General features: G+C 39.8%; 5 protein-coding genes and 1 long non-coding RNA gene across 7 annotated transcripts; 2 read left to right on the forward strand and 4 right to left on the reverse strand.

Annotated features, from left to right (window-relative positions):
- Window positions 1-20,230: 20,230 nt before the first annotated feature.
- On the reverse strand, window positions 20,231-37,189 carry LOC134225834 (beta-catenin-like protein 1). The gene is made up of 5 exons (XM_062706208.1): window positions 37,137-37,189; window positions 36,493-36,580; window positions 35,552-36,430; window positions 20,614-21,120; window positions 20,231-20,554 (listed from the first exon to the last, which is right to left on the reverse strand). The coding sequence occupies exons 2-5, from the start codon at window positions 36,520-36,522 to the stop codon at window positions 20,276-20,278; spliced, it is 1,695 nt and encodes a 564-aa protein (XP_062562192.1). The 5' UTR covers window positions 36,523-36,580; window positions 37,137-37,189; the 3' UTR covers window positions 20,231-20,275.
- Window positions 37,190-73,375: 36,186 nt separating this feature from the next.
- LOC134220898 (uncharacterized) lies at window positions 73,376-76,149 on the reverse strand. Its single transcript, XR_009982093.1, has 4 exons — window positions 74,649-76,149; window positions 74,276-74,583; window positions 74,046-74,213; window positions 73,376-73,964 (listed from the first exon to the last, which is right to left on the reverse strand). It is a non-coding gene; the product is annotated as an uncharacterized LOC134220898 (long non-coding RNA).
- Window positions 76,150-92,909: 16,760 nt separating this feature from the next.
- On the reverse strand, window positions 92,910-235,616 carry LOC134227591 (acetylcholinesterase). 2 transcript variants are annotated; one of them, XM_062709180.1, is made up of 9 exons: window positions 234,893-235,616; window positions 219,282-219,866; window positions 125,689-125,942; window positions 111,376-111,489; window positions 110,710-111,247; window positions 109,446-109,643; window positions 108,677-109,384; window positions 108,444-108,616; window positions 92,910-100,793 (listed from the first exon to the last, which is right to left on the reverse strand). In XM_062709180.1, exons 3-9 carry the CDS (start codon window positions 125,927-125,929, stop codon window positions 100,678-100,680), a joined length of 2,088 nt encoding a protein of 695 aa, XP_062565164.1. In that variant the 5' UTR covers window positions 125,930-125,942; window positions 219,282-219,866; window positions 234,893-235,616; the 3' UTR covers window positions 92,910-100,677. The 2 variants fall into 2 exon arrangements, with proteins under 2 accessions (XP_062565164.1, XP_062565163.1); XM_062709179.1 differs by having other exon boundaries at window positions 111,376-111,513.
- Window positions 169,346-170,732, reverse strand: LOC134226000 (uncharacterized). Its single transcript, XM_062706502.1, has 2 exons — window positions 170,266-170,732; window positions 169,346-170,189 (listed from the first exon to the last, which is right to left on the reverse strand). Exons 1-2 carry the CDS (start codon window positions 170,656-170,658, stop codon window positions 169,470-169,472), a joined length of 1,113 nt encoding a protein of 370 aa, XP_062562486.1. The 5' UTR covers window positions 170,659-170,732; the 3' UTR covers window positions 169,346-169,469.
- Window positions 235,617-246,922: 11,306 nt separating the features above from the next.
- Window positions 246,923-248,336, forward strand: LOC134220729 (uncharacterized). Its single transcript, XM_062699828.1, has 4 exons — window positions 246,923-247,036; window positions 247,097-247,259; window positions 247,318-247,621; window positions 248,022-248,336. The coding sequence occupies exons 1-4, from the start codon at window positions 246,982-246,984 to the stop codon at window positions 248,226-248,228; spliced, it is 729 nt and encodes a 242-aa protein (XP_062555812.1). The 5' UTR covers window positions 246,923-246,981; the 3' UTR covers window positions 248,229-248,336.
- Window positions 248,337-258,610: 10,274 nt separating this feature from the next.
- LOC134219299 (uncharacterized) lies at window positions 258,611-259,686 on the forward strand. The gene is made up of 3 exons (XM_062698020.1): window positions 258,611-258,927; window positions 258,988-259,193; window positions 259,260-259,686. Exons 1-3 carry the CDS (start codon window positions 258,671-258,673, stop codon window positions 259,580-259,582), a joined length of 786 nt encoding a protein of 261 aa, XP_062554004.1. The 5' UTR covers window positions 258,611-258,670; the 3' UTR covers window positions 259,583-259,686.
- Window positions 259,687-282,151: the final 22,465 nt, after the last annotated feature.

The following is a 282,151-nucleotide window of genomic DNA, read 5'->3' on the forward strand; positions in this document are numbered from 1 at the left end:
ATTTCATTTATTCTGAAAACTATCATAAAATATGAAATACCCTTAGCCGTATAATCATACCAATCGGTTTATCTTGTGAGGTGAAGTAACGTAAACAAGTCAACACAAGTAAAAAATGGTGTCACATAAACTAAATCTTACCTGCTCACAGGTTTATACCGTTGGTTTATAAGTACACATATTATATGGTTTTGTAACGACAAAGAAAAGTTTTTCTTGGTTGGGATGTGTTAATCTTTTTACTAGAAGTTAGTCAACGATTACCATGCGTCAAAATACTATTTTTCTGATCGCATTTATATTATTTTAGTTGAATTAATATTTTTCGAGTGCACAAAACAAATCTATGGAAAACTAATTCTGACACTCGCTTCACCTGCATTCAATAATTACTAAGTAGGTTCGCATACTTTTTTAGCTTCAAAATGTGGATTATTGACCAATATGTACGTATAAGAGGTGTGCTATTTCCCTATTGTGATAAAACTGCTGAATATGAATTATGTATAACCAAATTTTGTGATGTTTGGAAACTGAAGAGGAGAGCAAATAGTAGTTTTGAACAATACTAATCGGTCCAACACTATCTCTCGTAGAGTTTCTACTTACAAACACGCCTCATCTCACCATCGAACCAACCCAATCAATGACTGATACTATCGACAAAGAAAATGTTACGATGAACTTTTACATGCTTCAGACTTTTCTCCCTCGCGTAGCATTGAATTGATTGTTGAATTGGAACTCCACAGAACTAGCAAAGCCAACAGAACAGTCGAGTCGTTATGTACATTCACAAAATCAACACCAGAAACGTTTTCGAATTTTGATCCAGCAAATTGTCTTCCTACCAGCCTATTTTGGTTTCCGATCATCAGCGATTGTTTTCTTCGATTGCGAAACTGTGTCAAACTTCGAAAGCGTATCCACCGTAATCGTCTAAATAGCAATATCAAATAAAGAAGAAAAAAAAAACATTAATTATAGAGTACCGTGTGCCATTTTGTACTTTGATAGTTACAAGTCAAAAACACTTACCAGCTTGGAAATATGAAACTCAACAACAAACGAATCAAAACAAGACAAAAGTTACGAATATTTTCAAAAGTGGTATTGTTCTAAGCCGTAGACGAAATACATATATAAATGTGAGGTTAATTTGTCTATAGATTTCTTATAAGTGGTAATTCTCAGAAATAATACAGGAATATAGATTTCTATTGTCAAGGATAAAAACAAAACATTTGCTTATTGGGAACTAACGTAACACAAATTAAACAAACAAAAATCAGGTTGAATAAAATTGCATAGCTTAGAAACGGTTTGGTTTCATTCAAAATACAGTATTTAACTCGGAGTATCACCAATCGAGCGCTGTCATTGTAGTGATTACTTCGCGTTTTAGTGAAAAAGCCACGATGTATAGCATTGATGCGAATGGTTCACATATCAGTAAGTAAACATTTTTTTCCCTTGCTCCAATTTACTGGGTAACGTTGGCAGGTGTTTCCTTTTCCATGATAGAATTATTCGCCAAACTTTTTAAGCAATTTTACTGTAGGCAACAATAACTCCTAACAAACTATTCTGTGTCTTGTTACCCGTCGTTTTAGCAGCAATAATACGTAGCAATCAGGTCTAAACATTCAATAAAACGAAAAGTATTGTTTTTATTTGCAACAACAAAGAAAATGTACTTTCCTCATCTTCTACCGGAAGCACTGCGATTGCAATATTTGTCGTGTTTCCTCTGGCAGCTAAGGGCAGATAAAACTATCGATTAACTACGGACAAATGGCGGCTTTAGTAACTATTTTCCGGATCTATGTGTGAACTGGCAGAGTCGAAGTCCATTCTTATAACCTTTTTCTGGTTTGTTTACCGAGTAGCTACAGCTTCGATTACAACATTTTCGTGGTTTTACATGAGTTACCTAATTAAATATCAATTATAATAATTTTCCTTTGTTTTGGTTTTTTTTTCAAGCAAGTTAGGGCGACCTAAGAAAAATTTCAGCACTGGTGGAAGTTCAAATATTATATTGATGATTTTCGGTTAGCATCAGCTTAGAAAAGGTTAATTCAAGACAAAATTTTCAAAACGACTTATCTGCTTTTGTAAACAAAGATTCAAACGACGATTTGACGAATCTGATAGCTCTCCCACGCAAACCAACACCATCAATAGGTAGATGAAGGATTCCGCTACCTGTTGATGGTGTTGGTTTGCGTGGGAGAGCTATCAGATTCGTCAAATCGTCGTTTGAATCTTTGTTTACAAAAGCAGATAAGTCGCTTTGAAAATTTTGTCTTGAATTTTTCCTAGAACCACAGACAAACAGACGCAACAGCTTGACCGTTTTTCTGAACAATCCATCGCCCAACTACTCTACCTCCAGCTTGCGAGTATGTTGCACGCAACAATGTTTCGTATGACATTGTCACCAGAAGGCACTGGAGTGAAATGTGAAATTCAAAGGATTAAGACGCTAGCGCCTCTAGTTCTGAAACGCGCAGTCAATCAAATTCAAATTGATCGTTGAAGTCATGGTCGATGGCAATTTCTATAGTGTTACGTCTGTTTGTCTGTGATAGAACCATGTCATACATAAAAGTAGTAAGGTGTTACAGTGCTACACCTACTCTAAAAAATGGAGAGGGTGTCCATTCTGTCTAAAATCACAGACAAACAGACGTAACACTGAGAAAATTCCCATCGACCATGAGCTCAACGGTCGTTCTAAATTCAACTGCTTGCGAGTTTCACATCCAGGGGCGCGCGCTTCGTATACCTTTGTATTTGACATCTCACACTAGCGCCTTCTGTTGACATCGTCGTACTAAACTTTGTTTCGTACAACATGCACGTTAAAATAACTTGGCGATGGATTTTGAAACAAATTGTTCTAGCTGCTACGTCTGTTTGTCTGTGCTAAAATGTTACACTATCCCCTACTTTATACACATAGAAGACGGGAAATAAAATAATCTACCTATGCAACGGACCACGATTTCAATTCAGCCACTTCCAGAAAGTTGAAACGTTGTAGCCAAGCATCGCCGTTTAGAGCAATAGACTTCGATAGTTTTATCTATCTTGCCATTCAATCCATTATTGATTGCTAAAACTATTCATGCTATATTAGTTGTTTTTTTTATATTTTTCTAAACCTCTATATTAAATCTAATAGAAAACTAAAAGCAACGATAATACAAGAATTTTGTTTCTTGCACCAGAATAATTAAGGTTAGTTTAGTTTTTAAAAGCTTGGTATGTGATATGAGCCTAAAATCATTTATAGTTAATTCAATTTTCTCGGTTACGGTGTTTCGTATTGGTTGTAATATTCATTTTTCGATTACCATTATCACTTAATTGTTTTTAAGTCTAGTGTTAGTTATACAAAAGTTCCCAAATCATCCTATTTGCGACTCAGGGAGTATAGTGCACACTTTCCTAACTATCAAAATGTTTGAAATTGAGGTGTGCAAACAAGTTGATAATGGAAGTGGGAGCATATTTATCTGTCCTTCATTGTGAATTACAAAAAAAAATTGATCCTTTGCTCGGGATATTTCAGAAAATGCCTAAAGTTCTTATATGATATCCCAAGGATTTGAAGTAATTTACGTTGCTGAAGATATTGTCACGAGATAAATAAAGTGACATTATCGCCAACATATACAAACAGCTTTAAATTATGTGCCCACGGGGTACGATAGAGGAGGATTTAATGCAAACTATTCCAAAACTTCTATTGTACTATTTACGCGTAGAAAGAAATTCTCAACACACAACGTGATATTAAAAGGCATACGTTTGGAACTTTAGAATACAGTTAATGCCTCGGCGTATAGTTCTTGTAAGCAAGCCAAATTGAAACAAGCAGCTAGAAGAAGTATTAAATAAAGCGATAAATGCTTTATGGATTAACTAAACAAACTTTTGGTAGGCCATGATGCCAAAGTCGAAAATGTTCTTGCCTATTGTTGAACGTAGGGTGCCAATGAAAATCGAATTTTCGAATTTCAAAAACGGGTAATGCTCAAAAGTTTAATCTCCTCGAAAAAAGTCCCAAAATTTCAGCTCAATCGGACTTCGTTAAGGGTTTGACCAAAGCGGTAAAACTTTGACTGCTGTGAAACACAAAAATTTCCCAAGGGGGGTGCTACGGGAAAAATAAGAAATCGATTTTTTTTATGCCAAATGACTTAGAAATGCATGAAACTTCGAGAACTGGTGTTATCTCGAAAAAAATGGGAAAAAATGGCTTTTTGAGTCTTTAAAATTTTTGGATTTTTTTTTCAAAACTTTTCAAATCTGATTTTTTTTAATGCTAAATGTTTTAGAAATACATGAAACGTGGATATCTGGTGTTATCTCGACGTTTCATGGATTTTTAAGACCTAAGGCATCGAAAAAAAAAATGATTTCGAATAAATGTTTAAGACCCAAACCTCGATCCAAACATTTTTAAGTCCCAAAAAGTCAATTTAAAAAAATCGAAATAACGCCAGATCTCGACGTTTCATGCATTTTAAAGACATTTGGCATCGAAAAAAATTAAGTTCTCAAAATCAAAAAAAAAAAAATTGTATCGATGTAACACCAAATCTTGACGTTTCATCCATTTTTAAGACATTTGGAACAAAAAACAAAATGATTTCGAAAAATTTTCTAAGTTCCAAATTGTTTTCTAAGTTCCAGTCATTTTTTTTCTAGAAAACACCAGATCTCGAAGTTTCATGCATTTCTAAGTGCACAAGTGCACAAAATGCACGTGCGTTCAACAATAAACGAAGAAATTAGTCTTTCAACATTAGGAGCTCAACAAAAGGCAAAGAATTATTTAGTCTTTCAACATTTGGCGAATTACCATACCAATAGTTTGTTAGTCTGAAGGCCAAAGCTGGAAAATCTTCAGCAATCAGCGATCTTCTCAATTAAAGGTGCAATTAGTAGTAGGGGAAAATGTTCCATTTTGGACCCCTAGATGAAGTACTTATCGATATCTTCTTAAATGTATCAAATGGCACGTTTGATATAGGTGAAAATCACACCATTTCATAGACGAAAGTCTCATCAAATTGGCATCAAAAGCTGATAAATCGTTGAGAATTGTCATTTTCTGAAATGAAAATAATCTTCGTTTTGGACAGTGCAATATATTTTGGACCCCCAAATGTACACATTTTGGACACCCCCGTCAAATTTCTAATTTACCCGCGGAATGCACCTTTTTTCCGAAAAATACTTCGCGGAATGTACCTTTTCACCGAAAGTCATTCCGCGGAATGCCATTTGGCGGAATTCTGTTTCAATAATTATCATTGAAATATCTACTAAATTTTGCTTAATTACATGCAATCCGGTCTAAATTTATTTGGATTGCAATCCGGTCTAAATTTATTTGGATTGTGATTTAAAGCAATGAAAGAAGGTAATGCTTTCTTTGAATGACCGCATTCGGTCGGTATAAGGCAAAGTGAGAAAAGAATGCCTTTTTGATATGGACACGTTTGCTCGGTATAAAGAAAAGAAAGGAGGTAGTCCCTTCTATGAATTAACGCATCTGCCAGGTATAAGGCTAAGGGAGAGGTAACGCCTTCTTTAAATGAATGCGTCTGCCCAATATGAGGCGAAAGGAGTTGATAACGCCTTTTCAAAAGAACGCGTCTGCCCGGTATAAGGTGAAGGGAGGGGTAACGCTTTCATTAAATGGATGTGTCTGCCCGGAACAAGGCGAAGGGAGGGGTTATGCTTTCTATAAATGGATGCGTCTCCCTGGGAGAACGCGAAGGAAGGGGTAATGCCTTCTTCAAATGGATTTGTCTGCCCGGAACAAGGCGAATGGAGGGGTAATGCTTTTTATAAAAGGGTCCACTTCTAAGGCGAAGGGAGGGGAATGTCTTATTTAAATGGATGCGTCTGCCCTGATCACGGTCAAATAACAAACCCAACCATGCTTTTCAAACTTATCTATAAATTCCACCATCTAATCTTGCCATGTAGAAAATTGAGAGACTCTTACACAAATATTGAATTGAAAAACATGCAGAATTGTCAGGCGATTATATGAAATTTGTACAAGGTTCTTGCAAGACAAGGATTTTCACAAAGAATTGCAGTGTGTGTCCGTTGTTTGGAGTGAATTTAAGAGGGCAATAAAAACCAAACCTCTATTGTAAGAAATCCTCATTGTGTCACAAATTTGACAACATTTAATCCGTGCAATTCAGGTTTTAAAATACATTATGCCCACTAGTGAGTCGCAAATTAGTGTTTGGGAACCCATTTAGTAAAAGCTTTTAATTTGTTGTACAAGCAAGCGCCTTATGAACGCATGAATGTATTTTTTTTAATAACGCATTGGGTAGCTTGTTATCGTTTTTCTTAAACCAAAATTGTGATGAAACCATAACAATTTTCACACGAGCCATGTTCTACCAATTGTTTCCATTACCACTTGATCTCGTTCCGTTAGAAAGCAAATTATGTCATAATTTTCGTGCTAGGTATCTACTCTATCTGATCATAAGGGTATCATTTTTCTGTTGAAGTTGTTTGTTATTTGATTGTTTTAAATCTGATAACTTTACCTCTAACATTCTTGGCAACAATTTATAACACCTTTTTTCATTGTCTTAGTTCCGTGATGCCAACAATGAAGTTCATAGTTCGCTAGCAAGTTTTTTTATCCACATAAGTTCCAAATTGTTTTCTAAGTTCCAGTCATTTTTTTTCTAGAAAACACCAGATCTCGAAGTTTCATGCATTTCTAAGTGCACAAGTGCACAAAATGCACGTGCGTTCAACAATAAACGAAGAAATTAGTCTTTCAACATTAGGAGCTCAACAAAAGGCAAAGAATTATTTAGTCTTTCAACATTTGGCGAATTACCATACCAATAGTTTGTTAGTCTGAAGGCCAAAGCTGGAAAATCTTCAGCAATCAGCGATCTTCTCAATTAAAGGTGCAATTAGTAGTAGGGGAAATGTTTCATTTTGGACCCCTAGAGGAAGTACTTATCGATATCTTCTTAAATGTATCAAATGGCACGTTTGATATAGGTGAAAATCACACCATTTCATAGACGAAAGTCTCATTTATGAAATAGAAATTTGAAATTGGCATCAAAAGCTGATAAATCGTTGAGAATTGTCATTTTCTGAAATGAAAATATTCTTCGTTTTGGACAGTGCAATATATTTTGGACCCCCAAATGTACACATTTTGGACATCCCCGTCAAATTTCTAATTTACCCGCGGAATGCACCTTTTTTTCCGAAAAATACTTCGCAGAATGTACCTTTTCACCGAAAGTCATTCCGCGGAATGCCATTTGGCGGAATTCTGTTTCAATAATTATCATTGAAATATCTACTAAATTTTGCTTAATTACATGCAATCCGGTCTAAATTTATTTGGATTGTGATTTAAAGCAATGAAAGAAGGTAATGCTTTCATTGAATGACCGCATTCGGTAGTTTTAAGGCAAAGTGAGAAAAGAAGGCCTTTTTGATATGGACACGTTTGCTCGGTATAAAGAAAAGAAAGGAGGTAGTCCCTTCTATGAATTAACGCATCTGCCAGGTATAAGGCTAAGGGAGAGGTAACGCCTTCTTTAAATGAATGCGTCTGCCCAATATGAGGCGAAAGGAGTTGATAACGCCTTTTCAAAAGAACGCGTCTGCCCGGTATAAGGTGAAGGGAGGGGTAACGCTTTCATTAAATGGATGTGTCTGCCCGGAACAAGGCGAAGGGAGGAGTAATGCTTTCTATAAATGGATGCGTCTGCCCGGGAGAACGCGAAGGGAGGGGTAATACCTTCTTCAAATGGATGTGTCAACCTGGGAAAAGGCGAAGGGAGGGGTAATGCTTTTTATAAAAGGGTGCGTCTCTAAGGCGAAGGGAGGGGTAATGTCTTATTTAAATGGATGCGTCTGCCCTGATCACGGTCAAATAACAAACCCAACCATGCTTTTCAAACTTATCTATAAATTCCACCATCTAATCTTGCCATGTAGAAAATTGAGAGACTCTTACACAAATATTGAATTGAAAAACATGCAGAATTGTCAGGCGATTATATGAAATTTGTACAAGGTTCTTGCAAGACAAGGATTTTCACACAGAATTGCAGTGTGTGTCCGTTGTTTGGAGTGAATTTAAGAGGGCAATAAAAACCAAACCTCTATTGTAAGAAATCCTTATTGTGTCACAAATTTGACAACATTTAATCCGTGCAATTCAGGTTTTAAAATACATTATGCCCACTAGTGAGTCGCAAATTAGTGTTTGGGAACCCATTTAGTAAAAGCTTTTAATTTGTTGTACAAGCAAGCGCCTTATGAACGCATGAATGTATTTTTTTTAATAACGCATTGGGTAGCTTGTTATCGTTTTTCTTAAACCAAAATTGTGATGAAACCATAACAATTTTCACACGAGCCATGTTCTACCAATTGTTTCCATTACCACTTGATCTCGTTCCGTTAGAAAGCAAATTATGTCATAATTTTCGTGCTAGGTATCTACTCTATCTGATCATAAGGGTATCATTTTTCTGTTGAAGTTGTTTGTTATTTGATTGTTTTAAATCTGATAACTTTACCTCTAACATTCTTGGCAACAATTTATAACACCTTTTTTCATTGTCTTAGTTCCGTGATGCCAACAATGAAGTTCATAGTTCGCTAGCAAGTTTTTTTATCCACATAATATAGAAATAGATTTATGTATTTGTATGTAATCGTGCACAACCGTGTCTTTACAAAAGTAAAATTCAACTTAGATATAGTTTTTGCAACAGTTTCCGCTTTTCTTAAACATTCCACCGCAGTTGTAACCTGACTACCAATTTCCGAACACAAATGCTTTAAATCTTGCTGTCAAAAATCTGAACGAATTTTAGTGTAATGGTTTCTTCTACTTCATGCATTTCACTCCTGAATGTGATACCAAAAAGTAAATCAATAAATAGTAGCCTATGAATAACAAAACCCATCACTCAGAATGACCGTTTGCAATAGATGAGAGCTTGTTGATACGAAGGAGAGACGCGCAGTAAGGTATATTTTGGAAATTGTGAGTAGTTGGTTCGCCTTGTTTTATATTGATACACGTTTTACTGTAATCACCAAGAAAACAACTGTTTGCCATTATTACAGATAAGAGTCCTTAAGTGTTGTTGTCATTGTACATACCAGTCGTGAATGTTTTAGCCCAATAGAATTTCGTTAAAATAAACAAAACAAAAAACTGATGTAATCTTAACAAAAAACAGAAAAGACAATTGAAACGAACAAAAAACAACGGATTGTATATAAGCTAAATCCAAATGCAATAAGACATTTTAGATACTAATAACAACGTTTTACAATAATTAAAAAAAGTAACTTCTAGATCCAAGTAACAAGCAAAATGATACAAAAAATAACGACTATTTTGGGTGTGCCTTTTTATACATTGTACAATTTTGAATGTGGCCACATTATTGTATTTGAATTGATTAACCATTAACATCTAGAAACTTTGTACTATTCCATGCTCTATATTACATCAACTTGTTTTCATTTGATTATGATTTGCCTAACCTGTGTAATGCAGCTGCTATTTTGTTTCCTACAGTTTTGTTATTATATACACATCCGTGCAAGTGCATTATGCAACGTTCAATGTACACGATATTCTTCTATTATTATCATTATTCAATAAGCGCAGGCGTGAACATAGACAAAAAAAGGTTTGGTGGTGTAACACGCATGCATGGTGTTTTTTTCACGTTGTATAGCAGATCAGTACGAACTAAAATGAACCCAATAAAACCAAACAATAACAAAGAATTATCTAGTGAGAAAATAATTTTTATTATATTTTAACAGTATCAACTATAATTATACACAATAAACGATTATTGTAATAAAATAAGCTTTTTGTACCTTTTCCTTATAGTAACGATGTGTTGGTTCTACATTGAGTACTCGAGAAATTCATGACTGCTTTCTCTTATCACATTTTCACATGTTTCTATTCTTCATCTTTTTTATTCCTGTTTGTTGCGGTTGAGTCCTATAGTAAATTATATAGAAAATAGCTTCCTAGAAGGCTCTATGGTTTTGACCGTGGCAAACTTTTCTATTGTTGATAATAAATAATATCTCGTTTTTTCCTCTGTGTGTTCTATTGTGTAAACTAGATTTTAAATAGCACCGAGGTGATTGTTTCTTCAAGTGTGCATCAGGAAGATAAATTTCCATATCTTTGTTTATAAATGAACAGCTGTTTTATCTTTTCGGGGTTTTGTTTCCTTGCGTTTATTTCATCTTGAGCATGGCATTATGACTTCTGCTTTCCTTCAATGCTTCCACAAAAAATAAGGACATATAGCCTTACCAGTTCAACGCAACCCACTACATTGTGTGTCCATTTGATGGAAATCTTGATAAATACAAAATAAATTCAAAAGTTGTTAGTGTTTATTGATGACAATAATATCCGAATTCCATTTAGCTATTTAGCTACTAGTTTTAGCTATTTAGCTACTAGAAAATGTGCGTAGTGAACTGCTCATACGAAATGTGCATAAAAATCTAGGACAAGCCTCCCGGAACCAAAAACTAAAGGCACTCGCGTTTTCAAGCCGTTTTCGAGTACGCGGATATGAAATCATTGACCAATTCATTTTTATATATAACAAATTCTTTGGGCAGGTACAGCAATTTTTCAAACTTACTTACTTACAAACTTACTACGACGTTGTTTTCCATATTTTTCAATACCTAAATCATCATATAAAGTACTATGTACGACAATAGTTGGTGGTTCTTGTAGCAGTTGCCACACAGCTGTACGGAATGTTTACGTTTACGGCTTGCTGCTTCTGCTGTTCCAGAATGTGGTTTTCTGTGAGCATAACAGCATTCACGTTCGAGACAACGCACTTAGCCGCTGGAAGAGGTTGAAGGCTGCGAGCTTAGCTGGCAACATGATTTTCATTGAAAGCACCATCGATGGGGCTGCCAAGTGAGCTTACCACGGAAAGGCGTAGCAGAAAGAGGTTCTGTGGAATCAGGCCGTCCTTGCCTTGCAATAGCAGGACGAGTGGGCCAGCGATATCATTCACATCCAGTCCCGTTGTTACTGGTGCTCCTGGGTATCATAAAGGTTGGCGTGGCCCTCGGCTGATTCCATCGCGTATTGCCAACCGGCACAGGCAATTTATTTTCCCGTATATTGGCAATATGAAGATGGTCTAAACGCAACGAAAAACTCCGCCAACCGCACTGGCAGGTTTACCCCAACCTACTAGCGCACAAGTCTATTAATCTCGCATACCTTGCGCCTCCACCACTAGTGCAAAAAGTTATCTCCAACAGTGTTTTTGTTACTTCTGTAACTTCTGCTGATCATTTTGGGTGATTTGCATATACGTAGTTAGTGCTGGTTATCGGCAATTAACTTTTCCTGACGAAAACTTACAAATATTAGATTTATCGAGTATTTTGTGTTTGTAGAGTAAGACGGTATAATATGCCCCCTTAAGGCAATATCTAAATAACGTTTTACTTTTTAACGCAATTTATGCAAACTTTGTGTAAATTGGTAGTCCAAAAAGTCACAAATGCATTGTCTGTGGGTAGTCATATGATAATATTAGAGAGAACACGTAATAAATCTTTTTTGAAAAGTCATGAAAAAAAGCTTTCAATAAGTGCCTGGGAAAAACGCCCCTCCCACGGCATAGTGTATCTATTTTCTAGAAAATAAGCTCCAAACATTCTCAGTTGGATTCGAACTGAGAACTGAGAAACGATTTTGTGGTACGCGCAGCATAACAAGAGGAGTTGCCCCGTTGAAATATCATGTCATCGCTCATAACATTTTAAGCAAATTTAATTAAAACTTTTTCCAGAAGCTGTACAGAACACCAGAATTCAGAATATTGGTTCAAAAGTTTTGAAGTGGAACGCGTTCAAAAGTTATGTAGAAAATGAAGAGTCAAAACATAAAAAAGGTTGGTGTCTTGTCTAAATGTGAGAAAGGTAGTACCACTACTAGGTGGTATAATTTGTTTTTTTTTCTCTCCATACAAGGATGAACCAGTCAATTTTAAAAAGTAGTGGACGTCATTATTTTAATCAGCATCTACCACCGCGCAAGTCACTTTCTATTGACCAGAGAGGTACCGTGCGCCTCCTTCGCACTTCCGGAAGAAGTTCGATTCAGCCCCACCGCGCAAGTTACTTCTCCTCGAGTGTTATTTTAGGATAGCACCCCATTTTTCCATTTTTGATTTAGTTTCTCCTTTCGATTTAGCGACTTCATAAAGTATAGGGGAAGAGGCCCCAAAACGCAGACCCCCCCCCCCCCCTCGCGGCAACACGCCTTTTGTGGTTTCTTTCATATTTACCGTCATTAAGATGGCCGTAACAAAACTAGATCTAAAATTATGCAGGTTAGGCGAAAAAAGTTTCAAAATAGTGTATGGGAAGGTCGGAAAAACCGAAAATTTCCACATTTTTAAGAAACATTTAACATTTTGGCGAGGCAAAACGCCCTAGTGGCACTAACCTACAATGTACTTGCGTCTCCATGCACTATCCATACCAGAATGCTGATTCGCCGACGCGTGGTACTTTGTTCCCTAGGAGCTGCCAGCTAAAAAGCGTTTTGCCTCATGAGTTTTCCGGCAACAGAATATCACCACTTTTTTGAAATGTGAATATTATCAATATGATTGAGATTTTTGACAATTTTTGAATGGCATCAACTTGCTATCTTGTTTAACTGTTGCATAATGTAAAAATAGCCATGAATAGCGTTATAAATAAGAAAATAAAGCAGTGTTTGCTTAGCTAGGGCATATTGCCCCCCCCTTCCCCTATTGAGCTCGCACCGTACATTCCTGCGAGTGATTTTCTTCCTCTGTCCGATGAAGCACTTAACGTCAGAGTCTGTTTTTAGCCTAACGGAGAGATGCACGACTACAAAGCATGACCATGCTGAAAGTGACTAAAGTCGAATCCGGAAAATTTCAGGTTAGAAGTTTTCTCGATTTCCCTGAGCACTCTTATGCTCATCATAGTGTAAGTCTCAAGATATACGAATGCAAAAATGATAGTTTGCTTTGAAAACCACGCAGTTAAAATCTTTGGAAGTGCTTAATGCACGCTGCTAGGAGGCGGAAATGTTCCAGTGGGGAATGTAATGCCAGTGAAGAAGTAGTAAAATATACAATAAGGAACTTTTCCAAATCTCGGGAATCCCTTCTGGATTTCTACAAAGAATTCGTTTTGTAACTTCCTGCAAAAAAAAATGAATTCAAATTGATTCCCCTTGGCTTTCCTACGGAAATCTCTTTATTATATACAAGCAGACTCGATGATCGCCTGAAATTGATTTATTCTCTGGTTAGTTCTCGAATTATACCGAAATGTCTTTCATTTGTATGGCAGCCCCCCTTCCCAGAAGGGGAGGAGTTTCGAACCATCACAGAAACATCCCAAGCAACCAAAAGTACGGATAAGATGGGATGTTTTGGCTTAATCAGCTTGCATTTTAAGCAATTTTTTGTATGACTGTAGCACAAAAGTGAACTTTGAAGTTCTGTTAAGGTGCTTGGAACTCGATGTGAACCAAGAGTGAACTAATTGGTTCGGTTAGGAACAAATTTAAGTAAAATGTGAATTTTTGGTTGCTTGGGATATCTTCTCTTCCAAAACCTCCACATGCCAGATTTGGTTCCATTTGTTTGAATAATTCTCGAGTTATGAAGACATTGGTGTTTCATTCGTATGGGAGCCCCCCTTTACAACTAATGGAGGGGTCTCTAACAATCTTAAGAACCTTCCCTTGCCTCAAAAACCTCTGCCTACAAATTTTCACGCCGATCGGTTCAGTAGTTTCCGAGTCTATAAGGGCTAGACCTTTTCATGTTTTCAAAAAGTATCAAAAATTCAACTGGTCAGCCCAGAATCACAATTCTTATGCTAAAATAAGCCTTCTGTCAAATTTTTAGCTAATTCGGATAAAATTTCAAGGTGGCTCAAGTCGATTTAGTGTTTTTGGTCTATTTTCAATTTTGAAAAAAATATAACAAGAGATATAAATGCCAAAAATCATCGTAACAACCTCTAAACGGAAACTTTTGATGTGCTCTACAAGTCTTGTGAACATTGCGATTATTAAGGGCAGACAGACAGAAATTCATTCTTATGTATATAGAATAAGAAGATGTAGAAATCAACATCCAGAAAAATCCCTTAAGACGTCTTACTGGAATTCCCCGAAAGTTTTTTCCCCGAAGTTTCCCCTTGAACAGCAGTTTCTCTTAATGGTTCTTTTTGGAATATTTCAGAGGTTTGCTCGAAAATTTCACAGGATTTCACTTGATATTCAATCTAGACCTGTGTGAGCCGATTGAATTTTATCAGCGGTGGCGTGATAGATCATTTTGAGCCAGCGTTGGTGGCGTGGTGGTGTCACGTCGCTGCAGATTGACGGCGACGTGACTCGGCGTGAATCAATTTCGTTCATTATAAATATTTCGTAATTTATCAGGATGTTCCTCTAGGACAGCGGTTCTCAACGTTTTTCTTGAGAGGTACCCCTTTGAACTTTTACATTCATTGAGGCAGCCCCTATTTTTTTGCAGTAAATTAAAATAAGCATAACCAGGGTTTGAATCCAAAGGAGAATGAGACTCTCACTTATCATGTCTGTATACACTCTCGATAGGTAGCATACAGTGAGAGTCGTTTTTCGGTAGCTGTTACGATAATAAACTGATTCGGGGGGCTACAACTCATGATAAATTTCTTTTAAGGGGCCGTACACATATTACGTAAGCACTTTTAGGGAGAGGGGGTGCGTCATTTTCTTAAGCAAATCATTTGTATGAAAAAAAAAATCTAACGTGGGGGGAGGGGGAGTAGAAAAACCCGGAAAATGCTTACGTAATATGTGTACGACCCCTAATAGGCCCCAATTGCGAGGGGCACCGGATCTGATGATGCATTTCAACTTGTTTTACACAGCTGTGCGAAAAAAGAAAATGGTCCCCGACATAAAATGATCGAGAACAAAGTGTTTTATCAAACCCCCTCGGTGGGGCCGCCTATCTGAATCATTTTCTTCCAACTTGTATTACAAGTGCGATAGTTTTGTTTTCATGGCTTGTTATGATTCGAAGAGGTTTTTGCCACTCTTTTATCGTTGTTCGTTATCTATTGAGAGCGATTTCTGCAATCCCTGAGCATAACTCCTGAGATATATGAAAACTGACATGAAAACTAACGGGCAATCCAAAAAGTTATCTGAAATTTTTCTGAATGAAAATTAATTTTATACATCAAGACTTTGAGGACTTTTGAAGGCTTCCGAGCCTTTTGAAAGGAAGCTGCCGAGCATCTTGAAATGAGCCTTCCGAGCCTCTTGAGTGGAGGCTTCCAAGCTTTTTGAAAGAAGGCTCAAAGCCTCAAGAAAGAGGGCGTCCGATCATTTTGAAAAGTTTTCCTAGCCTTTTGAAAGCCTCTAGAAAAAACCTTTTGAAAGGAAGCTTCCGAGCCTCTCGAAAGGAGGCATCCGAGCATTTTAAGGTCACTCCTGACGGAATCCAATTTTCAAAGTACTCGCGTTTTCAAGGGCACACCATTCGATGCGGAAGCAACGCTCAACTGTCATTTTTATTTTTTCAGCTTTGCTGCGTCGCAGCATGCGTGAAAAAATAAAAATGACAGTTGTGCGTTGCTTCCGTATCGAATGGTGTGCCCTTGAAAACGCGAGTACTTTGAAAATTGGATTCCGTCAGCAGTGACCTTAAAAGGAAGCTTCCGAGCCTCTTAAGAGGAGGCTTCCGAGTCTTTTGAAAGGAGGCTTCTGAGCCTCTTGAAAAAGGAGGCTTCCGAGCCTCTTGAAAGGAGGCTTCCGAGCAATTTGAAAGGAAGCTTCCGAGCCTCTTAAGAGGAGGCTTCCGAGCCTTTTGAAGGGAAGCTTCTAAGCCTCTTGAAAAAGGAGGCTTCGGAGCCTCTTGAAAGGAGGCTTCCGAGCATTTTGAAAGGAAGCTTCCGTGCCTCTTAAGAGAAGGCTTCGAGCTTTTTGAAGGGAGGCTTCCGAGCTTTTTGAAAGGAGGCTCCCGAGCCTCAAGAAAGTAGGCATCCGATCCTTTTGAAAGGTTTTCCGAGCCTATTGAAAGGAAGCTTCCGAGCCTCTAGAAAAGAGAATTTTGAAAGGAAGCATCCGAGCCTCTTGAAAGAAAGACTACGAGCTTCTTGGAAGGAGGCTTCCGAGACGTTTCTTCTTCTTCTTCATTGGCATTACATCCCCCACTGGGACATTGCCGCCTCACAATGTTCATTGAGCACTTCCACAGTTATTAACTGCGAGGTTTCTAAGCTAAGTTACCATTTCTGCATTCGTATATCATTAGGCTAACACGATGATACTTTTATGCCCAGGGAAGTCGAGACAATTTCCAAACCGAAAATTGCCTAGACCGGCACCGGGAATCGAACCCAGCCACCCTCAGCATCTCAGCTGCGCATCTTACCGCACGGCTAAGGAGGGCCAACAAGAAGTTTATAAGGAGGCTTCCAAGCGTCCTGCAACGAACCTATTAAGATTTTTTGGTAAAAGCCTTCATGACTCTAATATAAAGGCTTCCGAACCCTCAGATTCTAGATTTTAGTCATTCGACGTTTCGACCTTTGAATATTTTGTCCCACAGCCCTTCATACACTGTACTGGATGTGGTGGGTAGGATTCAATAAGCTTTGATATACTGATCGCCATGCATATTACGTACGATTCAAAGTTTAATAAAAAATACGAAAAAGGCAAAAAAATTACACAATTATTTGAATTTTGTAATACATCCGCCATAACGCATTTTTATCCTAGGTTCTCCCCGGGCCAGCAAAGGTACCCCAAGGGGTACATGTACCCCAGGTTGAAAACCGGTCCTTTGAATTTCTTTGAAAGTTCCTCCACGAATTTCTTCGTAAGTTCATCCAGGAATTGCTCCGCAAGTTCCTCCAGGAATTCCTCTGCAATTTCTTCCTCTTGAAGTTCCATCAGAAATTCCTCCAGAAATTCAAGTTCCTTCAAGAATTCCTCCGGAAGGTCATTTAGGACTTCTTCCGGAAGTTCCTCCAAAAACTCAACTAGGACTCATAGGAGCTACTTCAGAAATTTCTCCGTGAATTCCGTTGCCAAGTATTTCTCCGTTAATTCTTTCAAATATACCCAAGAAATTTTCTGATTTGCTCGGTGGTTTCTTCAGCTATTCTCTTAGGAATTCCCTCAGAAATGGCGTCTCTTTTCACAGAACTTTTACTAGAAAATCATTCAGAACTTCCCGTGTAAACTCCTCCTGACATTCTTTCTGTAGCTACATACTCCGAAAATTCCACCAAGACCATTAATTATGTACTTCGAAGTCTTTCCAGAAATTCCCTATAAATTAAATTTAACCCCGGAAATTCTTCTAGAAGCTCTCCAACTTTTTCTTCCAAAAAATCCTCCATGAAATCCCCCAAACATTCCGTCAAAAATTTCCCCGGAAACTGATTCAAGAATTCCTCTAGAAATCCCTTTATAAGTTCCCTTGGACAATTCATTTCTGGATTCCCATAGAAATTTCTCAAGTTTTTCTGCCTCCTCCTCCTCCCAGAACTGTCCGAGGAAATTCCTTTTTCAGGAACTAGGAACCGAAGGAATTTTTGTGGGAGTATCCGATGGATTTCATAAATGATTGCAGAAACTCGCGATGAAGTTCCTGGTTTGAGTCCCCGAAGGTTTTTTTTGGGTATATTCATTGGCGTAACTAGCCCCGATGCCCAGGGAGGCATTTATATTCTCTATTTTGAGCTTCTTTTCAAAAATTCTCAATTGGTTCTCAAGATTCTGATTGGAATTCTCCAGGAATTCCGACGCGAATATTCCAGGAATTCCAATGGAAATGTTCCAGGAGCTCCAACGGAAATGTTCCAGAGATTCCGTCTGAAATCCTCCAGGAATTCCAACGTGAATGTTCAGGGCTTTCGTAGCAAATGTTCCAGGGATGTAGAAGAAAATCGTCGTAGGATTTCTAAACAATCTATCGACGGATCCAGAAGCAAATCGTCGAGGGACAGTAAATTAATCCTCTAGGGATTCCGTAAAGAATCCTCCAGCGATTGCGAAGGGACGTTGAAGCAAATCGTCGAGGGATTTCGAAGCAAATCATCGAATGCTTCCGAAGCAATTCATCGAGGGATTCCGAAGTAAATCGTCGAGGGAGCCCAAACTAAATCTTCGAAGAATTCCGAAGCAAACCGTCGATGTATTCTGAAGCGAATCGTCGAATGATTGCGAAGCTATTCCTCGAGGGATTTCAAAGCAAATCGTCAGAGGGATTCCGATCGGCAAGGGTTTCCGAAGCAAGTCATTAAGGGATTCAGAGGCAAAATGTCGAGAGACTTCGAATTAAATATTCTAGGGATTCTGTAGAAAATCGACGACGTATTCTGAAACAAATCGTCAAGGAATTCCAAAGGAAATCTCCAAACGATTCCGAAACAAACATTCGAACGACTCTGAATACCGAGGCAATTAACTAGAGATTCTGAAGAGAATCCTTTAGGAATTTTGAAGGGTATCCCCCACAGATTCCCAAGGGTATCCCTCAACGATACCGAAAGGAATCCAGCGTGAGTTCTTCTGTATTCCGGATGGAATAATTCGATAATTCTGAAAGGAATTCTTCTGGGAATTCCTCTCGGATTCTGATGAGAATACTTCTCGGATGCATATGGGAATTGTGGAGATTAGGCAAGCGGAGGTCTGCTGAAAATATTTTACTCTAGTCCGTGATGGTTGACCACATATCTTTGACTGCTAACACGATTGATTTGATTTATATTTTGGTAGCTCTTCGTTGTTGTTCATATCAATTTAACTTTGATGCTTTCAAATCAATTTTATATTGGCGAAAAAAGTTTGCATGAAGAAGAAAAGTCGAAGGATGATATTTAAAAAAAATGCACGGGAGAGCATACAGAAATTATTTTAAAACTCTCAAAAATTCTAGGAGAAATATAATTAAAAACGATTAGCGGTACGGGGTTGGACTCTTCTTATATTACCTATGTATAAAGTGCAATATCACAAAATAAAATTCAAAATCGAAATGATGTGTTTTTATATCATATAAGAAAAGTTCAACTCTGTACTGCAACCGTTTTTAAATATAATGCTCCTAGATTTTTTGAGGATTTTTCAAAAATATCCGTCCGCTTCCCGTGCATTTTTTTCAAATATCATCTTTCGACTTCTTCTTCTTCATGTAACCTTTATTCGCCAATTGCCTTTACATAATTAACACCAAGTGCAATTTTAGTGCCACACAGGAATCTGTCTCAGAAATGAGATAAAACTCATTTGTCTGCCACTCATTTCATTATGACAGGGTGAATATGCGAGATAATTCATTTGTCTTCAAACTTTTTCAATAATTCGTTATGCTACATGTTGGAAACTGATATCACTACTAACTACTTTGTCAAATCCTAGGCGGGGCTAATTTTTTTCTAGGGAGGGCTAAGCCCCCTCTGCCCCCCCTTATTTACGCCAATGGGTATATTACTGATGAGTTTCCCGACGATTTTTTTGGAAAAATTCTCGGAGGTATTCCTAGCAGAAAATGAAATAATTTAAGACTGAAGGGGGCGTTCCAGGAACAATTCCTTAGTTTCCTAGCATCTTTATGTATGGCCGAGAATATGTTGAATAGAAGGGATTTAATGACCATGCTGCCAAATATATTTTACCACGTCGCACTCTGACAATCAGCTCCACGCTAGTTGCATACGATTCGTATGGAAATTTGCATAAGCAGTTCACTACGCGCATTTTCCTACTGTGCAGGACAATGTCTGCAAGGCTTTGGGATGTAACGCATATATTCAATGATGTATGCCAATATGTGGCTTTCCAGACTATTTTATACACTTCTAACATTCTTAACCGTTTATTTATGTGGTTCCATTGCGTTTCTTTTTTATAGACGGAAAAATTCCTGACAAAATCGAAAGCTGGAAAATATGGAGTGTGATATTGTGATATTGCCATCGATGTACGTTTTCAGAAATACGGAAGGAATTCCATTTGGTATTGGTGGTAATGTATAAGAATCAAGATAGTCATAGGGGCTAATGAGCGTCCCAAACAAATGAAAGATTAAAAAAGGAATAGCTTATTGAAATGTAATACTTTATTTCATTTTTGTAATATAGTTTAGAAACGATCAACTAACTGGATAATATATGCTTGCTCTTGGTCTCGCCAGTCAGAATCACCGGCATCGCCGAGGTTACCAGCATACTCTCGCATGACATGCCGAATGGTTTTCATAGACGCACTTCTCAAATTCAAAATTTGTAGAATTCGCTGCTTCACCACGTCAGTTGAGCTTACTTCTAGTATGATGTAATCAATTAACTGTAGAGTGAAGAGCCCTCCCGAAAGTCGCTTCACGTAAATGGCATCTTCGTCTTCATCAATTTCTCCAGCGTTCTAGAGCAGAATAATAGTATGGTAATATACAGAAAAAAGCAATGCAATGACAAACTTACGATTTGTTGATCAACTTCACGATCTACAATTTCCACTTTCTCCAGGTACTTGAAATGCAGCTCCATCAACCGTTCAATCTTTTCGAAATCATTTTCGGTGAATTTGGTCAACAATCTCTGCCTTTGGCCACCTTTACAATTGCGCAGCATCGAAGCCACAATTGACACGACATGTTCTTCGTGCTCATCCGTACTCAAGAGACGCTTCTTGTTGCGCTTCGGCGTTTTCATAAACAGGGGAAAAATAGTCCGCAAACCAAGGATATCTACAAACTTGTTACAGTTATCGCGACCATCTGGTCCGGACATGGCGTGGTCGAGCACCTTCAGTGATCCATTCCGGGAAAGCTTTTTCTCCCGAAGCATCAAGTTCATCAATTGGAGCCCTTCGCCTTTCAGGAACTTGTCTCGATTCTCGGTTGCCATTAGAGCGGAACATAGACTATTGAAAAGGTTTTCCATGAACTCTTGTTCTTCTGTTGACGATGGATCGTGGCGTTTGTAGGCCTACAAAAGACAAAGACAATCACTCTTATGCTTGGCAATTTAAGGAATACTAGTTTGTTATTCTTTATTAGTTGATCACTATGGAATATACCGTGGAAGCACCATATTTGACGCAGGTCCAAACTTGGCGCACTCTCAAATCAAATGATGCAGAAAACCTATTTTCGCCAAAAATATATCAACGAATTAAGCTAGATGGCTTTATTTGCTCTTCTTCTTTGCATATATGGCATAAAAAGCATATTATTGATGAAGAATCAACGTACCCGAATAAAATATAAGTCATACTCATAATGCGTCAATTTTTTTCTTTCTTAGCCACAATGCTAAGGATCGAATGATCATTTTTTCACTCAAAATAAGTTTTGTGAGAATCTTTTACCCCTACCTACAAACAGCTGAGCATTTTGAGTAAGCTTTACCTTTTACCTTTTACCTTGAACATTTGCAACATTCGAACGCATTTTTCAACCCAAAATGTTCTGCGTCAAATTAGGCTCACAATGCATTGTGATGTTCCTAATTAATCTTATCATACGAATAGACAAGGCAGTGCTAATAAACCTCAATAATAGTCTTAGGAAAAGCAATATGTATTCATTAAGTTTTAACTAACTCTCAACTACTTTAAATATTAGTCAACATTGGATCATTCCACTAAGTGTCCAGCCCATGATAGTATGCCTTATGCTGCCTTCGATTTTGATGCGTTTCTTACAGGTATTTGGTAATTATGCTGTTTTTATATGCTAGTTTTAGAATTCTTGCGAGAAAACAATATTTTAATATAAATTAGTATCATATAATTCAATTTACTTTCTTTGTACGAAATTCTAACAAACCAAAACAATGAACACATTTTCAATTTGTTACTCTGTCGCTTTATTGTCGCTACTAGTCCTGCAACCCTGAATATGAAATCAAACAAAAATATGGCTGCCTTTCTCATACAAGCTTCAGTTTATGTTAATAGTTCATTGAAAAAAATGTATATAGATGGGCAGTTCATATTTTTTTAGATATATCTGCCGGTCACGTAACACTTGCAGATTGGTAGCTTCAATGTGGTTCTAAAAGCGTTCATATACAAATTGCGTTTTCTGTATCCTTCTCAGTTTAGACAGAAGCTATACGAACTTCTCAGTTTATAGATTCAAAATTGCAGATTATCAAAGAAAGTTATGTTTTATTACAAATACAACAGACCATGGTAGGCTGGTTATGTAATAAAATGTAAAAGCTAATTTTCCCGTAAATATATATTTTGACATGATTATTACACCTAAATAAGAAGCATTTTGAATGATGTGCAGGGTTCATGAAACTAACAAAACACTTACATGCCACAGAGCATATAACTTGCAGAACAACTGATAAAAAATGCCTCTTTGTATAATTAATTAACTTTTTATTTTATATCGTACCAAGTTCTATTACACTGTCTTGATATAATAAAAAATAAGGCATTTAATTGATTGAGTTTTAACATAGTTTTAAAGTGCGTCAAATTAGGAACAACTTTGCGTCAAATAAGGAACATAGTAAAATTAGTGCGTCAAGTTGAGCACCTCAAGTACTACATAAAAGCAGATTAAAAAACTAAGAAATACACTTATATTTCGAAGTTTTGTTATTTCTACACATTCTATAATAGTAGTAAGCTCGTTAGGCAGAATATTAGGCGAATCCATATTGGAATTATTTTTTAAATAATGATTCTTTTTAAAATTTTCTTAACTGCGTCAAATATGGTGCCTCCACGGTAATCACGATCGGTCATTGCGTCCAACAGTTATGAAGAAAATTGTGTGTTGAACCATATCAGCTTGGTTGGTTGATTTGCTATACAGCGTTTGCAAGAGCCGCAATGTAGGCAATTATTCATGATGTGTATCACACTAAGGCGAAACTATCAGGTCGAAACCAAACGATTGAATCGAGAAAGGCAACATCACCGCTTAGTGGATTAATCTGGTTTTTTTTTGTTTATGTAAAAAGCAAACTACCCAAGCAACCAAAAGTTTGGATAAGATGGGATGTTTTGGCTTAATCAACTTGCATTTTAAGGAATGTTTTGTATGGCTGGAGCGCAAAAGTGAATCTTGAAGTTCTGTTAAGCTGCTTGGAACTCGATGTGAACCGAAAGTGAACTAATTGGTTCGGTTAGGAACAAACTTAGGTAAAATGTGAACTTTTGGTTGCTTGGGTAAAGTCCAGTTTGAAATAAACTGATATCTTGGATCGCTTTTGGCCACTGGCCAGTGGAGATATATCAGCTTCCACACTGATATTCTTCCCTCCCCCTTCAAACGGGAGATTGGCAGAAGGAAGGTCGTGTGATATGTGCCATCACAAATATTGCCCTCCGCTCGTTTTCAAATCGACTTCTATACATTCTTCATGCCTGCCGTATCCTAACGGAACTCTCAATTCTATCATTCTATACTTTCGCCTCTAATTCTATCATGAGTGACAATAATCATTATCAATGTATCTACGTATAATTGTGTTGGCGCTATCAAGCAAGCCATGATTTATTAACGTGTTATGTCATTATTAAAATAAATTCATTCTTGTTCTACCCCTCAAACTGTTGATTTCATTATTGTTTTAGAACATATACCTTTGGCGACAAGGATTATCGAAACCACTCGGAGCAATATGTGTCCAGAATTTGAAGCACAACTTTTAAGGATCTTGGAAAACCAAGGCCGCATTCTCGAAGAACTAACAGCTTCTAGGCTGCAGAAATTCCTGTTGTTCAAGAAGGACAAGGGGACGGTAATCTGCGAATCATTCAGTAGCATCTTGAAGAACCACGTAAACGGAACCAAGGTGAATTTCTGATAGAATCGTTATCAATCGCAATCAACCAGTTCAATTTCGAAGCCTGGTATGCCAAATACGAAGATCTGTTTGAAGAAGACGCTCAGACTCTGGATGGACAGGCTAATGTTTGCCGTACCGTAGCTCACAAAAAAGTATGTGGACTACATTCTTCCTAAGAAACATAAAGCGTCACTTCTTTACAAACAAGACATTGAAATCTATTTTCGGTCGTCAAACTTCGCTTTTCAATCTGAGATACCAGTGTTTGCAGCTCAAGAAAGATCCTACGCACGAGTATTAAATTATTTCTCCTATGCTGGAATTGTCAATGGAAAATGCGAAGAATTCAAGCTTTCTCAAATCAATGACAATCAGTTCAAATGTTTGATGTTCTTTTCTGGGCTAAATTCATGCAAGGACTTCTTCCATGTCCAGGGGCTCCAGGTCCATGTATGATTTACGTCAGCCACTTGATCACTACTCAAGAAAGATACGAAACAGAACTGGAATCAAGCATGTCAGAAATCATTTACCAAGTTCAAGCAGATCCTACAATCAGACCCAATACAATCCAAGATTGGACATGATAGTAGCAGCAGATGCATCATAGGATGGTTTGGGTGCCATTCTTCTTCATCGTTTACGTTTTCCTGACGGGACCGTTAAAGCAGTTTTCCATACTTTTCGGACACAACTGATGCTGAGAAGAACTATGCACAGGGTGATAAAGAAGAATTAGGTCTTGTATTTGCCTGTACTAAGTTTCATCATACCGGAGACGAGCCAGCCTCGGGCTGAAAGTCTCCTTAATAAAGACAAAAAAAAAAGAAAAAGTTTCATCATATGATTTTCGGTATGAATTTTACTCTACACACGGACCATAAGCCTCTGTTATGAATTTTCGGATCACGAAAAGGAATACCAATCCATACAGCTAATAGACTCCAGGTGCCTGATGTTTCTTGACCGAATGGTTGTTCCACTGTCCATGCAGAATTGCATGTAGGACACTCCGGAATGCAGAGAACTAAATCCATGGCAAGAAGTTTTGTTTATTGGCCAAATATTGATGCCGAAATTAAGTACTAGTACTAGAAGGAAATAGAAACAAAGAAGGATGAATTAAGAAGGAAGAACTAAAAAGAAAGAAGGTAGAACGAAGAAAGAAGCAGGAAGAAGGAACTAGAAAGGGTTGAAGAAAAAACCATTTTAATTCACCGAGTAGTGATGCTGCCTTTCTCGCATTTAGTCAAGACACCAACCTTATGTGGGGCTCATATGATTCGATGTACCATTTTCTTCATAACTTTCAAACGCAGCGGTTGATCTTTATGAAATTCAATAGTGATTGTGAACTTGTTGTGAGAAAATCGGTTAAAGATTACTATATGAAAAGTTGTCTAATGTTTTTCTTAGCTTTTGTGCACACACATACACACGGACAGACAGACATGTGCCCTGTTCGTTGAGCTGAGTCGATTGGTATATAACACTATGGGTCTCCGATACTTCTATAAAAAGTTCGTTTTCAGAGTGAAATGATAGCCTTTCGGTACAACTTTGTTGTACGAGAAAGGCAAAAAGGGAGAAGGAAGAAGGACGAAAGAAAGAAAAAGAAGAGAGAAGAATAAAGAATAAAAAAATAAAAAATAAGAGAGTACACGGAGAAAAAATGTGGTAGAATCAACCTGATTCTGCTTCAATCAACAATATTTTTGCATTGATTCATGAATAACAATATTTTGGTTGATACAACCACAAAAAGGGCAGAATTAAACATACGCGATACATGTGCGATATCGGATATATTTGTTTCAACTATGATTTTCAGCTGTTACTGTCAAGTATTACGTCAGAAAACAACAATATTTATGCTTGTTTTTACTTTCGAAAATGCTACGAAACTACTTTATCGACACTACAATAACATCAACAAAAGAAACGGGCTTGGTGGTCATATGGCTACCGCTTCTGCCTCATACTCAGCAGGTCGTGGGTTCAATCCCATAGACCCGTTCCATTCTTCCTCCTACTATGCATCTTTTCATATAATTCTTCTGTTCTAGCAATCGCTTGAACTTGAAATGGGCTTTCACACCGTTTTCATCTTCTATCCCTATATCTACAACTTGATTAGTTCTAACAGGAAACTGTTAGAATTCGAAATGAGCAAAAAAAAACTCGTTTCGGCTTTCAATTAGAATATAACACCACCCTTTCTTTACTATCACATTGGCTGCCATAAAACCTAACCCCCAGATTCCAACAAAATTCCGCAGGAACTCGTGGCGAGTGTAGAGGTGTTCTCGGCTTGCTTGTGGGCGAGTGACTGCATCATCAAATCCTTCCCATCCTCAATAACCGTGAGGACGTGGCCAGCGCCGTTATCGACCATCCAAAATACTAGAGCTCTCGGACTGTGCACATTGAAGTTGGAAAGCAAATCCCATGCTTCCATCCATTGGTTCCCTGTGCCATAGGGATTTCTTGCTCATGCTCACTACAATAACATCAACAAAAGAGGAAAATGCGACAGAGGCAGAATCGAACTAGTTGCAAGTGGAGTGGAGCTCCATGATGACTTCTTGTAGACAGGATGATTTATGTTGATCAGGGATCATAGGATGGTTTGGGTGCCATTCTTCTTCATCGTTTACGTTTTCCTGACGGGACCGTTAAAGCAGTTTTCCATACCCTTCGGACACAACTGATGCTGAGAAGAACTATGCACAGGGTGATAAAGAAGAATTAGGTCTTGTATTTGCCTGTACTAAGTTTCATCATATGATTACTCTACACACGGACCATAAGCCTCTGTTATGAATTTTCGGATCACGAAAAGGAATACCAATCCATACAGCTAATAGACTCCAGGTGACCCAGGTGCCAGGTGAATGGTTGTTCCACTGTCCATGCAGAATTGCATGTAGGACACCCCGGAATGCAGAGAACTAAATCCATGGCAAGAAGTTTTGTTTATTGGCCAAATATTGATGCCGAAATTAAGTACTACGTACGCAAATGCAGCAACCGTGCAGTAGCTTCAAAAGCTCAAATGAAGACTACTCTATCATCGTGGCTTATTACATCTCAACCCTGGAGCAGCTACATTTGTATTATGCTGGTCCTAAGGACGGTAAAAAAGTTCTAAGAGTTTTTGATCTAATGAAACGATCGAATCTGCAAGAGTCATTATTCGTCAATGAAAATCATAATGTTTGTAGGATTCCTCACAGGACGAGAAATAAAGAACTAGCTTTGATAAAAATGTACTTGTTTATTCCTGCACGCGATTCAAACTGAAAAACATGAAAACTCGCGTGATTTTTGAAAACGTCGTAAGTCCAAAAGAGATGCTCTCTTTGTTTACTTTCTCTTTCGATTATTACAAAGCCATACTAACATTTACAATGGATTTTCCAGCACCGACCTGAAGAAAATAGCTTTGTCTAATGTGCTGAGGTGAAAATATTGCAACAAATTTCAAACTAGTCTAGATATTAGCAAAAGAGAGCGTAATGAAAGAGAGTCTCTCATTTGGACTTACGACGTTTTCAAAAATCACGCGATAAAAGGTACAGTACTATATTTTTGCATCTCTTTTCTCATGACGATCCAAAACGCCGGGGGTGTTCGAATGTATAACTACACAGAAAAAAAATCCGTGGTAAAAACTACATTTTCAGTTAAATTAACCATGGTTTCAGAGAAATTCACCACTGATTCAGTTCATGTAACAACATTCCGCAGGGACCACAGTTAGTAAAACCAAACAAATTCGTTATTTGCTGGAAATCGTCGGTGCGTATTCTTAAAATAACCCTTGGAATGGTAGTTTCGACTGCAATATTTTTTTGCGTGTAGTTTTGAAGCGGCACCACATTGCCCCCCCCCCCCAAGTTACACTATAAATCGGACTCTGTGTTCTGATGGTGTAATTTTAATCCTTTCATAAACCTTAAACTTTCCTCTTCATCACAAAGATACGCAGGCTTGATCCGGTCGAAAGAAATTCGCTGAATTTTGGAGTTGATTCTTTTATCCATGTATTTGTCGTGATGCTTGATAACTTCATAGGGACCTTCGTATGGCTGAACTAATGGCATTTTCACAGCATCAATCCGGACGAAAACATGACTGCATTTTGAAAGGTATGGCTTACGAATACTTTCGGTGTTGGGTGGTGATGTCTGCTGATAGGTTTTAGCTTTAACATATTTAACATATTCACTTGTACTCTCTATGAATTCACCAGGTATACGCAATGCTTGTCCATAGACGATCTCCACTGCTGAACAACCAAAATCCGCTAGAAAAGCTTCACGCAAACCCAACATAATCATAGGAAGTTGTTCACTCCCCCAGAACTTACTTTTCTACACGTTGATTACAAGGCCAAAGGATTTCAATTTTTCGAAAACTGCTCGAACGCGCGTGTAGTGCTCTTCCAGCGTTCGCAAAGCAATACACATATCATCGACAAACACGATAACGAAAACCATATCTCCGAACACCGTATGCATAAAGCGCTGGAAAGTTTGGCTTGCATTGCATAGTCCAAACTGCATGCGGGTGGAGCCCGAGCCCGAGCCCGTGACAGCGGTTTTTTGAACATCTTCATCATTTACCGGGATTTGATGATAGCCTCTCTCGAGATCTAGTGTCGTAAAAATGTTTTTTTTCCCTGAAATGCATTAAGTTAATCATGGATGTGAAAGACTGGATAGCGATCAGGAACAGTGATTTGATTTAATGGTCGATAGTCTCCAACAAATCTCCATTTTCCATTCTTTTTAGATACGCACTGCAGAGGACTAGCCCAACAACTACTAGATGACCGGCAAATACCTAGCTCGATCATTACCTGAAACTCCTTTTTTGACGCTTCTACCTTATCAGGTGGCATTCGTCGACATTTGGTTGCCACCGGTGAACTTTTCGTCTGTATACGGACGTCATGCTGAACCGCTGTCTCGATTGTTCTTGGCAAGGTTACTTCCTTGAATTCAGAGAGTAGCTGGTGGAATGGGTGATCTGATGCCACAACGGTAACACATGTCGGTAACACAATCCACCGGTAGAGATTAGCTTCGTTAAACCATCTATTAAGCGATGATTCTTCAAATCCATCAGAATACCAAAAGCCGCAGGGAAATCTACTCCAACTATCGGTATCCCCACGTCCGCTACAAGAACCAGCCAATGAATCAAATACAGTGGCTGGTTTCCTACCCGCCGCTGCCAGCACCAGGCGCTAACGTATATGTGAAAATAGCCAGCATGAGTTAACCATCCGAAGTTTGTATGGCGAAAGGCATCTAACGCGGGTTTTCTCAACAGTTGGAACTTTCAACGAAAAACTATTTGGTACCAGTTATGTAGGACGGTGTCCGCTACTACGCCAACCAAATATTTTTTCGATTAAGGTTCTTATTTTCGAGATATTAAACATTAGATGCCTTTCGCCATACTGAATCCAAGTCTGTTGTAATAAAACGCCTATCGTAGACGTGGACCGCATGTAGTTCGAATGGAGAAGCGCCATTTCTTCTGTCTCGGCAGGTTGCCGGGATGATCGAAACATCGGAATGAATCGCCTGCTTTGAGCATGCTTACAGCGGCACACTAGGAGTTAACTTTTGGAAATCAGTATGGCGAAAGGCATCTAATGTTTAATATCTCGAAAATAAGAACCTTAATCGAAAAAATATTTGGTTGGCGTAGTAGCGGACACCGTCCTACATAACTGGTACCAAATAGTTTTTCGTTGAAAGTTCCAACTGTTGAGAAAACCCGCGTTAGATGCCTTTCGCCATACAAACTTCGGATGGTTAACTCATGCTGGCTATTTTCACATATACGTTAGCGCCTGGTGCTGGCAGCGGCGGGTAGGAAACCAGCCACTGTATTTGATTCATTGGTATCGATTAGGTATTTGGTGTTAGAGGTATGGTCATAGAGAAGAATACGGCGACTTTCATTTAACGCGTTCATTTCCGCCGTGCCGAGCGAAGGAGAAATTAGTTTTTTTTAACTGAATGTGCAGGGTTCCCGGCACTTCAAAGCTCGACCACCAAACTTTCTGTGGAACCAGCATATCTCCTCACTGCTACGGCTAGATCACGAAGTAGACCTGCTTCTGGAAGAGCTTCAATCTGTTTTTAGTCGACGAATCTCAGTAGTCAGTGCGGAAATTTGTGCTTGTAAATCCGTGATTGGGGACGACGGCATTGTGTTGGACATGGCAGCGACTTGGGATGAGCCCGGACATTCCAGCATTTTGTCTGCCATCTCAGCAAGTTGTCCAATTATCCCATGACTGATAGCAAGGACAGCCTTGACGTTGGAAGGCATTCGTCGAAGGAAAAACATTTACATTAGATCATCCGTGACATTCAATCCGGCGCCCACTTCCTGCATTTTTGCCAGTTGGCCTCATATCTACCAAATCGCAATTTCCGAGAAGATGTTCCAAGCGCCCTTGCGCCGACAACTGGAAGCGAGAAATCAGTCGAGCTTTTACCGCCGCATATTTGTCTTCGATTGGATTCGTGACCAAATCTCCTACGTGACTATAACGGATTGGTAGACTTTTGCTATTATGTGGTAAAATTTGGTGTAATCACGCACGACGTTGGCCAAGGCGAATGAATTATTGGCAGTGGCTTATTTTCTACTCGCCGCAGCCACATCCAGGCGCTCTAGTATATGCACAAAATAGCCAGCAAGAGTTAACCGCCAGAAATTTGTATGGCGAAAGACATCTAACGCTGGTTTTCTCAAAATTAGGAACTTTTCATGAAAAACTATTTGGTACCAGTTATGAGGGATGGTGTCCGCTACTACGCATACCAAATATTTTTTCGATTAAAGTGCTTAATTTTGAGAAATCGAACCTTAGATGCCTTTCGCCATACTGATTTCAGAAAGTTAACTCCTTGTGTGCCGCTGTAAGCACGCTCAAAGCAGTCGATTCATTGTGCCTCCGCTTGGGCGAACCACATTACAGGATCGTTCTTTCAAAACTCCGTTAGTTTTACGGCAACTCCGGCTGCGAGCGCTGCTGTCTCTTGAGGCTCATTTACCGTCGACATTTCGATAGGTATGCAGCTAATTACGATGCTACACTACGAATACAACTACGGCGATCCAAAACACCGGGGGGTGTTCGAAGGTATAACTACCTTTGCAGCGGCACCACATGTTCAATGAATTATTGGCAGTGGCTGATTTTCTACCCGCCGCAGCCACATCCAGGCGCTATAGTATATGCACAAAATAGCCAGCAAGAGTTAACCGCCAGAAATTTGTATGGCGAAAGACATCTAACGCTGGTTTTCTCAAAATTAGGAACTTTTCATGAAAAACTATTTGGTACCGGTTATGTGGGATGGTGTCCGCTACTATGCCTACCAAATATTTTTTCGATTAAAGTGCTTAATTTTGAGAAATCGAACCTTAGATGCGATTCGCCATACTGATTTCAGAAAGTTAACTCCTAGTGTGCCGCTGTAAGCACGCTCAAAGCAGTCGATTCATTTAACTAGAAGCATGGAGCCAAGCACCGAAGTTTCGCGATAGATGAGCAAGTATATGCTGAAACTCACATGCGAAACGAAAAGTATTGGTCCGAAGGAGTTATAACTGAGCAAAAAGGTAATGTAGTGTACAACGTTCTATTGAAAGATCAACGATGTCAAGGATTGGTCCGTTCTCATGCAAATCAACTTTGACATGACAACAGTACACGAGGCTGAATACTTAAAAGGCTGAACTCAAAAGGCTGAAAGTATTAAAAGGCTGAAATGTATCGAAAGGCTGAAATTGATGGGAAGAAATGAATCCCAATCATACCAATTATGTTGAGTGGTTGGATAGTGAACAATGAGGAAAAAAGGAAAGAAAAAAAGGAAGAAGAAAAAGAAGGAACCAGAAAAAAAAGTAGGAAGAAGAAAGAAGGAACAAGGAAGGCAGAAGAAGGAAATAGAAACAAAGAAGGATGAATAAAGAAGGAAGAACTAAAAAGAAAGAAGGTAGAACGAAGAACGAAGAAAGAAGCAGGAAGAAGGAACTAGAAAGGGTTGAAGAAAAAATTGAATAAGCGAGAAGGAAGAAGAAAAAAGGGAGAAGGAAGTAGGAAGAAAGAAAGAAAAATAAGAGAGAAGAATAAAAAATAAAAAATAAAAAATAAGAGAGTACATGGAGAAAAACCCAACTTTAATCACCGAGTAGTGATACTGCCTTTCTCGCATTTAGCCAAGACACCAACCTTATATGGAGCTAATATAGTTCGATGAACAATTTTCTTAATAACTTCTAAACGCAACGGTCGATCGTTACCAAATTCAATAGTGATCAACTAGGACTTGTCCTCTGTCGAATGCAACTTGTTGCGAGAAAATCGGATAATGATTACTATATGAAAAGTTGTCTAATGTTTTTCCTAGCTTTTGTGCACTCACATACACACACATACACACATACATACACACGGACAGACAGACATGTGCTCAGCTCGTCGAGCTGAGTCGATTGGTATATAACACTATGGGTCTCCGAGACTTATATAAAAAGTTCGTATTCGGAGTGAAATGATAGCCTTTCGGTACAACTTTGTTGTACAAGAAAGGCAAAAAATGTGGTAGAATCACCCTGATTCTGCTTCAAATCAACAATATTTTTGCATTGTTTCATGAATAACAATATTTTGGTTGATACGACCACAAAAAGGGCAGAACTAACCATACGCGGTGAACTATCGGATATATTTGTTTCAACTATGATTTTCAGCTGACACTGTCAAGCATTACGTCAGAAAACAATAATATTTATGGTTGTTTTTACTTTCGAAAATGCTACGAAACTACTTTATCGACACTACAATAACATCAACAAAAGAAACGGGCTCGGTGGTCATATGGCTACCGCTTCTCCCTCGTACTCAGGAGGTCGTTGGTTCAATCCCAGGCCCGTTCCATTCTTCCTCCTACTATGCATCTTTTCATATAATTCTTATGTTCTAGCAATCGCTAGAACTGGAAATGGGCTTTCACACCGTTTCCATCTTCTATCCCTATATCTACAACTTGATTAGTTCTAACAGGAAACTGTTAGAATTCGAAATTAGCAAAATAAACTCGTTTCGGCTTTCAATTAGAATATACACTGCCGTTATACGCATAATTGTCCCATGTGCATAGGAAACCCAGCAAACATGGGAAAATTGTGTCTATGGCGGCAGTACACCATCTTTTCTTTACTATCACAATGGCAACTCGTTAACCAAGACGAACCTCTGCCATAAAACCTAACCCCCAGATTCCAATAAAATTCCGCAGGAATTCGTGGCGAGTGCAGAGGTGTTCTCGGCTTGCAGTGGGCGAGTGACTGCATCATCAAATCCTTCCCATCCCCGATGACCGTGAGGACGTGGCCATCGCCGTTATCGACCATCTAAAATACTAGAGCTCTCGGTCTGTGCACATTGAGGTTGGAAAGCAAATCCCATGCTTCCATACATTGGTTCCCTGTGCCATAGCGATTGTTCTGGTCGATCACGGAGTAGCAACTACGAGATGCATGGTCATCTTGCTTATGCTCATGCTGACTACAATAACATCAACAAAAGAGGAAAATGCGTCAGAGGCAGAATCGAACTAGTTGCAAGTGGAGTGGAGCTCCATGATGACTTCTTGTAGACAGGATGATTTATGTTGATCAGTTTCTACAGTTTTTCCATATTACGAAATGGTTGTCAGAAGAACGATATTATTATGGTTTCAATCATGCGATGCAGGATTGAAAAACAACAATCATGTTCGATTGAAGGAAGCAATGAGTCAGTTGATACAACAATGCTGAAGATTGAAACAACAATATACACGTTGTTTGGTGCAACAATCGAAATAGTTGTTTCAATCATGCAAAATTCTTCTGTGTGTATTCTTGACAAGAATCAAAAAACAAATACAAGAACCAAGAATAATAAAGTCCTGTTCCTTCGTAATTTTTTTGAGAATTTGAAAACCAGCATTGAGATGTCTAACTGAATTCGCCCTATAGTAGACCCCCTGGGGGTCCATAATAGGAAATTGCTTCTCTATAGTCGACACTTCATTTTCATGTCCGGTTTCGGAACGTTCTTCTTCCCTATTATGGACCCCCCAAAATATTCCTATAATGGACACTCTCGTGTTTATTTTTTAAAGAATTGTAAAATATCATCTAATTTTACTTTCCATAGCATTTCTAATGCATGTAATCAAATCATAGGACTTTAAGGTAGGTTCTCCCGATAGAATTTCATAGCAAAATGTTGACATTGTGCAATAATAATGCAAAAATGGCTGGAGGGTCCACTATTGGGCACTTTACCCTAATTACCAAATACCGTGTAAGAGACGCGTAAAAAAACGCATCAAAATCGAAGACAGCATAAGGCATACTATCATGGGCTGGCCACTTAGTGGGATAATCCAATGTTGACTAATATTCCAAGTAGTAGAGAGTTAGTTAAAACTAAATGAATACATATTGCTTTTCCTAAGAGTATTATTGAGGCTTATAAGCACTGCCTTGTCTATGCGTCTGATAAGATTAATTAGGAACATCACAATGCATTGTGAGCCTAATTTGACGCAGAACATTATGGGTTGAAAAATGCGTTCAAATGTTGCAATGTTCAACTTAAAAAGGAAAGCTTACTCATTATGCTCAGCTGTTTGTAGATAGGAGTCAAAGATTCTCACAAAAGTCAATTTAAGCGAAAAAATGATAATTTGGTCCTTAGCATTGTGGCTAAGAAAGCGAAAATTTGACGCATTGTGAGTATGGCCTCCATATATGTTATTCGAATACGTTGATTCTTCATCAAAAATATGCTTTTTATGCCATATATGCAAAGAAGAAGAGCAAATAAAGCCATTTAGTTTGATTCGTTGATATATTTTTGGCGAAAATAAGTTTTATGAATCATTTGATATGAAAGTGCGCCAAGTTTGGACCTGCGTCAAATATGGTGCTTCCACGGTACTTGTCTTAGTTTGAAACAACCATATTTTTGGTAGTCTTCACAATTGCCATAAGACTACCAAAAATATGGTTCTTCTTCTTCTTCTTCTTATTGGCATTACATCCCCTCACTGGGACAGAGCCGCCTCGCAGCTTAGTGTTCATTAAGCACTTCCACAGTTATTAACTGCGAGGTTTCTAAGCCAAGTTACCATTTCTGCATTCGTATATCATGAGGCTAACACGATGATACTTTTATGCCCAGGGAAGTCGAGATAATTTCCAATCTGAAAATTGCCTAGACCGGCACCGGGAATCGAACCCAGCCACCCTCAGCATGGTCTTGCTTTGTAGCCGCGCGTCTTACCGCACGGCTAAGGAGGGCCCCTCGCCAAAAATATGGTTGTACCAAACAAAGGTTTGTTTAAATCAACTGGGCAAAGCAATTCCTTAGTTGATTTGAACTAATATTTTGTTTGTGCCAAATTCAACCTAAAAATTTGGTTGAACTGAACCGAAATATGGTTGGCTTTACCAAATATTTTTCTCCGTGTATACTAATGTGAATTTTAAAACTCTACTTTATACTCACGGCCAATTGTTGCAGAAGAACATCTATTCCGTCCAAATTACCCAACAGGATCCTGTTTTCGTTGGTGTCTTGTAGAAGTATAGATAAAATTTCGCTGCAATACAACTTGTTTACATCGAACGGTATCTTCATCCTCAACCGTTTCAAGATCCACTGCATCAGTCCCTGCTCTGCTATTTCCTTAGCAATTTCGGATTTGATCTCCATCAAGTTTTCGAATATAGCAAGAGTATTGTGAACACCATCGGCTTCCTCTTTCACAGTCTCATCTAATCTTTCTAGATTTTGGACCAGCAGGCCAGCCGCCTGTTGATTCCTCAATGCTTCAATAAGGGTTTCGGCACCATCTAAGCTCTCATGCAAAATATCCAAATCCGTTAGCTCCTGAATCAAGTCTACCACCGCAACGCTTATGTCCGTATTTTGATGAGATAAAAGTTCCAGCAGACTGGAAACGCCGTTCAACTCCACTAGCAGAGGATACAAGTCTGGAACGGTGGCCACCGAATGAAGTTCTTGTAGCACGTCATTCAACTCGATTTCACTTTCCATAAATTTTTCAGGATTCTCGGGAAACTTTATTCTCATTTCCTGATTTTTCAGCACCCTCTTCTCGAATAACAGCAAAATCTTCTTCAAACTGGCCTCATCCAAAACTTCTCCTTCAGCTTCTTCTGATTCGACATACTTTAGAATGTCAAGTCGTTCCTGTTCACTAATTTGCGGTTCCTTTTGAGACACTTGCGGTGTATCGCGTGCGTTTGATGTATTTTCTCTTCTTACTTTTGGGGGTGGTTCTGCAGTCGCAACTGGTCTGTATTCCGGCGAATCTTCGTCGTCTTCATCAAAATCTGAAGGGCGTTTCGGAGTCTGCTCCGGCTAGAAGTGTACGAAAATTTATTATTTATTTCACAGAACCATTCAACATTAACCATCCTCACTTTGAATGAAAGAAGTTCTCCAATATCCATTTTTGTTGATGTAGACTTTTTCTTTTGATTTTAGCGGATTTTAGTAAAATTAAATAGTAAATCAAGCATAATTTTTCATAACGACGTATGTAACAAAAGTAAACAAAACGGGGTTTTTAATACAACGTGACAATCACACGCGGCTTTATATAATACGCTTCGATTTTACTGATTTCAGATCTTAAAATTCTTTAATTCAATCTTTTTGCGGATCGACGTATGTAAAAATTTCTATTTTTGAAGTCTCACTGTTACATACGTCGCTTTAACATATGGGAATTAAGAGCGACCTATGTAACAAAAAAAGCAAAACAAAACAAAACTGCAGTTGCGTCAATCGTGCACTATGGAAAACCGACCAATGTACACCGACGTACGTGTAGCATACCGGTGTATGTATAATTTTATCGTTTTTCACAGTGAATTTGAATGAACTGAGCTTTGCTGAGAAGCACGCTTATTACGTGTCATGTAATGATGCATGCCAGCGGAAAAAAGTATTGAAAAAAGATTTAGATTTAAAACAGTTTTAGAAAAAGTTTTGCCAACTTTCTGCAAAGGATTTCTTGAATCCTCATAATTGTTACATACGTCGTTATGAAAAATTATGCTTGAAATAATTTTTGAATAAAATCAGAAGTACCGCGATCAGAAGTAAACAAAATCTGCTGACAGTCTGACATCTGACTAGAGATGTCACAATTTAATCGATTACTTCGATTCATCGATCATATGATTATCGATTAATTTAAGCTCTATCTGGTAAAAGGGCGAATGGGCGAATGTCGCAAGAGAGAATTCTCTTCGACGACTTCCCCTCTTTTAAATAAAAGTGACAAGCAGAGGATTTCTTTGCAGTTTATCACCTCAGAATGCAAGTTCGCATTGTTTTCTATCGTGCTGAGGTGATAAACCACAAGGAAAACCGCTGCTTGTCACTTTTATTAAAAAGAGGGGAAGTCGACGAAGAGAATCCTCACTTGCGACATTCGCCCTTATTCCAGATAGAGTTTGAATTTTGAATAGACCATAAGCCATTTTATGAGACAGATTCGAACAGCTGATCGAAATTTTGAGTGGACGGCTCGGTCTTTGTTTTGGTAAATTTGCATGTAAACCATCATCATTTCGTCATCATCATCATCATTTCATTTCATTTTCGCAAATGTTCCTTGTAAAATGTAAATATTAGTGTTTGGTCTCCTGTCATTTGAGCTTTTTATAAAATGGCTTATAGTGCATGATGACGTAGGTTGACAGTTCACACCAAGGTTCACACAGCTATTTCACCTGGACTTAGTCTCCTGCGAAGCTTCCAATAAAAACGTTTTTTTCATTTTATTCGCACGTAGATGTCCTTTGTGATTGATTTCATGCTGAATGCAAAGAATACCACTGAAATACTCTGATCACAGCAATTTTGAACTAAAAATATGAATTTAAATTTATCGATTTTTCTTCTAACACCTTGTAAACAAGCTCTGTGAACTGTCAAAATAAGTGAGGTTAAGTTAGAGTTTGCGTTGGTCTATTGATTACTACACGGTTAGAAAATTACTTAATTTTAAGAAAAAAAACTTAATTTTGGGTTCCCACACTCAACCCCCGATTTGAGTGAAAAGTGCCTAATATTAGGTACTTTTTTCCATCCGTGTACTATTAGGTACACACTCCAAATAATCTAAACGTTGTTTCCACCTCGGTTTCCACCTGAATTTTCAGGTACATTTTACGTGCACACGTAGCTGAAAATGCTTCAGAAAATTCAGGTGAAGCTTACCTGTCCGGTGGAGTGTATCCAAAACTCAGGTAGAACTTACCTGATTTTCACGTAGAATGAAATTTCTATCGGAAAATCAGGTAAAAGTTACGTGAATTTCAGGTGGAAAAAATCTACGTATTTTTTCAGGCGGAAAGAACGTGCAGATTTTTTTGGGTGCACGGATAGATATTTAAACCCAAAATATACCTCGAAATATACTTTAACCCAAATTTTGGGTAGTGATTTCTTTTTTTTCCAGGGGGTAATATGCGGTGCATCGTGCCTCCTCTGCATGTGGTATGAAGCAAATGTAAATAAACAATCCCACAATTTTTTCGTTAGTCAGCAGTAGTGTAGGTTAACCAATATCCTACAAGATTCCAGTTCGAAAAATGTTACACTTGCCAAGCGGGGTGGCCCACACTGTGAATCGACAATACCCATTAAAGAGTGAAAAGGACCCATTATTTACTGATATATGGAACTGTCAAAATAATGGGTACTTTTATTTTTTTGATAATGTGTATTTTTCCTCCATTTCAAAGTTTAAAGTTACTACCCATTAATGGGTGAAAATCAACTTGATCACATTGTTGACAGATACAATGGCAGCGAAAGGAATCCCGAGAGATTTTGTTGTGAGTATTACTTTCATTTTAATTAAGCATTTATAATGAAATTAAATACAAACTATTTGCTAACAGCTCATGGGGACATCGCCACCGGAAAACAAAAAGGAAGCAGATGGCCATAAACTCAGGGTGCCGCCGTAAAAGTCGGATCATCGGTTGAAACTACGCTGGCTCGGATGTTCCGGAAAGAATGGAACTCAGCATGTTCTTAAGAACTAACGAAGCTATCGAAGGAACCGGTCTGTTTGTGTGTATCCGTGGAAGACTATATCCACTAGAAGGGTACGACGGGATGGCAAAGTTTTGATCAAAAGCTGGAAAACACAATAATTATTCTTGTACGATACGGCATATTTCATTTATATTTATAGTGTGCATATATGTTTTATTTGGAATAAAAACTTTGCGAATAACTATGTCCACCGCTCAATTATTGAATTATACATTTTATTATGTCAGCGAATGCTTTTTATAAATAATAAAGAGTAATTTTTACACATTTTCCTGCAAAACTTTCCACGGGTAATGGGTAAAAACTACTCGCTGGTTTGACGTATGAGTGGATTACTCATTAATGAGTAAACGCTGTTTACTCTTTTAATGAGTTGAACTATTTAACTTCATAATGGGTACTATTTTACCCATTAAAGAGTACTTTGTTGGCACAGTGCAGGGTGGCCCGCTTTCACGGAGATTTGAAAATACACATTTTATGTTTTAAAATCACCCACCTTCGGAAGCTATATGGAGCTGTCAAAAAGATGGGTGTTTTCAAAATTTGCCAAATGTGTGGAAAATACCCATCTACTGACAGCTCTTCTTCATGCGGAACATGGGTATTTTTCACTCGTTTGTGGATGAAAAAATACTTAGCATTAATTTGATAAAACAATTAGTATGTCGTCTGCATTCAGAATTATTCCATCTTAAATTTAGTTGAATTAATACTATATATATATACAAATAGTATAAAAACAAATTGTCTCAACATTCGTATTTTTTCTTATAAAATGTTAGACAGAATTCTGCAGTTTTTGATAAGCTTGGAGGTAAGTGTTTCTAATTCTCAAATACATATGGCTGTTATCAAATATTTATCCCAGAGTCCATATATGTATACAGATTAATGTCGTAATGTCCATATATTTTCCATATAGATTATCACCGATCCGGACATGTTTTCCTAATGATGGCATGATAGTTCAGGATAAGGAATGATAGAATATATCGAGATGTCTGCAGACAGCAAACTACATTACTAGCATCCAGATGAACTTTGGACCACGAACCAAGGACTTGGAGGACCAACACACTTAATTTTTTTCACCGGGATCTCAGCAAAATGATCAACTTTTACCGAGATTCGCACAGCCGTGCCCCAGCAATCATGTTTTTTGCCGAGATTTCTGTCAAAATTGCTGAAAATCAGCAACTATTTTGCAGAAAATCAGCTAACACACGTCACTTCTGCTGAAATATCAGTTTTTTATTTTGCTGGCGCACGGCTGTGCGGATTTTTGCCGAGCTGTAGAAATAAAAACTAAGTGGACCATTACCATTCAATTTTAGTTGAGAGAAATTAGTTACAAACAATAATATGGTTATTTTACTATAAAGCAGCAATAAATGAATGACGTGTTTGTGTTATGCAATTTCAATATTTCTATTCAAAATTATTTATGATTTATGACTCCTAAGAAGCGCTACATTTTTTGGCCAAATGGGTATTTTTCACCCATCTGGATAAATTTTATTTTCGTGAAGATGGGTGAAAAGTAAACATCAATTTTGACGTACAAGCCTTCTACCCACTTATGGGTAAAGGCACTCTACCCACCTTATGGGTTAGTCCAGTTATTTCCAAGATGGGTGAAAAAACACCCACTTCTGGGTTTTCCCATTTCTCCGTGTTTCCCAAGCGGCGAGGCCCGGATAATACACGGAGATTTGGAAATACACATTTTATGTTTTAAAATCACCCATCTTCGGAAGCTATATGGAGCTGTCAAAAAGATGAGTGATTCCAAAATTTGCTAAATGTATGCAAAATACCCATCTTCAGACAGCCCTGCTGTCTGCGGAACATGGGTATTTTCCACTCTTTTATGGATGAAAAAATACTTATAATTATTTTTGAAATAACAATCAATACGTCGTCTGCATTTTGAATTAACTATGCGGGTTAATTGAGATATTTTATCAAAAACAAAGTGTTACAAAAATGTGTTGAAATGTTAGACAGGATAGTGCACCTTTCAACTAGCTTGAAGGTAAGTGTTTCTTTATCTCAGATATTATGGCTGTTATCAAATAGCCCTGATTCCATATGTAGTGGTTAATTTCGTAATTTCCGTAGAATATTACCGGCTCGGATCTGTTTTCCCAATGACGGCGTGATCCTGCGGGATGTGAAAACAATAACCGAGATGTCTACCCGCATAAATCTGAACCGTACTTGGACCTTCACCATTAAGCCTCAAACGCAATACAACGGAACGGCGACGGAAACGGAAAATTTGACAGTTAGCCCATATATTTTCTGTCAAATTTGCCGTTTCCGTCGCCGTTCCGTTATATTACGTTTGGGGCTTTATTTTCCATAACCATTAGTAAATACATCTCAACACTACAAAAATTCCACACATTTTTATTGGCAAAAATCCATTAATTTAACTCATGATTCTAATTAGTGCACACATAACCACTCTCCACGCGAAGTACAAATATAATCTATAATCAAATAAAATGTATGTGTGGTCTCTAATATGCAGTTATTGAATTTATGTGTGGGTACAAATTGCATATATTTGGGTCGCCAAATTGCAAAAATTTATGTGTGCGACAAATATATTCAATATAAAGATTTTTTTCGGTGAACATTGCCATAAAACGTCGTTCGCAACTATAAGTCCACACTACCATCAATGGTTTTGACATTATATGAAATGGTTATTAGCCGAATGACAATATGGGGAACGGGTTGTTAAGTTAGGTTACCATACAAAAATGACAATTTTCGCGAACAAAATTTTCGCCTCATTCTTTGACAAATGGTTGAAATACAATCCATTTTTTGAAACTCGAACCATATGACTTATTTGTTATGCATAGTTGAAGCGAGGGGCTGTCAACTCACGTATTTACGATTCATCTGCCTGAATTGAAAAGGCGTATTGAGGAATTATTTTGTATTTCTGTATTTTTTGGCGTATTGAAGTATTTCTGTGTATTTTTGTATTATAGTGTATTAAATTCATCATAAATTGTATTTTCAGTGTATTGCCGATTTCACCAATTTGAAGAGTTATGTGTAGATTGTGATTTGCCCGCTTCTTTTCTCACACGCACTCTCATTTCGGGTTGATCGATTTTTGTTACTGTAATTTACCCAATAATAACCCATTACTCGTTAGTCACATGTAAGCGTGTACACTAAATCGATTCCCGCCATGATTTGACGTCTGTTTGTTTTCAGATTGAGCACCCACACAAAAATATTATACACGGAAAATCAAACTTTTTTGAGTGTATTGAGTGTGAGAAAAAGATAACTGTGAGAAAAAAATCTCGCAAAACTCTTATAAAGTGCAAAAAGCGCAATATTTTTCACCATAAATTGTATTTTATACTAATGACACACTGGTGGTATAAGTACCATGGTACAAGAATCTTGAAATGAGTACCGTACCGATTATTGTCTTTATCAAAGATAGTCTTGGAATTATTTTCTTGTCTTCTTGTACCATGGTACAAGTACCACAGGTGTGTCTTTAGTATTATGCGTAATTTCGACTAATCGCGAAGCCGAAGCAAATTTTTTTTTACACAACCAATGACAGCTCTTCAATGGGGTAAAAAAACAGAGAGGAGAAAATGGTTCCATTGAAATTATTAGATTAGAATTTTCCATAGAAATGAGGAGTAGAATTGTATTGTTAATTTAATATTTTCACCATGCTTAATTTATCCCAGACAGTACTCGTGACTTTCTTTCCAGTTGCATTCTTCATCGTCTTCAAAGTTTGAATTTGTGGAGCAGCCAGAGGTTCAGCCATGTTATGTTGAAACTGTGTGGTTATTTAGCAACATAAATAAACCATCAAGAAAAACCAGAACAGAACATCTTGCAATTCTTTTGTTGCTTATTATCTCGTATCTTAATTTGGACCGCTCACGCAATAGGTTCCAGTGTCCTGCCTGAGAGAATCCGGAAATCTTGTAAATTGCGATGAAAGATGTAAAAGTTTTTGGATGTTTTTTTAAGCATTTGTTAATATTTGTGACGCATTATTGATATAATAATATATACTACATTAATTTCTTCACGAGCAAATGTTTCCAGCTCCACTATGAATTCTTTGGAAATTATGATTGATGCGTTGAAGCGAGTTAATCACTCTCATATGTTTTAAAATAGAAATAGATATTGTTCTCATGAACTTCCTCCATAATATTTGAAAAGGAACAATCGATATATCCAGCTCGGTTATGTTCATTCTTCTTGGTACAGACGAGGGTACAGATACCGATATAATCAAGTAATTAACATTAAAATTGAAATAACACGATTCCACGGGTTATTTGCTCTCGGGTTTTTGTTTTCAAAACAATTCCATAGCTGTCAAAATAGACTGATTGGTATTGACAGGTATTAACGTATTTTTGGTGAGTCGATGTATTAATCGGGTATTAAAATTGAACTTTGAGATGTATTGAAGGAATATCGGCGTATTGATGAATTATTCCGAATTGAAGTATTAAAAAGAATTTTTGTATTTTTTAGGTATTTTTTAATGTATTTTTAGATGCAAGTATTTACAATTCAACTGATTTATACAGTTGATCGCCCCTCGAGTTGAAGTATATACAAGGGTCGAGCTGATTATCCCCCTTCCAGATCAGACAAATTGAAGAGAAAAAAACAAAACAAAACAAGAACCGAACAACATCAAGAATATATAGTCTTTGAAACAACATTTATTTGAAAATAAATTAATTATTTCTGAAAACAAGTTTAACATTCGTCCTGTGGAACATTGGTAGGGAAAAGTATTCATGCGGACTCCGGCGGACTCCTCCGTCCAGATACGGAAATAATCTCTCTTGGCAGAGCGATGGAAGCAACTGAAGATTTGCAGCTCATATGATTTTTATTCAGGAATTACAGCATTATGGAAAGAACCGTTTTCTAGAAATAAATTTAAAAAAAAACAATGTTTAAAGCGAGGGGCGATCAACTGTATGAATCGGTTGAATTGTAAATACTTGCTTCCAAAAATACTTAAAAAAATACGTGAAAAATACAAAAATTCTTTTTAATACTTCAATTCGAAATAATTCATCAATACGTCGACATTACGTCAATACGACTCTAAATACAATTTTAATACCCGATTATTACGCCGACTCGACAGAAATACGTCAATACCTGTCAATCAATTTGTTTATTTTGACAGATATGGGATTGTTGTTAAAAAAATCAGGCGCGCAAATATCTCGCAAAACCATTTAATCTTGGTTTTAATATTTATTGTAGATTCAATCGAAGGACAGATTCAAACGAATTTTCGCTTGGGGTGGTTTCAAACCATACCGCTGTAATCTAGGGAGAAGTTTCATGCATTGGACTTATACAGATTCTACTACAAGATGCCTAGCCGGCATCTGCATCGGAAGCAAAATCACGTGGGGTGGGTAGACTGTCAAATGGAATCAGAAAAACAGTAATGAACATGCAGGAACATGCCAGGGATCTTCCGCACGCGATACTCCAATGCGAGTGTGACCGAAAAATGTCAATTTCAAAACTCTCTCATACTTTTATCGACCGACAATAACATCGACCAACAATTTCTTTTGAAATACTTCCAAGTAACCATAAAAGTTCCTTCAAAAGTACGTTTTTCGCTTAAGCAGCTCAGTGAAGCTGATTAAACGAACAACGTACTCAAAGAAACTTTTGGTTACTTGGGCTGTAGAGGTTTTTGGGGAACCAATTTCTTCACATTAAACAAAATGTGATTCACATTATACAAAATCTGTGGGATTCGCTCGCTAACATGCAAATTTGTTGTGTGAACAAAGTTTCAAGACTCGGTCTTGCTCAGTATAGTCATTTAAATATTTCTCTATGGTACTCCACTGCAGTTTTGAAGGTCTCCAACATATAAAAAACCCAGTTCCAGATCGTCTTCCTCCTTTGAAACCACATCGTAATGCAAAAGTCGAAATGAAAAAAAAAAAAACAAAAACAAAAATACCTTGAACATTACACGAAAAACACAATTCAAGTTCAAAATGCACGAAAATACAATTCGACATAGTTGTTTCATAAGGACCGAAGTCGCAAATGTAAACAAATCGAGTTTATGTCATAGATCGAACCTCCTGGAAATATACTATATGTAGCATGTTTTGATAAGAAAATTATTTTGAGCTTTTTAGTGGAATGTTTTCACCTGTCATAAGACGAGTTTGAACAATCCCATTGAATTCCACCACTTAATTGTATCCTGACAGATACGTATTTCGACCTCAACAGTAAGGCCGTCTTCAGTGTCTTGTACTTGACTCGACTTGAAGAAAATGATCGCAGCTTACACTATTTATACTATGCGTAGGTATAATAATTTATCTAGGTACTTATCTTACTACGGTGCTTATTTCTACTCGCTTGATGTGCTTAATGCTTAGGTATAAACTTGAAGAGCCAGGAGCTACCATTTCCTTGATCTTTATTCAACAACCGCGTTTGTACCTGTCGGTAGATTTCCAAGCTCTCAGCAACATCAAGTTTCCACGGAGAAGAGACATTTCTTAAAATTTTAATGTTTGATGTCGTAATTGAATGATTTTCCTGATATACATGTTCAGCTACCTTAGACCTAAACTCATAATTTAATCCCTTATCAGTTTCCCTCTTAGCCTTACTTACTTCTGCAATATGTTCTTTGAACCTTACATCTAACGATCTTTTTGTTTGACCTACATATACTTTATCACACTGTGAACAATTAATTTGATAAACCCCGGCCAAATGCAACATTAGACTTCGAAATCTACAGGAAGCCCACCAACACCATGAGAGTCATCCCATACACATCAAATCATTCGTATCAGCACAAAATGGCAGCTTTTCATCACATGATCCACAGGATGCAGACGATTCCCCTGAGCGAAGAAGGAAAAACGAAGGAGCTACAACACATCTTGGAAACAGCGAGGATCAATGGATACAAGGAAAGAACAATACAAGCAATCATCAACAAGAAGCAGAGGAACCTACGGAAAAACGAACTGACAACACTAACACCGATCGATGAACCGCTGAAGAGGGTATCGGTCCCCTATGATCGACACATCACCCACCAGCTACGCCATCGACTGAGGAAATTCGGCATCGATTTAGTATTCTCCAGCAGAAGCAATCAACTGAAGACACTGTTGGGCTCCACAAAGGATAGAGTAGAAATGTTAAATAAGGCCGGGGTTTATCAAATTAATTGTTCACAGTGTGATAAAGTATATGTAGGTCAAACAAAAGATCGTTAGATGTAAGGTTCAAAGAACATATTGCAGAAGTAAGTAAGGCTAAGAGGGAAACTGATAAGGGATTAAATTATGAGTTTAGGTCTAAGGTAGCTGAACATGTATATCAGGAAAATCATTCAATTACGACATCAAACATTAAAATTTTAAGAAATGTCTCTTCTCCGTGGAAACTTGATGTTGCTGAGAGCTTGAAATCTACCGACAGGTACAAACGCGGTTGTTGAATAAAGATCAAGGAAATGGTAGCTCCTGGCTCTTCAAGTTTATACCTAAGCATTAAGCACATCAAGCGAGTAGAAATAAGCACCGTAGTAAGATAAGTACCTAGATAAATTATTATACCTACGCATAGTATAAATAGTGTAAGCTGCGATCATTTTCTTCAAGTCGAGTCAAGTACAAGACACTGAAGACGGCCTTACTGTTGAGGTCGAAATACGTATCTGTCAGGATACAATTAAGTGGTGGAATTCAATGGGATTGTTCAAACTCGTCTTATGACAGGTATATGTAGCATATTCAAAATGGTACAAAATGTTGTTTTTTTGCTGAAAAAACAGAAAAATACAGAAGGGCGATATTACATTTCCGTTCGAATTTTTTTCTTGGTGCGATTGCGCCCCGTTTTCTCCATGGCAGCAAAACGGCTAAACTGTGTTTCATTTTTGCATTATGACACTTCGTTCTTGCATCAAAAACACATGTGAGCAAAAGGGCTAAACGGTACTTCGAAAACACAACAGGGCGATGCAAACAGGCGATATTGACAAATAGGTTGACAGCCGGGCGTGAAATTTGGGCGAAAAGGATGTTGTGAAAAACATTACGGCGCATTTCTGAAGGGCGCAAGTGTACACTGTTAGAAAAAAAAGGACGACTAGTTCTTCAATCACATTTTCAAATCGAAATCAATCCGTAGCAAATTTTATTTATATGTGGCTTCAATGATTAGATATTGATGTATTTCATGCATACTATCAACATTTAAAATACCATCTACTTTTCGAATTATAATTGAAAACATGTCATGGAACATTCGAACCCATTTTTCTCCATTCGAGCTCATTGCGACATTGGCCCTTATGAAACAACTGTGTCGAATTAATGATGAACCTTATACACTACAATACTAAAATACATAAAAATACGGAAATACACTAAAAAATACGGAAATACAAAAAAATTCCTTAATACGCCTTTTCAATTCAGGCAGATGAATCGTAAATACACAAGTTGACAGCCCCTCGGTTTAAAGTTACGCGAAACATAATTGTAGCTATAGCTCAGTATAAATTATACTCACTGCTCATGAAGAAAACTCCGGTGTGTCTCCGGTGCGCGGTAAATTTCAGCATCTTTACCTAAAATATGAAAACAAGAATTAGGTGTAAGCTAATTTCACTTTTTTTTAGTTTTTATTCGATAATTACCTTTTAACTCGCATTTTAGTTCAGTCAATTGGTCAGCTTTTCCTCAGCACGATTTTTTGTTTGCCAGAAAGCGATGCAAAGTTCACTTGCACGAATACCACCAAAACATAACTGTAACAGTTAAATTTCTTCAGATGTTAAAATATAAAATGTGTGTGATTGTGTGCGTGGTATGATGAAATTTGTTTTCAACTGAAACGATATGTAACCTTGTGTGGAACATATATTGAACCGTTAACATTATGTTATATATGTCACATATAGGATACTATAGTTTGCCACTGAGATTCGTATGGATTTTGGAACATCAGAAAATGCTATATAACCTCATACCTTACATTGACTGTGTATGATAAACTGGGTTTACGTTTATATGAAGTAAATGCATAGACAGACATTTATAGTGCCACGCTAAAATACCGATATCACAAATATTAACGATGTGAGCTAAACACAGTTTAATGTTGTAACAATACAGCGAAGAGTTTTTTACTATGCGGGTACAAACTAAATTACCGGCTTCCATGAGATGGACTCGGACACGACAAAAGATATTTTAGTTACTAGATAAAGATTGTCGCTGTCGTCGCTGTCCGGAACATCTTTTGCTGGCGAGGATAGGGGAGCTAAATGTCAAAGAAGGAAAATCCATACGATTTGACAGGTATGTACCACACATGTTTCGGACAGCAGAACAAAGGGAACAGTAGCGACAATCTTTATCTAGTAACTAAAATATCTTTTGATACGACCCAAGGACTTGAAGGCACGCTTGAAGGACCAAGGGTCTTTGCCAAATAATATAAGTTTTAGACTTGTTAAAATAGTTATTGGAAACTTTATCATGCAAATTTTACTACAAGGCAGCAATAAATTAATTACGTGTTTGTGTTATGCAATTTTAATTTTTCAATTCAATTACCAAATTAAGGTTGGTATCGTGTTCAAAAGAAATTCCTTTTTCAATCCCAAACCCATGCTAAATTCCGTTTACTGAATCGGAAAAGTTAAAAATTGAAATGAAATTTCTTCACCAGTATCCACCTGAAAAGAACAAAAATCAAAAAGGGAATTTGTAAGGTTCCCACGCAAACTAATGGGAGCTGTCACTTTACTTTCGGAAAAATAGTCTGCTCGATTATTCCGCAAGTAAAAGTGACATTTTGCTCCATGCCGATCAGTTGTCAAAATTCTGCTTGGTAATATTGAACAAAATTCCGTAACCTCTCTACTTTTTAAGTGGATACTGGGCTTTACCAAATTCTGAAAACCATCAATTTTTTTGGCCAAATGGGTATTTTTCACCCATCTGGATAAATTTTGTTTTCGAGAAGATGGGTGAAAAGTAAACATCAGTTTTGACGTACAACCCTTCTACCCACATATGGGTAAAGGCACTTTACCCACCTTATGGGTTAGTCCAGTTATTTCCTAGGTGGGTGAAAAAACACCCACTTCTGGGTTTTCCCATTTCTCCGTGTACATCTTAGGTACACTCAGAAATTGAACAAACCATTGTTAGCTGGGTGGTGCGGATAGAATCAATTTGGTTGTCAAAGTGAAGCCAAAATTTTCTATTGTGCCGGAGCCAAACATTGAAGATTGTGGTTATGTTCGTTTTAGATCTTATATTGAGAAGTATTGTTATTTTTTGGGGAAAAATTAAAATAAACTTAGTTTGAGTTTTGCATTCTTTGTAACAAATATATTCACATTATATTTCGAGTGGATAATTAGTAAATGCAACTTAAAACGCAGTCGTTACGAGATTTCACGAGATTCAGCAGCTGATTGGGGCAGGAATGTATGTTAACCATCGTAAAGTCATGTAGAGTCTCGCGCATTTGTGCGCCATCGTGCAGCATGGAAAGAGAAATTCGAAAAGCGGGAAATGTTTGACAGCCGGAGAACTGCAATATAATTCTGATTATGGGATTGATTTCAAAATATCCCGCTACTCGCTTGAGAGCAGAAAAGCGGCTCTATCCGCAGCACCCAGATTGTTAGTATAGAATCAAATCTTTTTATATATAAACAAACTTATACTTAGCCTAGTTTAAGAAGTATTCTATGCAAGATTACCATTTAATCTATTATAGAATTTTGTTTTGTTTTTTGTGCTATGTGCTTTTTTAAATAGGTGCTCAGATCACTGTCTTTTCGACGCTACAGCAAGTACGGAATCTTCAAGAATATGCAGAATTATTTAAGAATATACGGTGGAGTAGGAAACGAAAGTTTGATGGTAGGTTTTTGAATTAATTTTCCGATGAAAATAATGCTTATGTGGTTTTGATTTTAGTACCGATACGATTCCGGTGGCTCTTATGATAAAGAAAAATGCCAGCATTTCAAAGATGGAATGCCGGCAATCATCCCGCTTTAGCAAAAAAGGTATCGGCAAGATTTGAATTAGTTTTTCTGACGCCAGAATAAAGGAAATGTGTTCGGATCGAATAGCAGCACAAGCTGTTGTCCCACAAAATCTGATAAAAACAAATTAGATTGTAAGCATATTCCAAGTATCGTGATCTAGAATCAAACTTTGATCGCTCAACAGCTCAGTTTGGGTACGGCAGCTGCATCACGTGATCTGTATACGGATAATTAGGTCAAGCAATAACAGATCTGTTGTGCGTAAATGACGACCGTCAGATAGAGCCGGCAACAAAGTATGGATGCCTTGATGGATGCGCTTTCCAATCAGTTTGAAGAATTTGGCGAAGCGGGTAACCTACCCGCAAACAATGTCCCACGTGCGCGGGGCAACTTTAGACATTTACATACTAGAGCAACCAGTCAAAGACTTCGGCAGTACTGCTCAATGCTCAGTATCGTTTGTTACATTATGCTTAAATTAAATGAAATGAATAAAATAAAAAGTTTGACAAAAATATTTTCCTGCTTTCGTTTGTAAACACTGAATAATTCTAACATTATATAAACTCAACTAATACTATTTTCAATATTTTCGCTTTATACTATTTCCATATACATGAAAGTTATACTAAACAAGTATAACTGGCACTTAAACGAAGCTGGGGTCAACCAGGCGAATAGCCGATTAGAATGACTTTTAATCTATTTAGTATATATTTTTCTCAGAGTGTAGGCTTGATTTGTTCGTGGATGACAGGCTTACTCCCCCCTGTTTTTTCATGATTGTTGTCAACACGCTCGTTCGGCTGAACTCAAATTTGGGTCAGATTAACTCAAAATCGGAAAAACTGACTCCAACTCAATTTTGAGTCACTTCAGAAGATATTTTATTTTAAGTTACATTTACTCACCTCATAAAAGCGAATATTTATGAATTTGAGGTTCCCGAATAGAAAAGTCCAATAGAATTACAATAGAAATTATTGTAACAATACGATAAATTTAATTGTAATTACAATAAACTCAATTGCTGGTGACAATATAATAACAATTGAGAATATTGTTTTTCATCATAAATCCTATTGTAAATGGAAGTTTTACAATAGAAAATAGGGGTTGTTAGTAACCGTAACAATAAAAAAATAGTTTATTTCTCGAATAAATTTTTGTCATTACAATAGAATTTATTGTAATTCTTCATTTCATTTCATTTCATTTATTTATTATCTAAACAGATAACACTGAATCAACAATTTGACGCCACAATGCACGGTTCGAGGCCGCATCTCTCCATCCTCGGATACGCCCCACGCTAGCCAAGTCGTTCTGCACCTGGTCTGCCCATCTCGCTCGCTGCGCTCCACGCCGTCTCGTACCTGCCGGATCGGAAGCGAACACCATCTTTGCAGGGTTGCTGTCCGACATTCTTGCAACATGTCCTGCCCATCGTACCCTTCCGGCTTTAGCTACCTTCTGGATACTGGGTTCGCCGTAGAGTTGGGCGAGCTCATGGTTCATTCTTCGCCGCCACACACCGTCTTCTTGCACACCGCCAAAGATGGTCCTAAGCACCCGCCTCTCGAATACTCTGAGCGCTTGCAAGTCCTCCTCGAGCATTGTCCATGTTTCATGTCCGTAGAGGACTACCGGTCTTATTAACGTCTTGTACATGACACATTTGGTGCGGTGGCGAATCTTTTTCGACCGCAGTTTCTTCTGGAGCCCGTAGTAGGCCCGACTTCCACAGATGATGCGCCTTCGTATTTCACGACTAACGTTGTTGTCAGCCGTTAGCAAGGATCCGAGGTAAACGAATTCCTCGACCACCTCGAAGGTATCCCCGTCTATCGTAACACTGCTTCCCAGGCGGGCCCTGTCGCGCTCGGTTCCGCCCACAAGCATGTACTTTGTCTTTGACGCATTCACCACCAGTCCAACTTTTGTTGCTTCACGTTTCAGGCGGGTGTACAGTTCTGCCACCTTTGCAAATGTTCGGCCGACAATGTCCATGTCATCCGCGAAGCAAATAAATTGACTGGATCTGTTGAAAATCGTACCCCGGCTGTTACACCCGGCTCTCCGCATGACACCTTCTAGCGCAATGTTGAACAACATGGAACGAAAGTCCATCACCTTGTCTTAGTCCCCGGCGCGATTCGAACGAACTGGAGTGTTCGCCCGAAATCTTCACACAGTTTTGCACACCATCCACCGTTGCTTTGATCAGTCTGGTAAGCTTCCCAGGAAGGCTGTTCTCGTCCATAATTTTCCATAGCTCTACGCGGTCTATACTGTCGTATGCCGCCTTGAAATCAACGAACAGATGGTGCGTTGGGACCTGGTATTCACGGCATTTTTGAAGGATTTGCCGTACAGTAAAGATCTGGTCCATTGTCGAGCGGCCGTCAACGAAGCCGGCTTGATAACTTCCCACGAACTCGTTCACTAATGGTGACAGACGACGGAAGATGATCTGGGATATCATTTTGTAGGCGGCATTAAGGATGGTGATCGCTCGAAAGTTCTCACACTCCAGTTTGTCGCCTTTCTTGTAGATGGGGCATATAACCCCTTCCTTCAAAACCTCAGGTAGCTGTTCGGTTTCCCAGATTCTGACTATCAGTATGTGCAGGCACGTGCCCAGCTTTTCCGGGCCCATCTTGATGAGCTCAGCTCCGATACCATCCTTACCAGCTGCTTTATTGGTCTTAAGCTGTTGGATAGCATCCTTAACTTCCCTCAAGGTGGGGCTGGTTGGCTTCCATCGTCCGCTGAACTGACGTAGTCATCTCCTCCGCTGCCTTGACTTTCACTGCCTGTACTCTCAGCGCCATTCAGATGTTCCTCGTAGTGCTGCTTCCACCTTTCGATCACCACACGTTCGTCCGTCAAGATGCTCCCATCCTTATCCCGGCACATTTCGGCTCGCGGCACGAAGCCTTTGCGGGATGCGTTGAGCTTCTGATAGAACTTGCGTGTATCTTGAGAACGGCACAACTGTTCCATCTCCTCGCACTCCGCTTCTTCCAGGCTGCGTTTCTTCTCCTGAAAAAGGCGGGTCTGCTGTATCCGCTTCCGTCTATAACGTTCCACGTTCTGCCGGGTACCTTGCTGCAGCGCGACCGCCCGCGCTGCGTCCTTCTTCTCCAGAATCTGTCTGCACTCTTCGTCGAACCAATCGTTCCGTCGACTTCGACCCATATACCCGACGTTGTTCTCCGCTGCGTCGTTAATGGCTGCTTTAACTGTACTCCAGCAGTCCTCAAGAGGGGCCCCATCGAGCTCACCCTCTTCCCGCAACGCTGCCTCGAGATGCTGCGCGTATGCAGTGGCGACATCAGGTTGCTTCAGTCGCTCTAGGTCGTACCGCGGCGGTCGTCGGTACCGAACATTGTTGATGACGGATAGTTTTGGGCGCAGTTTAACCATCACCATCACCATTGTGCACAGTGTGTGAGGAAATGCCAGCTCTGATTTGTATAATACAAAAAAATCATAAAATTCTTTGAAACTTACCGAAAATATTGCGCATAAGCCCCAAAATTTTATTCCCACCTTTGGGTTTCCGCGCCGAGCACTCAGCGCCAGACTCGGCGACAAGGAGATACTGGTTAAGTTGGTACTCCTGATTTTTTGACAACTGATGTCGATTGGCTGTGTGGAGTGCACCGGTGTCAAAAAATAGAGCTTTTAGCTGAAAATTTAATTGTCAAATGTACATTTTGACAGCAATATAGATGTATGAGTGAATGAAATGTGCAAATGCTCTATCGCGGAAGCAGTCGCTGAAGACAAGTGTCAATGGTTTCAGTGACGAAACGAAAAGATTCAATGCAAAAACCAATAACACTCTTCAAATAGTTAAGTCACTGCTTTAATCTGTTTCGTTTTCTATGAAACTCTAATAATGACCATATCTGAAAATTGAAAAATGAAATAATCAAACCAAAAATTATAAAGTATGTATTCTAATAAATTGTCCAAATAAGGCCCAAATAATTTAATTCAATTCTGGTTCATCACCGGACTTCTAGCAAGCGGACTTCGCCATTTTTTCACAGTGAACTCAAATTTGAGTTTTCCATTTATTTGTATTTATTTGAGTAACAGTCATTCAAATTCATAAAACTTGATTACTCATCGTGTGACGTTTCGAACAAAGGTATTATTTTGAGTAAAATCGCCCCAAAATTGAGTTCAGCCGGACGAGCGTGAAAGTTAAGGCTACCTTACACCTCGAGAAAATTTTCCGCCGGATTTTGATCCCCGTGCATTTTAAATGGGGCCGGGATTTTGATTTTCCGTGCCCAAATCCCGAAAACATCGCATATGCAAAAATACATGGGGAAAAAATCCGCGATCCAAATTCCCGAGGTGTAAGGCCAAAGAGCTAGACTTTACTAAGGTGGCGCAGATCAACGCTGCGTGCCACTAGTTCTCTCTTTTACTCTCCCACTGATCTTATGCAACGCAAATAGTGACGTCACTATTTGCGTTGCATAAGAACAGCGGGAGAGTGAAAGAGATAACCAGTGGCACGCAACGCTGATCTGCGCCACCTTAGTAAAGTCTAGCTCATTGGTGTAAGCAAATATACTATATTAACAATATGATTCACTCTCACGAAATTTTGGCGACACCACATGTGGCGCCAACTCGCGTCCGAAAGGATCGATACACACGTAAATCGAACTACCCAAAATATGACGATCGTTTTACACACACTTCAAAATGTCATCATGAAAAAAATAGGGATGCTTGATGTTTTTTTTGCAAACTTAATCGATTATGTTTAACACACCGCACACCATGTTGCTGTTTGCTCATTTGACTGCAACACTTTTATCAAATGTACTATTGTCGCGCTAATCTTTTCCTAGAATGCTGCGGCGGTCTTACACTCGCAGGCTCGGAAGCAGGAAGCCGCAGTACTCTATTTTATCTCGAGATGCATAATATATTAACAATATGATTCACTCTCACGAAATTCTGGCGACCCCACATGTCACGCAGAAAAAACTACGTTAAAAACAAACATATTCTAGGTAAATCCAAACAATAATTCAGTTTGTTCTGGCATCAAAAATAAATATGTTTGGATCAAACATAGTGTTGCATTTGAAACGAACGAAAACTTTCTTTTGAATCAAATGTGCGTTTCAAGTTGTTTCAACCAGCTAAATGTTTGAAACAAACATGGATATTATTGTTTTGGTTCGGCCATTCATAATATTTTCTTATCAACTCTACCAATTTTCATATTCTGGTAGCATTTGACTACCAGATTTCACAATTCCAATCGTTCATATTTCATTTACTTACCTTTCTGTACCTGAAAACATCCTTATCATCAATTTGGAAGCAAGAAAACATATTATTCCACGCTTGCTCTTGCTCCTCTGTTGACCTCCGATCGGATCCGATCCGAACTCGAGTTTTTGTTTACTTTTGCAAGAGCGAGCGAGGGGCTGCCCACTAGTGTACGTATAAAACAAACAGGGATTCAATTTGGTTTCAAAAATAAATATGTTTGATTCAAACATTTTACCATTTTGGAAGTAAACATGTATATTTTTGAAGCAAATGGATGAAATTTGTATCCGTGGTGGCGCCACGATACATGATACACGTTATAATTAAACTACCCAACATATGACGATCGTTATGCAGACACACTTACGGAGCCGAATTTATTGAATTCAACATTTGGCAAGCAAACATTACCGCTAGGCAATGGTAAAACTCACTGGTATTTTTTAACAGCAAGGAAGTGACCCTGATCAATTTACTTATGTTTTGTAACACTTTTTGAATTTAAATGTAAATTAACAAAATTCGTAGAGATTTAGAGATTTATAGATTTATAGATGGAATTCCGACATTCAAGACTTAAGGATTTTTTAAAACGTAACGATTTTTATCACATTTTCAAGGATGATGTGATCAAAATATTTTACCTACTTGTGAGATGAGCATTAGGGTGGTTCAAAACATTGATTTTGATCCACAGTGCTCATCTGATTCTTTACCATGTTCTGAGTTTCCCCTGAAAATTTGAGCTCATTTGGATTAAAACTGATTTAGCACAAGCCGTTTCAAGTTTGCATGCAAATTAGTATGGAGAAAATTATTTTTTCGTTGTACTGTTAATGAAGTTTCCCCATCAAGCGCAGGTTAAAAGAAAACCTACATAGCTAAAAGGAATACTCAACAGCTTTCACTCAGTGTAAACCGCATCTCAATTAATCGTTCCAATAATTCATGATTAGACAATGTTTTCACCACGTAAAACACTTTTTGGTAGTTGATTTGCATTATAAATATATTAGGAGAAATATCAATATATTCAAGGGAGATTATATATTGCTGTTACAATTATTTTAAATTGATATTTGAAAACCATCCCTAGAACGGAATAAAACTTGTAATGTTGCTTGGGATATCACCGCATGGCTAAGGAAGGCTTTTATATTACTATGGTAGATTATTGTTTAGCATGATCAATCGTTTTGAATAATTTTATGACACCAGTTAAACTTATTCATTCGCATAACAAGTTTCAATTTTGGCAGGTGTTTAGAAAGAATTGGGTATATATGAAAAAAAGATATCGAACCAGTGCATAATCTCCATCCAAGCGTTTCTCAGCTATTTTCAGAGGATTTCATACATTTATCGAGTTTGGCTTCGTTATGCTCTTTGACGCTTGAGCTTCAATAAACAAGTTATTTAGACTATAACTTGGTAATAATCGATTCCTCCTTAATTTTTTATATGATGATTGGAAGTTGACGGCCGCTCGACAACGGACCAGATCTTTACTGTACGGCAAATCCTTCAAAAATGCCGTGAATACCAGGACCCAACGCACCATCTGTTCATTGATTTCAAAGCGGCATACGACAGTATAAACCGCGTAGAGCTATGGCAAATTATGAACGAGACCAGCTACTCTGGGAAGCTTACCAGACTGGATGGTGTGCAAAACTGTGTGAAGATTTCGGGCGAACACTCCAGTTCGTTCGAATCGCGCCAGGCCTAAGACAAGGTGATGGACTTTCGTGCCTGTTGTTCAACATTGCGCTAGAAGGTGTCATGCGGAGAGCCGGGTGTAACAGCCGGGGTACGATTTTCAACAGATCCAGTCAATTTATTTGCTTCGCGGATGACATGGACATTGTCGGCCGAACATTTGCAAAGGTGGCAGAACTGTACACCCGCCTGAAACGTGAAGCAACAAAAGTTGGACTGGTGGTGAATGCGTAAAAAACAAAGTACATGCTTGTGGGCGGAACCGAGCGCGACAGAGCCCGCCTGGGAAGCAGTGTTACAATAGACGGGGATACCTTCGAGGTGGTCCAGGAATTCGTCTACCTCGGATCCTTGCTAACGGCTGACAACAACGTTAGTCGTGAAATACGAAGGCGCATCATCTGTGGAAGTCGGGCCTACTACGGGCTCCAGAAGAAACTGCGGTCGAAAAAGATTCGCCACCGCACCAAATGTGTCATGTACAAGACGCTTATAAGACCGGTTGTCCTCTACGGACATGAAACATGGACAATGCTCGAGGAGGACTTGCAAGCACTCGGAGTATTCGAGAGACGGGTGCTTAGGACCATCTTTGGCGGTGTACAAGAAGACGGTGTGTGGCGGCGAAGAATGAACCATGAGCTCGCCCAACTCTACGGCGAACTCAGTATCCAGAAGGTAGCTAAAGCCGGAAGGGTACGATGGGCAGGACATGTTGCAAGAATGCCGGACAGCAACCCTGCAAAGATGGTGTTCGCTTCCGATCCGGCAGGTACGAGACGACGTGGAGCGCAGCGAGCGAGATGGGCAGACCAGGTGCAGAACGACTTGGCGAGCGTGGGGCGTATCCGAGGATGGAGAGATGCGGCCTCGAACCGTGTATTGTGGCGTCAAATTGTTGATTCAGTGTTATCTGTTTAGATGTTAACTAAATAAATGAATGATTGAAAGAAAAAAATCGAGGAAACTCATTTAGAAGTGACGTGGTAAATAATTGACTGTTTTACAACTACACCCAGGTTTTTTTTTACACGGTTGGAATTCATCAATTTCTCGGTAAACCCGAACTTTCACAACTTTTTAAATACCCCCTGAATTTTCTTTGTTTTTTGTGAATTTTTGGTGGGGTCAACTCATTGTTTCATTGACGCTGAAGGTCTTAAACGACTAAAACCAAACCGTGTAAAAAAAAACCTGGGTGTAAAAGGTTCCGTTTAAGGGAGAAAAAAAAGTTGTTTGGGACCCTCGGTAGATTTTTTTCAAATAGTCACGAAATGAAAGCCTAAAGGGTCAAACACAATGGACACGTTTGCGTGCGTTTTGACAGTTTTCCCATGTGTTTGGCCCATAAGAGCTATATTTTCACGTAGTGAAAGTATTAGCGATGCTCTTTTTTTTTTGTCACACACCGCGTTGAATTTTCTTGATTTTATAAAATCAATGATGATTTCTTTTCAAATTAACTCGCATGCATAATCCCATTTTTGAGAATTCCCAAATTGTTATCAATTTGTGAATATGATTTGACAGAGAGAAACGAACTTTTGTGAACAAACTGCCCGATATGAGAGCCTGATATAAATACAATTCAAACATAATTACGTTTGTGGTACAATCTTTATATAAAAATGAGTTTGCATTTCCTTTGAGGCAATATAACTCACGAACGGGTTGACCGATTTGTACGGGTTTCTCATTAATCGATTCGTCTTGAGGACTGCTGTGTTATAAAATATCACTAAATTTTGAGGAGAAAGTTGAGAAATTGTGAAAATACAATTTTGATGCGAGTTGTAAGGAAACCCAATACGATCGCGCTAAAAATGATCTAGAGTGCGGCGCTGAATGAACTCAACAATTGACAGTAAGAATACAAAATATAGTCGACTCTGTAAATCTCGATGTTCTATATCTCAATTTCTCTCCCTATGTCGATGGTTTCCTCGGTCCCTACAATCTACATACATTTTGGCTTTCTACATATCAATAACTTCCCTATCTTGAAATCTTTCTATCCCGATGTGTAGTAATAGTATTTTGTTCTGGATTCACTCTCCTATGTCGATATGTTCAAATTTTAGGCTACTAGACCATATTTGGACGATAACAGTACAGATCAACAATCAGCAATGATATTTGTTTTGTTGTCGGTTTTCATAGCAACAAGCTGTTTTGGATCTACTACCCATTTACATTTTCCTTCCATTCCTCGATCTCTCCCTATCTCGATGGTCCCTTCAATATCGAGATGTGGAGAGCGACTGTAGTAAAATCCCGAGCAAGATCGGATACGTTCAACGAGTTGGTCTTGCGAAAGTATCGAAAAATAATCTATTAAATCCCAAAAAATATCTGATATTGGATACGAAATCGAGAAAGCACAATAAAATAGGCGTAATTAAGTTTAGCCGAAATATGTCACCGTAATGCTACGTTTTGAAAGGGCAAGTGAATTGAACAGCTTATTTTAATGCAATTTACTTGCCAAGAGTTGAACATGTTCAACTTACTGTCCGTTCAAGTGAGTTGAGCGAAGCGCGTTTAATCCAAGCGACTTGTTCAATTCACTTTCCATGTCTAAATGTAGCCAAATAATCATACCCATTATGATAAGCGTAACATAACAAAACGCAATCGGATGAGTGTCATCTTCATGGCTTTCCACTAAAGATACATATTCATTCAATCAATGGTGGACAGCAAAAAGTTTTCAATTCATAATAAGTTGCAACGCAGGTGTTAAGTTCCAGTAGGAATTTAGGACACCGAAGAGGAAGAAGAATGATGCATTGGAATAATATCGATAATATTCAGAAAGAATGAATTATTGGCAGTGGCTGATTTTCTACTCGCCGCTGTCACATCCAGGCGCTATAGTATATGCGCAAAACAGCCAGCAAGAGTTAACCGCCTGGAATTTGTATGGCGAAAGTCATCTAATGCGGGTTTTCTCAAAATAAGAAACTTTTCATGAAAAACTATTTGGTACCGATTATGTAGGAAGATGTCCGCTACCATGCCTATCAAATATTTTTTTGATGAAAGTGCTTAATTTTGAGAAATCGAACATTAGATGCTTTTCGCCATACTGATTTCAGAAAGTTAACTCCAAGTGTGCCGCTGTAAGCACGCTCAAAGCAGGCGATTCATTAATCAAATTTCTTGCTGAAGAAAATGATAGAAATGTTTACAGTGGAACAATCATTTTAATGTTTGCGGAACGGCTTTCACAGTTTGAACGATTGAAGCAAAGGTGTAGCACAGAGAAACAGACGTCTCACTTAAAACAAAATGCAATCAGAATCATCGTCACGGAAACATAGTCGCCCAATGCTAAAATCATTGTGTTTGGTCAAGCGGCAACCAGATGGCGGTAGTGCGCAAGCGTCAAACACAAGCAAAATCGATGGAAGCGCCATCGGTGGCTGATTGACCACCTACCAAAAATTAAATCAACCGTTAAAAAGGTGAACGATGTAACATACATTGAGTTAGACGTCTGTTTCTCTGTGGGTGTAGTTTGACTGCTTTGCACTGCTTCATCGAAATATTTACAGTAGTGTTTGCATTTAACAAAGTCGATATTTTGCATTTAACAAAGTCGATAATCGATTTATTGAAAAATGTATGGACATCCCCACACTGTAAAATGTCATCGAACAACTGTATGACTACTCACCGGAAGATGGCAGGAGGGTTTTCCAGCACAAGCTAGAAAAAAACATGTTTAGATTCCTCTTTGCTCGCTAGATGATGTTGTTATCACCGGCAAATTGTTCGCCATTTCGTTGTATGGAAAAACTCGAAGTGAACCATATTGTTAATATAATATATTTGGTGTAAGGCTACCGAGAGAGAGCGAGAGGCATCAACACGGAGAAACACGTTGACTCATTAATGGGTACCCAAGTAACCACTAAGCCGTTAAAAATGGCATTAATTCGATTCTATGGTCGCATGAACGACATGGTAACAGTGCTGATAAGGTCTAAATTGCACTTGAGTGCTGCTCGAAAGTCGTTTTTGGCGAATTATTCGGCTGATAAAGTGCATGCCCCTACACGGACAGATAAATCAACCCAAACTTTGAGTTCAATATACGCACTCATGAGAATATCGCAGAGAAAATTTACCCAAATTTGGGTAGTTTTCCCTTTCTTTCCCATGATTGCTATCAAAACTAGAGCAAGATGCAAACACCTTGCTCAGCCCAATAACCCAAATTTGAGTAAATTCAATATTCTCTATTTTGGGTTGATTAAGGTCCGCTTTGGATAAATTAAACTCAGCTTTGGGTAAATTGTTTACATGGGATCAAAGGCAAACTACCTAGTGCCAGAAAAGTCATTTTACTCAAATTTGGGTTATTGGCTCAAACCACGGTTTTGAGTGCGAACAACCGTTGTAATGTTGTAGCATTCTACCGATCAAGCTTTGAATTTTCTATATAAAAAAAAATCAATGAACTCAAAATCCCACCTATTCGCTGTCAATATCGAAATCAAGTCAAAATTTCTCTAACACAATACACTACCCCTAAGCAGAAAACACGAAACATTGTACTATAAAGCTAAAGGCAAAATCGCAGATAGGCTCATTATTTTCGAGTCTTTGGACAGAGCTGCAGCAACAGGGAGCAGAAAACAAAAATCGTGTATTCCTATCCCAGGCAAGCCATCAATCTCGAGCAAGCGAGCCTCAGCGTGGATCACCGATAACCAGTGGCTGGCCTCTATCTATCCTATCGGTCGGCAAGCGAGCCACGAGAAGTTTGCCCTTTCCAAACAGCAGCCCGTTCGACCGGCTTAGTGCCAGGGTCAACCGACCCGGAGTTTTTTCGTCGCTTCATCTCATGCTTGCTCGATCTGGTGTTGCTTGACCGAAAATTGCAATTATCATTGCAGCTCCGCTTCCACGTACGAAAGAGTTACAAAGAGAGTTAATTACCTACCTAGCTCAAATCTGTGCGCTCTAGTTCCAGTCCAACAGACAGTAAGTTTTCTGTGCTAAATTATAGCCAAAGTGATACCTACCTAAAATTATTTTGCTTTGCTATCGTTCAGAAATAGGTAGAAGTGCGAAATAGTATCCGTATTCTAAGTATCACCGCGTGTGCATAGATTGAAGTAAAACCGATGTAAGATGTGTGCCCTATTGTGCTTTTGATCATTACCTAAAGCAGATATTTTATCGAATACAGCTCCCATGTGAGGTCGGTTTTTTTGGTGATACGGTTTCATCGTCCGTTGGCGCGCAAAGTTGGCGAGCAACATCCGGGGCGACGGCGCAGCCTGTTGGCTGGAGCAGTGACCAATAGCTAGCTAGCAACGCGAGTGCGAGAGAGCCAGTCTCCGGCACCATGAGAAAAATTGTAGAAGTGCACACGAACAGAACATGAACAGTGATCGATCGATATTTTGAACAGTACTGGCCAGTTAGGTCCTAATTAGGGAGTTAGGTTTAAGCTGAAAACTAGGGGTAAGTGATTAAACGAATGATTCGGCCGAATTTCTGATCAGAGAATAAAATGTTGTCAAATAAAGTTGTGGAATTTGTGTTAGCTAAAATTGTTGCGTAAGATTTGTTGACTTGAGAAGTGTTAATTTAGATTTTTAATTTTGCTGGTGGTGGTGAATTTTTAAAATTTGATCGTCTCTCTATCCTTCCATTTTCGAACCTGCGACTTACCGGGGGGTGTTACCGGGCAAAAGTGTTTGTACGTAACAGGAGGTCGGCATTCAGGAGAACCTGATTGGCGCTTAAGCTGATTTCTAATAACGAGGACGGTTTTTTTTTATTAAATAGGATCCACACATTGGTGGAATTTTCAGTGGGCCACCTGGAGAACGTTACATCTGGCGCCCAACGTGGGGCCCCGTTTACAGTGGTTCTATCATTTTAAAATTTTGTTTGTTACTCTTTATTTTTGAAATTCTTATTCAATTATTTGTGCGGTATGGAGAGAAATAATAGATCACTTGACAGTATGTTCAATGACATGAATTTCGAGGATTTTGAATCCACTGCTCATCCGAATCGAAATGTGAGATACGTGCCAATGACGAAGTGGGGAATTAGTTACGATAATGAAAACGGGAGCTTGAGTGTAACGGACTTTATCGAATCGGTTGAGCGTAAAGCTAGAATATACCGCGTTTCTGATTATGAGCTATGTGAGAATTTCGGTGAGTTGCTGGGAGGTAATCCTCTCATTTGGTATCGTGCGTTTAAAGATAGGTATATAACTTGGAGTAGTTTGAATACGAAGTTTGCACAACAATTCACTAAAGCGGATAACGATTATTTAGTTGAACGGCAGATTCAATCGCGATTACAGCTGCCTGGAGAGAGTTTTGGAATTTATTATGCGTGCATGGAATTGCTATTCAAAAAACTAAGCCAAAGAAAGTCAGAAAAAGATAAACTGGATTATTTGATTAGGAATTTAGACGAATTTTATTTAAATCGTATTCAGGAAACACAAATCAATTCGATAAGCGATTTAGCAAATTTTTGCGATGGGCTTGAGCGGAGCAGGAAAATATTAAGGCGAAGAAGACTCAGTCAGTATCCTCTGGCAGAACCTTCTTTACAGGGACGTGTCATGCAAAGATCTAGAATAAATGAGGTTAGGTTTGACGACCAGTATTTACAGAAACAGGGAGAGCGTTCCGAGCAAACTTGTGAGTTGAGTTCGAACAATTTACTTAGCGTGACACAACAAGGGAACAATCATTCTGGTTGCAACCCTAGTCAATATGTGGCGGGCAATCAAACTGGTTACAATCAGCCCTGTGAAACTGCTTTCTGTTCAAGTTTATTTGATCAGGCAAGCAATCGATTAGCCGCGACACAGTCTTCTCGAAACAATCATTGTTCGCAATTTTCAGACCAGGCGTCGAATCGTGTCTTACTAGACTATGGTCCTAGAGTAAGCCAAGATCGTAGTAACAGTTTTTGGACTCCACTGCAGCATGGCAATGAGCAAGGTTTTTGCCTAGGCCAACAGCAGTTTTTATCTCAGTAACGTACGAGTACGCTGGATGCTGGCAGACAGGAGGTTAGTCACATACCTCAAATAACATCTGAGTGTGCTGCTATACGAGAATTTTCTGGAAAATGCTTTAACTGCAAAGAAAGTGGGCATAATTGGAGAAGTTGTCTAAAACCCAAACGATTCTTCTGTCATCGTTGTGGTACTGATGGAAACACCATGCGCTCTTGCCCAAACTGTTCGGGAAACCGAGCACCGGAACCAAGACCGTAGAGGGAACTCTTGATTCCGGTACATTTCTGAATCTCTCAAATCTTCATATACATGAAATCCTTTATCAGCCAAATGACAACCGCCCTTTTGCAAAAGTAGCAATTTTCGGAAAATCAATACTAGGCCTTCTAGACTCGGGAGCATCAATTTCCATACTTGGAAAAGGATGTTACACACTAGCGAAACAATTAGAACTTAGCCTTTTTAAAATTAAATCCTCGATTTCGACAGCTGATGGTTCGGTTCACGAAATCGCTCACTGCGCATATGTTCCTTTCACATTTAAAGGTAGAACGGAGGTTGTTCTCACAGTTTTATCGGAAGCTGTATCGAATCCGTTAGTGCTCGGGATAGATTTCTGGACCTCGTTCGGAATAAGTCCTCAAACGGCCAATGAAATACTTGCAACCCATCCGGTAGTTTCTAAGGAATCTGATACGCGAATCTCTACATGCAGTCCAAAGCAACAAACAATAATGAATGAAGTCATTAGCGAGTTCCAGCCTTACGTGGAGGGTAGTTTAACAAGAACCAATCTGATTGAACATTTTATCGATACGGGAGGTAACGAACCAATCAAACAAAAATATCATCCAGTGTCACCTTACGTGCAAAAGGAAATAGACAGAGAATTGAAAAGAATGCTAGACCTTAAAGTGATTCAACCCTCAGCAAGTCCGTGGTCCAACCCGGTGGTGACGGTGAAAAAACCTGATGGAAGCGTTAGATTGTGTTTAGACTCGCGCAAATTGAATTCGGTTACAAAAAAGGACGCGTACCCGTTACCCCATATCGCAGGAATATTAGGCAGATTCGAAGGAACGCGTTATGTTTCAAAAATCGACTTGAAGGACGCATTCTGGCAGATACCTCTAGAAGCCAGCTCGCGCGAGAAAACCGCTTTTACAGTTCCAGGGCGAGGATTATTTGAATTCGTAGTAATGCCGTTCGGTCTCCATAATGCTCCGCAAACTCAATGTCGGTTGATGGATAAAGTTCTCGGGGTAGATCTACAACCCTACGCATTTGTATATCTTGATGATATTATCATCTGCACGAAAACCTTTGCACATCACATAAGTATCTTGCGCGAAATAGCAAAACGGTTGAAAGCCGCGAATTTATCTATAAATTTAGATTTAGCGATAGTGATGGAATTCGAACTGACCCCGATAAGGTTAAGGCTATCATTCAATACCCTCCGCCTTCTAGTGTGAAAGAAGTGCGTCGCTTGGTAGGTCTCGTGAATTGGTATCGCCGGTTTATTCAAAATTTTTCAACGATTATCGCCCCAATTACGGAATTACTCAAACAACCGAAGAAGAAGTTTTCTTGGACAAAGCAGGCAAATGTTGCATTCTTGAAGCTTAAAAGCGCGCTTTGCTCTGCCCCGCTTCTAACTTGTCCTGATTATGATCTTCCCTTTTTCGTCCAATGTGACGCGTCGGATGTAGGAATCGGTGCTGTGTTATGGCAAAAACATTCGGATGGCGAAAAGGTCGTTGCTTACATGAGTCAGAAGCTTACAAATTCGGAGCAGAAATACAGTAGTTCAGAACGCGAATGTTTGGCAGTATTAGGGGCAAGCCAGAGTAAACGCGACGAGCGATGCGACGCGACGCGACAGTGCAATTTGACAGCCTGATGATAATGATTGTTATTCTTTTACGTGAGTCGCGTCGCGTCGCATCGCTCGTCGCGTTTACTCTGGCTTGGCCCTTAGTCGCTGTCGAAAAATTTCGACTGTATATAGAAGGAGTAGGTTTCACCGTCATTACGGATCACGAATCGTTGAAATGGTTGATGAACTTGAAGGACCCTAGCGGACGACTTGGGCGATGGGCGCTTAAACTTCAGGGTTTCGATTATACGATCATTCATAGAAAAGGCATCCACAATGTGGTGCCCGATGCACTGTCGCGCGCGATAAACAGTGTATTGGCAATAACAGTCGATGATAAACATGCTACGTGGTACAACGAGTTATTTAAACTAGTTCAAGAGGATCCTTCCGAAACTCGGGATTATCAAATTCGCGAAGGCAAGTTATATCGGTATCAGAAATCGAACCGAGGCTTATTATACAACTGGAAACTTGTTGTTAGTCCGGTCGAGAAAATAGACATATTGCGAAGGAATCACGATGAAGTAGCTCATTTAGGCATCACCAAAACGATAAATAGAATTTGTGAAAATTACTTTTGGAGGGACATGCGCAAAGAGATAACTGAATACGTACGATCGTGTGAAATTTGCAAAGCAAGCAAGCCAGTGAATTCGAATGCACGCGCGCCGATGGGAACTAGAAAAAAAAACGCGGAATACCCTTTCCAAGTAATATCAATGGATTTTATAGGCGTTCTTCCCAAATCTAAAACCGGAAATACAGTTCTTTTTGTTGTATCAGATTGGTATTCAAAGTTTGTTTTCCTGCATCCAATGAGTAGAGCTGAAACTGCTAACTGAAACTGTCATTTCCGATAACGGGAGTCAGTTTACTAGCCACGCTTTTCGCAAATTTTTAGATTATTATGGAATAAATCACTTCAAAAATGCAGTTTATCACCAGTTTTATATTTATCCAATTTTATTGAAACTATATAACTATATGCCATATGCCAAAAAAAAACAGCCATCAGGGCACCCGATTGAAGCGATTTGGATAGGAAGAGTGGAATCGCCAACTTCCTATTGTTAACATCTCGTGGATAAAGGGCGGGCTCTTCTCCCCATCTATTGGGTCAATCTGGGAAACGAGGGCTAGATTATATTATTGTATGTACGAACTTTCTTCTGGAAGGAGATTCTCTTTTCATCCCGTGGATTCGCATAAGTGTCTCTGCTTATGGAACCACCCCACCCATTTTTGGCCCTTCATACAGGAGTTTGATGAAATACAAACAATAATATAATCATGATCAAATTGTTTGTCAGATATGGCCAGTGCTATCGGCAGGTGCCTTGCTACAATAGATGGTAGTATCATCATCATCATCATCAAAAATGCAGTTTATCACCCCCAGAATAATCCTGCCGAACGAGTAAATAAGGTAATTATGTCTTCGATTAGGGCTTATTTAGGAGAGAATGCTTCTCATAAAGACTGGGACAGAGATGTAGCTAAGATTGGATATGCAATAAACACCAGCGTACATGAATCCACAAAACTTTCTCCATATTTCGTAATATTTGGACGGAATCACGTCCGTCACGGGAAAGAATATGGCTTAAGGCTCAAGGCTCCATAACTCTGTTTTGAAAATTAATGACGTTATTGCTTGTTAGTATTGGTGAGGCAACTAGTACGAAAAAGTGACGAAAATTTGAGGTGGGTGGAAATGGGGTGGTAAAAGCTTGTCAGCTGCTACATAATGTTATCAGATGCAACAAAATGTTTACTTTTGAACATTTATGAAGTATTTTTTATATGGAAACTTATTTTAAAATTCTTCATACACCACTGGGTTTTCAACATACAAGTGTTGGGGAAAGCAGAGTGTATGTAATTAAGAGTGGTGACATGTGCCGCATTTGACAGGTCTCCTGCTCGTTTGGAACACGATTTTGTATGGGAATGACAGATGAATTTTGTTCCAATTCTGACAGTGTCGCCACTCTTAATTACACTTTGATTCTCCGAATATTTACATTTTATCCGGTAAAATTTCGTGCACCGAGCACACAGAGACAGTTTCCCAAATTAATGTATGACGAAATTAAGTCTTTTTTTATTCTTCATCCGCAGACTGTTTGTTTACTGGTGCGTGAGTCTCGGGCCATCCATCCACACTTTTTTGTGCGCAGTGCAAATAGAACAGAATCGAGTTGAATTAGGCTGTGGCACACAGCCTTGAAAGAGCCACAGATACTGATTTATTAGTTCTAATCTGTAAAATGAGTAAGGAATAATGAAATGTATATTTGCCACCAAAAGCGATTATACGTTGAGAAATTATTCTACGAAAACATTGGTTGTGGAGGGAGAAAATAGTAAAAGTATGCCCTGTCGTCTGCTTGGTCGAGGCTGCTCGGTTGCCGTGGTTTTGTTTTTTTTTTGACTGCATAGTAGGATGAATGGTACGGTTAAATTAAATGTCAACCATTCTCCACCCTGCCAACAGAAGCTTGCATAATCTTTTCTTTTTTTCTGGTTGATTTGATTAATTCGACAAACCGCAATAATTATTTGATTAAATAAATCTGGCAACGATGAAATGATGACTCTTTTCTTGTATATGCATAAAGTTGTTTGCGTGTCGACTAGCATATTCGATGTATTGTTTTGATATTTCTAAGTTGCTTTGCCGAGATTTTGAGCGCACTATTTCACCTAATGCGGCAGTGAATTTGGGTGTTCCGAATTTTGCAACATTCACAATACGGCCGTCAAATTTGTCTCTCACTTCGAATTTTTTAAAGCAGTTTTCGTTGGTTTTTCGACATGAAGTGAAGAAATTGGTGTTCAACATCAAAGACAAAAGTGAAAGCTAGGTAGTGAATTATGTTTAGTTGTGATAAAATCAAGAAAACGGCGAGAAAAGAACAAGTGAAAAACTGAGTGCATGTTCAAAATAAGTGTATGGGTGTGTTTCGATCGTTCGGAGTTGGTGTGTGTACAATTAGTATACGAAAATTTGTTTAGGAAAAAAGCAGTTTTAAGCGCTTTTCAGTCAAATAATTAATAATTAATTTGCTAGGTGAGTGAAAAATTCATATAAAAATACCATGAATATACGTTGACAGAGGTAAGTTGGTGAATAGCAGTGAAATATTGAATTTTGGCTAAAATTGCATTAGTATTAGTGCGAAAGAGAACAAAATCATCTTCATCATCAAATTGATTACGGTTTATAGAGCCTTAACCGAAAAAGCTGATGACGCGAACGCCGACGAATTTCAGGAACGGCTGAAAACTTTAGACAAAATCAAAGAAATCGTGAAACGAGAGCTCACCGCCGCGTATGAACGACAAACGCACTACTATAATACGCGGAGCAAAAACCTAATTTCATTCAAAGCAGGAGACATAGTCTGGAAGAAAAATTTTGCTCAATCGAAAGCGTCGGAGAATTTCTCTTCAAAGTTAGCTCCATTGTACATTCAATGTCGTGTCGTGAGAAAAACTGGTAACACTACGTATGAATTGGAAGATATGTTCGGGAAAAATTTGGGAAATTATTCGGTTCAGGATCTTTGGCCTTTGTAAACTATTACAGTTAGGAGTGATTGTAGAAGTGAACGAATTTTGGTGCAATTAGGTAGATTTAATTTTTTTCTCTCAGTAGTCGGTTTGGAGTATTCTAAAATTGGTACGATGCAACGAGTTAAAGTCTTCGTTGAAAGAGCGCGGAGCAGTTAGGATTAAAAAGTCTTCGATTGAAGGATTCGGAGCATTAATATTTTAGAAACAGTCTTCGTTGAATGGTACGGAGCTCTCTCACAAGAAAACAGTCTTCGGTTGACGCAGTCGGAGCAAAATTCTTCGAAAAGTCTTCGATTAATAAGAACGGAGCTCAAAATTATATCATATTATCTTTTGATTACATTCATCTCATAAATAAGTTCATTAATGGTTTCTAAAATGATTGAGGACAGATTAAGAATTTAAAAAGTCTCCGAACCCTGAAGCGGAGCAGCTGTTAGAAGTTATGAGTCTCTTAGTGGACCATGAACTCGTTTGATAGTATCGAAAAAAAATGAAAATAAAATTAGCTCGTTATTTGGAATACGTTTAAATTAATTATATTTCATTTTTTTTTTGCTGGAGGAAGAAGCGAATGTAATGTTGTAGCATTCTACCGATCAAATTTTGAATTTTCTATATAAAAAAAATCAATGAACTCAAAATCCCACCTATTCACTGTCAATATCAAAATCAAGTCAAAATTTCTCTCACACAATACACTACCCCTAAGCAGAAAACACGAAACATTGTACTATAAAGCTAAATGCAAAATCGCAGATAGGCTCATTATTTTCGAGTCTTTGGACAGAGCTGCAGCAACAGGGAGCAGAAAACAAAAATCGTGGATGTATTCCTATCCCAGGCAAGCCATCAATCTCGAGCAAGCGAGCCGCAGCGTGGATCACCGATAACCAGTGGCTGGCCTCTATCTATCCTATCGGTCGGCAAGCGAGCCACGAGGAGTTTGCCCTTGCCAAACAGCAGCCCGTTCGACCGGCTTAGTGCCAGGGTCAACCGACCCGGAGTTTTTTCGTCGCTTCATCTCATGCTTGCTCGATCTGGTGTTGCTTGACCGAAAATTGCAATTATCATTGCAGCTCCGCTTCCACGTACGAAAGAGTTACAAAGAGAGTTAATTACCTACCTAGCTCAAATCTGTGCGCTCTAGTTCCAGTCCAACAGACAGTAAGTTTTCTGTGCTAAATTATAGCCAAAGTGATACCTACCTAAAATTATTTTGCTTTGCTATCGTTCAGAAATAGGTAGAAGTGCGAAATAGTATCCGTATTCTAAGTATCAGGGGCCCTCCTTAGCCGTGAGGTAAGACGCGCGGCTACAAAGCAAGACCATGCTGAGGGTGGCTGGGTTCGATTCCCAGTGCCGGTCTAGGCAATTTTCGGATTGGAAATTGTCTCGACTTCCCTGGGCATAAAAGTATCATCGTGTTAGCCTCATGATATACGAATGCAAAAATGGTAAACTGGCTTAGAAACCTCGCAGTTAATAACTGTGGAAGTGCTTAATGAACACTAAGCTGCGAGGCGGCTCTGTCCCAGTGTGGGTATGTAATGCCAATAAGAAGAAGAAGAAGATTCTAAGTATCACCGCGTGTGCATAGATTGAAGTAAAACCGATGTAAGATGTGTGCCCTATTGTGCTTTTGATCATTACCTAAAGCAGATATTTTATCGAATACAGCTCCCATGTGAGGTCGGTTTTTTTGGTGATACGGTTTCATCGTCCGTTGGCGCGCAAAGTTGGCGAGCAACATCCGGGGCGACGGCGCAGCCTGTTGGCTGGAGCAGTGACCAATAGCTAGCTAGCAATGCGAGTGCGAGAGAGCCAGTCTCCGGCACCATGAGAAAAATTGTAGAAGTGCACACGAACAGAACATGAACAGTGATCGATCGATATTTTGAACAGTACTGGCCAGTGCGTGCGTTAGGTCCTAATTAGGGAGTTAGGTTTAAGCTGAAAACTAGGGGTAAGTGATTAAACGAATGATTCGGCCGAATTTCTGATCAGAGAATAAAATGTTGTCAAATAAAGTTGTGGAATTTGTGTTAGCTAAAATTGTTGCGTAAGATTTGTTGACTTGAGAAGTGTTAATTTAGATTTTTAATTTTGCTGGTGGTGGTGAATTTTTAAAATTTGATCGTCTCTCTATCCTTCCATTTTCGAACCTGCGACTTACCGGCGGGTGTTACCGGGCAAAAGTGTTTGTACGTAACAGGAGGTCGGCATTCAGGAAAACCTGATTGGCGCTTAAGCTGATTTCTAATAACGAGGACGGTTTTTTATTAAATAGGATCCACACATTGGTGGAATTTTCAGTGGGCCACCTGGAGAACGTTACACCGTTTGGGTAGTTTTGGTTTTCAGTGTACTATTTTTCCACGCCTATGCGAACATGTTAAAATATTTAGGCTGTGAACCATTCCACTGATTCGTTTAACTTTTAATTAAAATTTGACACTTCGATGGTTATTTTCCCCTCATGGTTAAAAAAATTTTCGGAAGCCGATCCATTTGAGTTTTGACAGATTGACAGTTATTTGGAACGAAAATGATTTGGCGCCAATTTTCTCGCGAACAAAGTTTAACTATCGAACTGTCAAATCTAACCATGCTCCGGAGCAGGGTTATTTTTAACCACGACGAATTAACCATCGAACTCAAATTTTAACTAAAATACTAACTAAAATATATAACTTATAAGCACTGAAAAGCTGTTATATGGTATATAAATAAGGCTTATTATACAGTGCTTAATGGTTTCCTGGGTACTTTTTCTTTGCTATCTCTTTTCTACTGCTAAAAAATTTACCCATTTTGGGAGAATAAGTAGATCCCAGAGTGGATCTACTCATTTAAATGAGCAAAAATATGAAACTAACATATAAATACTACTAAAAGATATTTTAGTTACAAGATAAACATTGTCGCTGTCGTCGCTGTCCGGAACATCTTTTGCTGGCGAGGATAGGGGATCTAAATAAAAATGAAGGAAAAATACATACGATTTGAGAGTTTTAGGTACCACACATGTTTCGGACAAAGGGAACCGAAACGACAATCTTTATCTATGGTAACTGAAATATCTTTTATACTACTACACAGCAAAAATAAAAGTAATGTACCTCAACGTAATTGAGACGATGTACCATAGAAGTCAAATGCATTGGAAGCTGGAGTTTTTCCCGGTTTTGACCTTACGCAGTCCCTAGATCGCATTTCCCCTCCTAACGATCGAAGTGCAGGAAGCAACTGATCTATTCGGATTGCAACCTATTTCGCCTGCCGATTTTTCCGAAAAACATAAAAGAATCATTGTTGGGATTTTCCCCAGGTGGATGGTCACTACTCGACCCGTGACGTAATCATACGCGCTCGCCACATGGTCGGCACATGATCTAGAACGTTCTGAGCGTTCTGCGAGCGTGAGAGAATTCAAAGTTAAAAGAGCTTTAAAAAGACGCAGTGTACTGGAATGGCATTATTTTATGAATTTATATTATTTACAGGACAATATTAATTAAACTATTTTCTATACCGGGCTTGCCAAAACCGTAACACAATTGTTCTTTCCGACCTCTGCTCTGCAGCTTCAGCGATTCGGTGGAAAACCATATAGTGAATTGAAAATTCACCACGGGACTGATTGTATAATCACCTTAAATTCAACTGACTTTCTTCGCACAGCTCCGGAATCTTTGCAACGAGGAAATTTACTTTCAAGAAATATGGTGGGCAGGGATTGCAGAAATCGTACTCAATAGATAACGAACAACGATAAAAAAAGTAGAAGGTTGTATCCGAGACACGACCACCAATTGGACGTAGGATTACGTAAGTGTAGAAGATTTTATTTTGAAACTCTGAATATGTTTTTTGCTGCTGATTTTTGAAGATGGGGCTGTATATTCAATCTGGGTTGGAATATCCTCGGCATGTCGCATATCCTGGAAATAAATGGGCGAAAACCCGATTGTTACTATAAACTCATTTCGGTTTATAACTATAAGCAGAGTATTAAAGAAACAGAAGATCGGTAAACAACAGCCTTAACAACATCTTCCTCCATGAATATTTGGTGGCCCTGAAAAGGGCCGTTTGTTTATGTTGGCTTGAAGCCTTTTGAAGTGATGTACGCAGTGGTCCCGATGAATGTTAAAGGATGTATCATTCCACTCTTGGGCTGAATCTGTAGAAAACAAAGAAAAGAACAAAACGGAAAGAATGTTTCACATTAAATACATTATGATCTAAATATAAATTTAGTTACCAAATACTCAAGTTTCATTTTCAGGATCAATTATCTGTTTTTGCTACGGACTGTCCGGCTGATGTCAATGATTGGTCATTCAGGTTGAAATCGAACGTTTCGGCAGATGAACTAGCGGAACAACGACGATCAGTGACGTTAATTCACTTCACTGGGATGGCATCGGTTCTAGAATAAAATAACATAACTGATGAAGAGAACTATGTTTAATTCTAAATCATTAGTTTTACCTCGGGACACCGCAAGAATCGACAAAATAGGCCGGTGGTAGAAGAAGTACGTGCAGTATCTCCTGCATTCCACACTTACGTTCCGGGTGAACGTTAGATCGAGACATGTGCCACCAGAGTAGTCGCTATAGTTGGATCCGAAGCACAATCCAGATAGAGAAACTGCTTCATGAACCAGATGAAATCTCTGTTCTCCTCTTTCGTCACATCAATATTAAAGTCTCCCGACACTACCACGGGCATGGCAACATGGGTGTACTTTATGAGGTTGCGCACTAGAAAATATTTCTTCTGCTTCAGGGTGGTACCTAGTAAATATACAAAATTTAATGCAACACACTTAAATACAAACAGAACTACTATTTGATTATACCTGGTGAAATATATACCGCAAACAGTAACGTGCGGGTTTCCATGATCGAAACCTTTGCAGCACAGCAGTCCCCATATTCGTCTGCTACACTCAATGCTGGGTCATAGCTTTCATTGAGCTTCGTAATGGCGTGAGAAACGGCCATAGTCGACGAACCAGCACGTTCAAATATTGCCACTCCTCCCGCTCTTGTTCCGTCACGCTTCTCTTGACAAACACAAAGGTATCCATTGATGTTTGTGGTTGTGCCGTTGTCAAGCCAAGTTTCGCTCATTGCAAGCAAATCAACGGCGGTAAGCACCCGATCTGTTGTCCGACGAGTGTGCATTCAAACTTTGTACATTGATGCTCATCAACGTACAAGCCAACCTGTTTGCGGTTATAGCTTCCATGATATCGTCTGTAATGGTGCGCATACGATGGTTACTCAAACGTTCAAGTTCCGTCCGAAGGTCGTTCATTCTAGGGGTCATAGAACCCTTTCCGTGGTGGAACCGGACATCCTCATCCGGACACCTCGAGGGACATGCTGCCGACACCACTCCTCCGTACGGAACTTGCTTTCAATAAGCTTGATTTTCTCAGACGACATCGGCTCACCGTTGCCAATTTTTGTGAGAATGCTGGAGAACTGCTCGTTGGTTTGTCGCATAACTTGAACCAATGGGTAGAAGTCGAGAGATTGCCATAAAACGGCGCCATGCATGGAGTTTATGCTCGGTTTAAACACCACCCGTGCATTGATCGGTGGCAATTGACGAAGATCGCCGCAAAATACGATCGACATTCCACCAAACGGATCGTCGTAGTTCCCCGTGATTTCTTGAAGCCGGACATGTACTGTGTTGAGGACATCAGCACCCAGCATGCTTGTTTCGTCGATAATGATGAGCTTCACGTTGGCGAAGGCGTTCCGGTACAGTTGTAATGCCTCGAAACTCAGCTTTGAGCTTGGCCTACGCGACATGCAAATCCGGAATGCGGAATGCACTGTTGTTCCACCTATTGCGACCGCTGCTTTTCCAGTGGATGCGCATGCTACATAAGCGTTGTGCTGCTTATTATGAGCTTGGCTGTACCGGTTCACTGTCTCCATTAGAATGCGCAAAGTGAACGTTTTGCCACAGCCCGCCGGGCCAGTGAAGAATATTTGCACTGGTTTGCAGTTTTTTTTCAGAGGAATGCAAGCTGTGGATTACATGCACGATCAAATCCCGCTGCTCTGCATTCGTGGCACGCACCATTTCACAATATTCTTGCTTTGACAAGACATTTGATCGCTGTTTGACGACAGCTGCCAAGGGTCCTGTTGGCAAGTTGTGAATATCGTCATCATTCGGCTCCATGACGATCGTGCGGACGAACTCATCGCGCTTCTGGTCGGCAATCACCTGCTGCTCATCGTCTTCGCTGCATATGCGGATGTATTCCTCCACAACCTGATCCAAGTTCATTTCGCAGTCATACTCCTTGTGCTTTGCCAAAATGGTGGCCTCGTTGTCTTCATACAACTTCAGGAACTTGTTCCGATCAAGTACATCGCAGACTTCATTCCTGAACGGTAGGAAGAGGAGAACCATCTCACGCTTGAGGCCATCTAATTTCATTTGCACTCATCGTCAAAAACATCGTGGGTTTCCCCAGCTGCCGGATCATGGCGAAAACATCCCGTTTTCTTTGCTGCCAATATTGAACGGAGTTCGGAATAGATTTCAGAAAAGAGAGGTTACGCTCAATACAGCTTTCCGAAAATTCCCGATCTTGCAACTGCGCCCTTGTTATGTTGGCCGTGCCCATGCATTTAAAGGTATTGTTCAATCCTTCCGATATCCGCAGCCGCATGATTTTCATGGCCATATACAAAATATGCTCCGGTCTCGCGCCCCGCCGATCCCGACGTCGCACCTCGCTAGTAGCCATCATGAACGCTGTCACATGGACTTCTCGGTTGAAGCATCTCGGATGACCAAGATAAATATCGGGGAAAGACAGCTCCTCAGCAAACTCATCGTAGATAATGGAAAGCGGTTTCTGATTTTGTGCCGGTGCAAGTTCCAGACACTTGTCTTCATTCCACATGAGCGTATGTTGTTGTCCAATCATCATTTCTACCTCGTTCATCTCGTCGACGACTTCAAGGTCTACTGCCCTACGTTCCTCCGAAATACCCGTCTGCTCTGTTTGTCCGGTTGCAGCCAAGTTTTCCTCATTGAAAACAATTCCATTCCGCCTGTAGAGCGGTGTAGTAACCAGATAGTTCAGCCATGCTTTAACGGTACCTTTCTTCACGTAGCCGGACAAGTAACTTTATTTGTGTATGAAGTGTTTCTTGATGCACACGTTGAAAGCATAGTCGTCATCCAGGTGGCGGGGAAGTTCGCCTACCATCTGGGCCACGTCGACTGGAATGGTGATAATTTGGCCGATTATTGCCAAACTACCTGTTGCATGTTAATGAAAATAGGTTAGGAAAATCATATATTTATTTGATGTAATACATTTTTAAGTTAAAATAACTTTTCCACACACCTGCAGTATGCCGCAAACGACGAAACTGCATGAAATTGATCCTGGGAGACACCAGTCTTGTGGTGAGTGGGTCTAGCGGAGGCAAATTGGACGGAAACTTGGGATATGTAAAGCCATTCGATTGCGACAATGTGGGAAGTGATCCGCGGTTCAGGCTTGTTCGACAAGTAGCACACGCCAAAAATCCTTCCACCATTTCGAAATAATTTGTCGCCAGTAACACGGCAGCATTTGAGTCGGAGATTGGTTTCAAATCATTCCTGAACCAGATTCTAGCACACACATCACAAGCGCAACCGAAATCGTTTTCCACGAAACGTTTCTGGAACTCCCGATCAGCCCGATCGAAATTGGGTTTGTCTTGTGTTAAAAGCGAAAAAATATGTTCGCCATCATCAGCGACAGCAGACACGTTTTCTTCAACGTCACCACGCTCATCATCGACATCTGCTCTTGCGGACTGCATCACAACATTTTCACCGGCGTTGGAATCTTCATGATCAGAGTTTACGACCGTATCAGCACGGATTATGTTGAATTCTACTCGAAGAAATTGTAACAAGAGAAGATTAATCCTTATTGACAGACGGATATACATAATTGACAGATGCATTCGCATTTAAAATGACTGTACCAAGTACAATAAGACATTTAAAAACATAAAAGATGAAATGAAAAATTATTGCCAAGCGTACTAAAAACAACAATAGCATAGTAATATAAAATTCAAGTAGCATATGTTTAGGATATATTTGTACAAAACACACTATCCAAAAGTTTAAGTAAATCTTAACTTTATGTCATAAAAATCTATTTGTTAAAATTTTGCGATTCGCTGGAATCTAATATGTTATTGTTCCAAATATAAAATTCAAAATTCAATTGAATCAAATAATAAACAAGTAAAAGACACCGTAGATTTAATACGACCCAATAATTCATTAAATAATATTTGAAAAGCTCCAAGTATTTAATTCAAATTTAATCCGAATCATACTCAAATTCAGAACAATTAAATAATATGTCCGAAAAATATATCGAAATTCAAACTCAAGACAAAATAGAATTCGGTTCAAATCTTATCCATTAATACATGGATGCATAATTCAAACACAATCGATTTGCAAATTTAATTTAACACCAAATCAAAGGACCAAATCTTACAGATTGTGTGATTTCAACTCTACTGGCAGGCTAATGTAAACTACCAAGTGAATGAATTCGGATCTATATTAACAAATTGAATATCTAAGAACTTTTGGGCTTTTGGGATTGGAATTATATTGTTCCATTTATCGTTTAGCGATTTATAAAAACCCAACAAACAATTCAGGCTAAATAAGCTAATAAGTAAACATTTGCAGTATATATTTCGAAGTACTTGAAGAACTTCAGCCGTAAAAAGTACTTACCATGTTGTCAATGCTACATTTATTGAAAATAATATATAAATTATGTGTAATAACAATGTAATACATTCGACGACAAGCAAAGAGAAATAGAGGTAAAATAGAAAATATTCGTTGATAATTTCACATTTATAGATAAATCTGCTATATAAAATGATAAAATGCAAAATTTCTATACTGTCATCATAGAATTTGAAGATTAGTTCACATTATTGATATGTATTTACACATTTGCTGCTAATAATAACTTCCTACCTCGAGTTGAGGGCCCTTCGCCAGCGTCCCAACCGGTAGCCGACGACGTACTACCCTTGGCCGCTTTCAATTTGGCCCGATAACTCCGTGCCCGATCAGCGTCCGTCCTTGGAAGCTTTGAGGGTGCGTCCGATTGTTGATCCCTTTCACGCTTCCTGGAATCGGCGAAGCAAACAAGCCGATGCCAAGCGATTATAATTTGCACTTTGAAGAAGTAAAAGAAGAAGAAGAAGGAGAAGAAGAGGCCCTTGTTATGTACGAATGCATTGGCATCAAACGAAAGAAAGGCGGAGCAAGCAAGCCGATGCCAATGATACGGCGCTCAAAGGGGCGGGGCCTCGAACTCCATGCAAACGTATTCTGACCAGCCGAAGTCTGATTTTCTCGGAAAATCGGCAGGACAGTTTACTACTCGGAAAATCGGCAGGACAATTACATCGCAGCGCCGACCAGAAATCACCGGCGGTGAAAAGGCTGAGAAGAAACATCATCAAGGGCGTCTCATCAGTAGTAATAAACTACTACTACTACTACTACTTCTCGGAAATTCGGCAGGACAATTACATCGCAGCACCGACCAGAAATCACCGGCGGTGAAAAGGCTGAGAAGAAGGGCGTCTCATCGAAGGCGTCGAGTATTATAAATAGCCTCATAAACGACATCTTCGTGCGTGTCGAGCTGGCCAAGCCCGCCGTTTCGGAGGGTTCCAAAGTCGTCACCAAGTAAGTCAGCTCCTAATGAATGAACGAGGAAGTAGCTTCACTTAAAACGGCCCTTTTCAGGGCCACAGTCTCACTCAAAGAGGAGAGGAATTTTCGTACCGTGCACGCCGGAAATCAAAATTTTGTAATGAATTTCCACTACTGATGTCACTGTCAGCCAATTTAGGATTTGCCGCTGGAACACGATAGAAGTCATCCATCCTAATACATTGTTTTGGAACGTCTCCATGCAAGGAGCGCATCGGCTGCTACAGTCAAAGAAGTTTGCCCGTCACCAAGCGATTATGATTTGCATTTTTTGCAGATTTTTGTCTCGGTTCAACCTTATTTATTTATTTATCATCAGACTAAGGCCGGAGTGGCCTGTGCTGCACATAAAAGACTTCTCCATTCAGCTCGGTTCATGGCTGCACTTCGCCAACCACGCAGTCTGGGGAGGGTCCGCAAGTCGTCCTCCACCTGATCGATCCACCTTGCCCGCTGTGCACCTCGCCTTCTTGTTCCCGTCGGATCGTTGTCGAGAACCATTTTCACCGGATTACTGTCCGACATTCTGGCTACGTGCCCGGCCCACCGCAGTCTTCCGATTTCCGCGGTGTGAACGATGGATGGTTCTCCCAACAGCTGATGCAACTCGTGGTTCATTCACCTCCTCCACGTACCGTCCGCCATCTGCAACCCACCATAGATGGTACGCAACACTTTCCTTTCGAAAACTCTCAGTGCGCGTCGGTCCTCCATGAGCATCGTCCAGGTCTCGTGTCCGTAGAGAACTACCGGTCTTATAAGCGTTTTGTAGATAGTCAGTTTGGTACGGCGGCGAACTCTATTCGATCGAAGCGTCTTGCGGAGTCCAAAGTACGTACGATTTCCAGCCACTATGCGTCTCCGAACTTCTCTGCTGGTATCGTTATTGGCGGTCACCAGTGAGCCCAAGTACACGAATTCTTCAACCACCTCGATTTCGTCACCACCGATAGAAACTCGTGGTGGGTGGCTCACATTGACCTCTCTTGAGCCTCTTCCTATCATGTACTTCGTCTTCGACGTGTTGATGACTAGTCCAATCCGTTTAGCTTCGCTTTTCAGTCTGATGTAGGCTTCCTCCATCCTCTCAAAGTTACGTGCCATGATATCAATGTCGTCGGCGAAACCAAATAACTGGACGGACTTCGTGAAAATCGTACCACTCGTGTCAATCCCTGCCCTTCGTTCCTCCAAAGCGATGTTGAATAGCAGACACGAAAGACCATCACCTTGCCGTAACCCTCTACGAGTTTCGAAGGGACTCGAGAATGCCCCTGAAACTCGAACTACGCACATCACCCGATCCATCGTCGCCTTGATCAACCGTATCAGTTTATCCGGAAATCCGTTTTCGTGCATTAGCTGCCATAGCTGGTCCCGATCGATTGTATCATATGCGGCTTTGAAGTCGATAAATAGATGATGTGTGGGCACGTTGTATTCGCGGCATACTGCTCACATTCGCCGTCATACCAGTCGTTTCTCTGATCCGGAGCCACCGTGCCTAGTGCAGCGGTTGCGGTGCTTCCAATGGCGGATCGAATATCTCTCCAGCCATCTTCAAGAGATGCTGCGCCTAGCTGCTCTTCCGTAGGGAGTGCCACTTCCAGCTGCTGCGCGTAGTCTTGGGCTAGTCTACCGTCTAGTAGCCGCCCAATGTTAAGCCGCGGCGGACGACTCCGACGCGTGTTGTACACCGTCGAGAGTTTTGAGCGCAGACATACTGCGACGAGGTAGTGGTCGGATTCAATATTCGCACTGCGGTAAGTGCGTACGTTCGTGATGTCGGAGAAGAATTTACCGTCGATTAGAACGTGGTCGATTTGGTTTTCCGTTACTTGATTAGGTGATTTCCATGTGGCCTTGTGGATATTCTTACGGGGGAAGAAAGTGCTTCGGACTACCATTCCGCGGGAGGCTGCAAAGTTTATGCATCGTTGGCCGTTGTCGTTCGATACGGTATGCAGACTATCCGGTCCGATGACCGGTCTATACATTTCCCCCCTTCCTACCTGAGCGTTCATGTCACCGATGACGATTTTGAAGTCCCGCAGTGGGCATCCATCGTATGTCTGCTCCAGCTGCGCATAGAACGCTTCTTTCTCGTCGTCGGATCTCCCTTCGTGTGGGCAGTGCACGTTGATGATGCTATAGTTGAAGAAACGGCCTTTTATCCTCAGCTTGCACATCCTTGCGTTGATTGGCTGCCACCCAATCACGCGTTGGCGCATCTTTCCCAGCACTATGAAGCCGGTTCCCAGCTCGTTGGTGGTGCCTCGGTTCAACCTTCTCTCGTGTAAAAGATGATTTTGTTTCCAATGACGCGCCTTTCCAATAATAAACAGCAAGTACACCGAAATCAGAATCTTGGGAAAATCTCATTTGACGCAACTCAATGATGTGAGACGTCATCATTGTTTAATTCCCGCACTTTTAATAGATACCAGATTCCAACTTTCTACCGTCGCCAAGCGGTTATGATGTGCACTTTGAAGAAAATATTTTGGCTCTACCTCTCAATAGTACATTTGACAAGAATCGATTTTGATCCACAATGCGCCTTTCTAATCAATCATAGCAAACAAACGATAGTCCGTATCTTGCGTAGAAATTTCACTTTTCTGCTAAATAGTCCCTATTAAGAAAACATTTTCAGTGACGCCACTGGTATGCGGGGACCGTAATCGCTGCCATTTTTGCAATCAACTTTATCTTCTCATAAAATTTTGGTCCTGAGAAGAACCGATTTTCTTTCCAAAATGCGCCACTAACAGTAACTAAACGATAGTCCGAAGATTGTTGCTTTTAGTGATGGCCTCTCGATGTTCCACTTTCTGCTGAGACTGCTCCTACGGGCGTCATCGTTGTGCCCGCTCTTCGAGAAAATTTAGTTGAACTGAGGATTGGAGTCGAGCCCGTAGGTTGCACGATTTTGATGTCTGTGCTTGCGATGCACATCGCGATTGGTTGGTTTACCGATTTTCAGTGCCTAGTAAAATTCAATTTTTCAATAGTTCAGCACTTTGAATGCATTTTTTCGATAGTTGAGCAAAATCTTAAAGAGTTCGTCGATCGATTAACACCAAAATCTTTAAAATCGGTTGAAAGACGGCTGAGTTATTAGCCCATACTTCCTGACCACTTTTCGTGACGGTCTCAAATTTGAAACTGCAGAATGACCCCCCAATGTTCCGGAAAGACGTAATCCTACGTCAAAAAAGAGGCAAAAACCTCATCATAATGGAACGTACACACGGTCAAGCAGTTTGACCAACATTGACTCCACCTCTCGTTTGTTCCAACATCCATCAAGTTTTACCAACAGCGGCACGAACAATCAATTTATTCGATCAGCAATATCACACACGAACGACCGAAGCGCTAACTTGAGCACCAACCATCAAAAAATATATGGGGGTTTGTGCAACTTCACTACAAATGCTCAAACATGTTCGGCGAACCTTGACTTCACCCCACAATGGTCGGAACAGGTCGGAACCCGTGATTTGATGAACTTAATTGTTTTGAGCCCAAACGGCTGAAATGATCTCAATAGTGTCTTCAGAGAAAAAAATCATAAAAATATTGCTCATATTTGAGTGGATTTTATTTTTCAATAGTACCTACTATTGAGAAAGTTGAAAATCTAATTTTTTTCACGAACGTGATAAAAAAAGTTTCTTTGGCACAGTTGTAGATCTAGCAAAAATATGACATTTTGCTATAGAAACTTTTTTCCTACGATGAATACTTTTGGAGATATGAGCGTTTTTTATGGAAACTCCCTTAAATTTAGAATTTTTGGTATAACTTTTTTTCTAAACAAAACTCAGATTTGTGAGTGCCAATTCATAAACGAAGAATTGGTGTAATTCAAAAGTATGGAGTTTTCTTTAGAAAAATACACTATTTTTCAATGGACCCGGGCCCTCACAAGTATTATGTATCAAAACTAACCTTTTTTGTACATTTTGGAGCCCCCACAAGCTGTCGGTTCCGGGACCCCTTCCCTCCCCGGGATGTTGTTGATCTCCCATTCCAGGCATTGACTAAAAATCAATGATATTAATATTATTTTCCCAAGAAAGTTGAAGCGCCATCTGTCTTCCAATGGACAATTTAATAAATTTTTTTTTTTTTTTAAATCTTGCGTTTATTTAGAAGGCTCATTTGCCATTTGGCGTTACGGAGCCGGAGATATGTTTTTTTTTGTACAATTTATTTTACAATTCTTGTGATTCTTACAACTAGAGTTAGTTTGGGTAGCCGACGTACACGCGACTGACTCGAGGTTAGGGATCACAATAGGAATAGGAGGGGGTAGGGTTTTAAAATTATTGATTGCGATGTTGTTGCTTTGATTTGATGGTGGTTTTTGCATTGATCTGTAATGGAAGAGAAACAAAAAAAAAGGAAAAAAGAGACAACGAAAAGAAGAGGACACTTTTAAGGGTAAATGCTACATACAGGGGACACACAAAGAATCAAATTTTAATATCAATATTTTTGAATACAGATAGATAAGGTTCATATACTCTAAATCAAGGCCCGCCAACACTTCCCTAACGGGTTTTATTTGTTTTCCTCGGACCCGGACAGTTTCAGTCAGCTCAGACCTGGTTTCACGATGCTCGACGCACCCCCACACGACGTGCTCGATATCCTGATAGTTGCCACAGACACAGAGATTGCTTCCAGAAAGCCCAATTCGAAACGTATGTGCATTTAGCGAGTAGTGATTGGACATTAGTCTACACATGGTTCGAATAAAATCACGTCCCACATTCAACCTTTTGAACCATGGTCTCTTCGATACCTGAGGGAGAATAGAATGCAGCCATCTACCCATGTCTCCACTTTTCCATTTCCGCTGCCAACTGATCAAGGTCTCCTGATGAGCTATTGCAAAAAATTCATCAAAGGCGATTTGCCGCTCGTAAATATCGCCTTCCATAGCGCCCACCTTAGCCAGGGAGTCCGCTTTCTCATTGCCCGGAATCGAGCAATGAGAAGGGACCCATGCCATGGTGATGGTATAGGAGCGTTTCGATAAAGCACTCAATGCTTTTCGTATCCCTCTTAAGAGATACGCTGAGTGCTTAACCGGCTTCATCGAACGAACAGCCTCCAGAGAACTTAGACTGTCGGTGAAGATGAAGAAGTGCTCAACAGTTGCAATATACTCCAGTGCATAGTATATAGCTGATAGTTCAGCAATGTATACTTCATATATCTTCAAATTTTGATCCGTCTGTGAAAAACCTTCTGTTTGCGCTGACATGCCCGTACTTGTTTGCAAATAATCTAGGTATCACCATCGAATGATGGGAACCGGATATTTCATGAATCTCTTGTTTCATGGTTGTATCAAAAACTACAGCGGAACTGTGGGAATAGGAGAAGTTATCACGATTGGTGTTAACCGAAGAGGGGGCTACATCCAACGTCATGTACCGGTAGTACACATTCATAAAACGAGTTTGAGGATTACGTTCAAGCAGCTTCTCGAAATTCTCAATGACCAATGGGTTTAGTACCTCACAACGAATGAGAAAGCGGAGTGATAATTCCGCGAAACGATCGGTAAGAGGAAGTACTCCCGCAAGTACTTCTAGACTCATCGTATGAGTCGAGTTCATACAACCTAACGCGATGCGGAGACAGCGGTACTGAATCCGTTCAATTTTTAGCATGTGCGTCTTCGCCGCGGACTGAAAACAAAAACTACCATACTCCAAGACCGAAAGTATGGTTGTTCGATACAACCTAAGTAAATCTTCCGGGTGGGCTCCCCACCATGTACCGGTTATTGTACGCATGAAGTTAATTCTCTTTTGGCATTTTTGTGTCAGATACACAATGTGCTTCCCGAAAGTGCATTTGGAATCGAACCAGACCCCGAGGTATTTAGAAGACATACTGTGAGTGATTGTCTTACCCATGAGTTGAAGCGGGAACTTTGCCGGCTTATGTTTTTTTGAAAAGACAACCATCTCAGTTTTCTCCGGAGAGAATTCGATACCCAGCTTTAAAGCCCAAGTAGACAAATTGTCCAAAGTATCTTGTAATGGTCCTTGCAGATCAACCGCTGTTGGCCCCGAAACGGATACAACACAATCATCTGCAAGCTGTCTTAACGAGCAATTCTGCATGAGACATTCATCAATGTCTCTGACGTAAAAATTGTAAAGAAGGGGGCTTAAACATGAGCCCTGAGGGAGACCCATGTAGCAATTTAATAAATGTGGCTTAAAAATAATATATAAATATTTAACATAATTATTCACTTAATTAGCACCCACGAAATAGCTATCACTACTGCAGCACTGCAGCACAAGCTATCACATAACTTTTCGACAATGTTTGCCATTTCTCTCCCTGTCTTCTTCTGTGACATCTAGTGGCGGATAACTACATAACTACTTATAACTACTTATTCAATGTTCATTAAGTAATTTCATATTTACCAATTTCCAGGATTCTATACCAATCTACTACTTATGCATTTGTATATCCAAGAAACTAGCCATAAGAAAATTTATTTAACCAGACCGACAAATGAACCCAGCCATATCGACATTGCAGTCAAACATCTAACCTCTATAGGTCGAGAAAGGTCATAACTTCTTCGATATACGCATATACGCATATACGCATATACGCATATAAAATTAACGAGTAGATGTGCTTGTTCTGCGTCTCGAATGACCCGAGAATTGTCGATTTCGACACAACTCACGTAAAACATCCGTGTATTTCAGATGGGAGGTATCGACAATTGTCACTTCATTCGAAACGCTTCACCTCATACGAGACGCAGAATAAGCACAAGTTGTCAAAGGCGAGACACTGTTGTTACAATTCTAGTTATTTATGTGTAAATTGGCACTCACCAAACCTTCACACCTATAAACTATAGAATGAAAACTTTCTAAAATGTGCCTAATATTGTGTCCCGGTGTGCCACCCTCTCCCCTATACGCATCTTATTGAAAAATAGTGTATTTTTCTAAAGAAAACTCCATACTTTTGAATTACGCCAATTCTTCGTTTATGAATGCCACTGGCGGTGTTGCTATTTATGTCAAAGAATCGGTTCAATTCAAGCTTCAATTGAACGAAGTTTGTGATGGTAACTGGTTCTTAGGCATTGCAGTTGAACGTGGCATGAAGATGGGTAACTATGGAGTTTTATATCACTCTCCCAGTTCAAATGACCAGCGATTTGTTGAAATTTTGGAGAACTGGTTGGAGATGTTCATAGATCCTAGTAAATTAAATATACTCGCTGGCGATTTTAATATCAATTGGTGTGACATCCATAATTCGAATCATTTGAAACGGTTAGCAGACTTTTTTGATTTGAAACAAAAGGTCTTCGATTATACACGTATTTCTCAGCACAGTAGAACTTTAATTGATCATGTATATTCTAATTCCGATTCCGTTAGTACGGTAACGATTTGTGATTTAAAAATAACCGATCATGAAACTCTAGTAATTAACGTAGATGATAATAGTGATAATAATAGTGATCTTATTAAATTAAAGTGCTGGAGAAAATATTCAAAACAAGCTATCTCGGGTCTTGTCGCAAGAAACGTGGATTTTCAATCAAACGTCGGTTCGTTAGATCAAAAATCAGCTGTTCTTACTGACGTTTTGAAAACCTGTACCAATAATCTAATAGAACATAAATATGTATCTCTGAAAAACTCGAACAGCTGGTACAATCTGGATCTTTTACGATTCGTAAACGTAAAAGAGACAAATTGTACAGAAAATTTTGTAGAAGTAATAATGCTATTCATTGGAAAAGGTATCAGGTCGCGCGTAATAAATATTCGCATATGTTGAAAAATAACGAAATGCGAATATATTCAGAGGAAAATTGATCAGCATCAAAACAACAGCAAAGAGTTATGGAAAATTTTGAAATCCTTGTTAAAACCTAATAGTAGCAAACCGCGATCCATAACCTTCGATGGCACATTAGAACAGTCAGAACAAGTTATTGCAGATAAATTCAATCAATATTTCGTCAACAGTGTCTCACTGATTAACCAGTCAATTGAGTTAGTTGATGAGCCTGACGAAATAAAACAGCCGATTAATTTTAATTGTAGATTTGATGGATTTCACCCAATAACATTAGAAGAACTTGAAAATATTTGCTTTTCGATTGGAAAAACGGCTGGAGTCGATAATGTTAATGCCAAGGTAATACAAGACTGCTTTGATGTCATCGGACACAACTTGCTGGACCTTATAAATGAATCTTTACGAACTGGGCACGTGCCACAAGTTTGGAAGGAATCTCTAGTGATTCCGATTCAAAAGTTGCTGGGACGATTAAAGCCGAAGAGTTTCGTCCTATCAATATGTTGCACACATTAGAGAAAATTTTGGAACTTGTAGTAAAAGGCCAGCTGCTTGAGTATTTGAATAGAAATAACTTGCTGATACCGGAACAATCGGGATATCGAGAAGGTCATTCTTGTGAAACCGCATTGAACTTGGTATTAGCTAAATGGAAGGAAAATGTAGAGCGTAAAGATACGATTGTTGCTGTGTTCTTGGATCTAAAACGCGCTTTTGAGACAATTTCTCGGCCCTTATTGTTGAGCACAATCAAGCGCTTTGGAATTTCGGGATCTGCATACAATTGGTTTGAAAGCTATTTGTCTGACAGATCTCAAAGGACTGCTTTTAATGATTCTGTTTCTAGTCCCGTGGAGAACACGCTAGGAGTGCCACAGGGAAGTGTATTAGGGCCTATTTTATTCATTATGTATATAAATGACATGCGACGAGTCTTACGATTTTGTGATATAAATCTTTTTGCTGATGACACCGTGATATTCATTGCAGCTAAAAATTTAGCAGATGCCGTTTCACGCTTGAACGAGGATTTACACTCTCTAAGTAGATGGTTGAAATACAAGCAATTGAAATTGAATATTAATAAAACAAAATACATGATAATTTCGCGAACCCGAGTAAATGAGGATGTCTCTGTTAAAATTGATGATGAGACAATTGATCGCGTCCGCGATATTAAATATCTTGGCGTGATTATTGATGACAAGCTAAAATTTGACATACATATTGACAATGTTATCAAGAAAATAGCCAAGAAGTATGGAATGCTCTGTCGATTAAAACACGATTTGACTATTGGTAGCAAAATACTCTTGTATAAATCAATCATCTCTCCTCATCTGGATTTTTGCCCTTCCATCCTTTTCTTGGCTAACGAAACACAAATATCGAGATTGCAGCGCTTACAAAATAAAATAATGCGTTTAATTTTAAAATGTGATAGATTCACTTCCTCAACTTTCCTGTTGGACGCCTTACAATGGCTGTCAGTGAAGCAAAGAATAGTGTACTTGACAATGGTGTTCATTTTTAAAGTAATAAACGGTTTACTGCCTCGATATTTGAGTGATCGAATTGAAAGAGGAAGTGATATTCATAGATATAATACTAGACACGCGGATAATGTGCGAACACCCTATTTTTTGTATGGCGCTTCACAAAACTCTTTGTTTTTAAAGGTATAAATGTTTTCAATTCGATGCCTTCACACATCAAACGTGCAGTCACGCTAATGCAGTTTAAGAGACAATGTATTTCACACGTCAAAGCTGCCTTTTGAACAGCTACCCGGCAATTTTTTACCCGTTAACACATGTATCTTGACGAAGTTTTTAACAACGGATGATTTTATGGACCATTTTTTACTTTTATTATTTATTGAGGCATTAATAAGCTATAACGTTCGCCTCGATGATGATGATGGATTTTAATTTATTGACGTAGTTTATTTTTGAACCTTTCTTTGTGTAGTCTACAAAAGTTTGAGCATCGCGCGCGGATTACAGATATGAATGATTTTGAATTTATTTAAAAACTTGCATATTTCGAACTATTGAATCATGCTCTTGAATTAGTAGTAAGCCTTCTGGTAGATTACTTTGTATTCGCGGTTGTTCCGAAACTTTTGTTATCGACGGAGCGGTTACACAAGTTTTGATGTTTGGTTGTCGAACCTAATGATCCATGTTCAGATACATGTGAGTTTTAGATTGCGATATTGGTTTGTGAAAAGAACGCGATGTTTGGCGGAGCTTTTGAAATCTGTGCGAGAGGTTTCACAAGGTTAGCTTTTGATGAGCTCCATGTATCACTACTGTTGATTACGAAAATTCTAGGTGTAGTTCTCTAGTTCATTTTACCAATTTATTTTTGCTGTACTGTATGGAATTTTATTTTGGATTTTATATCTGTATATACAATCGGATCGTTTGTTTGCAAAACCGATTACATTGATCTTATTTAATTATCTTAAAGATAAATCGTCCAGCTCAAACCTTTGTAGGGGTATGTGGCGGGACCATCATCATCATCATCATCAATTGGCACTCACGAAGCTTTCACTAATTTATAATATGAAGTCTTTTTTTTTTTTTTTTTTTTTTACAAGGGAGAATGCATTTACACACTAACCCAGTACACGTGCATTGTAGTTGCCAAACTACCACACGGAAGTGTACTGGAGTGTCGGACTCGACCATACCGGTAATACCGACTAAACTCCCTTGGGCTCCACCATCGTTTCCCCCAGGAACTACCTCGCAGTACTACTTCTGGGGGGATGGCAGTACTAAGCGTACTCGCTCATTATCGCTCACACAGGCACTCGTCCTATGCGAGACTGACTTGGGTGCTCGCACACCATTCACTCCATTTGAGTCTTACTTGGATGCTCTCCCGGGCGCTATTATATTACGCTACGACACTCCTGCCTCAGCACGAGCAGATCAATCACACCACTGCCGAAGCAGACCACACGCTACCCTGCCGAAGCAGGGACACTCCCCATGCACCACATGTGCACAACTGTAGGTGTGTGGGTACAACCCACTGCTACCCTGCCGCCAAAGCAGCTTCTCCAAAGACCATTCGCTCCATGTGACCCTTTTTCGGGTGCTCACTCTAACACTCCACTGCCATGCCTCGAGGTGTCGATAGGTACCTCGACTCCTACCTCAGCATGTGCAGTCCATACTCAGACTTCTGCTGCGCTTCGAGGTGTCAATAGCGGTAACTGCCTGGGCCTACAGATATTACGCTACGACACTCCTGCCTCAGCACGAGCAGATCAATCACACCACTGCCGAAGCAGACCACACGCTACCCTGCCGAAGCAGGGACACTCCCCATGCACCACATGTGCACAACTGTAGGTGTGTGGGTACAACCCACTGCTACCCTGCCGCCGAAGCAGCTTCTCCAAAGACCATTCGCTCCATGTGACCCTTTTCGGGTGCTCACTCTAACACTCCACTGCAATGCCTCGAGGTGTCGATGGGTACCTCGACTCCTACCTCAGCATGTGCAGTCCATACTCAGACTTCTGCTGCGCTTCGAGGTGACAATAGCGGCGACACGCTATGACACTCCTGCCTCAGCACAACCAGATCACTCACTCCCTGCCGAAGCAGCTCACGCGCTACCCTACCGAAGTAGGGACACTCCCCAACTCACTCTAAAGCCCTCAGTACACTGTTTGTCATGATGACAAATATTTGTCAAGTTTACTCGGATATCTATCAGACTGACCAGAAATCGACATGGATATCAGGCTGACTTGACAAATATTTGTCATTATGACAAACAGTGTACTGATAGCTTAACACTCCACTGCCATGCCTCGAGCTGTCGATAGCGGTATGTAGGGACCAATCAACGATACTACGCTACGACACTCTTACCTTAGCATGTGCAGTCCATACTCAGACTTCTGCTGCGCTTCGAGGTGACAATAGCGGTGACGCACTATGACACTCCTGCCTCAGCACAAACAGATCACTCACTCCCTGCCGAAGCAGCTCACGCGCTACCCTACCGAAGTAGGGACACTCCACATGCCAATTGGCACTCCCTGGGCTTGTGCTTTTGAAGCGGCACACAGTCGCTTTGATAGAGTCCGCTTACGGGCACTTGTGGTTTTTGGGAGGGATTTTTGCAGAGCCCACTGCTAAATCCCACCACGCCCTAGGCAGTTCTCCCTGACTCGCAGACAGCTGGGGAGGGGTCGTCAAGCCCTTGGACATGGTCCATGCTGTCCCTGCTGTCCCTGCTGCCCCAAATAATATGAAGTCTGAACTTTCAGAAGAGTACTTGACATTGTGATTCGGTTTGCCACCTTCTCCCCTACACGCAATTGAAATCAGTGTGAAATTGACTTTAAAAGTTTCATAACTTTTGATATAGTTGTCGTAGCAAAGTTTTATATTTATCAAAACGCGTAGTTTTTTAGTGCTCACATTTTTAGTTATATTAAAAATTCTAAATTTAAGGGAGTTTCCATAAAAAACGCTCATAGCTCCAAAAGTATTCATTGTAGGAAAAAGTTTTTACAGCTAAATGTCATATTTTTGCTAGATCTACAACTTTGCCGAAGAAACTTTTTTTTATCACTTTCGTGAAAAAAAAAAAAAAGTTAGATTTTCAACTTTTTCAATAGTAGGTACTACTGAAAAATAAAATCCACTCAAATATGGGCAATATTTTTGTTTAATTTTTTTCTCTGAAGACACTATTTAGATCATTTCAGCCGTTTGGGCACAAAACAATTAAGTTCATCAAATCACGGGTTCCGACCATTGTGTTTTTTTTTCAAAATATATTCATATTTTTTTCAATTTCGTAGATCATACAAATCCTTTATATTCCCAGATTCTCTAGACCTTCCAGATGATTCAAATGATACAGAAGAAGAAGAATTTTTATCCGTATTCTGACAAATGATCTCAACTTTTGTTGATCTTCAGAATGCCTAGATACGGAGATTGTCTAGATTCTCAAAACTATCGAAACCTTCTATCTGACACAGACTTTCTAGACATCTTATTTCTCTCGGACTCCACAATATTTCCAGATTTCGCAGATTCATCATGGAATGCGGGAAGTTTTCCGGGATAAGAATAATGGTATGAAGTCTTCGTTCTTTGATGTCGTCATGACGATTTGATTGCACGACTAAATCGAACGTCGTACGCGTCATTGACGATCCGTCGAGCAGCAATGAAGACTAGCTTTTCGTGCTGCGACGATGACTATTGTCAGCCCTGGCAATACTACGCTCTTGCTATATGAGTTCCAAACTATATGAGTAAAACTATGAGTTCCAATGTTTTCTACCTCTTGATTGTCGAACTAGAGGAAACTCATGCCGCACAAAATACTGGATATGGGGAGGAGATATCTGTAGGACTTCTTTCAACATTAATCAATAACACGATAATAGTTTCTTGTATTTTTAAAATTGTGTATTATTATTTCCTATACACAACATTTACATTTAACAAAGCATTATATGTTTAATATATATTCATTTTAGTTTTATTATTCAAGGTGTCAATTACTTTCAATTAATTAAATACAATTTAATTCTATTAGTATTTGCCATTTCATTCCGTTCTCTTTTAATACTTATAAGTAGGGTTTAGTTAGCTGTCTAGTATGTATAATCATTATAAATCTATTGTTAATAAATAATTAATATAGCAGAGATTTTTTGTCCATTTTGTATAAGAAGAAATTGGTAACAAAAATAAACTATTTGTTTCAATTTAATAAAACTTTATTGATTTTCTTTAGCGTTCATGATGTTTAGTTTATTTTTACTCATTAAATAGCCCGTACATTTCTTGTATTCGTCATCATTCCGCATTATCATGAAGTGAATTAAATCTTGCTATAGATGTGTAGTTTTGTGTTGGATTTAGAAGGTAAAGTTTAGTTGATTTTTATTTTATCGTTTCCTACTTAATAGAAGCTTCAATAAGAATAACTAGTTTGTGTTTGTGGGGATTTTTTCGGTTTTTTATTTCATTAGGCCAAATGCATATACAATGCTATCATAGTTAGAAAATAACTATTCGATTGAAGCCATGCTGGTGGTGCTTGATAAATTATATTACTTCTTTCAATGTATTAGATGGGCTAAAATATATGTTTTGAAAACTAAATATTTCAATAGTTTTATCCAAGAAAACAAAATCCCTTTCATATATCAACGAAATCCGCAGTGTCAATCATATTTTCGCCATATCAAACTAAAAAAAATCACCCATGTTGCTCATTTGAAAAACTTATGGAAGTGAAATGTGTATAATAGGTTGGGTTAGATAGGTTAGTTTATCTTAGAGGAACTCTAGTGAACGGCAAAATAAACGACTATTTACATGACACGAATGCTAGTGCGTAAATCTCTTGATGTTTCATACATACTTTTGAACAAGCATTTTAAAAATGAAAAGATGTGAAAATAATACTTATAATTCAACGTTGCTTAGAGTTTCGTCCTAAGTGATTGTGGCGAATAACGAATGCTGAATATGAGCGGAATAATTTGCATTCATCATTGATATACAACGTAGAAGCATTTCTTCGGCTTGACATAATGCTAAATGGCGTGTTTCATTATTTTCACATCTCCGCTAATTATGTAATATTTGTTCAATAAAAATATGTCTCCTAAAATGATTATACATTCTAAGATTAAATGATATGTATTATGAACATTTTCCCTTTTCCACTCTTTTCGCTTGTTGTTTTTTCTCTGATACTTAGCTAAGGTAGCCTTCTTTATTTAGTTGTTGTCCATTACTTATATATTAAACGGTGTTTATTGACTTATGCTCAACTTACAGTTTAGTTCTTATTTTCTTACTTTTAGCGATCGTTGATTCCGTTGTTTTTAAAGTGATTTTCTTTTTTCTTTGCATTTTGTCTGATAAATTGATTGGTGAGTGCTATAAATCTGACTCGCGGGTTCTAAAACTACAAAAGAACGAATGGCAATATTGTTTACTCATGCTCACGTTTTACTAAATCCTGAAGCTGGCTCTTGATCGCCAGTTAGCCTTCGAGTGCACGGCTCCTAAGAGACATGAATGTGCAATTTCTGGTGTAGAATCTGTCTTCTATTGATTCACTACAATGCCAATTACTCAAAACCACTTCTATCAATACTAATTAATGAAGGTTTTTTCTTCTTAATTTTGTACTTTTAGCCACCAACGGATATCACCAGAAAATGGCGCATTTGAGTCATTTCGGTTGCGGTTTGTTTGTGTGTCTTTTGCTGAAGCGTAACATCGATTGGTCTACAAGCTGGCACGAGAACCAATTGTTTTAATTAGTGGGCTTAATTTGAGTACACCTACGGAGAAACTGAACGAGAATTCCAATTGTTTCGAAGCGGCGTCAAATATCAGCATTGCACTTCCGACTAACACATTAGTATAATGATTTGTTTCTACTTCTTCAACACACAATCGGCTCACAGATCATTCACAGGTTTAGTTTATATTGTTCGAAAATTGGTCCTTGCTCATCGAAAGAAGCTCGCTACTATATTTTTTTGGTTTTTGGCGGAAGAATTAAAAGCATGCAAAACATTCCGACCCAATATCTTGAGCAGTGAAAGAACAACCTTATTGTCCTTGCTGATTTTCACAGTCACATGGTTCCCGATTCCCGAAGTAGCGTGATTGATTCCAATCGGGGCAGATCATCGAATGTACTTAAGGTGGTTATACAACAAAGCCACAAATCGTCCATCTTGGAAATCACGTGCTTTTTCTAGTGATATTTCAAGAGAGTACGAATTAAGAGAACCACAACGCCCATGGGGATGAAACATCCGTAGATCGTTTGCTTACTTATGCTGAACAATCGACTTTAATTTCAGCATGTTATGAAAATTATTACGCTAGATTTGAACTTTTGATAATAGGAGTACACTCTGAGAAAAATATATACTAAATAGATTAAAAGTCATTCTAATCGGCTATTCGCCTGGTTGACCCCAGCTTCGTTTAAGTGCCAGTTATACTTGTTTAGTATAACTTTCATGTATATGGAAATAGTATAAAGCGAAAATATTGAAAATAGTATTAGTTGAGTTTATATAATGTTAGAATTATTCAGTGTTTACAAACGAGAGCAGGAAAATATTTTTGTCAAACTTTTTATTTTATTCATTTCATTTAATTTAAGCATAATGTAACAAACGATGCTGAGCATTGAGCAGTACTGCCGAAGTCTTTGACTGGTTGCTCTAGTATGTAAATGTCTAAAGTTGCCCCGCGCACGTGGGACATTGTTTGCGGGTAGGTTACCCGCTTCGCCAAATTCTTCAAACTGATTGGAAAGCGCATCCATCAAGGCATCCATACTTTGTTGCCGGCTCTATCTGACGGTCGTCATTTACGCACAACAGATCTGTTATTGCTTGACCTAATTATCCGACTATACAGATCACGTGGTGCAGCTGCCGTACCCAAAATGAGCTGTTGAGCGATCAAAGTTTGATTCTAGATCACGATACTTGGAATATGCTTACAATCTTATTTGCTTTTATCAGATTTTGTGGGACAACAGCTTGTGCTGCTATTCGATCCGAACACATTTCCTTTATTCTGGCGTCAGAAAAACTAATTCAAATCTTGCCGATACCTTTTTTGCTAAAGCGGGATGATTGCCGGCATTCCATCTTTGAAATGCTGGCATTTTTCTTTATCATAAGAGCCACCGGAATCGTATCGGTACTAAAATCAAAACCACATAAGCATTATTTTCATCGGAAAATTAATTCAAAAACCTACCATCAAACTTTCGTTTCCTACTCCACCATATATTCTTAAATAATTCTGCATATTCTTGAAGATTCCGTACTTGCTGTAGCGTCGAAAAGACAGTGATCTGAGCACCTATTTAAAAAAGCACATAGCACAAAAAACGTAACCGCCAGCAAATTTCAGAGCCGCAAATATACTTTTGGAATATAGTTTCGCCAAATTCTATAATAGATTAAATGGTAATCTTGCATAGAATACTTCTTAAACTAGGCTAAGTATAAGTTTCGTTTATATATAAAAAGATTTGATTCTATACTAACAATGGTTTGTTCAATTTCTGAGTGTAGAAAACCGTATGGTGAATTTAAAATTCACCACATGGTTGATTGTATAATCACCTTAAGGTGATTATACAATGAATCTTGTGGTGAATTTTATATTCACCACAGGTTTTTATACTTCAATAATACATTTTATGGGACAGATGGAAACAGCTGTTTTTCTCGTGTTTATCTACTTTGACAATTAGTGGGAGCCCGTTTGTTTGGTAATTTCGCGCTGAACATTCCGATGGGTCCCATCATCAATTCTGCCTGTTTTACTTTTCGTCTACCAGTGTTTTAGAACAAAGTTTTTCATATGATTCTTAAAACGTGTCGTTAGATTATTCATACCATTGCATTCTAAGCATGAAATGCTGAAGAAAACACGAATGAAAATTAAAACTTTACAAACATTATTTGGTGTTCGGACCTAACGGAATGTTCACGCAGAATCATACCAAAAAAAAACATTAGAAGTAAATAATCGGGCCACCGCTAAACGTCTCATAAAAAGCCTTATTTCTAAAAGCCCAAGTCTGGCTTAATAATCTTCGTATAATGCAGAAAGTCGATTGTTCAGCATGATTGAGTAAATGATCTACAAATTGTTTAAGCATCATGCGCGTTACGGTTCTCACAGCTCGTGCTCCTGAAAAAGCACTGAGAAAAGCACGTGGTTTTCAAGATGGCCGATTTCTGGCTTTGTTGTATAATCACCTTAACAAAGCTTTTGAAGTTTTGGAGGTTCCGGAATTCATTTGAAATTAACACGATTTATGAAAATGTGTTCATTTTGGTACCGCTCAAACGTCAAAACCTTCGTCAAGTTAATTTGGTGTACTGCCAAAATGGGACAGTGCACCAAATAAACTTGACGAAGGTTTTGATGTTTGAGCGGTGCCGAAATGAAAAAATTTCCATAGACTAACTCAAAATGAACTCCTCCAAGAAATAATGACGTTTGAGCGGGTCGCATAATGAACTTTTGTTCGAGTGGACGACCCGCTCAAATGTCAAAATCCATCGGGTGAGTGAATTTGATGAACTCTTGCACAGGTCTATACCTTAAGGGCACTCCTCACGGAATCTAATTTTCAAAGTATTCGCGTTTTCAAGAGCACACCTTTCGATACGGAAGCAGCGCACAACTGTCATTGTTATTTTTTCAGCTTTGCTGCGTCGCAGCATGCGTGAAAAAATAGAAATGACAGTTGTGCATTACTTTCGTATCGAGTGGTGTGTCCTTGAAAACGTGAGTACTTTGAAATTTGGATTCCGTGAGGAGTGCCCTTAAGTTCATTTCAAACTAATAAACCCATGGGGCAGTGCATCAAACGAACTTAAAGAAGATTTCAAAGTTTGGAAGGTGGCAAAGTTCATTTAAAATAAACACGATGTATGGTATGATCATTATGGCACCGCCTAAAGAACAATAATGAACTCGTGCACAGTCTCATGGGAGAGTGCACCAAATGAACCTAATGAAGCTTTTGGCGTTTAATAGACCTGTGCAGGAGTTCATGAAATTCACTCACCCGATGGATTTTGACATTTGAGCGGGTCGTCTTCTGGAACAAAAATTCATTTTGCGTTCATTATGCGACCCGCTCAAACGTCATAATTTCTTGGGGGAGTTCATTTTGCGTTAGTCTATAGGTGCCTCACGAAGGTTGTATTGTTGAAGGTTGTATGTACTTTCGCAATCAGTTGAGTAGGTGGCGGTAGTGAGTCAACGTATATCAGTTCGAAAGTTCACACATGATTTTCAATTAAATTTGTTCTTGCTCAAATATATGTTATCTGTGGTTAGACCGTTCATGTAATGAGCATATGCCACATGCTACCATCTGGGACTCAATCGGGAATCTTCTCAACGTATAGTGCGATGTGATCGAAAGGCAGAACTTCAAGCAACAGATTTTCAAGAATTTTAGTTAGGCTTTGAACCATTCCAGCGATTCGTTTAACTTTTAGTTTTGTTCGTTGGAATTGTTCGTCACACGTACACGACAAAATCGATCGAGAACAGATATGGCAGATAATGCACAAATACGGATTTCTGGATGCATTGACACGATTTTTCAAGAAGTCAATGGATAATCCGTAGCTTGGATTTTAGGGACGCTCTCGAGTCCTTTTGAAGTGAGCACAGGGTTATGACAAAACGATTATTACATCATATTCTCTATTACATAACATCGCATAACAAGCCCGCCTGAGTAAACGCGACGTGCGAATTGACACGAGTTGTAGGATTCTCATAAGGTTCGTTCAGCGTCCTTGACGACATTGATACTATGACACAACTTTAAAAAGTTTGGATCGACTGGTGGAAAATGGTTTGTGAACCTTCCGTACACTCGTGAGTGGCGACGGGCAGCTATGGATCGATCAGAAGGATTGCAACTTCTATCCATTGAGGCAACGTGTCCTTAGGCTCTTTTATTTTACTTATTTTTAAAGTGTTGTTTATTTTTATTAAAAAAATATGTTTGAGATAAGAGATTTATAGCTCTTTGACTTCAAATGAAATTTCGAATAAGGACAATGATGATTTGAAATTGGTTTTCAAATTAATTGAAAGAACTGTAAATATTGTAAATTATGCACGTGAGAGTCAACTTTCGATGAGCTAAATTTTGATAAATATTCTTTTTGTCTTTACTTTCTTTTAGGGAAATCATCACAATGTTTTGGGTTTTTTCATACATAGATTCATGTTTTCCTGGGAAGAGTTTCACATTTTAGGATAACTAAAGGCTCTATTCATTTTCGTCGTTAATGGCTCGCTTCTGTTCTATTTTTTTCTGTCACTCATTTAGATTCTAGTGGTTCATGAGAATGGGTGCAACTAGCAAAGAAATTTTACATCCAAACGTCGCAGCCTAAACACAGTCGCATTGGTTTTCACTTGTTCTATATATAATTATTTGTGTGTTTCTAGTACTTTCTTTTTTATTTTTTCTATTTTTTTTTTCATTTCTAGTCAGTGGTTTCTATTTTATACTTAGTCTTAATATTGTGTAGAAGATTTGCAGAATCTTCTGATCCAGCAGCTAGAAGGAATTCAATGAACAGCAGGTTTCCTAATTCGCTCCACATTTGTTGTCTCGTTTTAGTTTTTTGGGCTTCTTCTCTCGTGCTGCGCCTCTGTCGTTTCTTTTTTAATCATATTAAAATTGGCCACCATAAATTGTATAGAAATATTTAACTACACTTGGGTGATTTCATTTGTTTTCCACGTTCTGTCAATAGCTTACAACGGAGTTACATTATATAATGATATGTTTTCAGTTTTTTCTCTTTTTCGATTACTTTGAAGGTGCCATTTCCCAACATGCTCAGCTGCTGCAGGATTAGGTAATCTAACATTAACTATTTTTCCTATTTTCAGTTTTATTTTCAGTTTTGTAACGGTCAGCTACAATTCCTTTTCCTTGAAGATTGGGTGTTCCTCGTGTGGTTTGTTAATGGCATTAGTGTGTGTTAGTGTGTATCTTAATAAGTAAATTTGTTCAAATTTTGATAAAGAAACAGTTGATTGTTAGAATCAGATGCTTGGGTTTATTGTATCATTACACTTTTGCCATTTGTTTTCCTTTTCTCGAGTTTATAGAGAGAGATTTCGCTAGTTCCTTGAATTATTTCACATTGTATCTCAAAATAACCATATCCGATTTAATGTCTAGTTGTCTCTAGCAGCTGTTGTATTAATTAGTTTTGTCTTTATATAAAAATTCTTGCTATTTGAACTTAAGTAACGTTTACTGGTGTAGTTAAAGCGAAATATTCATCACAATTTATAACAGGAAATACTTTGTTTTATTGTATGAGTAGTAAAATATCAATGATATCACCTCTGTTTTACATAACGTTGTAGGGAAATAATAAAACACAATTGTACAATTAGTTCACCGTGAAGTGCGATGTTCACTTAGGATCGATAAGTTTTGGACAAATTTAATAAAATCTAGCTTTATTGTTCCATTTTCATTTTTATTATTTAATAGTATTGGTATTAATAGTAGTATTGATGTTAGTTTGCAACCATCATTCAGTTTTTTCCTAACCGACCTATGTAAAAAGCCTAACAAACTTAAAAAATTTATATTTTGAAACGGGTTGCAAGAATTAGCGAAACTATCAAAACTAGAAGGGGTCGATAAGGTGCTGCACTGCTTTCGCATGGATCGCTTGGAGCAGGAGTTACTTGTAGATTAGCTGGAAGAAAAACAAATATTTTAGATCGAGCAGGAGTTACTTACACGGTGTCTTTGATTAGGGCCTTATTTTCAAAAAATCAGTATCTCTAAAACATCCACTATATAGGCTTTCCTCTTCCACGTAAGTGCATTTTTTAAATGTTCTATCGGGGGCCATTTTTCCATACATTTTTGGGAGGTTAAATGGGCTCTCATTCGAGATTTCTATGGAATAGGCCATAAAAAATAAAATAAAATAAAAATTGTTCTAGATCCCCCGATAGCTAGAACATTTTAGGTTACCCACGACATGAAAGAAGAGAGCATATACTTTCGCGTGGTGGGTGTTTCAGAGATACTTCAGAGCTAGAAATTAAAAAGTTTTTACATTCCTTAATTTAGTTGTCATTTATTTACTGTACCTACTACTGTACAACAGAAAAAAAATGTTACACTTTAAATATTGTTTTAAAATAAATGAATTCATAGACAAATTAAACTTCTTCATTTTCATCTTCTTTCACAGGCCTTGCATTATGTATACATAGGTTAGCAGATGCCATTGCCACTCCAGGATTTGAACCCGAATGTGAGCAGCTAGTGGAAGAGAAGAATGCAGCATGGAGATTGCTGAAACACCGCACGAGAGCGAACAGTGAACTACAGGCGAAAAACAGACAAAACTAGCCAGTAGGAACAACGAGACCGTGAAGGAACAGAGCAACTGTACCGCACGTGACGCACTAATAACGAACGAAAGTTCTATGAGAAGTTAAACAGTCCACCGTTCCGTAAGGACCACGTGTCACAGCCTGACATGTGTAAGGACATAAACGGGAACCTACTTACGAACGAGTGTTAAGTGATCCCATTCGGATAAGGCGAGCACCTGAATGGCGATGTAGCTGACAACAATGACGTTATGGTGAAGAACCTGAGTGCACGAGCGCAGGACATACGTTTTTCAGCTCAGAATCTCGAGGAAATCATAGAAGAGGAAAAACAACAAATCTCATAGGGTTAGTCAACTACCAGTAGATATTTCAAACGCAGTGGAGCGCCTGGATTGTAAAAATTACCGCATAATCACATTGTTGAACGACGGACGTTTTACCACGGATCAGGTGTTCACCTATGCTAGATATTGCAGGAATTCCGCGAATACAACGTGCCCACACATCATCTATTCATCGACTTCACAGTCGCATAAGTACAATCGATCAAAACCAGCTATTGATACTTATGCACGAACACAGATTTCCGGGTAAAATAACACGGTCGATCAAGGCAACAATGGATCGACTGATGTGCGTATACGTGTACTATAGTTCGAAGAGCGTTCTCGAGTTCTTTTTAAACGTGCAGGGGGTAACAGCGAGGGGATGGTCTCTCGTGCCTGCTATTCAACATCGCTTTGAAGGGGGTATACGAGGGGCGAAGATTGACACGAGTTGTAACCGCTGAGAACGATTCCAGCGGAGAAATTCGGAGATCGTGGCTGGGAACCATACATAGTTCGGACTCCGCATGACGCAAGACGGAATAGAGCTCGTCGCCGTACCAAACTGACTTATAAGAACGGTAGTCCTCTACGGACACGGGACCTGGGCAATGTCGTGAAGGAAGGAACATCGTGAAGTTAGAGTTTTCGAAAGGAAAGCGCTGGGTACCATCTATGGTGGGGTGCAGATCAGTGGTGCAATTTATCAACAATGCCTGCTGAGTGTGATTCTTTTGTTTTGTATTTTTCTCTGCTCCTCTTCGCCTATGACGCCTATGACGGTGTCTTTCAGTCAGTAAGACAAAGCAGGACAAAGCAGGAGTAGTAGGATAGTAATCCGATGAACATGGTTCACGGGCACACGGGTTCACGGGTCGATCAGATGGAAAACGATTTGCGAACCCTCCGTACGGACTTTTATGAGTAAATACAAAAATAAATAAATGGATGCATCGCAGCTGGAGATTTATCCAGTACTACCTGCATCTACCAAGTCCCCACAGTTGCATTTTTAAGAACCATGGTGATGTAAACACTGTTTCTAGGTTTGACGAATGAAACATCCATCATCATTCTTGGGGAAGGTCCCGATCGTATCCACGAGGACTAGGCTCTCTTAGGGGTCACTGAAAATGATGACCATTCTTTCTTAATCCGTCTACGGCATACGTTATGCCCCGAATTCTGATTAGGACTCAGATCTCAGGACCTTACATATATCCCTTCTTTCAAGGAACTGTACAGAATGTGTATAAACTATCCGTACATCAAAATAAGTTTACCAATATATTTTGAACAAATTAAAAGACCAGCATACGTGTTATTATAATAGGACTGAACCTAACCTTTATTTGTTCATTTAAAAATTAACCCTATATCGTGAGTTATGCGTCTTCAAACGTGTCGTTCTTTTCAATGTGGACCATACCCAATGATAAATTCGATTCAAATCCGGCTTTTGTAATGTAATGAACCTATCCCTGTATACAAATCACACAAATAAAGAATAATTATAAAAATCAAATCCGTTCCTTGTTGTTCGAAAATAAAAAAAACAGAAAAACAACATTTCTAAAGGCTATTAATACTCTTTGACCATGAGCTGAGGCCAAGAATTGCCAGAAAAACTTCTGTTAGAGCAGTGGTGCTCAGCATTTTGTGCGTTTTTTGCCTTAATTTGCTTGTCACACAATAAAAATGAGCTTTCACCTTACAAGTTAGTACTTGGACGAAAGCTTTCAAATATATCTATCAGCTGAGGATATTAAAACGAATATGAGTGTTAAAATCACTCCGTACGACTTGATCAAAGCAAAATTTCCCTGCGGCCCGCGGGCCGCACTATTGTTTTGCTTTGATCGTTTCATACGGAGTGAATTTAACACCAATATCCGTTTTATTACCCTCAGGAGATAGATATATTTGAAAGCTTTCGATTAAGTGCTAATTTGCTTAAGTCCTTCGTCGGCGAATACCAAGAAGGTTTTCGTGAGGGCCGATCAACGACGGATCAAATGTTTGCCCTGAGACAAATCGTATAACGTTGGACGGATCGAAATCAAGTGTAAGGGTTGCAGATGAACTATCGACGTCATTTGTTACCTTCGATGGATTAAAGCAGGGTGATGCACTCTCGAATCTACTGTTCAATATAGCGCTCGAGGGAGCGATTAGGAGAGCTGGTGTGTAAAGAAGCGGTACCATTATCACAAGATCGCATATGCTCTTGGGATTTGCGGACGATATCGATATTATCGGGATTGATCGCCATGCCGTGGAAGAGGATTTTGTGCCTTTTATGAGGGAGACAGCGAGGATTGGACTCACGATCAATACCAGCAAAACGAAGTACATGGTCGCTGGAAATCAACGTGGGTTCATTAGTGGTGGTGGTAGTGAAATGGTGCTGGATGGTGAAAAAAATGAAGTGGTAGAAGAATTTGTGTATTTTACAACATTGCTGACGTGCGATAATGATGTTACCCGCGAGATGAAAAGGCGTATTGCAGCTGCAAATAGGGCTAATTACGGACTTCGTAACCAGCTTAAGTCCCGTAGTATACAAACGAAAACAAAACTCGCTCTGTATACTACTCTGGTTCTTCCGGTGGCTTTATGCGGCCATGAAACATGGACGTCGAAGGAGACTGGTCAGAGAGCTTTCGGAGTGTTTGAGCGTAAGGTGCTGCGGACAATACTCGGCGGTAAACAGGAGAACGGTATCTGGCGGTGCCGCATGAATCACGAACTGTACCAGGTCACGTTGTTCGTATGCCGGAAGAACGTCAAGCGATGATAATATTTAGTAGAGAACCCGGAAGAGGAAGCAGGTTTCGTGGAAGGCCGCGTACACGATGGCTTTTTGCAGTTGAAGAGGACCTGAGGGCGCTCAATGTTCAGGGCGACTGGAAGCGATTGGCCCAGGATCGAATCCAGTGGAGAAGGATACTCCATTCGGCGTAGGTTCATCGAAGAGCTGTAGCCCATCAAGTATCAAGTATCAAGTAAGTAAACCCATAACTCGATGTTTCCAGCAGTCAGCTCAGTCTAGAACCGGGTACCGAGTTTTTTTAAACTAATTGCTTGAAAAGTTGCTTCCGCTGCATACAGTTTAGCCTTAAACAAGAGGAATGCGAGTTATTCAGCTAAATACGATGAATCCTAATTTACCACAAATTATTGCCCAAGCTAGAAAAATGGATAAGCTAGGGCTCTGTTTGGTAGATCTTACACCGCAACACACTACGTCAAAGTGATCTACCGTGTTACGAGACGAGCCACTGAGTTAGTCAATTATGATCTTGTTTTGCTCTGTAGAAGCAATCTGCTAAAATCTGCGTATGGATAATTTACAGACGATTTTGCCAACCAGTATCACTGAGATCACAGTTACAATGCAGGGCACTCCCAAAAAACGGGGATACTTGCAGGGTAGTCAAAGTTCGGGAGAAAACTCATTGAGCCTTCAAAAAGCTCCAACTTGTATGAGGCACTCCCTTCTTACCTACATCCATTATGAGTGTAGAAAGGTCAGTAGAAAGATGAAGAAGTTCTCTTTGGAACAATGTTTATTTCTTTCAAAGAAGTACTTGGAGTCTCCAGTAGCCTTGCGAGCAACGGCGTAGGATGGCGAGTCTGAATATTGGTCCGTTCTAGGATGTTTTCGGGTTGGAAACATTCTCGACTCCCTGGGAATAGTGTATCCATTGTATTTGCCACACAAGATACATACTCATGCAATGTCATGGCGGGCATAGAAAAGCTTTCAATTAATAACTGAATAAATGCTAATAGAATTGAAATTGAAAAGCAGGCCAAGTTCCAATTGGAATGTAGAGCCATTGAAAGAAAAAGAAAGAAGAAGTACTTGATATGGTGACAGACCATTTGGCTAAATGTTGTTTGACCAAATGGGTCGTTTCTCAGAATGCGAGTTGTGAAAAGTGCTAAATGAGAAGTGTAAAGTAAAAAATGAGGAATGAGACATTCAGAAGTCGGAAATGACAAATAAGAGATAAGAGTAATATGTAAGATTTGAGAAATTATATGTATGAAGTGAGAAAGGTGATGTGAGAGGTGTGTAGTAAGAAGTGAGTATTGCGAAGAAGTGAAAAATAATTAGGTGGAAATCAGTAGTAAAAAGTAGAATTGCGAAAATTGTGAAAAATTAGAACCAAGAATTCAGAAGTGAGAAGTTAGAAAAAAAGTAAGTAAGGAGAAAGAAGTGAGAAGTCATTATTAAGAAATAAGCGTAAAGTGAGACGAAAGAAGTGAGTAGTGAGAAAAAAGCAGTTAGAAGAGGCAATTCAGGAGTTAAGTCTGTGTAGCTAGAAGTATTAAGTGAGTATTCTTTATTTCTTCCTTCTTCTACCCTTAATCTTCCTTCCTTTTTTCTTCGTTTTTCTGACTTCTTAATGCCTACTTCTTCTATCTTTCTGCTTTTCTTCTCCCTTCTTACTTTTTTATTCTTCCGTTTTTTCTTTCTCCTTCTTCTATCCTTCTTTTTCATCATCTATATTTTGCATTGGTTTTTGCTATGAGGTCACTATAAAAACAATTTATTGATAGAAGTCGCGAAAACGATTAGTGTATATATCAATCAACTCAGCAATATGAGTTTAGGTGATGTCTGACCCAAGTTTTACACGAGGAAGAGTCGTTTAGCCGAAACCCATTCGCCCGAAAGCCATTTGGCCGAATGCCACTAGGCCGAACAAACCATTTTTCTTCTTCATACTTCCATATTCCTTTTTATCTTGCTTGATGTTTCCCTCTTCATAATTCTTCCTTTCTTTCCTTTGCACTTTTTTTCTCTTCCCTTCTTCTTACTTGTTTTTGCCTATTCTTTCTTCCTTCTTCCCATTCCCCTTTCTTCTCCTTCCTTCTTCTTTCTTATCTCCCTCTCCATTCTTCCTTTTCTTTATTTCCGTCTTTCTTCTTCATTCTTTCTTCTTCTTCTTTATGCTAGCTTACTATTTTATTTTTCTTCTATCTGCTTTTTTATCTTTCTTCCTTCTTAATTTTCTTTTCTTCTTTCATCCGGCACGGCCGTGTGGTTAGCGACATTTGTCGTCTGGGCTCATTTGCGTGCTGTGGAGTATGGGTTTGATTCACGCCCGATTAAGGAGAAAACTTGTCTTAAAACGGAAAATTCTGCACTGGTCAACTGGGTGTTGTGTAAACATCCTGTACGTTGTCCTTACTTATTTTTTATTCCTTTTAAATTTCTTCGTCTTGTTCCTGCTTTTTTATTCCTTTTTCTTGCTTCTTCCATTTTTACATTTTTCTTCCTTCCTCTTTCCGCTTTCGTGGATTCTTTCTACTTTTTCTTTCTTAATGTTTTCTGACTCCTTCATTCTTTCTTCCTTCCTTTATCTTCCTTATTCCCTTTTCTATTTTCCTTCTTATTTTTTTCTACTTATTCCTTTTTCCATATTTATTTTTTTCTATGTCTTTTCTACTTCCTTCTTTCATCATCCTTATTACCTATACATGTTTCCTTAACACTTCTTTAATATCCCTTGTTTCTTTTTCCATCTTCTTCGATCCTCCCCTTTTTTCTCTTCTTCCTTCTTTCTTCCATTATCTTCTTCCAGTTTCCTTCTTCTTTTTTTTCCTTCTTCCTTTTTCGTTCTTGCTCCATTTTCCCACTTCTTCCTTCTCTTGTCTTTTTTATTCCTTCTTCTTCCTCCTTTGTCACTTTTCCTTATTTATTTCTCCTTCTTAATTTTTTTCATCCTTCTTCCTTCCAACTTTACTTTTACCTTTACCTTACTTCTATCTTCTTCCTTCTCCTTCTTAATGCTTCATTCTGTCTCGCTTCTCAACACTCACTTCTCATTTCTCGCTTCAAACATCTCACTTCTCAATACTCACTTATCATGTCTCTTATCTTACTGTTTCACTTCACACCTCTCATTTCAACTATTCGGCCAAACGGCGTTCAGCAGGTGTTGATCGATTAGATGATTTTATTCTGTCATATTTTGTTTCAAATTCTTTTTTTTTCAAATTTAAAAAAAAAACTCGTTTGGGTTCAAAATTAATTATCATTGCACCAATATTTGAAACAATGATAGGGAAGATTTTAAGGAAATTTTTCAGATATATATCCACATAAAAACTATTTCTCAGAACATGAGTCAGTTCGGGATTGAATCAAAATCTGCTGATGCTCTTTGAAAGAACAGCTGATCTGGTTATAATGGATAGTAGCAACTGCAGAGCGAAGCTCAATAATAACAAATCGTGATTCGATAGCAAAACGAGATATAGACTTGTTTGATATAAGAAATAAAAGATCAGACGACAATGTCAGTTTTTACACTTAAATATAATGCAAATGTCAGGTGATGTTATTTGTAAAATGTGATCAATATCTCGTGCTATTTGTTTGTTCTTAAGCAGAGCATATCTTGATATTCAAATGATAATATTGGTGCAAATTCTTGATATTGTTGCTTTTTTATCTCCTTATATAATCAAATACCATATAATGTTTTGATATTCAGTACAGTGCATGACTTCTGCCCAAGTATAGGGCATTGTTTACCGAAGACAAAGCTAATCTGATCTCTCTCGCACCTCTAACGAGACAAACCCCGCTATAAAAAAATGATGAAATAAAGGGAGAAAAAGTTTTTTTTTAAATTAAATATCAAAACTTACAGGTAGCTGCTACTAGTTGCGGCAGATATTTCTTCCAGAACGCACATTGCCGCAGCCGTGGACCGCGGCCCACGAAAGATGTGTTGAGTCCAAGTTCTAGATAATGTCTGCCATGAGCGCTATGTTTCGGCCATTCCGGTACTTCGTTATTTGGAGGACTTGTGTTGGGATTTCTGAACAAAGAAAAAATATATAATTATATGCTACCTTAAACTATTATTTATGAAGCCTACCCCGTTTTAGCAAAGTTTGACCAATATCTCATTATTTTCCTACTGAAGCCTTTCTCCTCTTCTATATATCCCAGGGCAGAGTTCAGCGGCTCACCGAAAACATAGTTGATCTCATCACCATGCATTACACCGGTCCACCTTGGCCAGGGATTACCTTTGCTCCTGTGGGTGTACAAATACATATACACATTGTTACCCTCCTCTGCATATCGCTGTGCGAACTCGTTCACATTGCACGTGAAGTGATAGTCTCCGACCATCTTATCCAATGCATCCCGGTTGCTGTTGGGATTCTCCGGTTCGGTCCAGTCAGTGTACTCGAACACGATAGCCTGTCTTGCGGCTCCATTCACGTAAGGATTAAGTTCTCTAACTGCTTGCAGGAACTCTTCTCGTGAGACTGTCACACCCTCTTCTTTCCTCAAAAGTTCAGTCAAGTAGTAAATTATGAAATAGTAACCTTCCTCCGTATTGCTGCCGGTAAGAATATCCGTTTTCTTGAACCGACCACTGGCCAGCGAACGTTGTGGAGTTTCATCGAGGAATGCACCGTCAACGACGGGAACAAACGGGAACTCGCAGATTCCCAGCGTGCCCCACTCGTTGTCGACCAGCACGTTTGGATCCCTTGTGCGCAGACATTCCACCGTTTCGCTGAGTTTTGTCGCATCGTGAGGACAGTTGACGGCTTCTGCCAAACGAAGAGCTCTACGGGATGTATCAAAAAGTTAAATTTCAATTTCTAAGCACAGTGATCTACGTTTCTTACCTAAGCGTAGCTTCTTCGCGGGACACTAAAGCCCATGGAGCTGTGGGCGATCCACTTTGGAGAATGGCTCTCTGGAATAGGTCTCTCGATAAGGCTGAAAGCAAGTGCAGTGATACCGAGACAGCACCTGCACTTTCTCCAAACAAGGTCACTCGGGATGGATCCCCACCGAACTTGTGAATATTATCGCGCACCCATCTGGAAGTATATACGAGGGGTTAGAACTCGACGAATTTAGAATGTGGATGCCAATAGTCATAATCAAAGCTTTAGCTAACATCTCATTACTTCGATATAAGTATTTACTCTCGAAGACTGATGAGCTCGGTGGACTGGTGGCTATTGTTGTCGCAAATAGTGGATTCCATCTCAGGCTATCCTACTTTGTATCTTCATCTTTCTTCTATCTGTATTTTCACGTTCTATCAAATGTTTTCCATTGTTATACCTTCCATACTAACAATTCCAAAATCACCTCCATCTTTTATAAATAGGTGGTAGTAAATAATCAACAGATCTAAAAATAAGCGATGTGAGCACCATTGGTGGCACAGTGAACTAAAGATAAGCCTATGCTTGATTCATTAATGTTACGTCTGGTGCCTGTAATTCAATCCTTTGCTTCTTATACGTACTTAAGCCTATAGTATACTGTTCATAAGGAGAACGGTCATGGAAAATTTGCTCTAATTACATTTGACAGTACATTTGACAGCTGTTCATAGACGGCATGTTATTTTTTCTTTGCGAAGCAGATATAAGGGGCCCCATATACGCTCCGACATGTTGTACAACTTTGCCCCCAGAAAATTTGGCTCCGAACCTGATTTCCTGGGGGCGGAGTTGATGTTGTACGGCGTGTCGGAGCGTGTCCGTCCCCTTCGCCCCATATATTTATAGAAGGCGTTATTAGCACTATGAACTTTGTTCTACTATTCTCCATTTCTTGTAATCTCTTGTTGCACCGTACTTTTGAAGTTCATACTACCATTTAGTGCAGACAGACGTAATCATGAAATTGTCAATAATTACAAACGCCATTTGCAATTCTGGGGTATTAGGTCATGGAGCAGATGCCGATAGTGAACAAACGCCTGCTTGTGTGTGCATTTCGTTTTTAATCAAAGATATAGAACTCTTTAGTTTAGCTCTTTCCGTCTTCAAATTCGCTTTTTTGGCCAATTCACCAACGATCAACTACCATGTGTGCTACGTAGAAATTTATAACAATACAAACGCACATTTGTTACTTCCACGAACTCACCTCAAGGCCAAGTTTTGATCGAACAGACCAGCATTTCCGGGAGCTTCCGGAGTTCCAAGGAACAAAAATCCCAAGCTGGCGACTCGGTACTGCAGTGAAACTACGATAACGTTTTCTTCCGATGCGAGTGTGCGATGATCGTACACGTCTAGGGTAGCAGTACCGGAATAGAATCCGCCCCCAAATATCCACAACATAACGGCGGAGTTCTTTGGCCTCGGGTGCGGCACAACCACGTTGATGTATAGACAGTCTTCGGATAGCGGGGTATTCGGGTTCCACATGGTGGCACCCGGAAAGTCGCCAAACACCGTGTCCACAATCTGGACACACGAGTTTGGCGGCTTGGTGGCGTTCAGCACTCCCGTCCATTTTTCGGCCGGCCGGGGGTGCCGGAATCTCAGGGGCCCTAGTGGGGGCTGTGCGTACGGGATGCCAAGCCATGCGTCCACCTTCTTTCCGCTAGGAGCTTCGAGTGTTAGGCCTCGGACCTTACCTTTGTCCGTAGTGATGAGTAACGGATCATTGTCATTTGCATCTGTGAAACAAATAGGAGAATTAGCAAAACCATAACGCTTAGGACTGTTCGAAAGAGTTGGACGAAAGGAAGACAATAAATAAATTCACATAAAAGTTATATGAACTTGAATGGAACTCCGATCTCACCTGAGCTGGATTCCCTCCGCGTCAGGCCACGCCTTCGCGTAGTGGTGCTGTGAACATGCTCTCGCTCTAGAGTACCTAATTCGGCATCTACAATTCGAACAGAATCTCCGTGACCTATATATGGTGTAAAAAATGCATCTGAAAAATTGAACCACAATACACTTATTTAAGAAAACAACAACCAACAAGGAATCGATCAAAAATGCATTCAGATGGAGCTCTCTATCGTTAGATTCGGTTTTAAAGCAGGCCAGCGCACTTGGAAAGCTAGAGGGCATCTGTAGGGGTTATTTGATGTATTTGTTACGAGTTATTATCAAAAATTATCTCAAAACATTGAATGTAGTGAACATAAAATATAAATATTACGGTGAAAATAATCGTCTGCTATGTCTGGTTTGTAATGGTATGTATGTTGTGTATGTTTGAGTTAATTTGCTTAGTGCTGATTGCTGGAAATGCTGATTGATTGCGATTACCGTGATGCAGATTTTAATGATAATGTCGTTCGTTAAGTATATGTATGTATAGCAGGGCTGGTAGCGATGAATGACGTTCAAAATAGTGACTTTAGTGATCAACGATGACGAAAAAGTGACCAAATAGTGACTTTCAATTGCAGAAAAAGTGATCAAATAGTGACTTTTGTAAAAAGTTTTGAACCGGTATAGAACTACAAGTTGTATTAGCATTGTTAGGCATAAGGGAGAGGATGGAAGAAAGAGGCCAGTGACTGCGACACTCTCATAAGTACCATGGAGTTGGATATTGAGGATGGTATTCGTTGGATCAGTCAGAAGCTAGCAATGTGACCATGGTACATAATATTTAGTAACACACCATGCGAAGGAAACTACCCGGCATCAGAGGAACTGATAGTGAGTTACAAGTTGCGTCTCGAAATTATGTTGATAATTACAACATTTGTTGTTAAATATGAGCTCGAAGTTTTCTGTATAACAGCCAAAGAATGATAGAAAATGATCTAATTGATACCTATATGCTGAAATATTTGAACTCACAAAGCTTATAAATCTTGGGTAGGACCATTTGTTTGATAAATATAAAGTAATCAAAATGATGAAAAAATTTATAAAATACGATATTACCTGTTATTAAACTATGGTTTAATAACAAATTGAAATGTAGTTTTCAGATTTTGAACTCGACGTGACATTCCGGTGAAAATTTTGAAAATTCAATAAAACGATGGTCTCTTATTAGAAATCCAGAAGTTCTAATAAACTTTAATTTCTAAATGGCAGACTTTAGTATTAAAGTTAATTTGAAATGGGTGGCCAAATAATTTCGAGTTAAAAAATCTTTTAAATCTAATTATTTTTTTGTTTGATTTTAGATTTTAAAAAGCCGACCAATTCATTCACCTCCACACTAGTTTTTCGGTATCTATTCTTTTTTCTTTATAAACAGATTTTTTTTTATATAAAAATATGATATTTCCGAAATAATTTCAACCAAAAAGTTTAGAATTTATTTGCTTGTGCCAGAATTACTTCTGACATAACTTGCCCTAAAGTTTTTTTTCGAGACCATCATAATGTACTTTCTGTCATCGACACCCTTAGCGCTCATTATTCTCCCTGACGTTGAGAAATATCAAACATCATTATCATGTGATGAGACTGAGGCTGTACACTATCTTTGTCACCGGAGGGTATTAACGCTCACCAACATACGTGGTTCTGGTTCCAATACTCCTCAATTCTGTACTCTTAACTTAGGGTCTGTCTCATTTGAAAAATAAAACATAAATAAAACTTAAAAGTGACATTTCAATAATTGAGCTTGAGCTTGATTGACTGCTCGTAGTTGCCACTCCATTATGACAAGATCAGCTGTTCTTGCACAGAGAACCAACAGATGTTTGCTTGGGACTAGCACACATCTTCAATGTACAAGTACTGGTGATCTCATTTGTTAGGTCATACTGGCGCCTGCCACGTCAGAATGCAAGTCAATGTAGGGAAGGGGGAGGAAATGATGATGCAATCACTCGCCCACTGCAAGCCGAAATACCTCTGCACTTGCCACGAGTTCATGCGGAATTTGTTGGAATTTCTGGGTTGGGTTGGAGAAGCAGAGGTCCGTCTTGGTTAACGAGCTGCCAATGTGATAGATAGGAGAAGGTAACTGATGTCTAATTGGATGTAGGACACGAGCTCTATAGTTCATTTCCAATTCTAGCAGATTACTGTTAGAATACTCAAGTTGAAGGTATAGGAATAGTAATGGAAACGGTATGGAAGTCCATTTCCAGTTCTAGCGATTGCTAGAACATGAGAAATAAAGAGAAAGATACAAAGTAGGAGAATGGAACGGACCTGGGATTGAACCAACGACCTCCTGCGTATGAGGCAGAAGCAGTAGCCATATGACTACCAAGCCCGCTATTAAAAGTGACATTTCAATAGTTATCGAATAACTCTGATCGCAGAGCAAGATTACTTTTGATCAGTGGCGTAGCCACGGGGGTGGTTTTGGGTATAAAACCCCCCCAGAGACAAAATTTTTTGAAGACATTTTATTTTTGAAAAAAAATGTTCTGAAAACCACCACTCCCCCACCCAGACCAATTTCTTGGCTAAGCCACTGCTTTTGACAAATATCGAATCATTTTGCATCGATGTCTTATTGGAATTGCTGGGTAGCACCAGCCATTCTTATGACCGGGCTATTTTCTAATTATCGAACTGTCACTTTTAAGTTTAATTCTCCAAATGAGACTGACCCTTAGGTTAGCTCACGATTTTCACAACACACTTGGAACTTCTTTGGTGCATATTTCCAAAATTTAATATATGACAGGCAATGCAAAAATAGTGACTTTAGTGACCATTTTCTGAAAAATAGTGACTTTAGTAACTTTTGGATGCAAATAGTGACTTTTTAGTGACTAGATTGAAAATAGTGGCCAAGTCACTAAAAAGTGACTCGCTACCAGGCCTGGTATAGTAAAAACCACAAAGCTGAAAACATTTGATAGACTGAGTAAGCATCATGAGTGCTCAATGTGTAGATGGGATTCCGAAAAATAATTGAAATTTGCGACTAGGAATATGTCATGGATAGGACGATATTGTTACGAAGCAATTAGTGAAAAATTGAGCCGGAATCGAATATTTTCCCTGAAATTTAATTATATTCGCCAAAATTGTTCTGAGAAAAAAATACTGATTTTCCGTTAACTTTTATAATCATTGGTGGAGTTAGGCCGCAGCACGATAGGATACGTGATCTACCAAATCAAATATTCTCTGAAATTTAATTGTATACGCTAAAATTGTTTTGAGAAAAAAAACTGATTTTCCGCCAATTGTTATTAGATTATCTTGCGTAGCTTACTTCAGCAATTAAAGTCTTTCAAAAAGTTTTCGTTGATGCCGGCAAACCTCACGAGAATGGATTTCCGCCAATTTTGTTCTCAGGAGATGCAAAGGATTTTTTCTCATCAATGAAAATTTCACAAAATAGATGCTTGAACTTCGTTCTTTACAATTTCTCTATCAAATACATTGAAGAATGTCTCGTGGAAAATTGCACGTTAAGACAGCTTGCAGATGACTGTGTCGTATCTGTTACAGGGCCAAACGCAGTTGATCTACAAGGACCATTACAAGAAACTCTGAGAATTTGTTATTTTGGCCCTAATAATAGATATGGAATTCCCTCTTGGGAAAACTAAGATGTTTGGGTTGCGTCGAGCCTAGTAGATCCAAATCTGAGTTAACCGAAACTGTCCGGGTCCGAGGAAAACAAATGAAACCCATTGGGTAAGTGTTGGCGGGCCTAAATTTCCCAAGCAGCAAACTAGTCATAAACGAGTTACTGTGACTTATGTATAATCAAATCCAGTCATTGTCATATATGAGTTGCTGCCATCGAATTGGTCTAAATCTAAAAAGCAAAATGGCAAATGAGCTCCAAAATAAAACAAGATTTACAAAAATGAGATTTGTTTACAAAAGTCAGATCGCTTCGCAATAACAAATGTCTTGTAGCTTTTCAAGCAATAAAATTATAAACAAATTGGCTAAACATTTGGGACCATTTGGGCAGCACCCCCTATTCCCGTCTGCAACGTTAATAACTCGACCGCGTTCCAACCATATGGCTTGATTTTTTGTACATCACTAGATATCGACAGAAACTAACCATGTACCAAAAAACAAGTAATTAGGTTTTAATGCGCTCGAGTAATAAACGTTGCGGACGGGAATAGGGGGTGCTGCCCAAATGGTTCTCTACCCTATATAGGAGCAAAAAATGTAGCAAAATAAAATATCCATGAAGAATTAGAAATTTTTCCTCAAAAATTTGGAAATTGCCAATAAAGGAAAGAATCAGGGTATAAGCTACATAATGAATATAAAATTTCCATAAATAATGCACAATTTTCATAAATAATAAAGAACTTTCTACGAAATAAAAATAGGTATATTAGCAAGCAAGAGTTGCAATTATTCAGGAGAAGGAAGTATTTTCACACAACATTTTTATCCGGATAGAATGGCGGGTGATAAATTCGTGAGCGCCGGCTAGCCGGATAATTTAATTTTAATTCACAAATTTTCCTTCTCGTCGCCCCTCCAGATAAATTTTTCAAGCATATTTACAAAAATTTAAGACCGCAATGGGTTTCGAACCCAAAACAAACCCAAACAAAGCGAAGAGGAAAACTGCTGTATTGAACCTTTTGATTATCGTGTCGCATCGTCAGATTCAATCAGTTTGGAAAGGCAAAGTAAGCAGCATTTGATTTTCGCGAAACATGGGAAGAAGGATAACAATTTTTCGCACCATCGCTTGTGTCGGAGTTTATCGCACTGTAATTTATCCGGATAAAATGCATGGTGGGGAGATCTGTTGTCGCGTAAGTGAGTGAGAGATCCGAACCCTGATTATTGCTATTATTGATTTATTTATGAAAATTTTGTATTTTTCAATGGAACATTTTGAATTCTTTATAGAAAATTCCCCTTTTACAATTCCAATGTTTGCTTCTGAAGGTTCTAAAAAGTTGCTTCGTGGAAAGTTTTTTATTCTTTATGAAAGTTTCATATTGCTTAATTGCTTAGTCCTTGATTTCTCTATTGGCAATTTACTATTTTTTATTTTTTAGAAAATTTCTAATTTTTCTCGGTTCTTAAAATAAACAAACAATCAAAATTTAATTATTTCGGTTTCATTATGTTACGCCAGTGGCGCTGGGATTGGGTGGGACAAGTAGGACATGTCCTACGGGTGAATTTTCCTAGGTGGGACAGTCAAAGCATTGTCTCACCCTTGATTATGGTAAGAACATATGAAGTCATTGGCTGGCAAGAATTGGTGTGTTAGCAAAAGGTAATTTTAAAGTTTATCAAGAAAGTCTCTTCAATAAAAATTAAAAAAATAATCAGAGTCTAAACAAAAATCTCAGAGGATTCTGGGATCCTTAAGCAATTGACTACTATTAATTGCTTATTATTCGGCAACCGTACGAAAATCATTTTATTGTTAAATATCTTGGCTGTGCATATGCAAAAGAACCCACGTGTCTTGGAGGGACTCGAACCCTGAACATCCTACTATCTAGATAGGCGTGATAACCCCTACACAACAAGACCACTTAAAGGTCTTAGTGGTCTGTGCGGTATTAAAGAGTCTTCTCCATTCGGCTCGGTCCATGGCTACACGTTGCTAACCACACAGTCTACGGAGGGTCCGCAAGCCATCTTCCACCTGATCGATCCACCTTTCTCGCTGCGCACCTCACCTTCTCGTGCCCGTCGGATCGTTGTCGAGAACCATTTTAACCGGGTTACTGTCCGACATTCTGGCTACGTGCTTGGCCCACCGCAGTCGTCCGATTTTCGCGGTGTGAACGATGGATGGTTTTCCCAACAGCTAGAGTTTCCATTTCCCGGCCATTTTCGTTGTCCCAGGATTCGGGATGAACTTGCTCGTATATCCCGGGAAATCCCGGGATCCCGGGATTTTTCGATGTTTCCTTAGAAAATTTACTTTTTTATTTAAAAACGATTTTATTCAATGTTCAGGGGTAAAGTTCATATTTTAGAAAGGCCAGATAATACAGATTTACAGATAATACAGATTTTTTCGAAAAAAAACTAAAGAAAAAGGGTTCGCTGGCGGTTGAAGTCGGCTTGACTGTTTGCATTGTTTTGAATATGCATTGGGTTTAGACAGTTGCTGGGATTGCATTCAATACCCTATTGACGAAAGATGGAAAACACAATACTAGAGTATCCTCCAACTCATGGAAGGCTACTAATTGATACTTTTGCCAAGAGCTGCAGCTCTTCCTAATCATGAACAGATCGCTTCCTAATATTGATGTTAATCGTTAATTTATCGTTATCACCGATAAAGTGAATTGTCAGAAAAAATATTATAAGCTCTTTTAGTGGAATGTATTCAACCGTCTAAGACGATAAGAAAATTATTTTGAGCTTTTTAGTGGAACGTCTTCACTTGTCATAAGACGAGTTAATACAATCCCATTGAATTCCACCACTTAATTGTATCTTGACAGATACGTATTTCGACCTCAAAAGTAAGGCCGTCTTCAGTGTCTCGTACTTGACTCGACTTGAGTCGAGTCAAGTACGAGACACTGAAGACGGGCTTACTTTTGAGGTCGAAATACGTATCCGTCTAAGACGAGTTAAGTACTCTCCATTTCAGATAGATTCGCAGATACGTATTTCGACCTCAACTGTGAGGTCGTCTTCAGTGTCTTGTACTTGACTCGACTTAGTATCTTAGTATCTGCCTAAGATAACAAAACTTAGTGGAATTAAATGGAGAGTACCGTCGTGCGGGGCTTCTTTTGACTCCGGGGGCTACTTTGGATTTTTGATTTTTTGAAAAATTTAAACGGAAAAAATACCAAATTTGAAACAGAAAGTTGTCACCCAACTATCAACAAGGCACCCGATTGGTGATAATGACAATTTTATAGTAATTTTTGTTAGAATTCTTGATTTAAAATGTCCAAAGTAGCCCCTGATTTGTCAAAAGAAGCCCCACACGACGGTACTTAACTCGTCTAAGACGGTTGAAGTTAATTGTGTTCAACGTAATCGCTCGCTGCGATAAAGATGAATCAACTTCATCTTTTATCGCAGTTCGATAATTTAACTTAAGTTAACTCGATAATTTAACGATAATGGGGTTAATAGATTTCGCGATTAAAGCTGGTATACAATTTTGACAGATGCCGAGAATTGCAGCCTGTTGACTATAGAGTTGATTTTGATTTGATACACAAAAAAAAATAGGCAGAGCATCGGGGTTGGACCACTTGTACTTGCGCATGTGCTTGAAAGTTTGTTGTACGAACGTCGATGGGAAGGACATGAATTGGATCAAGAATTGTTTTGGAGGCAAGAAGCTCAGGAAGATTGACTCAATGTTGGGCGGCGCGAGGAGATTAGCAAGACGAATATCAGCTAGTGTACACAACCTCGCTGTAGACGGGAGATGGGTAGGAAGCAGGCGCCAAATAGATGTAGCTAATCTTGTATTGTAGATACTTGTCGTTTAATTAATAGAGAACTGTAGTAGCTGCTGAAAAAAGTATCAGTTAGTAGCCCTCCATTGAGTGGTATTGGGGAATCTAATATTTTTGTGGAGGTGTTCTATTAACTATCTTCGGTATTTTCATGTCTGTTCCTCTCTTACTTATTTAATAATAAGATGATATCGATTGTGCATCACAAAGAACCTTGGCTCCGTATACATGCCTGAGCCTACCAAATAAACGAACTTGGAAAAAAAATCATGTCTGATGGGTATAAAAATGGGTGTAAGGTATAAAAATATGATATGGGTTATCAAGTTGGGTTTCGCGTTCAAAACAAATAACTTTTGTAAGAAGAAAAATTACACTTTTTGCGAACCGGAAATGAAACAGTATTTTTTGTCCCGGGTATCCCGGGATTTTCGGGATTTCAAAAATAATATCCCGGGAATCGGGAAATCCCTAATTTTCCTAAATCCCGGGATTTTTTGTCCCGGGATGTCCCGGGATGGAAACTCTACCAACAGCTGATGCAACTCGTGGTTCATTCGCCTCCTCCACGTACCGTCCACCATTTGCACCCCACCATAGATGGTACGCAGCATTTTCCTTTCGAAAACTCCAAGTGCGCGTTGGTCCTCCACGAGTATCGTCCAGGTCTCGTGTCCGTAGAGGACTACCGGTCTAATGAGCGTTTTGTAGATTGTCAGTTTAGTACGGCGGCGAACTCTATTCGGTCGGAGCGTCTTGCGGAGTCCAAAGTACGTACGATTTCCAGCCACTATGCGTCTCCGAATTTCTCTGCTGGTATCATTTTCGGCAGTCACCAGTGAGCCCAAGTACACAAATTCTTCTACCACCTCGATTTCGTGGCTCACATTGTCTTCTCTTGAACCTCTTCCTATAATTTACTTCGTCTTCGACGTGTTGATTACTAGTCCGATACGCTTAGCTTCCCTCTTTAGTCTGATGTAGGCTTCCTCCATCTTCTCAAAGTTACGTGCCATAATATCTATGTCGTCAGCGAAGCCAAATAGCTGGACGGACTTATTGAAAATTGTGCCATTCGTGTTAATCCCTGCTCTTCGTATTACCCCTTCCAAAGCGATGTTGAATAACAGACACGAAACACCATCACCTTGCCGTAACCCTCTGCGGGTTTCGAAGGGACTCGAGAATGCCCGTGAAACTCGGACTACGCACATCACCCGATCCATTGTCGCTTTGATCAATCGTGTCAGTTTATCCGGAAATCCGTGTTTGTGCATTAGCTGCCGTAGCTGGTCCCGATCGATTGTATCATATGCGGCTTTAAATTCGATGAATAGGTGATGTGTGGGCACGTTGTATACGCGGCATTTCTGCAGTACTTGGCGAATAACGAACACCTGGTCCGTGGTGAAGCGTTCACCCATAAAACCCGCATGGTACTAGCTTGGTGATCTAGTGGCTATCGTTTCTGCCTATAAGCAGGAGATCATGAGTTCGATTGCAGGTTCGCCCCTTTGCTATTCTGTATGTTTTAGTTCGTTCTGTGTTTCACGTTTTATCAAAACGATTCCTACAGTTATAGCTTCCACACTAACAGTTCGGTGGCACATGTCAGAGGTTTGTTTGTTTATATGAGTATAAGTATCCAAGAGGCCCTCCATAGCCGTGCGGTAAGACGTGGCTGGGTTCGATTCCCGGTCCCGGTCTAGGCAATTTTCGGATTGGAAATTGTCTCGACTACCCTGGGCATAAAAAGTATCATCGTGTTAGCCTCATGATATACGAATGCAAAAATGGTCACCTGGCTTAGAAACCTGGGAAGGGTCAACTTCGCGCCTGCTTCCCTCTGCACGACTGGTATCAAGAATGATGATGCCGCGTGCACTCCAAATTGACCTCTCTGCGATAGGGTCTATTCGCCAACACACAGAGAGACTTGCCGACGCGGTGCCTACGCCTGCCCCCAGCCTTGACGAGGACCCCTTTCCGTCGTCGGGCTCGGAACCCGCCCGGTTGACCGACGCCTCGAAAGCGACGATACCATGTTGTTCTTCACGAGGCCACTTGTTCGATAAAAGGATCGAGTTCGACCACAGGGCACCGGTATGACCCATGAAACCTTTGGACCACCTTTTATTTGCTCGCCGCACTGAGCAAATATCTGTTTGTGTTTGTGTGCACATAAGATGAGAAAAAACATTTAAAAAAAATTCAAACAGTACTTCCTAACAAATTTTCTCACAAGCTGCATTCGATAGGTGGTAAAGAATTGTTTATCGTTATTGCAATTGGTAATGATCAATCAATTTTATCAAAATAGTGTACCGCACCAAACAAGTCTTTGTCTTGAATAACTGGGCGCATGGATGGACTTGAACCAAAAACATTAACCTCATAAGTTCTATTTAACAGTATACCTATGATATGACTGATCTTTTTTTTCTAATATTCTGTAATGGTATCCGTGTCATGGTGATTACAAGTTAACAGATCCTAACTTATGTCGAATTCGTTTTTAAAAAGTTCCAACCTAGGTTGGAACCAGTTCCAACCTAAGTGCTGTCAAAGTGTTTTTTTATTCGCTCAGGTTGGAACTAGGTTCGCACTAGTTCCAACCCCAAAGCTGTCGGGTTCGCACTGTGTTGTTTCACGGTTTCGCACCGGGTTCACCAATACAACTGTACTTCAACTGTCAAAACCACGTGGGTGGGTGGGACTGGGCGGAATAAACAAGCAGAAGGGAGAAACGAAACTGTCTGTTTATTAAAATAAAATGCGCGTTGAAAATCTTTTTTCCGGGAATTTTGTGATATTTGTTATTGTAGTTTAAAATGAAATTAATCCGGTACTGTTGTCTAGATTCAGTTTAAAAAATAGTTGGGAGGTTATGTATTCATAAGTTCATTCAGGTTTTCCTCACAGATAGTGTCCTAAATTATGTCAAATAGTTTTGAGGAATACCGAATAGAATTATTTCTTATGCAGAATTTCTTTTGAAATTCTTCCAAAAACTCTTTCGTGCGTTTCAGACTCTTCTCCGGTAATTCTGCCAGAAATTACTTCAGAAATTCTTTCTTGAGTTTTTGGCGATATCTTTCAGACATTCCTCCATTTTTTTCCAAGGGATCCTTTCGAGATGAATTCTTTTGAAAATTCTTCTAGGAATATCTTTGAATACTGTTCCAGGATTTTCTCTGGAAGTTGCTCCAGGAATTAATTTGAAAATTCCTACAATATAATTCCTTCAGGAAATCTTTCTAGAATACAGGAACTTACTCGAAGTATCCTTCAGAAATTGCTACGCAAGTTTCGTACATAAATTCCCCCGGAAGTACCTTGAGCAATTCCTCCGGGAGATTCTTGAAAATTGAAAATGCACGGGGCCCAAAATTCGGCGGAAAATTTTCCCGAGCTGTGAGACTACCTTTATCAGGAGAGGTAGCGAGGAAAAAAAATTTAGCGTATCCCGGAGAATTTTTATTACATACTTCTGAGTGTTCTCTGAAAATAAAAACTTTTGCAGAAATAGATGAATTTACGGAAAATACGGAACTCGTGGTATAAAGTGTGCACGGGATTATTGAATATAATTAAATAGGGGAACTGTACCGATCTCCATCTCACTGAAAATATATTCATCGCAACGGGAAACAAAGAAATGCAGCACCAATTTCGTCGCCTCTTTTTGTCAATATGCGTGCTCACTGCTGAGAAAAATCACATAAATAATAAACAATCCAAATTCCTTTCCATTGCTTTGTTTTTGGTGGGATGAATATCGGAGCCATGAGATGAATTCCAGGAGCAGTTTCCCTGTTTATATCCACCCAAAAGTTATTTCCACTATCCGCAAAAATCAGTTCACGCACTTAAACATATTTATTTATCATGATCTGATTAGTCAACGCCAACGCACTGCCAGTGCACCGGATGTCCTGGATCATATGTTTCGAATCAAAACAAACACGATGCTACGCACACCAACATATCCAATGACAGATGGAACTGAAAATGTTTTTTTATTCAGGGTTCGGGTTGGCACTGACCCAGGTTTAAAAACGAATTCGACATTAGTTACCAGTAGTTAGAGTAGAAGGTCATTTCAAAATTAAATCAACATATCTATATATATATAAATGAAATGGTCTGTGTTCGTATCCGCATAACTCGAAAACGGCTGGATGGATTTTCTTCATTCCTTCAGCAAATATATTCGTTTACATTTCCGACGGGTTTATATGGTATTTCCTTATGCGAAAATCACGAGTAAGGTTGAGTTAATCGTAAACAATTTAAATTAAGAATCGTATAGAAATTTCGCATGGGCAGTACACAACGCGAATTTCGCCTACTATGCAGGACAACGTCTGCCGGGTCGACTAGTGTTATATTAAATTTCTATAACAAAATTTGTTAGAAACTTGCTGCAGGATGTTTCCTGCAGACGAGTTTAGCACAATTCCATTTAATTCCACCACCTTACTTTTACATATACGTATACTTTTGGTTCTATACCAATCGCCCGAAAACCATTCGCCCGAAACCCATTCGCCCGAATGCCATTCACCCGAAAGCCATTCGCCCGAATGTACCATTCTCCCGAATGAGCCATTCGCCCGAATGAGCCAAACGCCCGAATGAGCCAATCGCCCGAATAAGCCAGTATGAACTGATCTTATTCTTAGTTTAAAACTATCAGAAAGAACAGCATGTGAAATTAAGAAGGGAAATATTGATTGAAAGCTATTAGCTTATGTAATTTGATTATTTTTTTTAAAGGTTCAATCGTTGATCAGCAAATCTGCTGGAAGAAATTGCGGAGAAATACCAATGCGAACTTGAGCCGGAGCATATTCTATTGGATTTCGAAATAGCAGAAATAAATGCTGTTAAAAGATTTTTCCCTGGAACCAATCTCCACAGTTGCTTTTTTCACCTAAACCGAAATTTCTTCAGAAAACTAACACACCTTAAGCTGAAGTCGATTTATTCCAAAGATTTCACTATCCAACTAGCGTATAAGAAAATTGTTGCTTTGGCATTCTTGCCGAGTCAAAAGATTCCAAATGCATTTCAAGAATTGCAAAAAACGATCCCAGAGCCTCTCTTGAATTTTTCAAACTATGTGAGTGAGTTTTACGTTAATGGTCGCCAAACAAAAGCAAAAAACAGTCGAGGTCCTCTAGGTCCTCTATGGTCAGTTCATGGAAGAATGACGCAAAATATTCCACGGACCTCCAACCACATTGAAGGATGGCATAACAAATGGGGTTCGCTGCTAGAACAGGGTAATCCTCCTTCTACAGTGTTGTAAAGCAATTCCAGCTAGAAGAACGAATAGCTAGCACTGATATTTTACGATCGCTTCAGTCCCAGCCGATAGCAAAGCAGCATAAAAAAACATTGAGAAAACATAAAGTTAGAAGGGCACGTTGCGTCATACAAGCCAGGTGAGTGGTTGAGCTTTTGACGGGGATCGCGCTTGTGTTAATTAGTTCCTAAGTTTCCTATCACCTAAGACTTATGTTGTAATGATTCTTTTAAATATGATAATATATACTATAAAAATATCAAACAGATTTTTTTTTTCATTTCAAGGGCTTTCGGGCGTTTGGCCCATTCGGGCGAATGACCTATTCGGGCGAATGGCATTCGGGCGTTTGGCTCTTTCGGGCGTTTGGCATTCGGGCGAATGGGTTTCGGGCGAATGGTTTTCGGGCGATTGGTATAGAACCATACTTTTACATATACGTATTTCGACCTCGACCTCAAGGTCGCCTTCAGTGTCTCGTACTTAATTTTAAGAAAATTTCAAATTTTGTTACAATTTTATCACAAACATTACATATTTAGTTAGAAATTTATAACAGAATCAAATACAAAATATATTGTTTACTGTGCAGCTGGAAATTTTAATTTCAATTGGACTATTTTTCAACATGACGGTAAGCCCGTTTTCAATAAGAAAACCTTTTCAAATTATATCAGCGATGTGCTATATCTATAGCTGGGGTATTTTGATGTTTCCATTATTGTCTACTTTTAAACAATATGGTGTTGAGTTTTTTTTTTCAATCATATTATGATACAATCTTGTTACAGTTTTTTCTTCAATCATATTATGATAAAATCTTGTTACAATATTTGAAAGATAATGGCTAGAAAGAACAAAATTTTATCAAAATAAGTTTCAAATAATCCCAATGTTGGGTTTTGTTCAATGGGTTTATCCCTGCTGTGTTCAATGGGTGTTAACCTGTGTTTTAGCTGTGTTCAGTTTTTGTTATGCTCTTGTAGTCGGGAAACCATTGGGTATTGACTTTAACTCAAAATAAAATAAAACATGAAAAATTTCCAGCTTTGAAACATTGTAAATAATTTATTTTGTAGTCGAATTTAATAATTATAATGACTAATAGTGTTTGTTCATTTGTTTTTGTTTGATGAGTGATTTTGAGAAAATCGCTGCCCAAAATAAGCATTCAAAATAATTCAAACTTAGGTACGAACAAGTGCAAAAATTGAAAATATGTTATGAGCGAAATACGACTTTCAATACATCTGATTCTGGTATAACAACGGAATAATAAATTTGAAGTAAGGTGCATTCACAAAAACAGATAGATTAAAAATAGAGAAAATGTATAAGAGTACTTCAATATCGAAAAGAACGCCAAAGAGAAAAAATATACAAAGACATAGAAAAAGTACGATACAAGAACTGGGAAAAGCCGAAAATAAGGGAACCGCATCGGCTCAAAATAATTGATAATTACCTGAATCTTTGCTCAGCACCGGCTCTTCGGCTAACGATGATGACGATTGCGAGGATGACGATAGCGAGGATGATGATTGTGAGTATTTCGAGCCCAGCTGATGCGCCGCAGAACTACCGATGTCATGATGCCGGCAGTGAACCGACTGCACCAGGATGGAGTATATGCCCAGACTGCACAGTATCAGATGCCGGATGTGACATGGCCCTAGCAATCGGGTTATTAGGCCTCGGATCTCCATGGCTTGGAGAAATCTGGAATTGAGAAAGAAACGGATTTGGGGTGTCGTTATTGTTATTGCCGGAACGAAACAGTAGAATATTTGGATAGCTTGGTTTAATTTATTATAATTTATTTGGTAATATTCCAACCTTGTATACACAATTGCTCTCGTCAATTGAAATCACACTGTTTGTGAACACATAAGAACATCGGGAAGGATGGGTAGTCTCGTTTCTCATGTGATTGTGATTGACAATCACGCTGTGATTGATTGGAGATTAATGGACCTTTAGAATTAAAATGGACGGCTGAAGCCCCAATAATTTAATTCTCTATGGGCAGGGTTAAGGCAGACATTCTTTTCGTCATAATCTCGAAAATCAATAAAAGAGACATTTTTTGCCAAACTCATCCGTACTAAATAGTGAGCTCAGGAGAAACGTTCTGCTATAATGGAGTTGTAGCAAAAAGACGTTACTTTCGTTGGTTTTAGCCCCTACGACGATGGACGGAAATAACTGCCATGTCCCTACAACATTGCAAGTCTTAGTTAGTTACGAAGTAACAACTATGAAGCCGCACAATATCACTACATTCAGTTCTATTTAAGTAACAGAAACCTATTTATGACAAGCGTGTTGCTCCGGAATGATACAGCCACATAGAATAGACATTAAAAAACTGTTTTGGAAGTTTCAATAAAAAAGAATAATTTGCAATTCTAAACTTTGGATGAAAATTATTATTTTCAATCTAGAGAGTAGCATATCCGAGATGTTTGAACCTCTAACTATGGAAGATAATCTCAATCAGAATACTCTATCTATATCTGATATGATCACTAGGCATAAGTAACGCGTCGAGTGAGTCCATTTTGGTAAGAATTCTCTACCCATATTCAATCAGTTTGGATAAAACTTTTTTTTTCACATTAACAGGTACGTTGTGAATGGTAGTTGAGTTAATTGGAAAAGTTCCGAATGAGTTCACCTCAAGGTTTACGAGCGTTGCAATAATTGGTTTCCGGTGTGGACAAACATCATTAAATTGGCTGCTTGTGTATGGGGACTGGGTAGGTACTGTTGATTTTTACGATGCTTATATTCCCATTTGCTGCAGCTACCGAAATTTATAGGAAAAGCTACCGAAGCATAGAAAAGAAATACTATGTATGTTATGCTGTGATTGTCCAATATTCATTTCAACAAGCTTTTGAACATATTCGCATGGTTTGTGATTTTCTAATCACAGAACGATGCAGTAATTATGTGAGGAATTTGCCTGGATATACAACCCCTATTACCCCCATACTAAGATTTTCCACACAAAAATGTGCTTTATGTAGGGAGCAAAAAAATGGTTAAGCTGTTTTTTGCTAACCTCTTGAGTTATCATTGCATGGCCTTAATGGAACGACAAATCGAAAAATGTAAGTACTCATTGTTCGACTGAATAATTCAATAATTAATTACACCGATGACGGCACGAAATCAATTTCAAATGATTATCTGTTGACAATACAATAAAATTCCATTCACATAACATAAGTGCCAAGAAGACACTCCTTAATTTGACAAAGCTATTACCATTGTGTCTATCGTGCCTCCACTTGTCGGATGGATGGGTTTGATCAACATCGAATTAATCGAATGATTATCGTGTGAATGACAATCACATTTTCGAATAATGGATCATTTGAGGCGTGAAAACTTTATGAAAGTTAATTTAATGAACACCCACAACACATGAATGAACGTGATTGCTGGCCATGATAATTATATTTAGCCCATGTGTGGCTCATCCGCTTTTCATCGTGCATACATAGGCGGTAACTATCCCAATAATGTACCGTGCTGCAGGGACTACAGGAGTAAACACAGGACCTCACTCGTGTAATTCTATGGATACATGGATACATATATGAGTGATGATGCAAACATGTAGTGTACAAGAACGGTACGACATCACGGTATCCTGGTGTCAATAGGCAGTCCCGAAGGCAAAACGGAAAAGTTAAATCCCAAACTATGCTTTGAAGTCTAATCGCTACATGGTTGAACACGAGGACACATGGATAGTGTTTTTTCTAACGTGAGAAGATTTGCTACAAAAAGTGTTATTGAACGTGTAACATCTGTATCAATCAGAACAGTGGAGCATATGCTCCGATTATTTTTTGTTCTGTTGCTCTGTTATGTCTGATCTAGTTGTTAACACTTACAGTCTACATACCTAACTATTATTCGAAAAGGATATAGCAGTAATGTGAGCTGCAATATGTTATTTAAATTGTTTCTTTTGTTTTTTTTTTTTTCTATTTCCATCAATGGCAATTTGCCATAACGTGTTTACGTGATCTTGCCAACATACACTTCAATTATTGATTGTTTTATCCTATTTTTGGTAATATTTCTCGGAAGGGGCTCTCCATGTATCGCGTGTGTGTGTGTGTGTGTGTGTACAAACTAACCCCCACTGTCTGGCAGTGATGTTATGGAAGAAAGCTGTCTGTTTAAACAGTCAGATTTAATCCGGGAGTTAGAAAGTGCTAGCTCTACTGCAGCTCCAGTGACCCATTTCAGACTGCCTGGTATTTCATGACCAGTCCGAGGTCACCTTTGCTTACAATAAGCCCCGCCTGTTTATGCTACCATTATCATTTGGATAATGGATCCATAAGCAAACTTCCGAATTCTCGAATCCAGCGCGTATTTAGTTTGTGGCATGAAATTAGAATGCAAACAAATTGAAACAATCTCACCAAATCTGTAGCATCAGCAACTAGCTGGAAATCGGCTTGGCAGCGTTGCAAGAGATGTGCCAAGGCGTGGCATTTTTTTTTCGATGTTAACGTTTCGATGTCGTCTCCAACTATGATTCAATCTTGTATGTACTCTTCACGCACAGTTTACACCGCGATCCTCAGTCAGCAACTCTTCACTCAACCCGTTCATGGTGAATTCCCTCTCTTATCCTTGTTTTGCTGCTCATTCGTTTCAAGCTAGGAAGCACTGTTGTTTGATTGCGGATGATCAGTCGGGATGATGGCTGCTTCGTTTACGTCCGGTAGAACGATAATCCGACCGAGGTCAGCCGATGAACACGTACACGTCCAATGAGATACGGTGTTCCAAGCGATGGCCACGTATCACTATTACAGTTTATTTTTATTAAATTAATCTTGATACACCCTAGCTTGAGGTTAATTATATTCAGTTCTTGTTAGATTTTTTTCTAGTTGCGCCATCCAAATTTAATTTAATTTAATTCGCGGGAGCTTTTGAAACGTCACAAAAAATGCAGCCATCCGCGCGCGTTGCTTGCTGCGATCCAATCATTCAGGGCTCTCCATGTATCGCGTGGGCATCAAATTAGTATTACCAGACGTACTCTTTAAGTATACATCTTCTCTTCATGGGGCAAAACAATCTCGCATTTTTTCCGGAGAATTGATTTTCTATATAGGTACTGCCAATTTGATTTTTAGCGAAGACCACATTATCAAGTGGTCTTCGTTTTTAGTCATTAAAATTATTGATAAATGTTTTTTAATCCGTATAAATAAGTTTGAGTTTTGTGTGTTACGATTAAATTGAACGAATGTATTGTTTCCTTATTTTTTATTTAACACGCGGGCACGTGCGTTGTACAACATAAGTGGATTTCATGCAAATCTTCTTATTGGCATTACATCCCCACACTGGGACAGAGCCCCTTCGCAGCTTAGTGTTCATTAAGTTCTTCCACAGTTATTAACTGCAAGGTTTCTAAGCCAAGTTACCATTTTTGCATTCGTATATCATGAGGCTAACACGATGATACTTTTATGTCCAGGGAAGTCGAGACAATTTTCACTCCGAAAATTGCCTAGACCGGCACCGGGAATCGAACCCAGCCACCCTCAGCATGGTCTTGCTTTGTAGCCGCGCAACCCTTTATTATCTAAGTTTAATATCGACATGAAACTAATACCTTATCCGGCCGCCAGAAAGTGATTTCCAGTTAGTTTTGACCATAATTGGGTGACCACGGAACGAATTACCAAAGCAACCTTGTTGAAAGTTTTTTCCACTATTTTTGGGCCAGATACTAAGAAATGTGGGAAAATTTAGAAAACTGGTAACTTCTATAAAGTTGTTCAGGTGGGAAGAGCCATCATAATAGAGATAAGTTTAGTTTGGTATTCATCCGCTTGGCGGCGCGAGTGTATGAGGAATTATGTGTGTTTTGTCGTAAACTGTGTGATTGAGATAGATATCATCTCAACAAAGTTTTTCGGTTGGTAAAAGTTAATGAGGAAGCAGGTTTAGCTTGAAATTCATCCGCTTGGTAGCGCTAGTGTATAAGTAATTACTTGTGAAGTGAGATATCTTGCGAACTATGGGATTTAGAAAGTTACCATCTTACCATCTGGACGACGGAGGTCCTTCGTAGCTTAGTAGGGAAAGCACCTGTCATGCGAACTGGGGTCGTGGGATCAAACCCCACCGAAGGGGCGGTTACCCTCCAATACCTTTTCCGAACTAAATCTATCACATGTTGTACATATGCATAAACAAGTTTCAGACATAGTAATTAATTTCCACTCCGGGTGGCTTAATACCCGGCATATAGGCAATTAACTTTGAATGTACTGATCTCGAGTGGCGATCTCTCTTCGCTTGTGTGGTCGTGTTGGGATCTGACCAGGGCTGGCATACTCCTCAGAGTATCTTTTGCACTCCTCAAAAAGACCGCAGAGAGTGTGTTTCGCTTATCGCTCATTCTTTCTTTTCCACAACGCAGTGAGTCCTCTTTGTGTTTCTACTCTGCAGCGAATGCATTTGTCAGACACAAAGAGTTGAGGATAAATGATGAAATAAACACACCGTGTTCCTCAATGAGTTTTGACAAAACGGTGAATCAAACAGAATGAAAATAAACATTGCCAAAGAAAGTAAAACGTAGCTGTTGATACTATTTACGAGTAATGAGATATTTTTGTTTTTGCTGGCTTTTGGGATGTTTGTTAACAAAACTATTTAGAAGCCTTGTACTACCAACATTATTCCGCCCCACCTGTTTTAAAATAATTTACTGTCGAGACAATTTCTGAAAACAATTTACAAATACTAAATACAATTATTATTTGAACGTCACCTTGAATGAAGTTATTTCGTTGTCTACAAGCTTCAGAATAATGTTCACGGCCGTATGAAAGTCTTCATACAATTTAATTGCAAAACGCTGTCTATTTTGCACAATTCTGTGTAAAATAGTTTTAGAAAAGATTTATGATTTACGCCAAGCTAAAAATAATCAGTTTAAATTACCCTTTCGCCTGTAGGCGAATAAGGTTGCATGAAGAAAAAGAAGAAGCCGAAAGATATTTGAAAAAAAAATCAAAATCGAAATTATGCGTTTTTTATACAATATAAGGAAAGTTCGTCCCCGTACTGCTAACCGCTTTTATCTAAATTGCTTCTAGAATATTCGAGGAACGTTTTAAAAATTCCACCGTTTGCTCTCCCGTGCCATTCCTTTCAAACATCATCTTCTGGTTTTCTGCTTATTCTATTTTATTCAGTCCTTATTCACCAATGTTATTCATTTTAGCATGGAGCACTAAACTTTATCAAAGCCTCGCCCTTTCTAACTGAGACGTAGTTAACTAATTTTTCAAAGCAAAATATGTTTGTGTTCCAAAAAAAATCAGCGAGCTTCATAGAAAACGATATCGTTTCCAAGAATATTGCACTAAGTGGCACAACTTTGTGTTGGCCCAACTCTCACCGGAATGATTCTCTCACTCTTCGTCTTCGTCCTCACTCACCGTGTTGGCTTTGTTACACGATGAGTATCAGCGTCACTCTCTGTGGTGTGTATTAAAATCTCCTCATTGTGCACAGTGTGTGAGGAAATGCCAGCTCTGGATCTGACGACCAAACTGGCACAATCTCACACAACCCTACTTCATTGAGCGCCGTTGCTGATGAAGCAAGTGTGTAGGAGCCGGACAATATTAAATACTCATCCTACTTGGTTGACATTGTGTACAAAAATACATTTGAGAGAGTTAGTTTTGAAAATGTATTGCGAGAGATCGGCTGGTACCTGGTGCTGGGAATTTGGTTTCATCAGTACCCGCTAAGCTACGGTGGACGACGGAGGTCCTTCGTAGCTTAGTAGGGAAAGCACCTGTCATGCGAACTGGGGTCGTGGGATCAAACCCCACCGAAGGGGCGGTTACCCTCCAATACCTTTTCCGAACTAAATCTATCACATGTTGTACATATGCATAATCAAGTTTCAGACATAGTAATCTCTACAAAGTTTTTGAGGGGGTTATATCTAGTATGGAACCAGGCTTAATTTAGATTTTATCCGCATGGCAGCGCTAGTGTTATATTATATTTTTATTTGGCTTTCTTTATGACATTTAAACTGTTAGAGTCGTTAACGTCTTTTACTTCTTCTTCTTCTTCTTTTTCTTGTAACTCTTGTATGCCTCTACATTCCAACTGGAACTGGGTGTGCTTTTCAACTTAGTATTCTATTAGCATTTCCTCAGTTTTTAATTGAAAGCTTTTCTATGCCCGTTATTGGATGAGTATGTATCTTGTATGGCAAGTATTTTGCTCGCAAAGAGTAACTGGAGACCCCCTCACGTCTTCTAGTGTATGAGGAATTATTTTTAAGGTGAGCTATTTCGTAATCTGTGGGATTTACAAAGTTGTCTTCTTCATTAAAGTTGTTCGGTCGATAATAGCTAATAATAAATCAGGTTTTGTTTGAACCCTCTAATGCCTAAGACCGCCTTTAGACGGGGTATTTTGATTATTTTTTGTAATTTTCAATTGATCAATTCAATTCAATAATTTAAACTTCAATGCATGTTTGAATGTGGTTTAAAATTAATTTTCAAAGTTCTACACGAAATATTTGTAGTTTAGTATTTTTCTACAACTAGCCTAATTCAATAGGTATCAGGTATCAGAACGTCGGGTCAGGAGGTCCGCTCAATTTGGGAGATTTGTGCCATCGCCTTCACTGGCCTTTCTCATCATTTACCTGACGGAAAAGGAAGTGAAAAAGGGAAAGGAAGAGGAAGAGAAGTTGGAAGGAGAATGATTTCTAGAGAAGGAGGATGCATTCAATAATACATACATACGAAGCATTTTGTAAAATGCAATTAAATATACTGGATAAGTCATACAATGCGAATGCATGTGATATACCATTTATAGGAAAGCCAATTATGTAGGCTCACACGCATTAAGGTAGGGACTAAAGAGAGGTGTCACAAAACACCGAGGACGTAACAATGGACGAACGTCAAAGACGAAACCCAGAGTGCACTGTGAAAAATGCATAATGCGAATCCATATATGTGACAATTTGTTGAAAAACTAAGTAAAAACATATTCATAACCCTACTCTTATTCAACCTCACGTTGAGATTGAACAAGAGTAGCTGAAGCCGAACGTCAAAAACGAAACACACAGTACACTGTGATAAACGCACAATTTTGATTGATTTTATTTTGTAATTTTCAATTGATCAGATTTTGAAAAGTTTTTGATGTTGATCAATAATATAAATTTCAATGCATGTTTGAATGTGGTTTAAAGTCAATTTTCAAAGTTCTACAGATTTATAAAAAAAAATTAAAAATTGAATAATATTTTGTTCCTCCGTGTTTTCGCTCGTATATCTTTGAAGAGTGAAAAATTTGTAGTTAAGTATTTTTCTAAAACTAGCCTAATAAAATATATATCAAACTCATTACTCGGAAAATAAAAAAAAAACTGAAAATTTAAAAATTTCAATAAGGCAGCATTGAATATGAATTTTCAAGCTCTAAAAAATGTCGAAAAATCAAAAAAGATTAATACCTAGATTAAAAAAAAAATGACAAAAAAAACTTTAAAAAAAATTCTTAAAAATCAAAGAGCGAAATTGATAAAACCGCGATTTAAAAAAAAATAATGCCCAAGACTGTGTTCAGGTCGATTTTAGAAAGCAAAACGTGGGATTTAGAAGGTGGCTGTCTTGTACAAAATTGTTCGTGTGGTGGAAGAAAAGATATTTTAGTTATGAGGTAAACATTGTCGCTTCGGTTCCCTTTGTTTTGCTGTCTGAAACATGTTGGGTACAGAGCTGTCAAATCGTATGGATGTTTACTTCATTGACATTTAGCGCAGCAAAAGAAGTTCCGAACTACTTGCTAAGTTAGATATGTGACAATATGTGGGATTTAGAAAGCTGTTAACTTTATCATCGAGTGGTAAAAGTCTATACAGAAGCAGGCTTATTTTGGCATTCAACTGCTTGGCGGTGCTAGCGCATGAGGAAACAGGCTAAATCACTACTTGGGCCTATGGACCCGTTCATTTTTATTATATAGAAGATATTAGAATACATTTAGAAATGTATCCTCAAACCGAATCACCTCGGTCCAAGAATTTTAGTATGGAATAATCCTTAAGAGGAAAACTGTCTAATACGTTGACGCTATCATGTTATTTATAGTTCTCTCGGTTTTTAAAAGTGAAAACAATATTGTTTTAAAGTATTTGGAAGGAATTTGGATGAGTGAATATATTTTCTGAACCAAATAAAAATTATTATAAACAATAACATCTGGCATCACGTTGTCGTCGAACGTGCATATTTTTGTTTACGTCGCATTTTCTACCGTTATGAGAGAGAATGAGAGATTAAGATGCTGAGAGATTGAGTAAAAATCGCTTATGCCGGAAACTGAATTGAAGTATGCCGGAAAAGCAATCGCTGTGACTGAAACACGTGTTACACCTTGTTAATTTAAACGAAATAAAAACTTTTTCAAACGATGTTTAGCAAGAATAGCTAATTTTTAAGCAGAATTGAAGCCCATTGCAGTATTATACGGCCCACAAAATTCAGGAAAAGTTGCTAAATATCAATTAAATAATGCAGGCCGGGAATGGGGTAAGAAACTTTACTTTTAGGTTAAATGTCTTGCAATCAGAGAAAATTAAGAAATTTTTTTACGGAACTGCTGATAACAGTTATAACAGCAGGGACTATGTCCAAGGGCTTGACGATCCCTCCCCAGGCCATCTGCGAGTTGTTGCGCCTGCCTAGGATGTGGTGGGGTTTGACAGTGGGCCTTGTTAAACCTCTATAAAAAGCTGCATGTATCCGCAAATAGGCTCCGCCAAAGCGACCATGTGCCGCTCAAAGCGCACAAGCCCAAGTCCTGGTGTTAGGTGGGACGCTAAACAGCCCTGACACGACGGCCCTCCGACGAGACTGGAGGTTTGCGCAGGCCCAATAAGCCGCCTTTAAAAACAACCATTACGAACGACATAGAAGATAAAACGACTCGATACAATCGGCAACGACCTAGGCGACGAATAAAGGATCACGATTGGAAACTTGGAACATGGAACTGTAAGTCGCTAGGCTTCGCAGGTTGCGACAGGATAATCTACGATGAATTACATCCCCGCAACCAGAGATACATCCTGAACAGAACATGAGCCAAGAGCGTGCCTTGGTGTTCTTAGTTTTGAACTCTGAACACTGTTCAGTGTGCACTGGGTGTGTACGCAAGCAAAACGATCATGGTAACTAATATTCCTTAGATTTGGAACTATGCAAAAACATACGAGCATGCTTGATTTCTATCCGTTAGATGCCCACGTGTTCCATTACTAGCCGAAAAATGTGTAGCATGACGTCGCTTGAATTTGTTTTCCTAGGATACAAGTTACTAAGTTAGGTCAGTGCTCTTGAACAGTGTGCTGTGTTCAGAATTTTTTGAACACGAACACGCGTTCTCGTGTTCAGATGCATCTCTATCCGCAACTTCGACGTTGTAGCGCTGCAGGAAATCTGCTGGACAGGACAGAAAGTGTGGAAAAGCGGGCATCGAGCGGCTACCTTCTACCAAAGCTGTGGCACCACTAACGAGCTGGGAACCGGCTTCATAGTGCTGGGAAAGATGCACCAACGCGTGATTGGGTGGCAGCCAATCAATGCAAGGATGTGCAAGCTGAGGATAAAAGGCCGTTTCTTCAACTATAGCATCATCAACGTGCACTGCCCACACGAAGGGAGACCCGACGACGAGAAAGAAGCGTTCCATGCACAGCTAGAGCAGACATACGATGGATGCCCACTGCGGGACGTCAAAATCGTAATCGGTGACATGAACGCTCAGGTAGGAAGGGAGGAAATGTATAGACCGGTCATCGGACCGGATAGTCTGCATACCGTATCGAACGACAACGGCCAGCGATGCATAAACTTTGCAGCCTCCCGCGGAATGTTAGTCCGAAGTACTTTCTTCCCCCGCAAGAATATCCACAAGGCCACATGGAAATCACCTCATCAAGTAACGGAAAACCAAATCGACCACGTTCTATTTGAAGGTAAATTCTTCTCCGACATCACGAACGTACGCACTTACCGCATTTTATGCCGCCGACTAACATCAATTGCAAGAGAGTTCGTGGGGCAGTATCAGGCGGGATTTATGGGTGAACGCTCTACCACAGACCAGGTGCTCGCTATACGTCAGGTATTGCAGAAATGCCGTACAACGTGCCCACACATCATCTATTTATCGACTTTAAAGCCGCATATGATACAATCGATCGGGACCAGCTATGACAGCTAATGCACGAAAACGGATTTCCGGATAAACTGATACGGTTGATCAAGGCGACGATGGATCGGGTGATGTTCGTAGTTCGAGTTTCAGGGCATTCTCGAGTCCCTTCGAAACGCGCAGAGGGTTACGGCAAAGGTGATGGTCTTTCGTGTCTGCTATTCAACATCGCATTGAAGGGGTAATACGAAGGGCAGGGATTGACACGAGTGGTACGATTTTCACGAAGTCCGTCCAGTTATTTGGTTTCGCCGACGACATTGATATCATGGCACGTAACTTTGAGAGGATGGAGGAAGCCTACATCAGACTGAAAAGCGAAGCTAAACGGATTGGACTAGTCATCAACACGTCGAAGACGAAGTACATGATAGGAAGAGGCTCAAGAGAGGTCAATGAAAGCCACCCACCACGAGTTTCTATCGGAGATGACGAAATCGAGGTGGTTGAAGAATTCGTGTACTTAAGCTCACTGGTGACCGCCGATAACGATACCAGCAGAGAAATTCGGAGACGCATAGTGGCTGGAAATCGTACGTACTTTGTACTCCGCAAGACGCTCTGATGGAATAGTGTTCGCCGCCGTACCAAACTGACTATCTACAAAACGCTTATTAGACCGGTAGTTCTCTACGGACACGAGACCTGGACGATGCTCGTGGAGGACCAACGCGCACTGGGAGTTTTCGAAAGGAAAGTGTTGCGTACCATCTATGGTGGGGTGCAAATGGCGGACGGTACGTGGAGGAGGCGAATGAACCACGAGTTGCATCAGCTGTTGAGAGAATTATCCATCGTTCACACCGCGAAAATCGGAAGACTGCGGTGGGCCGGGCACGTAGCCAGAATGTCGGACAGTAATCCGGAGAAAATGGTTCTCGACAACTATCCGACGAGAACTAGAAGGCGAGGTGCACAGCGGGCAAGGTGGATCTATCAGGTGGAGGACGATTTGCGGACCCTCCGCAGTCTGCGTGGTTGGCGAAGTGCAGCCATGGACCAAGCTGAATGGAGAAGACTTTTATGTGCAGCACAGGCCACACCGGCCTTAGTCTGGTAGTAAATAAATAAATCCTTTGAACTGTCGTGGTAATCTTCTCCCCTGCCTGCACTCTCAGTACATTTAAGTGTTCCTCGTAGTGCTGGTTTTACCTTTCGATCACCACACGTTCGTCAGTCAAGATCCTTCCATCCTTACCCCTGCACATCTCGGATCGCGGCAGGAAGCCTTTGCGGAATGCGTACAGCTTCTGTTAGAACTTGCGTGTTTCTTGAGAACGGCACAGTTCGATCTCCTGGTACTCCGCTTCTTCCGGGTGGCGTTTGAAAAAGGCGGGTCTGCTGTCTCCGTTTCCGTCTATAGTGTTCCACGTTCTGCCGGGTCCCATGCTGCAGCACAGCCGCCCACGCAGCGTCTTTACCCTCCAGAATCTGTCTACACTCTTCGTCGAACCAATCGTTTCCTCACATACCCGACGTTGGTTTTCGCTGCATCGATAGTGGCTGTATTCTAGCAGTCCTTAATAGGGCCCCATCGAGCTCATCGAGCTTTTGATGGGTAAATATGCTCAATATCTTTTTCCGATCAAAAGTTATAATCGCTTTTCTATCAAAATTAATTTTTTTTCGTAAGTTGATATCTCCGGTAAGGGCAGACCAAAAAAATATGTTAACACGGCATTTGAAAGAGCAATTCATATTCTTCATTATGTCAAAAAGAGATATGTTATTTTTTTTTATCTCAAGTTTTACCAATTTTACTGAAGTCACAACTTTGAAGAACATAACACGTCAGTATTTCGATAAATAAAAAAAATATTTATTTTTTTTTATATTATGGGCCACCCTATTTTTTGGTAGCACCATAATGATGGGCTTACTATTTCGAACAATTTTGTGGAACAACAGTTTTTTTTCTAAAAAATATCTTTTCGCGTAAATCTGTATCCTGGACCATAGTTGCATTGTTGATGACGGATAGTGTTGGGCGTAGTTTAGTTTAACCATCACCATCCTAGTGATGGTCCACTGGGTGTATTGTAAATGTCCTATCTGTTGTCTAAGGTCATGTGTTAAGTATTCAATCTGTGCGACCTCTGATCGAAGACGTCGATGACGAAGATGTCTTTTATTTTAAATAGTAAGTAGAAAAGCCGACCAATTTCCAATTGGAATGTAGAGCCATTGAAAATGAAGAACAGATCAATGACTGTCATATAAATTAGGTATAGATACGTTAAGGTTGCCCCACACTCCGGGAAAATTTTCGATTTTTGCTACATACTTGCGGATGATTATTATAAGAACAAAAAACAATCACGTATAATTCGGCAGGATTCATAATTTTCCGTGGCAAAATCATGTTAATCTCGTTTTCATGATGAAGCCTTAATTAATATTCATGAAATGTAAGGCTAGCTTTACAGCGATCGGGTGTCCCATACTGAAGTCCCATACCATAGTGAAGATTTCGTTAGCCGTGCGGTAAAATGCCTGGTAATAAAGCTACATCATGCTGAAGATGGCTGGGTTCGATTCTTAATCCGGTCTAGAAAATTTCCTTTACCTCCAAGTTCATAACATTATCATCGAAATGGCCTCATAGTATAGGGTATTTGTGCCATTATTAGCAACACGTTCCTATATCAATAACATTTGCATGACGGATAATTTGTCTTAAGTTGTGTCATTTTTTATTGGTATTTATTACTGACAAAAATAAGAAACAAAACAAATGGCGCTCCAGTTCTTTGTTTTCGATTGTTATTGATATGGGTACGTGTTATTATTTCAAGAAGCAGTAACCCTTCACATACAATAATTTCAACTTGACTTGACAGTAAAAGTGCTGTTAAATGTTTTTAATTATTTGAGCGTACAAACTCATTGGGTGTTCTCTTAATTTCCGCAAATCTTTGAGTAGTCAATAGTTTGTACAGTCTTGTAGTTTTTTTTGTGCAGATTTTAGACCCACTTTCTCCCATGTGGTTTATCGTAAACACCGCTTTTTTTTCTGTTGCGAACAAATTCTTTAAAACCAATAAAACTTTTTTTTAATATAACATAACAACTTTTCCCAGATGTCAACTCAACATTTGATACATAATGGATAATCATTGGGTCGTTTTGTTATCCTCTTCTCCTGCATTCAAGATGAAACCGCTGGCTTTTAAAATTAAACAAAGCATGGACTCTTTCGATAACTGTTGATTCAAGCATTAATTGAATGGATAAACTAGTTCGTTTGTTTCTTCACATGGATCACTTCATATTGCAGTACTCGTCCATGTTGGCTCAAAGTATTCCGGTGGATAGCAACTGGCTGATGATGATTCATTTTATACACTGAGATAGGTTCCCAAACTGTAACAGCTGAAGTCCAGACTCCAAATCTACTGTGTGAATAGATACTCAAGTATAGAAACGGTAGATTTGATTGAATCAAACATGCTGCTTGTAAGCCGCAAGAGTAACAAGCAACTGCCATAATATTCAACACGAAGGATAATGTGTCCACTTCGTGGAAGAAAGCTTTGGTTCACAATCGGTTCTAGCAAAGTTGAGGAACCCATGATCAATCCCATTGATTTGCCATTGCAAATCAGATTCCGCATGTAGTTAGTCAAAATGAACTTCCATCTCATCAGCAGCAAAAGGTCTGCCTCGGGCAGATTGCGCTCGCTCCAGTCCTACCGGAATGGATGCATCCACCTCTAGAAGTCGGAACCGATGATGTTGCTGCACTGCACTGCACCATCTGCAGCGAGGATGGACCTGCCCGAGTTAGCCCGGGAGAAAACTGCAGGACATTGGCTGATACCACGATGGTGTGTGACTGTGAACACGGAGTACGTGTGTGTATGTACATTTGAAAATGGACTGCTTGGCATTTAAATTCAGCAGTATTGTTTGTCATTTATGCAAATGAATCCGATGATAGGTAAGATAAATTTGCACGGCCTACATCTAACATAGGCGATGATGTTTGCAACACGCTGTGCCCTTGTTTCGGTGCTGCTGTTCTCGCCGATTTCGGAGCTTGTAGTTCCATATTCTGGTTCAGCCTTGAGGTGTCAGTTGTATTGTTCACGGGATTTGGATATGCTAGCGGAAGTACTTCACCAGAAATGTCATGGTTTATGATTTATAAACGGATGTAAACATTTTTCAGATTACTTTTCACTGATGATTATGTGCACAACGGAAAGCGGAAATTATGTTGAGGGATTGAATGTTGCTGCAATTTGACATTATGCTTGCAATCCATTGTAGTTGAAAAAAATAAAAAGACAGGGCCTCTAATTTAGATTTTCAAGAACTACCCAAGTAACAATTCTGGATTCATGACGCTCCTAGAGACAACGATTCATTTTTTTAGGTAGGTAGGTTATAAAACTACCGTAAATTTATCGATGTTAAAAGGGAACCCAACCTTAAGTGGATTATGTTATGCACATGGTGTAAATCTGGGTGTTGACTTTCTCGTATACTAAGTGAACGTGCACACTTATATAGTTGTTATTTTTGCTGCTCGAACAAATCAGCACAGTCATCTACATTTTGTTCTCAGCGAAATAAAAACTGATACAGTCCCTTCCCATTTTTGGCAAGACATGGATTTGTGGGCTTCGTGGCCGTGCGGTTAGGGACGTCAATCGTCTAAACGCATGGGCTATGGAGCTAGTGTGGGTTCAATTGCCGCCCCGGTAAGGAGGAAACTTTTCGTGATCGAAAAATTCTCCACCGGTTCACTGGTTGTTATGTGTCCGTCCGTTGTCTAGGTGATAAGTGTTTAGTCTGTACGACCTCTGGTCAAAGACGGTGAACCCACCTGTCTTTTTTTGTTTTTTTTTATTTTGTCCTCTTAGTTTTTTATAAATTCAAGAATCGATTATTTGTGTTTTGACGTAGGACTACGTCTGTTTTTATTATATTGGGGTACACCTTACGATTACGAAAATCTGAGACCGTCGCAAAAATGTGATAGACTTGGAACGTTAATGTATCAGCTGTTTCTTCTGTTTTTTTTCAACTTTTGTATAAAATGGTGGACCGGAAAAAATCGATTTCATTTCTAATGACAGAGACAAAATCAAATACGTACAGAAACAAAAACCAAAGAATCATGCCATTTTCTGCAGCAAAATCGATAAAGACGCTACTTTAGAGGAAATTTCTACAGCAACCACCCACCGACGACCGTCACTCAGACCGACATACGCCAAGTCATTATGTTTTGTACTATGAAGAAATTTCGTCTTGGGTCAAATTTATTTTGTTACTCTTTCCACAAAACGTATTTAAAATAATTAATAACTCATAACCAAATTCAGAATCTTGTGAGAGAATTTCACAGGATGCTTTGTATTTCCAGTTCTCGGGACCACTCTCAGTGGAATCCCGATCAAAATGGCTCGCGCGTGCCGGAAACAGCTTTCTTGTTTCTTATGAAGTAAGAGTGCACATCATATTTACACCCATAACATATCACAAAGGATCGGGGCTAACGGGATTACTTTATTAAATACAAGAAAGCTGGTTTCCAAGAACAAGATTTCTCACAAAGTGGATACAGCAGCACAAAAGCTTTGGTAGCAGTTTCAACGGAAACCAATTTCATTGGTGGTGGCGTCTTTAGCGATCCCGCGCTACGGCGATGCTGAAAATTAATTCCAAATGGTGACGTCTTAGCGAAAACTCATCGAGTAGCCGTCGGACAATAAGAGCACGAAGTGAAAAATTTTAACGCTAGTCCCGTCAAGCGTTTGGTTGCAGTTGGTTAAAGGGAATGCGCATTGGGGAAGAAAATTGTCATTATCAGGACCAGCATTTTCTGAACAGAAAGGGTTGATTGCAAAAATTGACTGTTTCGGTTGCGTCGGCGTGGTAGTTTATTTGCTGTTAGTGATTCCATCCATTCTAACAAATTTATTCCATCACCTCCCTTCGACGAGAGTTTGTGATTCTGCTTCCGAAGGGTAACTTTCTGTCATCGTCAAACGATAAAGTTTCATCTCGGATTAAGCTTCTTTTGTATAAAACAAAACCAAATAATCTTGCCAGAAAATTTTACTTTCCGCCGACGACAGCCAAATGAATGAAGCCGCCTTAGTGGAAAATTTCGTTTAGCTGCTTTAGTGTTTGAAATGGTGCATTATTAAAAATAATGGATGTTTCCAGTATCGTCATTGTCGTTTAGACTGATAAATTCGAAAACTTATGCCGAATAGTTTATCTGTGTAATTCATTCTTGAACTCGTCGGTAAGGGCTGCTAATCCGATTCTGTTTTTTTTTATAAACATCTCTTTCTCTCTTTTACCATTGCTCGTTTATATTTAGCATTAACACAAAAAGTATAGTCACAAATAATGTATGGACCAAGAGACCATGCGTCTCCATATGAAAGTATTTTCAGGGGAACTTTTGCTACAACTGTTGTGAAGACAAAAACCTTATAGGAGAACTGTTCGACATTTCGGCTCCAATTTTCATCCCATCAAAACCAAAGCAATGAAAAGAAAGTTGATTTGTTTCTTTTTTTGTGTTTTTTCAGCAGTGAGCTTGCATGTTAGCAAAAAGATGCGCTGAAATTGGTGCTGTCCCTCTATATTGTGAAGCAGAAGAAATCTTTATTATTGATTATTAAACTGAATTTAACTGGTAGGTGCAATTGACCATGAACAATCCATTGGCTGCTATGGCAGCCTCTAACCATACAGCACCTGGACGGCTTCAAATAGGCTGATGACATTGCATTATCAGCACAACGCAACAGCGCTCTGATATCCAAAAGTAAGCTCAACGACTTTGCTAAACTCTCCCAATGCCTGGTTTAATCATCAATGGCAACAAAACCAAATTGTTAGATGTGAACGATATTACCCCTTCCAGCATCAAAGTGGCTGGTCGTTTAGTAGAGAATGTCCAAAACCTACAATATCTTGGTAGCCAAATGTCGTCAGACGGTGGCGGTACAAAGATCGAAATATGCACACGGATCAGGAAGGCAAGGGCTACATTTGCCAACACTTACGAATCAAAATCAAACAATTTAATTCTAATGCGAAATCTTCGCTTCTATACGCTAAGGTCCCATGATGTGTATCAGTGGAGAACACTTAACAGCTGCATCAACAGATTCCTGCGGAACATAGTTCCAGGCTGGTGACCTTACAATTGGGTCTCAAGCATCGAGCTCCATCGTCGTTGTCATCAGAGGCCAATATCTTACGTAGGGGCAGAAACGAAATCTGTGAACAAGCATTCGCACAAGTTTTTCATCAGATCATGAGTCAAGATCAATTCAATACCAAGTTTTCAAAACGACAATACAGATTTTGTAAACAAAGACTCAAACGTTGATTTGACGAATCTGATAGAACTCCCACGCTAATCAATACCATCAATACGTAGGAGGTGAAGGCTTCTGCTATCTGTCGATAATGTTGGTTTGCGTGGGAGTGCTTTCAGATTCGTCAAATCAACGTTTGAATCTGTGTTTATAAACGCAGGTAAGGCGTAAGTTATCTGGTTACGAATCGAGATTTTTTCATCGAGAAAAAGCCAATTTGAACCAAAAAATAAGGGCATGTATATAGCTTCAAAATTTGCAAATAAACTTTGCTGGCACCATAAAAGCCTACCATGTTGAATCCCGTACAAATTTATTTACCGGATTTCTTGACCTGTATACGTCCCACACGGTCATTTCCTGGCTCATATTTTCCACGGATAGTTGGCCGAAATATGTCCTTTTCCGCTCCAGCAATGGCTCTTGTTCTGAAGTCAAGTGCAACCTTGAGTCATGAAAGCCAGAAATGTTTGAAACGAAGTTCAATGAAATGTTGTTTTTCTACCTCAGAGTACCTTTTCCATTTGTATGGCCATTTCATTTTCGTTGCACGGATTGCGCCCGAGCAGGAAAAAAAAGCTATACAGAATAGTTGCAAAGACATATTCTACGAGAGCAAATTGAAAAATCAAATAATTTATTATAATACCTAAACTACTTACTGATGTCCATATTGAGCATTTTGCAGCCCTAGGCTGACTTATCTCCAACTACTGAGCAATTATTATATCATTTATTTAGAAGGAATTAGCATTGATTATCTCTCGATTAGGTATCATGTCTAATTGAGGTATTGTCTAAAGAATGAAAACTGAGCAATCATCATTTATCTACACACTCATCTATGACATAACACATATTAAATCTTTTATTTGCTAAGGTTGTGATCAGCTATACCTTCCTGCTCGGGTAGTGATGCATATGGAAATCGTGACCTCTGCTACCTTGTAGCCCATGTGGAACGGTAGGACAGAAAAATAATATTGAAATGTGATTCTAAATAGCGTGCATGGGATGAACCAGGCCGGAACGAGCCTTTGGAATCAATAACCAATTTCGGGGTGGGATCTCGTGTCAAACCGAAATGAAAGCGGATGTTACAGTTGCAAAAATTGTGTTTGACTGGCAAGCAACATGATTAGGCTATTATTTTCGGTTGGATCAATTGGTTTTTTTTTCATTCGGCAAAACCAGGTAAGCTTCCGGAGGATTTGTAGTCAAATTCGATTACCAGAACGAATCAATTTAAACCATTATCTTAGCTAGTAACTTAACGTGCTTTATGGAACAGTGAGACACATTGACAAAGGAAAATGTTTTTATGTCGATGTCCAAATATTGATTCTGTGGAAAGTCAATATAAATACAATAGTATTTGAATGCAATTACTTATACATTTACCTTATTTCACACTTATCTGCCCATGATCTCATAATTAACGTAAAAACCATTCAAAATTTCAGCGAATTTGACTTACTACGCGTTGCCTACGGTAATTCAACCGCTGTAATATCGATTTGTGGCATGTTTCAAGCCTCATTCAAGTGTCTACGGGTCTATAAACTTTCAGTCAAATATTTCTGACGTTTTCATTTTCCACTATAATTTTTATAATTTGATCAAAGCATGCCTTTTATAATTAGGATAGTTTTGATCACCATGACTTTAGCGAAATTAATTTAAAAAAATGTCAGTTCAATCAAAGGTAATTGCTTATTTCCGGGGATTAAACCACCCGACTTGGACGTTAATTTACAATGTTATGAAAACTCATATGTGAATATGTACGTTATGTGGAAGATATTGATTTGGAAAATGTATTGGAGGTAACCACTTTCCCTTCGATGGGACTCGAACCCATGACCCTACAGTACGCTAGACTGGTGCTTTAACCAACTAAGCTACGAAGGACCTCCGTCGGCCTTCGCAACCTAGCAGCTACTGAACGAGCTCGAGATTCCCAAATTGGACGCATAGTCAATCGCAATTCATTTCTCAATCCAATACTTCCACATGTGTATTGTACACGTCCGTAAATTAACGTCCAAGTCGGGTGGTTTAATCCCCGGAAATAGGCAATTACCTTTGATTGAACTGAACTTGAGTTGCGTGCTCTTGCCTACGCAATGCGGTCGGGTCTGAGCTTGACGACCGACTGGCAAATAGCTTACACAACCTCACTTGATCAGTACCGTTGCTGATGAAGAATGTGTATAGCCGCCAGACATTCTAAATACTCACGCTCCTCTAATGTGGACGTGTACAATGCACATGTGGAAGTATTGGATTGAGAAATTAATTGCGAGTGATTTGACTATGCGTCCAATTTGGGAATCTCGAGCTCGTTCAGTAGCCGCTAGGTTGCGAAGGCCGACGGAGGTCCTTCGTAGCTTAGTTGGTTAAAGCACCAGTCTAGCGTACTGTAGGGTCATGGGTTCGAGTCCCATCGAAGGGAAAGTGGTTACCTCCAATACATTTTCCAAATCAATATCTTCCACACAACGTACATATTCACATATGAGTTTTCATTAAAAAATTGTGTTTTCATAGAAACGTCAGGAATTTTCATTGTTGATTTCTTCAATTGCTTAAGGATATTTTTCCATTGTTCAATTGAATTATTTGCTCATTTTTTTCTGTATTCTTTTGAAGCATTCATGCTTAGATGGCTTTCTAAAGTAATCAATTTTATATGTGGAGAAGAGTAACAGAGTTGTAAACTGTCCATGATCGCATATTTGTAACACTCGCATTTTTGTTCGTTTTATAAAAAAGCCTTTGAATCGTTCAGGAAGCTCAATTTACTATATGCCTTAAAATAGGGTTTACTATGTTGCTTATCTGTAATAAGGACTGTATCGAAAATAAGTTATCCATTTTCAAAGTGTTGCTACTCAGAAACTCATGAGAGTATTGGTCTGTTTTACTCTGCATTCGACGTATTCATAGGTTAAGTTTCAAATCAGAATTTGTTTTTTTGATGAAAATTTGTTGTTTCCGATGTATCTCAAATTGAAAGTGATATGGAAATTTGAGTTTTGGACACAGTGCTTCGTAAGAAGGGCATCGAGATGGATAATTTAACCAAGCGTTTCGCTATCCACACCCAAAGGTAAAAATTCATGGTCAACAAGCTTGGGGAACTACACGTTCGCTAACCTGTCGGAAAAAGGAAGAAAATCAAAATCAAGTGACCGGAATTTGGACCAGAAAATAATCATGTTTTAAAACGAGGCAATTTTATGCCGTTTTTCGACCAGGAAGAAAAATGCTTGAATAAATGTTGGAACATGGCAATATTTATTTAGTATTATATTTTTTCATAAAACTTAACAAACAGAATTAACATATATTGCTAGACAAATTTTAATAAATTTTTAAAATGCATCCGATTTTTTTCGAGTAAAATAATGTGGATAACTTATTTTCGATACAGTCCTTAAGCTGGAAATTATTGAATTTGTGTGGAGGATTGAGAAACGATTTACAAATTCAAACAAAATGCAAATGTTATAAATATGCGATCATGGGCAGTAAAGAGGCTAAAGGACAGCTACAGCCATAGTAACCCGGATTTTGCATAAAAGGTCTTGGTTGGAACTTTGAATATCAAATTCATTATTTTGGTTTGCTTATTCTCATGTATGAAAACAGTAGCGATGAAAAACAAGGATATCTGACACATAAAGTACTACCTTGAACAAACCATGTTGATCACAAGATTTACGGCGCCATTAGCAATCTAATACTTATGCATCTACTGTTATGAGTATACAAACAGAATAAATGGCAAAGGCGTTGAGTTTGAAAACGATTTAGGAGATTTATTCACCAATATTTTTAGGAAATGTTCTGTTAGACCTGCACTAGGATAGTTTCAATTATCGATGCAGATGTGGCATAAAAAATGGGTTTAATTAAGTGCTAGAATCACTCACATGTGATGGATGAGTTTCCCAAATAAAAATATGAACAGAAGTGAACCGAATTCAACTAACAATATTACTAAATTATTCTAATAAAGTGCAATCGAAACTACCGGGGTTAATGTAGTTTCGAGCACAGATTACAGTAGTAATTTTAGTAAACGCTCAATTCTAGGTGAAAATTGCTTAATCGAATTATTTTTAAGTCTTCCTTCAAATACAAATTGAAACGAATTGATTATTTGTTGTTGTTGTTTATTCTTGAGTAAAGCTTGCTTTATTCTGAAAAATAAATTGTGCCTTGTAACACAATAACAACTTTCGTGTTCATTATTCAAGGCTCTGATAACTGCGTAAAATTTATCCGCAGTATAAATAGCACGAGCTATCAAAGCATTCTTAGCCACAATCCAACACGTGGCAACCGAATTTTCATAAATAATCAGGATTCTGCCAAATCGCACCAAAGAAAAATTACTCATTTTCTCACACAAGTTTTCGTGTAGCAGATCCAATTGGTCACAGTCAGATATATTTTTACCGTAGAGCTGGCCAAAAATAGTTGCCGATAAAGACAAAAGTTTTCTTTACTTTTATTATCATTAATTGAGTAAAAATATCAATTTTGACCGTTGGTTTATTGCTATTTCAGTAAAAACGTAATCTACTGGACTAGAATTGAAATAAAAAACAGAAAATCCACCTAGCGGTGATGTTGCCTTTCTCGTGTATTATAAAACAAGAAAAGCACAAAAGAGAAGTCAAAATTGCACTTTAGGGAAATAGATTCAGTTATTTTCATCAATTCACATTTATTTGCGTTCATCTCTAATAGCAAAGCATCGGTCTAACAATTATTTCCTTAAGAAAATTATTTTGAACTTTTTAGTGTCATAAGATGAGTTTGTACAATCCCATTTAATTCCACCACTTAATTGTACCATGGCAGATACGTATTTCGACCTCAACAGTAAGGTCGTCTTCAGTGTCTCGTACTTGACTCGACTTTCCTTATTTCCTTCCTATATGACCGTAAGGACGTGGCCTGCGCCGTTATCGATTGAAAATATTCGATCTTTCGAAACGTGTACATTAAAGTGATTCAGATTTGCTGCCCTATGCCTACATGATTTCGTTTAATTTTTCAATGAACCTCCTAAGTATTAACCTTTGTAGAAAACCGGTATGCAACGTTGCCCATTAGGCTATAAAAATATATGAATATGTTGGCAACAATGGAAATTTAGCAAGGGAACGTTGTTGTGAAACGATTTGATGCTGGTAGGAAAGTTATGGGAAAATCCTGATCCGTGAAAAAATCCATTTAACTTTACTACATCAATATCAATAATGAGCAGTTTTGTTTTCTCACAAAGATCGCAACAACATCTGACTCTCAACTTAAGACATATTCTATGATGTTGATTTGTCTATTATATTCAAATAGTTTATGGGTCACCTCACGGAACGGCCTTTCACCTAAGTGGCAATTTTCAACGTAATTTCCATTATTATTTTATTTAATCAGACTAAGGCCGAAGTGGCCTGTGCGGTATATAAGAGTCTTCGTTCATGGCTACACGTCGCCAACCACGAAGGGTCCGCAAACCATCTTACACCTAATCGATCAACCTTGCCCGCTGCGCACCTCGCTTTCTTGTACCCATCGGATCGTTGTCGATAACCATTTTAACCTGGTTACTATCCGACATTCTGGCAACGTGCCCGGTGTTTAGCAATGTGATTGCGCGGTAGTTGCTACAATCCAGCTTATCGCCCTTTTGTAGATAGGACACACGACACCTTCCATCCACTCCAACGGCAAAACTTCCTCCTCCCAAATCTTGGTAATGACCCAGTGTAGCGCTCTAGCCAGTGCCTCACCACCATGTTTAAATAGCTCTCCTGGTAGTTTGGTCAACCTCAGGGGCTTCGTTGTTCTTCAGTCTGTCAATCTCCTCCTGGATTTCCTGGAGATCCGGAGCCGGTAAAATTATGTCCTGCGCGCGTTCTCCCAGGTCCATCACCATACCGCCATCTTCGTCTGCCACATCACCATTCAGGTATTCTTCGTAGAGCTGCCGCCACCTTTGGATCATCTTACGCTCGTTCGTTAGAAGGTTCCCGTTTATGTGCTTACACATATCATGCTGTGGCACTTTACCCTTACATGAACTATTTAACTTCTCATAGAACTTTCGGGTTTTATTAGTGCAATACAGTTGCTCCGTCTCTTCACGGTCTCGATTTTAATCTCGCCCATGCTGCATTCTTCTCTTCCACTAACTGTTGACGTCCCGCAGTGGGCATCCATCGTATGTCTGCTCCAGCTTTGCGTAGAACGCTTCTTTTTCGTCGTCGGGTCTTCCTTCGTGTGGGCAGTGCACATTGATGATGCTATAGTTGAAGAAACGACCTTTTATCCTCAGCTTGCACATCCTTTGGTTGATTGGCTGCCACCCAATCACACGTTGGCGCATCCTACCCAGCACTATAAATCCGGTTCCCAGCTCGTTGGTAGTGCCACAGCTTTGGTAGAAGGTAGCCGCTCGATGCCCGCTTTTCCACACTTTCTGTCCTGTCCAGCAAATCTCCTGCAGCGCCACGACGTCGCCACGAAGTTGCGGGGATGTCATTCATCGTAAATCATCCTGTCGCATTCTGCGAAACCTAGCGACTTGCAGTTCCATGTTCCAAGCTTCCAATCGAGATCCTTTATTCTATGTCGCCTAGGTCTTTGCCGATTATATCGAGTCGTATTATCTCTTATATTGCTCCATACAAACTTCAAATGGCATGTGTACATTCTATAGGTGATGAACTTATAATTTTATAAGAAATCACTAAAATAAAGTAAATACGTGCACATCCAAACTGCATCCAAATAAGCTAAACATTTGGGAGGACTATAAAAATGACAAATACAATTTTGAGTCTACTTTGAGAATGGATAGCCAACCAAGCCCCATTTGGTTCTCGGTACAATTCTGCAAGTTCTTGTCAATCACGGAGTAGCAGCTACGAATTGTACGGTCATAATGCTCATGCTCATGTTGCAGCTGGTTGCAACAACAATTTAGAAGTGATGGAGACGCCTGGTCATTTAATGCATATATGGTCGGGGTTCTACCAAATCACACCAAGCGCCAACAAAAATTTACACAATTTTCAGCTTGGGCAGTTTTTTAATTTAATTGATCGCAAATTCTGTAGGATCTCCATCAACCCCATTAGTGAGGATATACTACAAATAATGCAAGTATAAATTGATCTGAAATGATTTCTGTTTTCCTTGTACGAACAAAATACCACAAGTCACTCAAAAAGCCGCTTGGTGCGGTTAGGCAGATCCCCGACCAATATAAGCATAAAACATAATTAAAAAAAAAATATGGCTCAAAAACGATTTGATGAACATTTCTATTTTTTCACCTAGAACTGTCTGTCTTTTCTATATTGGGGTACACTTTACGATTGCAAAAAATCGAAAAACGACACGAAAATATGATAGACTTTGATCGTTAATATCTCAGCCGTTTCTGGATGGATTTTCAATTTTCTTGAACCATTCGATCGAAGAAGAGTCAACGCTTCATACATATGTACACTGAAGTCGTTTTTACGCGGTTATTTTACAGGAATCGCTTTTTATGCGATTTCTTTTACTTGAATTCCGGGATTCATTCAGACATAATATGGGATTTATAAAGTTGTTTTATGATGTTTCAATTTAAGCAACCCATATCCTCCACGTAAAAACCGACTCCAGTGTATTACAATATTTATGTATGATAATATTTACTATTGAAAACTTGCTAACAGTTTAGCAATCGGTATCGGTGAATCAGTCAACCTCGTAAGCGCATCGCAAGCATCTTCTTCCATAGCACTACATCCCAAATAGAACTTGGGCTGCTTTTCAGCTAGTAATCTATTAACATCTCTTTAGTTATTAATTAATAAGCATTCAATTCCCGCCATTGCATTAGTACATATTATCTTGTGTGGCAAATACAATGGATTCACTATGCCCAGGGTGTCGAGAATGTATCCCACCCGAAAACATTCTAGATCGGATCGAGAATCGATCTCGCCATCTTCGGATTCTGCGCCTTTGTTCTCAAGACTAACAGGAGACCTCAAGCCAGCATTGCCGTCAAATAGATGCAACTTACAAGACTTTTAGCTGATGCAGTTCTTTTCTGCTAACATACACGTGAGTTTTCACTCGAAAGCTTGGGTGCGTTTGACGGCAGCTTCTCGCTTACATCTATTGATGCCAGTAGAGGGGCTCGGAATCTTCTTCGCTGCTGCAGTGGATGCATTCCTGGAAACTTTCTTCAGCTCGTTTTCGCTGATTCATGTGTCTGCCGGAGTAAACGCAAATCCGACGCAACTCACGTGAAGGAATAATAATTATTATCAATAAACTGTCAAACTTATAAAAACTTCTTTGTCGCGTCTACTCTGACTTCCTCCATAGGATGGCCAACAAACGCCGTTGACAGCCCAGCTTTTACGATGGGCTTTTCTGTAATGAGCCACCGGGGCTTTAGACTGACTGAGTGGCGGGTGCTTAGTCTCTGTTCCAGTTTGCGTCGGTGATGGTTACATGGTTATCAAACGATTCTTACTCTCTAGCAGTGACGGGAAATGTCATATCGATGTCATGGGACTAATTTGTTAATAACTTTTTTCACAAGTAATTTACAATCGTATGTTTTATATAAACATAAAGCACTCAAAGGATACTTAAACTTTTTCTAATAGGTCATTGCTCTAAAACTGAAAATGGCGGCGTGAGAGCCGAATTAGTGTCAAATGACATTAATGTCATGACATTCCGTGACATTTTTTAAATTCGTTATCATGCCTCACACTGTATATTTAGAACAATGACCTGTTTGGCAAAGTTGTAGGATCCTTTAAGCATTACATGTTAATAAAAAAATCCGAGTTGTAAAGGACTTTTGAAAAAAGTTATTAGCAAATTAGTAATAGCAACCCCATGACATTTTTTTGACATTTCCCATCACTGCTCTCTAGCGAGTTTTTATCAATTGATAATTTGGATATGTGAACCCTTGAGACTGTTGTTCATCCTCGCTTATTTTATAATTTTATTTTCCTCATCCTGGTCTAAAAATTATTTACAAAATCAGGGTTCGTAATGCTCACTCAATCTCAGGAGCACAGGATAAACAACAAAAGCAGATTTACCCTGGGCTTGAAAAACGCTTGCTTTGGCCTCATCGCACAGAAAAGTCGAAAACCTGTACATTACATACAGCTACGTAGTTCGACGTCACCTTTGCGTACAACCCGATTGGGCTGCACCTTTGAGTTTTTATGTGTTACGTATATAGAAATGTTATTTTTTTGTAAATATGAAAAATATACCTAGTAGTTGTGGCCAAAAATTTGAAAAAATATTATAACCGGATATTTTGACTAATTATGCATCTCAATGTTTATTATTTTCCTTTCATGATATTTTACCTAAAATTTAGAACTGATAATCTTTCTATACATGCATAAGTACTGAAAATCTATCCGTTGGTTCAAAAGTTATGGAGGGTTGACATATTTTTTCAGAAAATGTAATTTATTTGGACTACCCTATTCTGAAAATGACACCCAAAGTCCGTAATAAAACATTTCGGATCAAATTATATTCAGTACAGACCATTCTACCGATTTGGAACACAAACGGAGCACTTTTTTCAAGTCTATTTCTGGTTTCATGGAAACGCTGAATGCACGCCTTGCTTGCTTGATGGCTTCTGTGTGTTCCGCAGTAGGATGATCAAGAAAAACAATTCGTTCCGTGATTCTCCATATCAATTAAAAAGGATCGTATGATTCCATATTTTTATTTTTAAATAGCTCTATAAATGAACCGTTTGTTTGAGAAACAACAATTTTTTGCTCTGAGTCCTCGTCCAAAAATACGTATTGTGGCAAAAAATAGGAAACAAATATTTTGTTTAGGAATGCATGAAATAGGAATGCATTTTTTTGAGACGCACTTTGAAAAGCAATTATGGAGTACTGCTTGCAGTTTTCAAACTGGAAGTGCTCCAGGATATTAAGTTTTGCCTAAAACTATTGATCTGAATCGAAGAAATCAAAAGATCGGTGCCAATGTGTTCCAAACTAGTTTTTTGTTTTCTCGGAATTGTGTAAAATGGATATATGCAGTTTCTCAAACAAATGATTCGAATGTTGTTTTGAGAAGTGTCATGTATTTTGAAATGTCCGGCGATGCGGTAGCGAGCGTTCTGCACCTTTACATACAACACAAACGAAACCTCGCTGCATCTCTGTGAAATTTTCATTTTCAACAAGGTTTGAAATATTATCCATCGATGGAAAATTTTCAAGACCTATGTTTATGTAATTCTCAAGTCCTCTGTCCTGTGGATCTCGATGGTTATATTAATGAAGTTGCCTCTCATTATTATGAACAATTGTAAGCAAACGTAGGTATTCAGACCCTCAGCTCCATCCACATCATCGGCGCCAGCCCCACCCCGCATCGTCACTACTCCTCAAGCAGCCAATTATGCGGTGCGATCCTTTTCGGTTGGATTTTTCATGATTTCTGTTTATTTTTTCGAGCGGAACAAGCTCTCTATTTACCTTGCACTTGACTTGGTGGAACACTTTCGAATAAGCAATCCAAAAGCTACACCAATTTCCACCGTTGGTTGTCGTTGGTTATCGTCGTCGTCGTCGTAGTTGCCTGTTTCGGTTCGGTGGATGGGTCGTATGATTGTGCTTTGAGCATTTGTCGCGAGCTTTAGTGAATTCGGTGACCTGACCTGACTGGTGCCTATTTGTTGAGCTCACCAGCACCAGGTTGGTGTATATAGTTCGCTGCTGCTGCCGGTGTGGAGCTAGTTTCTTTTCTTAATGACTTTTGCCACTTGAATGGCTCGAGAGTGAGTTCGCTCGAAAAGGACCGTCACGCGATAATTGGAGCTCGGAGTGCAATATCAACCAATTATTATGATAGCATTAATTCAAATGTCAGTTTTCAATAGTTTTGGGGTGTTCGTCCGGGATAGGGGCTTGGTAGAATCGTTGACATCGAGGATGATGTCTTTTCTCTACTGATTCATCGTAGAGCGCCAGAGCTGAATTTATCGATTTGCTATTTCGCTCAAGGCAACGTGCCCGGCGCGCATGAAACCTCGCTACAAGAGGAATGTTCTCTATTTACTAGAGTCAAGGATTTCTGCTTCGTAGGGTTGACTGAAGACATGCAGCACTGGGGATTAATTTGGCACATCGTCTTATGGTAGTTCAATCCATACGAGCTTTGTGGAAATACAACAAGCATTAAACGGAACTGCATTGCGACACGGAATCACAATCACGTACCTACGTGAGGTGTTCTGTCAAGATTGGAAACTCTTTCACCGTCAATCTCGGTGGGTGTTGCTGCTTGAATGAAACAAGCATTCGGCAAGACATGACCGACTGGCACTTTTCAAATCACAAATGTTGTTTGGAAATATTAAAATGTCAAGAGTTGTCATCAGTTCAAGGGCATACGTTGGTACATTTTGAGCTGAGCTGTTAGGATTAAGGTTTATTGGTTCGAGATGGGATGCCACATAACTCCCGAGTACTTAGCAAACAAATACTTGGATCAGATGTTTCTTAGACACATGGTGTTATCGTTCTGTTTCATATTATGAACTAAATGTTTGTGCATATGTTTTACAACAAAAACATCAAATCTGAATGATGGGAATTTAGATAATGATAGTTCTATATGATAGTTCTGTGATCTCCCTTCCCCAACGACTGGTACCCAAGGTCATGCAGGTTTGTCGAATATCGAAACGACATATATGCAATATCCGAGAATGGAAACGTAGCCTTCTTGACGTTCCGAAAAAAATTTGTGCCAATTTGGCCAGATCGTGGAAATACACCGGCGCATTGCATGGACTCTTCGACAGGAGAAGAGGCGACAGTTCCACACGCCGACTGGAGGATACAACGATGAAAAGATATTACCATGAATAACTGGAGTATGTTGAAGATATTCCGGAATATGAAAAGGTAGAAAACCAATTATCTGTCATATGGAGTGCCTTCATCGCCACTAGCGAGTATAATCTGGCTAAACTGCGCAGTCTACCAAAATCTGAAAAACAGGTTTCAGGGGCATTCCTAAGTCCCTTAGAAACGCGTAAAGGGTTACGGCAAGGTGATGGTCATTCGTGCCTGCTATTCAACATCGCTTTGGTGGGGGTAATACGAAGGTCAAGAATTGACTAGAGTGGTAAGATTTTTACTAAGTCCGTCCAGCTATTTGGATTCGTCGACGACATAGATATTATGGCACGTAACTTTGAGAAGATGGAACCCTACACCAGACTGAAGAGTTAAACTAACCGATTTGGACTAGTCATCAACACGTCGAAGACGAAGTACATGATAGGAAGATGTTCAAATGAAGACGAAGTGTTCCACCCACCACGAGTTTGTATCGATCGGTGATGAAGAAATCGAGGTGGTCGAAGAATTCGTATACTTGGGCTCACCGTTGACTGCCGAAAATGATACCCGCAGAGAAATTCGGAGACACATCATGGCAGGAAATCGTACGTACTTTGGACTCCGCAAGAAGCTTCGATCGAATTCGAGTTCGCCGCCGTACAAAACTGACTATCTACAAAATTCATAAGACCGGTAGTCCTCTACAGAGTAAGAGTAAGCAGAGAAAGCTCAACGACCTTGCCGAACGCTCCTCTTCGGCAGGTTTAGTCATCAACGTCAACAAAACCAAATCGTTGGATGTAAACACGGTGACTCCTTCCAGTTTCACAGTAGCCGGACAACCAGTGGAGAATGTTGAAAGCTTCCAATATCTTGGTAGCCAAATGGCGTCAGACGGCGGTACCAAGATCGACATAGGCGCACGGATCAAGAAATCAAGGGCTGCCTGTGCGAGTTTAAGAAATATCTGGAAAAACAGGCAGATAAGTGAACGCACCAAAACACGAATTTTCAACTCTAACGTGAAATCTGTGCTGTTATACGCTAGCGAAACATGGTGTGTATCAGTGGAGAACATTCAACGGCTGCAGGTGTTCATTAACAGAGGCCTGCGGTATATAATTCGGGCCTGATGGCCTCACAACTGGATCTTAAACAACGAGCTCCATCGTCGTTGTCACCAGAGGCCGATAGCAACAGATATTCGGGATCGGAGGTGGGGCTGGGTCGGCCACACTCTACGTAGGGGCGGAAACGAACATCTGTAAACAAGCATTAGACTGGAACCCAGCGGGACATCGCAGCAGAGGCAGATCCAGAGGCTCATAGCGGCGAAGCCTCAATAAAGAAATAAAAGAAGTCGACCGAAATCTAACCTGGCAACAGGTTAAAGCGATAGCCGGGCAACGCTCAGGATGGACATCTTTCAAGCCGGCCCTTTGCACCACCGGAGGTGTACAGGATCCATAAGTAAAGTAAAGGTAGTCCTCTATGGACACGAGACCTACGCGCACTTGGAGTTTTTGAAAGAAGAAGAAGACCGTCTGTGGCGGCCAAAATACTATTTTCTAAAAAGAAAAGACCATCACCGCTAGGTAGATTAATCAGGGTTTTTTTATTGGAAGTTAAACTACCCTTCGCATTCAAAATCTTATTTTGCATAAGATTCTTGGATTTCTAATGGATCTCCAATTCTATCAATGTAAAAATATACATCTTAGTTCATAAAGTGACATTAGTATTTCCACAGCATTGTAACCATCTCATTATTGAAAGGTTACCGTCAAGAGGAGATATTTAAATGCTGAGTTCGTAATCATTGTTTCAAATATATTAATTAAAACGCCATCCGATCCTGATCCATAATACCCGGAAGAACACTATGAAAAAAAGTTACGCCAGAGAAACAAACGGAATGACGGATGATAAACCAGATCCATTTCCATTAATTTCTGTACACTCAATTCAAATTGCAGCCACGCGCAATGATTCTATTCCAGGGATTACACCCACCAATTTTCCCAGCAAAAATCCACTTCCTATCAAAATTCGTCGAATTTCATCTGCGCTTTTGTTTCTATAGTTATGTGTACGGGTAATGAGAAATGCCCCGCTTGGGCAGCCCACAACGTGGTGCGTGGGTGGAATGCGACGGGATGACGTGCTCCATCACATCGCCAAGCAGCAGACTTGTTGGAAAAAAGAATTGGTTCTAGTTATAAATAGAATCCTTGGGCGAGCGACTCGAATGGGCAAGGAATGAAACACACATGATGCTACTTGTGTGGGGAGTAGACTTTTATAGGGTTCAACGAGAAATAGCTTTTGTTATTGATAGAAGGAAAAACATGTTGAAAGTAACAAATTGAAGGGCCGTGACCAAAGCTCAGTGGTGCGCATAATGAAGAAGGGCCAATTACATTGGTAAATATAGTCAACACAGATCCAATTATTATTAACGATGGTAGCAGACATCGAGAAGTATAAGAACTAGACAGGTCTGAATGAAAACCATTGTCTAAATTTATTTTATTTTCAAAGTAGGATCATTCAGTTATATTTTTTGTAAAGCCTATGGGATAACTTTTTTAATAGAAGGTTAAGCCCAAAAGTATAATACATTAATTGACTCAGCTGGATCAATTGTGATGATGTTTGTCGGTGCGTAAGTGTGTACACTTGTATGTGTGTGTGTTCGTATGTGTGCGTATTTCGACATAAACATTAAGGCCGCCTCCAGCGTCTCATATTTGACTCGACTTCAATTGCCAGTAACGAGAAGTAAAGTTTGCTTAATCATTGAAGTCGAAATTTGTATCTGGAAGTCTAAATGAAGTAGTGGCCACTAGTGGTATATCGGGTACTTTTTTTCTAGCAACACCCTCCCTCCCTCTTTTGTTGTCAGAAAATTACGAGCAAAACTATCTAACTCAATGTTTACAAAAGTTAAGCAAAATTGACCTAATTTTAGGAATCGCAGATCGCAAACTCGATGGTTTGGCTAGAAGATTCTGGAATGCTACTTCATGAATCGAATATTCATCTACGAGGCAGAAGAAGGGTGGCTAGTGCCCCCATCACGGCAGGTGATGGGGTCTACTGGGTCCAATGCTGTACGTGATGTACGGTGATATGATGAGATTGATGCTTCCGCTTAAAGTCATGATAGTTGGATTATCTGATGACTTGTACTGATCCTGATATTGTACTGATCTTGTACTAAGAGTCCGTCGAAGTGGTCGAGTTGTTTGTAGTTCATTCGATCAGTTTCGCCGAGAAATGGTTGCGTTGTAAGAAGCTACAGCATCATGAAACGGAGATATGATAGTCGTCAACAATTGACGATTGTCTGCCCTGGAACAGTCATGTCGACAACGCCTGCAAGCGCACGTCGACGGCACTATCGAGAATGACGGCAAACGGCTCTAGTGTGTGCTCCTGCAAGCTCAAGCTGCTAGCAAGCGTGGCGGTTTCAATACTGTTGTAGGGGAAATTGTAGCCTGGGTGTCGGTGTTAAGCGCAATCTGCAACGACTGAAAGCTGGAGAGTACTCGTAGACTGATGTGCCTGAAAGTCATCAACACATATCGCTCCGTATCTCGCGAGCTGGCATGCGTACTCGCGGATATGATGCCCATCAAACAGGTGGTCTATGAGAACTAAGAATGCTACGCCCTCAGGGGTACCGCTAATGCCCGAAGGAATATCAAGGCAGCAACGGCAACCAAATGGCAGAGGCACTAGGAGTGGGCAGGTGGACCCCCACCGCCTAGTCCCAAGTGTGTCGACCTGGTTTAGCAAGCCTCATGGAAAGCTAAACTTTGGTTTGACCCAGTTCCAGGTGGTCCCCCAGCTGTCCACGATGTTCAGACGTAACAGAAACGGTTGAACATATTCTTGCTGGAATACCAGATAGTGTGGGACACCCTGGTGTCGACTGAAAATGTGTAGGAAACAGGTACCAGTTAGTTATGCATAGTTGCTCTTCGGTATACTGCCGCTAATTGGCCCATATACAGATGTGCTCGACTTGCGGTTAGCGGCAGTATAGATTAAGAAAAAATATTATTGATATATTGTATGTACCCCCGAGTAGCACAAGATAGATAAAATTGGTTACAGCAACTTGGTTGTGACTAAATCAAGTCACATACGAATTGCAATAACCTATGGGAAATATGTGTGCAGCGCGGCGCTACTGGCAGAGCTATTAGTCAGTAGCCTGCAGTGAAATGGAGTGAAAGGGAATTCTGATTTGTTTTGTTTCTTTGTTCGCAACATGTTGCATTCGACGACGAATCCTGTCTCATTGTTTTCTATTGAAAATGGGACAGATGGAGTTGTAGAAATAAACATATCCACGGTCATTATAGATTTTGCCACAATTTACAATTAGGTGGACCCGATTTTCTCCATTGGCCTCTCGCACGTCCTTACAAGTGTTTTTATTATTTGTTTGTCCTATCATCTACCAGAGATGTCCTACACAGTTTAACAATCAAATAAAATATATTGAGTGAGTGCAACTAATACCTAGATGGATATTTGATCTTTCGAAATGTCACTTCAATCTGACAAAATGGTGCACGTCAAATACACGCGGGCGAGCGTACAGCAATGTGCGCTCTCGCGCTTGGCTCCGGCGTGTATTATTTTGACAGATCGAAGTGACATTTAGAAAACTCAAATATCCATCTATTAGTTGCATTTAATGAATGAACTTTATTAGATTGTCAAAAGTTTTCTGAACCGTTCCACAGACGAGGGAAATAATAATATGGCAATATACAGATTATTTGAATTATTTTAATTTATATAATATCTACAATAACTATGAATTGAAAAATTTCCACAAAAAAAATCAATAAAAAGCAATCAAATAAATATGGAAATTTCTTTGGAAAAATATAAAAAAGCAATGAAACTGAGCATTTCTTCTCCATAGATGACCATTTCTATAGAAGCGTTTATCGTTCATAGAAAATTTAATACATTCCTTTTTCCTATTTTAGTAGAGTTATTTTTATTGCTTTTGTTTTTTGGGTTGAAATACAAATATAAAAGATTATGCTTTTCTGAAAAATATAGTTCATCGCAAAAAAAAATATAATCCCATTTCTTCAACATGTCCCACGTGCGGCATTTCCCCCTGACGTGGCGTCCACCCGGATTTGACTTTTTTTTAATAATGTAAGTAGTGGTTTCGATTTTTTGTTGTTTTGCAAATGACTTCTACACTATGTAGTTGGATCCCTAAGTATCAAAAACAATAATTAGAGTTTTAATTTAAAGGATAGTTTTGAAAAAAAAATCAGTTTTTCAAAAGATGTTGCATCACACCCGGATATAACCTATTGATTTTTTCGTGGAAACTTTCTAACTTTTTGAATAAACACAATCTTCTTCTTATTGGCATTACATCCCCACTCTGGGACAGAGCCGCCTCGCAGCTTAGTGTTCATTAAGCACTTCCACAGTTATTAACTGCGAGGTTTCTAAGCCAGTTTACCATTTTTGCATTCGTATATCACGAGGCTAACACGATGATACTTTTATGCCCAGGGAAGTCGAGACAGTTTCCAATCCGAAAATTGCCTAGACCGGCACCGGGAATCGAACCCAGCCACCCTCAGCATGGTCTTGCTTTGTAGCCGCGCGTCTTACCGCACGGCTAAGGAGGGCCCCTAAACACAATATATTATATAAAATTTTGTAATTGTTTATTGCTAGTATTGATTTATTTATGTAAATTTTGTATTTTTTCAATTGAATATTTTGATTTCTTGATGGAAAACTCTTCTTTAATAATTGCAATTTTGCTTTTAGAAGTCTCAATAAATTTTTGATTCGTGAAAATGTAGAAAATCAGTTTGGGGTGAAAAGCACTTCATATGATTATTGAAGCTAAAGATTTTGTTGATGTTTTGTAATACTAACACGCAATCAAAACGATCAACAAAACCATCAACGCCATTCTGAGACACTGCTCTATGGTCAAGGGTACAGATTTACGCGAAAGATGCATTTTACGCCAAAACTAAATTTAAAAAAAAAGTACTACAAAATTGTTCACTTGTTTAGAGCAATTTTACTAACCAGGATTAGGGTGTCCCTCAAAAAACAATATTTATGATCTGCTCATTTCATTTTTTATTTCTCACGAATGTCACCTTCTGAAGACTTTTGGAACTTTTCAAAATGCGTGTTTTGCTATAATAACATCGTTTGTATCTTCTTCCGTTGTCGCGCTATATCAATTTACTTGAAAAAAACATGACTTCAGTAAAATTGGTAAAACTTGAGATAAAAAAGTAACATATCTTAATTGACAGAAAAACAGTACATTTACCCATCAAAAGTTGCATTTTTTAGTTCTAAAAGTTACCCGAAGACGACTTTTGAGGTACATCCTAATCTAATTAGGTAAAATTGCTCTAAATCAGCCAACTTAAGAGCTACAGATAAAGCTTTTTTAGCAAAATTTATTAGAATAAGCTGCGCTACAAACTTTGTAGAACATAATATGTCAGTATTTTGAAAAATAAAAAAAAAAACTATTTTTTTTATATAATGGGCCACCCTATTTTTTTGATAGCACCATAATGATGGCCTTACTATTTCTAACAATTTTGTAGAACAACATTTTTTTTCTAGAAAATATAGTTTTGGCGTAAAATGCATCTTTCCGCGTAAAACATAGTGCACTGATCTTTTGCTGTTTCAATAATTTATAGTTTGTGGTATATTATAACAAAGTCCCGCATTCTTCGATAATGTTATCGCTAAACAAAACAGCCCGTTCTGAAGAATCTCAACATTCTTCCTCTTTTCCACCGTGGATTCATAGTGCCTGGTTAGGTTACATAATTGTATAAAAAGCCCTGACGGTCAGAGTACTTATCAGGATATTTCTTTCTTTCTTTCAAATTGGCTGCAAGGTTGTGCACCGTTATTGATCTTTGTAATCATGGAGTTACGGAAGCTTACCTAATGAGAATGGTTTATCGATCTCAGTTCAGCCGTTCAGTCGATTCATCGCTCAATATCACAGTTTCTGGTCAATCACGGTGGTGGAATTCAATGGGATTGTACAAACTCGTCTTATGACAAGTGAAGACATTCCACTAAAAAGCTCAAAATAATTTTCTTAACAGCTACTTTAAATTTCAAGGTCAAATCTGTCCGGTATTAGAAATATTAGAATCATTTTGCTTTTGATAAAAGTAGCAAAAAATATTATCATTTGAGAATACAGAATACTTTCAAGAGGCAATATGGAACCCCTTTTCCTACAGATTCTCAAGAGACACAGTGAAAACTGATAAAACTAGTCATAATTTGGCACCAGCACGCAATCTCGAGTAACCAGTTGTCCATAAATTTCACCGCGTCATTGGACCCTAGGGATATCTTCTATTCATGCTCCATTATGGCTATGTTTTTGCTCTTGTTTCCTTTCATTTTTGGTGGTGATATCGGTGCTTTGCTCGGCCTGTCGATACTTGAAGGCACATTCTTGAGTCAGCCCAGAACAGGAAAAAAACATGCATTGAGTACCTTCAGCACTGCTTTTGAACCAAATTACGCAAGGCAAAGAGATGGACCAGGTGGCATAGCATTGTGTAGCCACGTTGCGATTGTCGTTAGAGGTGGTAGAATGTAGCTACAGAATCTTTCGAAAGCTACGTTCGTTTGTCTGCTACGAATTTTGCGGTGCGGTTTATCCTAATCTCATTTCCCAGTGCGCTCGTATATATGTATCGTTCTGCACTGGCTTTAATGTTGCCCCTTCAACGCTTTTGTTGGCGGTGTCTACCGAAAGCTTTCAGCCAAATTTATACATGTATGCCTTTCAGACTCATGGAACTGTTGCGGCCGGTCCAGCCGTGCGTGCTCTTGTTTTCCAATGGTCACAGTTGGTGTGTGGATTGGATATGCCTTTACGGTGCACAACCAGAAGGATACCGGCACGCAATAACTACGGTGGCGATTACGTTGAGCATTCCATTCTCCGAATACGTAATGAAGCTGGCACCAATCAGAGGAGGTACACTTGTGCATCCTTTGCCACAACCCCATACGTGTAGGGACCAGCCTGTGAAGCTGAACGGGATTAAAGATATTAAACGAAGGCTTTTAATTTAAATTCACGTTTTCCAGCTAGAAGTCTTTGCCACGGGCGTAGAACCATATGCTTCCATGATTTGTACTCGATTGCTAACCAGGCGTTAACTGAGCTTTTCTATCTAATTTATGGGAAATTGGTTGTATGCATGTTCGTACCTAAGTGCCTACAATATTGGCTTGTTCTGAGTGCGATACCAACGTTACTGCTGGATGGTCAGAGATGCTAAGCGGATACATTTGCACATAACAAATAAGTCTGCTGTGAAAACAAAGATTGTTTTCTGATCTATAGAGAAAAAGTATAGAGAAAGAGGTAAATAGTTTTACAGTCGACGTACTTCCAACAACTTCTTCACCAAAAGAGAAGGCAATTCACATTTTCTTTTAAAAAATTGCGATTAGAAATTAAAAAAGCTTTGTGATGGACCTGCATCACAATACAAAAATCGAAAAAGCTTTGCACGTCTTTGTAGATATAAATCTAAATTCAACAAAGATAATGAAGTGCATTTTTGCCACCTCTCATGGGAAGGGTCTATGTGATGCAATAGGTGGAACATTAAAAGGAATGGCTAGAAACGCTTGTGTGTTAGTTGAATATGAACGACCAACTAAAATGCAGAAGAGTTAAATAACTGGTTTAAATAGAGAAGTAATGATTTTTTGACTAAAATATAGTTTTCGTTATGTTTCACAAGAAGATTATGAACAAGGAGTAACGGAGTGAAGCAATATATTTTAGCAGACAAAGATGAGTACTGGTACACAAATATTGCGAAAACTCAATAGCCTGCGTTCCATAAGCATTTTAACTTACTTATCAAAAGTATTTGGAAAAAATCTCAGAAAACATCAATGTTACTACATCAATTAGAATAACCTTTTAATTCCATTTTAATCAGGGGTCAGTCCTATCTTAACAACAGCACAAAAACTATAATGTTAAACATTTTGGATGATATCGGATTGATTCTAGACAGAGGTAATTCAGTTGTTTTGCTATTACTCGAACTTTTGGAGGCATTTGACAAGATTTTACATAATGCACGTTGCAATCAATTGCGAAATGATTTCAAGTTTTCGAGAGAGTTAATTTTTCTCATAAAATCATATTTACAAGATCGGATACAATCTGTGTTTAATAATTGGGGATTGAAAAATAGTTTAACATTTTTATTACCCAAAACATGTTTAGATCGATTTTAGAAAGCAAAATAGCGATTTTATGTGAAAACAAAAATTTGGGTTGTAGACGGTTAAATCTCTTATTCTGCTCCATTTCATAGCATTCATTTTTTACATCTAAGCAGATAACACTGAATCAACAATTTGACGCCACACGGTGTGAGGCCGCATCTCTCCATCCTTGAATGCGCCCCACGCTCGCCAAATCGTTTTGCACCTGGCCTGCCCACCTCACTCGCTGTGCTCCAAGCCGTCTCGTACCTGCCAGATCGGAAGTGAACACCATCTGTGCAGGGTTGCTGTCCGGCATTCTTGCAACATGCCCTGCGCATCGCACTCTTCCGGCTTTAGCTACCTTCTGGGTACTGGGTTCGCCGTAGAGCTGGGCGAGCTCGTGGTTCATTCTTCGCCGCCACACACCGTCTTCTTGCACACCGCCAAAGATGGTCCTAAGCACCCTACCGGTCTACCGGTCTTATCAGCGTCTTGTACATGACACATTTGGTGCGGTGGTGAATCTTTGACTTTCACAGATGATGGGTCTATACTGTCGTATGCGCCTTGAAATCAATGAACAGATGGTGCGTTGGGACTGTAAGGATTCGCTCGTACAATTAAAAGACGTCCTTTCAGATCCGGTGCAAAAGTCAAAGTGTTTTATTACGCATATAAAAGTCTACTACGATCGTCTACATATATTACAGCCTACTACATCTCTCCTTTACGACATTTTAATAGTTAAACACAATTTAACAAAATTATCTGTTTACATTAATTCATACGCTTGCATTTATAAAGAACATAATCTTTCAAGTATTCTGGTTTCCGATTCTTCCGACTACATCGATTCTCTCGAGTACACATTTGCTTCTGATCCGATACTTCATGTTCTTGTGGTATTGGTTTTGGGTTGGATTTTGAATTCAAAATATCGTCGATAGGGGCTGTAAATCTTTGTGATTGTTCAAATGGGTTGCTGCATATTAACAGTTTTGTGTGATTTACATGTCTGTCGGACCTTACACCGGTATCCATATTTTCCAATGTAAGGCGTGTTCCTTCTCTCTTCAAAACAACATGAGGTTGTGGATGAAAATTTGTAGTTAACTTATTACGTTTGATGAAATTTTTTACAATTACATGATCTCCGACATCAATTTTTGAATACTTGGCATTTCTCTTATGATCCGCGTACTTCTTTCCTTTCTCCTTTCTTGAAAAATCTAGTTCTCTTACTGAATCGTTTCCTGCAGCGCTAACTATGTCTGGAAGTTTGTCTTTCAAATTTCGACCAAAAAGCAACTTGGCTGGAGTTTCGTTAGTAGTAGAATGGGGAGTGTTCCGGTATGCTAGAAGAAAATCTTGCAAGTCCGATTTCCAGTCACGGTTCATGGCAAAACTTATTTTTATTGTTTTAAGTAGTGTCCTGTTATATCGTTCTACCAGCCCATTTTGAAAAGGTGCATAAGGAATCGAATGTAAAATGATGATTCCATTAGTGTGTATCTTCAATCTAACCCCCGCTGTCCGGCAGTGGTATTATGGAAGAAAGCTGTCTTTAATAAAGTCAGCTTTAGCCCGGGAGTTAGAAGGTGTTAGCTCTACTGCAGCTCCAGTGACCCATTTCAGACTGCCTGGTAACTCACGTCCAGTCCGAGGTCACTTTCACTTGCAATAAGCCCCGCCTGTTTATGTTACCATTATCAATTGGATAATAGATCCATAAACAAACTTCCGGATTGTTAAATCCAGCGCGAATTTGGTTTTGGAATCATATTAAAACAAATTGAAACAATCTCACCAAATTGATCCAATTCCGTACAAATGAACTGAGGAAGAGCAGATTACAACGAGTATCCACGAACAAACCACTACTCTTCCAGCGCTATTCCGACTTCCGAGCAACTCTTTATTGATCCATATTTTCCTGGTATTTTCACAAATTCATACATGTTTTCACCAAATTCATCCCCGTATTCAAACTACACAAACGATTTCGCGCACTCAAATAAGAATACACTTGTGAAAAAGTCACCAAACTCGTAAATCTCAAACTTCAGATAACTTAAACTTTTTTCTTCTAGTACATATGCAAAAAATACACATCAGCCGAATCTTTTTCTTGCGGAAACGAACAAAAACCGTGACAGCAAATTTAAAAGCAACCATCCGCGCGCATGGCTTGCTGCGATCAAAAATGATGATTCCATGAGTAGTACAAAATTCAGAGAATTCTTCAGATGGGAACGGTGGTCCATTGTCACACACTAACTCTTCTGGATATCCAAACCGTGCAAATATTATGCGTAACTTATAAATAGTAGCTTTGCAGTTGTGGTAGTCATAACTTCTACTTCAGGATATCTGGAAAAATAATCGACGACTACCAACAAATGAATTCCATTAGTAACTTCCATAAAGTCCAACGCTAATTTTACCCAGGGCTTGCTTGGCATACAAATGCGTGTTATAGGTTCCACACTTGGTTCAGATACCAGTTGACATCCTTTACATGTTTTCACATATTGTTCGACCATGGTATCGATTCTAATCCACCAAACCTTTTCCCTGAGACGCCTTTTCATTGCTTGAATTCCCAAATGTGGTTCATGAGCAAGTTGTAAAATTTTGATTTGTAGGCTTCTTGGGATTATAATTTTTCTATTTTTCAAAATTATTTCACCATTCGACGAAAGATCATTTACAATCAATTTGTAGCGATTGAGAGTTTTTGGCCATCTCCTTGGTGGATATGGAATCCATTTCATCAGTTCTGTGAGTTCAATGTCTTTCTTTGTTGCGTCAATAATTTCCTGTAATGTGATAGCTATAGGCTTAATGTCATTAGATAATAATCGAATAATCCTTTCACATTCTTCATCATAACTTTCTGTACAGAGTGTCCCTTCCTGACATAATCGTGATAACGGATCTGCTATGTTGAATTTACCGGGCTTATATATCACACGGTAATCATATGACATTAATCTAAGCTTCCAACGTTCTATTCTTGCGCAAGGTTTGATTCTATCTCCAAATATTGTCACTAAAGGCTTGTGATCAGTGATCAACCAGAAGAACTTTCCATACAGGTAGAAATGGAACTTCTCTGGTGCCCAAACAACAGCAACAGAAAGCTTCACGTTCTGTCTGTGCATATCTTCGTTCAATTTCAGATAATGTCTTGGAAGCATACGCGATTATTTTTACAATACCATCTTCATTTTTCTGAAATAATACTGCACCCAATCCTACTGGACTCGCATCGGTTACAACAAAAGTTTCCATGTTTGGATCAAAGAACGACAAGGTTTCATTGTTTGCTAGGGACGCTTTAAGTTTGTCGAAAGCTTCCTGGTGAACATTTGTCCATTTGAAATTTACACTCCTTTTTACTAATGCGTTCAGAGGGCTTGCTATGGTAGACAATTTCGGTATATGTGAATTTACGAATGTGACTAGTCCTAAGAAGCTTCTAACTTCTTCCGTCGTTTTTGGTTCACGGAACTTGGTAATAGCAGCAAGTTTCTCATCCGACACTTTTACACCCTGTGCAGATAAATGGTAACCAAGAAATTCTAGTGATGTGACACATTCTACGGTTTTCGCATCGTTCAGAACAACATTGTATTCCTTCAAGCGATTTTTGACCAGTTCGGTTCTTAGCTAGAAGGACATAAGTAATAGTAGTTAACTTCAAATATTTAACATATTTGAAGAAATATACCTTGAGAATGTCTTCATTAGGTGCATGGATTAAAATGTCATCTATGAATATTATTATCCATGGAAAACCGGCCAAAATTGTTTCGATACATTTTTGAAATAATTCCGGGGCGGCAGATAAGCCAAACATGAGCCGTTTATATCGCATTAATCCGAGCGGCGATATGAAAGTTGTAATATATCGACAATCCTCTCGAAGCAAAAGTTGGTGAAATGCTTGTTTTATATCAAATTTGGAAAAAACATGGCTTCCTTTCAGCCGGCAAATCATTTGTTCGAATGTGGGCAATGGATGAACTTCTCGAATGATTGCCTTATTTGCTTCACGCAAATCTATAATAATTCGAACTTCTGTAGCACTTTTACGTTTGACAATCATGGGAGATACCCATTCCGATGCTTCAAACACATGTTCAATTATGTCAAGATCTTCTAATTCTTTTAGTTTCAGTAATGTTAGCTCCTCTAGAGGAATTGGAATTCGTCGATATGATTGTCTGACTGGTGGTATAGACTTATCTATTTTTATCGAAGCACACATATCTGGGTATTTTAATTAAACTATGCATTATACACGTCATATAAAGTTAAACAATACTAAATTTACCTTTGATGCAGGTCACCTCAGGAGTGAGCGTACGTAGGAACTTCACTATGCCTAGTTTTTCAGCTGTTTTTCCAGAGAGCAGCGAGCACCTGCCGTCCTTGATGACAAAAAACGTGCTAACACAGGATGCTCCGTCAATCGAAACTTCCATTTCTGCCTCTCCAAGCACCGTTAAAGGAGTTGTTGAACCATATGCCCGGAAAATTTTATCACTACCTTTCTTGATGGAGTACGCTCTGAAACCTAAGCGTTTCAATGTAGTCCAATCGTCCGTGCTCAATACGTCTTCGTCCGCTCCGGTGTCGATAATAAAGCGAAGAGTGACTCCACCGACATCAGCCATCACCGTTCGTTTGCCATCTAGATGGAATAATTCTCGAATCTCCACATTTTTGGTAACATCGTCGATCTCACGTACGAATTTCGGTTTCCTATCCGTATTCTGGTGTATTCCGTTGGCCACAGTTTTTACGTTGCTGAACCGGTGCTTTCGATTGTCTCTGCAACAACGTGCGAAGTGCCCAATTTTGTTGCACTTATTGCAGCGAGAGGTTTTAGCGGGACAATGCTGATCGTTTGATATATGGTTCCCAAGACATCTGGTACACTTCGTGCTTGGTTTCTTGTTTTGATTGTTGGACATTTTATTGAAGGTGTTTAATTCGGCTGAAACATTTGATTTCCCACGGAACTCTTGAACCTTAATAACAATAGAAATATATATTTTTTTTTTTACAAAGAATTCCCTTTTTTTATGTTTTTTTTTAAGTTAATACCTGCTTGTTTACTGATTCATACGTCCTTCCGATGTTCAACATATCATCGAGGGAAGTATCAGCTTCGAGATACTTTGCTCTCAATTTATCATCAGTTGTAGCAAATATTATTTGATCCATGATCATATTCTCACTTTGGTCTCCAAAGTTACACAGCTCTGCTTGGGCCCGTAAGCGAATAAGGAATTGATCAAGCTTCTCGTTGGGGTTGAATTGGAGTTGTCTGAATTTGAATCGCTCGTACCGCAGTGACATACGAGGTGAATAGTAATTATCGAGCGCCTCTATTGTTACACGATACGGATTGTCCATCACAGTACTTTCATCCATCGACACTGTTTTGCCTATTTTCCGGACATCTGCACCTCCGAAACACATGAGGGCTTTATACATCTCATTATGGTCCTCAACTCCTTTCAATGAAAGATATGCTGTGAACTGATCCTTCCATTCTTCCCATCGAGAGCTTGTCGATCCATCACCGATCTCAACAAATGGCGATATGTTGAAACTCAGCTACGAAAATTGATTCATTAATGCATGAAACCACTTTTACATAAACAAATATGTATATTATTTTAGGAATATCGACTTGTTGATTGATTTGGACTCATTTTAAATTTCAAAAATATTTCTTGGGTATCCATGACAACAGTTTTCTGTGAAAGGATATTATTTATCCCTTTTTTCCAAACTGAGATTATTCATGATAATCTCCGTGATTCTTTCCGCGATTCCGCTGTCATCAGAATTTGCAACTCATAATGGACTGGAAGCACTGGCAGTGTTCCCTACATTTTATACTTTTATTTATTTTTTTTCAGTAGACTGAGTTACCTAACTCCTATACTTATTAGAATGGACTGGAGCCACTCGTAGTGCTCCCTTCATTTTCCTCAGAAATTATACTGAATTTCTGAATCATTTCATTACATGCTTTAATGGGCTGGGATTACTCGAAGCATCCCCTACATTTCAGCATTCAATACTCAAAATTTCTGAATTTCCAACTACGTTACGGAATTCTTTAATGATCTATTTTTTTCCTTAGAATATTGTTAATAAAGCAATAGAAGTCATTAAGTTGACAATCAATCAACTTCCGATCTCGTAAAAAATAGAGATATTTATTTTATTATCTTCGACATTTTAATAATTTTTTTTTCCTATATTGTAATTTGTTGCTTCAAGTTTACTTCTGTTTCGCTAAGGATAACTTGAAAATTTACTCCACGCTGATCCTCACGAAAAAAATTTCCCTCCCCGGTCCGTTTCGGCTCGTCGCCACTGTAAGGATTCGCTCGTACAATTAAAAGACGTCCTCTCAGATCCGGTGCAAAAGTCAAAGTGATTTATTACGCATATAAAAGTCTACTACGATCATCTACATATATTACAGCCTACTACAGGGACCTGGTATTCACGGAATTTTTGAAGGATTTACCGTACAGTAAAGATCTGGTCCGTTGTCGAGCGGCCGTCAACGAAGCCGACTTGATAACTTCCCACGAACTCATTCACTAATTGTGACAGACGACGGAAGATGATCTGGGATATCTCTTTGTAGGCGGCATTAAGGATGGCGATCGCTTGAAAGTTCTCACACTCCAGAAAGAAAGAAAGGCGACATTCTTGTAGATGGGGCATATAACCCCTTCCTCCCACTCCTCCGGTAGCTGTTCAGTTTACCAGATTCTGACTATCAGTTTGTGCAGGCAAGTGACTAGCTTTTCCGGGCCCATCTTGATAAGCTCTGCTTCGATACCATCTTTACCTACTTTATTGGTCTTTAGCTATTGGATAGCTTCCTTAACTTCCTTCAAGGTGGGGGCTGGTTGGCTTCCATCGTCCGCTGAACTGACGTAGCCATTTCTTCCGCTGCCTTGACTTTCATTGCCTGTAGTCTCAGCGCCATTCAAATGTTCCTTGTAGTGCTGTTTCCATCTTTCGATCACCACACGTTCGTCCGTCAAGATGCTCCCATCATTATCCCTGCAAATTTCGGCTCGCGGCATGAATCCTTTGCGGGATGCGTTGAGCTTCTGCGTGTTCCTGGAACAGTTGTTCCTTCTTCTCGCACTCCGCTTTTTCCAGGCGGAAAAGGCGGATCTGCTGTCTTCGCTTCCGTCTATAGCGTTCCACGTTCTGCCGGGTACCTTGTTCCAGCACGACCGCCCGCGCAGGCGTCTTTTTCCTCCAAAATCTGTCTGCACTCTTCGTCGAACCAATCGTTCCGTCAACTTCGTCCCACAATCCCGACGTTGTTCTCCGCTGGGTCGTTAATGGCTCCTTGACTGTATTCCAGCAGTCCTCAAGAGGGGCCCCATCGAGCTCATCCTCTTCCAGCGACGCTGCCTCGAGATGTTGCGCGTATGCAGTGTCGACATCAGGTTGCTTCAGTCGCTCTAGGTCGTACCGCGGCTGTCGTCGGTACCGAACATTGTTGATGACGAATAGTTTTGGGCGCAGTTTAACCATCACCAGATAGTGGTCAAAGTCGATGTTAGCGCCACGATATGTCCTGACGTCGATAATGTCGGAGAAGTGCCGTCCATCAATCATAACGTGGTCGATTTGTGATTCTGTCTGTGGTAGTGATCTCCAGGTGTACGGTGTACCGATACGGGAGGTTGTGTTGGAAGTAGGTTATTCTTGGAGGCGGCTTTTTTCAGTTTTTGCCTTTCTCGTACAACAAAGTTGTACCGAAAGGCTATCATTTCACTACAAAATCGAACTTTTTAAAGAAGTCTCGGAGACCCATGATGTTATATACCAATCGACTCAGCTCGTCGAGCTGAACAAATGTCTGTCTGTCCGTGCGTATGTATGTGTGTGTGCACACGAAAACCGAAAAACATTAGCCACTTTTTCATACAGTAATTCTTAACCGATTTTCTCGCAACAAGTTGCATTCGACGGGAGAGAAACCCTAGATCACTTTTGAATATAATCACGGTCATTGCGTTCGAAACTTATGAAGAAAATGGTGTGTTGAACCATATAGAGTTGGTAGTTGATTTGCCTTACAGTGTTTGCAAGTGCCATAACGTAGGCAATTATTTATTATGTGTGTCACACTAAGGCAAAACCAAAGGATTGAATCGAGAAAGGCATCGTCACCACTAGGTGGAGGTTTTTTATCTACCATTTATTTGGGAGGCGCATAATTTGTTTTCCGTGTGAACTAATGTTTTGACCAGTGTACTATATTCTCTATATAGCCCTTTTAGTTCCCTACAATTCATTCCTATACAGATTTTTCGTACAATACGGTTTCCGAGTTACATTTTTTCAAACTAATTTGCTCGAAAACACATACGACATTTTTATATATTACTCGGGGGTCAATTTTGTTTTAAATCAGTGGAAGATGGTCACTGCTGTGTCTGCTGTGCCGAAAATATGTGCTAAATTTCATCCCAATTAAAGACGATCATGTTAAAAATTGGTTATTTACGTGTGATTCTGTGTGGAACCCTTCACACTTGTCCCAAATACCGTTGTCCCGATACCGTTCAAATTATCGGGGGTCCACGGAAGTAGGCTTTCTGGTTAGTTCTTATAGTTTGATCCTGGATACCGTTTATAGAGTGAAAAAATTGAAATGTTTAAAACTGATAGGCTCTCTCTTTTTATGTTGACTATCAGTTCAATCAGTTCCCGTTCGTTTCTGCCCTAGTTCTGATCGTAACACTGAAAGCACTAGATCTACAGTAATTAACAGTGACAAAAAAAATACATTATCGGTCGGTGGTCGGTAATCAAAATTCATTCCATCGTGACGGTGACGACAGCACGATTTAACAATTTATATAGAATTGCTTTTAACTGGTGATTACCCGAGTGCAGACATTACTTCCACGTGTCCGTCGTAAACATTAATCTAGCTGTTGGTTCATTCCAGTTTCTCCTGCAAACTCTTGTGATTGACATTTGGCTGACTTTGGTTATCGCTTACTGGTTGTCCCGTGCCAGGAAGAGTAAAACGGATACGAAAATCATAGAACGTTTACGATGACGGCGGTTGGCGGCCCTGAACACTGAATGCGGTTCGCGTGTCCCGCCGAGCTTAATCTGCGGATCCATCATAATTGCCAGGAGCAGTGGGGTGAAGCATTTAGTGGTTAATTGCCATGTGATAGGTTCAGCGGATAACTGGCAAACATGTCACCTGCGCTGTGTGTTGGCCATGCAATTTGCCGCTTAAAAAGCAGTTGCACTCTATTGTTTACATCGTTAGCACGCTTGTTTCGTCTGATTATATCGATCATTTGCGGTCTACGCGACAGGGTTTGGGCACATAGAAAACAGTTCTCGGTGGTTGACCTAATGGGGGTTCTGTTGTTGACTGATGATTGTAGGTAGATATAGTATATGCATTCGTGGGAATAATTTCGTTTCACGTGTACACATAAACGCAGATTGAATGATTTTTTTTTTCTGGCTAAGATATCTAACCATTCACATGCTCTAGGAAAATGGTAACGACTACTAGCCAAGTCAGATAAATATTGCCATAGGAAACCTAATTTGACTAAAGGTCAAATACAAGCCACAGGAATCGTTTTAATATGTAGAGGACATTACGGCTTTGTCAGGCTTTCTTCTATTGTAGCCAGGTATTTTTTATGACCAATTGTGTTCAAATTTGGTCAAATATTTCTTTGTATATCAAAGCAATACCGTATCCCTGGGTTGACACCTTTGCGTGATGTGTTACAAAGTAAGATCTGCCATGCTCCCATTGTCAGCTGACTCAACACTTCCTTCCCCTCCCAAGCTACGGTAAAGATGGTCGTGGTCAGGAGTAGCAATCCTCATTCTTTTGTGATTTTTGTGTGTGTGTGTGTGTGAAATCAAGGACCACATTCACAATGATTTCTTATAGCAATCGGAATAGAGACTTCAAAAAAAACATGAGTACACCGTAACCACAGAGAAACAGACGTAACACTAGAGAAATTACCATCGACCGTGACTTCAACGATCAATTTGAATATTGTTGATTGTGCGTTCCAAAACTAGAGGCGCTAGCGTCGTATTCCTTCGACTTTGACATTTTGGTGGCCTTCTGGTGTCAATGTTGTGCGAAACATTGTTTCGTGTAACATGCTCGCAAGATGGTGGTAGAGGAGTTGGGCGATGGATTTAAAAAAAATGTTCAAGCTGTTACGTCTGTTTGTCTGTGCACTAACAATGCTTTCTTTGTATATCAAAGCATAATTGCATCTGAGAATGTTTTATCAATCAAAACTCTTTCGAATCCGTAACTCCAAAATTCCTCCCATGTGTCAGCCAGCATTCCTCCTATGTATCGAAAGTAGTCAGTCTTAGTATAGATCCTAATATGAGCCATTTTACGTCCAGTGTGAACCCGACAAGTAACGATTTTATTAGTTAACTGTTGAAAATTGGCAAAAACAATGTTTTGAATCCCGCACTGGGACATTGCTGCTTCGCAACTTTGGGATTATAAAGCACATTTACTAACTGCGAGGCTACCATTTTTGCATTTGAATATTATAACCCTACTTCGTGATTCAAGCAAATTTTTTAGATCGGATCGGGTATCGAGCCTAGTCACCTTCAACTATGACCTTGTAAACAGCTTACCGCTTAACCTTCCTAGTGCATTAAAAAAAAGTTACACATTGTGCATTAGCGGGTCAAAAATGGCCCCAAAATGAAATCGCTCCCAAAAGTTCATTTTCAAACCGATTCTCAATCTTTTGGAACCAAATTGAAGGTATGGATTCCACGGATGTCATTACGGACAGATTTTTGCACTTTGGCCATTCTGGTTCCCAGGAATCGATGTTGAAGGAACATAGATTCTTAGGCCAATTTTTGGCGTGATTTCTTGCCTATCGAAGGGTGATTTTGGAAATGCTCATTAATTTGCGTAGCAATAATCCTAATAGAATGTAGCCATTGTCCATTTCCATGGATCAACACAATTCCTGATTATTTCACGGTCCAGTGTCCATCCGGAAGACCCGGAACATCCGTAGAAGTGATCAATTCATTGAACTCATCCTAGAAGAGCGCAGTTTTCACAAAGCTTTTGATTATCGTAATTTGAGTAACAAATGATTGTGGTGACCCATTTTGGAGGAACTGGGTGGCCACCGGAGGTCCTCCGGAAGATCCGGAACATCCGTAAAAATGGTCATTTCATAAAACTTATCATAGAAGAGCGCGGTTTTTTCCAAAGCATTTCCTTATAGTACTGTGAGTAACAAATGATTGTGGTGACCTATTTTGGTGGACCTGGGTGGCCACCGGAGGTCCTCAGGAAGATCCGGAACGTCCGTAAAAATGGTCAATTCATGAAACTTATCATAAAGGAGCGCGGTTTTTTTTATAAAGCTTTTCATTATCGATCTTTGAGTAACAAATGATTGTGGTGACCTAATTTGATGGATCTAAGTGGCCACCGGAGGTCTTCCAGAAGATCCGGAACGTCCATAAAAGTCAATTATCAAACACATCATAGAAGAACACGGTTTTATCCAAAGCTTTTCTTTATAGTACTTCGAGTAACAAATGATTGTGGTGACCCATTTTGGAGGAACTGGGTGGCCACCGGAGGTCCTCCGGAAGATCCGGAACATCCGTAAAAATGGTCATTTCATAAAACTTATCATAGAAGAGCGCGGTTTTTTCCAAAGCATTTCCTTATAGTACTTTGAGTAACAAATGATTGTGGTGACCTATTTTGGTGGACTTGGGTGGCCACCGGAGGTCCTCAGGAAGATCCGGAACGTCCGTAAAAATGGTCAATTCTTGAAACTTATCATAAAGGAGCGCGGTTTTTTTTCTAAAGCTTTTTATTATCGATCTTTGAGTAACAAATGATTGTGGTGACCTAATTTGATGGATCTAAGTGGCCACCGGAGGTCTTCCAGTAGATCCGAAACGTCCGTAAAAGTCAATTATCAAACACACCATAGAAGAGCGCGTTTTTTTCCAAAGCTTTTCATTATCGAACTTTGAGTAACAATTGTGGTGACCCATTCTGAACGACCTGTGTGGCCACCGAAGGTCCTTCAGAAGATCCGGAACGTCCGTAAAAGTGGTCAATTTATGAAACTTATCATAGAAGGGCGCGGATTTTGACCTATTTTGGTGGAACTGGGTGGCCACCGGAGGTGCTCCAGAAGATCCGGATCGTCCGTAGAAGTGGTTAATTCATGAAACTCATGCTAGAAAATTGCGTTTTTTATTGTCGAACGCTGGCCATTTTGATAGACCTGAAACAAACGCTGAGTAACAAATGATTATGATTAATTGCATATTATTCGGCAACTCGGTCGTACGAAAACCATTTTTTTGTTAAATATCTTGGGGCTCTCCTTAGCCGTGCGGTAAGACGCGCGGCTACAAAGCAAGACCATGCTGAGGGTGGCTGGGTTCGATTCCCGGTGCCGGTCTAGACAATTTTCGGATTGGAAATTGTCTCGGCTTCCCTGGTCATAAAAGTATCATCGTGCTAGCCTCATGATATACGAATGCAAAAATGGTGACCTGGCTTAGAAACCTCGCAGTTAATAACTGTGGAAGTGCTTAATGAACACTAAGCTGCGAGGCGGCTCTGTCCCAGTGTGGGGATGTAATGCCAATAAGAAGAAGATCTTGGCTGTGCATATGCACATCACATGTTTCGAAATGGACAAATTGATATGAAATTTGCGTAAAAGAATCCACGTGTCTTGGGGGGACTCGAACCCTCATTCTCCTACTCTCTAGATAGGCGTGATAACTCCTACACAACAAGACCACTTAAAGGTCACGTTTGCGTAAAAGCCATCAGAATCTGAGTACCAACCTCCACCGCGGTTAGCTCTTTTTTTGCAAATTGAATATCTTTCGGATGCTTGATTTGTCCAATATCCACATGTGCTTTACTGTTGTATATCCACAGTCAAGCGAGTGCAAGTTGTTTATTAAACGAAAGGATCGCACTATAGCCCCCAACAACGGGCTGGGCGGATTGTATAGAGTGCAAATCAATCACACAAATGGTTATGGTGACCCCGTGTGATAGACCTGAACGGCCACCGGAGGTCCTCCAGTATATCCGTAAAAGAGGTCAATTCATGAAACTCATCATAAAAGAGCACAGTTCCTTCCTAGCTCTTCATTGTCGTACTCTGAATAATAAAATATCCCATAAAGTGGTCAATTTTTGAACAGTCAGCGGGGTCTTCCAGAAGATTCGGAGCATCCACAAAAGTTATCAATTAAAAAAAAATCATCCCAGAAAACAGTATGTAAAAAAATCTTTCTATTATCGAACTCTGAGCAAGACACGAAGGAATGTCGTGACCCGTTCTTATTTACCAAAGTAACTATCGGAGGTCTTACGGAAGATACGGAACATCGGTTTAAGTGGTTAATTGATGTAATACATACTAGAAGAGCCTATTTTTTCCTTGTCGTACTCTGAACATGAAATTATTGCCGTAAACTTTTCTCACGGATGTGAGTAGCAACCAAAGGCCCTCCGGAAGATCCGTATCACACGTAAAAGTGATCAATTCATAAAACCCACCTTAGAAAAACACGCCATATAAGAGATGATGAAGCACACGATTCTTCTAAACCTTTTTATTTTCCTAATTTTAGAAACAAATGATCGTAACCAATTCGCATGGATTGCCCATTGTATGTCTTCAAGTACATTCAGATCATCCGTAAAATCGGTCAATTCATGAAACTATTGTCATAGTTTTCCTATTTTCGTATCCTGAGTCATTATGATCGTTGTAACCTATTCTCAGGAACGTGTGTAGTCACCAATGAAGCTCCGCAAGATCAAAAAATCTGTAATTAGAGTCAATTTATAAAAATTGTGGTGACATCAATTTTTTATTTTTTTTTTGAAAGGACGATCACAATAACCCAGAAAATATTTTCAAGTATGGTTAAATTTGCTTCCATGAATCGATTAGTCATAAATCATCGACTCATGAAAGTTTGACTTAAAATAAAAATTTACTTTGGTTGAATCTTTTGACTACTTTTGGTCAAAAATTTCTTGCAAGATGATGGATCATAAAAAACCTATCTTATAATTTTAAATTTTTATTAATAGGGAGTCTATAATGGCAGCAAAAAGGTTCAACTATGATAAAAAGAGCACCTGAAATTTTCATAAATTTTTAGGGTGACAATATCAGGTCAAAAATGTGATAAAATCGTGTCGAAAACGAGAGAAAATCGAGGGTAGACAAAATCGCGAAGTGACAAAACCGGGTCGATACTGTATTATTAGGCTAACATGATGAAACTTTTATGCCCAGGGAAGTCGAGAAAATTTCCAACTTAAAAATTTCCTTGACCGGACCAGGAATCGAACCCCGCCACCCTCAGCATGATCTTGCTTTGTAGTCGCGAATCTTACCGCACGGGAAAGGGGGCCCCCGCAGAAAGCATCACTACAACCTTCATGAGATGATCAATAAGTAGAATAACAAACACTTTCAAAAGATCGTGTTCTAGTAGGATAAGTATTAAGTGTTGACCAATCCGTAGGAACTTTAGGAGGACATCCAGTGATCACTTAAGTCATGTATATGGATCACGAGAGGGCCTTCACTGACCATTTAAGTCCATAACTGAGGGTCACGACAAAAATGTCTTACTCAGATTGCGATAATAGATTTTTTGTAAAACCATGCTCCTATGATTCGAGATTCGTTAGTTTGCAGCTTTTAGGAATATTGTGGGCATTATTCATAAAGGAGTGACCGCTCAGGTCCATAAGAATGGGTAACGATAATTTTCTATAACTCAGAGAATGTTAATGAAAAGCTTTGGAAAAGCCTTCTATGGTGAGTTGCATAGAATGAACATTTCTACGGATGTTCCGGATCTTAGAAAGGACCTCTGGTGGCCACTCAAGTACATTTACACGTTCTTTTGTTACTCAGAGTAGCTTTGTAAAAATTGCACTCCTCCATGATGAGTTACCCAGGGCCTTCAAAAAGGGTCTTCATAATCATGTATTACTCAGCGTTCGGTGATTCAGCTATTCTATGGTGAGTTTTATGAATTGATCACTTTTACGGATGTTCCGGATCTTCTGGAGGACCTCCGGTGGCCACCCAGGTCCACCAAAATAGGTCCCCACAATCATTTGTTACTCAAGGTACTATAAGGAAAAGCTTTGGAAAAAACCGCACTCTTCTATGATGTGTTTCATAAATTGACCACTTTTACGGACGTTCCGAATCTTCTGGAGGACCTTCGGTGACCACACAGGTCCATCAAAATGGGTCACCACAACCATTTGTTATTCAAAGAACGATAATGAAAAGCTTTGTGAAAAAAACGCGCACTTCTAGGATAAGTTCCATGAATTGACCATTTTTACGGATGTTCCGGATCTTCTGGAGGAACTCCGGTGGCCACTCAGGTCCATCACAATGGGTCACCATAATCATTTGTTACTCTTAGTTCGATAATAAAAAGCTTTGGAAAAAAACCGCGCTCTTCTATGATAAGTTTTATGAAATTGACCATTTTTACGGACGTTCCGGATCTTCTGGAGGACCTTCGGTGACCACCCAGGTGCATCAAAATGGGTCACCACAATCATTTGTTACTCGTAGTTCGATAATGAAAAGCTTTGGAAAAAACCGCGCTCTTCTATGATAAGTTTCATGAAATGACCATTTTTACGGACGTTCCGGATCTTCCAGAGGACCTCCGGTGGCCACCCAGGTCCACCAAAATAGGTCACCACAATCATTTGTTATTCAAAGTACGATAATGAAAAGCTTTGTGAAAAAAACGCGCACTTCTAGGATAAGTTCCATGAATTGACCATTTTTACGGATGTTCCGGATCTTCTGGAGGAACTCCGGTGGCCAGTCAGGTCCATCACAATGGGTTACCATAATCATTTGTTACTCTTAGTTCGATAATAAAAAGCTTTGGAAAAAAACCGCGCTCTTCTATGATAAGTTTCATAAATTGATTATTTTTACGGATGTTCCGGATCTTCCGGAGGACCTCCGGTGGCCACCCAGGTCCACCAAAATGGGTGACTATAATCATTTGTTACTCAGCGTTCGATAATGAAAAGCTTTGGAAAAAACCGCGCTCTTCTAGGATGAGTTCAATGAATTGACCACTTCTACGGATGTTCCGGGTCTCCCGGAGGGACACTGGACCGTGAAATAATCAGGAATTGTATTGATCCATGGAAATGGACAATGGCTACATTCTATTGGGATTATTGCTATGCAAATTTATGAGCATTTCCAAAATCACCCTTCGAAAGGCAAGAGATCACGCCAAAAATTGGCCTAAAAATCTATGTTCCTTAAAAATCGATTCCTGGGAACCAGAATGGCCAAATTGCAAAAATCTGTCCGTAACGACATCCGCGGATTCCATACCTTCAATTTGGTTCCAAAAGATTGAGAATCAGTTCAAAAATGAATTTTTGGGAGCGAATTCAATTTGGGGTCATTTTTGACCCGCTAATGCACAATGTGTCACTTTTTTTGTTGTGGCGTTCCTAGAGGTCGCTGAAAGCTGGTTATCATCCCAAAATTTTCATTTCCAAAAGTTAGGAAAAGTCAGAAAATTTCAACGTCCTATCTCATTTGATTACAAAGCTACAACGTTTTTAAATCATCTCTGGGCCAAAATAGACCCCAATGCACTAGGAAGGTTAAGGATAGCCCTTAAATGCTAATAATATAATTGAAAACAGTGACGTTTTATGGTACAGTTTGAATTTTTTCAATTTTCTTGCCCAGAAACATGATGTGGGCTCTACATCGTGTTATATTATTCCTTAGCTACTACAGTGCCGACCCGATTGTGTCACTCCCCGATTTTGTCTACCCCCGATTTTATCACGTTTTCGACCCGATTTTATCACGTCCCGATTTTGTTACGTTTTACGGGTGCCAATCACGCAATTCCGATTTTGTCTCATTTCCTATTTTATCACCCCAAAACTTACTAGGAGGGTGATAAAATCGGGATATTACTGTATCAATTTTAGTGGGTGCAAACAGGGTTCAATTTTAACTACTTTATTATTACTATTAATCTGTTGCCCCTAGTTTTGCATTAAAATAAATGCCACACATTCAGGCAGAAGGAAACAAATGAAAGTAGAGTCAGTAATTTCTATAACTTTTTCTTCAAAATTGTCTCATCATAAAATAGATTCATTCAGATCTCACGATAACATAGCTATAAAAGCTTTCAAAAGCAACATAGCTGGGACTACTGATGTTTTCGCTCCCTATCGTGTCTACCTGGAGGGTACTCTCGTTAGCATACACTTCTGTACTATTTAATTATCAGCATCTACTGTATTACTCATTTATTGATTTGTTTTTGTGTCGGCTCGAATTAGTCATATTATTTAAATGGTTCTGCAGTGAATTGAATTTCTGCTACAGTCCCCTTGCGGCAACCACTATCGCTGTTTACCACGGCTCGGCTATATAATGTACAACGCCAGCGCTTCTCACCTTTTTATCGTAGGTCAGAGCCGCATAAAAAAAAGAGATGAAAAAACGGAAAACACTCTCGAGTAACCTTGCGTTTAAATAATTATCTGCATTGCATCACATAGAAAGGAAAACTTTTCCATTAGCCTCGTTCTCTCACTCCGGTGGACTCACTCGCTGGCGGGGGTTCTTTACTTTGCTCCCAATAAAAACATTTACGCCATACTCTCGGCCTTTCTTGTGAAGCGCTCTCGGCTCGTCTTCCTCTCGCTCGAGCCGTCATGGCGCTTTCCCTGGCACCTCCTGGCATCACCCACAACGTCGCACCTGCCTACGCTACGGATCAGGATCCTTCACACCACGTAGTCCTTATCCCCCTGCGAATAGCAAGTTGTGAGTGGAAGCTAACATACAGCAGCAAGGTTGTGATACGGCAAACTCCCTAAAGCAATAAACGATGTTTCGTGCGACGATTTCACACAACATTTAAGTATGTAAATATAATCAATCTGAAGGCAACGTCGAAACAGAGACCACCCGGTGGAGAGCTTTTTCCCACGGGTTAACTGTGTTTGTGTATGAGTGGATACGGAGGCACGGTTGTGGCATGTGGCGGAATGCGTGCAGCTTCAGTTGTAGCCATCGTTACACTCGGTAGGCTCGTTCGTGTATGAACAAATGCGATGTAGTTTCTTGTTTTGTTTCCAACATTTTCCAAGAATACAAAACTTTATATCCGCTACCCAAGAGGTTCGGTCGCCGGATTGATGTCTACAGAAAAGAAAAATACCTTCCAATCATCTTGAATCAAAAAAGTTTTAGATTGATTGCTCAAAACAGAATAGTAAGTAAGTCATGGATACTTGATGCTTCAACTTCATCGTAGCTTGTCTTTTGTAGAAAGACGAATAATGTTATTTGTGTTTAGAATCACTCAAAAATGTATTCAGATATACTAATTTGTTTAATTTTGAGATCGATACGTTGGTTTGGTTTAGTTTACACACTTAAATCATTTCACAGATTTCGGTGAACTTTGCTTCAATTTACCGAAATCTCAACATCAGAATTGTTCGGTTATTATTTCACCAATTTTTCCTTTGTTCAACTGTCAAAACCACCGAAAATCTGTAAAATTATTCACCGAACAGTTCTGCTATTGAGATTTCGGTGAAATTTCACAGAAGTCCAATGCAATGAGGTCACGACATCGGAAGAGATCGCCTCGGCCATCAAGGACCAAGGTGGAGTGGTGGTGGCATCCGCCTGCGAAGAGGACCGCAAGGTGATCAAAGTTGGTAAGCTGAAAGTTGGCTGGTCAGTATGTCCAGTTAGCCTCTACCAACCACCGGTAGTCGATAAGTGCTTCCGCTGCCTCGAAGCGGGACACAAGTCGTGGACTTGCACAGGGCCGGATAGGTGTAACCTATGTAGGCGGTGTGGCGAAGATGACCATAAAGCGCACACGTGTGCGATAAAGTACCATCGTGTATGCTATGTGGGAGCAGGAAGCAGGAACATAACCACGCCATGGGAGGACCTGCGTGCCCGTTGAGTGGCTATACGACAAAGCCGTGTAAGTAACGCAGCTAAACCTCAACCATTGTGCGACCGCCCAGCAGTTGCTGTGGCAGTCGCCCTAGCAGCACAATCCAAATCGATTTGGTTGCAGCAACTCAAATGTGACTAAATTTGGTTTCATATGGGTCACAGGGGGCCCTCCTTAGCCGTGCGGTAAGATGCGCGACTACAAAGCAAGACCATGCTGAGGGTGGCTGGGTTCGATTCCCGGTGCCGGTCTAGACAATTTTCGGATTGGAAATTGTCTCGACTTCCCTGGGCATAAAAGTATCATCGTGTTAGCCTCATGATATACGAATGCAGAAATGGTAACTAGGCTTAGAAACCTCGCAGTTAATAACTGTGGAAGTGCTTAATGAACACCAAGCTGCGAGGCGGCAATGTCCCAGTGGGGGATGTAATGCTAATGAAGAAGAAGATGGGTCACAGAAACTTTTGTGCAACATGTGTGCTGCTTGGGCGGTAGCAGAAGCGAGCACAGACGTAGCTATCTTGGCAGACCCGTACCGCATCCCTACAGATAACAGGAACTGGGTAGCGGATGGATCCAGATCAGCGACGATTTGTACGACGGGAAGATACCCTATCCAGGTGGTGCTGAACATAAGAGTGGAGGGTACAGTTATAGTGAAAATAAATGGAGTGTACTACTGCACCTGCTATGCCCCACCAAGGTTCCGATAGAACAATTCACCCAGATGGTCGATCGGCTGACATCAGACCTAGTGGGTTGCAAGCCAGTAGTCATTGCAGGAGACTTCAACGCGTGGGCGATAGAGTGGGGAAGTCTCTGTACCTACTAATCGGAGAGGGCAAACGCTGCTAGAAGCTTTAGCCAAAGTGGATGTCGTGCTGTGCAACGAAGGCTCAAGAAGTACCATCCAGCTAAACGGAGCGGAATCGATTATAGACGTAACGTTCTGCAGTCCAAGTTTGAATAGTCGGTGATTTGCAGTGGAGAGTCAAAGACGGTTACACCCATAGTGACCATTTGGCTATCCAGTACAGGATAAGCAGCGAGGCAAGGAGAGAAAGTCGGAGTGCTACTCCTACAACCCGGGCGTGGAAGGTCGCCCACTTTGACGGTGGTATCTTTAGAGAGGCTATGGGTCTTGAAGAAAATACGGAAAGTTTGAGCGGCGACGAACTGGTTGCGGTCTTGTCTCGATCGTGTGACGCACGCAAGGCATGACCATGGAACTGCAGGCCCCAGGTATACTGGTGGAGCCTATTAAATTGCAACAATTTGACTAGAAGAACTACAAGACTAGAAGACTACAAAGGTCACGCTCGGCGGAAGTGAGGGAAGAACGCATCGAGATTTTCAAAGCGGGGAGGCCATAAAAGAGAGCTAGAAAAACTGCTTTGACAGATTGGACCAGAGCGCCAAATCGAACCCATGGGGAGACGCCTGGTTCTTCTGAAGACGATCATCGACGTACTTTTCACGCACCACGGCCCAACCCATTGACCGCCAGCAGCGATAATAGGAGCAGATGACGGAGAGGTGGCGAGGGTGATGGTGGAGGAGCTAATGAATGTGGCAAAGTCCCTCGATCCGAGAAAAGCACCTGGTCCAGACGGGATCCAGAGCATAGCGTTAAAGGCTGCCATAATGCTTGTCATAACTCACTCGACTTGTCGAGTCAAGTACGAGACACTGAAGACGGCCTTACTGTTGTGGTCGAAATACGTATCTGTCAAGATACAATTAAGTGGTGGAATTCAATGGGATTGTACAAACTTGTCTTATGACAAGTGAAGACATTCCACTAAAAAGCTCAAAATAATTTTCTTAACTGCCATAATGACCAATCCGGACATGTTCAGGTCAGTCATGCAGAGGTGCCTGGACGAGCGGACATTCCCGGATATATGGAAGAGACAGCGTTTAGTCCTGTTACCGAAACCGGGCCAGCCACCAGGAGACCCCTCCGCGTACAGACCAATCAGTCTAATAGACACGGTAGGCAAGCTACTGGATAAGTTGATCCTAAACAGGCTGTCGCCGTACGTAGGGGAGGCGGGAGGATTATCGAGCGAGCAATACGGCTTTCGGAGATGACGGTCTACTCTGGGTGCCATCGAATCGGTGGTACGGTACGTAACTATGCAGTAATAACACTCTACGTGCGGAATGCATTCAACAGTGCGCGCTGGATGGAGATCGTGAACTCGTTACTTCAACTCGGAGTACCGTTAGGGCTTTACAAGATTCTGGGAAGCTACTTCCAATATCAAGTATTGATCTACGAGACAGGCGACGGCTTGGTGAGCACTCCCATCACGACAGGCGTCCCGCAGAGATCAATTTTGGGTCAATTACTGTGGAACGTGGTGTACGATGACTTACTGAGAATTAAGCTTCCGCCAGGAGTCAAGTGCGTGGGATTTGCCGGTAACGTTACCATGACCGTGTACAGAATGTCCATCAAGGAGGTCGAATTGACTGCAACCTATTCGATCAGTGTACTAGAGGAATGGTTACGCAGTAAGAAGCTACAGTTGGCGCATCATAAAACGGAGATGATACTTGTCAACAACCGGAAATCGGTGTAGGAGGCGACAATTAGAGCCGGTGGCTGCGACATCACCTCCAAGAGATCTCTGAAACAACTTGGGGTGATGGTAGACAATTAGTTAAGCTTCGAAAGTCATGTTGATTACGTCTGCGAGCGCGCGGCGAAGGCGAAAGCGGCACTATCGAGAATGATGGCGAACGGCTCTAGGGTGTGCTCCAGCAAGCGCAGGCTGCTGGCAAGCATGGCGAACTCAATACTGCGATACGGAAGTCCAGTCTGGGTGTTTGCGTTGAGCGCAAACTGCAACGTGCCAAAGCTGGAGAGTACACATAGGCTGTAATGTGCCTGAGAGTTATCGGTGTTGGTGCGCATATCGCACTGTATATCGCGAGGTGGCAAGTAAACTCGCGGTCATGATGCCTATCGAACTGGTGGTGGAGGAAGACGAGTAGTGCTACGCCCTCAGGTGCACCGGTAATGCTCGCAGGAATATCAAAGCAGGAACGGTAGCAAAATGGTAGATGGAGTGGGACAACTCGGCTAAGGGAAGGTCATGATTAGAAGATATGTTCTACCCTGTCATAACCCTGTATACAGTGCACATCTCCATGCAACGCCAGCATCCATTAGTGACCGCATGTGTGACGGCTCGTAAAACCATTTTCGACGAACGGTACCAAACCCCGACTCAGATGAAACCCGCCCATTCCAGGAGCGCCACACTCTCTCAGCGAGGTCGAGTAAGGTGGGAAGGTATGTTTCCATCTTCTATCTCCATAATTCTATATCTTCATAAGCAATGGGCCCCAACGATTAGCAAAACAAAATTTGTAATAACTAACCCCCCTCCCTCCTTTTTAAATATAGATTGTGAGGCATACATCCCAGCGTTATATAAATTTAAAACAAGAGAACAATTCCAATCAAATGATTGGCCTTCTTTGGTTCGCTCGAAAGTAAGGAGGTAGGTATATGGTTACTCAGTTTTCCCCGGTCTAAAGCCGACCCTGAGGTAACTGAGAAGGTGAGCTGGCCTGGGCGTATGGACGTCGTCACCTCCCGACGTGTGGATGTCCATGGATGGTTACACGTTGAAATTGAAATTATGCTCTTCTTGTTGTTCTGGTGTTGGTTGAGTCTTGTCTACGGAGGTATGCCTAAAAGAACTTTCGGAAGAATTACTAAAGAAACTTCCGGGAATTCTTGAAGCAGCTTTTGGATAAACGGGAGAATATCTGGATAAATTTATGGCGGAGCTTCCGGAGGAGAAATTTTCGGAGTTGTTCCTGGAGGAGCTTCCTGAAGAATTTCTGGCGAAACTTCCGGAGAAATTTCTGACAGAATTACTGGAGGAATTTTAGACAGAAGGAATTCCTGAAGGAACTTCCGAAGAAAACCTAAAGGAACTTCTGAAGGAATTTCTGAAGAAACTTCCGAAGGAGTTCCTTAAAGCACTTCTCGAAGGAATTTCCGAATGAATTTATAAAGAAACTTTCCGGAAAAAAAACGCTGAAAGAACTTTCGAACAACCAACTGGAGGGACTTTCGCAGAAATTCCTGGAAAAACTTCCGGAGGAATTTTTGAAGGATCTTCCGATAGCATTTTTCAGAGGAACATGTGGAAGAGTTCCTTAAGGAACTTCCAGAGGGATTCTAGAAAGAACATTTGGAGGTATTCCTAAAGAAACTTCATGTAGAATTTCTGAAGGAACTTGAGAAGGAATTCCTGACAGAATATCTGGAGGAATTTTCGGAAAGATGAATAAAGGAACTTCCTGCAGAATTCCTGGAGAAACTTCCAAAGGAATTCCTGAAGCAACTTTTGGAGAAACTTCCTGGAGAAATTTCAGGAGAAATTTTGTTGGGGAACTTCTGGGGGAATTCTTGAAGTTTCTTCCTTCCAAGGGAATTCTTGAAGGAACTTCCGGAGGAATTCGTGAAGGGAATCCCGGAGAATTTTTAAAGGATATTGCAGGGGATTTCAGAAGGAATTTTTGGATGAATTTCCGGAGAAATTCCTGAAGGAACTTCCCTAGGAATTCCCGAAGGAGCTTCCTAAAGAATTGCTGAATTATTATTATTTATTCAGACTAAGGCCGAAGTGGCCTGTGCGGTATGTAAGAGTCTTCTCCATTCGGCTCGGTCCATGGCAACACGTCGCCAGCCACGCAGTCTACGGAGGGTCCGCAAGTCATCTTCCACCTGATCGATCCACCTTGCCCGCTGCGCACCTCGCCTTCTTGTGCCCGTCGGATCGTTGTCGAGAACCATTTTCACCGGGTTATTGTCCGACATTCTGGCTACGTGCCCGGCCCACCGCAGTCGTCCGATTTTCGCGGTGTGAACGATGGATGGTTCTCCCAACAGCTGATGCAACTCGTGGTTCATTCGCCTCCTCCATGTACCGTCCGCCATCTGCACCCCACCATAGATGGTACGCAGCACTTTTCTTTCGAAAACTCCGAGTGCGCGTTGGTCCTCCACGAGCATCGTCCAGGTCTCGTGTCCGTAGAGGACTACCGGTCTAATGAGCGTTTTGTAGATGGTCAGTTTGGAGAATTGCTGAAGGAACTTCCGAATTAATTCCTGAAGGAATTGCAGAAGATGCTTTTGAAGAGATTTCTGAATGAAGTACCGAATGAATGCCCGAATGAGCTTCCAAAGGAGTTGCTTAGGAAACTTATGAAGGAATTACTGAAGGAACTTTTGGAGAAATCTTTGAAGGAACTTTCGGAAGAATTGTTGAATTAACGGATGAACCTTTGGAGGCATTTCTTGAGGATTTTCCTTCTGAAATTCCTGAAAAACTTTCGGATAAAGTCCTGGAAGAACTTGGGGAAGTTATGGAGCAATCTTTGGAGGAGTATTCGAGGGAATTTCTGAATTAACTTTCGGAAGAATTTTTAATTGAACTTCCGGGGGAACTTTTGATCAATTTTCCAGATAAATTTTTGGATGAACTTCCGAAGGAATGTTCAGATGAATGTTATGATGGATTATCAGTAAATTCTTACGATAGTTTCTAAATAAAATTGTAAAAAAAATCACAATAGCATTATTTGAAATGTCATTAATAGATATCATTACTATTCAGCAAAAACTTAAATAAAGAAAAAAAAATCAGCAGAGATGAAGCTCACTAGTCGATTTTTTTTATAAATCTTGATTAGACTAATGCGGATTTGTAAACTAAATAATTTTTATATCGGAAATAAAATACATATTCTTCTCATTCTTCCTCTTCTTCTTCTTCTTCTTCTATGGCTCTACATTCCAAATTCAAAATATCTGATGCAAAATCACGACTAATAAAATAATCCGTGTTGTAATTTATAGAACGTTTTGATTAAAATCGATCAATTTAGTTATTTCCTTTTGCTCGCGATCGAGGAATGAAAAAAATGCAATTTAGTTCTTGTTTGGTTTAATCAATATAAATAAAAATTAGTTTAGGTTTCCTTCCTGACGACTGAACACACACGTTCTTGGGTTGCATCTCTGATTTGAGTAATACGTTACAAAATATGTTTAATCGCCGTACGACGCTTGGGGTTAGAGTGAACTAACAATTCTAATGCAAATCTAACCTGTCGGCAATCTTACATGAGAAGCAATACTTCTTGAAAAAGTGGCGCATAAACCGTTTCTTCGATGATCAGAAAGGATCGTTTCAGTAAGTATAACAACCGTTCGTAATCATCTAGAATAATGATCAACAATACTTTATTCTCTATCGAAAGTTTGTTACGAGAAAACGGGTGAGAATTATAGTGGGAAAAGTTTGCTAATAGGCTATTGTTCAGATCAGTATAGCTTTGAACAACATGACTATTTGACTATTCAAGCGATATGACATATTGTGTTTGTAAAAAAAAAGATATTGATAACAAATGATGCAATGATGATGACCGAACCGATTAGTAGGTCGAAATGTTCGGTTATTGCTAAGTTTTAGATAGTTTTGACCAAATGTCTTCTTCTTCTTCTTACTGGCATTACATCCCCACACTGGGACAGAGCCGCCTCGCAGCTTAGTGTTCATTAAGCACTTCCACAGTTATTAACTGCGAGGTTTCTAAGCCAGGTTCCCATTTTTGCATTCGTATATCATGAGGCTAGCACGATGATACTTTTATGCCCAGGGAAATGGAGACAATTTCCAATCCGAAAATTGCCTAGACCGGCACCGGGAATCGAACCCAGCCACCCTCAGCATGGTCTTGCTTTGTAGCCGCGCGTCTTACCGCACGGCTAAGGAGGGCCCCTGACCAAATATAAGGGATGCAAATAATCTTACACGATTAAAAGGGGAGATGTCTCTTACATATGCATATCTGTTACACTGTTACACATTAAAAAAATCAAATTACAAATTCACACTGTCACATTTTTTCGTACACTTATGATAGACGCAGAAAATGCGGATAAGTATAAATAATAATAATAAAAATTTATTCCAAACAGAAAAAAAAAATCTTAGGGGACCCTCCTTAGTCGTGCGGTAAGACGCGTGGCTACAAAGCAAGACCATGCTGAGGGTGGCTGGGTTCGATTCCCGGTACCGGTCTTGGTAATTTTCGGATTGGAAAGTGTCTCGACTTCCCTGGGCATAAAAGTATCATCATGTTAGTCTCATGATATACAAACAATACAAACAATATATACAAACCTCGCAGTTAATAACTATTGAAGTGCTTAATTAACACTAAGCTGCAAGGCGGCTCTGTCCCAGCGTGGGGATGTAATGCCAATAAGAACAAGAAGAGAAAAAAAATCTCACTTTCCATTTCTGTATGCACTCACGATAAGAAACGCACTGTGTGCAAAATCATAAACTGATAAAAAATATGATTCGGGGACATACGATCTACAATAAAATCTTTGAAAGTACACCCGATTCTGTTTTACACGGATTTTTTTTACACGGCCGTGTAAAAAAAATCCCATTCAAAATTTTTGCAAAGTTGCTCCATTTTACATGATTCGAGAAATCATGAAACTTTTTTTACACGGATTTTCAAATTTTGAACTGAAAACTTTTTTTACACGGAACGCATCCCCCGTGTAAAAAAAGAATCGGGTGTACTCCAACCAGTGGTGATGATGTATTGGTGTTTAACACAGCAACGCGAAAAAGACTCATCTACTATGATAATTGTTTTATCATAGCCTGTTTTTTCTTTTGCTTAATGTTAATCTATGTTTTCGTCTCGTTTTAAATCACTTCGCTTCGCTTCGGCAAGAAAAAGTGTGTTATCACATACCAGTACTCGAACACCCAACTAGCAGATGGCGGAAATAAAGTTCTGCATAACAACCTTGCCAAATCTATATTATTATTTTTTCATATACACATTTAGGAGATATGTATTGTATTAAAATCTCACAATTATTAATCATTTCAATACAGTATCTAAATAAAAATAAATGTTGTATTGTAAACCTTGCAGAAACAAACTACAAACAAATAAATCAACAAACGGTCCGCTCTTATGCCAAGCACAAAACATAATTATATCGAGTGGCACTATGACTTTCAAGGTAAATGCAGATCTGGAAAAAGAATCATCGAAAACGCCGGGTTTTCAAATTGTAGCTGGTTGACAATAATGACATTTCCTATCCACCAGCTAAAAATAATCGCTCCACCACAACACAGCGCTGAAGTCCAAGATATCTTCATATTTTCCAATAGACTGAGCATGATGCAAATTGCGAACTACAAAACTGGAAGCATGGAGAAGGCGGGAGTGCCAGCCGGCATTACGGAAGCCTGCTGCTAATGCAAGAACCGTACGAACTTTATTATTCATCGTACCGTGCACATCTATTTTTGCACTACTTCCATCTATATCCCTATAACACAAACGCAGCAAAAATCCAACTGTTTGTGTACACCGCCAGTTTTGCCATAAATTTCCGAGTCGATCCTACTGCAGCAGTCAATTTTGGCAGCGACAACTTTTTTTTTGCGCAATATTTCACTAGTTTTGGACCATTAACATTGTGCCCACGTTTTGGCTCATCTTCTATCGTTTTTCTTTTGTATTGTATCTCCGTAGTGGTTCCGGCTCTCATATCCGGGCTTGTCTGGTTGAGCTTATGGTACGGACTTTACATCCGGTTTCTGCTTATTTTTCACGTTCTGATATGGCAGAGGTTCCCAACTCACTGCGATACATGTTTTACATGCCTTATTTGGATAGGGGAAGGTGGGGAGACTTGATCCCCCTGTTTTATCGAGAATTAAAGTAGTTTTGTTCTGGCGTACTTTTTAGCAGAGATGCTATAGATCCTATATAACAACGAAATGAAGAAAGTGGATAGGAATTTGACCTGGACAATGCTAAAGCGAGCAGCCGTTCTGGCGTACATGATTTTGGGTGTGAGCATTAGCATTATATCCGTACATAGTTGCTACTCCGTGATTGACTAGAACTTGCAAAATTGTACAGAGAACCAACAGAAGTTCGAATATTTTCAGTCAATAACGGCACCAGTCACCCCGTTGCGGTCATTTATGAAGGAAACGATTGTTAGTCCGACTCTCGTTGCTACTAGAAACCGAGTATACCACAACATCTTTACGATCGTCTCAGGATAGGATATTGTGTTAGTTTGAAAGGATAATTTATCTGGATTCACTCCGGTAATGTGTCACTGTCACCTTATAGAACCAGCGTGCTGACCTCAAATACAACCAAACGCACACTTCGGCACCAACATTTCAAAAGGGCGAAACTGCTTTTGTAAACAAGAGCTTCTCAGGTCGCTGGTGGGCTAATTTGTGCCCACCCACGCAGTCCAGCACCATGCAATGAAAGAACAGGATCTACTGCTTCCATCAGTGGTGTTGGATTACGTGGGTAGGCTCAAATTAGGCCACCAGTGACGTGAGAAGCTCTTGTTTACAAACGCAGTTTCGCCCTTTTGAAATGTTGGTGCCGACTTATTAGTTTATTTACTGGCCGCACACAGCAGAACAAAATATTTCGGATGATTGCGTAGCCGTTCTGCGTACTTTTCGAAAACAGGAACAAACACGCACTCTTTGTGAATCTGGCGCACGTGGTTTTTTAAACAAACATTTGAAGGTAAATTCCAGCTGAAGCAAGCATTTTCTGAGAAAACCACGATATGTATCTGACAGTATAAACTTTCCTTTATCAGTCTATCAGATAAGGGAATTAACTTTGAAGAAAAACGCTTACATTCTACGGAATCGATGAAACTATGTTTATTTACAATATAAATTACTCCCTTCCGACATTCGTACAAAGTAACCAGCCCTCCTTAGCCGTGCGGTAAGACGCGCGGCTACAAAGCAAGACCATGCTGAGGGTGGCTGGGTTCGATTCCCGGTACCGGTCTAGGCAATTTTCGGATTGGAAATTGTCTCGACTTCCCTGGGCATAAAAGTATCATCGTGCTAGCCTCATGATATACGAATGTAAAATGGTAACCTGGCTTAGAAACCTCGCAGTTAATAACTGTGGAAGTGCTTAATGAACACTAAGCTGCGAGGCGGCTCTGTCCCAGTGTGGGGATGTAATGCCAATAAGAAGAAGAAGAACCAGCCTAACATTTTGGTTATCTATTTGTATAGGAAGTCTCATGTCTTCATTGCAGCGACTGAGAGAATAATTTTGTGATCAGAGAGGTTGGATCGCGTGCATCGGTTCAAATCTTACCATTTCTGTCCATAATTATACAACCCATTGGATTAATCAACTACACAATGGCAGTACTTTCAAATTAAAAGATATGCAAAATTGAAAAAAATAAGCTTGAGCTTGAGTACGAAGTTGCAAAGTCACTAGAACTTTAGAAATTGGATTGGCTATCTATTCTGAATTAACACGTTTCTGAATGATATACATTTTTGTCGAAACGACACCGATCTCGTCCTTTTAGTGATATGGGAATATAGAACTACAAGTTCAATTTCAATTTTGATCATATCTAGTGCTTCTTCATCACTGGGGAGACCTTTGAGGACGACTTTTAACATTATTCCCAGTTGTGTTTTAATTTTTTTATTTGTTACTTATCTAATACATGCATTCATCTCTTAGACTAGGTGTTCCGTGTTTTCTTAACACTATCATCCTTATTTGTTATGTTACATTTTTAGTTATTCAATTTTCAATTTAGTTCAATTGTTCAATTTAGTCAATTGCCTCTGGCAGTTAGTATTTTCCCTCTGGTTAAATTGAACCATGTAGGAATTACAATGTTTTAAACTTAAACTAAACTTAACCTTATTTATATTAAGGGTACAAGGAGTTAATCGTGGCAATAGAAGATTGCAACGATTTTTGGCTAAAATTGAAATTTTTTTGTTGGACATTTGTTGCAATGTCTCAATATTAGTTATTCTATGAAGTTTATTGGTACTATACCATGGAGGCAACTTCAGAATCATTTTCAAATTTTTATTTTGAATCTTCTGGAGTGCCTTCTTTCTGGTATTGCAGCAACTAGTCCATATTGGCACAGCATACAACATGGCTGGTCTAAAAAATTGTTTGTAAATCAAAAGTTTATTCTTCAGACAAAGTTTTGATTTTCTGTTTATAAGTGGATATACACTTAATATATTTTTTACATTTGGCTTGAAGTCCTTCAACGTGATTTTTAAAAGTTCATTTTTGGTCCAGCAGAAGTCCTAAATATTTGGCTTCGCTAGACCAATTGGAACCCCATTCATAGTGACAATATGTCTGCTAGAAGGTTTCAAATAAGAAGCTCTCGGTTTATGTGGGAAAATTATAAGCTAAGTTTTGTAGGCATTCGGAGAAATTTTCCATTTTTGCAACTAAGTGGAGAAAATATCCAAACTTTTTTGCAATCAATTACAAATGACACGAAGATTTCGCCCTTTTGTTGAAAGTCCCGTGTCATCTGCAAACAAAGTTTTTGACACCCTGATGGTAAATCAGGTAAGTCAGAAGTAAAAATATTATATAATATGGGCCCCATAATGCTGCCTTGGAGAACACCAGCTCTTACAGGTAATCTATCAGATTTAGAATTCTGATAGTTTACCTGCATTGAGCGATCTGATAAATAATTTTGGATCAGTTTAATAATGTACAGAGGGAAATTAAAATTCATCAATTTTACAATCAAACCTTCATGCCAAACACTGTCAAATGCTTTCGCTATATCAAGAAGAGCAACTTCAGTCGAATATTCTTCAGATTTGTTGAGTCGAATTGAGTTCGTAACTCATAATAACTGATGAGTGGTTGAATGCCCATGGCGAAAACCAAATTGCTCATCAGCAAAAATAGAATTGTCATTAATGTGAACTATCATTCCATTAAAAATAATCATTTCAAACAGTTTGCTCATTGAAGAAAGCAAACTAATTGGGCGATAACTTCAGGCTTCAAAATTGGAACAACTTTGGCGTTTTTCCATTTATCTGGGAAGTATGCCAATTGAAAACATTTGTTAAATAAATTAACCAAAAGAGCTCTCAAGAAGTTTTTTGATAAGTATGTAGAAAATACCATCATCCCCCGGGGCTTTCATATTTTTAAATTTTCTAGTAATAGATCTCACTTCATCCAAATTAGTTCCCAACGAAGGGTCAAAAACATTCTCTTGATTTTGGATGTCTTCGAAGCTCCGTGTAACCTGATCCTCAATTGGACTAGTGAGACCTAGACTTAAATTATATGCACTCCCGAACTGCTGAGCAAGTTTTTGAGCCTTTTCACCATTTGTTAATAAAATTTTATTTCCCTCTTTAAGCGCTGGAATTGGCTTTTGAGGTTTTTTGAGAATTTTTGTTAATTCCCAAAAGGGTTTCGAACTGGGATCCAACTTCGAGACATTATTCTCAAAGTTGGTATTTCTCAGAATAGCGAAACGTTTTTTAATTTAGTTTTGCAAATCTCGCCAAATAACTTTCAATGCGGGATCGCGAGTTCTTTGGTACTGAATGGAATCCACTAGAATGGAGCGAGGAGCTGGCACTCCTCAACAGCCACTATGAACAGCTCCATAGCTTGCAACTTCCGCAGGGGTGACAATTCCATGGCTCTTAGAAGGTCGGTGGCCGAGTTCCTAACAGAGATTTCCCCAACCACGAACACCGGTTTACGGATGGGTCGGTTCAGGACCGTGAAGTCGGGATTGGGGTCACCGGGACCGGTTTCACTGTATCAGATAGCCTCCCGGATATGTGCAGCATCTTTTCGGCCGAAGCAGCCGCTGCATTTATCGCCGCCACCATCCATCTAGGAAATCAATTCTCGCCCTGTCTGACTCTGCCAGCGTCATTTTCGCACTTCAGAGCGAGGAGCCTAAGCACCCCTGGATCCAAAACATCTTAGCAAACATGCTCCCGAACATGACTGGAAACGTGCCTGGAAACATCACGGTAGATCTCCTTGTCGGAGTCGGATATCAGGGCCAGCGGTTTATGACATCCGTCCCATTGAGTAACGTAAAAGGCTGGATAAAGAAAGCCGTACGAGAAAACTGGGAAAGTTCCTGGTTTGTCACAATATCTGGATACCTTCGGAAAATTAAGGGGACCACATCGACATGGACAGACCTATCCAACCTGAAAGAACAGGAAATCATCTCCCGGCTCCGAACCGGACACACGCGACTCTCGCATAACTTCGATGGGAGCCCTTTTCATACAACCTGCGACGTTCAGTGACGTTCGCAACATCATTGAACATTATGTCTGTCCATGCCCCAAATATCAGGCTCTCAGGGATACCTGTTAGCATCTGGGATGCACTAACCGACGACGCTGTCAGCACCGCCGCCCTCATCTCTTTCTTGAAAGATGGGGGCCTATACAAACTAATTTATCGGTTTTACGGGCTTCCCGAGGCCAATCTTAGAAGTAAGCTCCCATAACACGAGGCTTTCGGGCATTCTTTGGTTACCCCAAGGCTATAAGTCCCCATCCCTCCAGTGACCGAGCTGCTCGGCAACCCCAATCCGGGCTCTAAGTCCCTCGCAACATAAACCACCGATTTCAACATGGTCAGCTGGGGGGGGGTGTGTGCTGACACTTCCCCGTTCCCATTACTGTCGCCTGTCAGCATAGTCATAAATTCCCTGGTCTTTTACCGCAGCTATGCAAGTACGAATATGCTGCTGTGAATCAATTTCAGAGCTCTAAAGCTGATATCCAGCGTTCTGATCTTATTTATTCCACGTTCTGTATACTTTAAATTACTGTCGGGTACATCAGAACATTGGCTGAGTACCGCCAGAAGCTCGACGAACGGATAAGTGCAATCAACGTTAGCGACAACATCAAAGATCTATGGGAGTCGATCCATGGAGCGATGAGCTCAGCAGCACGAGAAGTGGTACGCACTGCACAGAGGCGACCCAAGACGGGTTGGTTCGATGTGGAGTGTCAGAGAGTGACAGACAAGAAGAACGTTGCCAGAAGCCGAATGTTGGTCTCGGGTACCCGATCGAATAGAGATCGGTACAAGGAAGCAAGAGCAGCCGAAAAACGAACCCACTGCAGGAAGAAGAAAGAGTACGAAGACCAAGTTATTAGTGAGGCGCAGGAAAAAATGGAGCAGAACGATATGCGGAGGTTTTATGAGTCTGTCAATGGCGTGCGAAGAAAGACAGCGCCATCTCCTGTCATGTGCAACGACCAACAAGGGAATTTTCTGACAGATAAAACCGAAGTGGCTGACAGGTGGAAGCAACACTTCGAGACTTTGTTGAATACAAAGCTGTTGGACAAGCTGTGGAGTCACCTACACTAGATGAGGTTAAAAAAGCTATTAAAGAGCTGAAAAACAATAAGGCTGCGGGAAAGGACCAGCTCCCGGCTGAACTTCTCAAACATGGCAGTGAGCAGCTTTATGTAGTTCTGCACAATTATGTCGAAAATATGGGTAGACGAGGAAATGCCTGCTAGCTGGTTGGACGGCCTCATTTCTGTTCAACAGATTGAGACCGCTTGAAGAGTCCTTCGTCGGCGAATACCAAGCAGGTTTTCGTGAGGGCTGATCAACGACGGATCTAATGTTTACCCTGAGACAAATCCTTGATAAATTCCGGGAGTACAACTTGCAGACACATCCTCTGTTTATTGATTTCAAGGCGGCGTACGATTCAGTGAAACGGAATGAATTATGGCAAATTATGCTAGAACATGGTTTTCCGGCGAAACTGATACGGCTGATTCGTATAACGTTGGACGGATCGAGATCAAGTGTAAGGGTTGCGGATGAAATATTGACGTCATTTGTTACCTTAGATGGATTAAAGCAGGGTGATGCACTCTCGAATCTACTGTTCAATATAGCGCTCGAGGGAGCGATTAGGAGAGCTGGCGTGCAAAGAAGCGGTACCATTATCACAAGATGGCATATGCTCCAGGGTTTAGCGGATGATATCGATATTATCGGAATTGATCGCCGTGCCGTGGAAGAGGCTTTTGCGCCTTTTAAGAGGGAGACAGCGAGGATTGGACTCACGATCAATACCAGCAAAACGAAGTACATGGTCGCTGGAAATCAACGTGGGTTCATTAGTGGTGGTGGTAGTGAAATGGTGTTGGATGGTGAAAAATTTGAAGTGGTGGAAGAATTTGTGTATCTTGGAACATTAGTGACGTGCGATAATGATATTACCCGCGAGGTGAAAAGGCGCATTGCAGCTGCAAATAGGGCTTATTATGGACTTCGTAACCAGCTTAAGTCCCGTAGTCTGCAAACGAAGACAAAACTCGCGCTGAATACTACTCTGATTCTTCCGGTGGCTTTATACGGCCATGAAACATGGACGTTAAAGGAGGCTGATCGGAGAGCTTTCGGAGTGTTTGAGCGTAAGGTGCTGCGGACAATACTCGGCGGTAAACAAGAGAACGGTATCTGGCGGCGTCGCATGAATCACGAATTGTACCAGGTATATAAAGGGCTGAATATTATTAAGCTTATACAACACGGCAGACTACGGTGGGCTGGTCACGTTGTTCGTATGCCGGAAGAACGTCAAGCGAAGATAATATTTAGTATAGAACCCGGAAGAGGCCGCAGGCTTCGAGGAAGGCCGCGTACACGATGGCTTTTTGCAGTTGAATAGGACCTGAGGGCGCTCAATGTTCAGGGCGACTGGAAGCGATTGTCCCAGGATCGAGTCCAGTGGAGAAGGATACTCCATTCGGCGTAGGTTCATCGAAGAGCTGTAGCCCATCAAGTAAGTAAGTATACATCAGAACATTTTCGGAATGTAATTTCCGTTCTGAATTTGGATGACCAGAGGGAATAAGAGGCTTGACCGCGACAATTGGGGTAAGTCTTCCGTTTCAATTAACTCCGAAGAGGAGCGCTCTCAACGTCACTTGGACCTATATTATTACTACCAAGTATTATCTGGATTTTCTCGTAGTTGGATGTTTTAAACTTTATCGTCTGTTATGTTACGTCATTGTTTCTGGCTATCAAGAATTTTTTCAGCTGTTCAGATTTTTGTTTCGCATTTTAGGTATTTAATGTAAATACGAGTTAATTTGAATTAAAGACGTATAGTGCTGAGTGCTAAACTGCGTGACAAGTTTATAAAGGACTGCAGAAGATCATCGGAGTTTTCATTAATCAAGGGAGTATTTTTCTTTAATATTGGTGTGAAAAAAGTTATATGATATCGCGCACATGCGGATAAACTTGGTAGTCCTACATGTTCCCGTTTGGATCGATGTGAATAATTGTGCCATAAATTTTCATAGGAAACATAGACTCAGAAGCAATCAGCTACGAAGATTATAAAATTTTTCCGCCTTTTAGCTTACTCGTGGTATTTAGATGAAATACTCATAATTCAATATGGCAAAGATGGCGTTCTCAAGATCAATTCGGAGGAGTACATCGCTATAGAGTGAAAATCATTGGAATAACGAGTTTGTTAAGTATCTTTACTATCTTCCCTATATTTTTTTCTTTCTCAAATTTCTCATTCTTTCTCATCGTCTTCTGGGACCAATTTGCCAGAGTTACAGTTGCTCCTAATCATCTCTACAGTTCTTCTATAATATTTTATTCTTCTAAAATCAGCCAAAATAGAGCCAATGGAGTAGCAACTGCGAATAGTTAGACAGTGTTATACTTATGCTCTTAATAAATACTTTTATTATCAATTAAAACATTCATTGAAACGTTGCCGGTAATATCCTTCGCAATATTATCCTGAGTTTTCAGATTTTCTCTTCTCAGCTATGACAACAATTTTCCCAATAGATTTTGAGATAAATCATCAATTCAACCCCTATATCCCCTATAACCCCTATAAAATAATCATTGAATAGACTAAGTTGAATATCCTCGAGGATCGTGCGGATTAGTTTTTCCGATTTCTGTAAATACTGCACATAAACTGTATTTCAGCCAAAGTTTACATTAATTCATTAATAAACAGAGAATTTTCATTATTTGAACGTAGTAAAACATGTCGTACTCATTATTTGAAACAAGCAATAAGATGCACTTGGTAGAGTGCCAAATTTGTAACCATTTATAGCTCAAACGTTGCAAATATATTTCAGTAATGTTTTCCTAATTACACAGGTCGGTGAAAAGTCACGTTGCAATGCATCTTTACTAATGACCTGAGATTGGCGTTTTAGTACAAATTCAAATGAATAATCACTCACTCACTTTGAGCGATTAATTGTTTATTCTCGCGATGGATAAACAATTGAACACCTATTCTAAGACATCAGATAAGAAATGCAAATACTATATTCCATATAAAAATATCCGTATTAATTAGTAAACTAGAAGTTGCATAGGTCACATCACTTTCCATGGTGAATCCCGATCTATGTTTCTGATTACCCTACCCAACTAACACAACTTCCTTCCCGTGGTTATTGTGGAGATGCAGAGGTATTCTCGGTCTCTAGTAGCAACAATAATCACACACTAACCTTCCCTCCCTTTCCCAACTGACTGTAAGGACTTGGCCGGCGCCGTTATTGATCAATATTTGGGAGCTGCTGGAACGTGCACTTCGAGAATAGATGGTCAATCCTAACCGCTATTCACTTGGATCGAAGTGCAATTCGCACCAGCTCTGATCAATCACGGAGTAGCAACCATTGATATGTACAGTCAGTCTAAGCTAAGCTAAGCTAAGCTGTTATGTTACGTCATTGTTTCCTTTTCGTCGATCATTTTTAGCCATTAAGGACACTCCTTACGGAATCCAAATTTAAAAGTACTCGCGTATTCAAGGGCACACCACTCAATAAGGAAGCAATTCACAACTGTCATTGTTATTTATTCCAGTTTTGCTGCGTTGCAGCATGCGTGTAATAATAAAAATTGCAGTTTTGCGTTACTTCCGTATCGAATGGTGTGCCCTTTAAAATCCGAGTACTAAAGCCAGTCCACGTTAAATTTCGGACACCCATTATATAAAGCGTTTTTTTGAAAATTTTCAAAAATTACTGAGACGATCAATTAACATGACAGCAGAATCTTTCTGCTTTATGTGCGGCTTTCAGCATGTTTTAAACACGCCCAAATTGATAAAATGACGACAAATCAATTTGACATTACCTAAGTGTCCGAAATTTAACGTGGACAGGCTTTTTTAAATTTGGATTCCACGAGGAGTGTCCTTAACTTTTTCGTAGTATCAAGTTTTAAAATGGTCATATATTTAGTTTATTTGTATTAAATTTTGTCAATGGAATTTCCAAGTTTTAGTATCAAGTTTTAAAATGTTCATATAGTTATGTCAATAACCCTACTTACATCAGCACCTATTCGGACTTTGAACCATGCTGACCCAGCGATACATCCAGATTGCCCGATCAGCAGTTTAAGTTATTAAATGCAGGACACGGACCAGTCAATCAGTCAGTTCGACAGAGTACGCAGTGAAGTGATAGTGTTAGCAATAAAGTGTAATCGTTTCTCTTTTCAATAAATCAAATGTAATAATGAGTAATAGGTTTTTTTAAAAACCCGAACGTTCCGTTGAATACTTGATTGGCGCAGCCGTCCGGTATCTGTTCGAAGTGCGTGAAAAACAGTGTAAAAGTTCGGATTCGTAAATCCGAATTAAAGTAGGTCCGCGATTACTTTAATAGTGAAAGCATCCAGCGTCATCGAGAGTGTGCTAGGAGTCGAGACTTCACCGCACGCCACGGACAACAGAGAACCGCGATCCCCACGATTGTAACAGGTAAGCGAAACTTGTGATTTTATCTACCTCGCATGTTCTTAGTGAAATACGAATAAATATCATCCAATTTCATTTACCGTATTGAAGTTGAACCGTCCTTAGAGGAAGTTGAATTTCATCGCGATAAAATTAAAATTGATCGCGCGCGATTACTCGTTCTTAGAGAGAAGTAACACGTTCGACAATTCAATTTATCGTCGGGTTAGCAGCAGTTCTTGAAGAAGCCGCTCCCCAAACAGAATTAGCAAAGTTCCGAGAGAATTGCTATTCTGCGAAACGACACGAGTTCTTAGAGAACGTGTGTTTCTAAAAACGTTTCAGTTAATGCCTAAAATTCCTAACAGGGCCAGAAGCGCCTTGCAGGTTACAAGGAAAATACTGAAGAATAAGAACAAAACGCGGTCAGCCTCCGAATCCACCAGCGATTCTGATAACGATTCAATCGAATCGACCGATCTCGCACACGTTCCATTGAAAGACCTTAATATTTCTTTCGATAAAATTAACATGGCCACAGAAAGCCTGTTAGATCAAATTGCCGCACAGTTGAACACGATGATGCAGGCAATAAATAGACTCGATGCAAAACAGAATGAGTACGACTCATTCATTCGAAATGCAACCGGAGCACCTTCCACTTCCACCTCACAATCCGCTGAGTCGTCCACAGGGCAACAAACCTCGAGGGCGACCATTGACTATCTTTTTAAGATACCGGATACAATTAAATCACTCCCAGTATTTGAGGGTAACCGCAAACAGCTGACTGCTTGGTTGCAAACGGCGGAGAATACATTAAACTTTTTGAAGCCACACGTTGACGATACACTTTTTAAAATGTATGTCACTGCTGTGACTAACAAAATTGCGGGTAAGGCGAAAGACATACTTTGCCTTGTTGGAACCCCAATGACTTTGACGATATCAAAGACATTTTGATTAACGCTCTTGGGGACAGACAAGAGCTTTCTACATACAAATGCCAACTTTGGCAAAATAAAATGACGGAGGGTATTTCAATCCAGAAATATCACCAGAAAACAAAAGATATTGTGCAAAGCATAAAAAACTTAGCGAAGCAAAAACAACTATACAAGGATAATTGGCAGGCCATTAAGGTGAATTACGGCAGAGTCCAAATATGGCAGCCACTATGGCCGTGCTAGCCTTCACCTCGCGTTTTTGCTCGCACAAATATAAATTTTTAGGCGGTTAGCACATCTGGAAACCATTTTTTCGCGTATGCTGCAAGTGAGCAAAGGTGAAAAACTACTTTTCGCTTTTGTCTTGTGTTTACTTTTCAAGTTATGTGCCACTGAAAGCGCTATGTAGTTTTTAAATTGGATTCCAACGCAATTCACCTTAACACATTCATAGATGAGGACGGCCTCGCCGCTTTTATAGCCGGCCTTAAGGAACCTTACTTTGGGTATGCGCAAGCCGCAAGACCCACTGACATTGAAGACGCGTACGCATTTTTATGCAAATTTAAGTCTAAAGAGTTAACAGCCTCCTACATGTCGGAACAACCCAAACAGACAAAACATTTCAAACAGAATCCTAGATTTGAGAAACCCCATTCACAAAACAAGACTGCAGAAGAAAAAACAACACCCTTATCGACCCCGATGGAAACGGAATCCACTAAGAGCCGTTTAACACTGAATAGGAAACTCATAAACAACCAAGAACTTGATACTTCAGAGTCCGAAGATGAAGCACCACAAGAAATTTCGGTAAATTTTCAAATACAGACGGAGCTGAAAAACGAAACATGAATTACTTACCATATCTCAAGATTAAACACCCAGAGACAAACAGGATTATGAATCTCTTGATTGACTCTGGCGCTAATAAAAATATCATTTCACCAGGGTTTTTACCACAGCCTAAATCCATCAACACTTTTATAAAAAACGTCAAGGGAAACCAAACTATAAAGCATAAAGGAAAACTAAATATCTTCAAACACCTTCCCCCACTATCGTTTTACGAATATAAATTTCATTATTTTTTCGATGGCATACTAGGCGCTGAAACTCTCGCCAGATATGAGGCAAAATTAAATTTCAGATCCGAGACACTTCTTATAAATGGAGAAAAGATAACATTCTTAAAATATTTCCTTCAAAAACCCCTGTATACCACCACACGATCACGGTAGACACATTAAACAATGGAGACTGGTTCGTTCCAGAGTTCCAGAAATTGAATGCAGACTCAGTTGTCGAACCAGGATTATACAGAGCAGACAACTTCAAAACCACAATTAATATTATTTCAACGAAAAAGGAACTTCCAAAACGCCCAAGCCTCAAGGTTACAGTTAACAACTATTAAACAAAAGACCCGATCCCCAGTCAAACTACGCAAAACTGAGTAACGAAGAAATATGTGACATTATTAGAACAGAGCACTTATCGCCATTAGAAAAAGCGGAGCTATTGGACTTGATTTTCGAAAATCAAGAAGTTTTATTACGGAAAGGTGAGAAATTATCATCGACCACCGCTATAAAACATAAAATTGTAACCAATAACGATGCCCCTGTTTACACTAAAAGCTACCGTTATCCTCATCATTTTCGGAAAGATGTTGAAGACCAGATTCAAGAAATGCTTGATAATGGTATTATCGCCCATTCATCCAGTCCATATTCCTCTCCAATATGGGTGGTGCCAAAAACAGATGCGTCTGGAAAACGCAAAATACGAGTTGTTATAGACTATAGGAAATTAAATGACAAAACAATAGACGATAAATACCCCATGCCACAAATAGAAGATATACTTGACCACTTAGGAAAATCTGTATATTTCACAACACTGGACCTCAAATCTGGATTCCACCAGATCGAAATGGATCCCATCCACAGGGAGAAAACGGCATTTTCTACGGACAAAGGTCACTTTGAGTTCACTAGAATGCCATTTGGTCTAAAAACGCCCCGGCCACTTTCCAGAGGGCCATGAACAACATTCTTAAGGAATATATCGGGACCATATGTTACGTGTACCTCGACGATATTGTTATCGTTGGACGGAACCTGAAGGAACATTTGAAAAATCTTACATTGATTTTGAAAAGATTGTCATAATTCAATTTAAAAATACAACTTGACAAGTGTGAATTTTAAAGAAAGAAACAGAATTCCTTGGTCACATCATCTCTGAAGATGGCGTGAAACCAAATCCTGAAAAATTTGAAAAGATTATTAACTGGCCAATTCCCAAAACGGACACACAGATTAAACAATTCCTAGGATTAGCAGGATACTATCGCCGGTTTATCAGAGATTTTTCGAAAATTACAAGACATATGACAAAATATTTAAAAAAGGGCGAAGTATTAAACCTCCAAGACCAGAATTACGTGAACGCATTCAATACATTGAAGCAAATCATATCTACGGATCAAGTATTAGCTTATCCACAATACGATAAACCTTTTATATTAACCACAGATGCGTCAGACTACGCATTAGGTGCAGTTCTGTCACAAATGCAAGAAGGAATTGAAAGACCTATCGCTTTTGGATCCAGAACATTGTCAGACACGGAATCACGATATGCCACAAACGAGAAAGAAGCTCTAGCCATTAAATGGGCTACACAAAAATACAAAAACTATCTCTACGGTGCAAAATTCACTCTTGTTACTGATCACAAACCCCTTACTTTTATCAAAACTTCAGATAAAAACCCCAAAATTCTAAGATGGAGATTAGACCTAGAAAATTTCGATTATGACATAAAATATAAAGAAGGACGCGCAAACGTAGTTGCTGACGCCCTAAGCCGACGCCCTTTAGAGGTCAACCAAAATGAAATCGATATTAATGCAAATTCTTCCATTTCAGGTATCAATCAAGGAGAACAAAACATAGATGAACCATCTGCGGATTTAGAAACAGTACATAGTGGAGATGATTCTAATGACTTTTATATACATTTTGTAGATCGACCTGTCAACCACTATAAAAATCAACTGATTTTTCGGATATCTGGAATAACCACAGTAATAAAGGAAACTATCTTTCAAAATCATCGACGAACGATCGTGGCACAACCTAACTTTTCTAAAGAAGACGTTACCGAATCCCTGAAGCTCCACCACAATGGTAAGCAAACCGCCATTCTCGCCCCTGAACCCATTATGTTAATAATACAAGAGGCATTCAAAGAACACTTTGATGCAAAAGGTCACTTCGTTTTTACAACTAAACTCGTTGAAGATGTACAAAACGAAGAAAGACAGAATCAATTGATTATTAGCGAACACGAGCGAGCACACCGAGGTATAACGGAAGTGATATCTCAATTGAAAAGGTCCTACTACTTCCCTAAAATGAGCAAGCTTATCAATATGTTCATCAACTCCTGTCGTGTCTGTAATGCTCATAAGTACGAGCGTAAGCCGTACAATATAAAAATTTCCTCGCCCAATAACCGAAAAACCAATGGAACGTGTTCATATGGATATTTTTATAATGGATTCATGCAACTTTCTTTCCTTGATAGATTCATTTACTAAACACCTCCAATTATACAACATGAAAACAAAAACCTTATCGATGTCCAAAAGCCTTGACTAAGTACTTTGTATCTTTCGGTATCCCAAAGTTAATTGTGACAGACCACGAAACGACGTTTCAGTCAATTCAATTTAGAAATTTTATTACGCAAACAGGATCTTCTTTAGCTTATGCTTCTTCATCAGAAGCAAATGGTCAGATCGAAAGGGCTCACTCGACTATAATTGAAATCTTTAACAGCAATAAACATAAATTCGAAAAATTAGGAACAAAATCAATAATCAAACTATCAGTTGCTTTATATAATAACTCTGTTCATTCTGCCACATCTTTTACACCTAACGAGCTACTTTTTAATAATAATAATAATAGCAACCCAATAGACATTGTTGATAAAGCAAACAAATTATTTACGGATGCTAGGATCAATATGTACAAAGCCCAAATTAAACAAAGAAAACAAAATTGTAATAAAGAAGATCCACCCGAAATTAAAGACAACCAAACAGTTTATGTTATCCCAAATATTAGGACAAAACGAGATCCCCGCGCCAAAGAAACTATAGCTTGTGATGTGAAACACAGAACTTTTAAAAACGAGAGAAATATTAAAAGAAATAAAAATAAAATCAAACGATTAAAGACGTAAAATACATATTACAGATTATCATCCACTTTCTGGCCCTCTTTCTACTTGCCGAATCTAAAATGGAAATAAGGAATCTTCACACAGATCCAGTGCTTTTGTTGAAACTAAGAAACTGCGGGATACAGACTGGAACTACAACAATTGTTCACCCCATAAATCTTACTAATATAGAACAGAATGTACTTAACTTCCACACGTTAACAAGAAAATTAGATCCAAAAATTCCAATATTTGAACTGGTCTCTAGGAGAAGTAGGGATTTACTCGATACGTTTTATCAAATAAAACCAATCAGAAGTAGGAGAGTTAGGAGATACGATGCAATCGGAACGGCACTCAAATGGATAGCTGGCACGCCAGATGCAGACGACCTTAAACTCATCAATAGTACCTTGAACGAGCTAATAGATAACAATAATCAACAGATCCAAATCAACACAAGAACCAACGAACGCATCGAGGACATAACCAGGATCGTTAACGAAATAATCCAAAGGGACAATTTAATGAACAAAATTTTACTTCAGGAAGTAGACGCTCTGAACCTTCTAGCCTACATGGACTCCACTTTTAATATCCTAAGAGACATAGAGGATACCATCTTAAAATCCAGATTATCGCTCGCAAACAGTAAACTGCTATCACTAAAAGAGATCTTCGCAATAGAATCCATAATTAACGAACAAGGAATTACAACACAATTTCCGGAGGCAGCATTAGATTTCGTTGAATCCAAAATCGCCATCAAACAAGAGATGTTGCTGTACATTCTACGAATCCCAAAATTAGATACAAAAGCGGAAGTTATCCAAATCACTCCACTACTAGTGAATAATACAATAATTACCGGAATTCCAACCCACATCATAAAATCCGGGCAAGATATTTTCTCGACAGAAAACCCAAATGATTTCATCCAACGTTATCCATTCATCAGAATTATAGAATCCGGATGTGTCAAATCCCTATTTTTTGGCCAAAGCCATTGCAATACACTCACGCAATATCACGGCTTTACACAAATGATCTCTGAAGATAAAGTTTTGATCAGTGAGACGGAACAAATAACTCTCACATCAAACTGTGGTCCAGATAATAGGACACTGCATGGAAACTACCTCATTTCTTTCCATAACTGTAGTATTTAGATAAAGAACACCACCTTTACAAACAACGAAGTAACGATTAACACACCTGAAATTCTCGGAGCCTTCTCTGGACTACAAATAAACACATCAGTTTTACAGCAACATAACTTATCTTTCATCTCAAGTCAGTTGTTCGAAAACCGGAGGAAAATTGAGCACATCCAATTTAAACAATATAGAAGCAACACCTGGATATTCAGCATCTTTGGAGGAATATGTTCAACTTTAGTAATGTTCATAATCATCGTCATTCTTTGTCTTCGTAGGAAAAAGATAATTATCAAAATTAAAAAACCATCCCAAAAACGTAAAGTAAAGGACAACCTTTTAGCAGAGCGATCATCAAGAGGACAACATAAGCCAGAAGCTAAGGGAACAACCAACACCAGTAATTTACAGGCCGAGGACGACCTTTTTCACCCCCCGGAGGAGTTATGTCAATAACCCTACTTACATCAGCACCTATTCGGACTTTGAACCATGCTGACCCAGCGATACATCCAGATTGCCCGATCAGCAGTTTAAGTTATTAAATGCAGGACACGGACCAGTCAATCAGTCAGTTCGACAGAGTACGCAGTGAAGTGATAGTGTTAGCAATAAGGTGTAATCGTTTCTCTTTTCAATAAATCAAATGTAATAATGAGTAATAGGTTTTTTTAAAAACCCGAACGTTCCGTTGAATACTTGATTATATATTAAGTTTATTTGTATTAAAATTTGTCAATGGAAGGTCCCACGGTTGGACCTAAGGGTGGCAATCCTGCCCCTCCCCCTGCCAAGTGTCCCTGGTCTTGGCATTTTCGACGAGCTTAACTTAAAAACTTAAACTTAAACAACTTAAAAAATACAAAATTCACAAAAATAAAGGAAAAAATAGTTCTCACGGTCATGTTTTCAATTAACACGCAAAACAATCGCTTAGCAGACAGAAATATTTTGGTTTACTGTGTGCAGTCGACAAATGATTTAATAAGAGCGCATTTGTTTTTATTTTAGATAAGTGCTTAAAATAGCACGATTATCTTAAATATTTTATAGTGATTCCAGGTAAACAATCTCTAATAGCTGGATTCATCGAGCTAAGTCGATTGGAATATTACAGTCTACGACCCTTCTATCGAAAGTAGCTCTGATTTGGAGTAACTTTTACCCTTTACGTTGATTTCGTGTGCGAGAAAGACAACTCAGTAGACTACGAAAAAAGAAGTTTGAGATCATAGAAAGTTCCCGACAAAACGTGACAGTTTCTTTGTCAATTTGGAACGGGAGCTTGATCCCTTGAAGTTACTTTAATTGTTTTTCCCAGAGCTAGAAAACTTGGAGACAGACACCCAAATTAATGAAACTTTCTTTGTTTTTGTCTGAATCGAGTCACCTGGACCGGACGGTAAATTTGGTTTGTTGTTCACGTTCGTCATTAATTAATAAGAAACGATTGATTGATCGAATTGGCATTTAATTATCTTGGAACCCAACCGGTGGATGTCAGATTTCAATACAGTTCTGTATTAAAACTTGTAAGGTTTGTATAAAGATGTGGCGTGTACAAATATGCTAAATTTACTATAATCATTGTAAGCAAGTAAGTTGGTATAATATCTGTATAAAAAGCTTACATTCCTTACATTTCCGTGGAACATTTTGATTCCTTTATGGAAAATTCTTCTTTTATAATTGCAATTTTCGCTTTTGAGAGTGTTAATTTATTTTTGTTTTGTGGAAAACTTTTAATTGTTTCTGGAAATGTTGCATTATTTGTGGAATTTTAATATAAATTTATTGTTCATACCATGTTTCCTTTATTGGCAATTTCCTATTTTTTTATGGAAAATATCTTATGTTTTAGGGGGAGTTTTTATTTTAGTCGTAACTTAACATCACTTTTAAATTATCGTCATGAAAGATTTTTGGTTGGGACGTGAGATGTTGAGGCAAAGTAAACATTTTCGTCTTGGTAGAATGTTATCATGTTATTTAATCGTACCATTATGGGGCAATAGCTAGCGTGCATGAAAATTGTTTGTAATTGTAACAAAAATAAGGTTAATAGAGCAGTATTGCGTTCGTTCAATATATTAGCATTAGCATTGAGAAGTTCGCACAAATTCGTAGGTGGAACGCTCCTCCCAAAAAAGCCACGTAATTTGTCGACGTTGCAAATAATCGCTGGGTTCCCTAAGTTTTTGAGGAGCACTCTACCATACAAACGCTCCCAAATTCGTTTATAAATTTCTTAAGTATTAATTGTTCTCGAATAAAGTTTTCACTTAAGAATTAGATAATTAGAATTGAAACTAAATGAAAACATAAAATTTTATTAGGCCAAGGTTTTGTAATGTAATTAAATGAAAGAAACGTCTGCCGAATATAGGGACCAACTGTCATCGCAAAAATTGCGAAGTTTCATGCGGTTATCAGTCTCATGTAGCCTCTCTGAAATTGTTTAAATGAAGTGCCTGTAATAAAATATTAATAGGTTTCCCAAAGTTTTTCCATCGTCCTGTGTATGTAAGCGGCGGCCACCCGAGTAGTCAACCCCAGGGCGACGGAAAATAAGAAAAAATGGCTCTGGCTTCCTACGATAGACCGATACGGTTGTCTGTGTGTGTGGGAATGTTCGGTTGCCGTGAAGGAGAGAAAAACCAGACCAGAAGTAGCAGTAAAGGATAAGAAACTTTGATAGAAAAAAAAGTAGCATGAAATCGAAAGAAGAAATCTTTCCCATTATTTCTGTTTCTGCTAGATAGCATCTGAATGTATTTATGCAGTACACATACGTAAACCATACATTACATAATGTATGTTTTATTGATTTGATTATAAAAATAAATGGTCCTGTTCAATCCACTCACCGATGATGGCCGTTTCCCAGCAGTTATTACCACCAGCTCAGTTTAGAGAACAACCGTTTAGAGGAGAAACAATGTTCGCCGTTCTGCAGAAAATGATGTCGATTGTTGTTCATGGGATCGTTTACAATCGGGGAAAAGTGAGACGAAAATTCCAACAGTGATATGGTACGGGTGCGAGTTTTCATTCAAGGGACCAAACGACTCATTTATGATGCGTCCGCCCAATTTCCCTTGGATGGGCGAACGACGGTGCAATGATACTTTCGAAAAAGTAACAAAATTAATGATGCGAAAAGATTTAAATTTTCATAGGCCTTTTTTATTAAGAGATTGACTTTTTAACGAGGGTTGGTCCTTTTTTTCAAGCAGCAAGTATGTTAACCACACTATTTAGTTTCTATGAGCAATTTTTTTCGATATATCCAGTAGACAACACTAAAAGTTAAAGCATGTTCAAATAGTGTGATTTTTCTGAGGAAAATATTATTTTTTCCTAAATGGTTAAATCTTTTTCTGAGAAAATTGACCTTTTTTTGTGGTTTTTAGAATTATTTTCTCTCCATTAGTATTACATTATTCGAGACGCCAAGCAGTGTTATCAGGATTTGAATTCTTCAACATGATCTGGTTTTGTAACCGCATGCCCCAAAATGCGCAACACTATTTTCATGGCATCCCAAATTTTCACGATTGTTTCCGAATCAATTCGTAACAAATAATAAAGGTTGTCATCAATATAGCAACAGAACGATATGGAAAGCATTATCATTGTTTTGCTCGCACATAGTATGTGATAGTAATATACATCATAAATAAAATAAAAGTTTGTCACTGCGTATGGCCGCGAATGCTATGCCATAAAAAAGATATTAGCTTTTTGTGTCGAAGAAGACGACGTCATGATTCTGAAATGGATAGTCATTTGGTAGATAAGTATGGAAAAGGACCACTAGAGAGTGACTACGTTGAGTCACTAGGCAGTGTGAGATTCAGGTTTTCCTAAACTAAACTGTGCACACCATGTTGCATCGTGTCAGCATAGAGAAGGCAGCCCCTTCAACGCGATGTAGCTAGCACAACCCTGGTAAGGTAGCCTACCGAAGATTCTACAGCTACCAAGAAATGCAAAAGTAGAGCAAACGGATTGATTCAACGGCAACAGACCCGGCAACAAATAAAGGACAACGATTGGAAAGTCGGATCTTGGAACGCGAGAACTTTGAATGAACCCGCACTTGCTCGTGAGCTGCAGAGTGTGTGTGGCCAAGAACTGGAGAACGTGAATTTCGGGCGGTGGATCCCATCGCGAACACTTCATTCAAGTACCATATCTACTATAGCGGCGATGACAGAGCAGAACGAGGAGTTGGCTTCATGGTGATCGGGAAGCAGATGAAGCGTGTTATCCGGTGGAAGCCGATAAGCGACCGCATTTGCGTGTTGAGAATGAAGGAAAAAAATTTCAACTATAGCCTGATCAGCATCTATGCCCCAACGAACGATAACCCTGATGACGTGAATAGTGAGTTCTATGAGAGCCTTGATAAGGCCAACGGAGAGTGCCCAACACACGATGTAAAGATTGTCATCGGGGATGCAAATGCGCAGATCGGAAGAGAAAGTTTCGAAGAGAGTGTGATAGCAGAAGCGCAGGAGAACATGGATTGAAACGATATGCGGAGGTTTTACGCAACTGTCAATGGCGCGCGGCACAAGGCTGCGCCAGTGTCCGCAATGTGCAATGACCGAGAGGGGAATTTGCTGACAGACAAGACTATGGTGGCAGTCAGGTGGAAGGAGCACTTCAAAGATTTGTTGGACGGTGAAAATGGAGGTGTATTGAGGAGCAGGATGGACATAGTCGGCGTCGGTGAAGCTGTGGAACCACCAAAGCTGGACGAGGTTAAGAAGGTTCTAAATGAGCTGAAAAACAGTAAAGCTGCTGGGAAGGACGAGATCCCGGTCGAACTTCTCAAACATGGAAGTGAGCAGCTGCATCAATCAATCCACCACATTATCCAGAAAATATGGGAGAATGAAGAACTGCCTGTCGGCTGGTTGGATGGCCTGCCAATTACAGAGGGAGCACCCTTCTGAACTCGGCGTACAAAAGCCTGTCGCGTATCCTGTTTAACAGACTGAGATCGCTTGAGGAGTCATTCGTCGGCGAATACCAGGCAGGTTTTCGTGAGGGCCGCGATGTTTAGCCTGCGGATTATTCTTGATAAATTTCGGGAGTAATAATTGCAGACTCACCATCTGTTCATTGATTCAGTGATGAACTCTTTATATATTAAGAAAAATCACTTAAATAAAGATTAAAAAAAAAACTTTTCATTGATTTCAAAGCAGCGTACGATTCAGTGAAGAGAAATGAGCTGTGGCAGATAATATTCGAACATGGTTTTTCGGCGAAACTGATTAGATTGATACGTGAAACGAAATCAAGTATTCGCATTGCAGAAGAAATGTCAACCTCTTTTGTGACCTTGTACGGATTGAAGCAGGTTGATGTACTTTCGAATTTATTGTTCAACATTGCACTCGAGGGCGCTATTAGGAGATCTGGCGCGCAGAGGAACGGCGCTATAATTACACGGTCGCATATGCTCCTGGGTTTTGCGGACGACATCGACCTTATTGGAATCAATCGCAGAGCAGTAGTGGAGGCTTTTGTCCCACTGAAGAGGGAAACGGCGAGGATAGGCTTAACCATTAACGCTACTAAGATAAAGTACATGGTGGCAGGTAGAGATAAGGGAAGACCTAGTGGTGTTGGTGCTGAGGTAGTGCTTGATGGGGATGTGTTTGAAGTTGTTGAAGAATTTGTTTACCTTGGAACGCTTGTGACATGTGACAATGACGTTTCCCGTGAAGTGAAAAGACGTATTGCTGCTACGAATAGGGTCTTTTATGGATTACGTAACCAGCTTAGCTCCCGTAACATGCAGAAGGAAACGAAATTTGCTCTATACAAAACTCTGATTCTACTAATGGCCCTTTATGGACATGAAGCATGGACATTAAAAGAGGTGGACCGGAGAGCTTTCGGGGTTTTCGAGCGAAAAGTGCTGCGTACAATATTTGGAGGGAAACTAGAAAATGGTGTGTGGCGCAGACGCATGAATCATGAGCTGTATCAAGTATACAAAGAAGAAAATATTGTGAATCGTATAAAATACGGCAGACTTCAGTATGCTGGTTACTTAGTGCGAATGTCGGAAGAAAGAATAGCGAAAATAATATTCAACAGAGAACCAGATAGGGGCAGGCGACTTCGTGGAAGGCCACGAACACGTTGGCTGCACGCGGTGGAATCGGACCTGGGGACCCAAAACGTTCGGGGAAACTGCAGGAATATTGCCCAAGACCGACGATTATGGAGCTCTACAATGCGCCAGGCATGGGTGTATTGAAGCTGTAGCCAACCAGGTATCCAAGTAGGTCTACCGACTACCATGATGTCTCAAGCTGCGATATTAACCCAATCATGTCCTCCGATTATTTAACTTTAATTTGCGTCTCAAATCCTGGCATGTGAGATGTTGTCTTCCTCTTCTATGAATCTACATTCCAACTGGAACCTGGTCTAGCTTTTCAACTTAGTATTCTATTAGCATTTCCTCAGTTATTAATTGAAAGCTTTTCTATGCCCGCCATTGCATGAGTATGTATCTTGTGTGGCAAGTACAATGGATACACTATGCCCAGGGAATCGAGAATGTTTCCAACCCGAAAACACCCTAGACCGGACCGAGAATCGAATTCGCCATCTCCGGATTGGAAATCTTACGCCTTTGCTCACAACGCTACTGGAGACCTGTTGTAAGATCTCCAAATTGTCCTGGAGTTCTTATCAAATGTTCTACCGAATCAACAATGACTTCCATGATGTCCCCAGCCGTGGTATCAACCCAATCACGCTTCTGAGCATTTGTATTTCATTTGCGTCTCAAATCCTAGCGTATGAGATATTCTAGGATCCCCAAATCATCCTGGAGTTTGAATAGATTGCTCAACTGAATCAACCACGATGTCCATAATGCCCCTAACCACTATATCAACCAAATGAAGACCTTCGGCTATTTGTCTTTCATTTGCGTCTCAAATCCAGGTATGTGAGCTGTTTAAAAGTATCCAAATTTTCAAATGGTCTGCCAAAGCAACCATGACTTCCATGATGTCCTCAGCATCGGTATCAACCCAATCGTGTCCTCCGAGCATTTGTCATTCATTTGCGTCTCAAATCCAGTCGTGTGAGATGTTGCAAGATTTTTTTAAAATAATTTATCAAAGTGATTTTTTATAATTGGCATCACTGTGTTGTAAGATCTCCAAATTGTCCTGGAGTTTCTCAACAAACGAACTAAGGCTTCAGTCCGATTCGCGAATTAGAATTAAATTTAACTTTAAAGTGACAGTTCGAAAATTAAGAAAACACCCGGTCTTAAGAGTTTCTGGTGCTACCCAGCAAGACCAATTAAACATCTATTCAAAAACATTTGATTTTGTCAAAAGTAATCTTATTTGGGTTACCGTGCAAACTCAAACTTCGGACGCTTAAGCACTTTCTGATATAAAATCATCCTGTTTACTGACATTTTAAGTCACACCGTTTAAATCACCATTGCAATCACTAAGTACAGTATTCATCTTTGAACTACGTATTTAATATGTGCAAGATATTACGAAGAATTTTTGTAATTTATGAAAATGTCTGGCTTCTGTTTGATTCAAACCTCGGACACCGGCGGGGTTGGATTCATATTTCGGACACAAAAATTCAAACTTCGGACACCTGATTACACAATACCAGGAAGAATAATTGGAAATAATTCGCACTGCACAGCTCAGACTGTCTTTTAATCATTTCGTCGCATTGTTTTAACATGTCTTATTAGAATGTAACTATACTAAAACAAGCTAAAACTATTAGTCATCCGAATGCAGCTTGACGAAACATTTCGATGAAATATTTCAGAAAATTTCCCATACGAATTGAAACGTCCGAAGTTTGAGTGTGTCCGAAATTTGATTTTCCACGGTATTTGAAAATTATTGAAGTGTCACTTTTAGCGCAGAGAACAGACGTTGAAGCTGCACTCGCTATGTTGTGATAACTTTTAACTGTTCATTATGAAATAACACTTGGAATTCGGACCGAAGCCTATATTCAATTAAATTTGACTGAATTTTACAAGCAAGCACAGTTTAAATTTATTTTGATTTAAAAGAACAGTGCATGCTCCGAATATGTGCATGAAAATAATTCAAATTCACAACATATTTTTATCTGTGTTGCAAAGCATAGGTGATTGTGCATCGTGGGTGGCTATGCAATGCTCAATCTACTGTATATTGTGGTGCTTGGCATTAATACCTTTTCCTTTACAGATGCAGTTGTATACCTTGCCATGTCCTTATAATCACGGAAGGAAGGAAAGAAATGTTAGTTCAACATCCAACAAAGTTTGTGTAAGTGCATTGGTTAAATAATAGGGAGCTCTATTCGACAATATAGAGCGTTTGTCAATTAAAATATATTAACGCATTTGCCAAAAAGTAAACGCGGCGCTCCCCACATGAAACGACGCACCGCGTTTCTTGCTACACGTATATTCGATTCTTATGGGGAGATAACATTACGGCGTTTCCTAGGGTGCGGTTGTTCCTTTCGAATGTGAAACGACGCATGAAATCTTGTACAAATGCGCTTTTGGAAACATTACAACAGCTCCGCGGTGTATCGTATTGACAGCACCCTACAATATTATAATAGGGGTATTCACTAAACGGCGTAGGTTGCTGCGTATCTGTTTATAGAAATGTTTCATAGGCGATTTGAAATATGTCCCTTGTGATTGTGTGTGAAACATTTCTATAATCAGATACGCAGCAACCTACGCCGTTAAGTGTATACCCCTAATGTTTTTCATTCAACACATATTTATACATTTACTTACGAACCGTCTAAAGTACAACAAAGTAACCCAGATCTTGCAAATGTTTCGGGTCTTATATAAAACACGTTCAATCACGCACTGATTTACCGTTTAGATGCATATTACCAACATTTACATTTTCCACTTCGGAGGTCTTTATTACACATGAATTAAAATATTTGAATTAATAAATTCTTTCCATCGGTTAGCGAAAATTAAAACTTTATAATCGTATTTTTTTTGGGGGCCTCCTTAGCCGTGCAGTGAGACGCGCGGCTACAAAGCAAGACCATGCTGAGGGTGGCTGGGTTCGATTCCCGGTGCTGGTCTAGGCAATTTTCGGATTGGAAATTGTCTCGACTTCCCTGGGCATAAAAGTATCATCGTGCTAGCCTCATGATATACGAATGCAAAAATGGTAACCTGGCTTAGAAACCTCGCAGTTAATAACTGTGGAAGTGCTTAATGAACACTAAGCTGCGAGGCGGCTCTGTCCCAGTGTGGGGATGTAATGTCAACAAGAAGAAGAAGAAGAATCGTATTTTATTGATTGTAACTATCAATGCAGTATGATTTCATTCTGCCAAACTTTGTCTCAGTGATCTTTAAACTAAACTTAACTTAACCATTGTAAAAGGCACATCGTTGGAGAAAACACAGGTGTTATAAATCTAGATTTGACAAATCCTCCACATCCTATCAGTCTAATGAGCGTTTTGTTGATGCTTAATTTTAGTATGACGGCAAATTCTATTCGATTGATGTATTTTGCTGCATTCATAGTTACTACGATATGCTTGACAAAAACTTCTGGTTAACCGAAAACATTTTCAAATAAAGTGCCTATGTCAAAGAGCATTACTCATCAAGTCTTATTCGATGATATGTTTGTGACGTTGAGCTATTCAATCGTGTAGACATTTCTCACCACCAGCTTCAAATGTAGGTACCATTCGATTATATAAGCCATGTGATATAGAAAAACTGTCGACACCAATAGCCAAAAAAAAACAAATTCATTTCAATTTGGTCAACTTTTATAGTTCCTCGTTCTATTTTCCCAGTGGGGAAACTAAAAGGTCAGATGACAAAGCAGAAGCATTACTTACCGCAAATAAAGCTATAAGACTGTAGAGAAGAGCATTTAACGATGATGACACCAATTTCTCAAGTGCTGGCGCTCTTCTGGCTGCGTGGTTCACTCAACTGGGCTGGCTTTGTTTTCCGACTCCTTTTGTGTTAAATTCGCTAATTGCCACTACACATCCACTTCCCGAGGAGCACCACCAGGAGACAATAACGGGTTCCACTTGTCTGTGCGGGTTCACTCACTGCAGTACGTAACTCACCCAGTTGGGGGTTTTATTATCTACTTAAATTTTCAGAGGGTTAACTTTTCTTCTCCGGTGACGACGTTTTCCACTCGGTGTGTGACGGATGACGCTTTTGTTCCCTTGCCTGAGCTTTGGAATCAATTCGTTAGCGTAAACTACTAAGTAAAGCAGTCCCTCATGCGCCAACCAGCACAACACCGCACGGATCCGGTGTCAGAAGTCGTGAATATATTTGTCTTGCTTTGCTGGTTTTATTTGCTTACACAATCTCAAGAGATGACGTGAAGAGCGGAAAACACAGTCACGGTTTTGTTTTTCTTTTTGTATCACTCACTACGGTGGCTGGCTCACTCGGTAGCTCTGAAAAGAGGATATTTTCCAAGGATAGGAGAATCTCTAGCTGCTGACTGCTGATGAAAGCTACCTCGCAATGAAGCAGTTTCTTACAAGTAGGGAATTCTGTCTTAGCACTGTGGTCGAGGGGATGGAGAATTATTGACGGAATTCGATTTTATTAATCTCCTATCTTCTGTTTTCTATATACGTATAAAAATGAATTGGTTTGTGTTCACATCCGGATAACTTAAAAACGGCTAGTCGAATTTTCTTCCTTCAGCAATTTTGTTTGTTAAAATCTTTGACAGGTTTAGAGATAATTTTCTTATGTGAAACTCATGAATGAAATTGTGAAAATCTTAAATTACAATTTGTATGGTAGCTTTGCAGCCATGGACCGAGCTCAATAGAGACGGCTTTTATTCATTCCAGTGGCCACATCGACCTAAGTGCGAAAGAATAAATAATGGTAGGGGAAAGAGGCAACAGATTTTCCCCAAAACTAGCGTGCTGCTATGAATCAAAATCGCAAGCCATTATTTGGCAAACGGGTACCCCAAATATTATTCCAAAATTTTTTGATTAATCATATCACTATACTAATTTGAAATAAATATGTTTGCTACATTACGTCAACACGTGCCACTATTGGAACAGTTGCACTATTTTGTTTTGCAAAACCATTGTTTTCAATAGTTTTTGAATCGAAATCATAGGATAAGTTGCATTCAACAGTATATTTAAAGCACAATCAACTGAAACTATCGTAAGATGCATAGTTATGATAAATCTCATTAAAACCACACTCATGGCGTGTTTGGTAGAACAATATTATCACAAAATCTTTCATTCCCTGGGTATTTAAAAAAAATCTATCGAGGGGTCCCGAGCATTTTTTTCTTTTCCAAATGGAACCTACATTCTAATCTAATATCAGGCACCAGTCATGAGTCACTTAATTCTTTAATTATTATTTTTAACTATTCTTCATGAACTAAATGCATTAAAAAAAATGTTCTCCATGTTCTTTTATTTTGAACCTAATTTCAAAGGCTCAGATGAGGAGAAACATAACGGAGCAGAAATTATTAAATTTAAAATTTGACTAGCAAACACTACCACTTTGCAATGGTAAACCCACTGGTATTTTTTTTTGCAGCAAACTCCCTCTGATCAATTTACAAAACATAAAGATTTCGAAAAACCTCACGATTTTTTATCCCATTTCCAAGCATATTATAATCTAACCTGTGCCTACCTGAGCTATTAGCATGTCAGACCATGCTGGAAGTGGCTGAGTTGTATCGCTGGTTCGGTATAGGAAATTTTTAGGTTAGATATTTTCTTGGCATTCCCGCAGTAGCACATTTGAAACAAATATGAATGCAGCAACCCTAATGTGACCGAATTTGGTCACAAATAAGCTTCGACAACTAAATTGCAACATGTGTGCTATTCGGGTCATACATGGGATGGTTTCATAGAGATATTTTTAGTTTTTTAAGTGAGGAGCACATTTCTTGTATGTTGTTTTGACAATATTAACGTGACTTAATCATCTAAATTATTTCCCCTAGATAGATTAATGAAAGTGAAGCTCACCGATCACTACTGTTGATCAAGGATGGAGAATCGGGAAAATCTTGCGTTCCAATCTACCAATGCGCCGCGGAATTGTCAATCCTGCGATCGTCCTGACGTTGCAGATAGCGAGATGGTCCATTGCAGCGTCTGTAAGCTGTGGGAGCACTTCGGATGTGCGGGCGTTGGCGAGGAGATTAAACATGTGAATGTCAGGTATGTCTGTATGCAATGTGCTACCAACCAGGGAACCTCAACCGGAGGTGCTCTGCAAGTGCCTGTTGAAGATAAGCGGAAATCCAAAGAATCGAAGGCGAGCTCCAAAGCAGCTTCGAAAAAAAGGAAAACGCCCCTTGACCCATCGAAAAGTGTCAATTCCAGCATCCGCGCTAGGCTACTAGAAGAAGAACTGCGGCTTATCGGAGAAGAACGGCAGGTTAAGGAGTTGGAGCTACAAGAGCAGGAAGACATTAAACAACGACAGCAACTTGAAGAAGAGCGTAGACTGGAAGAAAAACGGCGACTCGCAGAAGAGAAGAGCAATATTCGTAACGAAAATTTCAAGGAGAATTAGCACTAAAAAGAAAGCAGATGCAAATTCGCAAGGAATCCTTTGAGAAACGACAGGCGGTTATCCGGCAGGCAGCATCGGTAAGTTTCAGAGGTAGTTCGATCGTAGACTGGAATGAAAGGGTGAACAAGTGGCTGAATTCACAAAACAATGTTGGTGATCCAAGAATGACTCCGATGGACCCAACAAATGTGGACCCCAAGCTTGCAGCACTTTCGATCGCGCCAGACTCCAACAGACTTCTGTATCCAGTTGCTCAATCAGCGCAAAATTTACCAAGCCCTCAAAGAGCTGTGCCAACTCACATGCTCACTCAAGTGCAGATCGCCACGAGGCAAGTACTGGGAAAATTTGGAATCTTCCGGCATTCGGCGGAAAACCAGAGGAGTGGCCAATATTTATAAGCAACTTCGAGCAATCCACGGTCCGAACGGTTGAACTTGATTGAACTGTATAGCCGATCACGTATCTACGTAATTATAGAGATAATTTTTCAAGATTATTCCTTTCAAACGAGATTTTTGACTAAAATCGAAACTCTTGAGAAACTTTCAGAAACCTCTTCTGTTTCTGATCATTCAGATTTTCTGTTTGCGCTTTATGTTAGGGGAACATATTTGGCTTGATTGAATGTGATTGCCAATAGCAATATAGTACGACAATAAAATATACAGTGGATCAATTCAAAAGGTAATGAATTTCTGAGGAAAATGATCGTTTCTAATGAGTATTTCTCTCACAAAGTGCAATATCATAGAAAAGTGGGTTAGTATTTGTTATCACAAATGGGGTGAATACTAAGCTAAGGGTCTCCGGTAGCCTTGCGAGCAAAGGCGTAGGATTGCCAATCCGGAGATGGCGAGTTCGATCCTCGGTCCGATCTAGGATGTTTTCGGGTGGGAAACATTCTCGACACCCTGGGCATAGCGTATTCATTGTACTTGCCACACAAGATACATACTCATGCAATGGTGGGCATAGAAAAGCTTTCAATTAATAACTGAGGAAATGCTAATAGAATACTAAGTTGCAAAGCAGGCCAAGTTCCAGTTGGAATGTAGAGCCATTGAAGAAAAGAAGAAGAAGAAGAAGAAGAAGAAGAAGAAGAAGAAGAAGAAGAAGAAGAAGAAGAAGAAGAAGAAGAAGAAGAAGAAGAAGAAGAAGAAGAAGAAGAAGAAGAAGAAGAAGAAGAAGAAGAAGAATAAGCTGCTATTTGAAGGAGCCACAATATTTGTAGTAAAATGAATTTGCTTGTCAAATACGACCGTAAAAAAATGTGAAAACAGAATTCTGTGTATCTACATTACTTCTCCTCTTTCGTTTGGGCAGTATGTCCCCCATTGGGACATTGCCGCCTCACAGCTTTGTGTTCAATCAACACATCCACAGTTATTAACTGCGCAAAATTATCATTTTTGCATTCGTATACCATGAGGCAAATAGGATGATACTTTTATCTTTAAGGGGAAGTCGAGAAAACTTCCAACCCGAAAGTTGTCAAGATCAAACTGGAAATCAAACCCAGCCCCTTCAGCATGATGTTGCTTTGTGGCCGCATATCTTACTGCACGGCCAAGGAAGGCCATTACATTACTATGGTAAATTATTGTTCAACATGATCAATCGTTTTGAATAGTTTTGTAATACTTGTTAAACTTATTCATTCACGCATCAAGTTTCATTTTGGTATGTGGTGGGAAACAATTGGGTATATATGTGCATAAGATGATTATGCAGAGGATAATCCTCATCCTAGGCGCTCTTAGCTGTTTGCAGGGGATAATATAAATTTATCGAGTTTGGCCAGTTATTTAGAGTAGTACTTGGTAATATTCGATATGGATATTGGAATAAAAAAAATCCAGGAATCTCATTTTTAAGGGGACGCGATAAATAATCGATGGTTTTCCAACTATAAATTTCCGTTTCAGAAAAAAAAGTTGTTCGGGACCCCTCGGTAGAAAGGAGCGAGCTCTGGTCATAACTCACAAGCTCCAATACTCTCGCTTCCACGGGTCTTTCGATGACAACTGACCGCCAGCGAAGATCGGCTCCGACAACACGGACTATGAACGTGTCATGGGACATCATGGTCTTGAAGTGAAAACGGTGAGCTTGGAATTCGTTGACTTGCTCCAGAATTTAGCGTGACTATATGATACAATATCCACACATGATCTTCCTGGGCGGAATCCTGCCTGCTGCGGTCGCACGGTGGAGTAACTAGAACAAATGGCTGGCCAAAAACCCTTTCTTGTTTTTCGAACTTTTGCATATTATTATATTTTTAGAATATTCTTCAATATTATCTCCATTAGGAGTCATTGAAATTTTTACGTTTGTTCCTTATTAGTATTAATGACAACCTATCAAAAATCATGTTAATTTGATGGTTTTTAGCGTGCCGCAAGAGAAAGATCAGTTACCACTGCTGACTAATCTAAACAACACATATAATGTTAGGTTTATCGTACACAAAACATCATTTATAGACTGCCCTAGGACCTCCATGAGTTGAAATGAATTATATTTAACATTAAGATATTATTTCATAAACATAAATAACATGGAGTTTTGACATTTTTTAACAAACTTCATTATTAAAAAAGTAGAAGTACTCCCTCGTATTCCGCTACGAGATTGTACACACATGAAAATATAGGCTTTCATCTTTCCATTGCGGATTAAAGATCATCCGCACTCGTCCGCAAACGAATTTGCGAGTAACTTCAAAATAGGTTGTTTTCATATTTTCCGCCATTGTTTTCAACAGTATATAGGCAGAAAAATTCCGCAGATAGCTTTTTCTGGTTTTCGAGGCATTTGACACATAGACATGATTGAATACAACAGTAACATACTCTGCTTTTGCCTTTCTCGTACAACAAAGTTGTACCGAAAGGCTATCATTTCACTCCAAAATCGAACTTTTTATAGAAGTCTCGTAGACCCATGATGTTATATACCAATCGACTCAGCTCGTCGAACTGAACAAATGTCTGTCTGTCCGTGTGTATGTGTGTGTGTGTGCACATGAAAACCGAAAAACATTAGCCACTTTTCCATATAGTAATTCTTAACCGATTTTCTCGCAACAAGTTGCATTCGACAGGGGACAAAGCCTTGTTGATCACTATTGAATTTGATAACGATCGACCATTGCGTTTAAAAGTTATTAAGAAAATGAAATCGAACTATATAAACGCCATATAAGGTTGGTGTCTTGGCTAAATGCGAGAAAGGCAGTGTCACCAATCGGTGAATTAAGTTGGGTTTTTGTTATTCATTCGTTCATTTGGTAGCTGTAGAGCGTTACGGAGCCGATTAAAAAAAAAACTTTTTAATACAATTTTGTAACCTAACCCTCAAATAATAATGTTAGTTTGGGGCATCTGCTACTCATTTAAATCTCTACAAAGCATAGCGAATGCTCTATTATCTTTCATCTCCTTCCCTTATGAAAAATCTAAATATCATTTGTATTGAATTTGGCGATTGCATAGACAACAGATATGTAAAACTCGATATAACTTAAATACATAATAGTTGATATTATGTAGACAAGCTGAAGCAAAGAAATAATATGGGATAGGGGATAAAACGGGCAAGTGCCACTTCAAGCTAAATAGAAACAATTCGAATAAGCAGTCTACTTGGTCTTAAGGGAAGTAACCTTATGAGGCAACCTTGTACATAGGACCAAAACAGGAAATAGAAAGAAGCATTTCCTCTCCAAGAATAATCAATCCTATGTTATTGTAAGATGAAGATGTTTTAAGCAAAAAGTTTATGAACGACCCATAAGGGTGCAAAAACAATAGCCAGACTTTTGTTTAATCAATTTCAAATTTTACGATGCAACTGATGTTATACGTGAGTAATCAGTGTTGATTGTACGTTCTGGGTAGCTTTCGCTGCTAAAAATATAATAAACTTGAGAAATGGGAGCTGAAAATCTAATGTTTTGTTTTGAATCGATTAATGTTTACCTTTCTGTAATAGGCCCTTATCAAATGCTACGCGAGATTTTCCATTTTCCACGTTTCCCACGTGAATTAAGGACAAAAGTGTGTGAAAAAATGAACTGTCATGGAGCTGTCGCTTCTGTATCAGTTTATAATTTCATTTTATGAACATATCAAGAAAGGTCATTTCTCACTGGTAGGTGAATTTGCACCTGTAAAAATGTTCGAAAATCGATTGTTACTATGTTTTTGCATCATAAATGCAAAACCTACCAGAAAACGCCGAAATATAATTTTGGCCAGGATTTTGGTCCAGTTACCCCTTAGTGCGTCGGAGAGTCAATCAATTATAACGGCATGGTGATTGGAGGATCGCTCTTTGCCCATCGACCAGTGCACAAAGTCACGTGGGTCTTTCGTGATGGACAAACTGAAAATCAAATCCACCGGCCATCAAGAATGCCGTTATCGAAACAAGCGAGAACAACCTGGGTGAGCTGCGCACTCCGCGGAAGGAGTTGATTACGGATGCAACCTGGTGGAAATTCGAGAAGCGTAGAAAAGCATAGGCCGCGATAGAGCGAGCAAGAACCAGATCAGTCAAGTACCAGTCCCGTCAACGGTATTCGACTCTAGAGAAAGAAGTTAAACGCTGCTGCAGACGGTACAAGCGAGCGTAGGTAGACTCCCTGGGGGTGCGATTGACTGTGTACCATGGACTGCTCTGGCAGCCTATGACTATGGAGCATCTAAATGACTTCGATTTGGCTGATGATATTGCTCTAATAGCACAACGGCGCTCTGATATGCAGAGTAAGTTGAACGCCCTGGCCGAACACTCCTCAACGGCGGGCTCCACCATCAACGTAAACAAGACCAAATCGTTAGATGTAAAACACAAACAACCCCTCCAACTTTACGGTAGCCGGGCAAGCAGTGGAGAAGGTCAACAACTTTCAATATCTTGGCAGCCAGTTAATGTCGGACAAATGGAACCAAGATCGACATAGGAGCACGGATCAAGAAAGCTAGGGCTGCTTTTTGCGAGTTTACGAAATGTATGGAGATACAATCAGAATAATCAACGCGATAATCAATAATCAACCAAATTTCGAATATTCAACTCAAACCAAATCTATGTTGCTATACGTCATTGATACTTGGTGTGTATCAGCAGAGATTACGTAGAAACTGCAAGTATTTATCAACCGATATCTACGTTTTATAATTCGGGCCTGGTGGCCTCACAATTGCATCTCGAATGCTGAGCTCCATCGACGATGCCATCAAAAACCGATATCGACAAAAATAAATGAGATGGGTCGGCCACACATTACGATAGAGCGGAGACGAAATCTGCAAGCAAGCGTTGAACAAGAATCCAGCAGGACATCACAGCAGAGGCAGACCCAGAGGCTCGTGCCGGCGTAGCCTGAACAAGGAAATATAGGAAGTCGACAGGAATCTGACCTGGTCCCAGGTCAAGGCTAAAGTCAGCAGCCGCCCAGGATGGAGATCTTTTACGTTGGCCGTATGTTCCCCTAGGGGTGCTCAGGATACATGAGTGAATGTGAGTTTCGGATAAAAAAGGATTTATCATCTCAAAGGTGTATCATCTCACTCGGATTTACCTTATTGTTCTGTATTTAAGCCTTGCAAAATCTGTATATTATTCTTCTTCTTCTTCATTGGCATTACATCCCCCACTGGGACATTGCCGCCTCGCAGCTGTGTTCAATTAGCACTTCCACAGTTATTAACTGCGAGGTTTCTAAGCCAAGTTACCATTTCTGCATTCGTATATCATGAGGCTAACACGATGATACTTTTATGCCCAAGGAAGTCGAGACAATTTCCAATCCGAAAATTGTCTAGACCGGCACTGGGAATCGAACCCAGCCACCCTCAGCATGGTCTTGCTTTGTAGCCGCGCATCTTACCGCACGGCTAAGGAGGGCCCTCTGTATATTATTATTATTATCTTTATTATAGAGATTCGCAGTCATTGGTTGGCTCGTCTTTTGAAATCTGTATAAAATTCAGCATATACCAATGCAGAAGATTTCAATACAAGTTTTATTATTTCAATACAGTGTCAACGGAAAGCTAGCATGTCTTGTATTGCAGAGTTGTATATGCCAAGATTTCAAACAACAACTAGCTGATCCGGTGAACTTTGTCTTGCCAAAAATTGTTCAATTTTCTGATACAATTTTTTCGTACACAATTTATTCAGAAAACAAATCGGTTCCTTGAAATGATTTTTTTAAAGCTTTATCATTAATTTATCATAAATTTTTTATACAATTAATTGATTGTTTACAAAAATTACCACATATCGATATTTCCATTATCGAATGATAAGATCAACTTCGTTTTATAAATACGGATGCTCGAGATCTGAAATTCCCACACACGAAGATCCATTACATCGAAAAGATTGAGTTTTGATTTTCAAAGTATTCCAAATTCATCATAACATTTTTCCTCGTAAATACCCAGGAAGAGGAAACGAATAGAAATTAGAAAACATTGAACAGTTTATTTTGAGTGATGCACAGTCGTATTTGTTTTTTGGATGTACCGCTTTGACTCAAATTCCGAACATGACTCATATTCCCAACACTCGCTTCAAAATAACCATTTTGGCTTTATTAACGTGATTTTACCATAAGAGCTTGATTTCATTTGTAATCTTGATCCTCAGTACGGAAAACCGATGAAAGTTTTAGTTTTAGGGCTCTAAAAAGCCAGTGTTCGGAATATGAGTCATGTTGAATATGAAAAATGGTATGCAAAAAATAGTAACTTGGCTTAGAAACCTCGCAGTTAACAACTGTGGATTGTGGAAGTACTTAATGAACACTAAGCTGCGGGGCGGCTCTATCCCAGCACAGTGGTTCATAAATCAAAAATAAATCCAAAAACGTGACTTTATCGAAATTCAACAAGTTATCCCTAAACTGCTACCTTATGGTATACCATATAAGATGCAATCGTCATTTTTATAGAATTTGAGCTAATATGCTCTGTACTGCCGCTAACCGCAAGTCGAGCACATCTGTATATGGAGGCCCATATACAGATGTGCTCGACTTGCGGTTAGCGGCAGTGTATAAGGCTTCGAATTTAAGATAATCCAGTTAAATAAACTATACGTGAAAATTTTGGCATACCTCATGAAACTTACGTTTTACCCTTGAATTCCTTCTCGAAATATCTTCTGAGTAAATATTTCCACTCTAATCTGTCATCTACATGCTATTTCAGCTGGGACCGTCCGCATCCAAGCCAATGGTCAACGGAAAACTCTACTGTGTTTGATGAACGGATTCACAATTTTCTTCTGAATTTCATTATTATCATCCACCAATAAAATATGTTACCCCTTCAGATCCCCTCCAGAAACATTCCCTGAGTAAATATTTACACTATTAGGTATCTATCATCTGCGACCAAGCAAATGGTAAACTAATAACTTTTCTGTTTCTTCGACGGAAAAACAATTTTCTTCTACATTTTGTTATCTTCATCCTCCAAGAAAGTATGTTTCCCCTTCAAAATCCCTCCAGAAACATCCTCTAAGTAAATATTAACACTCTAATCTGATACCTAAAGGCTGTTTCAGCTGCGATCATTTGCGACCAAGCAAATGGTAAACAAATAACTTTACTATGTTTCTTCGACGGACACAATTTTCTTCTAAATTTTGTTATCTTCATTCTTTACGAAAATATGTTTCCCCTTCAAATCCCCTCCAGAAATATCCTGTGAGTAAATATTTACACTCTAATCTGTCGTCTAAAGGCTATTTCAGCTGCGACCATCTGCGACCAAGCAAATGGTAAACAAATAGCATTACTGTGTTTCTTTGACGGAAACACACTTTTATACTCAATTTTGTTATCTTCTGTATCCACTAAGAAAGTATGTTTCCCCTTCAAATTCCCTCCAGAAACATCCTCTGTGTAAATATTTACACTCCAATCTTTCATCTAAAGGCTATTTCAGCTGCAACCGTCCATGAGAAAGTTGAGGGTAAACAAATAGCAAAATTATGTTTGTTTAACAGATATAATATTTACTGCTCAATTTAATCGTGTACCGCTTCAATTTCTTTTTCAATATCCTTTCATGTATTCATATTTCTGACTGCTGCCTAAATGGCATTTCAGTTATCACAGTCTGCGACTGAGCTTGGAAATAAATAAACGATGGTAAAAAAATACCAAAATTGATGAACACAAGTATTATGTTTTCTTTATCATGGTCAACTTTATGAGACTGAAAAGTTTGTTTCTCTACGATTTCCATTCTCAGACATCTCTAAGAAGCAGTGTTGGTAGAATCATGCTCAAATATGAATCATCAAGGCTTCATGCACGAGCTAAGTCGCTTGCAGGGAGAGCTTCGCGCTTGAGTTTCTCGTCCAGAATCGCATCGCTTCGCTCACTCACCGAAAAATGATTTCGCTCTAAAAAGCATCAAAACGCAATCGATGCATATGTTTTGTTTATATATGCAATTATTAGCCATTGTTTTAGGCAAAACAAGTTAATTCAATGCATTCAACAATGAATAACACGTAAAAATCATGCAATGATGCAAATCACGATTCGAATCATGAGCGATTTTCTGGGCTATGATTATGTTGAGGTTTGACTCTCGCATGATTTAAATCGCCGATGAGATTTGAGAATTTGAGATGTTACCAACACTGCTAAGAAGATATTTAAATTTTTAGCTGTCATTCAAGAGCTATCTGTGTGCAGATTATTAAATAGTATATCGTGGATTATGAATAATTTATGTGAAAATATATTATATTTAACTTTAAATTGATATATTAAACCTTTTTGCCTTTCTCATATACTAAGTATACGTAAAGGCTATACGTTTGCTCCAAAAACGAACTGTTATAGGGTGCCCGGAGACCCATAGTATTAGATACCAGATGATTTATGTCTGTGCGTGTGTATGTGTGTGTATTAGGGTGGCTCAAAAACACTTTTTCTAATTTTTTTATGGGCCGCCCTCTTATTCGGTTCTATTTGATGCCCTGATGCTCTGGACAAAATTTCAGCCAAATCGGTCAACGTTTGGGCAGTGCTAAACTCGTTGGAAGTTTATATGGAAAAATGTATGCAGAAATATCCAAAAACAGTGATTTGCAGTTAGACGGTACAATTTCCCATTGGCCCATCAAAAAAATTGAAAAAATTTTTTCCCATACTAATATGAGCCACTCTAGTGTGTATGTATGTGCGCAAAAAAGACTCACATATGTTTAGGCACTTATACTTCTAGACCAACATTTGGAAAGGGCGTGGCAACCAATATTAATTCCTTCTGATTGTTCGTCTACATATTTAGCTATATATGTGGAATCATATCCTTTTGTTTTCTAATAAAAATTGGCCAGATCGCACAATGGGTCTAAAAGTTATGGCAAAAATATTATTTTTTTCATATGCACTAGAAAGGCATTAACACCGCTAGGTGGATTAATCAGGTTTATTCTCGTTTACTACTTTCACAATAACAAGCATCTTCCCACCCACGCATCTTCCTCAAGAATATAAATTGAACGTTGTTTGTTGTATTTTTGCATATAAGCTCGATTTTAGCTCCGTAAAGTATGGTAATGACTGATCCTACCAAATAATTAAAAAATAGGCTGTTTAACCCGAAAAATACTAAAAGTACATCATTTTACCGAATAATTTCCGTAATTTATATTTATGACCGCCCTTCTATGGGAATGGAACCACTGTGCAGTGTGGGGATGTAACGCCAATAAGAAGAAGTATGCTAATGACTTCCCATAAAACTGCATAAGCTAAACTGCATAATATTTGTATGATATTATTGTAGACTTTAAGCTTCTATTTAAATGTCAATCAATAAACAAACGAAAACAAAAATGCTTATCATTGATATTGATGTTATTTTTTTAGTTAAAAAGAATTTCCCGCGATTTAGTATTTCCTTAATAACTTTTCTTACAAGCATCAAATCGTTTCGCAATAAAGACGACCTGTTTCCTTGTAACATTTCCTATGTAGCCAATGCATTCATACACACTTAGATTATTTTTCTGAGTTCGGTAAACAAAATTACCGAATAAATCCTTTAATCATTATTTTTACAGATTTTTCTGTAGTCAAGTATTATTTTACCGAAGATCTGTAAATCTTACCGAAGTTGCGGTTTTGACAGTGTCAATATCGAAATTGCTGTCAGAAAGTCATCGAAACATCAGCAAATGAGCAAGCACACCGAATTCTGTAACGACGGATACCGGACATGCAGTAAACAAGGCATTAATTACCGATATTTCGTGAGACTAGCACGCCGTCCGTCCGTCCGAGCTGCGAAAATTTCCACTTTTGTGCTGTGGTGAAACAATTCCAAATTGCACGCATTTAGTCAATTCATCTAATTTTAAATCTTCCCTGTATATGATGCGAGTGTAAACTGTTTTTTTTTTCATTTTGCAGGCATAAGGTACTCGCCATCAGTATCACGAGCTTCTGGAAGAAAGACACGGTTGACATATGCAATCGAACATTGCTGGAAAATGTCTCGTACGGAAGTTTTTCTTAACTTTGTGGTCTCGATGCATCCCCAGACGGCATTGAGTATACCAACCGAAACTTACAAGTCCTTCCCGATGTGTGTGTTCCTGGCTTTGGCGTGATTGTCGTGCTGGAATCCGTTTTGTGAAAATAAATGAATTTATCTCTTTTCGGTAACGATGAAAATTTTAACTGCTAGGTAATTTTGACATATCATGGGATGAACCAGTCTACCGATCGTTCTGTAATTTCGTTATTTACCGAACAAGTTACCGAACTTTCAACTGCTGATAATTGACCTTTCCCGTCAAAAAATGTATCTCGTTTTATTGTCTCAGTCGATTCTTTGGCTTATTTAAGGTCAACTTCCCCAAAGAACCCATATTGTTTGAAGCCTCTAACTATTTTTAAAATCGAAAACAAAGACCGAAAAAGCGCTGCACACGTGAACCGGCCTGAAAAATTCACCCGATGTTCGTTCAAAATCGGGCCAAACTTAAAAAAACAACACTTTTTCGATTTTTGTTTAAAATTTTAAAAATACTTAGATGCGTCAAAAAAATGTGGGTTCTTTGGGAAAGTTGACTTTAAATAAGCCAATGAATCAAGTAAACGAATTACCGAAGTCGGTTATTTATTCTATGTGTGTATATTTTAGTAATTTTCATAAAAACTTCAAACTGTGCGTGCTTACTTTAATTATATCCAAATCAGTTAAAAACTTAGGAAAATTGTTAAAATGGCAAATTAGTTTTTTTAAGCATCGGGAAGTAAAAAAGTCAAAATTTGAATCACTCTACTGTCTCACCCAGCGTGTTAATTCTAATATGAGACCGATTTATTTACAATTTTAAACAAATTTCAGGTGCATATCATAAGTATTATGTCATTGATTGTTGAATTTCAACCAGCGCTTTTATATTTAAAACTAGGCGAACCTGCCCGATCTTGCTCGAGTTCTTCAGAACTCATGAACCGTTGCAATCTGACAATTATTCAACTTTTCCCGTCAAATTGATCCACTCTTAGTATGTAAAAACATAGCTGATCCCACGGCAAATCGATTAGTGAGGAAATCTTGCAAATCGGTCCCTCTGTTCGTGAGCTATATTGCCTCAAAGGAAATGTAAACTCATTTTTATATATATAAAGATATAGATTTGGATTACATACACCTTGAAATTGTTTTAGATGCCAGATGTTCACACTAACGGAAATTAAATTTTGACACTATGTGGAGTCATACTAACAAAACTTTACCTGTTGACACAACAGCCGAATATTCATTCAGCATCGCTTAGCTATAAACTGTTTTATATTTGATATGTGAGCCCAAAGCATGAAAATGGAAAATCTACCGATTATATCACTTTTTTTCATCGTTTTATGGTGTGTGTTTGACAAAAGGTGTTTGACAAAATTGAGACATCACTGTTTAATGTATCCAGATTTTATCGCTAACATCATTTATAAATCGAAACATATATTTCTATTAGTGTCGAATCGGATCAATATTAGGCTCAAACCTACCAACGAAGCAGACGAACCGGGTCAGAGAAAAATAATCTTGCTAAACGCGTGTTTTATTCATCAGAACAAGTTTCAGATGAATTATTGCATACGGGGGAAATGTTCTCCTCACTGTAACAAATTCGAAACAAAGGAATAAAGCACCAACTTCGCCGGATTGTTTTACTAACATGCGTGCTCACTGCTTAAACAATCAAAAACATAGGAATCCAATTTCCTTTCAACTACTTAGTTTTTAATAAATGAATATAGGAACTATGAGATGAAGAACCGGAATATTAACTCACTAATACAAATACTTCACGAATTCCGTCATCAAAATTCTGTGTATCCGACCATAGTGCTTAGTGAGATCACGCCGCAGCAACCGCGAGAGATTTCGTTACACAACTAACCTCTCGATGTTGGTAGAGAGGTGAACGGGGATGTCTACAGTAAATGTTTTTTTTTATTCTTTCATGGAACGCCGTTTCAAAGCTCTTCGAATTGTATTTCTGCTGATGCTGATAACGATGCTACTAGGCAGAGCGATGCGGTGTCACTGCTTACGAAAACAAGTAGCACAACCGACCGATAGCACTGCTCTGTCCTTTTCTGTCTTTCAGAGGTTCCCTGCGCCGAGCCTTCTGCCACTGTTTCCTGTTTTCAACCCTTCGGCGCCAGTGGGTGGGTGGGTGGTCGGCTGCCTGCGAGGTTGAAGGGGTGGAAGGTTTTTGGTCGACTACACTCCAGACGGGGATCACTCTTATGAGCAAAGTTCACCAACCAAAAAAAGCTGTACTAATTTTATTTGAGTTTCTGATTTACCCCACTCTTGTGACTTACACTGGGGTCGCAGTTGTCACTGTAATTCAGTTGCCAATTCCGAGTTCTTCGCTTTTCCGTATTATCGCCGTCCTAGGAAGGATACTAATGCTCACTATTTTCGTTTTCTCTCGTTTTTTCTCTTATCTCAACCTTTTGAAAGGTATCTTTCGTGCGTTATTTTGAAAGTCAAAAATATCAAATTTTCGTCTGCTCCACCATTGATTTTCCTGCAGCGGTGAACTGGTCTCTTCAAGCTTACCTTTTTTCTTTGCTATACTGAGTTTTTCCTGTTGACAATATTGTTTCTTTTATCTGCATTGAACACTGTTTTAAGCTTCTCACAGGACTTTTTATTCGTGCCTTAATGCTGCATCGCAATCTGGCCCAATGCAGTAAAGCACCAAGGAAATTCCTTCACAGACAGTCCTGCAAAAAACACTTTGTCACACTATAAACTTTTGTCCCTCTTTTTCCTACTGTTCAAGGATTTTTAGTTTCTCCTGCAAACAGCTTTTAATCCCTTGTCAATGCCACCGTCCTCGACACAAAATCCCGTGAACAGCTTAATTGGAAACCTAGCGAGCTAGCGGATTACACCACGCACTTACTATCCTCCGTCGATGGATATCACAGTGAAGGAAAAGTTTCCAACTTTCCACAGAACTCACTTGCTGGAAAAAGGTATTATATCCTTTTGAAGCAGCTCCTCATTGCGGCACAGCAGACATGCGACTCGGAAAAGTTTCAGGCTCACACTACCAGCAGCCCGCAGCTTGGATGGAAAGCTCCGTGCTGAGATGGCAATTCTGGTTCGGTCGGAACGGGAAAAAATAGTCGCATTGGACGGCAGCAGTTCCGCTCACAAACACTCGCATACAAACAGAGCCGACATCGTTGGGGGTTTATGTTATTTTACTGCTGTTTGTTGGTGGTTTTCCGAATTGGTGAAGATTACTTATTCGTAACAAAATCAGGCTCTCAGTATGGCAAAACGATACTACATTCAATCTGCAGATATAAGATTTATTTCAATTAAAATCATTTTATGAAACGCTTACAATTCTTCGTGGTCGTTGAACAATATCTGTGTAAGACGCATACACCTTTTGTCCAAGAATCTGATAGTTTACTGCATATGGTAAGATTTTATTCAAAAATGTAAAAGAAGAGAATATTGTATTTTTTTTTCGCTACGATGTTATTTATGTTTTTGAATAATCTGATTGAATTTGCAGGATTATTGCTACAGGGGACGATTTTTAGACATTCAAACATCATTAAAAATATTAATCTAACGTGATCGGTGTTTAAAATAAGAAATTTAGTTACCGCCTTCGGGGAAGATAGAAGTTTAGTGAGAATCATGTGAGCAACTAAGTAAAATTAGCTATTACAAAAATCGCTTCTTTTCACTTAGTTCAAAATCCGATGTACAAATTAAGAATTGACACCAACAGAATATGTACCTTTATACGACAAACGATTTTGTAGAATACTCCGCTTGAAGAAGACTCGAAGTAGAGTCGAAACGTAGGAAAAAATCTTAAACATTCGCTTTATTATCCAAGACTGCAACGCCGTTAGAAGTAGCTCCGCTAGAATTATGAACATTTGTTTAAGTTAAGTATGAGGCTTTGTTTCTGTGTAGTCGTAAGGAGGTAATCTCGGCTCATGCACAGCGGTTGCTGTCTCGGACTCGGGCAAGGTCGAATCGACCGAGGGCATGCTAGCGAAGATGGTGGTGCCAAAGTCTACCCAGACTGAGGCTCAAGTATTCGCGGGCACGTCGAGGGTGACTGCTCCAACGGAGCAGACACAAAAACGGGGGAGACAGTCCCCCAACTCTCTGGGGGCCGCTCCAAAACTCGGAGGGTTACTACCCCGAACAAGGGTAGTGGGGCTGGGATGCTGAACCCCGGTCAGGTACCTCCAAAACCGGGGGAGGAAGGACCTGGATAGGTCCGTCCACCCAGGAAAGACGGTGGAAAAAAAAGACGGTGGAAAGTATGGTGTTACGGCAGGCTGAGAGCTCTCAGCCGCCCCAGACCAGGGAAATAGAGGGGGATGACGCCTCCTGGACCCTGGTCAAGAACAAGAGGAAACCGAAGACGTAAAGGGCCGAAACGAAGGCCCAGGCGAATGAGGGTAGCAAGAAGTCTAGGATAGGCGCCAATCACTCCAGGGGCGATGCCCTAGTCATCACGGCGGACGAGGCCAAGTACTCGGACGTCTTGAAGGCGATGAGGAGTGACGTCAAGCCCGGTGAACTCGGCGCCGACGTACGTCGAATAAGACGTACCCGGATGGGCGAGATGATCCTCAAGCTGAAGCGGGGCGTCTCGCAAAAGGGCGCCGGCTACAAGAAGTTGGCGGAGGAAGTCCTAGGTGAGACGGTCAAGGTGAGGACACTCACGACGGAGGTGAATCTAAGGGTTAAATACCTGGACGAGATCACCGAAGTCGAAGAGCTCGTCACGGCACTGCGGCGACAGTGTGAAGTGGAGACGCCCACCGCAGCCGTTCGGATACGGAAAGGTCAGGCAGAGACGCAGGTAGCATTGGTTCGGCTATCTGCAGCGGACGCCTCCAAGGTAGTCAAGTTAGGGAACGTCAAGGTGGGATGGTCGGTGTGCCCTGTGGGCATATACAAGCAACCCGAAGTTTGCTTCAAGTGCCTGGAACCGGGGCACAAGCAATGGGACTGCAAAGGCCCTGACAGAAGCAATCTCTGCCGACGCTGCGGATTGTCCCTCCAATCCAATAAGGCACAATGCTGCACGAACCCTCTCAATTGTTTGATTTGTTCCAGCAAAGCTGTGAACAGCAAGCACCCCATGGGGAGTTCGAAGGGAGCAGGTAACGCAGCTGGCTTGCTCGGCCTAGCCCGAGTGTTTGGTGTGCGCAGGTTTAGAGGAAACGGCGGAACACGTGTTGTTCGTGTGCCCACGTTTTCGCGCAATGCGTGACCACATGCTTGCCACATGTGGTCTGGACGCTACTCCGGACAACCTATTTCGGAGGATGTGTAAAAATGAAGTTGACTGGAACGCCGTTTTATCGGCTATCGTCCAAATCGTCTCGGAGCTACACAGAAGGTGGCGCGTGGACTCAAGGATGGCTAGTTCAGGCGCAAATAAGAGGTGGTCCAAGGGATCGGAGTCGGCTTCATGGGTCATACCGGTGGTCATGCCCTGTGGTCGAACTCGATCCTTTAATCGAACAAGTGGCCGCGTGAAGAACAACATGGTATCGTCGCTTTCGCGGCGTCGGTCAACCGGGCGGATTCCGAACCCGAGAACGGAAAGGGGTCCACGTCAAGGCTGGGACATGCGTAGGCACCGCGTCGGCAAGTCCCTCTGTGTGTTGGCGAATAGACCCTATCGCAGAGAGGTCAATTTGGGGTGCATGCGGCATCATCATCCTCGATACCAGTCGTGCAGAGGGAAGCAGGCGCGAAGTCGACCCTTCCCACCTTCCGAGGACATAGGGCGTGGTAAGGCCACCTGGAAAGCCGGCAATGCGCTGGCACGATACCATGGTGTTCTTCTAAAAAAGCGAGTCACGATGTTCGATGCTGCAAGGACACGCAGCTAACCTCGAGGGTGCGTTATGCACTGGCCCCCCTTTGAAGCATTACTTTCTGGTTGTACCGAAGGGACTATGGGCTTGGCGGCAATGGAAACGGTTTAGCGGGTCGGGGATGTAGTCCTGGCTCCCTCGTTTGCTGTTGGAGGTGGTCCCTAACCCCGCACTTCCTGGACAACCCAGGATGTCTGTTGAGCAGATTCCTCCTCCATTGCTTAGGAAAAAAAAACAGCGGTTGCTGTCTGGGCGCTTCCCAATGCTCACACGATCTGAGATGTCTTATCAGATGTCTGGTTGCAGAGTTTAGTGTTCTCCAAGGTACGATACACTGATAACAACCTTGCTTTTTGAGAGTTACAGTTCCACTTGTTTTATGACAAATAAAACATTCTTCCAAACAAGTTCTGAAATAAATCTCTAATCAAAGCTACGCAATACATAGGCTATACGGCACTATGATTGGTTTCTTTCTCAGCACTCATGTACATGTGGCATTCATTAAGTGAGATCCAATTCTCACACACTCACTCTTGTGTTCTGAGTACCTTTTGGGGTCTATTGGGCCAACGTTAAGGATCTACACCATTGCATTGGCTTGAGCTCAAGTCTGTTTTCTATCGACTTTTTTTTATTTCTTTGTTATGGTCCTATCGCCAGACAATCCTAGGTCTGCCTCTGCTGTGATGTCCTGCCGGATTCCAGCGCTTGCTTGCAGATTTCGTCTTTACTCTTGTGGTCTACCCAACAACGTTGTCTGTGGGCGACCTACGTTTATTCACACTGTGGAATTGCCGTTGATATTGGATCTCGATGGCATCGTCGATGGGCTCTCCTTAGCCTAGCGGTAAGATGCAAGGCTATAAAGCAAGACCATGCTGAGGGTGGCTGGGTACGATTCCCGGTGCGGTTTGGAAATTGTCTCGACTTCCCTGGGCATAAAAGTATCATCGTGTTAGCCTCATGATATACGAATGCAAAAATGGTAACTTGGCTTAGAAACCTCGCGGTTAATAACTGTGGAAGTGCTGAATGAACAATAAGCAGTGAGGCGACAATGTCCCAGTGGGGGATGTAATGCCAATAAGAAGAAGAAGGCATCGTCGATGGGGCTCAGCATTCGGGATCGATTTGTGAGCCCACCAAGCCCGACCTGTAAAACGTAGACATCGGTTGATGAATACTTGCAAATTTATGTAATCTCTGCTAATACGCCCCAAGTCTCACTATAGTTGGCTGGCTTTGGTTTTCGGCCATCTCCACTGTTTGCCCAGCTACCGTGGAGTTGGAGTTGTTCACATCCAATGATTTGGTCTTGTTGATGAGTGGGAGTAAACGACCAGGTCATTCAGTTTACTTTACTTGGTAGAGCGCTGTGGCATTAGTAAAGCAGTAAGCAGTATCATCATCTGGGTACCGGTCGTTCGATTGCTCTATGGAGGTGGACTGCTACACAACAAGACCACTTAGAGGTCACATTTGCGGAAAAGCCATCAGAATCTGAGTACCAACCTTCACCGCGGTTAGCTCTTTTTGCAAATTGAATATCTTTCAGATGTTTGGTTAGTCCAATCGTCACATGTGCTTTACTGTTGTATATCCACAGTCAAGCGAGCCCACCTTTGTTATTATTCAAGAAACATCACACTCTATGCCCCCAGCAACGGGCAATTTGCATGATCAAGAAATTACGTTTACACCAATCCACAAATTTGTCGATAAACATTTGCAGCAATCGACAATCGTCTGGTGACTTAACGAGTCAATAGATTTTTTTAAAAAAAATCGGCACAGATAATTTTGCAATTTTGGGGAATGACAAAACATACGTCGTTGAAAAACAAGGAGAAAAGCAGCGGCCCTAGAATCTAGGGCCGCTGCTTTTTTCCTTGTTTTTCAACGACGTATGTTTTGTCATTCCCCAAAATTGCAAAATTATCTGTGCCGATTGCTAGATTGCCTAGATTGCTGCCTTGTGGTACGCCGGAGTTGTTGCTGAAAGGTTCGGACCAAGTAGTTCCCAATTTCACGGTCAGCTGTTGGCCGATAAGGTATGACTCCATCCACCTTACAGAGTTAGTCGCCACTTCTAAGCGATCTAATTTAGCCAGGAGAATACGATGATTCACTCTATCGAAGGCTGATTTAGGGTAGTGGGGTTTTAATGAGATTTTTCATAATTATACGTTTTATGATGGTTTCAGTTGATGCGCCGTGTAGTTGCAACAGTTTTGCAGTTATCGGACCGCTAAACTTCAAAACGACGTCAAACTCTATGACAGCTGCATAGTGATGTACAATTAGATGCATTTTTTCTGCATCTGACGTCGAATGAAAACTGTTTGACGTGTAGTGCGTTGCAGTTATCGAATGGGTAGTGTAATTATTTTCCTAGAATCGGAGCTAGACTTATATTTCCAAACCTAACTGTTACATCCGTCCGCTCGGAATTGTGCTCCTGAACTTTGAATGTTGGATGCCAAGGTAGAACTATGGGTGCGCGCGGAGTGGGAGGCAAAGGAACAACGGCATCGTGCAAGGACTGCTTCTTCCGTCGTTGTCCTTTGGTGCGCCGCACTCGATAGGGAGAGCGGATTTGGCGCATGATTTTATTGTTTTTGATGTTGTTGTTGTGTTGCATGCTGAATAATTGTTTCACCCACCAAGGATAGCGGGATATACATAGCAGGACTACCTGGTTCCAACCACATGCAAACACTCTCGTCGTAAATTTATGTGGCCGAATCAATGCCGAAACGGAGCGCAGCTGGGAGCAAGAACAGTCAGAGAGAGTAGGATCAGACAACTCTCCGTTTTTGATCGCAGGAAAACATTCTGTATCGGTATGTATGGCATCTCGGGACATAAAACAACGTGCCAATAAAAATGAGGGGAAAACATGCCACAGTTCAATGACGTCATCGCCCGGTGATTTTGAACTTGGGAAGTTGGTAGCTCGGCAGAACCGAGAGCTTTCATTTTATGCTTGAATTATCAAAAGCATCTGTATGGTATTGGGATATCCTGTATGTGATATCCCGATGGAAGACATAAAAAGTGTTGATAGAATACAGAACTGGTATCAGGTTTTTCTCAAGAATATAGTCGATCATTCAGTCAGAGCTTGACTTATTTGCCAACAACTCATTATTGGAGCTGAATTTTTCAGTTCTATTCGACATGATAATCTGTTTTTTTGTACAATTGTTTTAATTGTTTGAATTCCACTACTCACTGAATCATGCGTTGATGACTGCCCGACATGCAAAAATTAGTCAGAAAATTTAAAAATAAATATTCAAATAAAATAAATTATTATTAATTTTCTCAGAATACGGCCAAAGAGGCCTGTGCAGTTTATAGAAGTCTTCTCCATTCAACTCAATCCATGGCTGCATGTCGTCAACCATGCAGTCTGCTGAGGTCCACAAATCGTCTTCCACCTGATGAATCCAGCTTGCTCGCTGTGTGAATTTTCACCAGATTACTGTATGATATTCTGGCTACGTGCTTGGCCCATAGCATTCGTCCGATTTCGCGGTGTAAACGATGGATGGTTTCAAGTAACTCGTGGTTCATTCGCCTCCTCCACGTACCGTCCGCCATATATACCCCACCATAGATGGTTATTTTCGTCAACCATTTTTTTCATTAACCAGTTCTACTCAAATTTTAAAATGTTAGTATTAAGTTTATTTAAATCAAAAGTTGCCAATGAAAGGTCCCACGGTTGGACCTGAGGGTGGCCATCCAGCCCCTTCCCCTGCCAATTGCCCCTGGCCTTGGTACTCCCGACGAGTGAAGAACTTATTGCATTGATGACTAAGTCCGATTCGCTTTGCTTCCCTCTTCAGTCTGATGTAGGTTCCTTCCATCTTCTCAAAGTTGCGTGCCGTAATATCAATGTCGTCAGCGAAACCAAATAGCTGAACGGACTTCGTGAAAATCGTACTACTCATGTCAGTCCCAAAATAAATTCAAACATCACACAAATTGTCATTTATGATGAAAAAAATCCAAGGGGTGCGGAGATACATTTAAAAAAATTGTTTGTGTCCTAGTTTCGGCCTAAATAGATGAAAAATCAAATAAATCTATATAAATAATATTCAATTAGTTGTAATTTATTGTCAAATTAACTTCATTTAAATTCTTCGAATTGAACATGAGCATTATGACCGTACAATTGTTGCTACTCCGCGATTGACTAGAATTCTCGAAATTGTCAACTGTCTGCTCAATCCTCTCCCGGCGAGTTTCCGCATCTCTCCTCTTAGGGGCAAGCCAGAGTAAACGCGACGTGCGATGCGAAGCGACGCGACAGTGCAATTTGACAGCCTTTTGATAATGATTGTTTGTAATTGACTTCGCATCGCTCGTCGCGTTTACTGTGGCTTGCCCCTTAGGCAGCACTGTACCCTTTCGGCTACGTAACCTACGCCTCCCCCGACTTTCTTTGGGGTGACCGATTAAGGCCACCTCGTCTCGCGAAAGGGTCCTCCTTACTGCCATACACCGCTCCTCCGTCTACTTTTCTTTTATTTATTCGAAAGAATCATTCCGGTGGGGCCTCCTTGTGGCTGCTGTCGAATCCTGTTTGTGTAGTCGCCTTATTGATCCCATGGTTATCTATGCATACCTTGCGGCATGCAGAGAGGCCATGCGAGGGTTGATACTTTCGTGTTCAGAGCCAGCTCAGCGCTAGTCAGGAAAGAGCATCTGAGCCTACCCCACGCAGTTTGACAACTGTATGACAGGATTGTACCGCGTGCTACAAGGCCCTTCATGGTTTTATGGGCCGGAAGACAGCCTGAGCATTAGCCCATTCGCCGTTTCAGGTCGGTGCCACCCGGTCTTACTAAGATAATAGAATGTCCAGACTACCAGCCCTCGCTTCACATTATTACAATATTCAAAGCATAATCCAGTAACACGCAACCAGTATACAATAAACAGGAACTTACTGGCATCGATCCTGATGTGCCGATTGGTACTCCCGCTGGGCTCGTGCGCTTTAAGCGGCACGTGGTCGCTTTGATAGGGTCTGCTTGCAGATGATGATGATGATGATGATGGTCCCGCCACATACCCCTACAAAGGTTTGAGCTAGACGATTTATCTTTAAGTTAATTAATAATGATCAATTTTAATCAGATTTGGCAAACAATAAACGATCCGATTTTTTCCACAGATATAAATAACATTAACATATAACATCGCTATACAGCAAAAAACCTAAGTTAGTAAAAAGAAACAGTTGAATTCCACCACAGAGTTTTGCAAGCATCATCAGTGGTACAGCGAGCCCGATTAAGTTACAAAACTTGTGATACCTCTCGCATGATGCCAAAAGTTTCGTCAAGAAGCGCGTACTCAAACTATTCTCGCTAGTACCAATCAATTTAATTTACTCGACAATATTCAAAACTTGTGTTACCTCTCCGTAGATACCAAAAGTCTCGATAAAATCGCGTTCTATCTGAGAGCTCACTACTTTTCATAGTATCCTTCAAACAGTTCCAAATGTTTCAAGTATTGATCATAAAATCGTAAAAAGTCATTTATACCGGTATTCGCGCGCGATTCTCAAACATTTGTAGACTACACAAAATAATGTAAAAATACAAATCAATAAATAAAATACCATCATCATCATCGAGGCGAACAAAAATAAGCGCCCTAATGAAATAAAAAATCATTTACATTGTTCAAGAAAAGATATCCGTTATCACAAACTTCGTCAAGATACACAATTAGTCAATACCAAAAACTATATATTATATTTATGACTGTTTAAAAAACAGCTTTTACGTGTGAAACACAAAGTCTCTTGAACTGTGATAGTGTCCTTGCACGCTTGATGTGTATAGGCATCGAATTGAATACGTTTATTCCTTTATAAGACAATGAATTTTGTGAAGCTCCATACAAAAAATAAGGTGTTCTTATTTCATCCGCGTTTCTAGTATTATATCTATGAATGTCACTTCCTCTTTCAATTCGATTACACAAATATCGGGGCAGCAATCCATTTATTATTTTGAAAATGAACACCATAGTTAAATAAACAATTCTTTGCTTCACTGATAACCATTGTAAAGCGTCCAACAAAAAGGAGGAGGAAGTGAATCTATTACATCTCAAAATCAAGCGCATAACTTTATTTTGCAAACGCTGTAACCTCGATATTTGTGTTTCATTGGCCAGAAATAAAATGGAGGTGCAAAAGTCCAGGTGAGGAGAGATGATTGATTTGTACAACTGTATTTTACTCGCAACAGTTAATTCGTTTTTTAATCGACATAAAATTCCATACTTCTTGGCTATTTTCTTGATGACATTGTTGATATGAGAATTAAATTTCAATTTATCATCAATAATCACGCCAAGATATTTAATTTCCCGAACGCGATCAAGTGTTTCATCATCAAATCTAACAGAAACATTATCAATGAATCGATTTCGCGAAATTACCATGTATTTTGTTTTACTTATATTCAACTTCACCTGTTTGTACTTCAACCATCTACTTAGAGAATGCAAATCTGTATTCAAGCGTGAAACAACATCATCGATATTTCTAGCTGCAATGAATAATACTGTGTCATCCGCGAAAAGATTAATGTTACAAAAACGTAAGACCCGTCCCATGTCATTAATATACATAATAAATAAAACGGGCCCTAATACACTTCCCTGTGGAACACCAAGATTACTTTCCATGGGATTTGAAACACAATCATTAAAAACAGTCCTTTGGATTCTGTCAGACAAATAGCTTCTGAACCATTCATACGCAGAACCCGAAATTCCAAAGCGCTTGATTTTTTCCAACAGTAAGGGCCTAGAGATTGTTTCAAAGGCGCGTTTAAGATCCAAAAATACAGCAATGATAGTATCTTTACACTCCATGTTTTCTTTCCATTTGGCTAACACTAAGTTCAATGCGGTTTCACAAGAATGTCCTTCTCGATATCCCGATTGCTCTTGTATTAACAAGTTATTACTATTCAAATATGTTACCAACTGGCCTTTCACAACAAGTTCTAATATTTTATCTAATGTGTGCAACATGTTGAAGGGGCGAAACTCTTCGGCTTTAATCGTTCCAGCAACTTTTTGAATAGGAATTATAAGAGATTCCTTCCAAACCTGCGGCACGTGCCCGGTTCTCAAAGATTCATTAATAAGGTCCAGCAGTTTGTGTCCAATGACATGAAAACAATCTTGTATAACTCTAGCGTTAAGAACGTAAAGATACTTGTAGCTTTTGGGAGAGTTTCGGCAGAGCCCACTGTCGAACCCCACCACCTTCTAAACAAACCCCCTTACTCGCAGTCACTTGGGGAGGGATCGTAAAGCTCTTGGACATAGTCCCTGCTGCCCCCTACCCCATGGACCCATGGTAAAACAGCATGACTTTTAGACTTTTGCTTAAAATATAGCGTTAATATTTAGTATACAGTAATATCCCGATTTTATCACCTACTGGTAAATTTAAGGGTAAAAATGTGACAAAATCGGAAAAAAATTATCTTCATTTTTTTAATTTGTTTCTCAAATATGAATCAGTGTATGCCTTGGGAAGGCGGAATTCGTGAACGGAACCCATAATTTCTTGCCGAAAAGGCTGACAGAATTTTTGATAGGTAGGGGTAATGACGGCTTTGGCAGGTTTTGTTCTATTATTGGCAGGGGGGTTTTTTATGACTGATTATGCTCAAATTTGACCCAAACATTCTTTGCATATCAAAGAATATTGTGGCCAAATTTCATAAAATTCGATCGACAAAAAACCCCCTGCCAATAATAGAACAAAACCTGCCAAAGCCGTCTGTTCCCCTACTTAGAAATAATTCATAATCAACCACAGGCGGTGAAAGTTATTTCATGAAAATCATTGTTGTTTGCGCTGTTACTTACAAAAATAAAAAGAACGACTAAAATTTTCAGAAAAATTTGGGGTGACAAAAATGGGTCGAAAACGTGATAAAATTGGGTCGAAAACGTGATAAAATTGGCAGTAGACAAAATGGGAGGTAGCCAAAATTGGGGAGTGACAAAATCGGGACAATACGGTATAGCATTTTCAGCAAGTTAGTACAGAACTTTTTTCTCAAAACTGCTAAAGGTTTCGATTTCAAATTACCGGATTAGATGTTGCTATTTCTATGCCAATTTGATTGACATATTTGCATGGAAACATGAAACAGTTGCTAATCAGTAGACTTTTAATTTGATAAACAATGTTCAAATGTGAGAAAATATTTTTGATAAACAATAATCTATTTAAAAGCAGCCGTGAATTGAATCAGATCTTATCCAGGCCACCAGGTGCGATTTGATAACAGGGTAATGCAACTTTCAACAAGAATGGACCCGTAATCTGGGATTTTATTGCGCTGGTAAAATAGTCGCTTAATTATTTCTGTTTGGAACCTTACCGAGCGAAGATTGCTTGTTCACGTTCTTCAGTATTTTCCAATCGTTAAAAAATAAAAAGACTAAATCAACACATTATTGAGATGAACGTGAAAATATTATCCATATTTCTGGCCTTAGCGGCTGTGGGTGTGAGCGGTATGTGCTAATGATCTTGAAACATTTTTTTTTTGTTAAAATGGATAAAAACTTTTACAGATGTATCGAGCCAAGGTATAATTGTGGATGCCGCATTGCGAAGAATTCTAGAGAATCTAAGACAGCTGATGCGTACAGGCAATCCAGAAACGGGATTCCCCGTTCTGGCACCATATTTCAACGAGGATTTGTTCATAAATGTGTCATTCGGTGGGCTTTTCGAGTGCGGAAGACTGTGGTTTGAATACTTCATCATGTTTAACATTTACTTCTCGCTTCAGATTTGATACCAGATTCACACCCATTCGCATCGAAGGCCTGGATGCTTTCCAAGGGCGCTTACAGGTTGATCTGCTATCACTTCGATTTCCTTTCGAATTTCGATACGATGACGAAATCACGTTGAGCGGTTTCTACGACATGAATGGTCGAATGTATGGACTGATTCCAATTTTCGGTATCGGAAATTTCTTTATTCGACCCAAGGGCGTTCTTTTGACTGGTGCGGCTACCATCGGAGACAATGGCGAAGGAATGCTCACGCTGACTGATTTCACTATTCAGCTGCTGATCGATTCGCTAGAGGTGAGATATGTTATACAAGTAATCACCCACAAAATACTCTTGGGGCCATACACTAATTACGTAAGCATTTTTCCTGGGTTTTTCAACCCCCCTCTCCCCATGTAAGATTTTCCCCATACAAATCTTTTTTTATTTATATGGATCGTAAGAAAATGGCAGGCGCCCCCTCCCCCCATAAGTGCTTACGTAATTAGTGTACGACCCCTTTGCGCGGTTTCCACTCAACAATTTAAGGGATTCACACTGGTTTTAAAGCAGTTTTTGAAAGAAAAAAAGTTTCATGACTGTTATAAAATCACAAATATTAGTCCCCCTTTCCTCTAAACTGTCCAAGCGGTATATGGATGGCCCTCAACTAACTGATTCATACTCATTATGTGTCATATCTTTTCACTTGCAGACAAATATTCAAGGTATGCTGCTCGGAGGCGACTTGTCAGATTTGCTGAACGAAGTCATTCAGGATATTGTTCCATCTTTATTAAGGAATTTTCCGGAAGGAATGTCGAATTTGTTGTCGGCTGCTATTTTCCCTATGGCAAACCGATTCCTCGCAACTAGATCAATGGAAGATTTGCTGGCGCTTCTGTTCCCAAGAGCTGGATGAATTTGGCAATCTGTTGTTGTTATGGTGAAAATTTTGGATTGTTTAAGCTAGATACAACGGTTGAACGATAAATGTAATCTTTTGGAAATATAATCTTTTTGATTTGAATGGCTGCTGGTGTTCTAATGCACGGTTTCGATTAGGTAGCGACAACTCCTTTTTGATAAGATTAGAATTACTCACAATGCTAACTATAGTGCTATAAATTTATTTTCCAATATAATTAATTAAAGCTCTACCGATTGAATTATCGTTTAGAGCGGTGATTTATTCTCTATTAAAACTTTCAATAAATAATCTTCTACGAGGGTCCTGTATTTTTTGTCATGCATTTTAGCAACTATCGCTAGCACGGTGTTGTGAAAGGGGTGCGACGTTAGACATATGTATGATAGGCATAATGGACGTTTCGCAAAATTTTAATTACATCATGGGCTGTTCTTATGCCCATCGTCTGTTATTCCTAACCCAAGTAATCAAAAGTTCCTTTAAGAGTACGTTTTCCGCTTAATCAGCTTCTCCGAGCTGCTTAAGCGAAAAACGTACTCTTAAAGGAACTTTTTGTTACTTGGGAACATACTTATGCTTATTATGGTGTACTCGTTATAAATTGTCATTAGTATTCACTTGACTAATTTATCTATTGCTTATTTTTTTTAAAGCCAGACATAAATCCATAATGAAAGCCGAATATGTTGCACTTGAATGATTCTGTTACCTTGTCTAACGAGCAATTCTAGACCTACATATGAAAAAGGCGTAACGGCCAAAATTTATTCTTTCCAGTTTTTTTGTTTGTGTACATAGTTATGTATGTAGACGAGGAACCGGAAAAAAAATTACGGCAGTTTTGCCTTTCTCAATTGTTGGTCTAGAAGGGCTGTAAATCTATAATTGGAGGTGATTCATTTGACATCTAGGAAGGATGCCGCTCTCTTGCCTCAGATTTCATATTTGGATAGGGAAACAATAATCGAGTAGGACTAAAATCCCCATAAAAATTAAAAAGTTGTCATTATTATTCGCGATAAAAACAAAGCTTTGTCATAGGTTCTTTTTTGTCGCCTATTTTGCATACAGGAAAGGTTTCAAGTAGAGGCCTTGATAAGAGAAACGCGGATAGAAAATATAGCTCTGCCAACACTGCAGCCAAACTTCTCCATGTAAAAACAACACATGAAAAGGAAGAAATGATTTATCCAGGTAAAATTTTACACACCTCTATTTAATGTGTTCACATCACATGACAATAAAATCCCATAAACAAAGCAATTGCATTTCATAATCTATCATTGATTTGCATATATTATTGATAACAAATGTAAAATGCATTGAAATTTGTTCATTCATAAATGGCATTAAATCGAATTTAGCCGTTTTCAGTATTTGAGCCGATGTTTTGGTTGCTTGAGGTCTCTTGCTCGATTGGCTGCTGTTTTTTGACGGTTCGATTGACGGCTCATGCCAATCCGCGTTTCTCTTATCAAGGCCTCTACACTGAACCCAAACATCCTCTCAGAAAAGTCTGATGTGTAATTTCCAATATCCAGAAAAGATCTCCTCCTATTTACGTATGATAGAATAGAGCAAATGCCGAAAAAGTAAAATCTCATAAGACAATCTAACAAGAAATTGTTGATTTTCATTTCATTTCCGAATGATTTGTCATCCGATTGTTGGATGCCGCCAAGCCAATTGAACATAACCCAAAAATCAAATGACGTTGCTTTGGTACGCCCTATTACGATAATCATTGGAAATGTTTCTTCTATCGCGGGTCGTATTACAGTCCCTTCCCGATTTTGGCAACACGACCGGAAAATCCAAAGATGTTAAGGTATTTGTTTCTATAAAATCGAGTAGTTAGCATTATAGTGGTCGTTTTTGGTTGATATAAGAAAAATCGGTTTTGAAACGATATGAAACACTTAAAAATTATACACTACATAATGTGTCCCGGATTGGCTCAAAATTCAAGAATAATTTGGTCACTTTATTTTAATCACCACACAATGATTCTTAACTCACGCACTCATATCCTTCCTATTTAAATTGATTAAATCAAAATACATTTAAAAATGTATCCTCAAATGGGAAAAAAGTCACTTCGGCACAAGAACTTCTAGCCACACCATGCCAAAGTGCCAGGAGCCTTTTTCAATATGAAAATAATCCTTCATCGTTTACAGCAAAACTATCTAATATGCTAACGATAAAATGTTTTTTTATAATTCTCTCGATTTTGTTTGGCAATGTTTATGTCAATACGTTGATTATTGATACATTTTCAACCGAAAATATCATTGAAAACCGACTATTTTTTTTTAATGCGCGGAAGGCAATCGTTATTCTATTCTCTTGCAGTTTGGAACAAACCGAATATACTCTATTACCAATAAAGTCCTCTCTGGCTGATTTGAAGAGACAACGCAGTTGCGCCACGGTGTCACAAAAGGCAAGCATTGTAGTGAAAAGACATTCCGAGAGGTACGTATGAATCAATATGCACTATATCATGTCGAAATAATGTGCTAGAAATCGTCCCATGACCTCATTTTGATATCGGAGTACCAAAATAAAATAGTTACCTTTTGTGACGCAAGATGGTGTGAATGTGCTCTTTTCTGCCTAATATATGGGGGTTCACAAAGTGGACTATATTTGAACAAACGCTTGTTGCGAGAATATAGGATAAAGGCACAGACAAACAGACGTAACACTGATAAAATTCCCATCGCCCATGCTCTGAACGGTTGTTTCAAATAACACTGATTACTTGTTTCACACCTAGAGGCGCGCGCATCGTTTCCCTTCAGATTTGAAAAACCACAATAGCGCCGTCTGTTGACATTGGCGTACTAAACACCATTTCGTGCAACATGCACGCGAGATGGTGATAAAGAAACTGGGTGATGAATTTTTCAGGAAATTGTTCTAGATGTTACGTCTGTTTGTCTGTGGCATCCTCTCCTCTGTGTGCCTTATACCGGGCAAACGCGTCCATTTAAAGAAGGCATTATTTCCTCTGTGTGCCTTATACCGGGCAAACACGTCCATTTAAAGAAGGCATCATGCCTGAGATGGTGCCTTCTTTAAATGGACGTGTTTGCCCGGTATAAGGCAGACAGAGGAGAGGATGCCTTCTTTAAATGGACGTGTTTGCCTGGTATAAGGCATACACAGGAAATAATGCTTTTTTTTTAAATGAACGCGTTTGCCCGGAATAAGGAAGACAGAGGGAATGATGCCTTCTTTAAAAGGACGTGTTTGATAAGGCCCCAGATGAAATAATGCCTTGTTTAAATGAACGCGTTTGCCTGGTATAAGGCAGATAGACGAGATGATGCTTTCTTTAAATGAACGCGTTTGCCCGGTATAAGGTGAACCAGGATGATGTCTTCTTTAAGGCAACGCAACTTGCCGAAGACAAACAAGATCTCCCTTTCTTTTTCACTCTCATACACCCCCCTTCCTCCTCTGTCTGCCTTGTACTTGGCAAAGGCGTTCATTTAAAGAAGGCATCATCTCCTCTGTTCGCCTTATACCGTGAAAACGCGTTCTGTTGGAAAAAAGGATCTCTTACTCCATTTCGTAGAATAGTACTTTTCCAGGTCATAATGACAGGAATGACAGTTAAAACTAATTAGAAGAAAAATCAAAACTGTTGTTTTAACTTGTTGGATAAAAAACTGTTGTGATTCATCGATATCTGTTGGTGTTAAACTTAATAATAGAATACTACAGATTCTAAATGTTTTCGGGGTAATTGCCTTTCGGGGTAATGGATTTCGGGGCAGTGTCCCATTCGGGGTGATGGTTTTCGGGGTACTGTCCCATTCGGGGTAGTGACCTTCGGGGTAATGGCATTCGGGGTACTAGCATTCGGGGTAGTGTGGTGGAGCCCCAGAGAACACTTTTCAAAAATCAATTGTTTTTTTTTCATTACGTATTAACCAGCGTTTAAACCATAAGCCTATAAATCGTTATAAAATCAGTTGGTTTTAATTGCATTTTGAATAAAATTGTGGGCCTTTCCTACCTTGGCAATGTGATGAGTGAATTTCCAGGAAATTTGATCGCTTGAAGCTCTGTTAAATCTAAGAAAAGTTGAGGGAGGGAAGATTACCCCACGAATCAAGCCATAAATACTTGATGCTTGCATAATAATAGTAATTTAATGGTGATTTTTTGAAAAGAGAGATGGTGGGAGTGGATATTTTTTTTAGTTATCGATTAACTCAGTGAACCGTTTGATATTTATTTAATTAAGAAATTTGAATTTATTATAATACTAGCTATATGTAGATCTACGGCGCATCGTATTGTATCTATGTATTGATCTATTTAAATATATTTCTATGGCCCTTCTACCTTTATAAACATCTTTCAAAATTGATCCTGGTGCATGGGAGTTACCCACCCCTTTGTTATCATCTCCTTAGGACAGAGAACGTGTGCACCAAATTTGGTTGAAATCGGTTCTGGGGGGGTGGGTGTTACACTGAATTGCTCGTCTTCTAAAGACAACCCCTTCCACCTTACCCTCCCTCTTTTCCCAATGACCATTCCACCCCTTTGTTGTCTTCTTCTTAGGACAGAAAATGTGTGTACCAAATTTGGTTGAAATTGGTCCAGGGGTGAAGAAGTTACACTGAATCTCCTGTTTCCTGAACAATACCCCTCCCTCCTTCCTCGCCCATATGATCGACTCCTCATAGTGAACATGTGTACAAAATTTGGTTGAAATCGGTTCTGGGGATGGGAAGTTACACATAATTGTTCGTTTTCTAAACAAAACCCCTCCCACCACCCCTCTCCCTTTTCCAAATCACCATCTCACCCCCTTTGTTAACTTCCCCTGAGCATAGAGAATGTGTGTTCTAAATTTGGTTGAAATCGGTCAAGTGGTTCAGAAGTAATAACGAACATACTTATATATTTACATACATACTCCTCGAGGGTGCGTTGTGCACTGGCCCCCCTTTGAAGCATTACTTTCTGGTTGCACCAAGGGCCTTATACGCCTGTCACTGGCGAACAAAGCTCGTGTACTCTGCATCGCAGCTTAGAACCGGTGTTAGGGCGCAATCGTTTAGGTATGTGAACATTTTTATATTCGGTTAGTTACTGCAAATCAATTCTTTTTCGAGTCCCTATAATCAAGCAGGTATCTCAAGCATACCACATCGTTATATTGCTGCATGATTCAGTGTTTAATTTTGATAAAATAACGAAAACAAAAGTGTGCATAAAAATTGCCTCGCCATAACAAAAAGGTGGTAGAGAATTAACTCTGTTGTTTACAGATTAGAACCAAATCCAGATGTCGCACATGTTGGGGTAGGGATTCAGTGCTCCGCCTTCTCCCCTGGGTTGTACCGTTGGTTGGTTGCTTGGCGGCAATGGAAACGGTTTAGAGGGTCGGGCATGTAGTCCTGCCTCCATCGTTTGCTGTTGGAGGTGGCCCCTAACCCCGCACTTCCTGGACAACCCAGGATGTCTGTTGAGCAGATCCCCCTCCATTGCTTAAGAAAAAAAAACATACATACATACATACATATATTGGTTTTTATATATAGAGAAAGTCAATTACCTATAAGGTTGCTTGTCTATTGAGATGGAAATAGAGGCATATTCCTAGCAGCACATATTGGACTGATTTGGTTGTGCAATAACTTAAACGTAACAAAATTCAGTTGTAAGTCACAGAAACCACATGTGTGCTGTTCAGAATATCCTACTATGTTTCCTTTACCATGTCATGTTAAATTCCGTGTTTTTACTTTTTCTAGAGTTATTTTCATGGCATCAGTACTCAGACTACAGAATGTAAATTCCGAATCGGGCTGTTTAGACGTTCAATTTGTATTCAACTCAAGTCATTTGAACGTCTAAGCAAAAGGACACTGCAGAACAAAGGGAATCGGAGCGACAACCCTTCTCTTTATTTTGTAATATTTTTTGTCTAAGCAAAAGCACTTTCATTACACCGCACTTTCTAAGCCCGCCAGATTTTATGCATCACACGCAACATACGAATCGCATAATATATTGCATACAATAACACTGAAGATAAGACAACAATCGATTCAAATGTACTTGTATGTTCGAGTTTCACTTAGATTTAAAATGTGTTTCTGAATGATTCGAATATTTTGTTCCATTCGTTTCAAGCGATTGGACACATAGGGACACGGCAGGTATTTCCGTCCATCGTCATAGGGGCTAAAACCAACGAAAGCAACGTACATTTGCTAGATCTTCACTATAGCAGAACGTTTCTCCTGAGCTTACGATTTGGTACGTATGAGTTTTGCAAAAAAGCGTCTCTTTTATTGGTTTTCGAGACTATGACGAACAGACGAAAATACCTGCCGTGTCCCTACTTGAATTCGAAATGGAAAACACATTTGTGTGACCCCAAATGGCCGGAGCGAAATCCGATGACAGCAGCTCTCCGTAGATGCGTGTGCACGCCGCGGAGATCTGACTCAAAAGAGGCCGAGTCATAGCTTGCTGCTCATGGATAGACATGCTAAGGAGCATAGGATGAAATCTTTCCTAAGTTATTTGGGCAAGACAACCCGAGCAGATGCGATGACCTAGATAACAGAATTTTATATGAACTAGGTATCAATAACAGAATTTGTATTTGAATTTATTTATCTTTTTCATCTGACTTTTGTAGTCTTAATGAAGTTATGTGGGATGGGGAACAGCCTACTATAACCAGCCACATTTTGCCGAGTTCGAGAAGGCGTAAAAACCCCATATCTTTTTAGAATGAAGCAGCTTTAGAATGAAGTATTATTGAGTTATTTTCTCATACTTGGGAAAGATCTACAGAAAATGTTGCATATGGGAAACCTATTAATTCCTTTGAAAACTGATCTCCAAACCAAACTCCAATTAGTGCTTAGTGTTATGATATTGGTCTTTCAAGAAACATTATAGATTGCAGCAATAATCTAAATATCATATTTTTAATCCAACTATCAACCTCGTGTTTAATAACACCATCAAGCTGACCTTCAACATATCGACGTTGAAGATCATACTCTAATGAGATATCATACTTTAGACTTATGTTAAGGACAATCCTCATAGAATTCAAATTTGAAAGCGTTTTCACGGGCAAACCACTCAATGCGGAAGCAACGCAGAACTATCATTTTTATTATTTCACGCATGCTGCGACACAGCAAAGCCGAAATAATAAAAATGACAGTTGTGAGTTGCTTGCCCTTGAAAACGTTAGTACTTTTAAATTTGGATTCCGTGAGGATTGTCCCTTAATAGTACTAGTACTATAACTACAAACTAATAGCTTTTTGAAAGCTGGCAACGTTTTTCATTAACTTAAATATCATAAATAGTCTCCGCTCCGTTTAGTGTTGGGATTTTCTAGATCTTCAAACCTTTTCTCGGCAATCTCCCAGACGCGCATTGCGGTCTTCCAGACGCAATTTATGATTTTTCAAGCCACAATCCATTTTCCAGCGCTCTTCAGGAAGCGATTTGTGATTTCCAAAACCACAATCCTTTTTCCAGCGGTCTTCTAGACGCGCTTTGTGATTTTCCAAACCACAATCCATTTTCCAGCGGTCTTCCAGACGCGCTTTGTGATTTTCCAAATCACAACCAAATTTCCAGCGGTCTTTTAGACGCGCTTTGTGATTTACAAATACAAATCACCATGCCTTGGGATTTTTTAAACCATCAAATATTTTATTCGTTGCACATTAACCACATGAATTCCACTCACCTTTTGAATTCTGCATCAGAATCCGAAAAGTAATCTGGCAGGATCGCCAAAATGTGTGACCCCAAATGACCGGACGAAATGCGATGACGGCATCCGCGTGCACGCCACGGAGATCTGACAAGAAGAAGCCGAGTCATGGATTGCTGCTCACCGATTGACACCACGCTGAGGTGCTAATTTATAATCACACGCTGATAGCATAGAACCCTTGCACAAATCGTAGATGGATTTGCAGAGATAAGCATTTCCACAAACATTGTAAATCTAACATAATCTACAATTAAGCGGAGGAGCTGCGTCAGTTCAGCGAACGATGCAAGCCAACCAGACCCCACCTTCAGAGAAGTTAAGGATGCCATCCAACAGCTAAAGACCTTCAAGATGGGTTTGGAAAAGCTGGCCACTTGCATGCACAAACTGATTGTCAAAATCTATGAAACTGAATAGCCACCGGAGGAAAGGAAGGAAGATGTCATAAGCCCCATCTATAAGAAAGGGTACAAGCAACATGTCACGTCACTACCATCTTCGCAAAAGCTGAACTGAGACGATGCTCTATGGTCTCAGCATGCTTACTTTTGTACATGTGACGATAACATATGCGTCACTCTTAAAGTGATATTTTTTTCATGAGCTTACCTTATTGTCTGTATACCGTGCGCTCTCCCTGTGTCGATGTACATATTCAAATTTCTAGGCTACTATACCAACTTGGAGCAACACTGCCCATGATATCATAGTTGACGTAACAACCATTCGAAATATCAGCGAATTTTGCTTACTACCCGATTACTAAAGTAATTCGGCCGCTGTGCGGTGCATGTTTCAAAATCTCATTTAAGGACAATCGTCACGGAATCCAAATTTCAAAGTACTCGCGTACGGAAGCTACGCACAACTGTCATTTTTATTAGTGCTGTCCAATGATCAGCTCGAAGTAGCTCGAAGTTGTTCCCGTTCTGCTCGTTCTTTTTTGTCAACAAATGAGTATGAGCAGGACAGGGAGAAACTTCGAGCTACTTCAAGATCTCATTGGACAGCACTATTATTTCACGCATTTTGCGACGCAGCAAAGCTGAAATTACAAAAATGACAGTTGTGCGTTGCTTCCATATCGAGTGGTGTGACCTTGCTCTTGAAAACGCGAGTACTTTGAAATTTGGATTCCGTGACGATTGTCCTTAGATGAGATTTTGAAACATGCACCGTATCGATGTTACAGCGGCCGAATTTTTTTTCATTTCTCGATCGCTTCTTAGTATTCCCGCCAAATTTCATTCTTTCAAGCTCTTTTTCTATGTATAGCTATGTATGTAGACGAGGAACGAAAAGAATACTTATCGTCTTATCGACCTGTGCTCTTAAAAACTATTTTGAAAAAAAAAATGGCGCGAGAACTAAACCAAATAATTAATGTCTTTATCAAACGAAGGTTTCGGTCCATGGCTGGCAAACTAACAGTAAATAATATCAGCATTCACCTTAATAGCCTATTCAGATTATGGCATTTATCAAAACAATTATCGAGTTAAATATTAGAAAGAAAATTGAATGTATGGTGATTGGACTTAGGCATTGCAATATCATCTGAGCCCAGGATATTATCTTTGCTTGTGCAAAGATATTATCTCTAATCAAAGAGAGCTCTGGAAAGACATTATCATTTGAGCATTTGAAGATGATCCTGAGAGCCAGCGCGATTCGGGGTTTGTTCACGTTGCGAGGGCGTTTCTACAACAAATGCAGTAAAAAAATGTTTCTCCATAGCGAACATTGCCCTTTGTTTACTGAGCAAATAGATAACTAAGATCGATATTTTATCATATCATCTGTATCTTTGCTCAGAAGATCGAATGATGAGATAAATTGCAATGCCTGGAATTGGTATCAAGTTACTCTTTATCATTATATTTATTATCATAAATGGCGTAATCTAAATAGGCTACAACTTATGATACATGCATGGTGTGCAAAATTGAAAATCGCGTGTGTTTGGAGGACCCTTCATGGGATTAGAATTAAGTACCTAGTACCTGTGCAGACGATGGCAGGTTGATCTGACTTGACAATAAAAATGTCGTATCTAAAATATGGCAAATGATCATCAAAGCAAAAAAAAAGAATCGAGATTGGGTATATTGTTTTCTGAATCATCATTGATAAGTACTTTTCAATTTATATGTAGTAAAGAATTCTAGAATGTTTGTGTTCTTAAAGATAAGGGCTTACGCATTTGGTGAGGATTTCCTCTTTGATTTAAAATGTTTAGTGGCTGAGCATTAGACTGAATCTCGGACTGTTATTAGAGGAAAGCTTCTACAAAATAATAATATCAAATTCTCATCAAAACATTACGTTCTATAACACCAGCAAGGCAACCTTACAATCGCTGGATTAGGGAATGATCTGTGATGTCCACCTGTGTCTCGTGTCTTAGCTTACTAGTTCACATGCACATCATATCAGCCACCAGGAATCTCCCGTATTTATGGCACTTGAAAGGGTTCAAATTCTGTGGGGCAACAGCTGCGAACTTATCAGCAGAGATTAAGCACTTCAATGCTTCTGTATCGATTAGTAGTTAGCCACATTAACTATTTAAGGGATAGCCTTGAGAATAGTCAGTTTATAGTTGTCAGCCGTTAAACTAAGTTAGTTCTCCGCCGTGTGAAAAAAAATGAATCTATCACTAGGACTTTCCCTTGCTTTGTGTTTAGCTGCACTCACTAATGCGGCCGTAATACAGCGCGATGACGATGGAGCTGTTAATATCGCGCTATTAGACGGGCTGAATTTAAACGAACTGTTGGTTCAACTTATTGAACAATTCAAGACGATCATGCCGTGTGGAATTCCTGAGCTGGGGGTGCCATCGCTGGTGCCTTTCGAGTTGAATCATACCGCATTCCGAATCGATCAAGCTGGACTTTTGTAGTGAGTATTCTGGAGCAAGCTACGGGAAAACAGAAATGTAATATGTTCTTCAATTTTAAGTTTTGATGGGGAGATCAATGAGCTGCTGGTGGATGGCTTGAATAACTTTGACATCACGAATGTTGATTTACAAATCCTCAAGCTGAAACTGGAGTTCAGTTTCTTTTTCCATTCAATTAAAACTACTGGGAAATACAAGGCACAAGGAAAAGCCTTAAGCTTCATCCCATTTAACAGAGGTGGTAAATTTGCATTCAACTTTAATGGTAAGTAATGAGTAGAAGCCAATATATAGCAAGAAATGTTTAACTTGAATTTTTTGTTCAACTTAGGTCTCAGCCTTGAAGGAGCAATCAAGATAGCTTTCGATGGTGATAAACTATCCATTGCTGAATTCAAACTACAACCAACAGTCGTATCTGTAAATTCCAAATTTGAGCATGTGTTTATTCTTCCCCTCAACACCTTCATCTTCAATAAGATTGTGGAGGCAGTTGTCCCGAAGTTTCTGAGGGATAATAAGGAACAGGTTTCGTCGTTCTTGGAGGATCTAATTAAGCCGCAGCTTAACGGTCTACTAACAGACCTCACACTGGAAGATCTGATGGATATGGTGCAGGGCGGAAGTAATGTAACCATCCCAAGCTCCTGCTAATACTTCCTCATCATTATCTCACACTCATTATCGAAAGCCTCCATTAGCTGCAATCAACACCAACCATAAACAGCTTAAATAAAAATGTTTACTGAAAAGAGAAATGATTTGCTACTTTTTCAAGGATTATCCATGGTGGTTCAAAACAAAACGGCTGGCAAGGATGAGTTGTCTTCATCATCTGTCTTTGCCTTTGTTGCGCATTTCACCGACGATCAATTCCCGGTACAATCAATATGTTCTATTCTTTTGGGAAAGCTTTTCAATAACAGAGCGCAGCAAAGGGCAGAACAATTCTTTGAAAAAGAACAACTGCTGATGCTGGAACGAAGAGCCATCCGAAAGGGGCATCACAAGAAGGACCAATTTAGTTATCCTGTTTCGATTTTCTTTTTCTATTTCGTATTTTGTTTCACCTTTAACCAGAAGGGCACCTTGAGCGACAGTGCGAAACAGTTTCTATGCTTTCGGTTCGGCACGATGCCGCACTAGATTGAGGTCTTTTGTCAATCAGTTCTCCAGGAAGGATACGGTTCAACAAGGTGTCAAATGTTTGGGACTTGTTAGTAGCATTAAGGGATTCGAATCTGTTTACTGCTGTTTTAGTGACGCACGCAAATTCTCTCAATATGGAAGATATATACATTTCTAACAATTTGGATATAAATAGAAGGTTTACTAGGGAACTATCAGAGTATTTATATATCTAGATCAAGGTAACTGATTAAGTGATTGTATGAAAGAGCGAATGAAAAAGAAAAAGAATTGAATGAAATAGTTCCTTCGCTTGGGTTGTCATTTTTGCAAATCTTCACTACCTTACTAACGAGCTTACGATTGATAGACTATAATATGCACTTAGGGTAATTCTATAGTTATTAAATTATTATTATTAATTATTAAATTCAATTTTATTGGCATATCGGTCTCGATGCTACTCGTACAGTGGAAGGTAGCAGCGTGTGTGCGAAAGCAGATGGGAAAGAACGGAATCCAAAAGTTATCGCTAGGCTAGGTGTTGAAGTATGCGAGGACCATTTGAGAATAATTAAATTATCGGGGATGTCTCGGGCAGTGAAAGTTACCGAGATAATACAAAATTATTAGATTTCGATATAATGATTGCATACAAATTTTCCGCAATTGTAAGTGTCAAATCTGTATCTGTAAGGTTTTTATGCAGAACTGTTTTAAAATCTGACAGCCGCTGCTTGGGTACGGGCATATAAAAGTTTTCAATTAACAACTGTCATCCTTTTATTTCAACTTTGCTGCGTCGCAGCCAGCGTGAATAAAAAAAGGCAAAATTTACATTCACTGGTCTTGTTGTGCTCTAACTTTCTTGAGTAACGAGAAAGAAAGAAATTTGCCAGTGCAGTTGAGTACGCCTTTGAAAACACGGGTGAGTTTGAAGCCTTAACGTACCCTAAGTGTACGAGAAAGGCAAAAAATAAAGATTTTTTTATTTCTATAACATATTATTTCTCACGTAGATTTTAATGATTCATCAAAGTGGTGTAATTAGTGCAGTTCATATAAAATGGAACTTATCTATGAGCAAGGACAGCTGATTCTATTTTCGAAATTATTAGGCAAAGATGTCATGTTTCGTCGATATTATTTTAAGCAAGTTTAGGATTTGATTATCTATTCACACCAACAGCCCCTAAAACATGCACTCAAATCAGCAGTTTGGTTTTAAGTCCAGCACGAAAGCCACATTGCTTTCTGCTGAAAATTGAACTAATTCCATTCAAAAAAGGAACATTTTGAACTATGTCAGGACATCTTTGAAGCGTTCAATAAAAACTTGAGTGCCTTGGCTTATTCTTCAAATATCTTCATAAGTAGTTCTATCTTTTTATCCTTAACTCAGCAAATGTAAACCAACTCAAATTTGGATCCATTTTAACCTCTCCATTCCTGACATCTAATTTTAAGGGATTTCACATTAAAAACTTCTGTAAAACCCACATTTATTAACCGATTCCTTCGCAACAAGTTGCATTCGATCCGGATTATGGTAAAACACACGGAACTGCTCCTGGATTTCATCTCATGGCTCCGATACTCATCCCATAAAAAACTAAGCAATGGAGAGCGATTTGGTTTGCTTATTATTTTTGTTTTTTTTTAGCAGTTAGCACGCATGTTGACGAAAAGAAGCGGCAAAATTGGTGCTGTATTTCTTCGTTTCGAGATGAGATGAATATGCCAAGTAACCAAAAGTTCCTTTAAGAGTACGTTTTTCGCTTAAGCAGCCCAGTGAAGCTGATTAAGCGAAAAACGTACTCTTAAAGGAACATTTGGTTACTTGGGATATGTTCAGTAAGATGAAGATCGGAACAGTTTCTTCATATGAAAAAAAAAAATCATTTTTCGATATGTGTAGAATAAATATTGGGTTGCAAAATGGTGGGTTGACATCAAGGAAGGAGCGCCCAACAGAGCTCTGGTCCCCACAAGTCCCTATCTCACGCCTCCACGGATCGTCCGATGACAAAAGACCGCCAGCTAAGGGTTGTGTACTTAGCTGGTAGTGCAGCCTGGGCACTGTTGTCCTTCTGATGTCAGCTAGAGTGAGAAGGTACGCCTCGAGCGTCTGTTCACCAGGAGGTGCGGCTCAAACAGCGTCTGCCTGGTACCCAGCGGCTGATTAACGAAATGCTGTATCGCGTCAGCTATACCTAAGGTGGCAGCCCCATCATCGCGATGTAGGTAACGCGATCCCGATAAGGTAGCTTACTGAAGCCTCTCAAATACCACGAAAAATGGAGATAGAAGAAAAAGAGAACGTTATTTTTGGCAACCGACCCGGCAACGAAATAAGGACTATGATTGGAAACTCAGTACCTGGAATGTCAGGACCCTAAATGAACCTGGACGAGTTAGCCTTCTGGCTCGTGAGCTGCAGAAGGTTGGAGTGAACGTGGTTGCTATTCAAGAAGTCCGATGGCCTAGATCCGGAGAACGTGAATTCCGAGCTGTGGACCCCACGACCAACACTGCATTCAAGTATAACATCTATTACAGCGGCGGTGAAAAAGCAGAGCATGGAGTTGGTTTCGTAGTGATGGGCAAGCAGATGAAGCGAGTGATGCGGTGGAAACCCATTAGCGAACGAATCTGTGTGTTGAGGATACGGGGCAAATTCTTCAATTACAGCCTAATCAACGTTTACGCACCGACAAACGATAAATCCGACGACGTGAAGGATACGTTTTATGAATGTCTTGATAAAGCCTACGGAGAGTGCCCAAAGCATGACGTGAAAATTGTTATCGGAGACGCTAACGCTCAGGTCAGTAGAGAGGACTTTTTCCGTCCCATAATCGGTAGGGAGAGCCTTCACTCCGCTACCAATGCCAACGGCCTACGGCTAGTAAATTTTGCTGCTGCCAGAGGGATGGCCATCAGTAGCACCTACTTTGCACGAAAGAACATCCGAAAGCACACCTGGAGACACCCCAATGGTGAAACTTGCAACCAGATAGACCATGTTCTGGTGGATGGGCGCCATTTCTCGGATGTTATCGATGTGTGGACATTCAGAGGTCCGAACATTGACTCTGATCACTACCTCGTTGTCAGTAAAATTCGATCACGGTTGTCAACTGTATCGAACGAAAGATCACAGCGATCGATGCGTTACAATATCCAGCGATTGTCGGCGGAAGGAGTATCGGCTGAGTACCGCCAGAAGCTCGACGAACGGATAAGTGCAATCAACGTTAGCGACAACGTCAACGATCTATGGGAGTCGATCCATGGAGCGGTGAGCACAACAGCACGAGAAGTGGTAGGCACTGCACAGAGGTGACCCAGGACGGGTTGATTCGATGTGGAGTGTCAGAGAGTGACAGACAAGAAGAACGTTGCCAGAAGCCGGATGTTGGTGTCGGGTACCCGATCAAATAGAGATCGGTACAAGGAAGCAAGAGCAGCCGAAAAACGAACCCACCGCAGGAAGAAAAAAGAGTACGAAGAACAAGCTATTAGTGAGGCGCAGGAAAAAATGGAGCAGAACGATATGCGGAGGTTTTATGAGTCTGTCAATGGCGTGCGGAGAAAGACAGCGCCATCTCCCGTCATGTGCAACGACCAACAAGGGAATTTGCTGACAGATAAAACTGAAGTGGCTGTCAGGTGGAAGCAACACTTCGAGGCTTTGTTGAATGGAGGAAGTGACGGTGCATCGGTGAACAGAATAAATATTAGCGACGATGAACAAGCTGTGAAGTCACCTACACTAGATGAGGTTAAAAAAAGCTGTTAAAGAGCTGAAAAACAATAAGGTTGCGGGGAAGGACCAGCTCCCGGCAGAACTTCTCAAACATGGCAGTGAGCAGCTTTATGAAGATTAATTATTTTAGAGCGTCTTAGGGGAAATGCTACAAGGTTAAAAGACTATTATTCTTCCATTTTAATAGTTAATAGTGGAAGTAAATGGAAGAATAATAGTCTTTTAGCTTTATGAAGTTCTGCACCATATTATGTCGAAAATATGGGAAGTCGAGGAAATGCCTGCTAGCTGATTGGACGGCCTCATTTGACCTCTCTTTAAGAAAGGGCACAGACTGGAGTGCGCCAATTACCGAGGAATAACCCTCCTTAATTCGGCGTACAAAATTATGTCCCGTATTCTGTTCAACAGATTGAAACCGCTTGAAGAGTCCTTCGTCGGCGAATACCAAGCAGGTTTTCGTGAGGGCCGATCAACGACGGATCAAATGTTTACCCTGAGACAAATCCTTGATAAATTCCGGGAGTACAACTTGCAGACACATCATCTGTTTATTGATTTCAAGGCGGCGTACGATTCAGTGAAATGGAATGAATTATGGCAAATTATGCTAGAACATGGTGAAACTGATAAGGCTGATTCGTATAAATATCGACGTCATTTGTTACCTTAGGGCCGATGTCCACGTAGCGGTCATTTACGCTGCGTGCACGCCGCGTTCACGCAAGGTACCCAGCATCAAATGGAGTAATGCACACGTAAACGTGTGCACGACTACATTTGATACTGGGTACCTTGCGTGGACGCGGCGTGCACGCAGCTTGAAAAAACGCTACGTGGGCATCGGCCCTTAGATGGATTGAAGCAGAGTGATGCACTCTCGAATCTACTGTTCAATATAGTGATCGAGGGAGCGATTAGGAGAGCAAGCAAAGAAGCGGACCATTATCACAAGAGTGCATATGCTCCTGGGATTTGGACGATATCGAATTTGTGTATTTCGGAACAATAGTGACGTGTTATAATAATGTTACCCACGAGGTGAAAAGGCGTATTGCAGCTGCAAATAGGGCTTATTAGGGACTTCGTAACCAGCTTAAGTCCCGTAGTCTGCAAACGAAGACAAAATTCGCGCTGTATACTACTCTGATTCTTCCGGTAGCTTTATACGGCCATGAAACATGGACGTTAAAGGAGGCTGATCGAAGAGCTTTCGGAGTGTTTGAGCGTAAGGTGCTGCGGACAATACTCGGCGGTAAACAGGTGAACGGTATCTGGCGGCGTCGCATGAATCACGAGTTGTACCAGGTGTATAAAGGGCTGGATATTGTTAAGCTTATACAACACGGCAGACTACGGTGGGCTGAACGTCAAGCGAAGATAATATTTAGTAGAGAACCCGGAAGAGGCCGCAGGCTTCGTGGAAGTCCACGTACACGATGGCTTTTTGCAGTTGAAGAGGACCTGAGGGCGCTCAACGTTCAGAGCGGCTGCAAGCGACTGGCCCAGCATCGAGCCCAGTGGAGAAGGATACAACATTCTTTTTCTATTTTCGGGAGGTATACGTCTCGCAAAAAATATTTTGAATTTTTTCACATAAGGGTGGTCCATCTTATTCCAGGTAGATCTCAATTTTCGATTAATGCTGGATTTGGGCCTATTTTCAGTATGGTTTAAGAATTATTTCAGAATCCGTTGGGGTCAGTGACCCCCGGAAAAAGTGGTTATTTACAAATTTAAGTCAAAACAGGTCGTGTTACACTACACCTCAAACTTCATGATATCGCAAAACAATGATGGAAATGATAATACCAGGAATATAGGCAATTAACTTTGATTGACCTGAACCTGAGTTGCGTGCTCCTGCCTACTCAATGCGGTCGGGTCTGAGCTTGACGACCGACTGGCAAATAGCTCACCCTCACACAACCTCACTTGATCAGTACAATTGCTGATGAAGAATGTGTGTAGCCGCCGGACATTTTAAATACTCACGCTCCTCTAATGTGAACGTGTACTATACGCATGTGGAAGTGTTGGCTTGATTGGATTTGGATTTTGAGTGATTTGACTATGTGTCCAATTTGGGAATCTAGAGTTCATTCAGTAGCCGCTATGTTGCGAAGGCCGACGGAGGTCCTTCGTAGCTTAGTTGGTTAAAGCACTAGTCTAGCGTACTGATGGTCGTGAGTTCGTGAGAAAGTGGTTACCTCCAATTCCAATACATTTTCCAAATCAATATCTTCCACATAATGTACATATTCACATATGAGTTTTTAAGATCATTGTAAATAAAATGGAAATGATATGTTTAGGGTTCCTGGGCAACACGGGTTCAATCCGATTACAATCCAGGGAGCTCCGGAATGCCATTTGCTAAATTGAAACGAAATAGGTCGTGCGACCCCTCCCGTCTTTTGCCTTTTTGCTACTCTGTCGCTGAACACATTTTTCGCACCATTACGAAAAAAGAAAGAAAGCCTCCCGGCGTCTTCATCATCATCACATGCTGGAAAAAAAACGCTTCACCTCCTATCCATGAGCAAGATAATAGAGCCAAATATAATTTTCTCTGAGCTTTTTTTTCCTGCGATTAAAAGTCTTTGTGACTCAATACTTTTTATTGTAAATATGTAAGCAGATCCAAATCTAATTTTAAAGCACCAGTATTTAAATAGTTCAAATTGAAAAGGCGATTCCTAAAATCCCTTTCATAGTTCTTAAGGTGATGAACTTATAACTTTATAAAAAATGACAATAATAAAGCCAAAAAAGGTCACAAAGCAATGATGGGAATGATATTTTCAGGGTTCTTGAGCCACTCGGGTTCAATCCGGCGACAATCCGGGGACTTCCAGAATGGGCTCCATTCAAATATTTGCTCCTGTCCAAGTTATTAGGAAGAAAAAGAAATCTCGCTCTAATATTTCTCAGGGCGGGATTTCTCAAGAGTTATACTATAATACAAAACATTTCACAAGATTGATCTGCGAGCTAATCAAAAGACGATTAAGTGCTTACCAGCTGCAAGAAGCAGAACAACAACTTCGGATTTTGCAAATGTTATGCGTCCTATTCGATACACCTCCCATGGATATTGGATAACTCACATGACATAAAGTTGATGTCAAGGCAACTAACTCAATTTTGGGTGTCGAAAAGAAAAGTGGACAGGTTTCATTAATTTTAGTTCCTGGAAGATTTTCATAAGAGTTCAAAAAAAGATAAATCAAACAGACCAGTTGTTAACCTTGGAGCAGTTTGTCCTGGAATTCCTCCAGGAGTTCCTATTGGAATACAGCAGTTCATCTTGGAATTTCTCCAGAGTGTGATAGATATCTTGAATGCCAGATGAAAGCACAAGTGCAGACTGTGCATCTTTTGAGAGTCGGGATTGTGACCGCTATGTAAGACAGACAGAGAAGGAGAATCAAGGGTTGTTATGTTATGTGATGAGTGTTGCCGAGAAATTCGTGGAATTGTAGTGTTATGCGTGATTAGCCTCCACCAGCCTATAAGACCGCAGCCAACCACTCACCATAGTTCTCCAAACCAAACCCCAGAGGTCCAGAAGCACCACCGTCAAGCAGCCATGAAGAGGTGGCGCAATCGTGTTGATGCAATGATGCGAGGTGACTGACCTGGAAAAAGAGGTCATGACCCTAGGATGCGGGAATCAAGCCCAAAATCGTTCACTATTTCAACGCAACGTTAACGGATGTTAAATTTGCAAATTACCAAAGTTATAAAGTTAGATAAAGTTGAAGAAGACCAGGCGTAGAGGACGTCAGGTAACTTGGAGTGGCTGCTTCCGGCCGCTGATCCTAGCATTTTCCCCTTCTCAGAACCCCGCCGTTTCTATGGTTAAAAACCCCATCGAGAACCGCCATCGCATCCAGTTTCCATTGTCGGCCTGATTCGGCATTGTTCCGCAGATAGTCGTTCGGGCATCTTATTGGTCGTTTTGGAACGCAGTGAGAAGCGAGGAATATCCCCAAGCCACCCCAACGTTACTACCGGGTCCGCAGTGAGCAGAGTAACCGGCTACCGACGCGTAGGTGACCGAAAAAAGGAGATAGAGAGGGAGTAGCAAGTCGCGAGGAGAAGAATCCGCCGCCGTCGCTGCATAGTCCAAGGGTGAAGGAAGCCTAGATTCCGTAGCGATTTGGAGTACAGCCACCGTCGCCGGCGTAAATGCCCTCGTAAAGAAAGTTTGAAGATAAGGAAGGATGGAAGAAGAGGAAGGACGAGAGAAGAGGAAGGAAAGAAGTGGTGAAGTGCTGCCAGGAAGAGGGGCCCCAAGGATAGGTTAGCTAGGCTTAAGAAAGTGAAGACATAAGCCAATAAAGGGTCGCAAAGTGAAGTTCTGTGGTTTTACCTGCATTTTGATTGCGAGACTTCCCTGCCCGCGAGTGGCTTGAGGTTAGCGTGCCGATCCTGAGACCATTGGATTGTGGAGTCTCAGCATATCTCAGGGCATACTTACCCAATAATACAGGGTGTATAGCGGAAAGGATAAAATAAGCAATATGCTATGAACCATCAGGTATGAGTGTTAATTTCCTTTGAACTTGCATCAATTGCGGATATTAAGATTGCGAAGAAAAGTAGTCTGTTAGAGAACCTTAATTGGATTGTACGCGTGGAATAAGTGTTCTCAGTTACGACAATTTACCTTAAGTTTTTCCGGAAGTTCCTAATGGAATCGCCCTGAAATTCCTCTTACAGAAATTCCTCTTTGAGCTCTTCTTGAACTCTATCTAAGAATCAGTACAGGAATTTCTCACGAAGTCCCTTATGGATTTTCTCCAGATGTTCCTCCTGCCCTAGCAGCACAATTCACGTTGATTTGGTTGATATAACTCATATATGACCAAATTTAGTCTTATATGAGTATAATAGACTGATTTACAACATGTGTGTTGCTTGGGTGGGATTCCGCATGGAGTTTCTTCTGAAATAGCACCAGAAGCTACTTCTGAATTTTCTTTTACGGGAATCCCTCCACGTGTTAATGCTAGATGAACTTCCGAAAGAATTTGTGGATGAATTTTAGAAGGCATTCTTGGAGGAATTCCCGAAGAAATCCCTGCAGGAATTCCAAATTCTCGAAATTGTAATACCATCGACAAATCCAAGTGCATTTGTTGTGTGAGAGTTCTATATGTACACCACTGTCCATCGCTCTACGTAGTGTTCATTACCGTTGCTGTACGTTTTAACGTTGTCGTACCATCAGATCACGGTGCGGAAGTATTTTAGATTGCGGGTGCATTAGATTTATTCTATTCATTCGCTAGTGATTCCAACAACATCGTTTGACAAATTACTTGAGGAATTTTAAAAGAAATTTCTCACAGAATTTCTTTTTAAATGTTTCAGGGATGTCTCCTATTTTTCAGGAGTTCATTCTTAAACATTTTCAGGAGTGCACCTTGGAATTTCTCAAGGACTTCCCTCAGAAGATTCTCTTGGAATTCCAACGGTAGTTCCTCACGAAGTTTCTCCTGGAATTTTTACAATTTCGACCTGATTTGTGTAATTTTTTAATACTACCGTGCGTGCTCACAGCTGAAGAAAATCACAAAAATGAGAAACAAAGAAATTTTCACTGCAATTGCTTGTTTTTGATTTTTATTGATTTTGGTATATGTTACTAAGTCTAGGAGCAGTGAATCTACATGCGCATAGATTTTTTAAAACATTATTCTTCCTTCTTCTTCTCATTGGCATTACATCCCCCACTGGGACATTGCCTCTTCGCAGCTTAGTGTTCATTAAGCACATCCACAGTTATTGACTGCGAGGTTTCTAAGTTACACGATAGTTACTTAGTTACACGATAATAATTTTATGTCCAATTTTATGTAATTTTATGAAGTCGCCGCACATCTCGCCGCACGGCCAAGGAAGAATCCTCAAAACATTATTTATTTCATTTATTTAGCTTACATCTAAACAGATAACACTGAATCAATAATTTGACGCCACAATCCACGGTTCGAGGCCGCATCTCTCAATCCTCGAATGCGCCCCACGCTCGCCAAGTCGTTCTGTACCTGATCAGCCCACCTCGCTCGCTGCGCTCTACGCCGTCTTGTACCTGCTGGATCGGAAGCGAACACCATATTTGCAGGGTTGCTGTCCAACAAGCTTGCAACATGCCCTGCCCATCGTACCTTTCCGGCTTTAGCTACCTTCTGGATGCTGGGTTCGCCGTAGATTTGGGCGAGCTCGTGGTTCATTCATTCACCGCCACACATCGTCTTTCAGCACACCGCCAAAGATGGTCCTAAGCACCAGTCTCTCGAATACTCAGAGTGCTTGCAAGTCCTCCTCGAGCATTGTCCGGTCTTATCAGCGTTTTGTACATGACATATTTGGTGCGGCGGTGAATCTTTTTTGACCGCAGTATCTTCTGGAGCCCGTAGTAGGCCCGACTTCCATAGATGAGGCGCCTTCGTATTTCACAACTAACATTGTTATCAGCCGTTAACGAGGATCCAAGGTAGAAGAATTCCTCGACCATCTCGAAGGTATCCCTGTCTATCGTAACACTACTTCCCAGGCGGGCCCAGTTGCGCTCGGTTTCGTCCACAAGCATGTACTTTGTCTTCGACGCATTCCCCACCAATCCAACTTTTGTCCACCACCAGTCCAATATTATAGACGTTTTGAATTGTTTTTAGATGCTGTCTTATAAAGATTTTCTGGTGAAACTGTTTCAAAACATCGATGAACCATAATGATTTGAAAGGTGCTTGTTAGAATGCTCTTGCAGCCTTAAACTTACATCATAATATTGATCTGTAGGCGCTGGTACTTATGCAGCGTACGGTTCAACGTTTTCACGAACTGAATTAACCAAAAAAGTGTAGTTTGAAATCGTTATGAAATTGTAGCATTTCTTGTATAGTTCGTTTGTAGACCTATGAACTTTAAATCTCAGTAAATCTGTGAAAAAATAGAATGAAAGTAACAATTTCTTTAAAAAAATTGAATTAAATTTGAATGATTGTAAGACTATTCCAAACACTATTTTTCAATAGCAGCCAAGTATCCTACATCTATTAGGTAAGCTCGAAAACTTTTTGTTATGATACTGATCGCGTATGTCTAGCGTATCGAATATGCACACATTATGGAAACTTTTCTTCGAACAGTGCCATTTTTTGTTTTCCTTCTTTTTCTTCAATGGCTCTACATTCCAACTGGAACTTGGCATGATTTTCAACTTTTCTATTAGAATTTCCTCAGTTAGTAATTTGCAAGCTTTTCATGCCCGCCATTGCATGAGTATGTATCTTGTGTAGCAAGTACAATGGATAAACTATGGCCAGGGTGTCGAGAATGTTTCCTACCCGAAAACATCCTAGACCGGACCGAGAATTAAACTCGCTATCTCAGGATTGGCAATCCTACGCCTTTGCTCGCAAGGCTACTGGAGATCTCAGTTTTTGTTTTGCTTATGATTTTTTAATTTCTCTTATTTCCATATCAATTCACGAGAAAGACAATATCACGCTCTAAGTGAGTTGATCAGGATAATTTGGTTTTCTCGTGGATTACATGAGTAAAAATACACTAGCATCAAAAATATTTTGCATACGAATTTCCCCACACATCACTTGCAAAATATCGTATTCTCGCGGACGTTTGACCTTCACATAGCATGAGACACACTCACTGCTGAAGGCTTTGCTCTGCTGCACTAATGGAAGAACGCTTATTCCACTCATTCACGCGGTTGCGTACAAACCAGGACGCGCGACGACGACGGGTGGCAGCTTGCATCCCTCATCAGCTGGAGCAGCTGAGCATCGTAAGAGTATGCGTTGTAATAAATTTTCAATGCCACAAGGTAGAGAGAGAGTAACAACAAAACAACATACAGACCACCACTAACTTTCAATTCAACGTGATACCAATCAATCAATCGAGAACCAAGGGCCATTCAAAACTCACTTTCCTCTTTCCTCAACAGGGGAATAATTCGATTTGAAGTGTCCTTTTAGCCGCATATTCCGCTTCCCCCAGTTCGTATCCATTCAGGTCGTTGCGTGATGTCTTCTTGCATCTACTGGTTATTGTTGTCCGTAGAGTGAGCGGTTGGCACTTATCTACCATCCTTCCACATATTCGGAAGGGACACGGAAGGACGGTCATGGAAGGTGGGCTTGCTGCCTCCAACTGATCAATCAGGCTCAAAATTCGCGGAATACATGGGTGGGTCACCAACACAAACAGGAGCGGCGTGGTGTTTTGTTTCAAGAGCCGCATGCGCTCTACCTTCGTCAGATCGAAGAGGGTTGGTGTACAGATTGAAGTGTATTAGTGGCGGAAGTATTGTAATCGATTGATAAAATGGGAAGTATTAAAAAAAATTGATATGATTAGAACACATCTTAAAATCTACCAACAAATAATAAAAAATGATTTAATAGTAGGCTATTTACACCCGTATCAGCTTAATTAGTGTCGTTTTTCTATTATCATAACGTGCTCACTGTTGAAAAATATAACATATATAAGTAGCACGCCTCGCTCCAATTCTTCGTTTAAGAATGCTATGGATATGAGTATATATTATGAGGAGCAGTAACTCTGTAAACACAAAAGTTTTAAACATTTGTTAGGTCGAATGATGACGAAGAAAATGTGATAAAGAACATAATGCATAATGGTTCGAGGGCAGCCAAAACCTCAAAAATTGAAATTCGTTTCTCGGTCGGAATTATATTTTTCTCATTTTATAGAACACTTATGTGGTTCAAATTCAAAATTTGTAGAAATTTTGTGATTTTTGACTTTGCTACATCATTTTCAGCTGAAATGAGTGTTGATTTTCAATTAAAAACGATGTTTGACAAAGCGTTTAGATCAGCATCGTACGGCTTCAGTTACATCGATAACCCCAATATTATTTCTAGACAGCATCAGCAGGGTCTTAAATAGTATTTCTTTGTTAAATATATGTGACAAAACTCATCTTAAGTTAACTTTATATACAAAATTAATTAATTTACTCACATTTTTTAGATTGAAGAGCTTCAAAAGTATAGGCGCCGATGAGTGCCTGTTATGATTCTATGCTTATTATAAAGCTTAAAGTAAGGCCGATACAAATATTTAAAATTCATTTTGTCTCCCCCCCCTCGGATTTTGTTTTGCAAAAAATTGCAATAAGTTCTTTTTTAACGTTTTAGTTTTAAATACGCATTCTTTGGTCCGTGTCTAACTAAAACCTGCGCTAAAACAAATGCGCTTTTTTGTTCTGTTTTAAGGGAAATTATTGGGTAATTATTTTCCCAACCGGATTGAAGCTATCGCACACAAAGTTTCTAACCTCTAAAACTTTCTCCTGACAACCAAGGATCACAGTTGGAATAAAAGTTTGCCATTCAATTTATTCAAAAATATTGCAAATATTCTACAATTGTGGATGTTTCATAATTTGAGAAGTATAATTTAAATGAATTATACTAAATATTTACTTACTTACTTATGGATCCTGTACACCTCCGGTGGTGCAAAGGGCCGACTTGAAAGATCTCCATCCTGAGCGATGCCCGGCTATCGCTTTAACCTGTTGCCAGGTTAGATTTCGGTCGACTTCTTTTATTTCTTTATTGAGGCTTCGCCGCCATGAGCCTCTGGGTCTGCCTCTGCTGCGATGTCCTGCTGGGTTCCAGTCTAATGCTTGCTTACAGATTTCGTTTCCGCCCTACGTAGAGTGTGGCCGACCCAGCCCCACTTCCGATCCCGAATTTCTGTTGTTATCGGCCTCTGGTGACAACGACGATGGAGCTCGTTGTTTGAGATCCAGTTGTGAGGCCACCAGGCCCGAATTATATACCGCAGGCATCTGTTAATGAACACCTGCAGCCGTTGAGTGTTCTCCACTGATACACACCATGTTTCGCTAGCGTATAACAGCACAGATTTCACGTTAGAGTTGAAAATTCGTATTTTGGTGCGTTCACTTATCTGCCTGTTTTTCCAGATATTTCTTAAACTCGCAAAGGCAGCCCTTGCTTTCTTGATCCGTGCGCCTATGTCGATCTTGGTACCGCCGTCTGACGCCATTTGGCTACCAAGATATTGGAAGCTTTCAACATTCTCCACTGGTTGCCCGGCTACTGTGAAACTGGAAGGAGTCACCGTGTTTACATCCAACGATTTGGTTTTGTTGACGTTGATGACTAAACCTGCCGAGGAGGAGCGATCGGCAAGGTCGTTGAGCTTACTCTGCATATCAGAGCGCCGTTGCGCGAGGAGTGCAACGTCATCCGCCAATTCGAAGTCGTTTAGGTGCTCCATGGTTATAGGCTGCCATAACAGCCCGCGGTTTGGTTCACGGTCAATCGCATCTACCAGAATCTCATCGATTACGATGAGGAACAGTAACGGTGATAGAATACATCCTTGCCTCACACCAGCTACGACCCGGATAGGGTCGGACAGGACCCCATTGTGCAGCACTCTACGAAAAGGCCTCGTACTGTGCTTCGATGAGGCCGATGATTTTCTCAGGAACCCCTTGCGTCTCAGGGCGCCCCACATATTCTCGTGATTGAGACGGTCGAAAGCTTTTCGTAGTCAATGAATACCAAGTAAAGGGACTCTTGGAACTCGTTGACCTGCTCCAAAATGATACGGAGCGTGACAATATGGTCTACACAGGATCTTCCGGCACGGAATCCGGCTTGCTGCCGCCGGAGAGTCGCATCGATCTTCTCCTGAATCCGGGCTAGGATAATTTTGCACAGAACTTTGAGAACGGTACACAGCAACATAATGCCTCGCCAGTTATCGCATACAGTCAGGTCACCCTTTTTGGGCACCTTCACTAAGATACCTTGCATCCAGTCGACCGGGAAAGTTGCGGTGTCCCAGATATTACGAAATAAACGATGCAGTAGTTGAGCGGATGTCATGGGGTCAGCTTTGAGCATCTCGGCTGATATGCGGTCGACCCTGGGGCTTTATTCGATTTCATGCTTTGGATGGCTGTTTGAATCTCTAGCAGTGATGGAGCTTCGGTATTGACACGTGTTATACGTCGGATCCTAGGCAGATCATGCCGAGGTGGTGATGGCCTGGTTGGCACTTGAAAAAGTTGTTCGAAGTGCTCGAACCAGCGTTTCAGCTGGTCAGTTGGGTCGGTCAATAACTGATCATTCGCGTCTTTCACAGGCATCGTTGCATTCATCTTCGCCCCGCTTAAGCGTCGTGAGATATCGTAGAGGAGGCGAATGTCCCCGGTTGCGGCGGCTCTCTCTCCTTCGTCGGCCAGAGAGTCTGCCCACGCTCGCTTGTCCCGTCGACATGAGCGTTTTACTTCCTTCTCAAGAGCCGTGTATCGTTGACTTTGGCTCCTCTGGTTTTCGATCGCTCTATCGCGGCTTTGGCTATACTAAATGTGTCCCTAACATATTACATATTATAGCTGACATGCCATGGACCGATGAATTGAATGAATTTGGGTTTATTTTCCATGTTGAAACAATACTTTTATTTCTAACAAATATCATTATCTTTTTTGCTCCTCTTTGTTTGAACGATAACATTTGCTATGTCAATAGTCATTCTAATTTCTGAGCTAATTTGATTGAAATTTGACAAAGCACAAGCCGTTTGAAGTTTTTGTGGAATTTACTTCGACAAAAGTAATTTTAGTCAAAAAGAAACGTTTCGCAGCACCGTTAATTGACATTTCAAAATTAAATTTGAAGGATAGGTATTTGAAATACATTTTATGAAATTCAAATTAGTTCATTTTATTACACAATTCGATTCTAATATTACAAATAGTTGTTTTCCTTAAAGAAGTATGCTCGCCTTCAGTTTCTCGTACTTGACTCGACAAATCAGATTACAATCCAAAACAGCACTACCTCCCCTTATATTATAACATTCACTTAGATAAATAAAATAGTATTTCATCATCAAAAAATGATAAAATTTAGACTAAATATTTTTTGTTAGATTTCCTGATTTCAGGCAATGAATCAGAAATTGTTAAATTTTATTTTTAAATTGATGCATGAATAAACTCGTTTTGTCATGATCGCAACTCTTATATTGATAGAGTGATTGAATAATTAGAAATTTTGGCTTTCCAATCTACGAAGTACACCTCAACTAAATGTCATGCAAAGTTTTTCAATATTTTGTCGCTTCACGCAAATTGTATAGAGGTTCGAAAAAATACTAACTTTCTGTGAATTTTCACATTTATCATAAACAACGTACAAACTATATCAACATATTGTCGCAAAGCTCTAGAGTCAAAGCATGTTTTGCTGCAGTCAACTCAATTTTGACCAAAATGTCGCTTACACTTCTCTGCTCCTGACCCCCTGAATTAGACTAAAAAGGCCCTAAAAGAACTGAACAACAATTAAACTGTGGGGAAGGACGAAGTTTCGATCGATCTTCACAAACACGGTAGATTTATTTATTTACCAGACAAAGGCCGGAGTGGCCTGTGCAATACAAAAAAAGTTTTCTCCATTCAGCTCGATCCATGGCTGCACTTCGTCAACCACGCAGTCTGTGGAGGGTCCGCAAATCGTTCCGGCTGTACACCTCGCCTTCTTGTTCCCGTCGGATCGTTGTCAAGAACCATATTCACCGGATTACTGTCCGACATTCTGCCTACGTGCCTGGCCCACCGCAGTCGCGGTGTGAACGATGGATGGTTCTCCCAACAGCTGATGCAATTCGTGGTTCATTCGTCTCCTCCACGTACCGTCCGCCATCTGCACCCCACCATAGATGGTACGCAGCACTTTCCTTTCGAAAACTCCCAGTGCGCGTTGGTCCTCCACGAGCATCGTCCAGGTCTCGTGTCCGTAGAGATCTACCGGCCTAATAAGCAATTTGTAGATAGTCAGTTTGGTATGGCGGCGAACTCTATTCGACCGAAGCGTTTTGCGGAGTCCTGAGTACGTACGATTTCCTGACATGATGCGTCTCCGAATTTCTCTGCTGGTATCGTTTTCGGCGGTCACCAGTGAGCCCAAGTACTCGAATTCTTCACGGGTGGCTTACATTGACCTCTCTTGAGCCTCTTCCTATCATGTACTTCGTCTTCGACGTGTTGATGACTAGTCCAATCAGTTTGGCTTCGCTTTTCAGTCTGATGTAGGCTTCCTCCATCCTCTTACAGTTACGTGCCATGATATCAATGTCGTCAGCGAAACCAAATAACTGGACGGACTTCGTGAAAATCGTACCACTCGTGTCAATCCCTGCCCTTCGTATTACTCCCTCCAAAGCGATGTTGAATAGCAGACACGAAAGACCATCACCTTGTCATAATCCTCTGCGCGTTTCGAAAGGACTCGAGAATGCAGCTGAAACTCGAACTACGCACATCAACCGATCCATAGTCGCCTTGATCAACCGTGTCAGTTTAAACGGAAATACATTTTCTTGCATTGGCTGCCATAGCTGGTCCCGATCGATTGTATCATATGCGGCTTCGAAGTCGATAAATAGATGATGTATGGGCACGTTGTTTTTGCGGCATTTCTGCAATACCCGCCTGGTACTTCCCCACGAACTCTCTTGCAATTGGTGTTAGTCGGCGGCATACAATTTGCGATAGTACCTTGTAGGCGGCGTTCAGCAATGTGATTGTGCGGTAGTTGCTGCAATCCAGCTTATCGCTCTTTTTGTAGATGGGACACACGACACCTTCCATCCACTTCTGCGGCAGAACCTCATCCTCCCAAACCTTAGTAATCACTTAGTGCAGCGCTCTAGCCAGTGCCTCACCACCGTGTTTAAACAGCTCTCCTGGTAGTTGGTCAACTCCAGGGGCTTTGTTGTTATTCAGCCGGCTGATCTCCTCCTGGACTTCCTGGAGATTCGGAGCCGGAAGTCGCATGTCCTGCGCGCGTGCTCCTAGGTTCAATTCCATACCGCTACCGTCTTCTGTCCCATCGCCATTCAGGTGCTCTTCGTAGTGCTGCCGCCACCTTTGGATCACCTCACGCTCGTTTGTAAGAAGGTATCCGTTTATGTCCTTACACATATCGGGCTGTGGCACGTGGCCCTTACGTGAACGGTATAACTTCTCATATAACTTTCGTGCGTTATTAGCGCGGTACAGTTGCTCCGTCTCTTCACGGTCTCGATCTTCCTGCTGGCGCTTTTTCCTCCGAAAAATCAAATTTTGTCTGTTCCGCGCCCGTTTGTATCGTGCTTCGTTCGCCCTCGTGCGGTGTTGCAGCAATCTCGCCCATGCTGCATTCTTCTCCTCAACTAACTGCTAACATTCGCCATCATACCAGTCGATTCTCTGATCCGGGGGCACCGTGCCTAGTGCAGCGGTTGCGGTGGTTTCAATGGTTGGATCGAATATCTCTTCAGCCATCTTCAAGTGATGCTGCGCCTAGCTGCTCTTCCTAGCCACCCAATGTTTAGCCGCTGTGGACGACTCCGACGCGTGTTGTACACCGTGCAACTGCTGGTGACGTTCACACGTCTAGGCAGTGCCAGTGTTGGTAAAAACTCAAAATCTCAAAACTCATGGATGATTCAAATCAAGCGTGAGTTGAAATGCACCCAACTCAGCACCTAAAAACTCATGGATGAGTTGAATCATCCATTTGAATCATCGTAGGTTTTCTTTTGTTCTCCTTCGTTGAAACAGTGAATTGACCTTTGTCGCATAAAATATTAGAATCTCTTTTATGTATAAGCAATAAATTGCCCCCAAATTGATTTCAAATGCGTTTTTAAACCAAAATGATTTTTTGGCAAATGAGTGAAATGATGCGTTTTAGCATGAAAAATTCAAGTGTGATGCTTTCTTTTAAAATCGCAGACGATTTCGATCGCATACGGGAACGCTCGTTGATTGAAATTTATGAGTGATTTTACCAACACTGGGCAGTGCACGTCCTCACGCCCCAAACTAGCTCACTAAGGGTCTTAATTCTCAGGGCCGGCTAAGGGCCTGCTTGAGGGACACAAAGACTAGAAAGAAGATGAGGAGTGGACAAAACTTCAAAATCGACATAATGACATCCTGAAGAAAGTGAGAAATTAATTAAAGATCAAGATACATTTCACTTATTTATTTGGCTGAATGCGGATGCGGTTTCGTTTTGCGGATCTAGCCAGTTGTACTCTCCGGGTTGAATTAGAACTTGTCGTCCGGAGCTGGACAGTTACCGGTGAACACAGCCGGAATGGGTCTTCGGATGAAATGGGGTTTACGGATATATCTGAGGGATTCGTTTTTTTTTGCCGTCGGCGTCGTTAAGGGAAACACGCCCTGTTGTGGGTCCCTCAGCCACGAGTTGGCCAGCAGTTTGATGATTGGATAGCTTGGTTGAACCCGTCGTCGGAATACAGCTCGTTGCCGAATGTCAGCACGGGTAGAAAATCGGGTCACTTGGTGGCATTGTGCTTCTCGAAAGCCAGTAACAGGGCCAGATACACTTCACTAGATGCCACAGCCGGGAAAATTGCTGAAGGTGGCTGCCACGCGGAGGTCCAAATACTCGCGGACGCAATCCCGTGGAGTCTGGAATGCGAAATACCTCTCTTTCTGGTGTCAGCCTCCGTTTTCGCACGTGGATAGTGTAGCTGTGAAGTCCTAGCTTAGAGCGGTTTTACGGTTGCTCCAAATTTAAGTACCAGCGGCAATACCGATGTAGCGAGCAAAGCCCCATTTTGTTCGCTCAACCAGGATAACTTTTTTAGAAATCTTTGCGTCCGCACTCCAGAACGGCTTACCAAGAAGTCCCTCTTCTCGGTTTTCCCTTTCCACTCCTCGTTCTCGTCCTCCTCCCATCTCTCTTTTGCTTTCGCCCCGGATCTCCGGATGACATCTCTGATACTCGCCCCTCCGCTCGCAGGGATGTGGTTGGCTCGTCGCGTTAGTATATACACTGCTAAGATGGAGTACACACATAGAGTGTAACTTACCTTTGTATTCCGCCTTATGGGTACTTCATGCGGAGTCTCACAACATTAGGTTAATTATAGGCAACTGTGTCGATAATTATTGTTATCGTATTCGGTAGCAACCGTCGAGTGTTTTGAGCGCAGACATACTGCAACAAGGTAGTGGTCGGATTCAATATTCGCACTGCGGTAAGTGCGGACGTTCGTGATGTCGGATAAGAATTTACCGTCGAATAGAACGTGGTCGATTTGGTTGTCCGTTACATGATTAGGTGATTTCCATGTGGCCTTGTGGCTATTATTGCGGGGGAAGATAGTGCTTCGGACTACCATTCCGAGGGAGGCTGCAAAGTTTATGCATCGTTGGCCGTTGTCGTTCGATACGGTATGCAGACTATCCGGTCCGATGACCGGTCTATACATTTCTTCCCTTCCTACCTGAAGGAAGAAAGCAGCTTCAATAAACCCATAAAACATTAGACTGAATGATTGGGTTTGTCATGCTTTATTAGCAAAATCGACCAGTCCGTAATAAATATTCCAACAACACATCTGTTGGGTCGAATACAAGAATTAATCAGCGAATTGCCAATCAAAGACGATGTCATGAAAGTGCTCTTTCTACAACGGATGCTCATTTAATTTTCGTATCGTTTAATTTGGGCACCATTGCCTCCGCCTCGACGCCCGGCGCAGTTATGCCAGAACTGGAGAAAAGCGCCCTTCAAGATCAGATCGTTCGATTACTAGATGTCCACCTAAAGCAGTCACAGTGGACACACCTTCCTAAAGTTGCCGTATGCACATTTATGACCGCACCAGTTATTGCCGGATCTTGATAGACACCGGATGCCATTATTTCTGAGACAATAAAAAACGTATGAAAGGTCCCACGTCTTTCCGGTTTCATGCTGCAAATGGAACAATTATAAAAACATGGACAAGCTACACTAAACGAAGTCAGAAAAGCCATTGAAGAGCTGAAAACCTCAGGGCCATGGGGAAGGCTCAGCTCCTGGCTGAGCTACTCAAAAATTGTGTCGAAAATATGAGAAGAAGACGAATTTCCTGCTAGTCATTTGTCCCCTTTTTAAGAAAAGGCATAGACCAGCGATTCTCAACCTTTTTTATGAGAGGTACTTCTTCGAACTTTTGCATTAATTAAGGTACCCCTTATTTTTTGCTGTAAATGAAAATAAGCGGAACTCATAAGATATATTAAAAAATGGACTTAAAGGCTAACGAGATATATGACTCTATATAAAGTGGGCTGACATTTTTATTATTCCGTGAAACTTTCCAACTCACATAAAGTTTAACCATTAAGATTCCTACAGGACTTTTATCACTATTGGAAGCTTCTGCGCCTCTTGAAGGGAGGTTTCTGAGTATCTTCAATGGAGGCTCCCTAGCCCCTTGAAAGGACGCTTCTGAGCCTTTTTAAAGTACGATTCCGAGCCTATAGAAATGAGGTTTTCGAACCACTTGAAAGGAGATTTCCGAGCTACTGGAAAGGAGGCTTCCGAGCATTTTTAAAGAAGGCTTTCGATCTTCTTAAAACGAGGCTTCTGCGCTTCTTGAGAGGAGCCACTTTAAGAAGCCTTCCTAGCCTCTTGAAGGGAGGCTTCCGAGCCTCTTGAAAGGAGGCTTCCGACCCTCTTGAAGGAAGCCTTCCGAGCCTTTTGAAGGGAGCCTTCCGAGCCTCTTGAAAGGAGATTTCCAAGTATCTTTATAAGAGGCGTCCTGGCCTCTTAAAACGAGCCTTCCGGACGTCTTGAAAGAAACTTTCAGGCCACTTAAAATGAGGCTTCCGAGCCTCTTGAAAGGAGGCTTCCGAGCCTCTTGAAAGCCTTTTGCACATGCCAATGGCCTCTTGAAAGGAGACTTCCGAGCCTCTTGAAAGGAGGCTTCCGGGCTTCTTGAAAGAAGGCATCCAGGCCTATTGAAAGGAGTATTCAGGGCTTTTTAAAACGAGGCATCCAGAACTCTTGAAAGAACTCCTCCACGTCTCTCGAAATGGGGCTTCCAGGCCTCTTGAAAGGAGGCCTTCGAGCTGCTTAAAAGTAGGCGTCCGAGAAGCGTAGAAGGAGGCTTCTAATCTTCTTGCAACGAAACAACTGAGCTTTTAGGAAAAAATCAATCACGCCTCTCAAACCTTTTAGTTTTAGATTTTAGTTCAGAAGCATATTTTTAACAAGTGATGAAATTTGTATAGAACTTAAAAATCACTCTAATAAAGATTTACAAAAAAAATATTTTTTGACGTTTTCTTTAACATTTTTATCTATATAATAAAAATGAAATGGTCTGTGTTCGTATCCGCATAACTCGAAAATGGCTGGATGGATTTTCTTCATTTCTTCAGCAGATATGTTCGTTACCGTTTCCGACGGGTTTAT

This window comes from Armigeres subalbatus, chromosome 3, assembly GCF_024139115.2.
Source record: "Armigeres subalbatus isolate Guangzhou_Male chromosome 3, GZ_Asu_2, whole genome shotgun sequence".
Lineage (NCBI taxonomy): Eukaryota > Metazoa > Arthropoda > Insecta > Diptera > Culicidae > Armigeres > Armigeres subalbatus.

Coding starts and splice junctions, on each gene's coding strand:
- LOC134225834 (XM_062706208.1), bottom strand. CDS start 36,522: ATGGATATTGGAGAACTTCTTTCATTCAAA. Junction 36,431..36,492: donor GAGAACTTCTTTCATTCAAA/GTGAGGATGGTT, acceptor GTACACTTCTAG/CCGGAGCAGACTCCGAAACG. Junction 21,121..35,551: donor TTCTTCTGCAACAATTGGCC/GTGAGTATAAAG, acceptor TGTCTTTTGTAG/GCCTACAAACGCCACGATCC.
- LOC134227591 (XM_062709179.1), bottom strand. CDS start 125,929: ATGGAGATCCGAGGCCTAATAACCCGATTGCTAGGGCCATGTCACATC. Junction 111,514..125,688: donor GGTGCTGAGCAAAGATTCAG/GTAATTATCAAT, acceptor TCAATTTTTCAG/ATGCATTTTTTACACCATAT. Junction 111,248..111,375: donor GCGGAGGGAATCCAGCTCAG/GTGAGATCGGAG, acceptor TTTGTTTCACAG/ATGCAAATGACAATGATCCG.
- LOC134226000 (XM_062706502.1), bottom strand. CDS start 170,658: ATGTATAAAGCCCTCATGTGTTTCGGAGGTGCAGATGTCCGGAAAATA. Junction 170,190..170,265: donor ATGAATCAGTAAACAAGCAG/GTATTAACTTAA, acceptor ATTGTTATTAAG/GTTCAAGAGTTCCGTGGGAA.
- LOC134220729 (XM_062699828.1), top strand. CDS start 246,982: ATGAACGTGAAAATATTATCCATATTTCTGGCCTTAGCGGCTGTGGGT. Junction 247,260..247,317: donor TCATTCGGTGGGCTTTTCGA/GTGCGGAAGACT, acceptor TTCTCGCTTCAG/ATTTGATACCAGATTCACAC. Junction 247,622..248,021: donor TGCTGATCGATTCGCTAGAG/GTGAGATATGTT, acceptor TTTCACTTGCAG/ACAAATATTCAAGGTATGCT.
- LOC134219299 (XM_062698020.1), top strand. CDS start 258,671: ATGAATCTATCACTAGGACTTTCCCTTGCTTTGTGTTTAGCTGCACTC. Junction 258,928..258,987: donor GATCAAGCTGGACTTTTGTA/GTGAGTATTCTG, acceptor TTCAATTTTAAG/TTTTGATGGGGAGATCAATG. Junction 259,194..259,259: donor ATTTGCATTCAACTTTAATG/GTAAGTAATGAG, acceptor TGTTCAACTTAG/GTCTCAGCCTTGAAGGAGCA.